A 288,358-nucleotide genomic window follows, 5' to 3' on the forward strand; every position below is an offset into this window, starting at 1 on the left:
ATTGTTTACTGTCTGAGGGAAAAGGAAGCCCAAGAACTGCAGTAGGAGGTGAATGTATCACATACACAACTGAACTATCAAAAGTGACAGCATAAGCTCGTTGCCTAGAAATATGGAGATAAATACTAACATTAATAGGAAAAAAAACTAAAAGAATTAAAAGTGATTAACACTGGGAAGAAAGAATGGAGATAGTGCTGGTGATTATTTCATGATAACACTTGTAATGTTTTAAGACTTTTTTATTATTTATTTTTGACTGTGATGAGTCTTTGTTGGTAAACACAGGCTCTCTCTAGTTGCAGCGAGTAACGGCTACTCTTTGTTGCAGTGTGTGGGCTTCTCATTGCAGCAGCTTCTTTTGTTGCAGGGCATGGGTTCCAGGGCATGCTGGCTTCAGCAGCTGCAGGATGTGAGCTGAGTAGTTGCAGTGTGGCTCTAGGGTGTGTGGGCTTCAGTAGTTGCTGCATAGAGGCTCAGTAGTTATGGCTCATGGGCTAAGTTGCCCTACAGCACGTGGAATCTTCCTGGACCAGGGATGGAACCCATATATGTCCTCTGCATTGGCAAGTGGGTTCTTAACCACTAGACCACCTGGGAAGCCCCAACACTTGTAGATTTTTTAAGCTATATGTACATTTGGTAAAGTTTAAAATAAAAATAATTATTAAAAATCAACAATTTGCACATGTAGAATATATAGTTATTAATCAACAAAAAATAAACATCACAATGTGAATAAACAAATAATTCATAAAAAACTGAAAATATGAATTAAATGTAAAAACATTTTATTTCTAAATAAATTAATTAAAAATTTTAAAACAGTAATGAAATTATGTCTAGATCTATACCCAAGAGAATTGAGAGCATATTTCCACATTAAAAACTTGTACATGAATATTCATATCAACTTCTTCATAATAGCTTAAAAAATTTGGTAGGCCCTAATGTCCAGCAACTGATGAATGCATCAATAAAATGCAATATATCCATGTAGTAGAATATTATTTGATGATTAAAAAGGAAATGAAGTACTGACACATGCTACAACATGAATGAATCTTGAAAACACGCTAAATGGGAAAAGTCAGTCAAAAAATGTCACATATTGTATGATTCATTTATATGAAATGTCCAGAACAGGCAAATCAAATCCACAGAAGCAGAACATAGTCTAGTGGTTGCCAGAGACTTGTGGAGGAAGAAATAGGGAGTTTTTGCTCATGGGTACGGAGTTTTTTATGGAATTGTGAAAATATTATGAAATTAGATAATGGTGATGATTACACAACTCTATGAAGGTGTTAAAAAACCACTGAACTGTATACTTTATAAGGGCAAGTGTTATGGTATGAGAATATATTTCAATAAAGCTGTTGTAAAATTAAAACCACCAAAAAAAAAATTTTTAAAAAAAGAGATGAGAAAAGAAATCTGTAACAGAAATTAGTAAAACTGAAAGAAAACTAAACAGAAGAAAGGCAGGAAGCCACAATTTCAGCAAATGTGTTTCATGGTTAAATAAATGAACATTAAATTATAGAGATCCTCACTCATGGAATCACCCATGGAAATTTATGTCTCAAATAAGTAATATGCATTTGGATGTGTCAATTTTATATACAAAATATTTTATTTTACATACTGATTACCACAAACTAATGTTAAAATAGTTCAAGATTTTTTTAAACATTTTTAAAGGCTAGGAATTAGAATAAAAACCTACAATAAAATCTATTTCATCAACAAAGAGAAGACTATTTTCTCCTTGACCTGAGAAGAAAAACAAAGAATAAATGGATTAAAAAAAAAAAAAAAAGCTGTTAAAGTCACAGATTTAGCAAGCAGATACATTTCTAGGAGAATCTAGCTGAACTACCCCAATGCAAAATATTCCATTGTATTTACTTAGGTTGCTTTTCAAGTGTGCATATTGCCTGAAGTGAGTACAGTTTTCAGTTGGCTTTTTGCCAAATGAGTTGGGAAGGCAAAAATATCATCAAAGACCCAGAGATGCTATCAGAGCTTTAGAAGAAAAGATCTAGAAAGAGTGCTTGGACAGGGAGCCAAGAATTCATACATCCAAATGAATCATGAGCCAAAAGTATCATTTTCATGAAAGAGAATGAAATCAGCCTCTTCAGTATGATCATATCCTCACTTTCCAGCTTATTTCCATAACAAACAAGCTAGAAATTTATGGGGTTTAATTGGCAAGATTAGGATTTTTTTTTTTAAGCTTTTGAGGCATATTTATAAGTTTGATATAAACTGAAGATAATCTCCTCACAGAAACACCTGCTACAGTATTTCTCATATGTGGAGTTTCACTGACACATATTCTCTTTCAGATCACTTCTTAAATAATTCATGGAACCTCACCTTTCATCTTGGGTACCTAAATAAACATTAAATAAAATACAAACACTTTGAAAAATTTTTAAGAGAAAACATAACACAAACCAGAATCATTTTAAGGAATAAAGTATATAAGCACAGCATTTTCTGTCTTTGGAAGGCAAGAGTGTGGTAAGACTTCTGGAGAAGCCTAGATAATACATATGTCAAGATCATGAGTCTATTTTTTATTCTCATGAATCAAAAATGCTATAGCAATATTAAAGTCTATGTATTATGACCATGCTCCTATTAAAATCTTAATCTGAAATATTTATATTCAAGTGTGCTATTTTAAGACTTTCTCATTATGAAAACTACTGATTGTTTTTATGTCCCACAATTTCCAAAATAAATTGTATTTTAAGGTAAAATTCAAACTTTCTGTTATTGAAATATTTTGATATGCCCTCTTTTAAAATTAAAGGAATCAAATAAAAATAATTCAAACGACAGTTGATTTAACATATATGACCTGAAAACAGAGCTACATATCCCCTAAACAGAAATGCAAGAAAGCGCTGAGAAATGGAATATTCCCTGAGCTATCAGTAAATAAGGATGTCCCAGTTATCAGCAAATACAGCCCTCCAACCTGAGTCTGTGAGCCCCAGAGGAACACAAGAAGACGAATACCTGCTATCTAGCAGCCATCCGACTACAGCCACTGCCCACAGTGAGCCCTGAGGAAAGGAAGCTCCGGACTGAAAAACACGAGATACTGGCCCCTACAGCTGAGATGCATATGAAAGGAAAGACGTCAGTGAGTCCAGACTCTTGCATTTTCCCATACACAGAAAAGCGCTACATTCCTTAACTTGGCATATCTGATTTTCTTTCATTAACAATCGTCTTTTGATGTTCAGACTACGTGCCCTTTGTTGCGAACTTCTACATTACCTGGTTCCTCCCCTTGCTGCCTCAGAGCAGTCTCCTCAGGGTTGCTTGACATGGTGCCTCCCAGCAAGTTCTAAAAGTTTCCACTGAATAATAGATAACTGTCAGCTTTAAGGCTGTGACTCTTTTTTAAGTCGACAGTTATGGAGACCATGAAGGGACCCAGCGTGGACTTCCACGCTCCGCCTGCATTCTACAAGGATCCGGAGCCTTGGTGCAGCAGAGGCCTCCTGCGCCCATCCACCTCCTTCAGGAGTCCACGTGAATCTGAGTGAGTCTCCTCGATTGACTGACGATCCTGTTTTATATGGTGGGGTATGGCAGGTACATGCCCCCTCTCAAGGACAGTAGGGGCAGGCAGTTGAAACAGACCAGAGAATACCCACCTAGTGGAGAAATACTGGGTGGGGCTCGGTTGAAAGATACCAGGGAAATACCCACACAGTTGAAATACATTGAGGGAAGGGGCTGGATGAAAGGCACCAGGGTTTGCTCAGTCATAGGTGACTGAGTGGTCTATGGCTGAGTGGTTAGGTAAAAGCCTGATCTGACACTTTTCCTTAATTTGCCTTCCTTAGTAGAACTGTCAGGATAAAAGTGAAGATATTATATGAGAGCTAGGCTCTGACGAAAAGGGACAAGACTAATCCCAGCCAGTTACGGATTTCTCAGGTGACTGAGAAATTTACAGGAGTGATGGAGGTTGACCTTTCATACTGGACAGTGGTCCCATAGGGAAATCCACTCATTCATTAAAACACTTGCTCACCCAGAGGTTGCAAATAAGAATTGGCCATTCATCTGTCCAAGCACCCATGGTGGTCTTAAACTGCCAAAGGGAGAAACCAAGACACGCAAGATGAGCTGAAATGACTCTGGAGGAGTTAAGTTCACAAGCAGCACACAGACCCACCACACAATTTCACTAGTATGGATGAGTGTCATTAATACAGATGTTCCAAATTTTATATGGCATCCCTAACATCTGATATGTCCTGTTACAATGTTATCAGTCATAATTTGTCATTATCGTAAAATGTTACATGTTACAGAAATACCCAAGCTTCCTGCTAATTGCATTGTACTCAAATCTTTAACCATGCTATTTTGTTTTGTCCTTTATAGACTATCATAACTTTACACTGCTTTTACAAAATTTTCAAGAAGTTTCATAAAAAGAACTTTTTAAACAAATGTAAGTTTCTGATAGCCTTTATATAATACCACTGAACTGGGTCACAAATGACAAACGCTAATGGAAAACCTGATTACATCATGCAGATCAACAGGAATCAATTACTGAGTAAAATGCTGAATATTATTTATAACTTTGGCTTCTGAAAATACACTAGTTTGAATCTGTTTTCCAGTAAAACTTTTCTTTTATGCTGTGACCTACAAGTTTAGAAAGTGTATTTTGTAAACAAAGATAAAATATTTATCTTTCTCTCTCTACCTGATCCTGCCAGAATTTGGCTTCTCCAGCTGGCTGTCCTGTGAATTGATGGTTTTTTGCAGCTAAATTACAACTAATTACAGTGATCATTGTTTTCATTTGTTCTGTTTTCAAATTGTTTATGTTCTGTGCCTCTGCTACACTATAACTTTGTCAATGTTACTAGCAACATTACTTATATCTATTTTATATGATTGCTGTGTGTAACACACACTGTATAACCAGGCCTCCAACAAATGTAGCAATGATGAAGTGACTTGAAACAATTGATCATATGTATAGTTCTGTATGTGATCAGTAATTGTATTAGTGTGATTCTAGGTACTGGAAGAAGCAACAAGGGAAACATCTTGTGGATAGTAGGTGAGAATAAAGAAGATCCAGAGAATCTTTTATTATTTATCAATGAACCTAATCCAGAAATTAACACCTGGAGTGAAATATCAATGAGAATTGTTGCCTGGTCTGGGATGAGCCTCCCAGCGCCCTGGGACAAAAATAGGCCATGAAATGTCTCCAAATATTGGTCGAATTCCTGACCAAGAGGAGAAACAGAAATGGAATATTTTCCACCGTGTCCATAAACAAGGATGTCATCAGCAATTACAGCCCTCCAGCCTGAGCCCGTGAGCCCTAAGGGACCACAAGAAGAATACCTATTATCTAGTGGCCATCAGACTACAGTCACTGCCTACAGTGAGCCCTAGGGAAATGAAGCTCAGGATGTGAAAAACACAGAATACTGATCCCAGACAGCTGAGATGCATGTGAAAAGAATGATTTCAGTGAGTCCGGACTCTTCCATTTTCCCATACATAGAAAAGCACTAAATTCCTTAACTTGGGATATCTGATTTCCTTTCATCTTTTGATGACCAGATTACCTACCCTTTGTTGCAAAATTTCTACATAACCTGGTTCCTCCCTTCATTTCCTTAGAGCAGTTTTCTCGGGGTTACTTGAGATGCTGCCTGCCCGGCTTGAAGTCCTAAAAATTTCCACCGAAAAATGCATAACTCTCAACTATAAGGTTGTGACTATTTCTTAAGTCAGCAGCTCCAACTAAATTTTCAGTCAGCTTTTATTGAAGATCCACTTTATGTCAAGCCCTCATAAAATTAAGATGCTGTAGATAATTTTTCAGACATAAACAGAGTGTGCCATAAAGGGAAGCTTTTGAATGAGTTACTATATTGATACTATAATTTCTTGACACTTATGATTGACATCAATTAAAATTGACTATCATAATTTAAGGACAATTTATTGTACACTTACAATGTGTCAGGCATTTTTCTAGACACAGTACAAGATAATTTCATTTAATACTCTCAAAACCTTATACTGAAGTTGGGACAATTTTACCCCTTTTAACAAGTGAAACAGTGAAGCATAGAGAAGTTAAGAAACTTGCCCAAAACCACACAGAATGTGTGGATTCTACCACAGCTTATCTGATCTCAGAACCTACACTCTTAACTACCATGCCTGAGTGCATGCTCGGTCACTCAGGTGTGTCCAGCTCTTTGTCACCCCCTGGACTGTAGGCCATCAGGCTCCTCTGTCCGTGGGATTCTTCAGACAAGAATACTGGAAAGGGTTGCCATTTCCTACTCCAGGGGATCTTCCTGACAACGAGATCAAACCCACATCCCCAGTGTCCCCTGCACTGCAAGTGGATTCTTTACTACTGAGAAACCTGGGAAGCCACTTAGCTACTATTTGTTGTTATTCAGTCACTAGGTCATGTCCAACTCTTTGCAACTCCATGAACTGCATCACACCAGGCTTCCCTCTCCTTCGCTATCTCCCAGAGTTTGCTCAAACTCATATCCATCAAGTCTGTGATGCTATCCAAACATCTCATCCTCTGTTGCCCCCTTCTCCTCCTGCCCTCAATCTTGTCCAGCATTAGGGTCTTTTCCAGTGAGTGGTCTCTTCACATCAGGTGGCTAAAATATTGTAGTTTCAGTTTAAGCATCAGTCATTCCAATGAATACTCAGAGATGACTGGATTGATCTCCTTTCAGTCCAAGGGACTCTCAAGAGTATTTTCCAGCACCACAATTTGAAAGCATCAATTCTTCAGCACTCAGCTTTCTTTATGGAGCAACTCTCACATTTGTACTTGACTCCTGGAAAAACCAAGTTTGACTATGTGGACCATTGTCAGCAAAGTGATGTCTCTGCTTTTGAAAATGCTTTCTGGGTTTGTCACAGCTTTCCTTCTAAGAAGCAAGCATCGTTGACTGCAGCCAACATGTAGGAAGTTAAGAAATACCTGTGGTAACAGGGAAATTTGGCCTTGAAGTACAGAATGAAGCAGGGCAAAGGCTAATAGAGTTTTCCCAAGAGAACACACTGGTCATAGCAAACACCCTCTTCCAACAACACAAGAGAAGACTACACACATGGACATCACCAGATGGTCAATATCGAAATCAGATTGACTATAATCTTTGCAGCCAAAGATGGAGTAGCTCTATATAGTCAGCAAAAATAAGACTGGGAGCTGACTGTGGCTCAGATCATGAATTCCTTATTGCCAAATTCAGACTTAAATTGAAGTAGGGAAAACTACTAGACTATTCAGGTATGACCTAAATCAAATCCCTTACAAATATAGAGTGGAAGTGAGAAACAGCTTCAGGGATTAGATCTGATAGACAGAGTGCCTGAAGAACGATGGATGGAGGTTTGTGACATTGTACAGGAGACAGGGATCAAGACCATTCCTAGAAAAAGAAATGCAAAAAGGCAAAATGGTTGTCTGAGGAGGCCTTACAGATATCTGAGAAAAGAGGAGAAGTGAAAGGCAAAGGAGAAAAAGGAAGATATATCCATTTGAATAGAGTTGCAAAGAATAGCAAGGAGAGATAAGAAATTCTTTCTCAGTGATCAAGGTAAAGAAACAGAGGAAAATAATAGAATGGGAAAGACTAGAGATCTCCTCAAGAAAATTAGAGATACCAAGGGAATATTTCATGGAAAGATGGGCACAATAAATGACAGAAATGGTATGCACCTAACAGAAGCAAAAGATATGAAGAAGAGCTGGCAAGAATACACAGAAGAACTGAGCAAAAAAAGATCTTCACGACCCAGATAATCACGATGGTGTGATCACTCACCTAGAGCCAGACATCCTGGAATGTGAAGTCGAGTGGGCCTTAGGAAGCATCACTATGAACAAACCTAGAGGAGGTGATGGAATTCCAGTTGAGCCATTGAAAATCCTAAAAGACGATGCTGTGAAAGTGCTGCACTCAATATGCCAGCAAATTTGGAAAACTCAGCAGTGGCCACAGGACTGGAAAAGGTCAGTTTTCATTCCAGTCCCAAAGAAAGGCAATGACAAAGAATATTCTAACTACCTCACAATTGCACTCATCTCACATGCTAGCAAAGTAATACTCAAAACTCTCCAAGCCAGGCTTCAAAGGTACGTGAATTGTGAACTTCCAGATGTTCAAGCTGGTTTTAGAAAAGGCAGAGGAGCCTCAGATCAAATTGCCAACATCCGCTGCATCATCGAAAAAGCATAGGAGTTCCAGAAAAACACCTACTCCTGTTTTATTGATTATGCCAAAGCCTTTGACTGTGTGGATCACAACAAACTGTGGAAAATTCTTCAAGAGATGGGAATACCAGACCACCTAACCTGCCTCTTGAGAAATCTGTATGCAGGTCAGGAAGCAACAGTTAGAACAGGACATGGAAAAACAAACTGGTTCAAAATTGGGAAAGGAGTATAATCAAGGTTGTATATTGTCACCCTTCTTATTGAACTTCTATGCAGAGTACATCATGTGAAATGCCGGGCTGAATGAAGCACAAGCTGAAATCAAGAATGCCGGGAGAAATATCGATAACCTCAGATATGCAGATGACACCACCCTTATGGCAGAAAGCAAAGAAGAACTAAAGAGCCACTTGATGAAATTGAAAGAGGAGAGTGAAAAAGTTGGCTTAAAACTCAACATTCAGAAAACTAAGATCATGGCATCTGGTCCCATCACTTCATGGGAAATAGATGGGGGAACAATGGAAAGAGTGAGAGACTTTATTTGGGGGGGGGGGGGGGGCTCCAAAACCACTGCAGCTGGTGACTGCAGCCATGAAATTAAAAGGCGCTTGCTCCTTGGAAGAAAAGCTATGACCATCCTAGACAGCATATTAAAGAGCAGAGACATTACTTTGCCAACAAAGGTCCATCCAATCAAAGCTTTGGTTTTTCCAGTAGTCAAGTATGGATGTGAGAGTTGGACCGTAAAGAAGTCTGAGTGATGAAGAATTGATGCTTTTGAACTGTGGTGTTGGAGAAGACTCTTGAGAGTCCCTTGCACTGTGAGGAGATCAAACCAGACAATCCTAAAGGATATAAATCCTGAATATTCATTGAAAGGACTGATGCTGAGGCTGAAGCTCCAATACTTTGGCCACCAGATGGGAAGAGCCAACTCATTAGAAAAGACTCTGATGCTGGGAAAGATTTAAGGCAGGAGGAGAACAGGGCAACAGAAGACAAGATTGGATGGTGTCACTGAATTAATAGGCATGAGCTTGAGTAAGCTCAGGGAGTTGGTGATGGACAGGGATGCCTGGCATGCTGCAGTCCATGGGGTCGCAAAAAGTTGGACTCAACTGAGTGACTGAACAACGTTTGTGTTTTATAAATAAACAGATCATTGTTACACAACTTCTCTTTGCTGCCTGTTTTTTGCCTAAATATGTAATCAGTTCAGTTCGGTTCATTCACTCAATGGTGTCAGTCTCTTTGCAGCCCCATGAACTGCAGCATGCCAGGCTTCCCCGTCCATCACCGACTCCCAGAGCTTACTCAAACTCATGTCCATTGAGACAGTGATGCCATCCAACCATCTCGTCCTCTGTCATGCCCTTCTCCTCCCGCCTTCAATCTTTCCCAGCATCAGGGGCTTTTCCAATGAGTCAGTTCTTCTCATCAGGTGGCCAAACTATTGGAGTTTCAGCTTCAGCATCAGTCCTTCCAATGAATACTCAGAACCAATTTGCTTTATGATGGACTGGTTGGATCTCCCTGCTGTTCAAGGGACTCTCAAGAGTCTTCTCCAACACCACAGTTCAAAAGCATCAATTCTTCATCACTCAGACTTCTTTACGGTCCAACTCTCACATCCATACTTGACTACTGGAAAAACCAAAGCTTTGATTGGATGGACCTTTGTTGGCAAAGTAATGTCTCTGCTCTTTAATATGCTGTCTAGGATGGTCATAGCTTTTCTTCCAAGGAGCAAGCGCCTTTTAATTTCATGGCTGCAGTCACCAGCTGCAGTGGTTTTGGAGCCCCCCCCCCCCCCCCCCAAATAAAGTCTCTCACTCTTTCCATTGTTCCCCCATCTATTTCCCATGAAGTGATGGGACCAGATGCCATGATCTTAGTTTTCTGAATGTTGAGTTTTAAGCCAACTTTTTCACTCTCCTCTTTCAATTTCATCAAGTGGCTCTTTAGTTCTTCTTTGCTTTCTGCCATAAGGGTGGTGTCATCTGCATATCTGAGGTTATCGATATTTCTCCCGGCATTCTTGATTTCAGCTTGTGCTTCATTCAGCCCGGCATTTCACATGATGTACTCTGCATAGAAGTTCAATAAGAAGGGTGACAATATACAACCTTGATTATACTCCTTTCCCAATTTTGAACCAGTTTGTTTTTCCATGTCCTGTTCTAACTGTTGCTTCCTGACCTGCATACAGATTTCTCAAGAGGCAGGTTAGGTGGTCTGGTATTCCCATCTCTTGAAGAATTTTCCACAGTTTGTTGTGATCCACACAGTCAAAGGCTTTGGCATAATCAATAAAACAGGAGTAGGTGTTTTTCTGGAACTCCTATGCTTTTTCGATGATGCAGCGGATGTTGGCAATTTGATCTGAGGCTCCTCTGCCTTTTCTAAAACCAGCTTGAACATCTGGAAGTTCACAATTCACGTACCTTTGAAGCCTGGCTTGGAGAGTTTTGAGTATTACTTTGCTAGCATGTGAGATGAGTGCAATTGTGAGGTAGTTAGAATATTCTTTGTCATTGCCTTTCTTTGGGACTGGAATGAAAACTGACCTTTTCCAGTCCTGTGGCCACTGCTGAGTTTTCCAAATTTGCTGGCATATTGAGTGCAGCACTTTCACAGCTCGTCTTTTAGGATTTTCAATGGCTCAGCTGGAATTCCATCACCTCCTCTAGGTTTGTTCATAGTGATGCTTCCTAAGGCCCACTCGACTTCACATTCCAGGATGTCTGGCTCTAGGTGAGTGATCACACCATCGTGGTTCTGGGTTATGAAGATCTTTTTTGCATCTTTTTTGTGTCTCAAGGTCCCTCCCTGTAGTTGACTGGCTTACTTTAAGTTGCAGAGAGTAACAGCTTTAAGTGACATGGGGAAACAGACTCAAGGAAGGCACAAACAAAACCTTGAGCACACCAGGACCCAGGAGAAAAGAGCAGTGACCCCACAAGAGACTGACCCAGACTTGCCCATGAGTGTCCAGGAGTCTTTGGCGGTGGCCTGCTGCAGGGCTGGGGGCGCTGAGTGCAGCAGTGGGTGCATGGGACCTTCTGAAGGAGGACACCATTATCTTCATTACCTCCACCATGGTTTGGCCTCAGGTCAAACAACAGTGAGGGAACACAGCCCTGCCCATCAACAGAAAGTTGGATTACAGAGCATGGCCCCACCCATCTGAACAAGACCTAGTTTCCCCCTCAGTCAGTCTCTCCCATCAGGAAGCTTCCATAAGCCTCTTTTCCCTCTCCCTCAGAGGGCAGACAGAATGAAAACCACAATCACAGAAAACTATCCAAACTGACCACATGGACCACAGCCTTGTCTAACTCAATGAAACTATGAGCCATGCCAGGTAAGGACACCCAAGATGCACAGGTCATGGTGGAGAGTTCTGACAAAAGGTGGTCCACTGGAGAAGGGAATGGCAAACCACTGCAGTATTCTTTCCCATGACTAGTGGGAAAATATGTAATAAGAAGCCCTTAAGCCCTTCTCATATCATTAAATTATCATATCATGTTTTATCAACACTTTCATTCAGCAAATGTTTACTGAGCACATACTACGTGTCAGGTGCTATCCTAGACACCAAGGATATAGTGGTGACTGCAACAGATTAGGTTCCCAGTCTTCTTAATGGGCTTCTCCAGTAGCTCAGTCAGGAAAGAATCTGCCTGCAATGCAGGAGACCTGGGCTCAGTCCCTGGGCTGGGAAGATCCCCTGGAGAAGGAAAGAGCAAACCACTCCAGTATTTTTGCCTGGAAAATCCCATGGAGAGAGGAGCCTGGTGGGCTACAGTCCATGGGATCACAAGAGTGGGACAGAACTAAACCACCAGAGAAGATAAATAAATGGTAAGCTGGGAATGTCAGGGCTTGATAGGAGCTAGGCAGAGAATTCAATGAGGTGATGTGACTGAGTCCCTGAGGCTACTATCAAATGGATGGTTAGAGGAGACCTCACTGAAGAAGACTTACACTGAGAGCAAATGACAAGAACCAGTCATGCAAAGATGAGGGTAAGGAATCACAGTCACATGGAAAGCTAGTGCAGAGGCCTAAGGCAGAAAGCAGCTCAGTCTTTGTAAGAAACAGTGAGAAGGCCAAGTGACTGAGTGTAGTAGGGAAGGGAGGTGAGGTCACAGAGGTTAGGAAGACCTGACCTCCCAGCAGAAGTGAAAAGAGTTCAGAGTTCTGTTCCAACTGTGAAGGGAAGCCATCAGAGTTACTTTACAGAAAATGTGTGTGTCATCTTTACTGGTTGTGCTGTTGTTGTCTAGTCATTATAAATAAGTATAATTCATTAACAATAAAAACTCCCAGTTTTAGCTTCCAAATTGACTGATTTTAATAAATACATGAAATTGTGTAATAAACACCACAATCTAACATTTTCATCACTCCAAAAAGCTTCTCTCTGTCTCTTTGCCCTCGATGCCCTCTCTTCTAACCACTGATTTGTTGTTACCAGAATTTTAGCTTCCCTGAAATCTCATACTAATGGAATCACACAGTGAAAACAATTACATAATTTGCAGGGCCCAGAAAAAAATTTAAATATGGGACCCACTGTTACAAAATTATTAAGAATTTTAAGACAGCAAAAACATAGTACTAAACCAAACACAAGGTCTTTCTGAGCATGGAGCCCATGTGACAACAAACATCACACACCTCTGAACCCAGCTCTACATTCAGTATGTAGTTTTTAACATCCGGCTTCTTTTACTTAGCCTGATGATTCATTCATGTTGTTGTCTGGACCTGTAGTTTTTTCCTTTCTGTTGCTGAGTAGTATTTCATTGCATGAGCATGCCACAAGTTATTTACCTACCAATGAAAGGACATTTGTGCTATTTCCAGTTTGGAACTATTTTGAATAAAACTACTATAAGCATTGAAATACAAGACTTTGTGTTAGGTCTTTTAAAGAGAAGTTTTTAATTTTAATGAAGTCCAAATTATCAACCTTTTTCTTTCATGATTCATACTTTTTAATCTCCAACCTAACAAATATTTACCTAACCCAAGATAACAAAGATGATCTCTCAACTTTTTTCGGAAGTGTCACAATTTTAAATTTAAATCTATGCTCCTTTTAAAGCACATTTTTGTGTGGTACAATTCAAAGTTCTTTATTTATTCTTTATCCATTGAAAAGGAACTTTGTTGTTGTTCAGTTGCTAAGTCATATCCAACTCTTTGTGACCTCATGGACAGTAGCATGCCAGGCTCCTCTGTCCTCTGCTATCTCCCTGAGTTTGCCAAATTTATGTCAATTGAGTTGGTGATGCACTCTAACCATCTCATTCGCTGTCAGCATTTTGCATGATGTACTCTGCACAGAAGTTAAATAAGCAGGGTGACAGTATACAGCCTTGATGTGCTCTTTTCCCAGTTTTGAACCAGCCAGTTGCTCCATGTCTGGTTCTAACTGTTGCTTCTTAACCCACATACAGGAAAGGAACTGATGACTGGCAAATATCCTAGGAGTACTAAATTCAGTTAGCTGTTTCTCTCTCTCTCTCTCTCTTTTTTTTTATTCCCCCCAATTTATTTAAACTAAAAACAAAAAAAACCAGTTCACTCACTTCTACCCGCTCACCTATTGCCAACAGTTCTCTGCTTGGGGGTTTTTTAGAATGCACATATATAGGCGATCATACTGTATTGGTCTTTCTCTAATTTATTTCATTTAGTATATTGACTTCACTGAGATATATATGTGTGTGTGTGTCTGTGTGTGTGTGTGTGTGTATTTATCTCACAACATTTTTATCCATTCATCCACCAATGGACATTTAGGTTAGTTTCTATATCTTGGCTATTGTAAATAATGCTGTAATGAATACAGGGGTGCATACATCTTTTCAAGTTAGTGTTTTTGTTTTCTTCAGGTAAATATTCAGATGTGGAATTGCTAGATCGTATGATAGTTCTATTTTCTTATTTTTTGAGAAATTTCTATTTCTTTTTCCACAGTGACTGCATCAGATTAGACCCCCATCAACAGTGCAGTGTTTCCATTTCTCCACATATTTTCCTTTCTTATCTTTTTTGATAATCTCCATTTTAACAGATGTGAGGTGATACCTCATTGTGGGTTTGATTTGCATTTTCCTAATGATTAGGAATGGTATGAACCTAACAGAAGCAGAAGATATTAAGAAGAGGTGGCAAGAACACAGAAGAACTGCACAAAAAACATCTTCATGACCCAGATAATCATGATGGTGTGATCACTAGAGCCAGACATCCTGGAATGTGAAGTCAAGTGGGCCTTAGACAGCATCACTGTGAACAATGCTAGCGGAGGTGATGGAATTCCAGCTGAGCTATTTCAAATCCTGAAAGATGACGCTGTGAAAGTGCTACACTTAATATGTCAGCAAATTTGGAAAACTCAGCAGTGGCCACAGGACTGGAAAAGGTCAGTTTTCATTGCAATCCCAAAGAGGCAGTGCCAAAGAATGCTCAAAGTACCGCACAATTGTATTCATCTCACACACTAGTAAAGTAATGCTCAAAATTCTCCAAGCCAGGCCTCAGCAACACATGAACCATGAACTTCCAGATGTTCAAACTGGTTTTAGAAAAGGCAGAGGAACCAGAGATCAAATTGCCAACATCCACTGCATCACTGAAAAAGCACAAGAGTTCCAGAAAACCATCTACTTCTGCTTAATTGACTAAGCCAAAGCCTTTGACTATGTGGATCACAACAAATTGTGGAAAATTCTTCAAGAGATGGGCATACCAGATCACCTGACCTGCCTCTTGAGAAATCTGTATGCAGGTCAGGAAGCAACAGTTACAACTGGACATGGACAAACAGACTGGTTCCAAATAGGAAAAGGAGTACATCAAGGCTGTATATCATCACCCTGCTTATTGAACTTCTACGCAGAGTACATCATGAGAAACGCTGGGCTAGAAGAGGCACAAGCTGGAATGAAGATTGCCGGGAGAAATATCGATAACCTCAGATATGCAGATGATACCACCCTTATGGCAGAAAGCGAAGAAGAACTAAAAAGCCTCTTGATGAAAGTGAAGGAGAAGAGTGAAAAACTTGGCTTAAAGCTCAACATTCAGTAAACTAAGATCATGGCATCTGGTCCCATCATTTCATGGGAAATAGATGGGGAAACAGTGGAAACAGTGTCAGACTTTATTTTGGGGGGCTCCAAAATCACTGCAGATGGTGATTGCAGTCATGAAATAAAAAGATGCTTACTCTTTGGAAGAAAAGTTATGACCAACCTAGACAGCATATTAAAAAGCAGAGACATTGCTTTGCCAACAAATGTCCGTCTAGTCAAAGCTATGGCTTTTCCAATAGTCATGTATGGATGTGAGAGTTGGATGGTGAAGAAAACTGAGGGCCAAAGAATTGATGCTTTTGAACTGTGGTGTTGGAGAAGACTCTTGAGAGTCCCTTGGACTGCAAGAAAATCCAACCAGTCCATCCTAAAGGAGATCAGTCCTGGGTGTTCATTGGAAAGACTGATGTTGAAGCTGAAACTCCAATACTTTGACCACCTAATGCAAAGAGTTGACTCATTGGAAAAGACCCTGATGCTGGGAAGGATTGGGGCCAGGAGGAAAAAGGACGACAGAGGATGAGATGGCTGGATGGCATCACCGACTCGATAGACATGGGTTTGTGTAGACTCCAGGAGTTGGTGATGGACAGAGAGGCCTGGCGTGCTGTGATTCATGGGGTCGCAAAGAGTCAGACACGACTGAGCGACTGAACTGAACTGAACTAATTAGTGATGCTGAGCATCTTTTTATGTACCTGTTAGATATCTGTATGTCTTCTTTGGAAAAATCCTTATTGAGATCTTTTGCCCATTTTTATAGAATTGTCTGTTTTTTTATATTGAGTTGTATAAGATATTTATATATTTTGGTGAAACTTGAGTTGGTTGTGACAACTTCTTAATATAAGACAGCAGTAAAGTTTGCCACATAGACTGATTCTTCCTTTCACAAATAATTTCTTTGTGAAATGCAGTGTTGTTAGATAGCATTTCACCAGCAGTGGAACTTCTTTCAAAACTGGATTTGATGATCTCAAAGCCTGCCAGTGCTTTAGCAACTGGATGAATGTAATCGGTCAGTGCTTTTTTTGTCACTTCAACACGTGTCACAGCATCTTCACTAGGCGCAAATTTCATCTCAAGAAATCACTTTCTTGGGCTTCCCTGGTGGCCCTGTGGTTAAGAAGCCACCTTACAACTCAAGAGACACCGGTTTGACACCTGGTCTGGAGAAACCCCCACATGCTGCAGAGCAACTAAGCCCGTGTGCCCCAGCCACTGAACCAGCGCCCCAGAGTGCGCAGACCACAGCTACTGAAGCAGCGTTCCCATAGCCTTTGCCCCATGATGTGGAGAGCTCCTGCAGTGAGAAGCCCACCACAACCAAAAATGATAAACTAAATAAACAAACATTAAAAAGAGAGAAATAAACCACTTTCTTCATCCATAAGAAACAACTTCTCACCCGCTAGTTTTATCAGCAGATTGTAGCAATTCAGGGCTTCCCTGGTGACTCGGCTGGTGAAGAATCTGCCAGCAATGCGGGAGACCTGGGTTCAGTCCCTGGGTTGGGAAGATCCCCTAGAGAAGGAAACGGCTACCCACTCCGGTATTCTGACCTGCAGAATTCCATGAACTGTATAGTCCATTGGGTCACAAAGAGTCGGACACAACTGAGAGACTCTCACTTTCGCTTCACTGTAGCAATTCGGTCACATCTTCAGACTCTACCTCTAACTTCAGCTGTTCCCACCACATCTGCAGTTACTTCCTCCACTGAAGTTCTGAGCCCCTCAAAGTCATCCATGAGGGTTAGGCTCAGCTTCTCTCAAACATCTGTCAATGTTCATATTTTGACCTCTTCCCATGATTCACAAATGTTCTTAATGGCATCTAGAATGGTTTCCAGTAGGTTTTCAGCTTACTTTGCCCAGATCCCTCAGAGAAATCACTGTCTGTGGTGGCTGTAGCCTTATAAAATGTATTTTCTAAATAACAAGACTTGAAATTCAAAATTACTTCTTGGTCCATGGGTTGCAAGATGCGTGTTGTGTTAGCAGGCATGAAAAAAAAATTTAATCTCATTGTACAAGTCCATCAGAGCTCTTGGGTGACCAGGTGCATTGTCAATGAACAGTTGTATTTTGAAAGGAATCTTTTTTTTTCCCCCTGAGTTGTAGGTCTCCAGAGTGGGCTTTAAAAATTGAATAAAGTAGTTGTAAACATATGTGCTGACACTCAGGCTATGCTATTCCATTTCTAAAGAATAGGCAGAGTAGATTTAGCATAATTCTTAAGGGCCCTAGGATTTTGGCATGGTAAATGGAGCATTGACTTCAAACCTAAAGTCACTAACTGCATTTGACCCTAACAGGAGAGTCAGCCTGTTCTTCAGAGCTTTTGAAGTCAGCATTTCCCCCTCTCTAGTTATGAAAGTCCAAGATGTCATTTTCTTCCATTACAAGGTTGCTTTGTCTACATTGAAAATCTATTGTTTAGTGGTGCTACTTTCATTAATGACCTTAGCTAGATCTCAATAACTTGCTGCAACTTCTGTATCAGCACTTGCTGCTTCACCTTGCACTTCTAGGTCATAGAGATGGCTCCTTAAGGCTCAACAACTTCTGTTAGCTTCAAATTTTCCTTCTGTGGCTTCCTCACCTTCCTCAGCCTTCATAGAATTGAAGAGAGTTAGGACCTTACTGAGGATTAGACTTTGGCTTAAAGGAATGTTGTGTTTGGTTTGATCTTCTATCCAGACCACTAAAACTTTTCCCATATCAGCAGTAAGATTGCTTAGCTTTCTTATCATTCCTGTGTTCACTGGAGTAGCACTTTTAATTTCCTTCAAGAACTTTTCCTTTGCATTCACAACTTGGCTAGACGCCTAGCTTTGGGCCTGCCTCTGCTTTTGTCATACCCTCCTTTCTAAAGGACTTCCCTGATAGCTCAGTTGAGAAAGAATCCACCTGCAACGCAGGAGACCCCGGGTTGATTCCGGGGTCCGGAAGATCCACTGGAGAAGGGATAGGCTACCCTCTCCGGTGTTCTTGGGCTTCCCTTGTGGCTCAGCTGGTAAAGAATCTGCCTGCAATGTGGGAGACCTGGCTTCAATCCCTGGGTTGGGAAGATCCCTTGGAGAAGGAAAAGGTTACCCACTCCTGTATTCTGGCCTGGAGAATTCCATACACTATATAGTCCATGGGGTCCCAGAGTTGGACACAACTCAGTGACTTTCATGTCACTTCACTTCCTCTCTAAGCTTAATCATTTCTAGCTTTTGATTTAAAGTGAGAGACATGCAACTCTTCCTGTCATTTGACTACTTGGAGGTCATCGTTGGGTTATTAATTGGCCTAATCTCAATACTTTGTATCTCAGGAAATAGAGAGGCCCGAGAAGAGGGAAAGAGATAGACAACAGGTGGTCAGTAGGGCAGTCAGGACACACACAACGTTTATCAGTTAAGCTTGAGGTCTTGTGTGGGTGTGGTTTATGGTGCTCAAAATAATTACAATAGTAACTTCAAAGATCACTGATCACAAATCACCATAACAAATACAGAATAAGAAAAAGGTTGAAATGTTGTGAGAATTAACAAAATGTGACAAAGATACAGCAAGAAAGCAAATGCCACTGGAAAATAGTACAGGTAAACTTACTTGACAGATAGTCACCACAAACTTTCAATTTGTAAAAAATGCATTATCTTTGAAGTGCAATAAAGGGAACTAAGATTCACAAAAATGGAAGCAGACAGATCAGCTGGAAGACTATCTACAGTACAAGTGAGAAGTGATGGAAGCTGGGACTAGGTTTGAGAAACAGGAATGACAAGATTTCACTCTGGTTTTGGTTCTCATTTCCCTAATGACTAATGATGCTGAGCATTTTTAAAGGGTTTATTTACCTTTTATCATCTTTAGTGAAGTCTCCATTTAAATCATTTGACCTACTGTTGTTGCTATTTTGTTTTTGCTGTTCAGCATTTAGGCCCAATGCTACAAGGTTTTAAGTAAAAGAGTGGCAAGATCTCACTGTAGTTTTCACTGGCGTTTCCTTAATATCTAATGATGTTGAGCATTTCTTTGTCATTCATTTTAACATCTTTGGTGAAGTACCCACTCAAATCTTTTGTCTATTTTGTTTTTACATTTAGTTCTATGATCCATTGAAGGATTTTAAGCAGAAGAGTGGCAAGGTCTTTTTACAAGATCATGTAGCTGCCATGAGAATGGATTACTATGAAGCAAAAGTAGAATCAGATCAGTTAGGAACCTTTTATCCAAGGGAGAAAAAAAAATGTAGGCTTGTACTGGCAGGGGAATAGGAAACAGGAAGAGAAATGGGCATATTTGGAATGTTTTACAAGTAGAATTGATAGAATCTCCTAGTAGATATGCTGTGAAAGATAGGGGAAAGACAGGAATTCTTATATTTGGGGCTTAAACTACAAAGAAGAAGGAGAGGTTGTTAAGTAGGATGGAAAAAAACTAGAAAGTGATGGAGAAAGCAGAAGAGGGAAGGGCTTGTCTGTTGTTGTTGTTCTGTTGCTAAGTCTTGCCTGACTCTTTGCAACCCCATGAACTACAGCATGCCAGGCTTCCCTGTCCTTCACTGTTTCCCAGAGTTTGCTCAAACTCATGTTCACTGAGTCAGTGATGCCATCCAACCACCTCATCCTCTATCACTCCTTCTCCTCCTGCCCTCAATCTTTCCTAGCATCAGGGTCTTTTCCAGTGAGTCAGTTCTTTGCATCAGGTGGCCAAAGTATTGGACCTTCATCTTCAGCATCAGTCCTTCCAACGAATATTCAGGGTTGATTTCTTTTAGAATTGACTGGTTTGATCTCTTTGCAGTCCAAGGGACTCTCAAGAATCTCCAATACCACAATTTGAAAGCATCAATTCTTTGGCGTCAATTCTTTGGACCAGCCTTCTTTATGGTCCAACTCTCACATCTGTACATGACTACTGGAAAAACCATAGCTTTTGACTACATGAATCTTGGTCGGCAAAGTGATGTGTCTGCCTTTAAATACACTGTCTAGGTTTGTCATAGCTGTTCTTCCAAGGAGCAAGCATCTTTTAATCCCATGGCTGCAGTTATCAACCACATTGATTCTGGAGCCCAAGAAAATGAAATCTGACACTGTTTCCACATTTTTCCACCTATTTGCCATGAAGTGATAGGACCAGATGCCATGATCATTTTTTGAATGTTGAGTTTTTAGTCAGCTTTTTCACTCTACTCCTTCCCCAAGAGGCTCTTTAGTTCCTCTTCACTCTCTGCCATTAAAGTGGAATCACCTGCATATCTGAGGTCTTTGGTCTTTCTCCTGGCAATCTTGATTCCAGCTTGTGATTCACTCAGCCTGGCATTTCGCATGTACTCTGCATATAAGTTAAATAAGCTGGGTGACAATATACAGCTTTGATGTATTTTTAGGCCATGTTAAATTTAGGTGCTTGTTAGACATTCATGCAAGATGTTAAGGAGGCATTTGGAGATACAAGTCTGGAATTTCAGAGAGAAGTCAGAGTCAGGGTTTTTTTTGTTTTTTTTTTTAATTGACATGATATTTAAGACTAAAATAACTGCTTATGTACAAAACTGTTTCTACCACTCCAAATTTCATAGGTTGAAGCCCTAACCCATGGTGTGATTAAAATTGGCCATAGAGCCTTTAAGGAAATTCATGGGAGCGTGCTAAGTTGCTTCAGTCATGTCCAACTCTTTGCAACTCTATGGGCTCTAGCCAGCCAGGTTCCTCTGTCCATGGGATTCTCCAGGCAAGAATACTGGGCAAGAATGTGCCCTCTTCCAGGGGAAGTTCCTGGTCAGGGATTGAAGCCATGTCTCCTAAATTTTCTGCATTGGCAGTTGGGTTCTTTACTACTAGTGCCACCTGGGAAACCCTTTAAAGAAGTCATTATGGTTAAATGAGGTCATAAGAGTGGAACTCTAATCCACAGGACTGGTGTCCTCGTACAGAGAGAAAGAGGCACCAGGAGTAAACAGATACTAAAAGGTCAGGTAAGAGAATAAAGAAGAGGGACTTCCCTTATGGTCCAGTGGCTAAGACTGCAAGGGGCCCAGGTTCTAGTTCTAGTCAGGGAACTGGATCCCCATGCCACAACTAAGAGTTTGTGTGCTGCAACTAAGACCCCATGCAGCCAAATAACATATTTATTTATTTATATAATATATATGTGTGCATGCTAAATCTCTTCAGCTGTGTCCAACTCTTTTTGATCCCACAGGCTGTTCTGTCCATGGGATTCTCCAGGCAAGAATACTAGAGTGGGTTGTTGTGCCCTCCCCCAGGGGATCTTCCCAATCCAAGTATTGAACCCACATCTCCTACATCTCCTGCATTGGCAGATGGATTCTTTACTACTAGTGCCACCTGAGAAGCCCATGTGGTATTATATATATGTGTGTGTGTGTGTGTGTGTGTATATAATATGTATCATATATGATATATATTTATAAAGAATAAGGAAGAAAGTAGGATTTAGAGACATTGGATGTCACTAAAGATCTTGATGAGAAATCTTAATGAATTGATATAGATTTAAGTATAACTAGAGTAGATGGTGGGAAAAAATGTGAAGTAAAACAGAGACTAAGACAAACTTTCAAGATGTGTTGCTGTGAAGGGAAGTTAAGAAATGGGATGGTAACCAGCTGGGGATATGGAATCCAAAGAAGTTTTTACAGATTTGTTTTCATGTTGTTTTTAGGATAGGAGATAATGATACACATTTGTATGGATGATTAAGTAAAGAGTCAAGTAGGAAAAAAAGAAACAAGTAGAGCTAAAGAGCTAATGCAGGAGTTGTTGTTCAGTCACTCAGTTGTGTCCAACTCTTTGCAACCCCATGGACTGCAGCACACCCAACTTCTCTGCTCTTCATTATCTTCCTAGCTTGCTCAAACTCATGTCCATCAAGTCTGTGATGTCATCCAAGCATCTCATCCTCTGTTGCCCCCTTCTCCTCCTTTCCCAGCATCAGGGTCTTTTCCAATGAGTAAGCTCTTCAGATCAGGTGGCCAAAGTATTGGAACTTCAGCTTCAGCATCAGTCCTTCCAGTGAATATTCAGGGCTAATGATTTACTCTTCTATTTCAGCAGCCTAAATGGACCTCAGATTTACCCCTAAACCAGGGACTGGAATTGCCTTCATTGAGAACAGTAAACTGCTACCCAGTTTGAAAACATAGCTGTGATTCTGTTAGCAAGGAAGAGACTAGAAGGTGGCTTTGGGGTAAGCAAAGAACCTGCCATACTTTGACAGGTTGATGAGTGAAAAGGGGGACATCATTATTTTAATTTCTTTGATTATTTGAATTTTTTTCATTTTGGTCATTTTTGTGTGTGTGTGAATTATTTGTACATATACTTTACCCAATTTTTCTATTCTTAAGTTGATTTTCATGAGCCTTTTATGTATTGAGGATAGTAATTCTCAATCTATTTATTTCAAAATATATTTTTCAATTATCATTTGGGTTTCTTTTTTAGTTAGGGTGTTTTACATGTGCAGATGTTTCCAATTTTTCATCTAAATCTGTCAATCTTTTTCATGCTTAAAAAGAATGCCCCCAGGTAACTCTTGTGGTATCATGTTTTTAAGGAAAACCCCAAGACACTGTACACATTTATATATTTTATACTAATTTTATGACTTCATTACATGTATGTACGTAATCTACCTGGAAATTGTTATACAATGTGAGGTAGAGATTTCATTTATTCCCCTTATGTTTACCCATTTGCCTCAATGCAGTTCTGATCACGTTAGCCCCTGAATTTACTACTGTCAGTATTGTCCTACCCTCATCTCCAGAATAATGTTCAGATTTCCTGTCCTGACATTCAAAGCACTCAACAGCCTGACCTTGTTTTCTTTCCTACTCTATTCCATGGATTCTGTGATTTTCCTACTGGTTTTTGAACTGTACTCAGATGAGACCTAGTGGGTGTGTAAAGCCCTCTGAGAATTATCTTGGCACAGAATAAGGGAGCCAAAATAGGCAAAAACAGTAGCACTCCCTCCCACTTCAAGTACAGAAACTCCCCTTTCACCATATTTACATGATGATGTTTCCAGACAAGAATTTTGTTGAAGAGATTCAACTGCTTTAAATGGGGAAAAAAAAAAAAAAACTTTCCATTTTCTAGAGTAATTGATCCTCCTGTAATGTCTACTGCTTATTAAGATCGAGGTCCACAGGAAACAGACTTGGAGACAGAGATCTGTGCACAAAAGGTTTACCGAGGAGTTCTGTCCTGTAAAGAAGTGAAGGAAGCAGGATGAAAACAGAAAGAGACATTAGAACTCTGAAACAGTTATAACAGAGATTCCAGGAAAAACTAGAACGACCTCTGAAACTCAAATGAGAAGTCCCAAATTGAAGTAAGGGGCAATGTTGTCCAAGCATTGGATTGTGGCTGCCCTGAGAAGTAAACTTGGGTGGAGAAGCAATCTTGGGTTGTGGGCCTTTGCTGGAGAAAGACTCAGATAATTCCATTATTTGGGGCAATGAGTGCAGTTGTGCAAGGGTCTCTGGGCGGTACACATAGTGTCTGCACCATTTCCACACACTGGCTCAGGCGATGGTCAAGGGTGACATTTCTCACCACCTCCAAATCCTACCCATCCAACAAGCCTAGCTCTAATACTACATCTTCTATTGAGCATTCCCTTATTCTTATTATTGTAAATAATATTTTTCTCCTCTAAATTTCAAGCACTTTATCTATATTCCTCTTATGGCACAATAGTGTTTATCTTGGTCTACCTTCCATTAGGAGCTTCCCTGATGACTCAGTAGTAAAGAATCTGCCTGCAATGCGGGAGTCGTGGGTTCAATCCCTGGGTTGGGAAGATCCCCTGGAGAAGGATATGGCAACCCACTCTAGTATTCTTGCCTAGACAGAGGACCCTGGTGGGCTATAGTCCATGGGGTTGCAAAAAAGTCAGACATGACATAGCAACTAAACAACAAAAACAACCTCCTATTAGAGCTATTTTCACTTTGATTAATTAAGAACTTTCAATGACCCAGGCAATAAACTAGGACCTGGGGATACAGAGTGAACAAAACAGATATGATTCCCCCCATACTTTAAACAATTGGAAGTTTTAAAATTCACAGTAGCACAAAATTAAATTTGAGCACGTAGCACAAAATCTAATGCAAACAAGGGTGTCAGGGAACAACTCTCCAAAGGTGAGATATTAAACACAGGCCAAAAGGATAAGTAGAGTGTAGCTCAGTGAAAGAAGGTGACAGGGATAAGTGGGTTGTTTTCAAGTAAGTGCCTGTGCTTAATCGTTCAGGCATGTCTGACTCTTCTCAACCCTATGGACTGTAGCCCACCTGTCTCCTCTGTCTGTGGGATTCTTCAGACAAGAATACTGGAGCGGGTTGTCATTTCCTCCTCCAGGGGATCTTCCTAACACAGATGAACCCGAGTCTCTGGTGTCTCCTGCATTGCAAGCAGATTCTTTGCCCGCTGAGCCAAGAAAGTCACAAATGCTAACACTAACATTTATTCAACAACAACAACAACAGATAGAAGATAGATCTCTTCCTGTGTTCCCGACTACATCATAGGTGCTGGAGTAACATCACTAAACAAAAACAGAAGAAAATTCTTTCTCCTAATGGAGTTTGCATTCCAGGACATGAAATAATCCAATATAGCTAGAGTTTAGAGAACAAAGGAGAAACTGGTACAAGATATGACTGTGTTGGTAGGTAGAAGCAGACCACTAGAGGCCTGATAAGAGTTTGAAGATTTTTATACAAAAGGTATGATCATATATTTTTTTAAAGCAGTAACTCTAGCTGCTATGTACATGTCCTGTCTCTCCTACTATATTGTAAACTTTCAGAAGACTGGTCTCTAAGAAGAACGGAAAGCCCCTTTGTAAATAATGGGCACCCAGTAAATAATAACAATGGCTAACACTTGAGAGCTCTCTATGTGCAGAAGACTGGCCTAAGCACATTCCATGTGTTAAATCATTAATCCTCGCAATCCACCACCTCAGTTGACTGGATGAATGAGAGGAGGAATGCTTATTCCTTTGCAGTACTGGAACCTGGACACACCTGAAAATCTACAGATATCACTCTGTGTGCAAGGTAAGGGGAAGGAGAAGTTGCAGAGGAAAAAAAAATCAAAAAGCCACATGCACAGCTCCATATGCCTTTACAGGTTATTCAAACCAAATCATTTAAAAGCATTCACAGTGATTTACAAAGATAAGAAATACATGGATAAGAAAACAGTGTGATCCTATAGCCAAGAAAGACTGGTGTACACACTGGCACATCTCAAGGACCTCAGCTTATCATCTGCATTAATAATTACTTAAATATGTGTCTAAAAAACATGATGAGCTGGTTTAAGAAAATCACTGTGCTTTCTGAGGAGCCGTGTTTTACAAACCACAACAATCTTTAAAGTATCAACAATAGTCCATATCTCTTATAAAAAAATAATAATAACCTTTTACATCTTGAGAATTTGTCTTCTTGGGTCTGCAGAGAGACCTACTCTGATTGAGAGACACCCCACCCCATTCCTGCAGCTCCCTGACCTTGCAACATACAAATGAAAGACTCCTTGTAGCCTTGCAAGAGGAGCTGGGCCTGCCTGCGCGAGAAGCTAGATAAATATTACACTTAGGAAGAAGCATGCAGGAACAGCTATGGACGGGGCCACAGAGGTACGTTCCTAATTCCAAATAGGAAACAACACACTGAGCCAGAACATCTCAGGAGGTGAGGAAAGGCAATCGAGGTGGGAGGACACGGTTGGGGGTGAAGGGTGGTCACGGTTAATGGGTTAACACGGAGGATCTCTCGCCAGAATTCCATTCCAAATACAAAACTAGTGTGAAACAGCTCAGCGTCCCTTCCTGTAAGCAGAACAGTCAGTTCTTGGACTAAGTGGAGGTTTATCTACAGATCTACCCATAAAGAAAAACCTGTAAATAATAATCCAGTGCACCCTCTCCCCGTCAGCCTTCATTTCTGAGCACGTTTCCTGCTTCAGTTCTTAGTGTTTTCCTCCATCGAAGGCAAGAGTGACACCCCTCGCTGGGCCTTACCCCTCTCCCAGGGCTGGAGGTGTGGTGGACTGATTGGAGTAGGAAATCAGAGTCCCTTACTATATACCATTTCATAAATTTTGTTTAAACAAGTATCAACCAAAACCAGGATTTTGCAATAACAAATATTTTTATAGAAACCAAACAAGACTAACAAGAGTTGTACCCAACTATTAGAAAGGCAAAGGGACTGCTTTTCTTGACAGTCCTGAAAAGCTTTAATGTCAAAGACAGCAAGCAGCCCTGTCACAGAGCAGAGACAAGTTCCAGCCCCAACTTGTTTATCTCTTCCTGGGGCCCTGCCCATCCCCCTCCGCACCACTGGAGGCAGAAATCTTCCAGAAACAGGAGGCGTCAGGCTTAACCCTTTCCTTTACCACAGGACCTTTTAACTGCTGCAGATATGTGAGTTGATGAACTACAGGCTGCTGCTCTGCTAAACACAGCCAAAGCCAGTAAGCAAATAACGATAACGCTCCCTTAGTCAGCAGACACAGGCACTATGATAAGCATGTATATTCTTGCAACAACCCAGACGAGGAAACTGAGGCTTAGAGATTAGTATGTGGCAGAGTAAAGAGCAGATGCCGCTGCTGCTGCTGCTAAGTCGCTTCAGTCGTGTCTGACTCTGTGCGACCCCATAGACGGCAGCCCACTGGGCTCCCTTCCCTGGGAATCTCCAGGCGAGAACACTGAACTGGGTTGCCATTTCCTTCTCCAGAATGTCTTCCCAACCCAGAGATCAAACCTGCATCTCTTGTATTGGCAAGAGGATTCTTTACCACCAAGCCACCGAGGAAGCCCATGTAACATGAAATAGTTCAGTAAAATCAGAATCAGCGATTCACTTACTCAATAGATTTTTTTGGAATATCCTTCAGTGTGCCAGTGACCAAGAACATGTGTTGAACAGTCTCTGACCTCTCGAATTTTTACGGCTAGTAAGGAAGACAAACATTAACCATGGAAGCACACAAACATTTAAATAATTGTACATTGTTATAAACGTTCTGAGGGACAATTATGTGTTATGAGAGAATAACCAGGAAAACCAATATTAACCAGGCTGTCAGAAAGGTCCCTCTAAGGAAGCAATTAATAATTCGAAATGTGAAGGATGCATGGGAAGTAGTTAGGCTGAAAGTAAAAGGAAGGAAAGTGTTCCAAGCAAAGGATATACTTTTCCCCAGGCCCTGAGGAAGAAAAGAGTTTGGCTCTTCCAAGACCAATGATCTCTGAGTAGGTAGCCCAAGAGGGAGGTGAGTAATGAGGCTGAAAATGAAGAATATAGACCACCAGGAGTTGGATTTTACCTAAGGGCAACAGAACTGTGGTGCTGGAGAAAACTGTTGAGAGTCCCTTGGACTGCATGGAGATCCAACCAGTCCATCCTAAAGGAGATCAGTGTTGGGTGTTCATTGGGAGGATTGATGCTGAAGCTGAAACTCCAATACTTTGGCCACCTCATGTGAAGAGTTGACTCATTGGAAAAGACCCTGATGCTGGGAGGGGTTGGGGGCAGGAGGAGAAGGGGACGACAGAGGATGAGATGGCTGGATGGCATCACCGACTCGATGGGCATGAGTTTGAGTAAACTCCCGGAGTTTGTGATAGACAGGGAGGCCTGGCGTGCTGCGATTCACGGGGTTGCAAAGAGTCAGACTCGATTGAGCGACTGAACTGAATGGAAACCCATTAAAGGATTCTCAACAGTGAACTTTTAGAATCTGATTCATCACTTTCATAAGCTCTGTCTGGCTGCTATGTACAGAATGGAGGTCAGGATGGCCGAAGTGAAAGAGAGAGAGGAGGTAGGAAGTCTTGCTGATCGTCATCCAATCAAAAAGATGGTGGTGGCTTCGACTGAAGTATCAACAGTGGAAACTGGAAAGAAGTGGACAGATACAGTATCTATATTTAGAAGATTATGAAATTTAATGATGAATTTGACATGGGAGAGGATAGGGGAGGGTGAGACAGGCAAGGTTAAAGATAAGGCCTAGGTTTCTGAATTGAGCAAATGCATAGACAGAAGTACAGAATAACTTGAAAATAAAAGGGGATAGGGCCAATGGATGGGTATTTCTAGACCAGCATTTCTCATTTAATGTGTATATGAATCACTTGCAGAATCTGATTCCATAGCTCTGGGGTGGGGTCAGAGATACTCCATTTCTACAACCTCACAAATGAGGTCAATGCTGTTTGTCCATCAACCATACTTTGAGCAGCTAAACGCTGTTGCTGCCAAGTCGATTCAATCGTGTCCGACTCTGTGCAACCCCATAGATGGCAGCCCACCAGGCTCCCCTGTCCCTGGGATCCTCCAGGCAAGAACACTAGAGTGGGTTGCCATTTCCTTCTCCAATGCATGAAAGTGAAAAAAGTGTAGTCACTCAGTTGTGTCTGACTCCTAGCGACCCCATGGACTGCAGCCTACCAGGCTCCTCCATCCATGGGATTTTCCAGGCAAGAGTACTGGAGTGGGTTGCCATTGCTTTCTCCTGCAGCAAGACTCCACCAACCTAATAGACATAGGGTTATAAAACTTTTATGTAATATCATTATTTCCTAAGGTAGTGGAAGTTGCTCCGTCATGCCCGACTCTTTGAGACCCCATGGATAGTCCGTGGGATTCTCCAGGCCAGGCTACTGGGGTGGGTCGTCATTCCCGTCTCCAGGGGATCTTCTCAACCCAGTGATCAAACCCAGGCTTCCTGCATTCCAGGCAGGTTCTTCACCAGCTGAGCCATGAGGGAAGCCCAAGAATACTGAAGTGGGTAACCTATCCCTTCTCCAGCAGATCTTCCAAACCTAGGAATCTAATTGAGGTCTCCTGCATTGCAGGCAGATTCTTTACCTACTGAGCTATCAGGGAAGCCCATTTCCTAAGGAAAGGAGATTTTAATTACAAACAAAAAAGACAGCATAATTTAGAAATAAGGAAGCTTCTTTAATATGAAGGGATTTAATTAATTTTATGAAAAAGTATGTCATGCTTAGTTTGTTCATTTGGCCACAGACGAAATGAATTTTTTTATTATGAACTGACTTTGAATAGCCACTGATCTAAACAAAATAACTTATTGATAAACAACATTCTTCAAATTTCAAATAGTTGTGATCATAGTTACTATTTCATTCCTCCAAAGTAAAAATTCTGTCCTTATTTATTAGGAACACACAACCACTAAAATCAACTTAATATTGTTCTTGGCTACTAACTGTATTCAGTAAATCTTTTTCAAATCATTAGAATCACAGAAAATTCACACCAAGTAGAACTACAGAAAGAATATAAGTGCTATTTTGACACATATAAGCCGATATTAGAATTAGCTCTCTCCTCACTTTATTGAATGGTTTTAAGTCAGACTTATTTGAGGTCAAATAGATGTGTATTGTAAATTACCAGATAAAAGCCAGCAGTCTGGCAACCTTAAACAGTGATAGAGGATAAATAAATGATCAATGAGAAGACTAGATTGAATTTTAGAAAAATGAGAGGAACTAAGTAGAGTTTATGTTCATGAAAGACAAGATAACATGGGCTTCCCAGGTGACTCAGTGGTAAAGAATCGGTCTGTCAATGCAGGAGACCTGGGTTTGATCCCTGGGTCAGGAGATCCCCTGGAGTAGGAAATCGCAACCCACTCTAGTATTCTTGCCTGGAAAATGCCATGGACAGAAGAGTTTGGCAGGCTACAGTCCATGAGCTTACAAAGAGTCAGACATAACAGAGCAATTGAACACACATACAAGATGAGAAGGACTGTTCAGTCACTTCCAACTAATTTGTAAGAGCTTTGCAGGCAGGATTGATATTTCATACATCTTGGAATTCTCATAGTGCCTAGTAACATGCAGGGTATGTGCAAACTCGCCAAATGAAAAGAAGGTAAAACCTGAAAGAATAATAACAGCTAATGACCAAATATCAGAACAATGGTAATGTTTTACTTGGCAATCTTTTACAGTTACATGAACTCATGAGAGCCAGCAGTAATAATTACATATTCATAAGGTTTTCCTTGTAACTCAGTCAGTAAGGAATCTGCCTGCAAGGCAGGAGACCTGGGTTCAATCCCTGGGTTGGGAAGATCCCCTGGAGAAGGAAATGGCAACCCACTCCAGCATTCTTACCTAGAGAATCTGAAGGACAGAGGAGCCTAGCAGGCTACAATCCATGGAGTCACAAGAGTCTTATACAACTTAGCAACTAAACCACTGTAGCAACAATTTACAATCCAATGAAGCAAAGTTCATGTTTTAAGGATGCAAATTGAGATTCATAGCAAATGATGAAAAACTATAAGCAGCTAGAGAGAAAAACAATAATTTGGTTTTTCCAGTAATCATGTATAGGTATGAGAGCTGGACCATAAAGAAGGCTGAGAGCCAAAGAATTGATACTTTTGAATTGTGGTGCTAAAGAAGACTCTTGAGAGTCCTTTGGACTGCAAGGAGATCAAACCAGTCAATCCTAAAGAAAATCAACCCTGAAGGACTGATGCTGAAGCTCCAATAATTTGGCCACCTGATGCAAAAAGCCAACTCATTGAAAAAGACCCTGATGCTGGGAAAGACTGAAAGCAAAAGGAGAAAGTGGTGGCAGAGGATGAGATGGCTAGATAGCATCACCGACTCAATAGGTATGAATTTGAGCAAACTCTGGGAGATAGTGGAGGACAATGGAGCTTGGCAGGCTGCAGTCCATGGGGTCACAAACAACTTAGCCACTGAACAACAACAACAAACCCAATGAATCTCTAAGGGATAGCCATAAATTGAAACAGATCAACTCAAATCTTGTTTTCTATATATACAAACTATATACTGATATTCTGTCCTTAGAAGCCCATGTGAAAATAGTCATTAATATTAACAACTACCACACACTGGAATTTTAAGTGCCAGTCACTGTGATAAGCACTTCATATAACTTAATTTAATTCTTATGATAACACTATATAGAGTAAAAAAAGTTCAATTTATAGATGAGGAAACCTAAACACTAGAACTAGAGTTAGATTTCTGATCTAACTTCATTGTCCATGCTATTAAACACAGCTATACTGAGACATGGAAACAGTAGCTGACTTTATTTTTCTGGGTTCCAAAATCACTGCAGATGGTGACTGCAGCCATGAAATTAAAAGACGCTTACTCCTTGGAAGGAAAGTTATGACTAACCTAGGCAGCATATTAAAAAGCAGAGACATTACTTTGCCAACAAATGTCTGTCTAGTCAAGGCTATAGTTTTTCCAGTAGTCATGTATGGATGTGAGAGTTGAACTATAAAGAAAGCTGAGTGCCGAAGAGTTGATGCTTTTGAACTGTGGTGTTGGAGAAGACTCGAGAGTCCCTTGGACTGCAAGGAGATCCAACCAGTCCATCCTAAAGGAGATCAGTCCTGGGTGTTCACCGGAAGGACTGATATTGAAGCTGAAACTCCAATACTTTGGCCACCTGATGCAAAGAGTTGACTCATTGGAAAAGACCCTGATGCTGGGAGGGATTGGGGGCAGGAGGAGAAGGGGACGACAGAGGATGAGATGGTTGGATGGCATCACCGACTCAATGGACATGGGTTTGGGTAGACTCCAGGAGTTGGTGATGGACAGGGAGGCCTGACCTGCCGTGGTTCATGGGGTCACAAACAGTCGGACACGACTGAGCAGTTGAACTGAACCGACTGATACTGAGACAGGTTGGGACCCAGGGCCTGAGACTCTTTGCTGTAGTGTTTGCACATGGAGAAGTGTCTCCTAGAACAACAGAAAATCAAAGAAACTATAACTGCACCTATTCCCAGTTGGGGCAAATTATGAACAACAAGATAAAAAAAGGTCAAAATCCAGCTTCCACTTTTGAGGTGCAGAGAGCAAAAACTGGGCACTGTAAATGATCCCTGCACACAGCACCACCAAGGGACTGGGCAGACCACCTAAGCCTCCCCTCTGGCCTGAACTACCATCAGCTCCACCCTCACCCCTTTTCAGGGAGCGCCTCAGGGAGTGAGTAAGAGAATCTGTTACCTGTTTTTGCTTCCTTGCACTGCAGCAGGAGTCCCAGTAAAGCCTTGTCTGAATTCCTTGTCTGGTCTCTTATCAATTTCTTTTGATTAAAGAGTCCAGGGACCCTGATCAGTAACAATACTTTGAAAATACCGAAACTGATAATAAAAATAAAGAAAAAACAAACCATGAACATACATAAAATTAAATACAATATGAGAACTGTTTTGTAAATATGGGAGGGTTTTTTTCCTACATAGACTTGTCTGCCCAAGGCGCCTTAGAGTGTGTCAATGAAATTCAGACTGAAAACATCTTTTTTTCTGGAAAATCTCCCTATGGAAAATGTTATTCACTGCTCCAAGAACTTGAAAAATCATAGTTCTGGGATCATGCATATTTCTGTTCTTTTTGCTTACTTATTTTTATCTTGTGTTAAACATGTTATGTAATTTTTTAATAAAGGAAAAACTTAAAGATGATTGTTCTTGTGCTTAGCCTGTCAGGGTTTCTCCAGGCAAGAATACTGGAGTGGGTTCTCATTTCTTCCTCCAGAGGACCTTCCTGACCTTCCTGATCCTTCTCCAAGGATCAAACCTGAGTCTCCAGTGTCTCCTGCCTTGCAGATAGATTTTTTTTAACCTGCTAAGCCATCACGGAAGCCCAGGTGATTGGGAGATAAAAATAAAAAACTACGGTCAAGATTGAATTAATAAAGGTTGTATAGAACATATACCAATCACGCACATTTAAGTAACAAATAACAACTAGAAAACTATCAATTTCCAAGTAAATACTGAACTTAAGACTATATAGGCAAAGTATAATCACTGATTACAGGGTTGGAAAAAAGAGGATGAATTTCATCAACAACACAAGTACAAATGATTTACCTTTGAGTAATGCAAAAGTAAGCAAAGAAGTTTTTAAATTAGCATCCTAAATTCAAAATAAGTATAATTATATCTTTACTTTTATCTGAGGGCATTTTAAAAACCACAAAGATCACATATATCAAATCTCATCACATTTTATTTTAAATACGTGTAGTTCATTGTATGTTGGTTATACCTCAGTGAAGCTAGAAAAACTAGGAAAAAATTAACTAAACAAATACACAGGTTTAGGTCCTATGGAAAATGTTTTCATAAAATGTCAAATTCCATACTGAATAGTATGTAATCTCTTTGGAAAGATGTTTCCAAACAATCAGAAACATAAAAGTTCAAAATATTATATGATCAAATACTTGATTGTCTAGCAAGAACCAAATCTATACAAAGTCAAACAGAAGTATTAAACAAATTTCTTCATGAGATGATATTTAATATAGATTTTAAAGAACGTGTGGGAAAGTTTTTCTCACTGAATAGTGTAGAAAATCTGCATCAAATTTATCTAAAGTGCATATTAAAAATAAAATTCCTATGCACCATCCAAGAGTTGTGGAATCTCAATCTCTGGTGGTGAAATCAAGGAATCAACATTCTGATAGCTCCCCTAGACAACCCTTCCAAAGATGAGTTGAGGTTTTCAGAAGTCTCATTTACTGACTGCTATGCAAAGTTAAGACTGAATGACTTTTGGTAGTCATGCAAGGAAATTTTAAGGGTTGAACATGGCTACACTCCCAAAGTAAATTTGCTGAGTTTGGGCACTATGTGTAGGATGCAGATTTGCTCTGCAGAAACTTCTAAAACACAGTGAGATATTCTATAATTTCCTGGTGCTTCGAAAACAAAGTCCTACTAAAGAGTTGGGGCCTGTGTCAAACACACATTCAGTCTCCCCATCAAGACATTTGCTAGATTTCCGTGCTCAAGAATGTACGAAGCTGAAGTGCAAGCTCAATACCTCTGAAAATAAGACCTGAATGTTCGCATTTTGGGGGGCCCAGAAGATAAAGATCTATTATATTTTCAATCAAGTCTGTTCAAGGTATAGAAACAAAATACACAAGTCTGCAGTTCAGTCCTACTAAAACTAAAACTCAGCCTTGACCCACTGAATCCCTGATTATATTAAAGTTATTGGCTATTTACCTTACCTACTTAAAGCAAATAGTGAACACTTTCTGGTGGAAGATATGTTTTCTGAATCTCTTGTGCTTTTCAAATACACAGTGTTGTACCTAAAACAAAAAGTTGTTAAATGTGTGAGAAGGCAAAGAAACATGATTTATAATCATGAAATATAGCAGGCAAAAGAAGTAGATCCAAAAATAATTCTTCTATTGAAGCACTCCAAGGTTTAAAAATAACTTCAATTAATCTGTTAAGAAAAATGTATACTAAATGAATGAAAAATGGAGACTTAAATAGAATAGATTAAACAAGATTAAGATGGACATCTGAGAAATAAAAGATATCTAAAATTGAGAATTAAGCAGGAAAGATTAGTGAATTCAAAGGCACATCAATAAAGAGTAAAAAAGATGAAGCACAAGAAGACACGAAGAACTGAAAAAACTGTAACAGAGAAAAACAGGAAATGGTTAAAAGTTCTAATATACATGTAATTGGAGTCCAAAAGAAAAGGACAAAGTAGAATATTTGAAGAGATAATGGCTGACTTTGTGAAAACTGATTAAAAGAGATCATTGAAAGAATTCAAGAAGCTCATCCCAAACAGGATGAAAACACAAGACACACACAAAAACACACATACACAAGATACACACACACAAACAAAACAGAGAGAGAAGGAATAGCCAAACTGCTGAAATCAAGGGCCAAAAAAATTAAAAAAAGACACGTGGCTTTGAAACGAGCAACGTTAAAAATAATGGCTGACTTTTGAACAAAAATTTGGAGTCCAGAAGGCAATAGAATACATATTTTAAGTGCTGAGAAAAATAATTGTCAACTTAGAACTCTGTACAGCCTGATGTAAGATATCACTCAAACACGAAGATAAGGACACCTTCAGACAACAAACTGAGAAACTTACTTATCAGAAGACTTGAATTATAAGAAATGCTAAAGGAAGATGTTCAATTTCAATGAAAATCCCATATTATAAATTCAGGACTGCTAGAAGGAATAAGAAAGATGCAAAAGGTAAATATACTAATAAATATGAAATAATATCCACGGCTTAAAATAACAGTAACAAAATAATGTATTTTGGACATTTTGTAGAAGCAAAATATTGACACCACCCCTCCCCCAACAAACAAAAGGTAAAAAGTGAATAGATTTTTACCTGTTGTAAGGTTCTTGTTTGAAACATGGTTGGAGTGATGACTTATGGTGGTATGAAATAAATCAAGGAGTCATATTTTATCTCTAGAGTGATCATTAAAAGCTACACTAAAACATATAATTAAAAAGCTAAAAAGGAGAAAAATAATAAAAATATTATTTCTTCTTTCTTGGATTAAAGGGAAAAAAGAACAGATACAAAACAATAAACAAGATGGTAGGCTTAAACTCAACCATGTTCATAAGAGGACTAATATAAATATTTAGAAGAGAACGGTACTGAAAATAAAATCAACAATGAAGACGAATATTGTGTGAGTGCGCGCGCGTTTCCCTCCCGGTTTCTCCTACTGCTGTTGGCTGAAAATGGAATAATCAAGATTATGGAGGACTAAGGGGGAAGGAGAGAAGAGAGGTGGCAATGAACGACATCCTGCCATTTCTCAACTCCCTTCTGATACACAACTATTAGACAAAACAAAATGACAACAAAACTACACACAGGAAACGCAATTTTCAATACAAAATCAGAAATATGTTTCTATTAAACAGCCCATTGTACTGTACTGTATTTGGAAAAAATTTTTTAGCCTTCAGATGTAACGTTCGAAGAAAAAAAAAAAAAGCCAGAGGGTGAAACAGTTTCCCAATTATATAGACATCTCTCTTGAAAATAATTAGTTCAGAATAACTTTTTCTTCAGAAATGGTTGAGTCACTAAACTTAGATGGCTATAAATCTAAGATTAGAGGTTTGAAACTAAGAAATTAACCCACGCGGAGTAATTATTATTAACGGTTAAATCCAACAAGCGTGTACTGGCGTTTTTCCACCGCAGACCCCTAGTTTCCTCCTCCGCCGGCTCCGCGGACTCCTTGATCGCAGTAGAGCCGTGGCCCCGCCCCGCTCCGCTGTGGCCCCGCCCCGCTGTGGACGCGCCCTGCCGCGGCCCCGCCCGCCCCCGCAGCATCGCCTGACGGAGGCCGCCGCGTCGCCTTGGAAACGGCCCCCAACTCAGCGCAGTGAGGAGCAAGATGGCGGCTGGGGAGCCGGGCGATTTGGGCGTCTACAGCTTCAGATACTTGCCTCAGAAAACCTTCCAGTCTCTGAGCACCCCGCAGACCACCAGCCGGCTCCGCCAGTGGTGAGAGGCCGAGGAGCTCTTCTCCCTGCCCCTCGGCCTTCTCGGCTCTGGAGGCGCGGATCGGGCGTCGAGGCGGCCCCGTCCTGAGTGAAACCCGGAGGCAGCGTTACCCTCAAGAAGGGCGGGCTCCGTGGGTGGGACGGGTGAATGTGCTGCCCGGAGGGTACCACCCCGAGTTGACCGTCGTTCTCTTCTCTGCCCCAGGTCTATGCTGGGTAGAATCGAGGCGCAGGCGTTCGGGTTTGACCAGACGTTTCAGACTTATCGCAAGGATGATTTCATTATGGTTGGTATGGAAGTCGGAGCGTTCCTTGAACCACTGCTGATGTTACATTTTTTTTCTACTTTGGCATAGATTCTGGTGAACACGGCGTTACTCTGTGACGACGTTTTCTTTAAGTTTGAGAATAATAAAAAGGTTCAATCGATTGTTTCACAGGAACTTTTATGTTTTCCATCACCATAAATTAACTCATCTTCAGTATGCCGCCATAGAGAACTTTTCAATTTTGGAAAGTTAGTCTCTTCCTAGAAAATCGGTCTTTTTAGTAGGCACACCTCATTTTTAAATATTATCCAGCTTTACCACCAGCTTTATTTACTAGGCTTAGCTTCAAATTACTTTTGGTAGTTTCTCAAAATTAAATCTACCCTGTGAGAAGAGGCTCTATTAGCAGTTCCACATGAATTCCAGAGAAAGCTTTAAGCAATGACTAAGTTACTGAAATAAATCTATAGCTGGTAGAGGTGGCTGCTTTGAAAGGGGAAAGACTCATTTGAAAGTAGATCCTGGTGTGTTCACTGTATTTCATTCACGTTATTTAAAATCTTAGGGGTTTTTTAGTCCTCAATTAAATGGAAAAATACTTTTATTGTTTGTGATATTACCTTTGCAGTTCATGTCCTCAGGCATTGACTGTAGTGTGTAGTTGGCATAGTTTATTCACTCATTCACAAACACTTCCTCAGGGCCTACCATGTACTAGAAATTCTGTCAAGTAGTGGGGATTCCAGAAGGAACAAAACAGGAGACTGGCTTTCAAGGATCTTACCGACTCCTGGCAAGACTGCCAATAAATTTAAAAAATCAGATCATCTCATTCAGAGTGATAGTGCAGTGAACAAAATATTAATCTAATTAACAAAGCAAAATATTTACTGTGAGGGTATATTGGTTTTCAAGGGATGCTGTAGGGAAGTACTACAAACTGGGTGGCTTAAAACAAGAGAAATGTATTATCTTACAGTTTTGGAGGGTGGAGATCCAAAATCAACTGGTTAACACAGTTGTACTCTCCCCGAAATCTGTAGAAAGGAATCCTTCCTCACCTTTTTCCTAGCTTCTCATGGTTGCCAGCAATCCTTGGCATTCTTTAGCTTGCAGCTGCAAAATGTGAATCTCTACTCCTGTCAGTCCCTTAACTCTCCTTCCTGTGGTGTCCATAGCTGTGTCGCTTCTCCTTTTATAAGAACACCAGCCATATTGAATTAAGGGCCCACCTTATTCCAGTATAATCTCACTTTAACTAACTGTATCCACAACAACCCTGTTTCCAACTAAGGTCACTTTCCAAGGTCCCAAGGACATGAATTTTGGGCAGGGGCTGAGGGAATACTGTTCAACTCTGAAATGAGAGTAGATTATTTAAAGTCTATTTCCCTTTACCTCAGATTGTGTTATAATGTTAATATAATATGCTACTGATTATAATATTAATGACATTTCTCATTCAGTTCGATTTTTATAGTTTTTAATGTATTTCATTTATGCCAGGACTGGCTCTCAAATTAATTTTTTTTTTTTAAGATCATCAGGATTTTAATTAACTGAATTTTAGAGTGCTGTAAAAATTTTAATATAAGTCATTTATTCAACAAATATTTGTCAAATACATACTGTATCCCTGCTGGGAGGTGTTAAAAAGACAGAGAGACTTGATCCCAGCTTGTAAGTCATGTGTATAGGTTTGAAAGTTAGAAGTGTAGAAAATTCTCTACAAGACAAAATAATTGCTATATTGGAGGCTATATAAGGTGCCCTAGGCACACAGAAAAAGATCATTCAATGGAGGGGCATTGGTATCAGAATAATTTCATAGACAAGGGTGTAGATTTAATTTGGTTTGTTCAGTAGACCCAGATCTTCAACAGAATCAATATTAATCCATAAAGCACAATAAATTTCTGTAATAAGCAATTTTTTCAAACTAATTTTCAATATCTTCATGTTTATCCTAATTTTTTTCTTGTGAGTAGGCAGTATTCTCATATTTTAATATAAAGAGATGTATTCATACAATCATTTTTTACTCATGCAACTAATTTGGAGAAGATAAAGCATTGTGGCTAAGAGCATGGCCTCCAGAAGGGGATTTACCTTGAAGCTACTGAATCTTTAGGACCCCTCACCAGCTCAAGCTCCTCACTCACAGAAATGCCTTCCAAGGAAGTCTGAGCTACGCCAGCAGCATACTCACTTGGTCATATGTTTTTGTAATTTTTCAAAATTAACTGTTTTGTCTTCTTAATGAAGGTCTCTCAGTTATGTCCGACTCTTTGCGACCCCATGGACATGGAATTCTCCAGGCCAGAACACTGGAGTGGGTAGCCTTCCCCTTCTCCAGGGGATCTTCCCCACCCAGGGATCGAACCCAGGTCTCCCACATTGCAGGCAGATTCTATACCAGCTGAGCCACAAGGGAAGCTGTTGTGTATTCTTAGAACCCCTAAAATTGTACATGCTTGAGACACTATAGACGGAGAAGGCAGTGGCACCCCACTCCAGTACTCTTGTCCGGAAAATCCCATGGATGGAGGAGCCGGGTAGGCTGCCGTCCATAGAGTCGCTAAGAGTTGGACACGACTGAGTGACTTCATTTTCATTTTTCACTTTCATGCATTGGAGAAGGAAATGGCAACCCACTCTGGTATTCTTGCCTGGAGAATCCCAGGGACAGGGGAGCCTGGTGGGCTGCCATCTGTGGGGTTGCACAGAGTCGGACACGACTGAAGTGACTTAGCAAGACACTACAGAACCTGGATACTCCCTTCATTTGTCCTCTAAATAGCTGTCTGTCCAACTCTGCTGCTTACTGGCTGTATGACATTGGGCAAGTTATTTAAGCTTCTTCAACCTTTGCTTTCCTACAAAATTGTCACAGTGCTTAACACTTAAGTACTTTCTGAGAATGAAAATAATGCTGAATATATATTGAGATTATTATGAAGATTGAGTGAAATATAAAAATATTTAGCAAAATGCCTGGCTCATAATAAGTGCTGTCATTGTTGCTAACATTTGTATACTACTTTTCAAAATGTTTTCCCAAATCTGTAATGACTCCTTTGTGCCAGATTTAGCTTTCAGCACTTTTTATCCATTTATCACTAATCTTTACAACAATCTGGTGGATTTGGTGTTTTGACCCCTACTTTACAGCTGAGGAAACTGAAGCTCAAAATGGCTAAATAATTTGTGCAAGCTCGCCCAGCAAATAGCAAAACCTAGACCTTTTGGCTCCAACTTTCATTTTGACTACAAAACCTATAACTGAGCAAAGAGGGCTGCTTAAAGTAGGATTCCAGATTTTGAATTTTCCCTTAAAATTTAGAAACAAATTAGGTTTCAAAAGTTCATAAGGTAGTAAATGGATGGAAAGAAGGAAATATTCATCCAGCAAATATTTCTTTAGTTCCCTAGTCTGTACAGATGAGCAGGACACAGTGAAAGAGGGAAACAGACCAAAAAGTGCATTGTAGAATGAGAAGCTGTATAATATAAAATGCACAAGGTACTGCGGTGGCACAAAAGAGAAAGTGGTCATTATTGAAGGAGGTGGTTAAAGGAGAGTTAAAAACGTTAAAAAAGTTAACCTTAAAAAAGGTTAAAAAAGTGCCCTTCCAAAAGACAGGGCACTTGAACTCTGGCCTGAAAGATGAGTAGGAGTTTGTCAGGTAGACAGAGTGGGGTATTGTTAAACATGGGTGGGACAATACTTTTTAAGACTTCCTGTGCCATGCAAAGGAGTTTGGTCTTTCTGTAGCTGAAGAGTTGCTGAAAGGTTTTCAGCAAAACAGTAAAATTTAAAGTACTGAGATCACCTGGCAGAAGTATGGGGTGCATTGTTAGAACTGAGTCTGGAAACAGACTCAATTGGAAACTTATCTTCCAGACTGTATATGGTGGTGCCCTGAATTAAGACAGAAGCACTGAGATTGCCTGCAGATGTTTATGAGACAGGTAGTACTCAAGGACTGATAAGATAACTGACAGGCAGAGGATGAAATGTAGGATGACCGAGTTTTTTATTTGGTTGACTAGAGTGGAAGATTTAAATGTATAGAAAATGGAGAAGAATAAATAACAAAAATGATTTCAGTTTCAGGCATGCTAAATTTGAGGTGCATCCGAGTGGCAGTATCCTAGATAGTTGAATATAAGATCTCACTTTAAGTCTCAAGAGAGCTCTGTGCTTAGAATAAAATGCTGGCATTCTCACCAGAGATAATGACAGGAACCCTCCAAATTCACTGCAAGGGCGCTCCTCAGTTTACAGAGCTTCCTGAAGGTCTGCACATAGCTTCTGCTTATATCTCATGACCAGACTCTACATATATCTCAGGATCACTTGCCACAGAGATTGCTAGGAAGCGTAGATGTTTAGCTGAGCACATTGCTGTTTCAAATAAAATTGAGATTCCTTAAGGAAGGAGAGATATGATATTGGATCAGAAATCAGCAGTCTGCCAGATATAGAATCAGATAACTACTTATATTTCAAATGTGTGTCATCTAACAAACATACATTTAAACTGTTGTTATATAAAATGTTAATTTAGAAATATGTTTCTACTCTCACACTTATAGTCCAACTCTCACATCCGTACATGACTACTGGAAAAACCATAGCCTTGACTACACGGACCTTTGTTGGCAAAGTAACGTCTTTGCTTTTTAATATGCTGTCTAGGTTGGTCATAACTTTTCTTTCAAGAACCAGGTGTCTTTTAATTTCATGGCTGCAGTCACTATGTGCAGTGATTTTGGAGCACAAAAAAAATAGTCTGTCAGTGTTTCCACTGTTTCCCCATATATTTGCCGTGAAACGATGGGACTAGATGCCATGATCTTAGTTTTCTCATGATGTACTCTGAATATAAGTTAAATAAGCAGGGTGACAATATACAGCCTTGATGTACTCCTTTTCCTATTTGGAACCAGTCTGTTGTTCCATGGCCAGTTTTAACTGTTGCTTCCTGACCTGCATACAGATTTCTCAAGAGACAGGTCAGGTGGTCTGGTATTCCCATCTCTTGAAGAATTTTCCACAGTTTATTGTGATCTACACAGTCAAAGTCATTGGTATAGTGAATGAAGCAGATGTTTTTCTGGAACTTTTGCTTTTTCAGTGATCCAACAGATGTTGGCAATTTGATCTCTGGTTCCTCTGCCTTTTCTAAATCCAGCTTGAACATCTGGAAGTTCACAGTTCACATACTGTTAAAGCCTGGCTTGGAGAATTTTGAGCATTACCTTCCTACTATGTGAGATGAGTACAATTGTGTGGTAGTTTGAGCATTCTTTGGCATTGCCTTTCTTTGGGATTGGAATGAAAGCTGACCTTTTCAGGTCCTGTGGTCACTGCTGAGTTTTCCAAATTTGCTGGCATATTGAGTGCAGCACTTGTATAGCATCATCTTTTAGGATTTGAAATAGCTCAACTGGAATTCTGTCACCTCCACTAGCTTTGTTAGTAGTGATGCTTCCTAAAGCCCACTTGACTTCGCATTCCAGGAGGTCTGGCTGTAGGTGAGTGATCACACTATCGTGATTATCTGGGTCATGAAGATCTTTTTTTGTATAGTTCTTCTGTGTATTCTTGGCACCTGTTCTTAATATCTTCTGCTTCTGTTATGTCCATATCATTTCTGTCCTTTATTAGGCCCGTCTTTGCATGAAATGTTCCCTTGGTATCTCTAATTTTCTTCAAGAGATCTCTAGTCTTTCCCATTATATTGTTTTCCTCTATTTCTTTGCATTGATCACTGAGGAAGGCTTTCTTATCTCTCCTTGCTATTCTTTGCAACTCTGCATTCAAATGGGTATATCTTTCCTTTTCTCCTTTGCCTTTCGCTTCTCTTCTTTTCTCAGCTATTTGTAAGGCCTCCTCACTGAACCATTTTGCCTTTTTGCATTTCTTTTTCTTGGGGATGGTCTTGATCCCTGCCTCCTGTACAATGTCCCGAACCTCCATCCATAGTTCTTCAGGCACTCTATCTATCAGATCTAATCCCTTGAATCTATTTGTCACTTCCACTGTATAATCCTAAGGGAATTGATTTAGGTCATACTGGAATGGTCTACTGGTTTTCCCTACTTTCTTCAATTTAAGTCTGAATTTGGCAATAAGGAGTTCATGATCTGAGCCACAGTTGACTCCTGCTCTTGTTTTTGCTGACTGTATAGAGCTTCTCCATCTTTGGCTGCAAAGAATATAATCAATCTGATTTCGGTATTGACCATCTGGTGACTTCCATGGTAGAGTCTTCTCTTGTGTTGTTGGAAGAGGGTGTTTGCTATGACCAATACATTCTTTTGGCAAAACTCTGTTAGCCTTTGCCCTGCTTCATTCTGCACTCCAAGGCCAAATTTGCCTGTTACTCCACGTATCTCTTGACATCCTACTTTTGCATTCCAGTCCCCTAAATGAAATCTTTGAATGTTAGTTCTAGAAGGTCTTGTAGGTCTTCATAGAACCGTTCAACTTCAGCTTCTTCAGCATTACTGGTTGAGGCATAGACTTGTATTACCGTGATATTGAATGGTTTGCCTGGGAAATGAACAGAGATCATTCTGTCGTTTTTGAGATTGTGTCCAAGTACTGCATTTCGGACTCTCTTGTTGACTATGATGGCTACTCCATTTCTTCTAAGAGATTCTTGCCCACAGTAGTAGATATAATGGTCATCTGAATAAAATCTGCCAGTCCATTTTAATTCCCTGATTCCTAAGATGTCGATATTCTCTCCTGGCGTCTCCTGTTTGACCACTTTCTATTTGCCTCGATTCATGGACCTAACATTCCAGGTTCCTGTGCAATATCGCTCTTCACAGCATCGGACTTTACTTCCATCACCAGTCACATCCACAACTGGGTGTTAGTTTTGCTTTGGCTCCATCTCTTCATTCTTTCTGCAGTTATTTTTCCACTCTTCTCCAGTAGCATATTGGGCACCTAACGACCTGGGGAGTTTATCTTTCAGTGTCCTATCTTTTTGCCTTTCGTACTGTTCATGGTCCATTGCCTTTTCATACAGGTTCATACTGTTTATATCAGTATCTTTGTTATCATTCCTAGTTGGGAATCAAATATTCCAAACATGTCAGCTTTCTTAAAGCTATCTGAGATTCAGAGACCCCCTTCTAATGCCTCACTTGAAATTCTATAACAAACCCAAAATAACATGTGTACACATTAAGGCAGGGTGTTCTTGTGTTTTTTTAAGAAAACTCATTCTTTGGTGTATAATTATGATTTCAGTAATGACTATTCCTTTATTTGAGGGGTCTTTTGTTATTGTTGTTGTTCAGCTGCTCAGTCATGTCCAACTCTTTGTGACCCCATGGACTGCAGCACACCAGGCTTCCCTGTCCATCACCAACTCCTGGAGCTTGCTCAAACTCATGTCCATTGAGTTGGTGATGCCATCCAACCATCTTGTCTCTGTCGTCCACTTCTCCTCCTGCATTTATATCAGTATCTTTGTTATCACTGGACCTTTTATGAAGACTTATTTCCATTGGCTCCAGGCCAATTCACTGCAGACCACTTAACCTACTTCCATTCATAGTGAGTATTTAAAATGTAAGTGGATTCCCCCCAGGTATAATTACTAATTCTGAACTAAATTTCCCCTTTTGCTGATTCTTTCAGAAGACCTCTAAAAAGCATTCAAAACTAGTATTGGGATTGATTCCAGCATACATGTCTTTTTAAAATGTGTGTTATATGAATTAAAATAGTTGCACAAACACTCTTTGTTTGACTTTTTAAAGTTATAAGGTAACTTCCTTTTTTCTGAGTAAGATTTTTTTTTTTTTGGTAGTTAGAAATATATGATACCTATAAGGTGTTTGTCTTTAATTTCCACCATTTGAATGTAAACACTATGGGACCAGGGACTTTGTCTTGCTTTGCATAATGTAGACATTATTCATGAGTAGCTGTTGAATGTTGTACTAATCTTCACCCACATACCTGTTCCTCTCCACTGTTGCCTCTCTTTAAATGACATTCATTTGGCCTGATTTTTCATGCAAAAATTTGGAGAGTCATCTTTGAGTCCTCCTTCTCCCATTGTCCCTTTCTTCTAAATATTCATTGAATCCATCCACTTCTCTCCCTCCCCATTTGCTATCATTTTGACATGTGAACATCAGATCTTGGATTACAGCAGTACCATCTCTCTTAACCAGTCTCTACAGCCCCTCACTTCATTCTCCACACTACAGAAGGAGTGAACTTTTAAAAATATGACTCTAATCACATCTTTCCTTTGTTTAAATCTCTTCAATGTCTTCCAACTGCCCTTAGCTCAAAATACTAATCAATCTAGAGCAGTGTGAGATTAAGATAAAAATTTTTTACTTTTGACCTCCAAAGTTCAGTTTAACTCCCCAACTTCATCAGACCCATTGGCCCATCGACTCTGGTCACCCTGAACCTTCTTACTTTTTTTTTTTTTTTTTTGCAGTACTGTGCGGGTAGTGACTGGACTGCCAGGGAAGTCCCATGAACCTCATTACTTTTCTTCAATGGGATGTCTCTTCCATTCTCACCTTAATGACTTTAAACTTGCCATTTTCTCCACCTTAAAAAGATAGTCTTCCAGTGTCATGCTGGAACCAGCTCAGGACAGCCCAACTGCTAAATTTCCAGGAATCTTTGCTGGCTGTTAAACTGTTGGCAATTTGAAATCCACCCTGGAAATCATCAAATGCTACAAATTAGAGCTTTGTGGGGAGGAAAGGGTTTCAGTTATTAAGCATTTACCAGTATACCTTTTTTCCAGCTGACTCCTACTCAGCTTTTAGATCTGAACCTAAATGTTCTTTCTGCATTAACCTTTCATCCCACAGCTGTTAGAGTAGGTCTGCCTACTATATACTTAAATATTAGCACCCTGTATTTTTTCATAACATTCACGGTGCATTAATATCTTAACATCTCTCCTTTCAGTCTGTTGATTCTATGAGGGTGGGACTATGTTCATTTGATTTTGGGAATTAGGATACTTTCAGTTGAGTGTTAGGAGCAGGAGCCAGATATAGAAGAATAAGTGGAAGACAGAGAAGTGAAACAAGATAGACTCCTCTTTCAAGAAACCATTTAAGAAAATAGAGCAATAGCTTAAAGGTAGTGTCGCAATAAGAAAAATGTTTATTGCAACAATCTGAACAGCAAAGAACAATTCACAGAGTCAACAGTCTTTCTATACTCCAATCTAATTCAACCCTCTCAACCTCTCTCTTCTCACAAGCCTACAACTATCACTTCTTAGGTGACTATTGGCAACAGTTTGGTATATATTCTTCCATACTTTTTTTATGTTTGTGTAAAGTTTTTTGTTTTTTTAATATATATTACTCTTAAACTATTGTGTTTACTCAAAAGACTTAACAGCTTTCCTTCAAAGTCAAAACGGTAAATTGAGTAATTGCTATATGCCAGGTCCTGGCAATATAACAGTGAATAAGAAAAACAAGCTTCTGGAGCTTACATGCTATTCTAATACTTTCTTTTCAATAACTGCATGCCATCTAGTGTAGATATACTGTATTCAGCCATTTTATTTTTTTATTATTCAGCCATTTTATTCAATCATTCTACTGATGGGCATTAAAATTTTCAGGTATTGACACTACAGACAATACTACTAAAAAATTCCTTGTACATAAATTTTACCTACTGATGTTTCATTTTTGTATAACATACCAAAAGCTGAATTTGTTGAGTCATAAGTTACATGTTTTTAGTGTTAAATATAATACCCAGTTCTCCCTGGATATAAAGTTATAAAGATTCACACTTCTACCTGCAGTATGTAACAGTGCATATTTTCTGGTACTCCTACCAAAAGCTACTAGTCTTTTTAAATCTTGCCAATATACTGGGTAAAAATGATATCTTCTGGCTTTTATTTTTATTTTTCTCACTGCTCTTGAAGTCGAGCATCTTTTCATAAGTTTGTTGGCTATTTGTATTTTTTTACATGGCTTTTTGTTATCTTTTGGCTGTGTTTACATCAGGTTGTCAGTTTTTCTTATCATAAATGTTGGGCTTTTTTAAGCCATTAGGGATATCAATCTCCCAAGCCTCTTTTAAATCATATTCATTGCAAATATTTCTTACCAATCTGTTGTTTTTCTTTTATTGCTCATCCTGGGCGTCATTATGTTTTCTGACTGCCCAATATTTTTTGAACATATATGTGATTTGGAGTGATTCTTTACCCTTCATTTTTTAGGAAGTCCAAAGCAGAATCCAAAACACTTGCCTTTTTTGTTAGGTATAATTGTCATGGGCTTCCTAGGTGGCTCAGTGGTAAAGAATCTGCCTCCCAATGCAGGAGATGCAAGAGACATGTGTTTAATCCCTGGGTCAGGAAGATCCCCTGGAGAAGGAAATGGCAACCGGCTCCAGTATTCTTTCCTGGAAAAGTTCATGAACAGAGAAGGGCTACAGACCACGGGGTCACAAAAAGTCAGACACAACTGATTGACTTAACATGCATAACTGACATATGATACTAGTTTCAGGTGTATAATATAATGATTCACATACTGCAAAATGGTCACCATAGTAAGTCTAATTTTATCACCATGCAAAGTTACATTTCTTTTTTCTTGTGATGAGAACTTTTAAGATTTATTCACTTAGCAACTTTCAAATATGCAATACATTAATTATAGTCATGCGCTATTCATTACATACCCTATAACTAAGTTATCTTATATTTGGAAATTGGTACCTGTTGACCTCCTTCACCCATTGCATCTACCTCGCAACCCTTCTCTGTGGCAGTAACCGATGTGTTCTCTGTTTCTGTTGATTTGGTTTGTGCTCAGTCGTGTCAGACTCTGTGCCCCTTTGGTCTGTAGCCCACCAGGCTCCTCTGTCCATGGGATAGTCTAGGCAAGAATACTGGAGTGGGTTGCCATTTCCTCTTCTAGAGGATCTTCCTGAACCAGGGATGAAACCCCTGTCTCCTATGTCTCCTGCATTGCAGGCAGATTCTTTACCAGTGACACTTCTGGAAGCTCACTTGCTTGGTTTGGTTTGTTCATTTATTCTGTTTTTTAGATTCCACATATAAGTGAAACCATAGAGTATTTGTCTTTCTCTGTCTGACTTATTATGCTAATTTAGCATAATACCTTCAAGGTCCTTCCACGTCACAAATGGCAAGATTTCAATCTTTTTATGACTGGTATTCCATCATATATATATATATATATATGTATATATATATATAATGCAGCTGCTTTATCCATTCATATGGACATGTAAGTTATTTAGGTTGTTTCCATATCTTGACTCTTGATAAATAGTGCTCCAGTGACCATAGGGTGCATATAGCTTTTTGAATTAGAGCTTTCATATTCTTTTAATAAATACTCAGAGGTGGAGTTGTTGGGTAATATGTTAATTCTATTTCTTGTTTTTTGAGGAACCTCCATACTGTTCTCCATAATGGCTGCATCAATTCACATCCCCACCAGCAATGCATGAGGATTCCCTTTTCTTCCCATCTTTGCTAATGCTAGTTATTTCTTGTCTTACTGTTGATAGCACTTCTAATAAATGTGAAGTGATACCTCATTGTGGGTTGATTTGCATTTCCCTGATGATTAGTGTTGGGCATCCTTTCACGTCTTGTTTGGAAACATGTCTATTCAGACTGCCCATTTTTTAAATCATATTTTTAGTTTTTTTGTTATTGAGTTATGAGTTTTAGTTATTTGTTACTGAGTTCCTTATACAATTTGGATTAACCCCTTATCAGGTGTACGACTTGCAAATATCTTCTCCCTTTCAATGGGTTGCCTTTTCATTTTGTTGATGGTTTACTCCATTTTGGAATACTTGCCTCTTTTTGGACTCAGAGTGCAAACCTGGGATCTAGTGTTACTAATCAGACTCATCAGTACAAAACCAGTTTTTCAAAAGTGAGCAACTTAAGGAAAGATTCTGCACACAGAACCCCAAGAGTTGGTGGCCGAGGCATCCAGCTTTCAGGCAGGGCAGTCCTGGCACAGCAGTGGCCTTGCTGAGGAAGAGATCTTGATAGCATTTTTTAGTGCTTGGCGAGGCTGTAGCAAGGGTGTTTGGCAAGACTGTTTCCTCATCAGTGCTGGTTTACCAATGATTCTGTATTATTCCCAGTGCCTTAGCCTGATTGTCTATATCTCCTGAAAATGATATGGACTGCCTGAGATACTTTTAATAAGTTTCTCTTCAGATCTTTTTGCCCAGAGTCAGCTCCTAGTGCCTAAAAATAAAACTCATGGCTACTTTTCCTTCTTTTACCATACAGAAAGTTTTCATTTTTAAAAAGCAAAATCTATCACTTTTCTGTGTGCCCCTTGGATAGAATTAAATTGACAATTACATTTAGATTTAGTCTCTCAGTCAAGTTCAACTCTTTGTGACCACATGGACTGTAGCTTGCCAAGCTCCTCTGTCCATGGAATTCTCCAGGCAAGAATACTGGAGTAGGTAGCCATTCCTTTCTCCTGACACCAGGATCAAACCCAAGTCTTCTGCATTGCAGGCAGATTTTTTTATTGTCTGAGCCACCAGGGAAGCCAATGGCTATTCACTCCAGTATTCTTGCTGGGAGAATTCCATGGACAGAGGAGCCTGGCAGGATGCAGTCTATGGGTCACAAAGAGTTGGACATGACTAAGCAACTTTCACTTTCACTTTACTTTTTAGATTTGGGAGTTAGGGAGAGTGGGAGTAATGGTTACTAAGTCAGTTAATTGGGAGAACGAGGTTAAAAGAAAACAAAATTTCCAAATGTTATTTAACTTCCTACTTTTCACTGTAAATCATAACTTTCTATTTATTATATTAAGTTCCAAATGTAGCTACTTGGACATTACAGTATTGTTAATACTGTTCTAAAGTGAAGGTAACAAAACTTCATTTCTTTATGACACATTAATTATTTAGACATTTTACCAATTAAAGATTTCCCTTCCCCAATTTAAATAAGATTCTACTCTAGTTATTTTAGAAGTTATTTCTTCTTATTGTGTATAATAATGTAACTAACTTTGTTTTCCTTAAATTTGTATTTTAGGCCTTTTTCAAAGATCCAAATGTTATTCCCAATTTGAAGTTACTTTCAGAATCTTCTGGAGAGTGGGTTACATTAGGTAAACCAAATTTATTTTCATCTCTTCATATTAATATTTTACTATTATAACAAAATTTCACTTCAGGAATTTTCATTATTAAAATACAAATTATGAATAATGACTCACATTTGATAACAACAAGGTCAAAATAATCATCTGTGCCAGGCCTATACATCTTCCCCCCAAGGGTCCACTGCAGAAGTAAGAGAAATTAGAATAAGAGAAAATCTGTACTCAAGGAACTCATTGATATGTTTGAAAATATGTGCAGTAGTATATCAGTGGTATATCCCATAGCAATGGGAGTAAAAGGAAAGGAGTGGTCAATTCCACCCAAGAGAAGAGGGTCAGGTAAGAGTCCACTAACATGAGGGTGCTTGGGTGAAATCTTATTTGGGGTGGCCCATGGAGCCGTTCAGCTGCAAGCATATGCTATTTGTCAAGAAAAGAGAAGGACTGAGAAGGGAATTCAGAGATCATCAGGGCCGCCCCTCAGTGTCAGTGACACACTCCCCTCGGAGGGAGAAACACGGGGCCACCATCCAGTAGGTCTGGCAGGCAGAGCATTGGGCCAGGGAGGATTACTCTTGAGGCGTAAAGTCAATGAAATTTGCCTTGCCAAGTTTTAGACTGGCTTGGGACCATCACGTCTTTCTTCTTCCCTGTTTCTCCCTTTTGGACTACAAATGTCTGTCCTATGCCTGTCTCACCAGTGTTTTCTGGAAGTCTGTAACTTGTCTCATTTCACAGGTTCATAGCTGAAGAGGAGTTTTGCCTCAGGACAGGTTATACCTCAAGTCTCACCCATATCTGCTTTAGATGATATTTAGACAGCACTTTGGACTTTAAACTTTTGGTTGATGCCAGAAAGAATTGAGACTTTTGAGGTTGTCGGGATAAAATAAATTTAGGAGGGGGACAAGGGCAGAAGCCTATGGACTGAATTGTGTCCCTTCAAACTTTATATGTTGAGATCCTCCTAACCCACTGTGACCTCATTACTTTCTCCAAAGACTCCATCTCAAAGTACCATCACTTTGGAGGACAGGTTTTAACATTATGCGTTTTGGAGGGACACAATTCAGTCCACAGCAAATGCTATTTCTGTGTCTCAGACTAAGTGGTTTGAATTTAATTACGTTCTCTCACCATCCGTACCCTCCTGCCACTCCCCACATCAGACCCAGGGTAGACTTATTAAAGTGGCAAGTTGCCCGGTGCCAGTCCCTCATCCTGTGGCCACCAACTCATCTTCAAAGATTGTCTGGTTTTATACTGCTCTTGTTCTTTGGTTTTCCAATATTGCTCAGACCTACTTTATCACTTTCCAGGATCTTCTTTTCACTTTACTCCCCCAGAGAATTTTGCCTCTGAAACAAAAGGAGCTTTTCTTAGCAGCAGAGTTTTTGAAATAACTGAGGCAAACACAATTTTTTACCATCTGAGCCACCAGGGAAGCCTTGTGTCCACGGGGTCACAAAGAGTCAGACACAGCTGAGTGACTCACACACGCAGTTCTTGGCTCCAGATGCTCTTCTTGCCTTACTAGCCCATCTCAGGATCAGAACGAGAGCAATAGTTCCTAGCCAGGACTCTGGATGGACAAGAGGGAAGAATTGCAAATAATCACCAATATTACTCTTCTCAAGCTCAAACTGCTTCTCAGATCAGAGATCAGCAAAGGTATTGGGGAGAGGACACACCACATCTAAGTCTGCAGTCTTCCTAGAACTTTGAACAAGGAGAGCCCCATCCCTTTATATCTGAGTGAGTGCATGTTCATATGCAGGTGTGCAAAAGAGAGAAACTGATTGAGTGATTCACTGAGGCAATAATAAAAATGTTCGCCTTAATCTTTATATCTTTCTATCACTTAATAGAACCTCTACTAATGGAAAATACACTCCTGAAAGACACATTCTGGAAATGTCAGGGGGGGAATATAGGTTTGGAAGGGGAAAAACTAGAACTGAAAGAGAAAAATAGAATACCGGATTAGACCAATAGATTTCAAATTTCTCTAATTCCATACTTGTAATAACTTGAGTAGGACCTGGTTCGAAATTTATCTTGGCTTGAAGAAAACTTTTTTTTGTAATAAACAATGTCAGTGAGATCACAGGAGGAAATTTTTTAATGGAGAGAAACATTTTCAAAACACCCTTAATGACTTTAGAAACACACTTGTTACATTGATTAAAAATTTTGTATTATGAATTATAAAGCTTTAAACATAATACAAATCCAAAATCACATGAAGCAATTTCTATGTTTTTATAGGTAGTTCTGATATCATTCATTAAAAGTGATCTAAGAACTTCCTACTACCCAATAAATGTATTTCATTGTCAAGTACTGATATTTTCTAATTTACATATCCTTCATCTAGGTCTGAAATGGTGAAATTTGGTTATAAATTTTTAATAATTAATAAAAATAAACAACCTGCAAAATAAGAATTTAATAAAATCCCTAAACTAATGTGTCTTTTAAATATATCAAAACATATGTCATTTTTTTGTTAATTCTTAGAATCTCTGCATAGTGACATTTGTTTTGGAAATAACTGAGAATACTAAATTAATTTTTATATCTTTATTCAGGAACTGAAGTGAAAAAAATTGAAGCTATAAACGTTCCTTGCACACAGCTTTCAATGTCATTTTTTAATCGGTTATATGATGAAGCTATTGTACGAGACAATGGATATATTGTTAAATGTCTAGATTGTTTTTGTGATCCCTTCCTTATTTCTGACGAGTTACGAAAAGTAAGTACAGAATTTAAAATTTTCACAATAGAATTTCATTTCAGGAAATGCTTAATGTCAAAAACTTCTGCCTGCCTAAAACCTGTAAAATACCTCTATCAATGAGTAACGATCAGTAATAATCATTGCACGGTAGGTATCTTCTTGAATGGCACTTTTCTTATCAACTTGTTTATTTGCATATTTCAAATAAAATAACAAGAGAATGAGGTTTTACTGACATCTAATGGGTAGAGACCAGGGATGTTAAACATCATACAATGCACAAGCACAGTCCCCAAAACAAAGTTATCTGGCCTGTAATGTCAGTAAACCCTGAGCTCAAGAAACACTGGCCTATTAAATTGATGACTATTTTTCTTTAAAATTTCCCTTAACTTGTGAAATGATTACTTAAAAACATCTCTGGAGTGAAATAATCTTTCAATCTCATTGCTGAGATCAAAAAGCTATTTGATTAACCAAGTTAATTTTTATTTTAATCAGAGGGGTACTAAACTTGATATCGGAAGACATGGATTATTCACCTAATTCCTGATTTATTATTTACAAGAGAATAATAACTTTAGGCAAGTCATTCAGTATCTTGAGCCTCAAGATCTTATCTATACACTATGGAAATTAAAATGCCCATTCTACTTTCTTCCTAAAATTGTTGAGAAAGCATTTATGAAATCCTGTTGAAATGAATTATTATTATTTAAAGGTGGTAAAAAATTAGGGCTATCAAATAGATGTAGGTTCCAATTCAGGCTCTGCCACTTAATCACGGTCATACTTAACCTCTCTAAGCTTCAGTTTCTTATATGAAATCAGAATAAGAATTTTGATGATATGGGAGAATGGCATTGAACCATGTAAATTATCATATGTGAAATGAATCGCCAGTCCAGGTTGGATGCATGATACAGGGTGCTCGGGGCTGGTGCACTGGGATGACCCAACAGGATGGGATGGGGAGGGAGGTGGGAGGGGGGTTCAGGATGGGGAACACATGTACACCCATGGCTGATTCATGTCAATGTATGGCAAAACCAATACAATGTTGTAAAGTAAAATAAATTAATTAATTAATTTTTTTTAAAAAGAAAAAGAATTTTGTTAGATGATGCATTTAAAATGCTTTGTACAATGCCCAGCGCTTAGTAATCTTTCAATAATATTAACTACTACTACTAATTACTATTATTATTATTCTACATTAAGAGAGATGTACAAGTCTAATGTATTACAAATCCAGATAAAAATGAACTAGGGAAGCCACTGGTATACCATTCTGGACACAGAAATCTTATCTGAAGGAGACCAGAGGGCATCCCACTAGTCTATGTATTGATCTTCACTAGAACAGTACCTAAAAGAACTCTCCCTCCTACGCCATCAGTTCTATAGAGAGAGCCTCAGCAATGGACTTTTAAAAAGGATTTGGTTTTCAACAGAATACTCTGCAAAACCACCTGTTGCTGCCTATCTTATTTATTGCTGGGAATAGCACCTCTATTCAGGAGGTGTTGGGGCTCCGTGTTTTTTCCTGCTTGCCTCTGTTTTGCTCTTGTGTTCTTTGCCACTCTTTGGCAACAGAGAAGGCTTTAACTTGGTTGCTTTCTGGCTACAAATATATATATATAAATAGCCTGAACTGGAAAGGGCCCTCCCACTGTGTAGCAACACAGATCCTGTAGGCCAGCTCTCAGGTGAGAACTGATCATAGTCTCCTTCCTGACTGGAGCTCAGAAGTTGGACTCATTAACTATTGCATGTCTACTCTCGGAGGGCTACACAACTGAACAGATCTGTATGTGAACAAACAGGGAGATCAGACATAAAGCATTATTGTTTTAACATTCACTACAAAATTTTTCTATTACAATCTTTTAATTACACAGCCTAATCAGTTCAGTATATGAGAACCCTTGTGTTAGAAATGTGTGAACTGTTCTTTAAGAGCCAGAGCTTTAAGCAGCTGCAAACCTGGGTTTCAGTATCACATAATTTCCTTATCGAGAGAGAGGAAGAGATGGAGGGGAGATGTGCAAGTGTTACGTGTGGCACACAGAGAAGAATAAACCGTGGACCACTTCCTCTCGCCTTTTTTTATTATTTTATTTATTTTTTTATTCATAGCTGTGCTCCATCTTTGTTACTGGGTGGACTTTTCTCTGCTTGTAGCAAGCAGAGGCTACTCTGGTTGCAGTACGTAGACTTTCTCTTGTGGTGGAGCACAGGTCCTAGGGTGTGTGGGCTTCAGTAGTTGCAGCACGTAGACTCACTGGTTGTGGCTCCTGGGCTCTGGGACACGGACTCAGTGTGGCGCACGGGCTTAGATGCTCTGCAGCATGTGGGACCTTCCCAGACCAGGGATCAAACCTGTGTCTCCTGCGTTGGCAGGCGAATGCTTCACCACTGAGCCATCAGGGAAGCCCTCACCTATCTTTTACTGTATATACTTTGGCTTTCATCAAGTCATTATAGGTAAATTATATACAGACAGTACCATAAAGTTTATTATTTTTAAATGCCTCTTTATATAATGACCTTGGGGTGATTTTCATTTGAGATTAAGGTAAATAAAGTGGTTAAGTTTAATCAATTTTCCTAATAAAAATGTGTTTCTTACTGCTAGACTGTGATTGTTATATGACTCACGTGTCCCTCCTTTACCTGTATGGTAGTATTAAGTGTTATTACACAATTTTTATAGCTTTTCTCCATCTAGAGTTTCTTACGTGTATTTATTTTCTCTTCCCAATTTATGTCTCAGTTACATCCTTTTGTTTCTTATTTTTATCTTAGTGTATCTATATTTTATTGTTAGCTTAGTTCACATTCTTTTTTCAAGTAAGTGGCATATAAGCAATTCAATGAAAGGAATATATTTTGTATTGTACATTCATCACCTGTTTATGTCCACCACGGTCAACAAATTAATCAATTGTCTGTAATGCACAATGCTGTAAGAAAATCCTCCACATCAGAGCTAGCCAAACTGTTTTCTGAAAGAGGTAGCAAGGGTTCAAGAGAGCAAGAGTCCATGTGGGTTGGTGATGTGTAAGGTGACATTATTAGGCGAGCAGGAAAAAGAGAGGTGATTGTGAGGCTCCAGCTACCAGAATAGTTCAAAATGGAGTAACTGCGGGCATAAGGAAAGTAGTAATCCAAACACTATGAGAGGGCTTAGAAAATGACCATTTTTGTTTAGCTTTTTGGTGGAAGCAGAGACTATGATGGAGAAGTTTCTCCATTTATTTATACCCCCATTGTTTCCAAATGAGATTCACAGTGACTCAAGACTAAAATTGAAATAGCATTAAAGTATTTGAGATTAAACTAGAACAAAGAAAGCAACAGAAGAGAAGGCTTAGGTTCAGATTTATTCCTTTCACTGAGTGTCATTACCTAATGATAAAATGGCGGGAAAATAAGCACAGGTCTTAACAGATCTTCTCCATGGCCTCTGGATTGGTTCTTAAAATAGATCTAAAATCACTTTTAAACTATAAATTGAAACTTTTGAAAGCATAAAAATTAGAACCTCAAATTATGTTACATTAAGGTGAATTTTATCATCTTATATAGGTTTTGCTAGTGGAAGACTCAGAAAAATATGAAGTATTCAGCCAACCAGATAGAGAAGAGTTCCTGTTTTGTCTTTTCAAACATCTTTGCCTTGGTGGAGCCCTTTGTCAATATGAAGATGTAATTAGTCCATATCTGGAAACAACAAAGCTTATCTATAAGGATCTAGTGAGGTAATGTTGCTCTATTACAATATGTAAATCTCTGGTTAGTAGAGGAAATTGTTTAACTCTGGTGAGATTACCCAACCTCTATTTGTGGATCTATAAATAACCAAAGTGATTAAAAATAGCACTACTCTGGCTCTCTCCTCAGAGCCTGCTTCTTCACTTCCAGACTAGAACATTTCATTTCCCTGACCCTGTTTTGGTCCTCAGTTCTCTCTTCTGCCTCTTGACCTTTTCTCAGCCAGACCTGTCACTCACTCCATCCCTTACTGGCAACTGCTGTCTTCCAGGTCTCCCTTTCCCCCCCAGGCCTCCTTTTAAACCTCAAGGAAACATGAGATCCCTCAGGATGTTTGAATTTACTTGACTAATACTAATAAATAATAGTAAAAAAATTACCTTGGTTCCAAAGAGGGGGAAGAATTTTCACTGAGGTGTTTATCTTTTCAAAATTAATTCTAGGTTTGTTTTTGGTATTGCACTAGGGCTTTTTTTTCTTTTTGAAGACCACATGAGGATAAGAACTTTGATTTATTTTAATTCGAGTGAACATTCTATAGTTGGGTTTTTCAATGATGAAGATATTGGATCATATTTTTAGGCAAACAGGATAGGAAAAAGTAAAAGCACAGGTTCCCAGAGTTTGGTTACAAATTTTTACTTTAATAGGCAAACAGTAGAACTAGCTTCCCATCAGACTCTTACTGCTTTACTTATTCTTAACATCTTGATTCTCAAATCCATCACACGTGTCATACAGCCATAAAACAAACTGCATGGTTCAGTTACTCTACTGAGTTTATTTCTGATACAGTTTTAAAAACAAAAATATTTCCATAATCTGTTTCTGATTTTTATGAAACAGTTATTGTGTCCAATTCATAGAGATTATTAGATGAGAAATTACAGAAATAATTTCAGAAGCAGCACACACATACCTACACATCAAACATATCCTTATCGTTTGCAGGATATCGCTTGCATGAAAACTTACAAGACAACTTCTAGCACTCTCAGTAGATACTCCTCAGTGTACCCCAAACACACACCCGCCGCGGCCACCGCCGCGTGCTGTCCCTCACCAGCCACAGAGGCCTGTGGAATTCCTCACTGCCGTGTGCTGTGGAGGAAGAGATTCTGTTAAAGATACTTGAAACAACTTCAGGACCTAAACATCGCAGAAACTGCAGTTTTTTCCCACCTACTCTTCTCTAAATTCTTGGCGATTCTCTTCTGTGTTTTGAGGGTGCTAAGAAATGTATGACTCAGAGTAATGGCCACTCATAAAATGAGTAGCCAAAATTCATGACATCTTATACAAAGAATAGGAACTGCATCCATGGAATCACTTGATTAGGCCACCAGCAAGTGTTGATATTGGGCACGGAACTCTGGCAGGCACTGAAGAGTACAAGAGGAGGTATCAGGTAGTCTCTGACTTTAAGGAAATTACAAGTTAACATACGAAATAATAATAAAGTAATTGCTTAAAATATTTCATAAGTAAGTATTGTTATATAATTCAATGCTCAGTTATGTATAGGCAAGTGTTTATAGCTCTTTATACTGTAATAAAGACCTCAGAAATTCAAAAGAAGACATTGTCAGTGTGGGTACAAGTGGTCAAGAATTTCTTGATGGAATGGAGTCCACAAGGGCCAGCAAAGAGGACGGCAGTCTGTTCCCAATTCAGGGGCGATGCACCCCAAGTCTGTCATTCTAGGGAGACTGAGAAGAAGACTAGCCAGTTAGAGCATTACTTTTCTTTGAGAACTATTAAATATTTCTCTCGATGATCCAAGTTTAAGCATGCTTATGAGTTTCTTTGGTGAATGAGGAAAAGATATAAAATTGTCTTCTCAATGCAACTTCAGTAGAAAACTATGATTAGAATAAACGTCTTGGTTAAGATAAAGATACAGGGTGGTTCAACATAGCCGTTATCAAGGGATATAGAAGTAGAGAAAACACAGGTGGGACTTGCAGTATCATCAGTAATTTCTCAGAATTCTGAGCCACATATCTAGTCCTGTCATTTGTACAAGCTAACTTAACCAAGAAGAATATTTTTTTCTGTTCCTTTACTTGAAATTTGGGTGTTTTTACCTGCTTTAGAAAAAATATCTGCTTTCTTTCTAATTATACATGCAGTGGCTACCTTACAGTATCTAACCTGCACTTGCAGGTTTAAACATTGTTACTATTTAATTCTAGCAAAGAAGTTGATCCCTTATATTTGTATCAGTAGATATTGAGGGCACATTACAGAGCCTGATTTTAGGGGTCTCTAGCTCAAACAAAAAGGTAAAAACATTCTTAAGGTATTTTTCCCTCATCCATAATTATTAATGTAACTCCTATAATAGACATCTTTTAAATGTTTTGGAAAATGCCTTATTTTCAAGCATTATGGCTTGTTTAAATCACATAGGCAATACTTTAGAATCATTTTCTCAGAGTAAATGGTCAATTGTTTCATTACATTTCAAAAATGTCTTAGACATAACTCTATACTCACTAACAGTGCCTGTGTTTTTCCTATTTTAGACATTAAACACACACTCTTATCAGATTTTTTGGAGAGGTTTCCCAAACTACATTATCTCCCCCAGATTTATGATTTGAATTGGTTTAGGCTTAGATTATGGCATTCTGATGCTTATTAAGCAATAGGATTATTGTTTCTTAAAATGAGCAGAGTTAGCTATGTCTGTACACCATGACATTTAGAGTCAATATGAGACAAATCCTTAGAAATTAGCACAAATGATATTGATAAGAAATCAATCATATTATTTTATTTATAAACCATTAATATAATCATACTTTTAACATTCAATTTTTTTTTTGGCTGTGCTGTGGGGGTTTCAGGAGCTTAGTTCCCCAGCCAAGGATCGAACAAGGAGCCCCGGCAGTGAAAGCGCCAAGTTTTAGCCACTGGATCATGAGGAAATTCCCTAATCATATTTTTTAAAAGAACTATGTGGAAATTATGTTCCAAAATCCTTAAAAACCATGGTACCTGGAGAGTGACTTCAGTTCAATCCAGTCGCTCAGTCATGTCCAACTCTTTGTGACCCCATGGACTGCAGTACGCCAGGCTTCCCCGTCAATCACCAACTCCTGGAGTTTACCCAAACCCATGTCCATCCAGTTGGTGATGCCATCCAACTATCTCATCCTCTGTCTTCCCCTTCTCCTCCCACCTTCAATCTTTCCCAGCATCAGGGTCTTTTCAAATGAGTCAGCTCTTCGCATCAGGTGGCCAAAGTATTGCAGTTTCGTCTTCAGCATCAGTTCTTCCAATGAATATTCTGGACTGATTTCCTTTAGGATGAACTGGTTGGATCTCCTTGCAGTCCAAGGGACTCTGAAGAGTCTTTTCCAACACGACAGTTCAAAAGCATCAATTCTTCTGTGCTCAGCTTTCTTTATAGTCCAACTGTCACATCCATACATGACTACTGGAAAAACCATAGCCTTGACTAGACCTTTGTTGGCAAAGTAATGTCTCTGTTTTTTAATATGCTGTCTAGGTTGGTCATAACTTTCCTTCCAAGGCGCAAGCGTCTTTTAATTTCATGGCTTCAGTCACCATCTGCAATGATTTTGGTGCCCCCAAAAATAAAGTCTGCCACTGTTTCCCCATCTATTTGCCATGAAGTGATGGGACCAGATGCCATGATCTTAGCTTTTTGAATGTTGAGCTTTAAGCCAACTTTTTCACTCTCCTCTTTCACCTTCATCAAGAGGCTTTTTAGTTCTTCTTCACTTTCTGCCATAAGGTTGGTGTCATCTGCATATCTGAGGTTATTGATATTTCTCCCGGCAGTCTCGATTCCAGCTTGTGATTCATCCAGCCCAGCATTTCTCATGATGTACTCTGTATATAAGTAAGCAGGGTAACAATATACAGCCTTGACGTACTCCTTTCCCGATTTGGAACCAGTTTTTGGAGAGTGAGTTCAGTCTGTTCAGTTCAGTTCAGAGTGAGTTAGTGAGTGCTAAAAATCTGATACAGTGCAATTGTCAGTTGAACACCCCAGGACAGAAATGAATATCACTTTACATTTCCTTTTCTTTTTTTCTTATGAGATATGGGACAGATAATACTGTACTTTGCTTGATCTATAAAAAATCAGACAAATTGTCTTAGAGATATTTTAAAGTAATACAAGATCAGAGGTAGCGAAGTGGAATAATATTTATATCTATTAGGAAAAGTGAAAGTGAAGTCACTCAGTCGAATCCGACTATTTGCGGCCCCATGGACTGTAGCCTACCAGGCTCCTCCGTCCATGGGATTTTCCAGGCAAGAGTATTGGGGATTTCCTTCTCCAGTGAATCTTCCCAACCCAGGGATTGAACCCTGGTCTCCCGCATTGCAGGCAGATGCTTTACCCTCTGAGCTACCAGGGAAGCCCTAACCAACTTCTAATAGTGTACCAATGTAGTTTCTTTTTAAAAGTAAGACATCTATGGTACATGTTTGTAGGTGTTAAATGATTATTATATGTAGTATCAAATACTAAATTTTCCTCCAAGTTCATCTGATAAGCACAAACATTTACAAGGGTTCTTTTTTTTTAGACTTTTCCAAACTAAGGAGTAATTTGCATACAGTAATCTCAATAAATCATAGTACACATAAGCTCAGTGAATTTTTATATATTTTTATACCCAAATAACCACCTCCAGATCAAGATTTAAAATTAGATATAACTATAGATAGGTTCTGTATTTTAATCTGGATGGTCATATAGGTATATATAAATGTTCTATATGTAGTGGTTATAGTCTTCCCTACGATAAGCATGAAGTTTTAAATGTAGTGTCCAACTTTCAAGCAGTGTATCTTAGGCATTAGAAATGAAAGAAGATGACTTCAATTCATGTTACAGAAATAGAAATCAATATAATTGCATGATTCTTGGATTTCAATCTTAGTGAAATGTTTTCAGGATGAAACTCCCTAAGAATCTTGAACCCTGAACCCTGAAATGGTCCATGTGTGGCCATCTCCAACAGGTGCCTAAGCTCAAACACACATGTACATGCATACCCTCCCCCAGAGCCCCTGTCTTCCTGCTCGTCTCTCTTTTCCCCCATTCTTTTTACATACATGGTGAAGGGAAAGCAATAATCTCACCTGACAAAGTGAAGAGGGTTTCCTTCCTTTAAATTTAAACTACACACATAACACATGAACAGTACCTTTGATGCATATGAATTTATAGCACAAGTATAGGATAAACAGGTGAAATGTAGAGAAAGAAAACTGGACTCTCTATCACCTACATTCTATTTCTGGAAATGCCACTTTTAGTTGGAATGTCTTAAATATATCATTTAACTTCTCTAGTTCTATTGTCTATAAAATTGACAAAATGATGCCTACCTCACTGAATTGTGTGATCTTTATGTGAAGTAAAGTATAACAAGGTTTTTTGCAGGTTGTAAAGCATTATAAATTTAATATGTATTTATTTATATATAAATTAAGTAATTTATTTCCCCAATCCTCAGTTTGCTTCCGCACTATGTATTACTAAAGATTACCTTTTGTGGGGAGAATAAGTGAAAGAGAGCTAGGAGAGAAAGTGATTTTAATTTAGCAATACATGATATAACAAATAGTTTTCATAGATATTATTCCACCTAATTCTCATATAATCCTAAAAGGAACCAAGTCATGAGTTCACATATGAGAAAACTAATGTTCAGAAAGGTTAATCTTGCTTAAAGTAGAATAACAAATCAGTGACAGAACTGGCATTTATGTTCAGGCTGTTTAAGTCTTTAGTATGCTTTTATCTACCCCTTTCAGCTGTTTACCCTTAAGTCGAACTTTAACCTATTCTTGTTTGTCAATAGTTGTCTCTGGCCTGAGAGTGCTTTTATCATCTGAGTCTCAAACTGACCTCAAACCCTCTAACTGAAAAATTCCATTTTCTGCAATTTCAATTCGGTCAACCTTGCTGAAACCACAGATACCATCCTTTTCAAACTACTTAATTAGATATTTTATATTTCCATGTTATATGTGAATGAGGATACCCAAGTACTAAAAGGGATCTGTATCTTAAATATATTATACTAGTGTTTGCTGAATTTTAAAATGTTCCCTTTTCCCCCCTATTTTAGTGTTCGGAAGAATCCTCAAACCAAGAAAATACAAATTACCTCTTCTATTTTTAAAGTTACAGCATATGTAAGTGTTGAGGGGGAAATTTGCAGCCAATCAATTTAATTACTTGTTATTAAAAGGATTGTTGTAACTGGAGTTAGCAACTAGGAGAGGCATGGTTAATAGAACATATATGTGTATACACTTCCTTGGTGACTCAAGCAGTAAGAATAAGCCTGCAATGCGGGAGACCCGGGTTCAGTCCCTGGTTTGGGAAGATCTCCTAGAGAAGGGAATGGCTACCTACTCCAGTATTCTTGCCAGGAGAATTCCATGGGCAGAGGACCTTGGTGGGCTACCGTCCACAGGGTCTGGACGGTGACCCTGTGCTGGACATGACTGAATGACTTAACACTTTTCCTTTTTTACTTCATACATGTATGCACAGAACATAGTTAACATAAACTTAATAGTTTTCTCTTAAAAGTTGATGAACTATGCTTTATTGGAGAACAGTATGAACTTTTCCTCCCAGCTTTTCTGTTATCCATGCCTAATAATAGTTATTTCTTACTTTAGAGCTAAATCTGTAGCTCAGATGAGGTAGAACACAGTTCCTTTAACTTGTCAAACCATGATTTATAGGACAAGTAAGTAAGAATGACATAAATGTTTTTATATCACAGAATCTGATACTTGAATTTTAGCATTGCACAAAATATTATACATATGAAGCAGTTTCTAACTATTCAGTTGCTGAGTAATTATTTTTAAAATTCCTACTGTGTATCAGCTACTGTGCTGGGCTAGAGTCCAGGGTTTAACAAAAGAAACATAGTCCCAGCCCAAATAGTATGTATAGACTATGTTCTAACAAAAGCAAAGATAGAAGAAAAATGCAAAACTATTTTTTCTATATTAGCACTTTTTTAAAAGATAGAATTTCCTCGATTATAAATTCCTTAAAGTCAAGAAGTATGCATGTGTGTATAGTATTATATGTATTATTGGCACAGTAAACTGTGCTGTCCAACTTACTGTCAAAGATTTGATATGTGTTTCATGATATTTTAATAGAAAATACATAATAGCTAAATGTGTTGATTATTATTTAAATATAGCTGTATATTAAATAAGTTTATCTTTTTCAGGACTCTGTTGGTGTGTGCTACCCTTCAACAAAGAGTCACGAACAGACATTTTCTTACTTTATTGTGGATCCTTTCAAGCGTCATGTTCATGTTTTATACCACTGTTATGGCATGGGGGAAGTGTCTTAATATTTTTTCGGGTTATCTATACTTACTGTTTTTTCTTTACCAATTTTCTTACCAGTCTTTACCACTGATTTACAGATAAACATTTACTCTGCAAGTTAATTCAAGTAAAATGTAAAGAACCTGCATAGAGCAGAAGAAAACAAATACCAAGATGCCTTTCTTTAAATCTTTGTGAAATACCAATGCAGGAACCAAATTTTATCCTTAACATAATCTACACCGGTACAGTTATGGAATTTTTACAGAAAGTCACAAAGAACTAAAAATCTTGTTTATATTTGTTACATTAAGTTTCAAGTGAGTCTTCAATATTCCATGTATTTTATTTTAGAAGCCAATTAATTCTGGATTGAAATTGTGAGAGAAAACTAAACATATCTAACCATGAGTCATTAATGTGAATCATTAGCTTTTAAAATTTAAGTTTCATTTAATTATGTTTCTTCATTGCATGAAGATTTATGTTTCTGGAACTGTGAAAAGCATAACAATTCCTTTGTTTCATTTGTCCCACTTAAAATTCTCAATTAAAAAAAAATGTTCTGAGCATAATTGAAAACTCTTTTATTATGTAACAAAATTGGAGCTGCCCCACCACTAATTCAAGAGCTGTATAAACAAAGAGAGTTGCCCTCATGGTATTATTAAGTTGGCAGATGAGTAAATTACAGAGTGTCTTAGTACTGTCCCCTCATTGAAAGTGAAAGTCGCTCAGTCATTCCTGACTCTTTGCGACCCCATGAACTATATAAAGTCCATGGAATTCTCCAGGCAAGAATATAGGAGTGGGTAGTCTTACCCTTCTCCGGGGGATATTTCCAATTCAGGGATTGAACCCAGGTCTCCTGCATTGCAGGCAGATTCTTTACCAGCTGAGCCACCGGGGAAGCCCAAGAATAATGGAGTGAGTAGCCTATCCCTTCTCCAGCAGATCTTCCCGACCCAGGAATCGAACCAGGGTGTCCTGCACTGCAGGCGGATTCTTTACCAACTGAGCTATTAGGGAAGCCCCTCATTACCCTCATACAATGAATATATAACTTTGATCTTTTTAATGATTGACATGTACCCCAAAGATGATGATGGGGAGCCTAAACCCTGAGGAAGAACCGTTTGGAATATGCGTTTCTGAGTTGCAGGGATCAGGATTATAGTCTTAGATTTGAACCTGTGGTTGTACCTGGAAGGCAGCTGGCAATTTAGGTATATAGTTCAGGAAAGAGAGTCAATTTTACTTCTAATACTAAGCACAATGCTTTGGTATGTTAAATGTTTATTGAAAGTATTTTCCAGATATGATCATAATATCCATAGATTTTTTTTTAAAAAATCATAAAAACATAAAATCAAAAACTAAAATGTCCATTTGCCACTGACTTTGCTGCCTATCATAAAGACCCCTACAACCCAGCGACCCTCTCTTAATAATTCTGAGTACCAATTCTGTGCAAGGCACTGTGCTGTTTACTTTGGGGAAACACACTTGCTGTAAACCTAGTAGAGAACATAATCTGTAAGAGTGTGTCTGTGCACAGTGATTGTACACGAATTCAGAGATGGAAGTGATCGCTGTGAACCAGACCTAGGAGGGATCTCCTCTGGCTGCTACAGAGGAACTAGTAGGGTGGCAGCAACTAGGAGAAACAGTGCAGCGAGTGGAGAAGCGTGATATGGCGGGGCGCTCTGAGCCCGGCCCTGGGGTGGGCGTTCAGAGGCAGAAGATAGGAACACACTGTTGAGAAAAGATTATGTAAATTCTCTGTATTGAGAGGTGTAATAGCCCAGTAATAAAGAATTTGGGCTGGCAGTCAGATTGCATGGATTCTTAATTCTGCCATTACCTGCTGTGTGACTGAGCTAGTTACAATCTTTCTGTGCCTTAGCTGCCTTATCTGTGAAACGGGGAAAATAGTAGGACTCCTTCATTGGTTATTGTGGATATTATATAAATTAATATATATTGGGCTTAGGATGGTACCAAGAACATAGTTTAAGTGTTCATGCATTTTGGCTTTTTTCATTTTCCATGGAGAAAATTAGAAAAAAACAAACAAACAAACTAGGAGCTAAACTGCATAATGTAAAATACTTCTTCCTTAAGGTCAGAATTGCTTTTCTACAGATTATACCGTTACTAATTTGATTAGACATCTGTAAGAGATGGGAACTGGTTTCAACACCCCCACCCCCACCCCCGAGCCACTAGAGAATGTAGAGGACTTAAAATTGTACTCCAGGTATTTCTTTGGCAGCATTTTGCATACTTAGAATTATTTTACCAATTATTTGTAATAATTTATTTAATTACTGTCTTGAATACAGGAACTGTCTATTTGGTTCATCCCCAATGTGTAGCACACTGCCTGCCACTTAATTGACACTCAATATCTGTTTCCTGATTGAGTCTACTTGCTGGAGAGAAGCTGGCCCTTGAAGTGTGACTGCAGGTGTGGGGGAGAGGCGGGGAAGGGTGGGCGAGTAAGGACCAGGAGTATCAGTAATGCAGTATTTCCTCTCGCTGTTCCTAAGCCTTTTGTAAAATTTTGCAAACTACTATAATTCGGATTTAGCTGTACTGTGTGGGATTAGATATGCAGCCTGGGAACATGCCTGGGACAAAATTGTCCCTGGAGAACAGTAACAGCCTGTGAAAGCCAGCTTTGAAAGAGTCAACTGTGATCAGCTGAGGGTGGAGGATTTTTCTGGGGTGAAAAAAACCAACCATGGTGACAAGCAACAACAGAATGATTTTCCAGAATTTGAGAGCATTCTTAAGAAATTCTGAAAGTAACTTAAAGAGAGAAGGCTCACAGAATTATAATTTGGATGTTCAAAAAAGGACCCTAGGCTGACTAACAGAATTTGGGACTCTTAAGACCCATGAGCAAGCAAATAAATACAGAGACATAGAAGATGATTTGAGGAAGACATAAGTACACCTGGACTAATTGGAATTGAGGAGTTCTGCCCAGGAGTTCTGGGTAATAACACAGGGAAAACAAGTAAATGGGGTCCTGGTCACTGAGGGCCATGGGTACAAAGCTAAGAAATTTAAATCTTTTAAGTAGGTGATGTATAGAAGTCATGAAAGACCTTTGAGCAGGGTAGTAGCATTATGAAAGTGGTACTCTGGAAAGATTAGTCTGTCAGTTATAAATTGGCATGAAGAAAGTTCAAGGTCCAAAGTTTAAATAGAAGATTATAATAATTGTTGAAACACAAAATTGAGTGATCTGAGTTAATAGCAATAGAGACCTTTCTGGGCATCATGAACTACATGACAATAGAGTGCTCATTAGGAAAAAATTAACCATGGCCCCCAAAACTTAGCTACTGAGTGAACTGTGAAGTGTTGGGTATTTGAAGTACTAAGAACTGGGAAGTGGGAACTGTGTCAGGACGCTATGGTTGGAGAGGGGAAATCGCTCAATCTGCCTGTCTCAGTCCATGCTCAACCAACTTTCATCCTTACAACTTTAAAAACCTAGGTCTGAAGTTTCTGAAAACTGACTGAAGGCCTCTCAGTCATCCAGTTAATCAGCAAATGTTTGCTAAGAACTAATATCCTTCATTCTTCCACAGATATTTATTGATTACTTACTATGTGCTGGGTGGGCCCTTCTAGGTACTACAGATACAGTGATCAACAAAAAATACAAAAATGTCTATTTTGGGGAGTTTACATTCTAGAACCCATAACATTTGTGTGGAGCAATGAGAGAAATGCCCAGTTACTCTCAAGAAACTTGTGTTGGAGAAATGACACGCTCATAATTTTTACTGTTTTCAATCTGTATGAAATGGTATTTATTATTTTAATTGTTCAGACTTTAACAATGGTGGAACATTGTGTTTTGTATATTTCCTTGATCATATATATTCATTCTGGTGGACTACTCCATGGTTGAGCAACTGCTCTCTACTTCTCTAGTTTAAAAAAAAGAATAAATGAAAGCAAAAGAACAAAGGAAAGAATAAAAGACAGAGAAGTATGTGTCTCTTACAGTAAAAGCTGCATTAATTAGCACTAAAAAGGTGCATTTAGAGCCACATTTAGCAGTGTCCAACTGGCAAACTTTAGTATACCTGATATCCTCTAGTGTAAGTCTTCACATCAGGAGACTTGGCACATGAGTTAAAGTGAATTGGGATAGGCGGGCTGAACTGATTTCAGTAAGGTTGAAACTCATGTGCTTAGTCGCTCAGTCATGTCTGACTCTTTGTGACCCCATGTATCGTAACCCGCCAGGCTCCTCTGTCCATGGGGTTTTCCAGGCAAGAATACTGGAGTGAGTTGCCATGCCCTCCTCCAGGGGATCTTCCCAACCCAAGGATTGAGCCCAGGTCTCCTGCACTGCAGGCAGATTCTTTACCATCTGAGCCACCAGGGAAGACCAAGGTTGAAACTTATCATTCCTGTTTATCAAAACTAAGTCACTGGGCTTTAAGAAATAGAATTTGTAAATTATTTTTTCTTATCTTTTTTGTTACTAGAAATGTGTGTGAGAGAAGTAGTAAAATAGAAACCACCTATGACAATATAAATTACCTTTCATTCAACCAAATTTTTCATCAGGTGTTACCTTTTATCCTCTTAACATGTTATAAAATACTTATTTTGCTTAAAACTACTTACTTCCTTCATATAAAGTAAGTGTTTACTTCCTACATATATAAAACTTATCACTGAAGTTCTGAGGGGGCCTAGAGTCAAGGATGATTTGTAATGAAAGGACTTCTTGAGAAGGGAATTGAGGGACATTTTAAAAAGAAAAGACAGTTGTGGATTAGCTTGGGATGGGAGATTTCTAGGCAGAGAAAATGTTTCAGGCTATGGTGAAGAAGTGAAGAGAAGTCGCTCAGTCGTGTCTGACTCTTTGTGACCCCATGGACTGTAGCCCACCAGGCTTCTGGGTCCATGGGATTTTCCAGGCATGAATACTGGAGTGGGTTGCCATTTCCTTCTCCAGGGGATCTTCTCAACCCAGGGATCGAACCTGGGTCTCCCGCATTGTAGGCAGACGCTTTACCGTCTAAGCTACCAGGGAAGCAAGAGGTAGAAAGAATATGTAAGATTATGAACTTCCTTGAATAGAGCAGTTGGACTATAAAGAAAGCTGAATGCCAAAGAATCAATGCTTTTGAACTGTGGTGTTGGAGAAGACTCTTGAGTCCCTTGGACTGCAAGGAGATCCAACCAGTCCATCCTAAAGGAGATCAGTCCTGAATATTCATTGGAAGGACTGATGCTGAAGCTGAAACTCCAGCACTTTGGCCACCTAATGTGAAGAACTGACTCATTGGAAAAGATCCTGATGCTGGGAAAGATTGAAGGCAGGAAAAGGGGACAATAGAGAATGAGATGGTTGGACGGCATCACTGACTCGATGGAAATGAGTTTGAGCAAGCTCTGGGACTTGGTGATGGACAGGGAAGTCTGGCATGCTGCAGTCCATGGGGTGGCAAAGAGTCGGATACAACTGAGCGAATAAGCTGAACTGGACTGCAAGGAGATCAAATCAGTCAAGCCTAAAGGAAATCAACGCTGAATATTCACTGGAATACTAATGCTGAAGCTGAAGCTCCAATATTTTGGCCACCTGATGCAAAAAGCTGGCTCACTGGAAAAGACCTGACACTGGGAAAGATTGAAGAAAAGGAGAAGAGGGTGACAGAGGATGAGATGGTTAGATAGCAACACTGACTCAATGGACCTGAATTTGAGACAACTCCAAGAGACAGTGGAGGACAGGGTGGCTTGGCATGCTGCAGTCCACGGGGTTGCAAAGAGTGGGACATGACTTAGTGACTGAACAACAAAAAGTAAAATGGGGTCATATTGATGGGCCCTAATCCTATATGAGTAGCATCCTTATAAGAAGAGGAGATTAGGACACAGACGCCAAGCAAAGACTCCGTGAAGACTATGGAAGAGGACAGCCATCTACAAGCCAAGAAGAGAAAGCTGAGAAGAAACCAACCCTGATCACACCTCAGTGCTGGACTTCTAGTCTCCAGAGCTGTGGGAAACTAAATTGCTGTTGTTTAAACCATACAGTCTGGGATACTTTGTTATGGCAGCCTTAGTAAACTAATACATGGAGGGAAGTGGATATATTCCAGATGTTTTTCTGGATCCAGAACCAAACCAACATTACTTTCTGATGGACTGAACTGGGGGTTAGGGAGTGGGAACTGGAAAATTTGAGGCTGACTCTCAAGTTCCTGGTTTTCGAACTTTTAGAAAAAGTCTATTTAAAATATTTAACAAAAAGCAATCATGTGAAATAAAAGGGCAACAGTTAATTGAAGCCCTTGAAATCTGGGGAGAAAAATGGAAATAAATGGGATAGTGTGTGGAGAAGTTTTTATTTTGCAAATGCAAGTCGTTGACTGTATCATATTTGTTAGTTTATGTACACACTAGGAATCTACTACAGTTTTGGATAGAAGATCAAGGGTGAAAATGGTACTTGAGGGAAATGGATTTTGAACTACAGAAAATTGATTGAAGCTGGAAAGGCCAGATGGGGCCTAGGAGACCAGCCAGGAGTAGGCTGTAAGAACTGAGGTATGAACTAAGAAGTGTCTGATATGTCAGGAAAAATCAAAGAGACTGAATACACTTCAGTAAACATTTAGTGCATTCAGTGAATACATTTGCATACATAAACAGTGGAGCCTTGAACAACACAGGTTTCAACAGCTCACACCCAGCTATCATCCACTAAATACACACCATGGTACCATATGATCTGAGTGGGTTGAATCCTCAGATGTAAAATCAAGGGACAAGTATAATTTTATCAGTGGATTTTTGGACTGCGGGGAGGATTGGAGCCCCAACCCACAGGTTGTACAAGAGTCAGCTGTAGACGTTAAATAGCTGGAGACCAAAAGGGAGATGTAACTAAACCTCCTGTTATTTTTTCCAATAGGCAACAAGCCCACCTAACGTAATTTTCTTCAAAGCTTTTTGGGGTCAGGATCCATGCCTCCCAAACTGCTTTTTATAAAACTTAATAAATGTTGTAGATAAGCAATCTATTCTATTTTGCCTTTTTAAAAAGGTGGTGTTATTATTTTAAAATAAATATGGTGAGATTTCTCTGGACCAGGAACTAGAAGCTCTGGTTCTGTCACAACAAAAGCTGTATGGCTTGGGGGAAGTCATTTACCCAGTGCTATCCAATAGAACTTTCTGGGGTTAGGGGAGTGTTCCATATCTCTTCTATCTAATACTGGAGCTGCTAACCACATGCGTAGCTACTGAGCAGTTAAAACGTGGCTAGTGTGACTAAGAACCCACTTCAGTATTCTTGCCTAGAGAATCCTGTGGACAGAGGAGCCTGGTGGGCTGCTGTCCACAGGGTCACACAGAGTTGGACACAACTGAAGCGACTTAGCATGCGTGCATGCATTGGAGAAGGAAATGGCAATTCACTCCATTGTTCTTGCCTGGAGAATCCCGGGGACAGGGGAGCCTGGTGGCTTGCCGTCTATGGGGTCGCACAGAGTCAGACACAACTGAAGCGACTTAGAAGCAGCAGCAGTGTGACTAAGGGAACTGAATTTTCTATTTAATATGCGATTAGTGACTACCATATTGGACAGTGCAGAGTAACTTCTCAAGACCTTAAGTTCTTCTTGTGCAAAAGGTGGGAGCTGAGCTAAGTGATCTCCTTTGCCTTTTAGTTCTAAAATGCTGTCATTCTAATTCAGCATAAAAAATTCATATTCACATTGTAAGAGTTCAAATTTTGACTTCCTAAAACTGTATTTCCAAATAATAAATTATATACTTTTACATATAGAAAGTATCTAAATAATGACCTTCACCAATTTAAATCAAATGTGTATAAATGATGTTTCAGACACTATATAACATGTATTGTGACTTAATAACTGGAGAATAAGGGGTACTTGGAGAAGAATCAGAGGACTGCAAGAGGAGAATTAAAGAGTTGAGAAACAAAACAGTGAAGAAAGTTTAAGAAACTGGGATCATTTAGGAAAAAAAGACTGATGGGAGACAATATATTCAAGTATTTATGAAGGGTAATTAGAGGTGGTATCCAGATATTATCCATTAGATTGTCATTGTTGTTCAGCTGCTAAGTCATGTCCAACTCTCTGCAGCCCCATGAATTGCAGCACACCAGGCTTCCATATCCTTCACTATCTCCTAGAGTTTGCTCAAACCCAAATTAAGTTAAAGAGGAAATAAGTTATATTGATGCACTTTCAGAGTTTGGTATATTAAATCCTCAAAAGAAATTCAGATTTTTAATTTAACTGTTTTAAACCATTTTTGTGCCATGTGTCATGCTGAAGATATGCAATTTCAAAATAATAATCACAGGATGTTAACACTACAAACACATAGGAATCACTGCTTACTAGATCTTTTTTAATTGACTTTTTAATTGGAGGGAAATTGCTTTACAATGTTGTGTTGGTTTCTAGATCCTTTAAAATAGGATTAATTGTCAACCTTTACATAATCTGAGATCCTTTACAACATGAATATGTTACCAAATATGTATTTTTTCAATTATCAAATACATATTATATACTAGATGTAGATATTCCTAGAATAAATGATGACATGAAAGGGATACTTATCTATAGAACAGTGAAGCATAATGTTTACAAAGCATGATGTTTTATATGTATAGATAAAGTCCAGATTTCTGTGTCTATCTCCAGGGTTTCTGATTCAGTAGGTCTGGGTTATGGTCTGAACATTTACATTTCTAACAAGCTTTTAGCAATGCTAATGCCGCTGGTTTGGGGACCACACCTTGAGAACAATTGATAGAGAAAATAATGTACGTGCCTGCTAAGTTGCTTCAGTTGTGTCTGACTCTTTGCGACCCCATGGACTGTAGCTCGCCAGGCTCCTCTATCCATGGGATTTTCCAGGCAAGAATATTGGAGTTACCATGCCCTTCTCCAAGAGAATATAATAAATTTAATATTTTTAGAAGACACCGTTCCATTTTTAGTATAATTTAGAAAAGTATAGTAAAGGCTGAGACTAGTAACCTTTCCTTTCAAGCCTGGATATGGAAAGCACAGGCCTGAATTTGACAACCTATATTGTGTATAGCACTAGAGAGGCCCTCTGGGGACTCGATTACATATTCCACTTAAGTTCTACCCTAAGTCTGAAGGGCTTCATACTCCAAAGTTCTTCACATCCCGCTCTCAAAATAAACTTTAATTTCTCCCATATGGATAACTTTAGCTAGATTTTAGAAGAAAAAGACATCTGATTTTAAATATACTTTTATACTGTGGTATGTATGACATTACATTGAAAAAAGCTTATTAACTAAAATGCATTACAGTGCTAAAACTATATATTTTACATATATGTGTTTGAAAGTGATCCTTCTGTAATAGGCCTGACATGTCCTCCAACACAAAAGAACAGGATTGAGCAATTTACTCCTGCCCCCAACCTTTTCTGGAAGGCTATGATACCTTGGCATATTGTTTATTAGTTTAGGCAACCAGCTCATTCAGGTGGCAACCTGAGTACTGGTGGTTTATGGTGGTTTAGTCAGTAAGTTGTGTCCGATTCTACGCAACCCCATGGACTGTGGCCTGCCAGGCAATTTGTCCATGGGATTCTCCAGGCAAGAATACTGGGGTGGGTTGCCATGTCCTTCACCAGAGGATCTTCCTGACCTAGGGATGGAAACCGGGTCTCCTGCATTGCAGGCAGATTCTTTACCTGAGATGAGTTACTTACAAATATTTTTTCTGCTCTCAGGGAACGTGTCTACTTAACTATCAGAAAAGCCCATCGAAGTCAGTGAAAAGTTGACATTATAAACTTTTACAAAGGAATCGGGTGGAGAGGGAGGTGGGATGGGAGACCGGGATGGGGAATTCGTGTAACTCTATGGCTGATTCACATCAATGTATAACAAAACCCACTGAAAAATAAAAAAATTTAAAAAAAAAAAAAAAAAAAAAAGAAGTCCTGTTTACATACTCTAACTTATGTGTTTTCTAATCCAGCTCCCTACCCCAAATCATACTGTGTGACTGAACAGGGGTGAACATGGTTTGGGTTTTTTAAATGATTATTTACATATAGATGTCCATCTTTAAAGCACTTTAAACAATTCACAGTTGTTTTCTGCTGCTGTAGAAGAATCTCCTTCAAATCAGAGACAGTTTTATAATTATTGATTAGTGTCTAGTATGGAACATGCATAACAATCAATAAAGGCTATGGTGATAAACTTTTATATTTCAGTATTTAGAACATGAATTAGAATAAAAGAATAATTTCAGGACTATTTTAACTCACAAATGCACACAAAATATCTTCTAAATTATTAAAATGGAGAACTCTGAAATAATGTATTTGAGTTAAATAAGGAGGTACTCCTGAGAAACCTATATGCACGTCCAGAAGCAACAATTAGAACCAGCACTGCAACCATATGTAAAAGAATGAAACTAGAACACTTGCTAACACCATACACAAGAATAAATTCAAAATAGATTAAAAACCTAAATGTAAGACCAGAAACTATAAAACTCCTAGAGGAAAACACAGGCAGAACACTCTCTGACATAAATCACAGCAAGATCCTCTATGACCCAACTCCCAGAGTAATGGAAATAAAAATAAAAATAAACAAGTGGGACCTAATTAAACTTAAAATCTTTTGCACAATGAAGGAAATTATAAGCAAGGTGAAAAGACAGACTTCAGAATGTGACAAAATAATAGCAAATGAAACAACTGACAAAGAATTAATCTCCAAAATATGCAAGCAGTTCATGCAGCTCAATACCAGAGAAATGAACAATCCAATCAAAGAGAGGGCAAAAGAACTAAATAAAGTTTTCTTCAGAGAAGACATACAGATGGCTGATAAACACATGAAAAGATGGTCAACATCCAACCAGTGAAGTTGCTCGGTTGTGTCCAACTGTTTGTGACCCCATGGACTGTAGCCTACCAGGCTCCTCCATCCATGGAATTTTCCAGGCAAGAGTACTGGAGTGGGTTGCCATTTCCTTCTCCAGGGGATCTTCCCGACCCAGGGATCGAAATCAGGTCTCCTGAATTGCAGACAGATGCTTTACCGTCGGAGCTACCAGGGAAGCCCAATATCACTCATTATTAGAAATGCAAATCAAAACCACAATAAGGTATCATCTCAGGTCAGTCAGAATGGCCATCACCAAAAAGTCTACAAAGAATAAATGCTGGAGAGGGTGCAGAGAAAAGGAAACCCTCTTACACCATTGGTGGGAATGCAAACTGGTACAGCCACTATGGAGAACAGTGTGGAGATTCTTTTGATAGGGATTGCATTGAATCTATAGATTGCTTTAAAAAAAAAAAAAAAAAAAAAAAACTGGGAATAGAACTGCCATATGACCCAGCAATCCCACTCCTGGGCATACACACCGAGGAAACCAGAACTGAAAGAGACACGTTCACCCAAATGTTCACCGCAGCACTGTTTACAATAGCTAGGACATGGAAGCAACCTAGATGTCCATTGGCAGGTGAATGGATAAGAAAGCTGTGGTACATACACACAATGAAATATTACTCAGCTATAAAAGGGCATGCATTTGAGTCAGTTTTAATGAAGTGGAAGAAACTGGAGCCTATTATACAGAGTGAAGTCAGTCAGAAAGAGAAAAATGAATACTGTATATTAATGCATATATATGGAATTTAGAAAGACAGTAAAGATGATCCTACATGCAGGGGACCAAAGGAGACACAGATGTAAAAACAGACTTTTGGACTCTGTGGGAGAAGGCGAGGGTGCAATGATTTGAGAGAATAGTATTGAAACATATATATTACGATACGTAAAATAGATGACCAGTGCAAGTACAATGCATGAAGCAGGGCAGAACAACCCAGCGGGGTTGGGAGGGAGGCAGAAGTGGGGTTCAGGACAGAGGGAAAAATATGTACCCATGGCTGATTCATTTCAATGTATGGGAAAAGCCATCACAATATTATAAAGTAATTACCCTCCAATTAAATAAATTAATTTTTTAAAAAGAATATGACATGGAAAAATGGACTGGTTCAATATTGGGAAAGGAGGACAACAAATCTGTATATTGTCACCCTGCTTGCTTATTTAAATTTTATGCAGAGTCAATTCAGTTCATTGACTCAGTCGTGTCCGATGCTTTGTGACCCGAAGGACTGTAGCATGCCAGGCTTCCCTGTCCATCACAAATTCCCGGAACTTACTCAAACTCATGTCCATTGGGTCAGTGATGCCATACAACTATCTCATCCTCTGTCGTCCCCTTCTCCTCCTGCCTTCAATCTTTCTCAACATCAGGATCTTTTCTTATGAGTTAGTTCTTCCCATCCAAAGTATTGGAGTCTCAAAGTGGCCAAAGTATTGGAGTCTCAACTTCAGCATCAGTCCTTCCAATGAATATTCAGGGCTGATCTCCATTAGAATGGACTGGTGGGATCTCCTTGCTGTCCAAGGGACTCTCAAGAGTCTTCTCCAACACCACAGTTCAAACCATCAATTCTTCAGCACTCAACTTTCTTTATAGTCCAACTCACATGCATACATGACTACTGGAAAACCCATAGCTTTGACTAGATGGACATTTGTTGGCAAGGTAATGTCTCTGATTTTTAATATGCTATCTAGGTTGGTCATAGCTTTTCTTCCTAGGAGCAAGAGTCTCTTAATTTCATGGCTGCAGTCGCCATCTGCAGTGATTTAGGAGTCCACCAAAATAAAGTCCGTCACTGTTTCCATTGTTTCCCCATCTATTTGCCATGAAGTGATGGGACCAGATGCCATGATCTTAGTTTTCTGAATGTTGACCTTTAAGCCAACTTTTTCACTCTCCTCTTTCACTTTCATCAAGAGGCTCTTTAGTTCTTCTTCACTTTCTGCCATAAGCGTGCTGTCATCTGAGTACCTGAGGTTATTGATATTTCTCCAGGCAATCTGGATTCCAGCTTCTTCTTAATCCAGCCAGACATTTTGCATGATGTACTCTGCATATAAGTTAAATAAGCAGGGTGACGATATACAGCCTTAATGTACTCCTTTCCCAATTTGGAACCAGTCTGTCATTCCATGTACAGTTCTAACTGTTGCTTCCTGACCTGCATACAGATTTCTCAGGAGGCAAGTCAGGTGGTCTGGTATTCTCATCTCGAAGAATTTTGCACAATTTGTTGCAATCCACACAGTCAAAGGCATTGGCATAGTGAATGAAGCAGAAGTAGATTTTTTTTTTTAACTCTCCTGCTTTTTTGATGATCCAGCGGATGTTGGCAATCTGTTCTCTGGTTCCTTTGCCTTTTCTAAATCCAACTTGAACATCTGGAAGTTCACAGTTCACGTACTGGTGAAGCCTGGCTTGTAGAATTTTGAACATTACTTTGCTTCTGTGTGAGATGAATGCAATTGTGTGGTGGTTTGAACATTCTTTGGCATTGCATTTCTTTGGGATTGGACTGGAAAGTGACCTTTTCCAGTCCTGTGGCCACTGCTGAGTTTTCCAAATTTGCTGGCATAGGGAGTGCAGCACCTTCATAACATCATCTTTTAGGATTTTCAATAGCTCAATTGGAATTCCATTACCTCCACTAGCTTTGCTCGTAGTGATGCTTCCTAAGGCCCACTTGACTTCACATTCCAGGATTTCTGGCTCTAGGTGAGTGATCACACCATCATGGTTATCTGGGTCATGGAGATCTTTTTTGTATAGTTCTTCTGTGTAATCTTGCCACCTCTTCTTAATATCTTCTTCTGTTAGGTCCATGCCATTTCTGTCCTTTATTGCGCCCATCTTTGCATGAAATGTTCCCTTGGTATCTCTAATTTTCTTGAAGAGATCTCTAGTCTTTCCCAGTCTATTGTTTTCCTCTATTTCTTTACACTGATCACTGAGGATGGCTTTCTTATCTCTCCTTGCTTTTTTTTTTTTTTTTTGGAACGCTGCACTCAAATGGGTATATCTTTCCTTTTCTCCTTTGTCTTTCGCTTCTCTTCCTTTCTCAGCTATTTGTAAGGCCTCCTCAGACAGCCATTTTGCCTTTCTTTTTCTTGGGGATGCTCTTGATCACTGCCTTCTGTACAATTTCATGAACCTCCATCCATAGTTCTTAGGCACTCTGTCTATCAGATCTAATCTTTTGAATCTATTTGTCACTCCCATTGTATAATCATACAGGATTTAATTTAGGTCATACCTGAATGGTCTAGTGGTTTTCCCTACTTTCTTCAAATTTAAGTCTGAATTTGGAAATAACGAGTTTATGATGGAGCCACAGTCAGCTCCTGCTCTTGTTTTTGCTGACTGTATTGAACCTCTCCATCTTTGGCTGCAAAGAATATAATCAATATGATTTTGGTATTGACCATCTGGTGATGTCCATGTGTAGAGTCTTCTCTTGTGTTGTTGGAAGAGGGTGTTTGCTATGACCAGAGCGTTCTTTCAGCAGAACTCTACTAGCGTTTGCCCTGCTTCCTTTTGTACTCCAAGGCCAAATTTACCTGTTATTCCAGGTATCTCTTGACATCCTACTTTTGCATTTCAGTCCCTTATGATGAAAAGGACATCTTTTTGGGGTGTTAGTTCTAGAAGGTCTTGTAGGTCTTCATAGAACCATTGAACTTCAGCTTCTTCAGTATTACTTGTAGGGGCATAGTCTTGGATTACTGCGATATTGAATGGTTTGCCACAGGTTTATCTTATCTTGCCTGGAGAATCCCATGGATGGAGGAACCTGGTGGGCTACAGTTTATGGGGTCGCAAAGAGTCAGACACGACTAAGCGACTTCACTTTTCACCTCAGTTTATCTGATAGCTTAGTTGGTAAGGAATCCGCCTGCAATGCAAGATACCCCTGTTTGATTCCTGGGTTGGGAAGATCCACTTGAGAAGGGATAGGCTACCTACTCCAGTATTATTGGGCTTCCCTTATGGCTCAGCTGGTAAAGAATCCACCTGCAATGTGGGAGTCCTGGATTCGATTCCTGGGTTGGGAAGATGCCCTGGAGAAGGAGAAGACTACCTACTCCAGTATTCTGACCTGGAAAATTCCATGGAGTGTATAGTCCATGGGGTCACAAAGAGTCAGACATGACTGAGCGACTTTCTATGCAGAGTGCTGCTGCTGCTGCTAAGTCACGTCAGTTGTGTCTGACTCTGGGCGACCCCTTAGGTGGCAGCTCACCAGTCCCTGGGACTCTCCAGGCAAGAACAATGGAGTGGGTTACCATTTCCTTCTCCAATGCATGAAATTGAAAAGTGAAAGTGAAGTTGCTCAGTCACATCTGACTCGTAGCAACCCCATGGACTGCAACCTACCAGGTTCCTCCGTCCTCCTCCAGGCAAGAGTACTGGAGTGGGTTGCCATTTCCTTCTCCTTCTATGCAGAGTACATCATGCTAAATGCTGGACTGGATGAATCACAAAGTGGAATAAAGACTCCTAGGAAAAATATCAACAGCCTCAGATATGCAGATGATACCACTTTAATGGTAGAAAGTGAAGGAAAACTAAAAAGCCTCTTAATGAAGGTGAAAAAAGAGAGTGAAAAAACTTACTTGAAACTCAGTATTCAAAAAACTAAGACCATGGCATCTGGTACCATCACTTCATGGCAAATAGAAGGGATAAAAGTAGAAGCAGTGACAGCTTTTATTTTCTTGGGCTCCTGCAGACAGTGATTGCAGTCATGAAAATCACTGCAGACAGTGACTGCAGCCATGAAATTAGAAGATGCTTGCTCCTTGGAAGGAAAACTATGACAAACATAGACAGCAGATTAAAAAGCAGAAACATCACTTTTCTGACAAAGGTCTCTCTAGTCAGATCTATGGCTTTTCCAGTAGTCATGTATGGATGTGAGACTTGAAGCATAAAGAAGGCTGAATGCCAAAGAATTGATGCTTTCAAACTGTGGTGTTGGATGAGACTCTTGAGAGTCCCTTGGACTACACAGAGATCAAACCAGTCTATTCTAAAGAAATCAGTCCTGAATATTCATTGGAAGGACTGATGCTGAAGCTGAAGTTCCAATACTTTGGCCACCTGATGCAAAGAGATGATTCATTGGAAAACAACCTGATGCTGGGAAAGATTGAAGGCAAAAGGAGAAGAGGGTGGCAGAGGATGAGATGGTTAAACAGCATATCTGACTCAGTGGACATGAATTTGAACAAACTCAGGAGATAGTGGAGGACAGAGGAGACTGGCTTGCTACAGTCCATGGGTTGTAAAGAGTCAGACACAACTTAACAACTGAATAACCACCACAACAACATCAGGTCAAGTAGAAATTTCTCCTGAAAGCTGTTCCTTAATTTCTTCTCATGCAATTATATCAATTTTCTGTTGGTGGGTGGGGTTGTGTTCCCTCCCTGTTTTTGATCTGAGGCCAAACTATGTTAGGGGTAATGGCGGTAATGGCAACCTCCTTCAAAAGGGCTTGTGTCAGCACTGTTGTATTCAGTGCTGCTGACCCTGCGGGAGACCACTGTCAACCTATGCCTCTGTCAGAGACTCCTGGACACTCACAGGCAAGTCTGGCTCAGTCTCTTGTGGGGTCACTGCTCCTTTCTTCTGGGTCCTGGTGTACACAAGGTTTTATTTGTGCCCTCCCAGAGTCTGTTTCCCCAGTCTTGTGGAAGTTCTGCAATCAAATCCCACTGGCCTCCAAAGTCAAATTCCCAGGGGGTTCTCAGTCCCTTTCCCAGATCCCCAGGTTGGGAAATCTGTTATGGGTCCTAGAACTTTTGTAACAGTGAAACTTCTTTGGTGTAATTATTCTCCAGTTTGTGGGTCATCTGCTAAGTGGCTCTATGGTGGGGCTCTCACACCTTTCCTCCCAAGTCTGCTGCACCCAGAACCCCTGTCCCCATGGCAGGCCACTGCTGACCCCTACCTCCACAGACCCTCAAACAATCAAAGGCAGGTCTGGCTTAGTCTTTGTGGGGTCTCTGGGTCCTGGTGCAAACAAGGTTTTCTTTGAGCCCTCCGAGTGTCTCTGGTGGGGATGGAGTTTGATTCTAAATGTGATCTCTCCCCTCCTACTGTCTTGGTGGGGCTTCTCCTTTGGCCTTGGATGTGGGGTATCTTTTTTTGGTGGGATCCAACATTCTCCTATTGATAGTGTTCAGCAGTGAGTTGCATTTTTGGAGTTCTCACAGGAGAAGAGAAGCACACATCCCTCTAGTCCTCCATCTGGATTAAAGATTTACTGAGCATGGCCCTGCCCATCAGAACAAGACCCAGATTCCCCCACAGCCTATCCCTCCCATCAGAAACCTTTCACAAGCCTCTTATCCTCATCCATCAGAGGGCAGAAAGAATGAAAACCACAATCACAGAAAACTAACCAAACGGATCACATGGTTCACAGCCTTGTCTAACTCAATGAAACTATGAGCCATGCCATGTAGGGCCACACAGATGGATGGGTCATGGTGGAGAGTTCTGACAAAACGTGGTCCACTGGAGAAGGGAATGGCAAACCACTTCAGTATTCTTGCCTTGAGAACTCCATGAACAGTATGAAAAGGCAAAAAGATATGACATTGAAAGATGAACTTCCCAGGTTGGTAGGTGCCCAATATGCTACTGGAGATCAGTGGAGAAATAAGTCCAGAAAGAATGAAGAGATGGAGCCAAAGTGAAAAAAAAACACCCAGTTGTGGATGTGACTGGTGATGGAATCAAGGTCTGATACTGCAAAGAGCAATATTGCATAAGAACATGGAATGTTAGGTCCATGAATCAAGGGAAATTGAAGTGGTCAAACAGGAGATGGCAAGAGTGAACATTGACATTTTAGGAATCAGTGAACTAAAATGGACTGGAATGGGTGGATTTAACTCAGATGACCATTATATCTACTACTGTGGGCAAGAATCCCTTAGAAAAAATGAATAGCCCTCACAGTCAACAAAAGAGTCTGAAATGCAGTACTTGAATGCAGTCTCAAAAACGACAGAATGATCTCTGTTCCTTTCTAAGGCAAACCATTCAATATCACAGTAATCCAAGTCTATGCCCCAACCACTAACACTGAAGAAGCTGAAGTTGAACAGTTCTATGAAGACCTACAAGACCTTCTAGAACTAACACCCAAAAGAGATGTCCTTTTCATCACAGGGGACAGGATGCAAAAGTAGGAAGTCAAGAGATACCTGGAGTAACAGGCAAGTTTACCTTGGAGTACAGAATGAAGTAGGGCAAAAGCTAACAGAGTGTTGCCAAGAGAACGCACTAGTCATAACAAACATCCTCTTCCAACAACATAGGAGATGACTCTACACATGGACATCACCAGATGGTCAATACCTAAATCAGATTGATTATATTCTTTGAAGCCAGAGATGGAGAAGCTCTATACCGTCAGCGAAAACAAGACCGGGAGCTGATTGTGGCTCTGATCATGAACTCCTTATTGCCACATTAAGACTTAAAATTGAAGAAAGTAGGGAAAACCACTAAATCATTCATGTATGGCCTAAATCAAATACCATATGATTATACAGTCGAAGTGACAAATACATTCAAGGGATTAGATGTGATAGAGTGCCTAAGAACTATGGATGGAGGTTCACAAAATTGTACAGGAGGCAGTGATCAAGACCATCCCCAAGAAAAATAAATACAAAAAGGCAAAACAGTTGTCAGAGGAGGCCTTACAAATAGCTGAGAAAAGAAGAGAAGCAAAAGGCAAAGGAGAAAAGGAAAGATATACACATTTGAATGCAGAGTTCCAAAGAATAGCCAGGAGAGATAAGAAAGCCTTCCTCAGTGATCAATGTAAAGAAATAGAGGAAAATAATAGAATGGGAAAGACTAGAGATCTCCTCAAGAAAATTAGAGATACCAAGGGAACATTTCATGCAAAGATGGGCACAATAAAAGACAGAAACAGTATGGAACTAACAGAAGCAGAAGATAGTAAGAAGAGGTAGCAAGAATACACATAAGAACTGTACAAAAAATGTCTCCATGACCCAGATAACCACGATGGTGTGATCACTCACCTAGAGCCAGATATCCTGGAATGTGAAGTCAAGTGGGCCTTAGGAAGAATCACTGCGAACAAAGCTAGTGGAGGTGATGGAATTCCAGCTGAGCTATTGAAATCCTAAAAGATGATGCTGTGAAAGTGCGGCACTCCCTATGCCAGGAAATTTGGAAAACTCAGCAGTGGCCACAGGATTGGAAAAGGTCATTTTCATTCCAATCCCAAAAAAAGGCAATGCCAAAGAATGCTCAAACTACTGCACAATTGCATGCATCTCACACAGTAGCAAAGTAATGCTCAAAATTCTCCAAGCTAGGCTTCACCAATACATGAACTGAACTTCCAGATGTTGAAGCTGGATTTAGAAAAGGAATAGAAAGCAGAAATCAAATTGCCAAAATTCACTGGATCATAGAAAAAGCAAGTGAGTTCCAGAAAAATGTCTCCTTCTGGTTTATTGACTACCCAAAGCCTTGACTGTGTGGATCAAAACAAACTGTGGAAAATTCTTCAAGAGATGGGCATACAGACCACCTGACCTGCCTCCTGAGAAATCTGTATGCTGGTCAAGAAGCAACAGTTAGAACTGGACATGGAACAATGGACTGGTTCCAAACCGGGAAAGGAGTACATCAAGGCTGTATATGCAGAGTATATCATGCAAAATGCCTGACTGAATGAAGCACAAGCTGGAATCAAGATTGCTGTGAGAAATATCTATGACCTCAGGTATGCAGTTGACACCATCCTTATGGCAAAAGAAGAGGAACGAAAGAGCTTCCTGATGAAAGTGAAAGATGAGAGTATAAAAGGTGGCTTAAAACTCAACAATCAAAAAACTAAGATCATGGCATCCAGTCCCATCACTTCATGGCAAATAGATGAGGAAACAATGGAAACAGTGACAGACTTTGTTTTCTTGGGCTCCAAAATCACTCTAGATGGTGACTGCAGCCATGAAGTTAAAAGACACTTGCTCCTTGAAAGAAAAGCTATGACCAACTTAGACAGTATATTGAAAAGCAGAGACATTACTTTGCTGACAAAGGTCAATCTAATCCAAGCTATTGTTTTTTCCAGTAGTCATATATACATATGAGTTGGACCATAAAGCTGAGTGCAGAAGAATTGATGCTTTTGAACTGTGGTGTCGGAGAAGACTCTTGAGAGTCCCTTGGACTTCAAAGAGATCAAACCAGTCCAGATTTGAAGTCCAAATCTTCAAGGAGATCAGTCCTGAATATTCACTGGAAGGACTGATGTTGAAGCTGAAGCTCCAATACTTTGGCCACCTGATGGGAAGATCTGACTCATAAGAAAAGACCCTGATGCTGGGAAATTTTGAAGGCAGGAGGAGAAGGGGTTGATAGAGGATGCAATGGTTGGATGGCATCATCGAGTCAATGAACATGAGTTTGAGCAAGCTCTGGGAGTTGGTGATGGAAAAGAAAGCCTGGCATGCTGCAGTCCATGGGGTCACAAAGAGTTGGACACGAGTGAGTGACTGAACTGTACTGAATTATTTCAAGTCAACTAAACCTTGGATCTTCTTCATACTGATGATGCAATAATAAAAAAACTCATTCGTACTTCTTTTTTTTTTTATTCATACTTCTTATTTTTTTTATTATCCTATGAAATAGGCATCATTATACCAATTACTACCAATGCCTGGCAAAAAATCATCACTCTACAAGTACTTATACAAATGTTTCATCTTAATTTCATCCACTCATATAGTTAGCACACCAGTAGGAACATCCAAAAATAGAAGGGAAAAAGAAGCTTTGAAGCTATTGAAGCTAGGAGTGAAGAGAAATCATGAGGAAGAGATGGAAGAAAAGAGTTCTCCAGTTTTAGACCAAAGAGAAGTTGAGTACAGGTCACTATGATAGAGAATTTACAAATAGAGAGTGATGGATTCTGCAAGATTTAGAGTCCTGTCCTCTCTCCCACACACACACACACAAGGTTAGGGCTACAAAGAATCCTGATCAAGGTATAATGCTCCATGGTATCCGACTCCACGCACTAGAACCATTTCCTTCTCTTTCCTGTGAACTCTTAAGTTAGACTCTCATGAACTGAGGTAATCTATGTCCCTCACGGTATGAAAAGCCCTAAAAGTATATTGTTCAGTAAAATGTTTCCAAACATCTCCTTTGGGACAAAAGATTGTGTCTCTTTACACTTTTAGTTGGACTTCCCAAATATCAATCCAGATTGTCCTTGACATTTAACACTAAGACTTTATAACCCTAAACTAGCATGTATTAGTCAATAGAAATAAATATTTCTTTATATTTATTTGAAATATATTGACAGGGTTCCTATACCCACTTATCTTTCTATATGTATAAATTTGTCAATAATCCTTTTGAATTACCTGAAATTAAATGTAATATGCCTGATGGGAAGTTTGCGTTCTGAACTTAAAACTGAAGATTCAAATGCAGCTCTACCATCTACTAGCAGTACAACTTTGGCAAGCTCTTTGGCTTGTCTCTGCCTCTATTTCCTCATCTATAACAGGTTGCTTTTAATTTGAATTTTTAATTTTAAAGGGTTGTTACAAGGATTAAATGACTTAGCAGAGTCTTAGCATAATGTTAACTGTTCCTTTCATTCCATCAAGAACATTTGAAAAGCCAGGCAAATTCACTGGCATTTAATAAATGTTCTAAGTCCTGGAGGTATATGATACAGAAACATCAGTCTGTTCTGTGGAGACTGAATTTTCACAATCAGAGTCATGGCAGCAAACCCAAATCACTACTCTGGAGCTCTGGGATCCCTCCCTACCTCTCTCCCCTCCTTCTTTTCTTTTTATTGAATGTCTGTTGTTAAGACATTTATTGAATGTCTGGCGTAAGAATAAAGAGATGGGAGATATTGTTGTAGAAGCTCCCAGAGTGGTGTTAGGGACACAGAAACATACAAACATTATGACTATGGAAAAAGCCATGATGGAAGTGGTGGGCAGTTTCTGGGAGAGCCCAGAGGAGAGGCCTCTCAGCTGCTGTGGGGTGGAGGCCAGTGAGAAGGGCAGAGCCAATGAGGACTTCCCATTGAGAAGCTTTGCAATTCAAGTACTAAGGGAAATCAGGTGAAAAGGGGAGTAAAAGGTTCCAAACGGCAAGAGTAGCACCTGCAGAGGTCAAAGCTGAGAGCGCAAATGGCTTATTCAAGGAACCATAAGTGGTTCAGTAAGCCTGAAACACAGAACTTATATAAGTGAGCCTTAAGAGTTCAGTGGAGGAGAGAAGCAAAGGGCCTTACATACTGTGCCAAGGGAGCTGAATTTGTCTTGAATGATATCACACCATGATCAGACCTGCACACTGGAAAAGTCACTGATGGAGTGACTAGAGTCAGAATAGATGTCTGATGGAACCACACAAAACTAGAAGCAGGGACACGATCTGGGGAGCTCTGCACAAAGGGATGGGAAGCGAAGTCTAGGTGGAAATAGACCTGGAGTTGGGCAGTAGACTTTCAAAGACGTCAAAGAAAATTACCACATGTATTAACTGGTTGGATGGTGACAGGGAGGTGATTAAGAGGACACTCAATTTTCTGGTTTGATCAAGTGGGTGGATCCTGATGCCATTAACTGAGACGGTGAATCAGAAGGAGGATGTGGCTTGAGAGGGTGTGTGTGCGGTATAAAGTGGAGGAGGGTAGGGGTAAAGAGTTCAGTTTCAGATGGGTTGAGTCAAAGGGTAAATGATCAAAAGGTGAGGAAGTGAAGAACAGGCATGTAGACTGCTTGTTCCAAAAATGTACCTGTGGAGAGAAGGGCTTGTGCAGTTGTATACATGTTTCTGAAGGTTTAGTTCAGGTCAGTCGCTCAGTTGTACCCAACTCTTTGCGACCCCGTGGACTGCAGCATGCCAGGCCTCCCTGTCCATCACCAACTCCTGGAGCTTACTCAAATTCATGTCCATCAAGTCAGTGATGCCATCCAGAGGGTGAGATGTCACCCTCTGTCATCCCCTTCTCCTCCTGCCTTCAGCATCTTCACCAGCATCAGGGTCTTTTCCTATGAGTTAGTTTTTTGCATCAAGTGGCCAAAGTATTAGAGTTTCAGCTTTAGCATCAGTCCTTCCAATGAATATTCAGGACAGATTTCCTTTAGGATGGATTGGCTGGATCTTCTTGCTGTCCAAGAGACTCTCAAGAGTCTTCTCCACAGTTGAAAAGCATCAATTCTTTGGCATTCAGCTTTCTTTATGGCCCAACTTTCACATGCATACATGACTACTGGAAAAACTACAGCTTAGACTAGATGGACTTTGTTGGCAAAGTAATGTCTTTGCTTTTTAATATGCTATCTAGGTTGGTCATAGCTTTTCCTCCAAGGAGCAAGCGTCTTTTAATTTCATGGCTGCAGTCACCATCTGCGGTGATTTTGGAGCCCCCCAAAATGAAGTCTCTCACTGTTTCCATTGTTTTCCCATCTATTTGCCATGAAGTGACAGGACCAGATGCCATGATCTTAGTTTTCTGAATGTTGAGTTGTAAGCCAGCTTTTTCATTCCCCTCTCACTTTCATCATGAGGCTCTTCAGTTCCTCTTTGCTTTCTGCCATAATGGTGGTGTTACCTGCATATCTGAGGTTCAGGGGAAGACTTCTAGGTCTTTTGTGCATGGTGGCCTCCATTCCCTGAGCAGCTGGAGGTGATGTGATTTTCTGAAAGGCAGGTGGGGTTGGGGGGGGGGGGGGAGATAATGAATAAACATGAAGAGGAGAGTGGCAAAGTTTAGAATATCACATGAGTGAGAAGCTGACTGTGGACATAAGGAAACATGGTTAGGGTATATGAATGTGGAGGGGAGCCAATCTACTAGCCTGTGAGATTACCTCCAGCTTTCCCAGGAACCATAGTGTCAGCTAGGCTTTCTGGAGGCTGAGTGGAAGAGGGCTGGACACTTCCTCTTTTCAAGCCCCCCTGTATATCTGAGCATGCTGAAATGCCAAGAGAGGGTTACGAAATCAGAGTATGTTTCAAATCCTTACACATCGCAAATTAATAACTGACACACAATCATTATTACATAATAAATTGTGCTGTTCATTCCGTAATTACAGAATTTACTTAAAATATTAATTCATAATGCATTACAGATGGTATCATTTAGTAAAAGCACAAAGTTTAAGTTCTCTAGTGAATGTTTTCTTGTAATTGCATAGGTATATCTGTGGGATGACAGGATAACTTCATTTGGACAAACTGTCACACGTTTTGGTTTCTTCAGGGTATATGCCTAGTAGTGGGATTGCTGGGTCATATGGTGGTTTTATTCCTAGTTTTTTTTTTTGTTTTTTTTTTTAACGAATCTCCATACCGTCTTCCATAGTGGCTCTATCAATTTACATCCCACCCGACAGTGCAGGAGAGTTCCCTTTTCTCCACACCCTCTCCAGCATTTACGGTTTGTAGAATGTTTGATGATGGCCATTCTGACTGCTGTGACTGTCACAAGTTTCATTTGAGGATTTTAATGAATATGGGGCCCAGGGCCTCTATCAGCCTCAGGTATTAGAATGAAAAAGACAGATGACTGGATTAATCCAGTTTAATAGATCCAGCTTATTGAAATACAATAAACTTGAGGAAACAGATGATTATAGAGGCTGAAGAAATGAGTTACAATTTCTAAACTGAATTGGGAAAGAAGTGAAAACAGGAGTGATAGGTTAGTAGAAAAGACAGAGGTTAATAGTAAATGAGGTATGAATAATTAAGGGAATAGTATAATACAGTTTGATCACACAATTAGAGTATTTCTGGATGATGGTGGGGTGTGGACATAGATGCAGATAGCTAAAGTGAAGTGGAGAAGATGGTCACTTGTAGCTGGGAGTCACAAGCACTGAAAGACTAGGCTTCTCAGAGAGTGATCTACAGAGGGGTGGAAAATGATCCGGGATACCGTGGGTCTGTGTGTGAAGAAGGCAACTCCCTGTCTCAAAGAGCCTTGGGTTAATTATTGTTCTAAAAGTGGAGCTGCAGAGGAACAGAGGGGACGAAGGATTGAATTCATGTTATCTTTATCCCTTGCTGACCTGTGACTGAAATTTATAGATGAGGAATACTGAATCTTGATGTTACAGAGGTGCTTACAGAACATAACATCACTCCAGACAGACTTTAAATCCACTTATCAAAGTAATTTTGTTCTCAGTTGAACGGCAGGTGAAACAATACTGAACAAAGCAACCTTGGCTGTACCCTAAGCCCTTTAATTACAGTGTTCATATTAATAAATACTCTAGTGAAGGGACAACTTGCATTACAATCCCAGGTTTTCAATCGCTTTGGTTCTTAAAAAGTGTTTTTTTTTTTTTTTTTGGTTGAAAAACTTAATGCGTAATTTGTGTGCAAAGGCTTTGTGTGTGTGGATTGATTATCAGATGTGAGAGGAAGGGGCTGCCGGCAGTGTCCCAAGGAGCGCTGTGGCAAAGGAGAGGCCGTGAGTAGTCTGTGAACACAGGATGATGAGAGCTGACATTTATGCAGTTCTCACCACATGCCAGAAGCTGGGCTAAGTATTAATACTTATTTATGTCCATTGACTCATTTGTCTCAACGTATGCAGCAGGTGTCATCACCTGACCCCAACATTAAAGAAATTAAAGAATAGGAAATAAGTCACTTGTCCAATGTCACAGAGATAGTAAATGGTGGACCTGGGATCTGAATTCAAATATCTGTAACTCCAGAACTTATAAATTTGTGGTTAAATGCATTTGACATTTGGGGATGTGCATGACAAGTCACTCAGTTGTGTCTGACTCTTTTCAACCCCATGGATTGTAGCCTCCAGGCTCCTCTGTCCATGGGGATTCTCCAAGCAAGAACACTGGAGTGGGTTGCCATGCCTTCCTCCAGATCTTCCCGACTCAGAAATTGAACCCATGTCTGTTATGCCTCCTGCATTCCAGGTGGGTTCTTTACTATTAACACCACCTGGAAGGCTTCATTTGAGGATGGGGTGGGGATAAATATAAAAGCAGTCATGGGCATCATGGAGGCAGATCCCTTTCTTCAAATGAAAGTGGAGTCCAGAGCAGTTGATTAGAAACTTGCCTTAAAATCTTGAGGGCCTGAGGCCTCTTTCCCTGGCCCACCCCACCACACCAAGTAATACAGCTCCCTCTGAACTGTGGTGTTGGAAAAGACTCTTGAGAGTCCCTTGGACAGCAAGGAGATCAAACCAGTCAATCCTAAAGGAAATCAGTCCTGAATATTCATTGGAAGGACTGATGCTGCAGCTGAAACTCCAATACTTTGGCCACCTGATGTGAAGAACTAACTCACTGGAAAAGACCCTGATGCTGGGAAAGATTGAAGGTGGGAGAAGGGAAGGACAGAGGATGAGGTGGTTGGATGGCATCACCGACTCAATGGACATGTGTTTGAGTAAACTCCGGGAGTTGGTGAAGAACAGGGAAGCCTGGCATGCTTTAGACCATGGGGTCTAAAAGAGTTGGACACGACAGTGCGACTGAACTCAACTGACTGGTCTGGCTGGAGGAAGAGGTGGTTTTGTTTTGTTTTGTTTTTGCTCAGGGGACCTTTTCTTGTTTAATCCTATTTACACATCTGTTTCACTAGCATTGCAGACACAATCATTAAAACAGGAAGCTAGTTTTTCTATATAATGAACTAGTGATTTAAAATCAGAGTGATATTGCATAGCCCTGTGAATATATGAAACATACTGGATTGCTTGAATGGACACATTTTATGGAATGGGATATCTCAGTAAAGCAGCTCTTTAAAAAATCAGACTGTATGAAACAAGAAACAAATTTTGGAGAATTCCCTGGCATTCCAGTGGACTCCCTGGTTCCACTGCTGGAGGCACAAGTTCGCAAGCAGCGCGGTCAAAAAAACCAAAAAACCCAACACATTTTCGTGGCTTTTGAGTGATTTCAAGTGGACTCCTTGCATGCATGACACCGCCACAAAGAGAACCAGGTACATGGCGTGAGCTCCTCACGCATTTACTTCTTATTTGGTCAGCTTTCACAAAGTGAAAGTTAAGGTGCCAGGCACAGGGGTAACACAGAAAGGTAGGCTCCCATCCAGTCGAGGATAAGACAGGTACACAGAGTTAACTTGAAGTTAAGCGTGGACTTTCTTCCCCGTTGAAGTTTTCACGACTATGTTGCAAATCTGAGTACTAAAAAAAGTTTTCACTTTAAACAAAGGCAATTTTTTGGTTATTTAGTAAATTGGACTGAGTCACAGATTTAGTCTTTAAGCTTCAAATCACAAAATTGGTTTATGTCTTTCAAGCGGGTTTTGCATGTTTAAAAAGTGGAAAGTATCAAGTTCATGTTTTTACCAAAAAAATGGATCCTTATTAAGTCAATGTGTGTTACGGGTACCATTTTAGGTCCACCCTCGCCGTGAGCCCACATGGGCACTCCGGTCGGTCAGGTCGGGCGGACGCGGGGCGGGCGTCCGTGGACTCCGCCGTCCCCGCCCGCCTCCTTTCTGCCTTAGCTGTCCGGCATCGAGGGGCGAGGGGCGGCCTCGCAGCCGCTCCCGAGGGCGGGCGGGAGGCGGCCGGACCCCCTGCGCCCAGGGCGGCCGCGCTCCCAGCGGAGCCGGGGCTCCGACCTGGACCGGCCCCGCGCGCGTCGTCGAGCCGACACTTCCCAGGCGCGAGGGGCCAGGCACGCTCCCGGCCGCGGCCTCGGCTCCGCGAGGCCCCGCGGAGGCCGGGCGCGCGGGCGCGCGGGCGGGCGGGGCGGCGGCGGCCGGAGTCCGCAGGAATGCGGCGCCCTCGCCGGGGAAAGTTTCCCTGCGCATCTGGCGCGGGCGGGCGCGCAGAGGAAGGAAGCGCCGCGAGGAGGCGGGGCCGCGGCCGCTCGGGCGGGCGCGTCTCCCAACTTTAGTTTTGGCGTCCGAGGCGAGTTTGCGTCTCAGTCGGGAGCGGCCGCCGCCGGGGGAGAGAAAGGGAGGAAGGAAGGAACAAGGAGAGGAAACCGGGCGAGGGGGAGGGGAGCGGCGCGGGCCGTGTGGCCGCAGCCCGGGCCGAGGGAGCGAGCTCGGGCGCCGCGGGCCCCGGTCTCCGGCGGCCCCTCCCGACGCGCCGCAGGCCCGCGGAGCCGGGCGCGGGGCGGGGGCTGCGGGGCCGCGGCGCAGCCCCCGGCCCTGAGCGCGAGGCCAGCGCCGCGCCCGCCGCTTCCCCCGCCGCGGCTCGTCGAGCCGGGCCGTCCGGGCGGAGCCCGCGCCCGCCGGGCGAGGCAGGAGCCATGGATCCCGGGCCGCAGCCGCCACCGCCAGCCCCCCAGGGCCAGGGCCCGCCGCCCGCGCAGGCCCCCCAGGGCCAGGGCCCGCCGTCCGCGCCCGGGCAGCCCGCGCCCCCGGGACCCCCGGCGGCGCCGCAGGCCCCCCCCGCCGGCCACCAGATCGTGCACGTCCGGGGGGACTCGGAGACCGACCTGGAGGCGCTTTTCAACGCCGTCATGAACCCCAAGACGGCCAACGTGCCGCAGACCGTGCCCATGAGGCTCCGGAAGCTGCCCGACTCCTTCTTCAAGCCACCCGAGCCCAAATCTCACTCCCGACAGGTAACCGCGCCGCCCGTCTCCCCGCTTCCCCGCCGGGCGGGCCCCCGGCTCGGGGGCTCCGGCGGGGGCGCTCGTGGGGTGCGGGCTCCGGGGGCGCCGGCGGGGCGGGGATGGGCGCGCGCAGAGGCGGGCCGGCCAGGGCGCCGCGCTCCTCCCGAGTCCGAGGCCGAGATTTGTCCCCCCCGCCCCCGGGAGTCCCTCTCCGCGGCTGCAGCCCCCGGGGGCGCGCTCTGCCCGCTCCCTTCTTTCCTTCCCCGCGGGCTCCCGGCGGAGTTGGGGGCGGGGGGAAGGCACGGGCGGGCGAGGCGGCCGGGCAGCGGGGGGCTCGCACAATGCGCGCGCGCCCCGCACCTCCGCTCCCGCCGCCGGGCCGCGGACGGGGGCGGCCTGGCCTCCGCGGGCGGAGTCGCGCCCCGGACCCCCTTTCCTTCGGGGCCCCCCGGTCCCCCCCTGCCCGTCTCCCGGGGAGGCACGGAATTGTGCCCTCGTTGGCCAGCGTGGAGCAGGGCCGGGGCTCGAACCGGCCCGGGCGGTCCCGGGCTCTTTGTCCCCCGCCCCCTCCCGGGAGCACTTCTCCTCCTCGCGGCCCCGGCGCTCGCCGAGCACAGGATCCAGACTTTCCTGGAAGTTGTTTATGGAGTTGGGCGCTCTCACCCCGGCCCTTCCCCCTTGCGCTCTGCAGCTCGCGCAGGCTCACTCTCCCCGAAGCGCAGTGGGCTCACGTGCTGGCTTCCCCGCGGCGGACGATTATTTACAGCCCGCTGAAATGCTTTTAAATGGGCCACATCTGCACGGCGCGCGGGCCCTGGGCTGGGTTGCACCGCGCCTGGGGTTTAACACAAGCCTTTGATAACGCTCCGCAGGTTGACTCACAGGCCGAGTCCTGCCTAGTTCAGCTGTGATTAGAAGTTAATGTTTGGGAAGCGATGACTAATTCGAGGCTCGCCATTGCTCTTTAATTCTTACTGAGGATATGAACATGGCTGTTCCACATACACAGCGTTCGATTATTTTGTCAACGTGATCCAGCGTTGAAGTGCAACTGTGTATCATAAAAGTGTTAACATTCCGATCGGCCCCAGATTTGTTTAGAGGAGATTTTTCTTTCTGTCCTTCCTTTTTAAAAAAAGAACTTGCTTCAGGCTAAACTTCAGCATAGGAACTTTGCCCAAAAGTTAATTGGTTTTCCAAATACTGCGATGAAGTTAGTCCACTCGGCTGTAACTTGAGCGGAAAGAACACTTATCGCCCCCACTCCCATCGCCCCTCCTGTTTGCAGGCCTGTGATAAGTTCTTCTCCCTCAGACCAAGGGGTTTGGGAACTCAGAAAAACTCGCTTAACCTGCTGACAAAATCCTGGGTTAAGGGAGAGGAAGGAAAAGCAGTTTAGCTGCCTGCCCTAAACATTTCAGTTTGTAAGAAGTAGACATCAAAAAACAAACAAAAAAAGAAGTAGTCTTAGGGATGCTTTCTCTTACCCCTGAAAATGACTTTGCAGACTCATGGGTAAAAATGTGTGTTGGCATTGCACCCCACCGTCTCCACAGCTATGCTGCTAGTTAATATGTTTCGAAAGTATAATATCCATAGGAGATTGAATTCCCCATTTTGTGGCATCTATAAGCCAAAAAGAATTGCCATTGAAAAGTGTATCTATTCTTCTAGTAAATGATTGCATGAAAGTTTGTATCAGCAGTTTATGGATTCATAATATTCAGAATTTACTAGTTTTGTTTGTTTTAATGCGTTTGTTGACCAGGTGTTGTGCATCTGTAAGTTTGACTTTTATTTATGCTAATGAGTCCTAAATTCCAGTTTATTCTGATTGGAAACTCAGAATATATATGATTTTACCATCAAGGCATAGATGCCCATGCTGATCGCTTCCAGTCTCTCTTCCTTGGCTATATGAATCTGGGAAATTCTAACTTTTTGATGATCAAACCCTAACTCTAATTAAGGAATTTAAATAACTATTTGCTTATGAATAGTATGAATGTGGGTTATCAATACTGTTCACAAATTATTGAATGTTTGAATATAAGTTCATTTATTGCCTCATTTTTCCATCGTGGGGGGGAAAAAAAGCTATTACAAATGAGGAAACTTGAGGCTCAGAGAGTAAGATATTGTCCCGTGTGTCACACTAGTCAGGTTGGACTGGAACCGGTATCTTTAGGGTCTGAGTTCAGGAGGTTTTCTGCTGCTACACGGTTGTAAATATGTAAGTATGCAAATTCTTACGTTGTAGTTACATTGTTGACATCTTTATCATCTAGGTACAAATATATGGCTGGGTTTATATTTCATTCATTAGGTGGCTTTTAAAGAATATTTGGATGTTTCTGGATCTTTTGTAGTTCTTAAAAGTTGTATAAATTTTGATGGTTGCTGTATTGATGACATTTGTCCATGGTGAGAAAAAAATGACACCTGTCTTGTGTTTAGGGCTTGGCTTAGAAAAAACCATTACGGAAAACTTAGTTTTGAAAAAAGGTGGGGGGTACATAGTCATTTTATTCTTTGGGTTTTGTTTATACCTAAAACAGTTCAGACCTTGGAAAAACACCCGCCTTGGCCTTTACCTCAGCATTTAAAAGTATCCCATCTGCAACCTGTATTCCTCTGTGTTAGATATTAAATGTTGAAATTTACCTTTGGTGTTTAGAATTTCATGGCAACCAAATATCTCTTGAAGACGTTTGCAAGGATTCTCTTTGAGAACGTGTTTTAAGAAGTCTTTGTTTCACCTTCCCGGCAGGCCAGTACCGACGCGGGCTCCGCGGGGGCGCTGACTCCGCAGCACGTGCGGGCTCACTCGTCCCCCGCGTCCCTGCAGCTGGGAGCCGTGTCTCCGGGAACGCTGACCCCCACGGGAGTGGTCTCCGGCCCGGCGGCCGCACCGGCCGCTCAGCACCTTCGACAGTCTTCCTTTGAGATCCCTGACGATGTGCCTCTGCCAGCCGGCTGGGAGATGGCGAAGACATCTTCCGGTCAGAGGTACTTCTTAAAGTAAGTGGAAAAAGGGGGGGAGATCGTTTTCCTGGTACCAACATACGATTAATTTTTATATTTTCCTTAATGTTTATGTCAAGCTCAGTGATCTCTTCCATAATTTCTTTTTTTCCCAGGATAGTATGACCTAAATACCTTCTTTGGGTAATATTTTGAAAGCTTTATGGATTCCTGGCTCATAGCCTCTTACTAAACTTTTTTTGTGGCAGTTAGGATGTTCTTATTTTGAGTTTGTGCCAAACCTGTTAATTAGCCTAGCTCAAAACTGAAAGGATCCCGTGAAGAATTTCAAATTGTGAGAATTAGGAGGCTGGCATAGTTTTATAAAGTTCGTACGGCACTACTTACCTTTTTAAACGTTTTACTGGTAGAAAAGAACTATAAAAATAGGTAGGACTTCCCTGGAAATCTGATTTTACAGTATTTTAGGTATGAGATGACAGACCCTTTAGCTGCAGTTTGATGTGTATTGTCATTTTCTCCTTCAGAAAGCAAAGAGAAATACGCTTTTCGTATTTGATATACAGTAGTTCAGTGGCAAACTTCTTTTGAGCCAGCAGGTCTTCAAAATAGAATCCGTCTTCTCTGGGTAAACAAAAACAAGGCTATTGGGTTATTTGTTTTTCTCAGCCTTATTTTTTGTGTGTTTAACAAAATGGCAGATTTTCATTGACGTTGAAAAGATCAAAGTAGAATTTTGTCTTCTTTCACTTTGAAATTATGGATGAGACTTTAATATTTTTATTTGGCTTCTTTGGCATAAGTATATACGGAATGTTTCCTACAGGTAATTATAGGCTGAAATTACTATTTTCAAAAAGTTGCTTAGTTCTGTTCAATCATGTTGAGATGATAAAATAAAAAACAATCCAAGTTTTGATTGACATCTGTCTTTGACAGTCTCCTCCCAAGGCAAATGTAACATTTATTCATTAGTTCAGATAATACAATAAGAATAGTACTGTTTCGTTGTATATCTTAATATTTTATATTGCCTTTCAGGGCAGGTTGTTAACTTTCAGTGTAAGATTCAGTTTTGTGACAAGCTTATTTAGGAGAAAAGCAGAGGGAAAAGTTTGATCTTGAAAAGTTTCTGCAGTTTTTTTGCCCCCCTTTCCTGCAACTTTTTTCTTTTTTAAATCGTTTTCTGGTGTCCCAGTATCCATTTCAGAGGGTCAGGTTTCAACCAGAACAATAAAGCGCCTGAGACTGGAAGGTACACAGGAGTCTGGCAAACTCATCTGCATGAGCAAGATCATTTGTTCTGAAGCAGACGTCCCCAGTAAATGGTTGAAAGAGTTGCTCGCTGTGAGGGATGTGTCTTGAAGGGAAAAGGAGTGGAAACAAACCAGGTTGTTAGGAAAAAGAAAGGCTGTACTTTTCTGAACCTCTCCCTGCTGGGTCGCACGCTGACCTGGGGAGAGTTTTAAACAGTTTATTAGCCGGCTTGCCTCTCTTCTTTGGTTGATGTTATGGCTGAAAGTCTGTGATTAAAGAGCAACATTTATGCTCCTGTTTTGTCTTTTATATCTTGTAATAATTGCTTCGAGGTGACATCTGCCTAAATTTTTATGTATGTACATTTAACGATCTTTTTGTTTTGACCTGAAATGTTCTGTATTTTATTTTTTAAAGCTTCCAGTGCTGCTTTCTTTGAGAAAGTGTTTCTCTCAGAGGTGGATTAACGAAAGATACACACACGTACACCCCCCACCCCAAACACCCAACTCAAGTGAGCCTCTAGTGAAGGTAAACCAGGACAAAAAGGTCGGAAAATTATGCCACGGAAAAGAAAAATGGGAAAGAAGATAGATTAGCATGATTGTTTTTCAAGATTTTTGAGAGATTCTCACTGGAAGTAAAATTAGATTTATTATGTGATAAGCATCATGAAGATTTTTGACTCCATGGAATATTTGGCTCACATCAAACCTTCAGAAATAAAAAGGTGTCCCCTTATGGATGGATCTTGGTCAGTAAAAGTCAGCAAAATCATGGGTTAGTTGGTACGCATCAGGAATTACACAGAGGGCCCCTAAGCACTGGATGTGGAAAATGGATGCGGACTTAAAATTTAGTATCTTCTAAAGGATCTGCTTTATGAGCAGGGTGTAAGTTGGAGAAGAGTTATATAAAGATTAGTTCACATCCAGTTGGTGGCTATTTCCATGGTATCGTGGGGCATGTGAGTTGTCCTGAACAATTTATTTTTGTGTATTGCACAGGAAATGAGATTAGTAATCCGCCTTGACTTAGAGTTGAAGGTAATAAATGAAGTTTTTGGAGCCGAGTTGTTAATTGTCAAAGTTCATTTTTATTCTGAGTTTGATATTTTAAAGTCAAGGTCTCTTTGCAGTCAGCAGTACTTTCCTCTTGCGTCTAAAGAAGATTCTTATTGCTGGCTAGATGTAGAATGAAGATTTAAATTAGTTAGAGACTTCACACTCATTTCAACAGTGAAAGCTGTACCTTACTATACATTTTTTTAGATACTTGTTGGCACTAATTTTAAGTTACAAAGTATATAATGTGTTGAAATACACACTTGGCATGGAGAAATCTGACCATAAATGGTCCAGATTTGCAAGATGATATAATTTAAAACTTAGAAACATTTACTTTGGGAAGCAACTGATTATTGTCTTGTGACATTAGATAAATGACTTTGAAGTTAGTTGGCCCATCCTATTGTTTCAAGGCAGCATAACTACTGAAGGATTACAGACAGGCAACTGTTGGGATTTGTAAAGCCCTGCCTCCATCAGTGAGATTTTCTGGAGAAGACTTGTGCGTTAGGTTGACAAGTGATAAGGTGGAAGTATGGTCCTAGCTATTTTATCAGTGACACACACTCAGGTTCTGGTATGACTGTGAAGTGTTTTTTTTAAAGTTTAGTCTGCATATCAGGTATAATATTTGTTATACTGAGTTTACTGTTTAAAACTAATTCCTTCAAAATTGTGTATTGAGCTTTAAGAGAATTCTTTTATTGCTTTGAGAATTACTGCTTTCTTCATCTGTCTTACAGTTTTCCTACAGGAAATAGTTCTTCAAGTAGTTGGTCAACAACTTCCTATTTCTTTATAAGCTGCTGAATAACTTCCTGAATTAGAATTCTATATCTCTGGTTACAAGAGTGTTCTTACTTCTCCAATTTGTTTTATTAACTCTGATGCTCTGTAACTGTTACCACATACAAAGAACTTCTTATGTAAAATGTAGCATATAGGGTCTCATCCAGTGATTTTTTAAATGTGCAGATTTTTATTGTTTTAATAATCTTCTAATTTTTAAGAGGTCATTTTGTTTCATTTCTGGGTTTTTTTTTTATCATTTTCTAAATAACTGGACTCTTTTTAAACCTTGAAGACTCAAGGTTTCTTGTGGCTGTGATTTTATTAACAACTATATTGAGTATCTTGATTCACAGTTTTAAAAGGTATCTTTTCAGAAATTTTTGACATTCCACAGCATAGAAATTAGCCTGTATTCCAACATTAAATGAACTTGCCTTCTGGGTGTTATTAATTGCTGTAAGTGATGGGAGTCTTTTTTTTGACCCTTATCTTGTTTTCGAAATGAATGTTCCACTACCTAAGTAAAGCTTCTTCAAACATGTATCAGTTAAAGGAGACATATTATCAGTTAAATTGTTTCTTGTTATAATAATTTGATCTTGCATCTTGTCCCAAACACTTACCCGGTAGAAGACTGAACACATATAACGTGTATTGCTACTGTAATAAATATTAGGTGTTTTTTAAAAGAACAGTTTTATTGAGAGGCTAATCTGCTTGTTTGGTTTCTTGCTATATCAAATGTAACCCAGATGATTTTCCTTTAAAAATGAAGGCCTGTGTTATTGCCTTTAACTGTTGATTAAGCTGCAAAAAAACAAAACCCAGAAAAGAGAGGGGGTGGGACACGAGCCCATAAACAGTTGAAATTGCAGTCACAAAATATTTCCCTAATATAATATTGTAAGCCAGTTATACTTTAGTGTTAAAACTCCCAGAACAGAGTTACTTGCCTGTCTGAGGGAGCGGCCAGCCTGCCCGACTGTCTCGCTGACTGAGTGGAGATGGATGAAAGCATGCTCTCAGCTCTCAGGAGAAATGCTTCCTTCTGCTCAGTGGGTGGGCACCCGGGAAGACTGGCCTGCGGTGCCACAGAGGTTTGGGCAGGAAAACGCAGGCGAAAGTGCTGAATGTGGTGGTAGGGAAAAAACAGTCGGAAGATGGTGAGTGTGACAATAAATAGAACATAGAACTTACTTTCCTAAACATAATGAGTATTGTCAGTGTGAACTCAGACAGATACTTGACCTTTCTTAAACTAGAAGGTTAATTGCTGCAAACTCAATTAGCTGCAAGATGGTAGGCAAATTTTCTTTAAAAAGTAGCATTAGAATATTTCTCCCCCGAAGCTTCATGTTAACTGTAGAAAAAAGCCTGGACGATAGTCAAATAGTTGAAACTTTAAAAAGTTTTTGAAACCCTGAGATCAGTCCTCATTAGTAATATAGAAAAGTATGTTTTACATTGTAGTTGGGAAAATAAATTAGCATCCCAAGATAGTAATGCTGGTATGACTCTGAATTTCATTTTACCTTCAAATTTTTGGGAAGATGTAAGCTCTAAATGTAATCTATTTGTGAAAATATATGTGAAGTTTAGACTTCGGGCAATCAAAGTGAAGTTGTTTTAAAAATCAGTTGGTAAGGGTTAAGATTATTCAAACTTAATTTGCTACCTTAAGTGATAGCATAATTTAGCCATTAATTATGACTTGAAAGTTTAATAATAGTTGAGTAGCACATATAAAAGAAGGTTTTAAAGAGCTGTGTGATTCTATAACTATGGTTACTAAGTGATGCAGTTTTTCCAGAAAGGGCTTCTGATTCGAGGATTAATCAGAACTTCAAGCCATGAAAGGGACATTTCTGTTTTTATGAAGAAGAATTACTTCCTGGTTCTGGATGCTCAAGTACTGTAGCATAAAGTTTCCTGGGAACAGTACTGCCCCCGTGGAAGCACTTCTATTTGCGCAGGGCTTGACCCCTTCTGAAAGCAAACAAAAGAAGTTTGGTATAAATCACAATGGTCTTTTTCTTCCCCCTTCCCTTTAATATTTTTGACAAGAAAAAGTGGTCAGTAGTTTAATCCTTATTTGGCGTTTAGCATGAGAAGAATCACAATCTTTAACACATCAAGTGATAAGATGATGTTTCTCTGAATAGTGTTGCAAATTATCAAAATGAATAGAGCTGTCTATTTAAAATATTGCTGTTTCCTTCCACCAGATATTTTCAGTGTTTTGTTTGTGGTTAGTTATTGCCTACTTATTTTTACTTTAGTGAGCTTTTTCTCTGCGCAGGATAGTGTCACTCAATAGACTTAGCACATTTTTCAACTAAATCTTGCTTTGAGGGTGGTGAGGGTACAGTTTGTTAGAAGCTCCTTCTCTGCTCTTGCAGTTTCAAGTAAGGTCTTTGTTTAACCAATAAATGTATGTTTAGAGAATGAGCTTTTTGATACAGGCGTGAAGACTTGCTATAGGCTCGGTCTGGGCTTCAGAGTGAAAATGCCTTTCTTTAGAGTGCCGCTTTGCACCTTCACACAGTCCAGTGTGTATTTAGAAAGCTGCCTGAAATTTTAATTCTCACATATTCTGAGGCGACTATAATATGAATATGAAGTAAGGTTTGAGGAAAGAACTAAGTAAATCCTGTCATCTAGGAGGTGGGGGTAAGAGGTGGACTTTTTTTTTTTCTGTAGAAGCATGAGTGTGGGGTTTTGTTTTATGTTTATAAAACTGTCCTTCCTTCCTTTACTTCTTCCATGTATCTGATTTTGTGAATTTTTAATGAAAGTGTATTTTTCAAATTATGCAAGTAACACGTGTTCATTAGAGGGAATTGGAAAATTCAGGGAAGAATAATGTTAGGAAGCACTAGATTTCTGCCAGAGAAAGGTGGTTGAAGATTCATTCATATATATATTTTGAAATTTAATTTTAGGGGAGTAACATATACATAGATTCAGAAAATCCCTTGCTGCTATAAGGGTCATAAAGAAAAGAGCAGTTTTAACAGAACTTTTCTTTATCTCTAACTTACATTCTTCTGAGGCAAACACTTCCAGTTCTTTTGAGATTTTCCACCTTTTAAAAAATTCCGTATTTATAAAATATGCTGCACTACCATTTAAAATTTTTTCTGCACCCTTTAAAATTCCTGTTTCCTTTACCTTGCTACTATAATTGCTATAATTGTTTTGCTAGTATTCTTACTAGTATTGTTAAGACTGTTTAGGGTTTGCGTACAGCTGAGTTGTATAATGTGATTTTCTGAACAACTTGGATATTCTCTTGGAATTGTTCAGTGCCTCATTTTTCTCTTTTGTATTCCTGTTGCTCTTTTGGCCCCTTGGGACACCCCTGAACCTTTTGTCTTCCTGCCCTGCGCTAGATTGGTTGCTCTCAGCTTGCTTCAGAGTCATCTTTCTAGGACTTTGCTTCACCCTCAGCCTGGCAAGTCCCTGCATCACTCTTCTTGACTTGATACCCTGTACACTATTTTTCTCTTTCTTGATTTACTCACTCTTAGAGTTGAAATTTCTCAGGAATTTGCTTAGAAAAAGGGTGTGTAGGTAGCTAACTGTGTTAAGATCTTTTATGTCTAAAAATATCTTTATCTGTTGGCATTTGATGTCAGTTTGGTTGTAGAACTCAAGCTATTTCCCATTAGAGTTTAGAAGATAATACTCCATTTTATGCTATCTTCTTATTGAACAGTTAAACCCGATTTGCTTTCTTTGGTGATTTTAGGGTTTTTCCCCCTTTATTTTGGTTGGTGGGGGGGTGACTTAAATTTCATAGTATGCTTTGATATGCAGTTTTAAAAATTCATTGTAAAGATCATGTTGTTTGGAAACTCAGTCCTCAGTGTGAGTGATGCCCTTCAAAGTTTTGCAATGTAGTTTCCCTGTACTTCACTCCTGGGGAAGATGTCTTTTATTATTTCCTGCATAATTTCTTCCAGTCTTTTTCATCTCTTCTCTGTTTTTGGAATTCCTGCTAGTCAGACTAGCTCTCGAATTTTCTTACCTTTCCTTCCTATTTTTCCTTCTCTTAGCCTTTTGTTATGCTTACTGGGAGATTCCTTCAACTCTTAACTTTCAGTTGTTGTTTGTGTTGTTTTTTTTTCCAGAAAGATATTTATCATTCTTAATTTCCAGGGACTCTTTTCTGAGCTCATTGTTCCTTTGTTATTTTTTAATAGCATGCTGTTCTTTTTTCATGGATGTGGTAATGTCATAGCTCTCTAAGGATGCTACAATGTCATAGCTCTCTAAGGATGCTACAGTGGGTGTTTCTTCTTAAATTTTCTTCTGCTTTCCGTGCCTTAAGTGGGCTTCACTGGAGAGTGATGTAACAGGAACCAGCCAGGCCCCGAAGTGGGAAGCCTTAAATGTCAGTCCCTCTTGTAGTGGCCAGTTTCTCCAGATAAAATCCGCCAGCCCCCTCTAGAGCCCTGACCGCGGAGTGCGTGTTACGACTAGCAGCTCGTGTTTGGGCCCAAAGTGCAGGGCTTCATCCTTGCTCTTGGATGTGCCAGTCACGTGAATCCAGAGCTTCGCAGTCTGCCTCTCTGCAGCATAAATTTCACATTTTCTGCCCAGGCCAGTGACGGTGTGTGTGCAGTAGGTTTTAAAAAGTTGAATATAGGCTTAATTTTTGTGATTCCAATTTTGCAGTTATTAAGTTGACTATATAATGTTGCCAGTTTTCTAAGCTCCAAACAGTAACCACTGACAAATTCATATGACTTGACTTAAATATTACAGGATAACTTTTAAATCAATACTTAAGTGCTTTTACCGGGCAAGTGATTAATTCAGTGTCACTGGTCTCTTTCAGTCTTCATATTAGACGCGCTAAAGGAGGGAACTGTGTACTCTGATACCAGGGTGGTTGGCTTCAGGAAGTGCACCAGTTTGTTCAGAGGGTTTGGACCCTGAAAAGTGTGAAGGGGTGCAGAGCTTGGAGACTTAACTCCTACCTGTACATGTAATAATGGAGCTGAGCCTGTCTGCTTTTCATGTCCTTTTCAAGTTTTCTGTCTAGTAGCCACAGCTTTAAAAAGTAGGACTTAAAAGTAAAACAGCCTTATGAAATCAGCACATATATTTTCTTTCATTCTTTTCCTTTCACCTGGTTTTTATCAGCGTAGGTGTTGAAGAAAATGTGTGTGCATATCTAAATTCATTAAACAGTTATTAGTATACTTATGGAGGTTAACCCTCAAAGGTACATAGCTTGATTTTATCTTAGTTTAGGTGGTTGCTTTCTGTACCAAATGCTGTTTTGATAGCTCAGAAAAGTAACCGGTGCTGCCTTCGACAGGCCATTTTAGATGTCATACAGTAATGTTAAGAGAGTATTTTTTACATATAAAAAAACCATGGGCATGTAAAAAGTTAGAATTTTATGAAAACTGGGTTTAGGTTAAATTGGATTCACCTTAGGTAGTAGCAGAGATGTGTTAGGACCCTTTGCTGGTAGCAGGTTGAGTTTCTTCAGATTGACGTTTTCAGCAGTCTCTTCCTTGAGTGGTTTAAAAAGTTACATATGGAAAGTTTTTATAGAAAAGAAGCAGCAAACATTTTAAAATCTGCATAAAGTCTTAAGTGACCAATGCAAAACCAGACCAGAACACTCTTGCATCAGAGAAGAGTGCTAAATGATACTGAAAAGGTGGGTACTTTGGGGTGGTAAAAGGTATTAAAATATTGAATGGGGTAGAGGAATGGAACAGAATCAATACATCTTAGTTAAACATGGTAGGTGGTGTGTTAAAATCACAAAGTACTAATGTTGGAAATGAGCTAAATTAGCTTTCTGAGACTCTGCCTGGAACTAATCCTTACCAGTGATAGGGTCACAGTTAAAACTTACCAAGCTCTCCTGGATAACTTTTTTTTTTTTTTTTCATTTTAAAAACAGAAAAAAAATAACTCTGGGGAAGAGTAGGCCAAGATACAGATGTTTCTGTTTTTCCTCTACACATGTTCAGACTGATACAGGTTATGTTTCTGAAATTGTGTAGTCTGGATGGGCGCCAGCTGATGTAACAGATCACTGTTAACCCCTCCCAGTTGTAGGGGTATGCAGACTTTCCCATTGAGACTGGTACAGATCTCGTCTTAGGGGTCACACAGTAATCCCTGTTTCTGCACAGTGATAGATAAAATTAGTGTCATTGTCCTCTGTGTTTGAAGATAACCCTACCTCGTATCCCCGTCTGTTTTTCGATTTTCAGTTAGGGCCCGTCACTACAGATAGGAATTTGCACAGCTCCCTCTGCTCCCTCAAACACAGGGTGATTTTTCTTAAAAAAAGGCCCACTTGGTTTTGGATGGTGTGTGTTGGGTCACTCACACTGATATGTCTGTGGTTTCTTTCACCCTCCTATTCTGAATTATCTTATTTGAATTCACTATATGTGCGTAGTGGTCTCTTCATTTCATAAGCCCTTACCTCTTGGTTTTACATAGAAGGCATTGGTTTAAGGGTTCACTGGGTTCCCCCCTGTGGAATTGGGACAAAATTAATAATATATCAGTCTTGATAGACCAGACAGGTCTCAGGGCACATCTATTGCAGGTGTGCCTTTTCATTGCTAATTATCTCTCAGTGGAGAAGCTGTGGAGGCTAGCTCATCATGGCCTCAATAAAGATAGATCTTTGTTCAGCACTATGTATGTAGCTCTTGACGTGTTTATTGGTGGATGACGTCCCTTTGTTGTTATTTAGTCGCTGTCATGTCCAGCTCTTTTGCGACCCCATGGACTGTAGCCCTCCAGGCTCCTCTGTCCATGGGATTCTCCCGGCAAGAATACTGGAGTGGGGCGCCATTTTCTTCTCCAGTGAGTCTTCCCAAACCAGGGATTGAACCCATGTCTCCTGCGTTGGCAGGCAGATTCTTCACCACTGAGCCACCAGGGAAACCCGTGCTGTCCCTTAGACTGCTGATTTGTTTCAGTCTATTGGCTGATCTTCACCCTGATTAATGCCTGTAGCCCCTGCTTAGTTATTATTGTTACTCATTCCATGCTAAAAAGATGCTAAGAGTATTTACTTGTGTATTCTGAAGTTTATAAGTTTGAGGTTATTCTTAAACTCTAATAGCTAGAACTATTACAAAAAGATAGTTACTTATTTAGGATTATAAATGAATAATCTAGGGTTCCGTGGACAGGGAATATATGACTGCTTTAGAATTAAAGGAATAAGAAATGAAAGTACGTTGTTAAAACATTACATACGGTGAGTAGGATGCTATGAGAATTGAGGGGAAATTAATGAGGTGATGGCAGTAGGACTTTGAAGAGACAGTGTTGAAGGTATACCATCGGGCTGTGCTGTGCTCAGTCGCATCCAACTCTGCGATGCCGCGGTCTGCAGCCCACCAGGCCCCTCTGTCCGTGGGGATTCTCCAGGCAAGAATACTGGAGTAGGCTGCCATGCCCTCCTCCAGGGAATCTTCCCAACCCAAGGATTGAACCCAGATCTTCCTCATTGCAGGTGGATTCTTTACCATCTGAGCCACCAGGGAAGCTTGTACAATTAGGATTTTCAATTTAGTGAATGTGGGGGCATAGGAAGTGGGGAGACAAAGACAACTGCAAAGAGATTTTCTGGTAACAGCCAAAAAGCTTGCCCTTCCCATCCTGAATTCTATTTGCATCTTAAGAGATTCCTCCCTTCATCAAAAGGAAGCTATTAATTGTGGTTACATCTGCACTCTGACCTTGAGCATTTAAAAAAAAAAGCAACAATTCTTTATCAAAACACTTGAAAAACCACTAAGTGGCATGGTTTTATTCCCTGCTTGGGGGAAAAAACAGTTTTACAAGTGAAGACCATCTATTACAGACCATCCATTACATGAACATTGTCAAATGCGTTTGTATCCTATATGTGTTTTTTTAAGGTTTAGTGTTACAGCCTATGTAAGATTTTTTTGGGGGGTGGGTTACTTTTAACACTATTATTTGCAGGAAATGTTAGTTAAAAGGGATTGTTTTCAATTTTCTGGTACTGTTTTAAGTTTAGCTTGATGTTTATTTACCAAGTAAACTTTATTAAAATTGTGCAAAATGAATGTAAGCTCTTTTCATTCACTGATATTATTGTTGAACAGATTGAATTACTAATAAAATATGCTGTAAAAAGTTATAGTCTTTACTTTTTAAAGTTGGTAGGAAAGCTGCTAATAACTGAAATGTTTTCTTTCAGAGATTTAAAGAATTCTTTAAACTTTAGAGTTTTCGACAAGCAAAATCAGGTAGTTTAGAGTCCATTTTACATTACCAATACCAAATAAACATTTGAGTGCATATTTATTAATCAACTCTACTAAAATAGTGAAACAAATCTAATATTCTGCCTATCACCATTATAAATTACTGTTAAAACAAATCCAGTAACTGTTAAAACAATTAGATTTAAATTTATTAATAAAACTTTTGTGGGACACAGAGCAGTCAAAGTTCTTTTTACACAAAACTCATTAACATGGTTTTGGAAGGAAGTTAAGAGTTTCAGGAATGCTAGTAATTAAGACATGTGTATGGCCGATAGCAGCATATTAGGTCATGAAGACTTCCAGCTGTTTTGTAGTAAGCCACATGGAGGTTATTTGCTCTTCCTGGTTGCCTTACCAAACTGGGCTACCGTAACAACGACAACAAAAGAAAAGTAGACTGGGCAGCTTAAACTGCCGCCTAGGTCCTCTCACAGCCCTGGAGGCTCACGACCAGTGCCGGTTGCATCCTGAGGCTTGCTCTCCCGGCTTTTCGGTGGCTGCCAGGTGGGCACAGAGGAGGTCTTCCGTGTTGGTGGGAGCCTTCCGAGGGATAAAGGGAGACGCTGCAAAGCCTTCTGAGGCTGTTCCATAATGTCACTTGTTTACTGCATTCTGTCAGCTCAGAATGAAAGGTTTGAAATGACTCATTGTTCATGGTAGGAACTGCAAAGTATTGTGGCCATGTTTCTCAGCCTACCATACTTGGATGGAAGTTTGTTGAAAATAATGTTCAGGATAGTTGACTTTCACCTGAGGCCTAAAAAACTCAGAGTAAAGCATAATGTCACAGGAAAACAGTTTTTACTGTTAAAATGTGAAATCTAATCTTTTGTGAATAAGGTAATATGAATTGAGATGCCATCAGATCAGTCAAGTTATTTCTAAACCATTTAGTAAGTTAGAATATGGGCTTTTTGATTACAAGTCATCGTGTATGTTTAAAACCATGAATTCTAATTGACAGTTAATTATACCTATCCTGTAAAACTTGACTCTTAAATGTTTTATTTTTAAAAACTGCCGTATTTGTTGTAGATTAACGTAGGCATGAACTCACGTGGAAAACTGGAGCGACATGGAACCTGAATTTTCCTGGTCCCTATTTGTGTTTGATTTAAATGCATTGCTGCTTTCTTTCCCTGCCTGAATTCAATTAAGAAAAGTCTTCATTGTTGCTGCAAATACATTCGACTTAAACTGGCTGTTCATTGAGTTTTTGTTAATTTACAGTAAGTTATCCGAATGATCAAGTTACATACATATATGTAAATATACATGAACATAAGAACTGCAGGAGGTGTGAGTGCTAACGGCGACTTTACAGCATTGGTATATATGTGGTTCCTGCTTCCCCAGAGTGTGTTCTGTGACCACACCACATGTGTCTCAGCTCGCAGGTGACTTACAGACACCGAAGGAGCCCTGCTCCACTGGGAGTTAAGAAGACATTCTCAAGCATTTAATTTCAAACTTAGTATACATCCCTTTTTCTATAGGCCTATAAAAACAACAGTTCTTTTTCCTTTTTGTGAAATTGCATGATTACAAAAACTAACTTAATCCCTTGTAGTTTTTGTTACTTGAAAGTTGAATTCAAACAGTGGAGCAGATTTCAGTACTGTGATTCATTTCCCCAAAATGAGTAACCTGCTTAGCAGGCTATTCCTCCTTGTTCTCTTGACCTTTTTTTTTTTTTTTTTTAAAGGTCCATGGTGACTCCTCCATTTTTGGTAGTGCAGTTCTGTTGGGTCTACGAAGAGGCTTTACAAGAAAAAGAGCTGCTATTTATGGAGCATTTCCTCAGGCCTGCAATTTGAAGCCATTACAGCAAAGTTGCTGAGCAAGTCAGCGATTCCAGGCCCGCAGTCAGAGGCCCCCACCCTGCAGCCGGTGAGGGGCAGGAGCTCAGTAACCCTGCTCTGCAGAATGCGCCCTCTTCCCTTCTGTCAGTCGCTTACTCTTTAAAGAGCAGGAGGGTTTCAGGCCTTCCGAACAGTTAGATTATTAAGTGGGTATAGAAGAGAAGCTAGCTTTTACGTTTTCAGGAAATAGTTTAGCATCCAAGAACAGTGGTTCCCTCCACTGCCTCCCTGGCCCCCACCCCAACTCCCTTTTAGTTAGTTAAAATCAGGTCACCTTATCAAATGCAGAACTTGTCCAGCAGTTTTGCTTAAGCTCACAAAAACAGATGACAGGAGTTGTCTGCCACAGGAATTCCAGCTTAACGTGTATGTCCTTTAGATCTGAGTCTGTGTTTGGGAGGAGTTTGATTTTCAAAGTTCAGATAACTTTGTTGTCTACCTATGGAAACATCATTTCTCTATAGAGTTTTTCTTTTTTAAATAGTGTTAGAAAAGAAAAGAAAATGGTCTCATTTGTGATTTTTTTTTTTTTTTTTTTGGTCATCAAGAGATGAAATTGGGTTATGTGAATGTGGTTATGTTAATTACAGCAAATGATTAATTGAAAACCAGGGAGCTTCAGTCCACTCAGGGTAAAATTAGTAGTCATTTTATCTTAAATAGGGAACTCCTAATATGTGAATTTGACAAACTTTCCACTCTTTGGTGTCAAACTTTTAAAACTTAGTAGCTTCTGTATTATAGTCTATTGTCCTAAAAAATTGAGGCATTGTTCAGTGATTTTTCTCCATCCTCCTAAAAAATAACTCTGTTTACTCCACTGTTCTGGATTCAATTTCAGGGAAATTTTAAATGACTGAGAAAAGTAGTTTTTAGCCATACCTATAATTTTAATTTTAGGAAAGCATCAATTGATAAAATCGGAAATTATGTTACAAGAATTGAAATGTGCTTTTATGTCAAATTCTTTGAAAGTGCTGACATTTGGAACTGTAATAATCTAGGATATTTGAAATGATTTTCTAGTCATGGACATTATCTGTAAAAGGTGAGTTATTTCCTAACTTACTGTGTGTCTATAATTCCCCTCACCTCCCCGCCCCCCCAAAAAAAAACCTCACGGTAGTCAATAGCATAGACTAAAAGGAAAAAGAGAAAAGAGTATCCTTACAGGATGACCCCTAAGTTACGAGGCCTTTCCAAAGAGACACCCGTGGGCTTCCATGGTGGTACAGTGGATGGGAATCTGCCAAGCAGTGTGGGGGGTCACAGGCTCCATCCCTGGTCCAGGAAGGTTCCGCATGCTAAGGAAAAACTATCATGCTGTGCCACTCCTGGGGCCTGTGCGCTCCCCGGCCAGCAAGCCACAGCTACAGGGCCTAACACCTGTGCCCGCAGCAGAGGGAGCCAGCTCAGCCCGAAGCCCGTGCAATGCACCAAAGAGGAGCTCCAGATCGCCGCAGCTAGAGAAGGCCCGTGTGCAGCAGTTAAGACCCAGCACGGCCAAAAATAAATACAGTTTTTTGAAAGAGTGGCACTCTAGCGACAAATCCCTGAATAATCCTCTTAAATTTCACAGTTAGATTGAGTGAAATAGTGTTTCTTAATTGTGGCAGTTATAATTGAAAGAAATTTCCTAGTTCTGTGACCTAAGTTGAGATTTAGGACATAAATGGTAGCTTTCTTCACCCTCAGATCCCTACCCTTCATCAGGGAACTGTTTACATGAAATACAGATTCGTTCAGGATTCGGCTCAAGATGTTCATTCCCTGGATTGTCTTCCTGGATTTTCCCTAGCCTCCAGTCTGCCTGGAAGTGCCCTCTCTGGCCTGTCACGAGCATTTCTACATGAGGAGTACATTTTCACTTAAAAGCTGTTGATATCGTATCTCCCTGCACCTAGTATAGTGCCACCACATAATAAAGTCTCATCAAAAAAGTGTTGAGAATTGTTTCTAAGCGTTGTTCTGAGTCATTTTGGAAGCACTGAGTTATATTCATCTGTGTTGATGTCTTTAGAAAGTGTTAGCACCGTGCTTGCCCAAGGTGTAAAACATACAGATTAAGAACCCCGTGGTCCCTTTCTCGGTTAGGAGTCAAGGTATGTGAAATAGAAATGGTCCAAGAATATGTCCAGTTGACTGCTAAGCAATGCGGTCAGCCTTAGGTAGTTGAGGTGAGTAACCCAGAAAACGACAAGATCATTGTGCCGCGTCATTAGAGGTTTAGGCAAGAGTGTGGTCTTTGGTTGTATTTGAAGGATGAACAGGATTCGATGGAAGAGGGTTTTATTCTTACTGAATGTTGAGTGCTTTTGTTGACTCTGCTTTATTTGTGAGTGGTTTTGTAATTCGACATTATGTAAAGTTCTGTGTCTAGTGAGAAAACACTTCCTCCTTACTTGAACATCAGTTACCTGTTGCTTGTCTTCCCCGTTGGAAATTACAAAGCCCACATTCACTTCCTCATTACGTCTTTGGCCCTTACCATAGTGTCTGGTGTTTAATAACTGTTTAGTAATATGGCTGACTGGCTGATTGCTTACTTGGGAACATTGATTTCCCCATCTGTGAAGTTAGTGGATTAGAATATATGATTTCTAAGAACTTTTCCAGCTCTAAAATGCTGTGAAAATCAATGAAAAAAATCACGTGAATTCCCAGTCTATATATAAGTATCAAGTTAACTTTTTGATGTGATGTTGTATCTGCAAGCTTTACATTTTAGACAAAGAATACTAAGTTCAGTGTGTAAATGCCACCATTAGGCAAAATCTCTTAGCAATGTTGGCAGTAGAAGGGGGATTGCTAGTGTTTAAAGGAGGGATTTTTCTTATTGTGACTAAGTGTAAAGGAAAATGAAAAGTAAAAGAGCTCTAACAGTGACACTAGGAATATAGGTAGAAATTTAAGATGAAATTGATAGTTAGAGATGAAGGAGTTAGAAAAGACAGGGCTGGCTATATAGATAAAGAACGGTGATGAGTTTTGGGGCGTGGTTTCGCTGAGAGTTCAGTCGCTCAGTCGTGTCTGACTCTTTGCGACCCGACGGACTGCCGCACGCCAGGCTGATTTTAAGAAATATTTTGTTTGAGAAAATACTAACATATCACTAACCGTTTATTCTCTATTAAGCTGTAAATAAATATCAGAAAGAAGAGACTTGAGATTCAGACTTTCAGCTCTTTGTCATCTGTAGCTCCTCTGTTAGCGCAGAAACTAAGAGGCAGTCGCTGTCCCCGAGAGCCCAACAAAAGGCTTTTCTAGCCTTCTGAAGAAGAGCACTCTGTCTGTCGGAGCCGCAGCATACTAGTCCCAGGCACTTTCCATATTTGCAGCATCTGCTCTTCACAGTCAGCTGTAACTTCGGGCTGTTCTGATTGTCAAATACAACTTAGAGTTCTTGTTTTTTTTTTTTTTAGCCCGTTGTCAGCGGTAGTGCGAGTTGCTGATGATTATTTTCGTTGCTTTATTCATTCCAGTGTATGGAAGAATGTTAGTATTTTGTGAGTCAGATAGTGATTTATATTTAATTTCAAAGAAAAACATTTAAAGAAACTTCTTTTTGAATATGCAGAATTACTTTATATGCTACTGCTTTAAAGTCAGAGTAACCCAGCGTTGAATACTGCTGTGTGGATACTTAGCCGTGAATACTTACCATACTGTCTCATTTAGTCCTCTCTCTAGTCCTGGTGGGCTGCCATCAGTGGGGTCGCACAGAGTCGGACACGACAGAAGCGACTTAGCAGCAGCAGCATTGTCCTCTAGGCATTTCCCGTTACATAGATTGGGCCTCTGCCTTGAAGAGGTGAAGTAACTTCTACAGATTCACCTATCCTGGCCTGTGTCATTCATAGCTGTTAAATCTTCCTATTAAATCTCTACAATTGTATACTTTGTTTTTGTCCTATGAGGTTTTTTTGTTTTTTTGTTTTTTTTTTTGTAGACTGAGCTAAATCTACACTGTATTTATCCTAGAGTTTCATTCAGTAATTGTATACTCATTGGGTGATCCGTAAACACTTGTTGGATTAAACTAGGATGTTTTAATTTCTTTACCAGGTTCCTTAAATGATACCAATAAGGCTGAATTATCTACTCTTTCAAAAGCTTCCAGAGTGATTCTGATATGATTTTATAAGTTGTTGAATCAATTGAAAGGACTTAAGACTGAACATATGCTTCTGTACATACAGTTAACTCTTCATATCCATGGGTTCCACCATTTGAGGAATGAAAATTTTCACAAAAAATTTTCCAGAATGTTACAAAAATCAAAACCTGATTTCTCCATGCATCAGTAACTATTGATGTATCATTTACATTGTGTTAGTTATTAATAAGTAATTTATAAATGATTTAAAGATACAGGAAGATGTGTGGAGATTATATGCGAATATGATGCCACTTTAAATGAGGGACTCGAGCACCCTCAGATGTGGGTGTCTGAGGGGGTTCTGGAACCAGCCCTCTGAGGATGCTGCAGGAGGCTGTACTCTTTGGTGTCATTAAATGCGTGGAATGAATGGACCCTCGTTTGACACGTGTGGAGGTTCAGCCAGCGCTCCTCCTGCCCACCTTTTGCTGATTTAAGGTGCCTTTACTATTGTATACATTTGTGGTACTGTATGCAAAAGTACTTCATAAACTAAACTGTAGCAGTCTATACCAGTGTTGTCTTTTATTACCTGGCTTTGTGTATTGCTAAGAGCAGGTTACATAGTGTAGACGCTAAGGAAGAAGAGGATACCCAGAACACCTTGTTCTGTCTGTGTTTTAGTTCAGCAAATTACTTGTTAGTACTTACCCATCGGATTAGAATTTAATGAGGATTTGATTTAGCGTCCTGTTGCTCTGCCTTCACATAACTGTGAAAACAGCAAATTCGAATGGCCACTCATTCTTACAACTTTCTTTTTTCTGATTAATTTTTGTCGTTGGTCGCCCTGGGTCTTACTGCTGCTTGCAGGCTCGCTCTGATGGCGAGCGGAGGCCCCTCTTGGTGAGAGCAGTGCTTCTCGTTGGGAGCGCAGGCTTGAGGCGCTCCGGCTCCTGCCCCTGCACGTGCGGCCCTTGGGCCTCTGGGCGTCCACAGTGGCTGCACTAGCCTCTGGAGTGGTGCGTGAGCTGAGTTGCTCTACGGCATGTGGAATCTTCCCGGACCAGGGATTGAACCCGTGTCCCCCGAGTTGGCAGGCAGATTCCTATCCACGGAGCCACCAGAGAAGTCCTAGTATAACTTTCTTAATGGAATTGTTCCTATTGGAATTTCCCAATTCTAGGAATATTAAGCAACAGGAGTGATTTTTTTTTTATAGTACCTGATTAAGATAAAAGGGCCTTTGTTATAAAGACATTTAAAGAGTAAGCAAGTGTGTGATAGAGGGCACTGGATCATTGGCAGTCCGATGTGAGAAGAGGCAGGACAACCTCGTGGGTGCCTTCTGGCTCTAGACCTGTGATAAGAGTTCATAACTAGGGACTTTCCTGGGGGTCCATTGGCTAACAGTCCATGCTTCCACTGCAAGGGGCAAGGGTTTGATCCCTTGTTGGGGGGATTAAGATGTGGCCAAAAAAACAAATTTTTTTTTAAAATTTTTAAACAAAAAAATTCATAACTAAAGCTGTCTGAATGCTGAAAATAATATCATCAGACAAACCTGTTTAAAATGAAAACTGAAAATTCATGACATTATAAAAAGACTATTTACAACTCACACACATAGATAATTTTTTCCCAACTATGTACAAAATCAGTTCAGGTTGCATAGTTTTTATCATAGGGCTGAATTATTTCCCTGGGAGTAAAGTATTTGACTATGTAATTTTAAGTAGGGGAAAAAGTTTTATTTAGGAAATTTACCTTGTAGCATATTAGGACCTCTAATCTTTAGGACACCTGGTGTATGAATTTTAAGTCAGTCTTACTGATTTTCATGGGATGCCTCTTTTTAAAGTAAAGAATAAGTTTCTGCTTTCAGGAATACATTCTAGTGTTTCAAATGAGAGCTCATGTATTGCAACATTATTTATCTATTTTTGTAAAGGGCTGTTAATCACTTGGTGCCACCGTGTCTGAGTTGTGTGCTTGTGGATTGTCTACATGAAATCACTTGATACAACCTTTCATTTTTGCAGAAATTTTTCTTATATTTTTAGCCCATCACTGTAGTATAAATCTAAATTATTTATTGGAAATATTTAAAAACCGGAAGCTTACTTTTAATAAAATCTTTATTGTAGATGTTGCCCTACCTGTTTTGGAACAGGGCAGTGTTAAAGGCAAATGTCGACATAGTTATGAAACATAATTTCATTTATCCTGCCTTTGGCCAAAATACACACACAGACACACACATACACTCACACTCCCTCATCTTTTCCCTCTGCCTTTCTACCATTTCTGAGTCACAGTCTTTTGCTTAAAAAGATTAGTGTGTTCAATTTATTTCGATATTATATTTCTAGATTTGAAATTTTACTGGATACTTGGATTTTAATGGAACTGTCACTTAATCCCTCTTGAATTATTCTGCAGGAGTGTTAGCAATAATTGTAAACTGGAGTTCTTACTTGAAACGTGAGACTGTGACCTCTTGATCCAGAGGCCAGGAGTGTTGCCAGCCGAACCAAACCCTGCTGTTCCCTAAGAATAGAAGTTCCCTGCTTAATGATTGGAGTTCGACTCACTGCTTATGGTGTTTTCCTATACTTGGTCAGAATCCCAGATACACATGCTGGTTCTTTATGTCTTTTCTGTGGACAGGCAGGTATTTCTTTGTAGGGAGGAGGAGAGGGAAAATGGGAATAATTTCTTCAGGGTTTGGAAAGGAGTTCCTAGTATACTGGAAATAGCACTGCTTCCTAAGGCCTGCCTCTGTTGGAACCACAGAGGTTGTCTTCAGATGTGGAGAGGTGTCCATTTTTATGTTACATATAACCAACTTGAAAAGAAATGCAATAAGTGTATCATCTAAGTCTTTTCATCCTTGAAAAGTTAAGCCCTAGAAACCATAACTATTGAATGGAGAAAACAAAAATTGAAGGTAGAGAAAGATAATTAAGAAACATCAATAAATAGGTTCATCTGTGAAATATCTATAAAATGTTGACTGTATTAGTTTGAACTGTTCTAAATCAAAACACAGCAAGCCTTATAGGTCTTCACTTGGTAGACAGGATTAATCATAACGTCCACATTCATGATTCTTGTTCTCACATCCATGTTGCATTGCATGTATTTCTACTTTTCCTGTCCTTTGCTTTCTCCTCTTTTTCTTTATGCTTTTCAAAATTTGTGGTGTTTTGATGCCTGAATATTTGTGAGTCTTTCAGGACCGAAGGGGTTGTCCAAAGCCACAGTCCACCAGAGACACAGAAGAGAAGCCCTTTGCCCTGACCCTGGGCAGTTAAGCCAGGGCACTTAATCCAGATTGATTTAGGATGAGTTGGTTGGGTCAGATATGTCAATAAATTAGTTTGGTAGTTAAATCAGAAAAATCACATATAAGGATTGCACGTGTACAAGCCGGCGGAGCAGCTCGCCCAGGGATTACAGTTCAGTGCCTGCCCAGTCTCCTTTCCCGCCTCCTCTCCTGCTCTCTTCGCCTGCTCGCCCCGCACACCCTACCCTGCAGAGACCACGCTGCAGAGACCGTGCTTGTTCCTGCGTGTGTAGCTCTGCAGGCCAGGTTCCCTCTGTTTGGGCTGCTTACCCTTCCGGTCCACCCACCTTCTCCTAGTTTTTATTTTATCATTTAAGAAGCAGCTCCAGCTCAGATGCCAGCACAGATTTTTTTTATGTAGCTTGCATTGTATTTGCAAGTATTTGAACCTTCCTATCTCAACTTTGGTAGCATTAAGTTCACTCATTTTTATTCCAGTAGCATTTCTTCAGTTCTGACTTTGAAGAAAATCTAGCATAATTTGAACAACATTCAATTCTAACATAATTTCACTTAGGGTCTTTTCAAATGAGTCAACTCTTCGCATCAGGTGGCCAAAGTATTGGAGTTTCAGCTTCAACATCAGTCCTTCCAATAAACACCCAGGACTGATCTTTAGGATGGACTGGTTGGATCTCCTTGCAGTCCAAGGGACTCTCAAGAGTCTTCTCCACAGTTCAAAAGCATCAATTCTTTGGCACTCAGCTTTCTTTATAGTCCAACTCTCACATCCATACATGACTACTAGAAAAACCATAGCCTTGACTAGATGGACCTTTGTTGACAAAAGTTTTAATATTCTTTCTAGGTTGGTCATAACTTTCCTTCCGAGGAGTAAGCGTCTTTTAATTTCATGGCTGCAGTCACCATCTGCAGTGATTTTGGAGCCCAGAAAAATAGTCAGCCACTATTTCCCCATCTATTTGCCGTGAAGTGATGGGACCAGATGCCATGATCTTAGTTTTCTGAATGTTGAGCTTTAAGCCAACTTTTTCACTCTCCTCTTTCATTTTCATCAAGAGGCTCTTTAGTTTTTCACGTTCTGCCATAAGGGTGGTGTCATCTGCATATCTGAGGTTATTGATATTTCTCCCGGCAATCTTGATTCCAGCTTGTGCCTCCTCCAGCCCAGCATTTCTCATGATGTACTCTGCGTATAAGTTAAATAAGCAGGGTGATGATATACAGCCTTGACATGCTCCTTTTCCTGTTTGGAACTAATTGAATATTTAGATCCGCTGTATGCTCTAACTGCATCTCTCATATAACTCTCAACACAGGCCTGTGAGAATTTATAATGTAATAGAACAATCCATCTAGGCATCTCTATAAATTCTAGTCCCTATTTTGGCACTATAAAGAGATAAACAAGATTAAGGCATTTCTTACTGTTACATGTACATACTGGAGTATTGAGGTTAATAAAATGATTTCTCTAGGCTTCTGTCTTTTGAAATTATTAAATTGCTGAAATACATCCAGACTTAAAGGAAATGAGCTATAATTAACTACTTTCTACACTTAAGATGGACATCATTCCTGTTTTACAAATGAAGAAACTAGGTTCAAAGAGATTACTATTGAATAAGAAATACAGAGTTCAATTTTAGCATTGAACTAATGCATTGGACCTCTGCTTTGAGAATGAAATCTAAACAGGCACAACCACTGTGGTGTTACATTTATTTTTCTGGTTTTTAAGAAGTCTTTTTTTCCTCCACAATCCTAAAACTCTACAGCTATTATCAAAATTTTTTAACCTTGTATTTACTATTATAGCTACATAGTGTCTCTGCCAGCCATATGACAGACTTTAAAAACTGACTATTTAAAAAAAAAAATTTAGAGTGATAGTCATGAAAAGCAAAAGGAAATGTTTACTGTTTATGTTTTAAAAATTATTTGAGTATATTGGTGAAATTCCTTTCAGCAAAATCTTTAGAAAAGTCTTTTAAAACCTTTAAAAGTGTTCTTGTGAATTTTATAAGTCTATGCTAACTTTGGCTATCCTTGATTATTTAAAATAATTAAAGTTTAGTCTCCTATTAGGAAAAAAAGGATTTTGAATGTTATAGTGTGTTTTAAAATCTAGTCATTTCATAACGTCTCAGATGAATAGAACGTGCTTTAACGTGGGCAACTTGGTGTTTCTTGTTGTTCAGTTGTGAAGTCCTGTCCAGTTCTTCAGGACCCCATGCACTGCAGCAGGCCAGGCTCCTCTGTCCTCCGGTATCTCTGCGTTTGCTCAGACTCATCCTTTGAGTGGTGATGCTGTCTCAGCACCCTCTGCAGATGCCGTCTCCTTTTCCCATCAGTCCTTCCCAGTGAATCAGTTCTTCACATCAGGTGGCCAAAATGTTAAGAGTTTCAGCAGTAGTCCTTCCAATGAATATTCAGGGTTGATTTCCTTCAGGATGGACTGGTTGGATCTCCTTGCAGTCCAAGGGACTCTCAAGAGTCTTCTCCAACACCACAGTTCAAAAGCATTAATTCTTTGGTGCTCAGCCTTTTTTGTGGTCCAGCTCTCACATCCGTACATGACTACTGGGAAAACTATAGCTTTGACTATGTGGACCTTTGTCAGCAAAGTGACATCACTGCTTTCTAATAATGCTGTCTAGGCTTGTCATAGTTTGCCTTCCAAGGAACAAGCTTCTTTGAATTTCATGACTGCAGTCACCGTCTGCAGTGATTTTGGAGCCCAAGAAAATTAAATCTGTAACTGCTTCCATTTTTCCCATTCTGTTTGCCATGAAATGATGTGACCGGACGCCATGGTTTTTCTTAGTTGCCTTGTAAGAATGCAACTTTGGTCTCTTAAACTGGAAGTAAATGTCTGACTTAAATGTAAATAGCTGGTGTCAGATCTTTCTGGGAGCCTAAAAAGACCATTGGTTTCAAAGCTGAGTGTGCATATATGACTTCCTGTGTTTCTGCAAAAGGGAAGCAGGCTTGGATTTAATTTCTGTGTCCGAAAGATCTTGTGTAATAGAAAAAAACTGAAGGAAAAAAAAAAGACTTGGCAGCTAAGACATAGTTTAGCAGTGGTTTATTCAGTTCAGTGAATCTGTCCACAATGCAGGAGACCCAGCTTCAGTCCCTGGGTTGGGAAGATCCATGGACAGAGGAGCCTAGTGGGCCACAGTCTATGGGGTCACATAGAGTCGGACTTGACTGAGTGACTAACACCTTTATTCATTCAGTTCAGTGAGTCCTGTGATTCTGGAAGGCGTTAATATGCCAGGTTTAAGGATCCCACAAGAGTTAGTGATGCCTGCTCATTGTTGGTGTCAATTTTGGGGTAGCTGTCAACACTGGAACTCTTAGAGTATTTAGTATATGATATGCTTTATAAACGGGCTTCCCTATGGCTCAGTGGTAAAGAATCCACCTGTAATATAAGAGCCCCTGGAGACACGGGATTGATTCCTGGGTCGGGAAGATCCTCTGGAGGAGGAAGGGCAGCCAACTCCAGTATTCCTGCCTGGAAAAAAATCCCGTGGACAGAGGAGCCTGGTGGGTTACAGTCCATGGGGTTGCAGAGAGCCATACGCGACTGAGTGACTAAGCACAAAGTGCAAATGCCTTTAAATACTATTTTACGTTCTCTGTAGAGCGCGACAGTATCTGAAATGTCTACTCATCTGCCGGCTGATCATTGTATCAATCCACTTTTAAAAACAAGTTTCATTTTTTATTGCACAGGTAACGGAGCTATTTTGGAGTCTGAATTTGAAGGCGCTGTAGGGTAATAGAAAGAAGAGGCATGGTTTGTCCAGGGAGATGGAATAAGATGAGTCTGTGCTGGATAAAAAATTAACAGTATATCTGGAGGGAAAAGCTGGTGAGATGTGGGGGTGGGAGTGGAGGTCAGATGAAGTGTTAAGCCAGGGATGATGATAGGGGAAGCCAGATTTACTGTTGTAAAGGAAGGGGAGAGAACAGGTAGGAATTGTGTTTAAGGGAAGCTGGCCTAGCAGCTGATGTGGAAGGTGGCCTGTGAGGCAGGGAGTCAGGTCTCAGTCCTGTAATTAGGATGGATATGAAATGATTGGCCAAACTCATTACTGCTGAGTATAGGTGGTTAAAAAGGGGGGCTGCTGCTGCTGCTAACCCACTTCAGTCGTGTCCGACTCTGTGCGACCCCATCCCTGGGATTCTCCAGGCAAGAACACTGGAGTGGGTTGCCATTTCCTTCTCCAATGTAGAAAAGTGAAAAGTGAAAGTGAGGTCGCTCAGTCGTGTCCGACTCTTCGCGACCCCATGGACTGCAGCCTACCAGGCTCCTCCGTCCGTGGGATTTTCCAGGCAAAAGTACTGGAGTGGGGTGCCATTGCCTTCTCTGAAAAAAGTGGGGGGGGGCAGGGGCATGTAAATATTTAATACTGCTTTTGTGATTGTGCAAAGGTGCAAAGAATTTGGGAAAGTTAAAATGATAGCTTTTGATTGCATTTGTATAAAATATTAAACTTACTTCCTTTCTAATCCTTGCTCTGTGGAATCTCGGGGCTCTGGTTGGGGACTGCATCTCCCTCATTCTATTCCCCACATCACCCCTCCGTGGGGGCTTTGCACCTTCGGAGGTGCTTAGGCACCTTCCTCATCTGATTGCACAGATGAAGGGATGTGTCTTCCTGAGGGATGCTGCAGCACCAGGGCCGTCCTGTGCAAGGACTGGGGCTTGTCTGCGTCCATCTTTTCGAGGCTGGAAAAACAGGAAGAGCTGTCAGCGTTGAAGTGAGAAGCCAACCATGGGGCCCACTGATTGTTGCCAGAGAGAACTCTGGAGTCTCGACAGGGTGCTTAGACTTGGAGGAGAGATGAAAAGAAAACTCACTTTCTTTGCATTTTCATTTTTTAACTCTGCTGCTGTTAATTTGCTCAGGAAGAGATTGCAAGCGGTTTGCAAACTTCTTTCCAGAGAAATCGGAGTGCCATTTTAGTGTCTCTTGTTTGTCAGACATAAGTCTCAAGATGCTTTGATTGTTGGCCAGTTGAAGTATTGTCGAGCAGTAGTTTTAAAAATAATGGGTTAGCGCTCAATTATCTTGTGTGGCAAATTGTTGAGATATAAAGTCTCAGGAGAAATAGCTTTAGTTACCAAGTTAAGCCGTAGTTAAACAATATTATATTTGATTATTTAATAGTTTCATCCAACTCTCTTTCTTCCTTGAGATAACTCTTTAGATAACATCCTTAGAGAGGAAGGGTTCTATCTTGTATTTATTTTGTAGTTCCCACAATGTCTATAGTTACGTGTGGCCTACAGTACTTAAAAAAATACCTGTATACTAGTCTGATGTATGTGTTAATTTTTGAAAAATTCTTGTTATTATTCAGTTGCTAAGTCGTGTCTGACTCTTTGCAACTCCACGGACCCAGAGTACGCCAGGCTCCTCTGTCCTCCCCTGTCTCTGGGAGTTTGCTCAGACTCATGTCCATTGAGTCGGTGATGCCATTCAACCATCTCATCCTCTGCCCACCTTCTCCTTTTGCTGTTAATTTTTTCTAGCACCTGGGTCTTCTAATGAGTCAAATCTTCGCATTGGGTGGCCAAAGTATTGGAGCTTCAGCTTCAACATCAGTCCTTCCAGTCTGATCTCCTTTAGGATGGACTGGTTGGATCTCCGTGCAATCCAAGGGACTCAAGAGTCTTCTCCAACACCACAGTTCAAAAGCATCAATTCTTTGGTGCTCAGCTTTCTTTATGATCCAGCTCTCACGTCTGTACATGACTACTGGAAAATCCATAGCTTTGATTATGTGGCCTTTGTCGGCAAAGTGATATCTCTGCTTTTAATATTGTGTCTAGGTTGGTCATAACTTTCCCTCCAAGGAGCAAGCGTCTTTGAATGTCATGGCTGCAGTCACCGTCTTCAGTGATTCTCAGTTCAGTTCAGTCACTCAGTCATGTCTGACTCTTTGTGACCCCATGAACTGCAGCATGCCAGGCTTCCCTGCCCATCACCAATTCCCGGAGCTTACCCAAACCCATGTCCATCAAGTCAGTGATGCCATCCAACAATCTCATCCTCTGTCGTCCCCTTCTCCTCCTGCCCTCAATCTTTCCCAGCATCAGGTTCTTTCCAAATGAGTCAACTCTTCGCATCAGGTGACCAAAGTATTGGAGTTTCAGCTTCAGCATCAGTCCTTCCAATGAATACTCAGGACTGGTTTCCTTTAGGACGGACTGGTTGGATCTCCTTGCAGTCCAAGGGATTCTCAAGAGTCTTCTCCAACACCACAGTGCAAAAGCATCAATACTTCGGTGCTCAGCTTTCTTTATAGTCCAACTCTTACATCCATACATGATTACTGGAAAAACCATAGCCTTGACTAGATGGACCTTTGTCGGCAAAGTAATGTCTCTGCTTTTTAATATACTTTCTAGGTTGGTCATAACTTTCCTTCTAAGGAGTAGGCATCTTTTAATTTCTTTGCTGCAATCACCATCTGCAGTGATTTTGGAGCCAAAAAAATAAAAAATAAAGTCAGCTGCTGTTTCCACTGTTTCCCCATCTATTGGCCATGAAGTGATGGGGCCAGATGCCATGATCTTAGTTTGCTGAATGTTGAGCTTTAAGCCAACTTTTTCACTCTCCTCTTTCACTTTCATCAAGAGACTCTTTAGTTCTTCTTCACTTTCTGCCATAAGGGTATTGTCATCTGCATATCCGAGGTTATTGATATTTCTTCTGGCAATCTTGATTCCAGCTTGTGCTTCCTCCAGCCCAGCGTTTCTCATGATGTACTCTGCATAGAAGTTAAATAAGCAGGGTGACGATATACAGCTTTGACGTACTCCTTTCCCTGTTTGGAACCAGTCTGTTGTTCAATGTCCAGTTCTAACTGTTGCTTCCTGACCTGCATACAGGTTTCTCAAGAGGCAGGTCAGGTGGTCTGGTATTCCCATCTCTTTAAGAATTTTCCACAGTTTATTGTGATCCACATAGTCAAAGGCTTTGGCATAGTCAATAAAGCAGAAGTATATGTTTTTCTGGAACTCTCATGCTTTTTCGATGATCCAGAGGATGTTGGCATTTGATCTCTGGTTCCTCTGCCTTTTCTAAAACCAGCTTGAACATCTGAAATTTCACGGTTCACGTATTGCTGAAGCCTGGCTTGGAGAATTTTGAGCATTACTTTACTAGTGTGTGAGATGAGTGCAATTGTGCGGTATTTCAAGCTTTCTTTCTTTGGGATTGGAATGATGACTGACCTTTTCCAGTCCTATGGCCATTGCTGAGTTTTCCAAATTTGCTGGCATATTGAGTGCAGCACTTTCACAGCATCATGTTTCAGTGATTTTGGAGCCCAAGAAAAAAATCTGTCACTGCTTCCACTTTTCTTCTGTTTGCCATGAAGTGATGTGACTATGATCTTAGTCTTTTTAATGCTGAGATTCAAGCCAGCTTTTTCATTCTTCTCCTTCAACCTCATGAAGAGGTTCTTTAGTTCTTCACTTTCTGCTGTTAGGGTGGTCTCATTTGCATACGCAGATAAAAAATTCTTACATACACATATTTTTGTCTGCACTTCTTTATGAAAACACATATCTAAGCAGTAGCTATAATCATAGTTTGAAATTTTATCTTCTTTATTTTGATGAAATTATCAGACCGTTTTTCAGTCCACATGGTGTTGTGCTGGTCACTCTAGGATTTAGGCTGTGGGTTTCATTGAGAGATGCTCACTTGTGTTGGATGATTGTGTGGGCGTGTCGCAGAGCTATGTGCCCAGTCTTTCACCTGCACAGCTTAATATTCTGCTTTGACTTTTGCCAAAATCCAGTATTCTCACAGTCAGTTAAAATACTGCCTCTGGGACATGAAACGAGCTTGGAACCTTTACCTGACCTGAGTATATCTCATTGTTGATTGCACACAAGACTGACCTTTCTAGTTCTGTATCTATGTACCTTTCTAGTTTTGTAGCTGGAGCTTATTGTTTGTAGTTCTGCTTTAGTTCTTTGGGAATTTCTGGTGCCTTGCTTGCTTACCATACTGTCTGTAGCTATCAAAGGCTGCCACAGCCAGTGGTATTAGGTGGATTTGTGAAGTCAGCAGATCTGCTTAGAGATCTTGATTTTCACTGAATTTTTCCCTGTACAGGTTCACTGAACTTCCTTTGAGGAAGTTCTTAGACTGTAATGGGAATGTGGTTCAGTACTGCGTTTAGAAGAATTTCACCAGGCCTTAGGTGGTGAAGGAAAAAGAAACAGCAAATAGTCTGCGTGATTAACTTTTTTACTTAAAAAAAAAATTTTTTTTATAACGGTGGTATATAACATATACCATAAATTTTACCATTGTAACAATTTTTAAGTGCACAATTTGGTGGCATCTAAGTGCATTCTTAATGTTACCTGATCATCAATATGCATTTCCAGAATTTGTTCATCATCTGAAATAGATACTCGGTACCCATAATGTTAAATACTACTATTTAACATTCTCCCCTCCCCCGCCCCCATCCCTGGTGCGGGATGGGAGGCGGGGCTTTAGTCTGCATTCTTGTGTCTATGAATTTGCCTATTTTAGGTCCTTCCTATAAGTGTGTGTTAGTCACTCAGTTCTTTGCAACCCCATGGACTGTAGTCCGCCAGGCTCCTCTCCATGGATTTCTCCAGGCAAGAATACTAGAGTGGGTTGCCATGCCCTCCTCCAGGGAATCTTCCCAACCCAGGGATCAGACCCACGTCTCCTGCAGTGCAGGCGGATTTGTTTTGTTTTTTTTTTTTTTTTTAAACATCTGAGCCACCAGAGAAGCCCTTCATCATGCAGTATTTGTCTTTTTTAGTAAATGTTACGGCTAAATACCATCCCACTGTCTGTGTATCACAGTTGTGTATCCATTCGTGTGTTGATGGACACTCCATGTTCCCAACATTTAGCTGTTGTGAATAACGCTGCTTTTGAGCACTAATACACACGGCTGCCTGAGGACTTGGTTCAAGTATATATCTAGAAGTGAAATTGTTAGATCATATGGTAATTTTATGTTTAATTTTTTTTGAAGAACTGCGAAACATTTTCACAGTGGCTGCAGCAGTTTTCATTCATATCGTCAATGCACAAGAGTTCCTAACTCTTCTACTTCCCTGCTGATACTCCTTTTTTGTTTTCTTGATAATTGTTGTTTAGTTGCTAAGTCATATCCAAATCTTTTGTGACCCCGTAGAGTGTAGCCTGCCAGGCTCCTCTGAGATATCCCAGACAAGATTACTGGAGTGGGTTGCCCTTTCCTTCTCCAGGGCATCTTCCCGACTCAGGGATTCAACCCACGTCCCTTGCATTGGTAGGCAGATTCTTTCCCACCGAGCACCAGGGAAGCCCTTTTCTTGAGGATAGGCATCAAATGGGTTGTACTTCATTTGGTCTTGGTTTGCATTTCCCTAATGACTCTGATAATGGTGGTGTTGAACATCTTTTTATGTGCTATTGACCATTTGTATGTTTTCCTTGGAGAAATGTCCATTCCTGTGCTTCTTTATCTTTTAAAGTAAAGATAGTGTATATGGTGAAAACTTTACATTTTGGTGTGTGATAGGTGAGTTTAGCAGCATGAAGATTCTTCAGGAAGTAGGTGCTCGTGTGCCTCAAGCATCTGAGTGGACACGCGTCAGATACTAGCAGCGCTTTTGGTGTTGTGTGCTGGGACACAGGAGGTGGTGCTGCGTGACGCTTCATCCAGAAAGTCTCGTGTCTGAGCGTCTTGTCTCTCACTCACAGGATGCTTTTGACTGCATGGGGCCTTCGCTGCTCCCGAGAGCTTTCTTAGTTGCGGCGAGCATGGGCTCCTGGGTCGCGGGTGGGGCCGCGATAGCAGTGACCCAGGGCTCAGCAGGTGAGCCGTCCTGTGGCGTGTGCAGTCTTCCCAGGCCAGGGATCAAACCTGTGTCCCCTGCGTTGGCAGGCAGGTTCCTATCCACTGTGCTACCTGAGCAGTCCTAAAGGGGAGCATTTTAATATAGCTTGTTAGGTTCGCAAGAAAGATAGCTTAGTTGAATCAACATTATTGAACATATAAGGGACTTTTAGGAACTAGAGATACATAGTTGAATAACACATGATCTTTATTCTCAAACCCAGAGTAGTACTTCTCAAACAGGATTGGTTTTACCCCCTCCCAGGGAGCACTTAGTAATGTATGGAGACATATTTGTTTCTTATAGTGATGTTAAATCTTTTTCTGTCACAGTGGTTTAGTTGAAATCTACTCCAGCCCTTTTATTTAAGTGGACAAAAGCCACACTTCTGTGATTTAGCCTGTGTTTCTCCCTTGGTGGAATGCTTTTCCAGCCTCATCAGCGAGCTAATTTTATAGATTTTTGAGCACTCAGGTCAGAGGTTATCTTCTCTTGTGTGTCCTCTATATACCTAGGTGGGACCAAGAGAACCTTTCCATAAACACCATGAGCCTCACTGTATCATTTTCAATTAGAACTTTATCTTAGTGGGTCTTTCCCACTAAAAGGAAACATTTCCAGGTCAGGAACCATGTCTGACTTATTTTGATGTCAGTAGTACCTTGTACTTTGCAGTGTTCAGTAAGTGTTTGAAATGAACTGTAGTCCGGATAATGCTGTTTTGTAATATTGTTTGGCTTGGGTGTAGATCTGTTTGTGTTTTTGTTTCCTTCCTTTTGTGTGTCTGGCATGGGAGAGGGCTGGGGGAAGAGAAAAGCTGACTGACGGGAGACTGGGACTTGGTTTTGCCTGCACCACCCGCTTAGTGTCATGGCCTCAGGCAGGTGGCTGGGTGGCCGTCCTGGTCTCAGTTCTGCCCTGTACAAGGTGAGGGAAGGTCGGACTTAGACGATCAAGAATGCTCCGCCTGTGAGCAGTGTGCACAGCCACTGGACGGAGGCCGGCCGCTGTGTGTCCAGGAGGAAAGAGAAGCGGCCTTAGTGTAACTCCAGGCGTTTTCCTTTAATTTAAGATAGAGGGCTGTAAAGAGTAGTTAATAGTAAATTAATACCAAAAACTAAGAGTCCAAATGAAGAGGTCCTTGCGCTTCTCTATAGAAGAACTCTTGGGGTACACTTTTCTTCTTTCTTAGTGACCTGGGTAGGCGAGGTGTGTTGTGATCAACCTGGTTCACGTTCAGTCTTCGGTAAGCACCTGGCTCATGAAGACCCTGTAAGATGCTGATGACGTGGCTTTGTTGTGAGTTGTTGTTCATCCTCGGAGTCATAGGCATCAGAGCAGTTGCAGATGCTTCTGCCAGTGTCCTTGATGTTACAGGTGTTGGACGGGTGAGGCAGTGCCATGTACCTTTCACTCTGGCCTCTCTTGGCCAAGCCGCGTGGTTTAGGAGATCAGGCTGGGTGTTGCCAGTGGAAACTGTGCTACTGTGTGAGTCAAATCTGTTACAGTGCCCCTGTGAGCACTGAGTCACAGTCCTCTCTTATCTGTCCACCTCCCCATCTGTGAAATGAAACGATTGGTCTCTTGGTCCTCAGGTTTCCTTTCAGTTCTAACATTATACTTTTCTATGTAAGTTTGCCATTTGATTTCAGCAGTTCTTTAATTATATTGACTTAATCACCAGTTTAGTGATTCAAAAGATTCAGGTTATGCCTAGAAATAACTGAATGATCTAAATATAATTCAGGATTTGCTTCAGTTAGTAGAAGTAAGCTGTGCTGTTTTTGGGTGATCAAAATGAAATTTTTAACAGTTCATCTTGGAACATATATATAATGTATCAGTTCAGTTCAGTCACTCAGTCATATCCGACTCTTTGCGACCCCATGAACCAAAGCACGCCAGGCCTCCCTGTCCGTCACCAACTCCCGGAGTTTATTCAGACTCATGTCCATTGAGTTGGTGATGCCATCCAACCATCTCATCCTCTGTCGTCCCCTTCTCCTCCTGCTCTCAATCTTTCCCAGCATTAGGGTCTTTTCAAATGAGTCAACTCTTCACGTGAGGTGGCCAAAGTATTGGAGTTTCAGCTTCGGCATCAGTCTTTCCAGTGAACACCCAGGACTGATCTCCATTAGGACGAACTGGTTGGATCTCCTTGCAGTCCAAGGGATTCTCAAGAGTCTTCTCCAACACCACAGTTCAAAAGCATCAATTCTTCGATGCTAAGCTTTCTTTATAGTCCAACTCTCAACATCCATACATGATTACTGGAAAAACCATAGCCTTGACTAGATGGACCTTTGTTGGCAAAGTAATGTCTCTGCTTTTTAATATGCTGTCTAGGTTGGTTATAACTTTCCTTCCAAGGAGTAAGAGTCTTTTAATTTCATGGCCATCTGCAGTGATTTTGGAGCCCCCAAAAAATAAAGTCAGCCACTGTTTCCACTGTGTCCCCATCTATTTGCCATGAAGTGATGGGACCAGATGCCATGATCTTAGTTTTCTGAATGTTGAGCTTTAAGCCAACTTTTTCACTTTCAACAAGAGGCTCTTTAGTTCTTCTTCACTCTCTGCCATAAGGGTGGTGTCATCTGCATATCTGAGGTTATTGATATTTCTCCCGGCAATCTTGATTCCAGCTTGTGCTTCTTCCAGTCCAACGTTTCTCATTATGTACTCTGCGTGTAAGTTAAATAAGCAGGGTGACAATATACAGCCTTGATGTACTCCTTTTCCTCTTTGGAACATATAATGTATATTCTGAGTTTTTTCCCTACTGGTCATTAACTTAAGTTTGTTATTCTGTGCCTTGACATGGTATACAAGAAAGAAATATGAATGTTTTATGTGTGAACAATAAGCAAATAATTGTAGATGTTTTGTTTATAATCTAGTTGGTGAGCTAAACCATACCAGACAAACCTCCTGCCGTAGATGTAGAATCTCTCAGAACCAGGAAACAATTTCATTTTTGTTTCCCCTGCACCTACTACCATGCTTAGAGTTAAGAAAATGAATGTTTAAATGATTGGATGATAAGTAATACACTATACTATGATAATTTGGGGAAAGAAAATGTCACTGGGGGCTGAAGTAATTAAGGCTTTATGAGACAAAGCAGACCTGAACAGTTTATTGAAAGAACAAAAAGATTTGGGATTTTCCTCCCCGGTTTTACTGAGATAGAATTGATATGCAGCACTGTGTAAGTTTAAGATGTCAACATAATGATTTGACTTGTATATATTGTGAGATAAGTACCATAATAAGTTTACTTAATGTCCATCATCTTATATAGATACAAAATAATGGAAAAAGAAAAAAATGGATGGTTTTTCCTTATGATGAGAACTCTTTGAATTTACTCTTTTAGCATTCATGTGTCATACAGCAGTATTAACTGTCGTCACCATATTGTACATTATGTTCCTAGTATTTATCTTACAACTAACTGCATGTTTGTACCTTTTGACCAACTTCATCCAGTTCCCCCTACCCCTGCCCACCTCTAATAACCATGAGTCTGATGGCATTTTCTATGAGCTTTTTTACCCCCTTAAGGTTCCGCATGTAAGTGAGATCGTACAATATTGTCTTCCTGCCTCTGACTTACTTCACTTAGCATTATGCTCTTAAGGTTCATCCGTATTGTCTCAAATGGCAGGATTTCCTTGTGTTTTTGGCTGAATGGTACCCACCCCCACACACACCTTCTTTATCTGTTCGCTCATCAATGGACACTTAGATTGTTTCCATGTTTTGTTTATTGTAAATAATGCTGTTATGAATATGGGCGTCCATATATCCTTTTGAGTTAGTGTTTTTGCTTTCTTTGGATAAATACCTAAAATATCTGGTAGTTCTATGTTTAGTTTTGAGGACCCTCTGTACTGTTTTCCGCAGTGGCTGTACCAGTTTGCAGTACCACCGATAGTTTACTAGGGTTCCCTTTTCTCCTCCTCTCGGTAGCAATTGTTGTCTCTTCTTTTTAATGCTTGCCATTCTCACAGTCTGGCAGTGGTAGTTCATCATGGTTTTCATTTGCATTTCTCTGATATTTAGTGATCCTGAGCATCTTTTCAGGTGCCCTTGTGTATCTACTTTGAACAAATGTCTTTTCAGGTTCCTTCACCATTTTTATTGGGATTATGTAGGGGCTTTTAGCTATTGAATTTAATATTTTGGATAGTAACCCCTTACCAGACATATATATGGTTTGCACTTTATCCCCCCCAATTCAATGGGTGTCTTTTCATTTTGTTGCTTATTTCTTTTGCTTTGCAGATTTGAGATCTTTTAAGCTGCCTAAGGTTGATGGCTTTTGTAAGGCTTTTACATGATTTTTGAAGATTGCTTAAGCTAGCAGCATATTTTAATTTTTTAATCTTTTGTTTGCCATTTTCCTCATCTGTAACATGAGTATGTTGGATTAAGTAATTCTGGGATCTCAAGGAGCTCCTCTAAACAAATACTAGGTCTTCTCCATCATGCCACTTGGCAGATCACATAAAAACTCTTCATACAGGTGTGTTTTCACTTTATGCATCTGAAATGATTCATCTATTAAAATAAGAGTTTGGCCTAATACTACTAAAACTAAGACCTTTAGATATTTTCTTTGCCTTAATATTTGTTATGGTGGTGTAGTACTTTATTAAAAAATAAGGCCTCACACTTCCATAGAGCTTCATAAATCTAGAGGATTCCATGTTATGTCCCTTTTGTTCTGTAAAATGTTAATTAATGTATATTACAGTGGGGATTGAAGAACATGTATGCATAATAGCCCTTTGACCTGTATAGTGTTAAAAGTAACTCTAAAGACATCTCCATGAAGGCAGAGGAGGACAGTTAGACCTGTTACAGGGTCGAGTGAGGTGGGGAGAGCGCAGGGGGCCCGGCAGTGGGCCTTGGGGCCAGCTCAGAGCTGCTGACAGGCAGGGCAGACACGGAGGCAGGCAGACACGGAGGCTGGGGCCCTGTGAGCAGAGGCGTGGAGGCAGGGACGATGGCTGAGGGCAGAAATTTTCCTTCAGACGTGACGTGTTTTTCACATTTTAAGAAATTCAGAATTTTCCTTTCCATTTGTGATTTTAATCACCTCCACTTGGACTTCATCTTTATAGACTGAAGCGTTCCAAATAGGCCTCGTGTGTTTCATCCCTTAAGCGATTTTAATAGTTTGTCTTTGTCCAAGGCTCCATTTTGTCGGTCTTGAGCAACAGTGACAAAAACTTTCCACAATTTCGTAGATATAAGTGATTCATGATCAGCAGGCATTATAGCCCATTCTACCACTCAGCTGCAGCTCCTTCCCAGAGTCGCAGCAGACGAAAATATTTCATGCAAACTCTTGTAGAGAGATGGGCTTTTTTTTCTTCAAGATACAAAGAAGTACTTATTTTATAATTAAGGTATTTTAGTCTTACCTTAAAATCCAATGGTATGTTCTGATATTATTCTAAAGAATCAGTTATTTAGATTCCTAGAGTTTGGATTTGTTTTCATAAGCTCGTGGGCATTTGCCATTTTAATCAGAGCAGAGAGAGTACATTGGAGTTCTCAAAGAAAAAAAAATGACAATGTAAAAGCTAGATACCTAAGCAACTACTCTTTGGGTAGTGTCTCAAAGTGAGGATTCAGCCAACCAGCATGGTTGAAAAACTGAGACCGTCGCCAAGTGATCATGCTACTTAGCGTTTACAATATACCCTTTTTGTTAATTTCCTTTTAATGAGGATGACGGTAACATTTTCTATCAATATCCATAAAAATCCCCTTCAAAAGGGTATTAATATATTTCATAGTGTAATTGAATTTCATAGTCATTTAACTTGAAAGTTTCAAAGAAGAAAACGTATTTTCACTGACATTTCAGTTGCAATGTCATTGTGACTTAGAAAAACCAACCTGAGCAGATACTCAAAAATCATATAGTGATTTTTGTTCTTTTTAATGAACATAGTAAGCCTAGAGGAGGCAGAAAGAAGACACTTAATTTGTATTTATGATTAGTTTTGATAGACTACTAAGTATTCACGTAAGTCAACACTACCTAATAAGGTAAACCTGGATTGGATTACTGTCTAGCATTTATTTTCTTTAATTAAAAAAAACAATAGCATGGCATGACCATATAAAGAAAACTTACGGGATGGAAGAAAGGTGAATGACTGCTTGGCCATGAATGAAAGAATCCTACTCCCCTTTGGCACATTTTCCACAGGCCTAGCAAACCACCTTATTAGTTCCTGCAAAAGTCCTACACATGAAACCTATTCATTTATTTGTTATTAGTTGTTAGCTGTGTAAACTGTTAACCTTAATTTAGCTAAGTGGTTCTATCAGTCCATTCAAAATAATTTTTCCAAGTGTTGCCATCAGATACTTACTTACTTTGAAAATAGCCGTATGGATAGAACGCTTGGTTTTTGTACAGTTGGTGTTCAAGAAATGAAGTATTGATTCTTATCAATAACTGGAGGCCGATCGTATATCACAGCTACTGAAGATGAGGTTCAGAAAAGTTGAATGACTTGACTAAGGTTGTGTACCGTGAGTCTCAATTTAAGTAAATAAACATAGCACATTTCTACCAGTGTCCTGCTTTGTCTTCTGAGACACCCTATGTGAAACCCCTGAAGACATTACTAAAATTTCAGTTATGTGAGCAAGCAGCACCTCTAAAATGACATCTAGCTATTAAGTAATGAGATATCAAATAAAAAAAGGTTTTTTATATGAGATTTAATGAAATGCAGTTAAGGCTGAGTAAGACTCCGAATACTCTTCTATAGAAATCATCTCTCACTGTTCAACGTGCACTGTGGATATTTATTCGGAAAGCGTGATGTCTTTGTCACTAAGTGGCGTCCGCCTCTTTGCACCACCAGCACGCCAGGCTTCCCTGTCCTCCAGTGTCTCCCAAAGTTGGCGCCAGCTCAAGTGCGTTGAGTTGGTGATTCCATCCAACCATCTCAGCTTCTGTTGACTTTTCGCCTTTTGCCTTTAGTCTTTCCCAGCGTCAGGGTCTTTTCCAGTGGGTCAGCTCTTCACATCAGGTAACCCAAAGTATTGGAGCTTCAGCATCAGTCCTTCCAATGAATAGTCAGGGTTGATTTCCTTTAAGATTGACGGGTTGGATCTCCTTGCAGTCTAAGGGACTCTCAGAGTCTTCTCCAACACCGCAGTTCAAAAGTGTCAATTTTTTGGTGCTCAGCTTTGTTTATGGTCCAACTCGCACATTTGTACATGACTACTGGAGAAACCTTAGCTTTGACAGGCAAAGGTTCCTTTGTAGGCAAAGTAATATCTCTGCTTTATAATAGGCTCGGCATAACTTTTCTTCTAAGGAGCAGGCGTCTTTGAAATTCATGGCTGCAGTCACTGTCCACAGTGATTTTGGAGCCCAAGAAGATAAAATCTGTCACTGTTTCCATTTATTTCCTCATCTATTTGCCATGAAATGATGGGACCAGGTGCCATTTTTTTTGGGTGTTGCGTTTTAAGCCAGCTTGAAAATTATCTGCTTTCACCCTCGTCAAGAGGCTTAGTTCTTCTTTCCTTTCTGCCATTCTAGTGGTATCATCTGCTTATCTGAGGTTGTTGCTGTTTCTCCCAGCAGTCTTGATTCCAGCCTGTGATTGACTCTGCATAAAAGTTAAATAAGCAGGGCGACAGTATACAGCCTTGATGTACTCCTTTCCTGATTTGGAACCAGTCTGTGGTTCCATGTCCAGTTCTAACTGTTCTTTCTTGGCCTGTGTACAGATTTCTTAGGAGGCAGATCAGGTGGTCTGGTATTCCCATCTCTTGAAGAATTTTCCACAGTTTGTTGTGATCCACACAGTCAAAGGCTTTAGCATAGTCAGTGAAGCAAAAGTAGATGTTTTTCTGGAACTCCCTTGCTTTTTCTATGATCCAACAGATGTTGGCAGTTTGATCTGTGGTTCCTCTGCCTTTGCTGAATCCAGCTTGTATATCTAGAAGTTCTCGGTTCATGTAGTGTTGAACTGAAGCCTACCTTGAAGAATTTTGAGCATTAGCTTGCTAGCATGTGAGCTGAGTGCAAGTTTATGGTAGCTTCAACATTCTTTGGCATTGTCTTTCCTTGGGATTGGAATGAAAACTAACCTTTTCCAGTCCTGTGGCCACTGCTGAGTTTTCCAAATTTGCTGGCTTATTGAGTGCAGCCATATACACTCAGTATGCAATATACACTCCATTGAGATTTTGGGGTCCTTCCCCAGGTTATTTTGCTAATTCCAGTAAGACTCATTTTAGATGATTGAAGACGTTCTACACTGTTATCCAGTTATTGTTTAAAGCAAGTTGTGAATAAAATAAAAATACATGTAAGAATGAAGTATATATATTTAAGATTCTTTCATTGTATCATTTTCATCAAAATAGTGGTGGTATTAAAAGTAGGGCCATTTGCCTGCTCTGCTTAGAGGTGTTTATTGTGCCTTCCTGGTGATTTACCCTTTGGGAAACGTTTTCTCGGCTGTTTGACTCCTCAGGTCTTAATATTTTGGGTGACTTAAGCCATGTTCTGTTGATAACAGTTGAAAACTTGAATGTCACCATAAATATGCAATGAATATGGCTCCAGGTTTGTAATTTAATGTGATTTCTTCACAGTAGGCACAAGAGCCAACAGACTGAACACATCCTTATTTGGAAGCCAGCTGGTGTTTGATGAGACACAGGAGGCTGATTATAGTTTTGCTTGACTGCCTAAAGCTGTCTTCCTTGGTGCCTGGCTGAGGGCCTTAGGCCTACGTCGTGTCATGGCAAGTGAGGTCCGAGTTGGTACTCAACGCATTTGTTTCCTTACCTTCACAGGGCTTGTTGTTTAAACCTAGACTGACAGTTTTAAAATGAAAGGATGATACTGCCAAGGTCTAACATATATATATAAGAAAGTTCACTTCGTTTTGACAATCTGACATCTAGTAGATTAATTTAAAACAGTATTTGCTAAGGAATATCACTCTAAGGATTACAGGGGAATGTGAGAAAATCATCAACTGCCTTTAGAATGAATGGTTGTATTGTATTCCTCATTTAGCTCTTCTGGTAAATGAATGTCTTCTTATTGTATGTAATGGTCTCAGATTATGAAAAAATAGATAAAAATATATGATAAATTGTTCTTCACTCTTATCCTGCTTTAAAATACTGAGGAGCTAATAAATCTTCCAGGTAATTGTGATGCAGGTGGTTTAAGGACCATATTTTGAATAATGTTTATATATTTTCTGTGTCTTAATATTTCTCAGAACTCTCAAAAAGTTTTTTTCATCATAATTCTGCCGTTCAGCTGTTTCTTTTTTCTTTAAGATGACTCTTATGAAAGAATCTAGGTAGACCTTATAATTGAGAATCAAGAGACTTGAACTCTGGTCTTCTGTTAACAAAATTATGAGCCTCAGTTCTTGCTATGATGACATCTGACTTTTTCTATAACATGGAATAAGGACACTTTTTTTTGAATTTTTGCTGAGAATGTTCTCAGTCATTATTGAAAGAATGTTGCTGAACCTAACTACAGATAAAAGCCATCTGGAATCAAGTTTGAGAGAACTATGTGTTTTAAGAAGCCTCCACTAGAGCTTTGGCATTATTCTCAAAGCTGCTGCATCCCACGCCCGCTTTAGGGAATACCCATTTCCAAGGGAGATGTATACGGGCGTGTCTCTTTTATACGAGAACATGGTAAAATTTGGGCTTAAGCTGGTTTCATATTTGTACGTGCATGCATGCTCAGTCGTGATCGACTCTTTGTGACCCCGTGGACTGTAGCTTGCTTGGCTCCTCTGTCCATGGAGTTTTCCAGGCAAGAATCCTGGAGTGGGTTGCCATTTCCTCCTCCATCGTACTTGTGATCAAGTACTCAGTTTATTCAACCTGAGGCTATAGGTCAGATTGCACTGTGGTTATACAATTTGTAGAGTGGAGTATAATCAGTTGTCACATTTGCTTTTATGTGTTTCTGCCCACAATTAATTGTTCATAATTTTAACTCATTTTTAAGCCTTCAGTGATTGTACACTTAAAGTTAAATATAAGATATTAATTTCCATTCATTATAAATACTATGTTGTAGTATAAGTGAAATCTGTAAGTTTTCTCATCCTTATCAAGAAATGATAGTATATGCCTATCTCTGAATTTTTGAAGATTCTAAAAATAGTTCGTGGTAGATATGTACAAATGTAAAAAGCATATGGTTGTGGCTTAGAAACTAGCTCATAGAAGGATTAGGTTGAACAATGTATCATTGTTCCTAGGGTCAATTAGGCGTGTAGGTTTAGCTAGCTTGGGAACAGCCTCTAGCATGTGACTCTATAAATAACACTTGCACAACAAACATTGGCTTGATAAGTGAGCAATAAATCTGGGCTGACTGCCCGCTCTTCTGAATTTTAGAACCAGTCCTGCCATCATAGTATTTCGAGGGCCTGACAGCAGTTAACAATTTTTAAATGAAAACATTTTTTTCATATCTACTTTGTGTTATTCCTGGTTATCCAGTTTTCTTATTTTTTGTTGTTTCTCAAAAGTCAGCTTTGTTTGATAAAAAGAATCCTTTGGTTTGATCACTTGTCTTCTCATTAGATACTTAGGTTTTGTGGTCTTGCATACACTTTTAAGTACAAATTTTCTTACATTCTTAAAGAATTGTGATGGTTTGGTGGCCCAGATATCTATAAGCATGAAAGCAAGCACACTTCTCTCATTTCATCTTTGTTTACCTTTATTGGAAAGAAGTAGGAACTTCCAACAGTTCCCACAATGTCCTTGATTATAAGCCCAAGCAACAAAAGATAAATTCACAAAGACGCATTTTATCAAAGGATCTATCAGAGCAAGTCACTATTGCCAAAAAAAAAAAACAAAACCCCTTTTTTTGTTTTGTTTTCCCCTGTTGCAACACAGGATCTGAAAGGTGTGTTAGGAGATTAAAGATTTGTCAGATGTAATTTTTTAAAATTTCTATTGGTTTAGTTTGTAAATTATGTTGTTAAATTCTTATGACCAATTTGTGCCATCTAATGTCACAGAATCTTGGCAAAGTTGAAAAGAACCAATTTGTTAGGTAGCTATAAGGTACAAACAATTTAGGACTACACTGCTGGGATTTTGTGAAAAAGTGGTTTTATAGTTTAGAAGAAAACTTTTTCAAAAGTGGAGTATGAAAAGGGAGTAAACCATACAAATTATATAGTTAGTCTTAAGTTCATAAGTTTATGGCAGCTTCATTTTACTGGTATTAGTTCTAGATTTAACAGAGATTGCAAGTATTTTACTGGGGCTTGGGAGGAGATTTAACTCCTTCTTTGCCATCTTTTCTCCACCTAAAATCCAGGATGTTGTAAACCATGATTTTGTTCTTACTGTGTATAACTACATTGTTAACCCTTAACGCCTTATCTTGAAATATTGGTGTTTATTTCTCATTACTTAAGAGTCTTGGGGGCAGGATTTTGTCTTTATTCTCAACATCTAACTTATTTATTTCTCACAAATATGCCACATCCTCCATTGCAGTTGAACCCATTTAGGATTTAGGTCACAGGTATTACTTGGTGGTTAAAAAATAACCCAGTAGAATAAGCTTTAAACTCATCAGAGGAGTTAGTAGTGAGTATTTATGCAGAGCACTGTGTTCATTGAAATGTAGAATGGGAGGGAGAGTGAGATCATTTGCCCTCCAGAAATTCATAATCTGATGGAAAAGACATCTTAGACTTAAGCTAAAAATGCTGTTTATTTTATGGTCTCTAAATGCAATGGTTCTTATCTCTATCAATCCCTTCAGTCTCTTTTAGTAAGAAATATTTCGGAAAGTGTTTATTATCATCCTAAAGTAAAATTTTTATGTAACTACATACATAATTTTTAAAAGTTAGCATTATATCAAATGTATGCAATATGGAGGAGAAATAAAGTAATTTATGATCAAACAAGACAGATATTAACTTAGAGATTTTTGTCTGTCAGTCGCTCAATCATGTCCAACTCTTTGTGACCCCGTGGACTGTATCCCACCAGGCTCCTCTGTCCATGGAATTCTCCAGGCAAGAGTACTGGAGTGGGTAACCATTCCCTTCTCCAGGGGATCTTCCCAACCTGGGGATCAAACCCAGGTCTCTTGCATTGCAGGCAGATTCTTTACCATCTGAGCCACCAGGGAAGCCCTGTAAATGCTTGGGCATTCTAATATACCCGAAGCTCTAATAAAGTAGTCAGGTGCCTGCATCCATATCTAAAATTGCCGTGAACTTGGCAGTTTTGAATAAAGACCAGTTGTACTGAGTTGGTAACTAAAATACCAGGGGGCATTGCTGTGATGATGTGATTATCCAAAAAGAATACACTATTAACAGATTTCCAAACAAAACTAAGTATAATTGATTGCTTTCCAGAAAAGTTTGGTATATAACTAAAATTGTGCAAAACATACTTTGTCTATGTATAAAATGGAGTTTTGTATTAAATTTGGATTTTTATATCCATGAATGTCTGGCATGACATTCAGAAATGGTGGGAGACCATCTACTGCATTACTGGAAACCTAGCATCCAGTACTCTCTCCCCATTAGATGCTTATGACTGTGATAACCCTTTCCCCAGTTTCTAGATTGAGAGTTGTTGCTTTAAATAAAAATGTGTCATACAGTACCAAGTCAGTTTTTGAAAAGCTGCAGCACTTTGTTTTGTTTTGAATTAAGAGTCGGCATGAAGGGGTAGGAAACACCACCAGCGCAGCCAGCCATGCAGACAGTAGCGCGCGCTTCTCTCGCAATGTGAGTGGTGCCTCGCTGCTGCAGTCGGGAACGGGTGCCTGTCATTGTGCCCTTCTGCAGGGATGGTGCAAACTGAGGTTTGAGTTTTTACCACAGGTTATTGGTTTTGTTTTAAGTGTAATATCTAAGCTATATAGCTCTTCATGTATACAAAATATGTACCCTCCAGGTATTAGTCATCCTTAAAACACAGCGTAGGTGATCCAGTCTCAAAGTAGTGTCTAAGGCAGTGTTTCTCAAACTGTAATGAGCTCACAAATCTCCTATGGATCTTGTTAATCCACAGATTCTTAATCAGCGCATTGGACAGAGCCTGAGGCTCCCTGCCAAAGTTTTGTCAATTCTGCTGGCTCAAGGCCCGCACTCCATTTTCTTCAATTTCTTGGCCACGCCGCGTGGCATGCAGTATCTTCGTTTCCTGGGTGGGGATGGACCCTGTGCCCCCTGCAGTGGAAGCCCAGAGTCTCAACCACTGGCCACCAGGGCAGCCCTCAAGGCCCACGCTCTTACAGAGCAGGGCCATAAGAAGTTGTTAGATATCTATTCCTTGAGGTGTTCAACTTTTATCGGTGTTAATGTTGATCACTAAAATTACTTTGCTAAACTATGTTAGCTTAGTTCTCTAATACTTTCACTAGTGCATAACATAAGGTTATTCTAAATTTTTAGGATAGAGATAAGAAAAGTCATCAGTATTTTTCTATCACTATAAAACTCATTTCCCATTATGTTGCTCAGTATTCCTTAAGTAAAGCTTATGGATTTAGTATTTGATAGATAAAATGTACAAGAATGAATTTGAAGAGCACCTTAGAATTTGTTGGGATGGGCTTTGCCTCATTCATAAGAAATGTAGCATTTTCTTTGCCCTTGGTTTAGGTGGATAAAGTTGACCACCTTAATGACTTAAGTTAAAATTAGAGTGATTTTTAACAGTATTATAAGATACTTGCGTATACGGATGGCATTTTTATTTTACTTTCAAGTTACTTAGCTGCTCTTCCCTCAGAGCCAGTATGATTGTACTTACACGGTTCCTTTTCTAGTTCATTTTTATTCTAAGCAGATAGATATGTGCAGACTGAACTTCGGGTCCAGAGGCATTTTGTTTTCTGCCCAAAACCTGTGTGTACTACATCTCTTCACCTATCAGAGGAAAACTAAACTCTTTTTCAGAGTCCTTAAAGCCCTGAATCTGTCATTCTCACTTAACCAAACTCATCTCACTCTTAAATATTCTCTTGACTTTACCTGTCTACTATGAAGTTTTTCCTGTTTTGAACTAGCACAGAAATGAAGTCAGAAATACTTTTGATGCTTTTGAACTGTGGTGTTGGAGAAGACTCTTGAGAGTCTCTTGGACTGCAGGGAGATCCAACCAGTCCGTCCTAAAGGAAAACAGTCCTGAATATTCATTGGAAGGACTGTTGCTGAAGCTGAAGCTCCAATACTTTGGCCCCCTGATGTGAAGAGCTGACTCATTTGAAAAGACCCTGATGCTGGGAAAGATTGAGGGTGTTAGGAGAAGGGGACGACAGAGGATGAGATGGTTGGATGGCATCACCGACGTGATGGACATGAGTTTGAGCAGTCTCCAGGAGATGGTGATGGACAGGGAAGCCTGGCGTGCAGCAGTCCATGTGGTTGTAAAGAGTCAGACATGACTGAGCAACTGAACTGACTGACTGAAATCAGGAAAAATATTTGAAGGCTTTTTGTAGACCAAGAACCACAATACTAGCTGCTTTTTTTATATGCTGCTGAATTTATTCTTCAAAACCACGACAAGTAAGTAAATATGTCAGTCTTATTTTAATGAAGATGAAACCATTTGATAAAACGACCTGCCTGTACAACCCAGTTTGTCATTGACACATTTGAGACTGGAATTTGAATCCGTGTCTGCTTTTTCTTACTGTTCCATAGAGGAGAATTCTGAAATGAAGGATCTGGGTCTTGAGAAGGTTAGGTAGAAATTAAGTATTTTGTGGGCCAGTTGGGGAAGAGATTACCGGAGGAAGAACAGTAGTCTCAAGAAATATAGCAGATGTCTCAAAAGAAACAGATGTTTACATTAAGTTTATATTGTTGTTGTTCAGTCGCCAGCTTTTGTCTGACTCTGCGACCCCATGGACTGCTAGTGAGGGTACCTCCCTGGAACCCTGCTGCTGTGCAGTCGCTCAGTCGTGTCTGACTCTGCGATCCCATGGGTTGCAGCACGCCAGGCCTCCCTGTCCTTCAGTATCTTCCACAGTTTGCTCAAACTCAGGTCCATCGAGTCCGTGATGCCATCCAGCCATCGCATCCTCTGTCGTCCCCTTCTCCTCTGGCCCTCAGTCTTCCCCAGCACCAGGGTCTCTCCAGTGAGTCACTTCTTCGCATCAGGTGGCCACAGTATTGGAGTTTCAGCATCAATCCTTCCAGTGAATATTCAGGGTTGATTTCCTTTAGGATTGACTGGTTTGATCTCCTTGCTGTTCAAGGAATTCTCAAAAGAGTCTTCTCCAGCACCACACTTTGAAACCATCAAGTTCTTCGGCACTCTGACTTCTTTATGGTCCAGTTCTCACACCTCTACATGACTATTAGAAAAACCATGGCTTTGACTATGTGATACAGTGATATATCACTTTGTTGGCAAAATGATGTTTATGCTTTTTGATATGCTGTTTAGGTTTGTCTTAGCTTTTCTACCAAGGAGTAAGCATGTTTTAATTTCAAGGCTGCAGTCACCATCCGCAGTGATTTTGGAGCCCAAGAAAATAAAATCTGTCACTGTTTCCACTTTTCCTCATCTATTTGCCATGAAGTGATGGGACCACATACTGTGATCTTGATTTTTTGAATGCTGAGTTTTAAGCCAGCTTTTTCATTCTCCTCTTTTACCTTCAGGAATATCTGAGGCTGTGGATGTTGCAGTCTTGGCTCCAGCTTGTGATTCATCCAGTCCAGCATTTCACATGATGTACTCTGCATATAAGTTAAATAAGCAGGGTGAGAATATACAGCCTTGACCTACTCCTTTCCCAATTTTGAACCAGTCCTTTGTTCCATGTTCAGTTCTAATTGTTGCTTCTTGACCTGCATGCAGGTTTCTTAGGAGATGGGTAAGGTTGTCTGGTATTCCCATCTCTTCATGAACTTTCCACAAATTTGAGATCCACACAGTCAGAGACTTTAAGGGTAGTCAATAAAGCAGAAGTAGATATATTCCCCACAGCCAGTTCCTCCCATCAGGAAGCTTGCACAAAGCTAACCAAAATGATCACATGGATCACAACCTTGTGTAGCTCAGTGAAACCATGAGCCATGCCATGTAGGGCCACCCGAGACGGATGGGTCATGGTGAAGATTCTGACAAAACGTGGTCCACTGGAGAAGGGAATGGCAAACCGCTTCAGTGTTCTTGCTTCAAGAACCCCATGAACAGTGTGAAAAGCAACAAGAGATGACAGCAGAAGATGAGCTACCTCCAGGTTGGTAGCTGTTCAATATGATACCAGTTGAGAGCGGAGAAATAGCTCCAGAAAGAATGAAGAGGCCGGGCCAAAGCAGAAACGACATCAATTGTGATGTGTCTGGTGGTGGTGGTTTATGTGCCATCGTGACAGTATCTGTTGAAGTAAAGAATAGGGACAGGTACTTTTAGTAGATTCTGAGGAAGTCCGATGCTGCAAAGAACAGTATTGCATAGGAACCTGGAATGTTAGATCCATGAATGAAGGTAAATTTTACATGGTCAAGGAGATGGCAAGGGTGAACATCCACATTTTAGGAGTCAGTGAACTAAAGTGGACTGGAACGGGTGAATTTAACTCAGATGGCCATTATGTCTACTACCGCGGGCAGGATTCACGTAGAAGAAGTGGAGTGGCCCTCAGAGCCAGCAGAGAGCCCGGAATGCAGTGCTGGGTGCCGTCTCAATGATGATAGCAGGAGCTCAGTTCATTTTCAAGGCAAGTTCAGCATCACGGCAATCCAAGTCTATGCCCCAACCACTAGTGCTGAAGAAGACCTAAAAGACATTATAGAACGAAGACCAAAAAAAGATGTCCTTTTCATCATAAGGGACTGAAATGCAAAAGTAGGAAGTCAAGAGATTCCTGGCGTAACAGGCAAGTTTGGCCTTGGAGCACAAAATGAAGCAGGGCAAAGGCTAACAGAGTTTTGCCAAGAGAATAAGCTGGTCATAGCAAACTCCACAGGAGATGACTCTATTCATGGACATCACCAGACGGTCATTTCTTAAATCAGATTGATTATATTCTGTGCAGTCGAGGATGAAGACGCTTATATAGCTCTTGATTATATAATATTGATAACAGTTGATTTGCAGTGAGGAATTTATAAAGTCACACATGCTATCTAAGCTATCTCTCCATGAACCACTTCTAAAATTGGTTCACTGCTTTCTTAAAGCAGTTGTTTATGTGCCATTGTGACAGTATCTATTGAAGTAAATAATAGGGACAGTTACTTTTAATAGATTCTGCGGAATGATTTAACAGAAGTCCTTAAAACCAGTACTTTCTCAGGAGATTAGACCCTATGTTATAACAAGAGAACAATGTCTAGATAGGGAAGCAACTTGCAGGTTATCATACCTGTATCTTAATTTACACCAGTGCCTATAATCTTGTTTCCAAAGTAAGAAAGAGAAAAACCAGTGTCACTGCAGAGCTACAAGCCACCAGATTAAAAGATTAGAAATGGAGGCCTCATATTCCATAACCAGTTTACGTCTTCACCAATGCCATCAGTTAACCGAGCACCAGCATCTCTAATGACTCTGCATTTTACCAAAGACAACTTTGGTTCCGATTGCAGAGCTCATCTGCTTGTCCTGGAATAGCCTTTTTTCTGGCTATTCCGGCAGCCTTTGTAGCTGCCCTGCGTGTTCGTTGGAGCGTGTGGACTTCTTTAGTTGTGGCGCCTGGGCTCAGTAGTTATAGCTTAATTGCCCTGTGGTCTGTGGGATCTTAGTTCCCAGGCCAGGGATCAAACCCGCACTCCCTGAACTGGAAGGCGGATTCTTAACCACCCGAGATTGAACGAGGAAGCATGTAAAAGAATTCTGATTCTCTTCTTAAATTACATTCCCTGGAAAGATTTTATTCTGTAGAGTGTCAGATTATCATTTTAGAAAATCTTTTCCTATTTAGTGATCAGTAAGGTAAACTGAAAAGAGCACTGCGTTAGAAGCTAAAAACATGTATTTTAATCCTGGCTTTGTGTGATTGGATGTTTGGTCTACTGAGTGTTGTTGCAGAGATTTTTGTCTCCTTGTACTTAATTATTACAGGGATTGGAGGAGGGAAGCTTGGTGATGTAGAGGTTAGTTTTAAGAAATCTAAACAATACTGACAATACTCTCACAGCAGAAGAGGAATTCTGATAATGGTTCAAAGAATACAGATTTTTGTATCAATTCAGTCCTGAGTTTAAATCCCATTTCTACTGCATACTCGTTGGCTGTCCTTGGGCATATCACTTAATCTTAATACACTGTAGGAAATGATTCTTTTGTTCAGCCTTTGTGAGAAACTCATTGAACAGTCACACAATATCATCTTTGCTGTTGAACACCGGTCCTGAGGAGATGAGTCTCCCTGCTGTAGCTTCAGGCAGCATTTCATGTTCTTATGGTTTTCCCACTTTGAATTTGAAGATGTGATGGTAATGTTCTTCGTTATAAGATCAGAATTCCTTATGTTCTTTGCCCACACTTAAGTTTCATAAGGTTTACATCTCATAGGAGGACAGAAAGCTCTTCAAATATTTCTGCATACTGTAGCCTCAGTTAACTTTTGTGGGATTATGTGAAAAGTCAATAGTATTAATAACTCACTTCGGATTTCTGCCCTTTTTGTGTCTATATGCATTCTACTAAGGCATCCAATACGTAAGGCCAGATTCTGCAATATAAAGTAAAAGACTAAAGCCAATAGGAGAGTGGCTCTGCATACACCGGAGAGGTAGGACCTTGGTCAAAGTATAGCTGCTTATGTTTCATCAGTCTAAACTTTTGAGAGGGTCACTGTTTCCCAGCTATAACTGCTCTAGAGTAAGGTGATATCTTGGTCATAAACTCAGTCACCTTTCCTTTTCCAGAATAATAGCAGAAACTAATTTATTTACATACCTTGAAGGGACTAGAGAATTTCACACATTATTTTCCTGTAGTAAGGCTTCCCTGATAGCTCAGTTGGTGAAGAATCTGCTTGCAATACAGGAGACCCTGATTCGATTCCTGGGTCGGGAAGATCCGCTAGGGAAGGGATAGGGTACCCACAAGCTTCCTTTGTGGCTCAGCTGGTAAAGAATCCACCTGCAATGCAGGAGACCTGGGTTGGAGCCCTGGGTTGGGAAGATCCCCTGGAGAAGGGAATGGCTACCCATGCCAGTATCCTTGCCTGGAGAATTCCATGGACAGAGGAGCCTGGCGGGCTACAGTCCATGGAGTCACAAAGAGTCAGACACAATTAAGTGACTTTCACTTTCACAGTAGGTTTAGCAGCTAGACTATTCTTAGGAACCAGATAAACTAAATTTTAAATTATTTTCTATGTTATATATAAGTACTCATACATTTAACTCTGAAAATACTGTTTTATGAGTTTTTCTTAATTTTATCTCCTTGGTTTATATATTTTGGTTCTGTTATTTTTAATTTGACATTTTTTAGAATCTTCAGTTTAAGTGAAAATTCTTTTCACCCGTTTCTCAGATGAGCATCTATGTGAACTCTTACTTACCTACATTCTTAAATAATGCACACTGCTTTAGTGTTTATGCTGTTTACATGTTTACTGAGCCCTACTATATACTTTGGTCTCCTCATGCAAAGAGTTGACTCATTGGAAAAGACCCTGATGCTGGGAGGGATTGGGGGCAGGAGGAGAAGGGGATGACAGAGGATGAGATGGTTGGATGGCATCACCGACTGGATGGACATGAGTTTGAGTAAACTCTGGGAGTTGGTGATGGACAGAGAGGCCTGGCGTGCTGCGATTCATGGGGTCGCAAGGAGTCGGACACGACTGAGCGACTGAACTATATACCAGGCAGTCTCCCAGGTGCACTTTCTTCAAGAAGTTTATATTCCAGTAGTAATAGAAATTGTGTTTCTTAATATTTTGTCATCTTTTATTGAGTCTTCAGTACCATGCCATTTTATTCCCTCTTCAGCATTTATGCAGTATATTTGTTTTTCAGTGTAATTGCAAAGATTTATGTTTTTAAGTCTTGTCCTTTTCATGTGTATTTCTAGCACGGAAATTGCTTTCAGAACTCCTGGGCACCGTGCTGTCCTGCTGTGGACTGGCTGTGTGATCGTGTCCATGTGCCTCGGTCTCTTTTTTCAGTTTTGTTCACTTACTTGGCTGGGTCCGGCCTTGCTTGCTGCATGCTGGATCTCCGTGGGGCAGGCTCGGCCCTTCAGTGGCATGCACAGACTCCCGTTGTGTACAGGCTCCAGTTTGCATGGGCTGCAGTTGTGGTGGGGCATGTGGGGTCTTAGTTCCCCAGTCGGGGATTGAACCCGTGTCCCCTGCATTACCAGGCGGATTCTTAACCACTAGACCTCCAAGGAAGTCCTCATTCCCTCAGTTTTCCATTTGCATAGTGGATGGAGGTACACCCTCGTTAATCCTTGTGATGATAGATCTTTCAGTAAGAGAATAGAAGCCATCACACTGGAATGTGATGAGCTGACCAACCATGAAATTATTTGCCCTGCCTTGCCCCTCCTCCCCCACCTCCTGTTGCAGTGGACTCCGTGTCTACACTTGCCCTTCTCACGCTCTGATGGATGGCTGGAACTCTTCAAATGCTCCCTGAGCAAATCTTCAGCCACTCTGTTTTCAATCACACTTAAACACTTCCTGAAAAAAACAAAAATTCATACCCATTCATAGGTGGATTTTCTTACCTCCTATTGACTCGACCCTCATCACGCCCCTGAATCTGCTCTTGCCAGTGTTACCAGTAATCTCCTTATTGCGATTTCTAGTGGGTCTGTAGTGTTTGCCTGTGATTACATTTTTGGAAAAGAAGATTGGTGTTGATAAGGTTAGTTTTTAAGACTGCAAGGACTTTGGGAGACAGTTTGAGTCCTTAGGTCAAAAAGGAAAAAGTTTTCATTAATACATTGACAAATATTTATCAAGCACTCTACTAATCATTGAAAAACGGTAGTTAACAAAATAAGTAAAAGTGCCTTTTCCTCTGGAGCTTGTTGGAGAAAATAGATGAATACGATAAGTATATTATGTGTCAGATAATGATAAAAGATAATCAAACTAAAATAAAGCGAAGAAGGAGTAGTTTAAATAGGGTGGATTTTAAATGACATGACTGCAGAAATCCTCTCTGAGGATAAGACATTTGAGCAAAGATCAGAGGAGATGAAGGAAAATCCCATGCAGATATCTGGTGGAGGAGCAAAATTTCTTAACAAAAAATACTTCTTTGTTGTATGAAATGTTTTTATAAAGATTCTTATTCTTGTGGTAAAAAAGAAAACTAGAATAAGTGAAGACAAAAATTCTAAAGTTAATTTTGTTTCCTGTTCCTTTTGGCATCTAAATGGTTACATGCTTTTATAGTTGGGACAGTTTGTTACTGTTGTTCTGTTTCTCAGTGGTGTCTCTTTGTAACCCATGCACTGCAGCACACCAGACCTCCCTGTCCTTCACCATCTCCAGGAGTTTACTCAAACTCATGTCCATCAAGTCAATGGTGCCATCCAACCATGTCATCCTCTGTCGTCCCCTTCTCCTCCAGCCTTCAAGCTTTCCCAGCATCAGGGTCTTTTCTAATCAATCGGCTCTTTGCATCAGATGGCCAAAGTACTGGAGCTTCAGCTTTAGCATCAGTCCTTCCAATGAATATTCAGGATTGATTGCTTTTAGGGTTGACTGGTTGGATCTCCTTGCAGTCCAAGGGACTCTCAAGAGTCTTCTCCAACACCACAGCTCAAAAGCATCAGTTCTTTGACATTCAGTCTTCTTTATGGTCCAGCTCTCACATCCATACATGACCACTGGAAAAACCATAACTTTGACTAGATGGACCTTTGTTGGCAAGGTAATGTGTCTGCTTTTTAATACACTATCTAGGTTTATCATAGCTTTTCTCCCAAGAAGCAAGTGTCTTTTATTTTTGTGACTTCAGTCACCATCTGCAGTGATTTTGGAACCCAAGAAAATAAAATCTGTCACCGTTTCCATTGTTACCCCATCTACTTGCCATGAAGTGATGGGACTGGATGCCCTAATCTTAGTTTTTTAAATATTGAGTTTTAAGCCAGCTTTTTCACTCGCCTCTTTCACTTTTCATCAAGAGATTCTCTAGTTCCTCTTCACTTTCTGCCATAAGGGTGGTGTCATTTGCAAATTAGAGGTTATCGATATTTTTCCTGGCAGTCTTGATTCGAGCTTGTGCTTCATCCAGCCCGGCATTTCCCATGATGTACTCTGCATATAAGTTAAACAAATAGAATGACGATGTACAGCCTTGACATACTCCTTTCCCAATTTGAACCAGTCCATTGTTCCATGTCTGGTTCTAACTGTTGCTTCTTGACCTGCATACAGGTTTCTCAGGAGGCAGGTAAAGTGGTCTGGTATTCCCATGTCTTAAAAAAAGTTTCCACAGTTTATTGTGATCCACACAGTCAAAGGCTTTAGCATAGTCAGTGAAGCAGATGTTTTTCTGGAATTCTCTTGCTCTTTCTATGATCCAGCGAATGTTGGCAATTTGATCTCTGGTTCTCTCTCTTTTCTAAATCCAACTTGAACGTCTGGAAGTTCTTGGTTCATGTGCTATTGAAGCCTGACTTGGAGAATTTTGAGCATTACTTTGCTATCGTGAAATGAATGCAGTCAGTTGTGCAATAGTTTGAACATTCTTTGGGATTGCCTTTCTTTGGGATTGGAATGAAAACTGACCTTTTCCAGTCCTGTGGCCACTGCTGAGTTTTCCAAATTTGCTGGCATATTGAGTGTAGCACCTTAACAGCATCATCTTTTAGGATTTTCAATAGCTCAGCTGGAATTCCATCACCTCCACTAGGTTTGTTCATAGTGATGCTTCCTAAGGCCCGCTTGACTTCACATTCCAGGATGTCTGGCCCTAGGCGAGTGATCACACCATCGTGGTTATCTGGGTTATTATGATTTTTTTTTGTACAGTTCTTCTGTGTATTCTTGCCACCTGTTTTTAATATCTTCTGCTTCTGTTAGGTCCATACCATTTCTGTCCTTTATTGAGTCCATCTTTGCATGAAATGTTCCCTTGATATCTCTGATTTTCTTGAAGGGATCTCTATAGTCTTTTCTATTCTATAGTTTTCCTCTATTTCTTTGAATTGATCAGTGAGGAAGACTTTCTTATCTCTCCCTTCTTTTCTTTGGAACTCTACATTCAAATGGGAATTTCTTTCCTTTTTCTTTGCCTTTCGCTTCTCTTCTTTTCTCAGCTATTTGTAAGGCCTCCTCAGACAGGTATTTTGCCTTTTTGCATTTCTTTTTCTTGGGCATGGTTTTAATCACTGCCTCCTGTACAATGTCACGAACCTCTGTCCATAGTTTTTTAGTCACTTAGACTTTTATATTTGGGACAGTATAGATGATGGCATATTTATTCCTTAAAGAAAAGTAGAACCTTCTTGTATAAGCACTGTGCTAAAATTGCAGAAACCAAGATAACCTTGGTTTTTGTAATAATGCTAGCAGAGTATACACAAGAAGAAGAGGAACTGCACTAGATTGTAAAGACTGGGGTAGACCTCTTTCTTAATGTCCGGTGTCCTTTGTCTTAAGATTTGGTGCAATATGTCTTTAGACCAATCTAATAAAAGAGTTTTTAAAGAATGTAAGTTGGAAAAAAAAAAAAAAAAAAGAAAAGTAGATCTTTTTTGAGTAAGTGAAACATTTGCTGAAGTAGCATAGAATAGCTCTGTACCTCTAGACTAGCTTACTGAAGTTCAACAGAAACGTTTTTAGGAGAAGAAATTTTAGCATTTGTATACTTAGTAACATTTCAGCAAAATAGTCACTCTTAAGAGCAGTGAAGCTATACCTTCTCTGCATTATATTTAAAAGCCTAATTTGTTTAAAGGAGATGAAAACCTCAAGACCAGATTTATGGATTGGCTACTCTGTCTGGGAGAATTTGCTGTCCCACTGGTCATCAGAATAGGGTCTTCCTAAACCGTCAGGTGGACTTCAGTCTAGTTATGAAGGATTAATGTGATTTATGTCATTGGTTAGTTTTCAGAGAAACCCATCTGTTAGATATCAGAAAACCTTCAGCAGTTAAAATCCTTGTCTTTTACCCCTCACAAATATAACATTTTCAGAAGTACTGGAGACAAGGAGTGGCAGGTGCTACAAATTTCATTGAAATTTAAGAGCTAGTAATAATGACTTCCCTGGTGGCTCAGACGGTAAAAGCGTCTGCCTACAACTCGGGAGACCTGGGTGCGATCCCTGGGTCGGGAAGATCCTCTAGAGAAGGAAATGGCAACCCACTCCAGTACTCTTGCCTGGAAAAATCCCATGGATGGAGGAGCCTGGTAGGCTGCAGTCCATGGGGTCGCAAAGAGTCGGACACGACTGAGCGACTTCACTGCTACTACTGCTAATCAATCCCTGGCCACTTTCCCTGGCTTCTTAGCGTTACAACAGGTGATGAGACGCAGAGCAGTCCCTGCGTTGGCCGTCTTACAGGTTTCAGATCTCTTTCCTCAGTGTGATTGTATTAATTACCATGTGTGCTGCTTCGTAAGCACGAGGCTATCTGGAAAACATTTTATGGTTTAGTTTGTTCACTGACTCACTGAAGGATGGAAGAAGTTAGCTGTTACTGGGCTTGACAGGCACGTGACCTCTTGGAATGAGGTGTTTACATATCCAGACTTGAACAAGGTTTTACCTGTATTGTCTAGACCTGAGCAGTGCTAGTGCAAGTGCTGAAAACCGCCTATGACTGGTAAAGAAGTGCCGGTAAGGCAATATTTGAGAGACTGTATACTCAGTTAAATATTTTCTCTTAGCATTGTTAGTTGGTGTGTAATAACATTCAATTGTCAGGTATTATTGTTACTCCCAAGTGTACAAATTTTTCACGTTTTTTACCCCCTCTGTTTTCCTCTTCTTTCTCCTTCCTTAGGAAGAAAGATTCTTCCATCTCCAGGAGATAATACTTAAGGTCTGTTCTAGCCTGAGCACGTGGCAACCCACTTCAGTATTCTTGCCCGGAGAATCCCCATGGACAGAGGAGCCTGGCGGGCTTCAGTCTGTGGGATCACAGAGATTCGGACAGGACTGAGCGACTAATCACAGCACAGCACTAGTCAGAGCCTTGACCCCTGTGTTATATTGATCAGATGACATTATTGACGAGAGAGCATTCGGGTTTCAAGAAAATTAATCACAGGGTGTCATCTCCTTACCATTTACATGAGTATCATGGGGATGATTCAAGAAGAGAGAAATCCGATTTGAAATTTAAACAACCATAGAAACAATGATTTGAGTTTTTTAAAAAAATAACCCTTATTTCTAATGTCCTTCCACACCCTTTTCAAAGATAGTGAGCTCATGACTGTCTTTCTAGGTTTTCCTATTATTAAGCAAAGTTCTGTAATTTTGCCATCTAGAGAGAAACACTGTTAAAACATTCTGATGTTAGAAGGTATAGCTGATTCACTTTGCTCTATGGAAGAAACTAATACAAAATTATAAAGCAGATATACTCCAGTAAAAAGTCATTAAAAAGAAACATTTTGATGTGTATCCTTCTCATGTGCTTTCAGCACACAGGTTTAAACAATTAGCTTCATGCTGTACATACTATTTTACAGTCTACCTTAAAAAGCTGTGAGTGATTGAAAGTCTCTTAGTCGTGTCTGACTGTTTGCAACCCCATGGACTATACAGTCCTTGGAATTCTCCAGGCCAGAATACTACGACGGGTAGCTTACCCCTTCTCTAACGGATCTTCCTGACCCAGGAATTAAACTGGAGTCTCCTGAACTGCAGGCGGATTCTTTATCAGCTGAGCTATCAGGGAAGCCCAAAAATTGAAAGCCAGATAATATCTAATGAAAGGGACTAGTTAAATATTGTTACATATGACGTACTATATATTGAAAATATTTTAGAATAATATTTAATAGCATAGAAACTAATAATCTGTATACTCTGCTATAATCTGTATTATTAATATTTTCTATGATATTAAATATTCTAAAATATTTTCAATAGCTGCAGTACAGTACATCATATGTAGCAATATTTAATTAGTCCTTTTCATTAGATGTTATCTGGCTTATGTAAATTATACAGAAGAGAACTTGGCATAGATCTTTGAGTACTTCTCTATTTCTTCAAGATAGATTTCAGGTAGTTTCATGGGTTTAAATTTTTTTTTCTTTCACTGAAGTGAAAGTGAAGTGAAAGTTGCTGGAAGATGAAAGCTAATATTTTTTTTTGCATGCTCGTAAACCAAATACTGTGCAAGATGCCTTGTAGTTTCATATTCATGTAATTTTTAGCTATTTTTAATCCCCATGTTTTTAGCTGGAGATGTCCATATGCATATGTATTAGACATTGTGTAGTAAGTTAATAGTACATAGAAAATGTTTGCATGTTTTGTTTAGCAAATGAAAAAGTCCTTCAGTAGTCAACAGGAGATAATCAAAACTTAGTTTGTATTTCTATTTTGGCTTTGGAGTATATAGTATAATAAGAATGTTTAATCTTTTTGGGTTTTGTTCAGTGTAAAGGGCTTTAGGTCTTCAAATTATATGGTTAATTGGCATTTATAGCTTTGGGAGGAAAAAAAGTGGGTGAGTCCCTAATGAATTTTGCATTTAGCTTATATGACTACTATAGATGATTTATAAATCACATTTCAACTTTAAATTATGGCAGATAATTGTCTACTAGGTGAAAATGGGTTCCCTTCGCTTAAAATTTCAGATATAACTTTCAGGTTTTGCACTCATAAAATCTAAGAGCAGAAAGTTCAGTGATAGACGGATGAGAAAGGTTTGCAGAGGAAGGGTGAGGGCAGTGAGGTGGTAAGACTGCTTTCACAGAGCTTGCTTAGAATCTCTTGCCTGCTAGTTCATCCAGCGAACCTGTTTTGATAAGCGAGGCTGCTGTTTGTAGGGCCTCGTCGGAGTTATCTAACACAGGGGCTGTTTTGTCTCAGTCACATAGATCAGACGACGACCTGGCAGGACCCCAGGAAGGCCATGCTCTCCCAGATGAGCGTCGCCGCCCCGACCAGCCCGCCAGTGCAGCAGAACGTGATGAACTCGGCCTCGGGTGAGTGAAATGCTGTTGGCAGGACACCCAGGTAGCGCCTGTGCATTGGTGAAGCTTTCTATGCAAAATAGTATTTATTCTTTTAAGGAAGTTGGAGCACGGGTGATGGTTATTTTCTATCCTCTTTCATAAGAGAAACTTATTTTATTCAAATAGCCTGCTATACCAAACCCTTGTTTAATGATGAATACATATGGGAGTTGGTGATTGAAAGCCAGCAGTTTTCCAAGTTTCATTTCTGAAGTGACTGTCTCATTCCTAGTTTGATTAATTTTGACATGCTCATGCTTTATTCTACTGCTTTCTTGTGTCCGAGACCTTAGAGTTGATCTTTCCCTCTTCCTTTTGTGGTTTGGATGGGAAGCCACCTCTTATTGTGAATGTTTGTTCTATCTTGAGAATAACGGGAAGGTAGCAACTTATAAAAGCCAAGCACCTTTCTTAGGGCTGGTGCATATTATTTAACACATTTCCCCCTTTTTCACAGAAGATAAACCTGAGTGTAAATTTTTTTTCTGTCTCCTATTTGGCAGTTTACTAAATCTGCTGTTTTTCTCGTCTGTGTAATTGGGAGTCACAGTGCCCCTTGTTGTAGAGAGGAAGACAGCAAAGGAAATAATATACATGTAAAACTTTTACATTGCAGTTCTAATACGGAGTAGGTACTAAGTAAAGGTCTACTTCCTTCTTCCCTCTGTCACTTAGATTTTGTACGGCTTCTTTCTTCTTTGTTACATGCGCCCAAGGCTATAGCTACCCATTACCATCTTTGTGCACGGTAGTAAAAGGGCTTGCCGGGCTGTGTTAGTGGGTAAAGAACCTCCTGCCAACGCAGGAGGTTGAGAGACACAGGTTCGCTCCCTGGGCCGGGAAGATCCCCTGGAGGAGGGCATGGCAATCCACTCTAGTATTCTTGCCTGGAGAATCACATGAACAGAGGAGCCTGGTGGGCTGCCGTCCATGGGGTCACAAAGAGTCAGACAGGACTGAAGCGACTGAGCCCGCATCCCCGCCCCATGGTCTGGGAAGATGCCGCCCAAGCCTGGCGTCGGGGCTTGGAGCGTGTGGGGGTGTGGGCCGGGGCTCTGACCACGCCCCTGCCCCCTCGCCGAAGCCCTGGGCCGGGGCTCAGACGGCAGGCAGCCCGGTGCCCTGCTGGCCTTCGCCCTCGCAGCCCTGCCCAGCAGGCCGGTCAGCGTGATACTGCTGGAAGCTGCCCTGCAGATTTGCTCAAACGGTAAGCAGCCTTCGGAAGGGGACTGGCGGAGGTGGCGAGGCTGGTACAATTCTTTGTCAGAAGGATTCCTTGGCTAGGAAAGCTCATGAAACTTAAAGTGTCCTTCTTCCCCTGGAGAGGATGACAGTGTGTTAAAATGTTTTGCTGGTCCATAACCCTGTTCTTGCCTTCGATGGGTTGGACACTTGAAAGAATTCAAGAAAATGAAAATCAAGGCAAGATTTGTGACTGAGCCTTTCTTGTCATATAGTTTCCATTTTATCTGCTCTTATTTTAATACCAGTACCTTTACTTATCCTCAGAATATGTTTTTTTTTTTTCATTTTATTTTTTTTGGGGAGGGGGGGGTTTGTCATACATTGATATGAATCAGCCATACAAGTGGTGGTGGGAAAACTGGTCAACCACTTGTAAAAGAATGAAACTAGAACACTTTCTAACACCATACAGAATATGTTTTATATGTGACATTGAAGTTAAACCTTTTTCAAAGGCCAAATATTATGCAAGTATTTATTGACTAAAATTTTTACTTGACAACTATTTTTTTAATTATCAAATATCCAAATAAAAGCTATGAAAGCTGGTTTGTAGTTATAGTTCAAAGAAGATGATACACGGTTTTCATTTTGTCATAATCCAACTAAAACTATACCTGGGAAGTTAGTAACAAATAATTCATTAATTTAACTTTTATCTTGGAAAATCAGGCATTTTGCTTCTATAAGATTCATTATGATTCTTTTAGAACATTGGTTTGTTTATGTTTTTCCTATTAAATTTTCTAACAGCAATGGTCTAAGGAAATGAGAAGAATTGGAATCAACTTTATGTTTAAAACCAAAAGTATGTATCAAATTGGTTTTAATGGACTTCAGAATATTTGTGTATATTTTATTTCAGCTCTGTGTTTTGTAAAATATGAAATGTGTTTTTCTGTACTGCATACAAATTACTAGACATGCTTGCTGCTGTGTTAATGAAAGAGGTGGCTTTGGCAGAAGCGTTCTGAGTAAAGTGGCGGGAGGCACGATTGTAGTGAGTGGGTGTGTTTTTGTGGGGGAAGGGCTGGGAGTTGTGTGAAGAGGGGCTTCGATGTGGAGCTGGAGGCAGGACCTGAAATGGGAGTTTAGTGGTGGTGTGGTGCGTGCTGTTCTCTGCTTAGTCGCTCAGTCATGTCCAACTCTTTGCGAGTAGCCCACCAGGCTCCTCTGTCCATGGGATTCTCCAGGCAAGAATATTAGAGTGGGTTCCCTTGCCCTCCTCCAGGGGATCTTCGCCACCTAGGAATCGAACCCAGGTCTCCTGCATGCAGGCAGATTCTTTACCATCTGAGCCACCAAAGTATTAAATAATAATAGGAAGCCCTATTTACATGCCAGGCTTCCTGCTAAGGTCATTTTGTACAATCTGATTTAATTCCCATAATGGTCATTAAATTAGATGCTGTTATTAGTCTCACTTCCCATTTGAGAAACCTTGAATGGCTATTTAAAAATAGAAGACTTCTTTGTGGTGTTGCGATGCTTTGGAATCAGTGCCATGGGAACTGTAATCTTGATAACCTCATGTTCATGTACAGTTACGGCCATAATGTCACGTTAATAAGGGTTCAACTCAGGGGCTTCCCCTTCTCCATCTGAAACAAACTCACAGTGTTTGATGACTGTGCATTCTCCACTGAGATACAGAGCATGATTTCTCGACTAACTTTAAGAGAAAATGATTTTCTCTCTCAGTCAAGGATTTCTCCTTAGTAAAGCAGCAAAAGTGATGCTCCTCTGTGCTTGGGAAATAGTCTTTTGAGTTTTCAAAGCCTGGAGCCTGTGAGCAAGAATTGTGAGGATATTTAAATAAATTTTCAGGATATTGACTATAACAAAGTAGCTAGCCTATTTCCAGTTAAGCAGGGTATCTGCAGACAGTTTTCACCTTGAAGACAATTCCTTCTGAACCTGCTAATCTGAAGCCTTTGTGTAAAAGAGATGCACAGCTTTTTTGAAGCCCTTTACTGAGTTAATCAAGCTAAATGCAGCTTGATTTACATTTTTGTCATTAATTACTTTAACTGGAACTTCCTATTGTTAATCTTTTTATAAAAGAACTCACCTCATTCAAATATTTGAGTCCAGCTTTGTGTTCTGTTCTAATTATTTCTAATCAACTCACTTTCCCATATTTTCTCTAGACTCTCTAGTTTTCTACGTAGGTTTTAATGGAACTGAATAATATTTTAAGATTTTCTCCAGTTCTAAGATTTTATGAAATCCATTCTTTCACTAGAATTTGGTTTAGCAAAAAGTGATTAGTTTACTTTTGCATTTTATAAGTCTTTTTCACAACATGAAGTTGAAATGATAAGTTTTATTGCTAGACTGGAGGTGTGTGATTTGTAATTGGCTAAATTTCTGTTATTATTAGTCACTCACTCATGTCTGACTCTTTGCAACCCCATGGACTGTAGCCTATCAGGCTCCTCTGTCCATGACATTTTTCCAGGCAAGGATACTGGTGTGGGTTACCATTTCCCTTCTCCAGGGGACCTTCCCAACCCAGAGATTGAACCCAGGTCTCCTGCATTGCAGGCAAATTCTTCACCTCTGAACCATTGAGAAATCACTTAAAGATGCACCTAGAAAGGGTTCTAGAGGCAAGACTTACTTGATCCTAGAAAGAAATTTATATTCTTTAACTCTCCGTTTAATTAGCAAGACAGTGAACTTTGTAAAAAGGAATTTGAAATGTGAGGAAAAGAAAATTACAAAATAAAAGGAAATTTGAATAATTAGTAAAATAATTCTACTTTTCTTTACATTAAAATATTTAATATATACATGTATAAAAGTACACACAAACCGTATTCTATTAAATTGATGATTGCCCCTTACAAGTTACATTAAATGTATTATGTTTATGGCACGTTGTTGTTGTTGCTCAGTCACTCAGTAGTGTCCAACTCTTTGCAACTCCACGGACTGCAGCACGCCAGGCTTCCCTGGCCATCACCAACTCCCAGAGTTAGCTCAAACTCATGTCCACTGAGTCGGTGATGCCATCCAGTCATCTCATCCTCTGTCCTCTGTTGTTCCCTTCTCCTCCTGCCTTCAGTCTTCCCCAGCATCAGGGTCTTTTTTAAAGAGTCAGTTCTTCGCATCAGGTGGCCAAAGTCTCGGAGCTTCAGCTTCAGCATCAGTCCTTCCAGTGAATATTCAGGACTGATTTCCTTTAGAATTGGCTGGTTTGATCTCCTTGTAGTCCAAGGAACTCGAAAGATTCTTCTCCAACACCGCAGTTCAAAAGCATCAATTCTTTGGTGCTCAGGCTTCTTTATGATCCAACTCTCCTTTTATGCTCCTTAGAAGAAAAGCTATGACAAATGTAGACAGCGTATTAAAAAGAGGTGACAAAAGGTCTGTATAGTCAGAGCTGTAGTTTTATCATGTATGGATGTGAGAGAGAGTGTGTGAGAGCTCCATTTATATGAAGATTTTTATTAGTAGCTTGTTACCAATGACTCACAAGATTGCTGAGTCTTAAGGCAGCAGTATAAAGAAAATATATCCTGTGATAATCCAGAAATAACTTGGTGCCAAAGGACAGGTGACTGTTGGATTATTAAAAATGGCATAAGCCTTGATTTAAATGATGCAAAGTCAATGAACCCTCTATTGTCTGCTTTTCAGAAATCTACCTTTGATAACAATTTGATAAAATCAAATGTCTTGTTACAGGTACATTTTAAGGAATTCATTATTTTCATGGTTTAAGTCTGGCATTTATTTGACTAATGCCTGAATCTGCCAATACAGCACTTTCTGATTTCCCCATTATGAAAACCTGCATGGAATTCCTAGGAAATTTGTCAAGATGGGTGGAGAAAATGCCGTCTTGATCGTGGAAGATGATGCATGTTGAAGGAATTTGCTTAGCACCTCCATTGCTGTGGGGGACGCATTGAGAAGCAGGCAGAGTGGGTCTTAGAGAGGCGCCTTGATATTTGCCTATTGTGTTACTTCTGCTTTGTGTAATCTCTCTCAGAGGACCAAATTCCAGATGGGAAAGAGAGATTGTTACCAAGGAAAATATGACACAGAGCAGATGTAAAATGTAACAATAACAGGTGAAAGGTTGATAGTGAGGTTTTTAACTTTAACAAGCACAGAAGAGGTAAGGATGTATGAAAATCTCAGTACAAAGCTGACCACAGAGTTTAGAAGTTGCGGATTCCTACTTCATGTGTTGTGGTTCACAAGCGTTTAAGTTCTGCTTTTCACCTTTGGAGTGAACTCAGGAGGAGTTTAGAATAAGGGTTAAAGATCAAGGGCCCTGGGTTAGGTGGACACAGGTTTGTATCCCAGCTCTGTCTGTTAATTGACTATAAGATCTTGGATAAAGGAGTATATTGTGCCTCATTTTTCCACTTGGAAAATGGAGTGACAATAAAAATAGTAACACTGAATTTGTAGGGCTGTTGTGAAGATTAAATGAAACAATCTTTATACAAAGTGGGTACATAGAAATTATTATTAACAAAATACAGCGCTTGGTATAATATACTGAATAATTAAGTGTGATTTCATCTGATATTTTACAATTTAATCAGTTTACATTACCTGGTAATTACTGTTCAGTTCAGTCGCTCAGTCGTGTCTGACTCTTTGCGACCCCATGAACCACAACACACCAGGCCTCCCTGTCCATCACCAACTCCCGGAGTTTACTCAAACTCATGTCCATCGAGTCTGTGATGCCATCCAACTGTCTCGTCCTCTGTCGTCCCCTTCTCCTCTTGCCCTCAATCTTTCCCAGCATCAGGGTCTTTTCCAATGAGTCAGTTCTTGGCATCAGGTGGCCAAAGTATTGGAGTTTCAGCTTCAGCATCAGTCCTTCCAGTGAACACTCAGGACTGATCAGCTTTAGGATGGACTGGTTGGGTCTCCTTGCAATCCAGTTACTGTTACTTCATTTTAAAAAGTTTGTTATAATCTTTTACCACACTATCTTTAGGGCTATGTTTACAAGCTTTTTAACACCAAGTGTACATCATTGGTTCTTATTCAACTCACATGTTATCTGCTGACTTTTAGAGTCACATTTTTTCCATTTGGTATAGAAGGTGTAAGAGTGTTAAATGTAAATATGGTTTTCTGCTCATAGGTCAAACTTTTTCCTTGATTCTTAAAGTTTTTTTTATTGTAAGATGGAAATAATCTGCCAACATGAAGTTGTAATGTATGGAAGAAGACTATACTAAAATATACCAAATGGGAATAAAACTATAATAAAGCCCAACATCGAAGCAGTGACATACAAGACAGAGGCAGTGTCCCAAATAATCTTTTTTAAACCAAAATAACTGCTTTTTTCTCATCTGCAAATTTTGATAAATTAAGAAAGGTGACCACAGGAAAAGAGAAAAGAGTAAAAAGCAAAAAACATAATAATCCCAAATGAATATAATCCTTAAGAAACTCAGTTTGTTTTATTCAGTGTCTTGATTTATTTGTTAATTAAGTTCCTGAAAAGGTTAATAATATGGAAACAAGAACCCCTTTTTTAATTTAAAAATATGGACCAGTCCATTTCATGTTAATTAAAGTTATCAGTAAACAATATATAGGGATTATGATGGTAAAAATATTTATTTGTGAAATAGAAAAGATAATCCAATTAGAGTGTCCAGACGAGTTTCAGATGACAGTAGCTTGCAATTGTATCTTCAGTATTTAGGAGTTGTTCCAAGTTAGTGTTAGCCACTCAGTCGTGTCTGACTCTGCGACCCCATGGGCTATAGCCCGCCGGGCTCCTCTGTCCATGGGACTCTCCAGGCGAGGATACTGGAGTGGGGTGGCACTTCGTCATCTTGGTGGCTTCATGGCATTCCTGCTAATGAAACATGTCACTCATGTCAGGGCAGCTAACGGCCTGTATGTTACTCTGCTGGTGAGAGCTTCTCACTCCTTCTACACTGGGAGTCATTCTTGATATTGACTAATTCCATTCATGATTTTTAACTGAGAAGTATTTCCTAAATAATATTAAAACTCAGAATACCTGAGCAAGACAGCAACATTTGGCAAATGAAACAATGTGTTAGCTTTATTCTGAATCTACTCAGTTAATTTCTGAAATGACTCTCAGAGCAAGACACCCTCCAGGCCAAATGTATCAGTAGAACTTTAAATTCAGTTATTCTGGAATCAAGGCATGTGTTTATATGTTACTTAACATATTGGCATGTACAATATATGTTGTTCGATTCTTTGCATCCCCACGGACCTTGCTAGGCTGCTCTGTCCATTGAATTCTCCAGGCAAGAATACTGGAACGGGTTGCCATTTCCTACTCCAGGTGATCTTTTCGACCCAGGGATTGAACTGTATTCATATATTTAATTATATGCCCTATTATTTCATACAAGGTAATTCTTTTCTGTCTTCTTTACTCTAGAGGTTATCTTTGAAAGCAAGGGGAGACATATAGAAGCTCAGGATTGCTGAGGTCCCTTGATCTGATCTTAGAGCATGAAGAGCAAATATTTTTTTAAATGTATTAAAAGCCTCTTAAGTAATCATATGGGAAAGTAAAGTTCTTTTGAATTCTGAAAGTTACTAAGAATTTGTTGTAAATACTGAGCCTAATGGGAAAAAAAAGGATATAAGCTTATTTTGGTTACTTTAACAGGCCAACTTAGAAGAGTGAGAGGATATTGTTAAAGAATATACAGAAAAAAATTGATGCATACCATTGCTACCAGCTCTTAGTAAAATGAGTTATTAGATAACGGTGTTTAAAAATACAAATGTCCATGTTCAGCTTTTCTACAGTGATTATTTGTAGAATTTTGGAAACTTTGCTCAGCTTTGGAGTAGAAAGGATAAAAAGATTAAATTATTTACATTTAAGAACTAAATAAATGCCTGTTTTCATTTCTTCTTTTGATAAGTTTTGGATTATTACTTTTGCCTTTGCTACTGGTTTCTAAATCCTTCTGGCTATTCTCTGCTGTAATAATTTTATGACTCATAAGAGGAATATTTGTGCGAAAGATTAAGATGCTAATTCTTTTAAAATGATGTCCATAGACTACCATATATAGCCAGCATCAGTGAAATGAAAAAAATCCTGCAACAACAGAGTTTTTCCAAATAATATTTTCTTTGGAGTTAAAAAGGTAAAGAGGTGATAAAACTTTAGGTTAAAATTTTACCAAAGGTCATTACTCTATTGGAACATTTCTGAGGTCTAAGTGAGCTTGTAGAAAGCTAATCTTTTATAAATTTACACACTAAAGCTATAAGCTATTAAGTTAAAATCTTAAGACTCAAGTTACACTTAAGAAAGTTTGAAGAGTTTCATGTTAGAAGGTTCTCTGAGCTTGCATTTGACCTTTTCCTCTGGGAAGTTCATCTGGCTGTAACAGACTAACTGATTTAAAAGTCTTCTTATTCAACCGTGAAACAATTGAATTGTTCCCTTTCTAAATTACTCATTCAGCAGATATCAATTACTCTATTGTAATGGCCACTTGGCTTATGAAGTCAAGGTAAAATAATTTTCCCCTTGCAACAGTAAATGCTATGGGAGACACACACATTTGCTCATGCCCACAGCAAATGCTGAATATTGAACATGCGCAGAGCACGCTCTGAATCATAAGAATATAGAACAGAAACAAATAGACAGTGTCATCAGTTAAAAATGGAAAGAGAAAAATAGTTAAGAATCAGAGAGGGATTGGGGATGGAGGGAAATGATCATTTTAGATAGCTTCTCCAGGATGGCCCTGTGTAATCAGTGATTTTTGAGCTTCAGTTCATTAAGAGCCATGCAGATAGCTGGGGAAACAGAAAGGAATGTTCCATGCCTATCGCAACAGCCAGATCAGAGGGGCTGAGGGACATTTGAAGAACAGCAGGAAGGCCATTGAAGCTGGAACAGAGCAAGTGAAAAGGAGCATGGATGGAAGCCATATTATATAGGGATTTGTAGGTTTTGAACAGAACAGGGACACGATCTGAGTAAGGTTTTTAAAAGTAGGAAGATTACTTACTGGGCAATTGAAATAATTCAGGGGAAACAATGGACCAGGGTGTTTGAGGGGAAATGATAAGAAGTAATTGGACTCAGAACCTAAATTTTAGTAGATGAGTGGGACTTAAGTTTACGGAAGAAAGGGGAAGATAAAGGTAGCATTTTGTGAGAGATCACTGAGCCTGAAATCCCCAGCCCTATATAACTTGTGATAGAACAGTGAGGAAGTGAGACTAAAGACAATTAAAATGGCTGGGTCCTGAAAGGTTTGGGAGACCAGTAAAAATGATTCCTTTCTCGGGTTCTTCTCCTATGGAAGGGAAGACCTGTGGGTTTCCTGTTTTTATTATCCAGTCATTTAATCTTTGAGACCAGGTTTATTTTATCATAAGCTTATCTTGATATTATATACAATTTTTCATAAAATATGTATATTGTTAGAGCAAAATGGCGGGACTTCCAAAAAAGAGTTGAAGTGACTCTTTGTAAAAGTATCTATTATAAGCCCAGCCCTTTGTCAAGCACTTTCTCCTTTTAATCCTTTCAACAATTAGTTGAGAAAGTACTTATGTCCATTTTGATGAAGAAAGTGAGCATCAAGCAAATCAGGAATTTGCTCAAGGTTAGGTGGCTAATAATTACAAATATTGGATTCAGAATTTGAACCCAGGTCTGTCTGAATTTAAACCTTTCATAGTTTTCTTTAAAGTGTGCTGTCTCTAATTTCATTTATAATGCATAGAAAAAAAAAAAAACAAGCAAGACATATTAGTTTTCTTTTTTTTTTCCAATTATTTTTATTAGTTGGAGGCTAATTACTTCACACATATTAGTTTTCTATATTGTAAATCAGTTCAGTTGCTCAGTCGTGTCCAACTCTTTGCGACCCCATGGAGTGCAGCACACCAGGCCTCCCTGTCCATCACCAACTCAGAGTTTACCCAAGCTGATGTCCATCGAGGCAGAGATGACAGCCAACCATCTCGTCCTCTGTCATCCCCTTCTCCTCCTGCCTTCAATCTTTCCCAACATCAGAGTCTTTTCCAAGGAGTCAGTTCTTCACATCAGGTGGCCAAAGTATTGGAGTTTCAGCTTCAGCATCAGTCCTTCCAGTGAACACCCAGGACTGATCTCCTTTGGGATGGACTGGTTGGATCTCCTTGCAGTCCAAGGGACTCAAGAGTTTCCTCCAACACCACAGTTCACAGTATTGTAAATCAGTGGTTCTCAATTCATAATGTGTAAAGGAATCTCCTGGAGATATATATGTTTTTTTAATGCAGATTCTGATTCTATAGATCATGGGTGAGGCCTGAAATTCTGTATTTCTAACAAGTTTCAAGGAGGTGCTAAACAGCTGATTCATGAACTACATAAATAGAAGACGCTAGAATGGTGAACTTAAACCTATAGAAATGTTATTAAAGATCCACTTTGTTATTCCTATTCTTATTTTATTTCTATATTCAGTTGGGGAAAAAAAGCTTTCCTAAGTACCTATTACGTATGAATGACTCCACCATTTCATATGAGAGCTCATTTAATATAAGAGCACTGCAAAATGTAAACAACTTGTAAGAAAAAAAAAGCCTGTGATCTGTAAAAGCGCAAACTGAGAATCAGAGAAACTGACTTGACCAAGATTAGTCAATCATTCTTTTCACAGGTAAGTTCTTAATCATTTCAGCTCAACAAACTTCAGTTGTATTTGGTGGTAGTGCTAAGCCCTAAGAAATATAAAGACCAAAAAAGTCCAAGTACTTCCTTTAAGACTTAAAGCTTCCTGGGAAGACATGCCAGGATGTAGGCAAATGAGTGGAGTTCACTGAGGCATCTACTAAAATGAGACATGAGCAAAGTGGCTGGGGACACAGTTTATGGTAGTGAGTAGAATACAGGTAAGTAGCAGTGTCGAAATTCCAATCTAAGCCTTAAAATGTATCAGTTCAGTTCAGTTGCTCAGTCGTGTCTGACTCTTTCGACTGCAGCACGCCAGGCCTCCCTGTCCATCACCAACTCCCAGAGTTTACTCAAACTCGTGTCCATTGAGTCGGTGATGCCATCCAACCATCTCATCCTCTGTTGTCCCCTTTTCCTCCCGCCTTCAATCTTTCCCAGCATCAGGGTCTTTTCAGATGAGTCAGTTCTTCACATCAGGTGACCAAAGTATTGGAGCTTCAGCTTCAGCATCAGTCTTTCCAATGAATATTCAGGACTGATTTCCTTTAGGATGGACTGGTTGGATCGCCTTGCAGTCCAAGGGACTCTCAAGAGTCTTCTCCAACACCACATAGTTCAAAAGCATCAATTCTTTGGCGCTCAGCTTTCTTTATGGTCTGACTCTCACATCCATACATGACCACTGGAAAAACCATAACTTGGACTAGACGGACCTTTGTTGGCAAAGTAATGTGTCTCCTTTTTAATGTGCTTTCTAGGTCGGTCATAACTTTTCTTCCAAGGAGGAAGTGTCTTTTAATGTCATGGCTGCAGTCCCCATCTGCAGTGATTTTGGAGCTCAAAAAAATGAAGTCTGTCACTGTTTCCACTGTTTCCCCTCTTACTTGCCATGAAGTGATGGGACCAGATGCCATGATCTTAGTTTTCTGAATGTTGAATTTTAAGGCAACTTTTTCACTGTCCTCTTTCAAACTTTCATCAAGAGCCTCTTTTCTTCGCTTATGGCTAGAGTTTAATCTTACCTTTGCATCCCCATGAACTGCAGCACGCCAGGCCTCCCTGTCCTTCACTATCTCCCTGAGTTTTCTCAAACTCATGTCCATTGAGTAGTGAGTTGACTCTTAACATCAGGGAGCCAAAGTATTGGAGCTTCATCTTCAGCATCAGTCCTTCCATTGAATATTCAGGGTTGATGTCTTTTAGGATTGACTGGTTTGATCTCTCTGCTGTGTAAGAGACTTTCAAGGGTCTTCTCTAGCACCACAGTACGAAAGCATCAATTCTTTGGCTCTCAACCTTCTTTATGATCCACCTTTCACATCTCTACCTGACTGCTGGAAAAACCATAGCTTTGACTATACGTTATACGGACTTTTGTCGGTAAAGTGCTGTCTCAGCTTTTTAATACTCTTAGGTTTCTCATAGCTTTTCTTCCAAGGAGCAAATGTCTTTTAATTTCATGGCTGCAGTCATCGTCCACAGTGATTTTGGAGCCCCAAAAATAAAATGCATTACTGTTTCCTTTGTTTCCCCATCTATTTGCAATGAAGTGATGGGACTGGGTGCCATGATCTTAGTTTTTTCAAGTTGAACTTTAAGCCAGTTTTTTTTTTTTTTTCCACTCCTCTTTCACTTTCATCAAGAGGCTCTTTAGTTCCTCTTCCCTTTCTGCCATAAGGGTGGTGTCATCTGCATATCTGAGGTTATTGATATTTCAGCTGCAATCTTGATTCCAGCTTGTGCTTCCTCCAGCCCAGCATTTCTCATGATATACTCTGCATACAAGTTAAGCAAGCAGGGTGACAATATATAGCCTTGACGTACTCCTTTCCTGATTTGTAACCAGTCTGTTGTTTCATGTCCAGTTCTAACTGTTGCTTGTTGACATACACGTTTTTCAGGAGACAGGTACTGTGGTCTGTTATTCCCATCTCTTTTAAGAATTTTCCACAGTTTGTTGTGATCCACACAGTCAAAAGGTTTTAGTGTCGTTAATGAAGCAGAAATTGAAGGTACCACTCAAAAAACATGGAGAACACTTTTTATCTATTCTAGTGCAAAATGATAAATTCTGAGTTAAACTCACTGTTAAAGAGCAGATACAAGATAAGCATTCAAAAACTCAAAAACAAGTGCAATTTCTATTCACAAGTAGGGAAGAATGTTAGTAGTGGGATGGAAATTAAGAAAAGCTTCACAAAGATAGAATAGGAAAAGAGGGTAGGATTTCGGTGGCTAAAAATCATGACAGCTCAGAAGAGACAGGCTGGGGTTTGTGCATTGGGGATATGTGTGGAGGTTAAAAGTGCATGACCCTGCTGAGTACTGGAAAGACGGGCCATGCCAGAAGGACTCACTTTGAATGGATTACTAAGTTACTGATGTGCTAGAATCATCTCACCAAAGATGCGCATGATGCATAGGAGAGGAATGAACCTGTGTGTGTGTGGGCGAAGCCCTCTTGAGGAAGGTGTGTCCACACTGAGGAGGGAAGAGGAAGAGTTGGCTGAGCAAGGCAGATGGGAGAGTAGCTGCCTCTGGGAGGTCCTCGGAGAAGGGAGAAGAGCTGGCAGGACTGAACCCAAACTGAGTGAGGTGGGCGTGAGCTGTAGTGGTGACACATTAGACCCTCTTCAGTGTGCTGTGTAATGGCTGGCAACAGAGGACCTTGGAGAGTCCAGTGAAGATTTGGGAAGTTTTCTTGGTGGCCTTAGGGAGCTCTGAGTCATAGAGCTGCTTCCTCAGAGGAGGTGTGAGGCAGGATGCTCTTCAGTTCAGTTCAGTTCAGTCGCTAAGTCATGTCCGACTCTTTGCAACCCCATGAATCGCAGCATGCCAGGCCTCCCTGTCCATCACAAACTCCCAGAGTTTACTCAAACTCATGTCCATTGAGTCTGTGATGCCATCCAACCATCTCATCCTCTGTCATCCCCTTCTCCTCCTGCCCCCAAGCCCTCCCAGCATCAGGGTCTTTTCCAATGAATCAGCTCTTCGCATGAGGTGGCCAAAGTATTGGCGTTTCAGCTTCAGCATCAGTCCTTCCAGTGAACGCTCAGGACTGATCTTCAGGATGGACTGGTTGGATCTCCTTGCAGTTCAAGGGACTCTCAAGAGTCTTCTCCAACACCACAGTTCAAAAGCATCAATTTTTCAGTTCTCAGCTTTTTCACAGTCCAACTCTCACATCCATACATGACCACTGGAAAAACCATAGCCTTGACCAGACGAACCCTTTGTTAGCAAAGTAATGTATCTGTTTTTTAATATGCTATCTAGGTTGGTCATAACTTTCCTTCCAAGGAGTAAGCATCTTTTAATTTCATGGCTGCAGTCACCATCTGCGGTGATTTTGGAGCCTGAAAAAATAAAGTCTGACACTGTTTGCACTGTCTCCCCATCTATTTCCCATGAGGTGATGGGACCAGATGCTGCCATGATCTTAGTTTTCTGAATGTTGAGCTTTAAAACCAACTTTTTCATTCTTCTCTTTCACTTTCATCAAGAGGCTTTTTAGTTCCTCTTCACTTGCTGCCATAAGGGTGGTGTCATCTGCATATCTGAGGTTATTGATATTTCCCCTGGCAATCTTAAGGTTGCTTAAGGATGCTCTTAAGGTACATAAAATGTGCCCTTGATTAAGACCAGCTGGAAGGCTACTGCTAAAATGTAGTCATGGAAATATGAAAGTCTACATTTAAGTTTTATTTGAGGAACAGGGACAATTGTATTGTAAAGTAAAATCACTTCAAAATGTGAGGACATGTTTTGTGGAGTGTAGGTGTGCAGTTGGTGGAGGAGAAGGACTGGTGTCCCTGTGAGAAGTATTAAAGATATGAGAGCCAACTATATGAATATGACCAAAGTGATGAGATTTCATGAAAGTTCTAGGAGAAGAAATTTTTAAGAATACTCCTTTTGGTTAATGTGTGTCATAATTGCAGTATAGTACTTAAAAGCATGCGTTCTGGAAAGCTAGAACTATCTGGGTTTGAATCCACCCTCTGCCAGTTACTAGTCTGGGCTAAGTAATCTGGGGCAACTTTCCTGTGCTTTGGTTTCCTCATCTGTAAAGTCAGGATAATAATGGGACCTATACCTATACTATGCTTTTGAACTGTGGTGTTGGAGAAGCCTTCTTGAGAGTCCCTTGGACTGCAAGGAGATCCAACCAATCCATCCTAAAGAAGATCAGTCCTGGGTGTTCATTGGAAGGACTGATACTGAAGCTGAAACTCCAGTACTTTGGCCACCTCATGCGAAGGGTTGACTCATTGGGAAAGACCCTGATGCTGGGAGGGATTGGGGGCAGGAGGAGAAGGGAATGACAGAGGACGAGATGGTTGGATGGCATCGCCAACTCAATGGGCATGAGTTTGATCAAGCTTCAGGAGTTGGTGATGGACAGGGAGGCCTGGCATGCTGCGATTCATGGGGTCGCAAAGAGTCGGACACGACTGAGCAACTGAACTGAACTGATACCATGGGACTGTTAAATGAGTTAGTATATGCTTGTAAAGAACTTAGAACAATGTAGTAATGCAGTTCATGATTCATTATAAATGTCAGAGACCAGAATTTCAAAACTGAAATTGGTCAAAATTAGATTGCTTTGAAAGATGTATTGCATATACTTTTTCCAGCTGCTCTTAATTTTCTAAGGAAACTACTTCTTGATAGCCCTGTACTTTGAACAACTTAGCAGGTTTTGTTTAGTAAACTTTCAGTATCCTGGGTTACTTCTTTATTCCTGAGTTGTAGGGCAGGTGAGAGGGAGAGATTGATCATCTCACTTGTGGTATAATCCGGACTTTCTGGTTTGATTAGACGTTGCAGATGGTTTGTGAGTCATTCCTGATGCAAGAGGGTCCTTAGGCAAGAGCAGGAAGTTGGTGTTGAGTCACCTTCAGTATTATGACATCGAATATTTTGTTTTCAAGTATTACAGGAAGTTAGTGTTTATTGTAGTAGTTTTTCAGCTAGTAGCAGTAAATAGTACATAAAAATTTATTTTTCCCAGGGATAAGTAATTCTAATTTATTAATTATAGGCTACTACTATTTCTTGTTTGTCCTGATTCAAATTTCTCACCCTCTTTACATCTTATTAAAGTGATGACCTCTTACTCTTTACCTTCATGTCCAGGGCCTACTTTTTATCTCCTCCTTATCCCCAAAAGACTTTGCTGCGGTGGTTAAGCCTAATAGCCTAGCCTTTGAAAACTCCCACACCTTTCCCATGTCTAAGGGTCTGCCTCTCATGTGTGTGCACATTATCTGGGATGAAAATGTTTGTTGCCCACTTGTACATCTGTAGAGGTAATCCGTCAATTTGGAAAAATCGTTAGTATCCTTTAGGATTGGTGGTCCCCTGTAGGTATTCCCCAGTCCACCATTGGCCGGTTAAGATGCTTGGCCATCTGCTGATGGAGCCTGGGTCTTGACCACACGGTGACCGAAGCGTCAGCCCCGCTTCCTCTGCCCCGGCCCGGCCCCTCCGCGCCCCCGCCTGGGATTCCGCGTCCCCGTTTGTGTTTGCGTCTCTGCCCTGAGGTCACCAGCAATGAGCCCCTTCTTAGTCCACGTTTCTGAAAGACCGTTTCAGATTTGATTTGGCTTTCTGGGTTTTTTCCACTGCGCTTGTCATTAGTCAGCACTGTACTCTACATACCTGTCTGTCTTCCTGGCGAGACCATAATCCATGAAGCAGGAACTGTTTTGCTTATTGCTCTATATCCAGGGCCTGGATTAGTACTTGAATAGTAGGGGCTCAGTACATACTTACTGAATAAAAGAGTTTGCTACATCCTTGTGCCTTTAATTTCGGTGATACTTAATAATGGAGAAGTTGAACTTAACACGGAAAGGATAAAACAGGATGTTTTTCTCTCACAGTCGTAAATGAAGAATCTTAACTGGACTTTGTTTTGATTGCATTACTGTCAGCCAGCATGTATTTGTGCCCTTCTTAGTAGTAGTCACTCTGCTCAACAGTAAAATAGAAAACTGCATAATATACACTTCTCTGTTCAGGTATTTCAGTCTCGCCTGGGAGAAAACACGTATAGACAGTACCGTGTGATAAGTATTATGGCATTAGGTATAAAGAGAACATTTTGTTTGCACAAAGAGAGGACTCTTCATTTGAATTGAGAAAGTGAAGAGGTCTCAACTAAAAATGGTTTGAAGCTCAGTTAAGAGTAATAATAATTCCCACGGATCACACCAGTTTAGTTGCCTCCAGAGTCCTTACTCTTCGTTACAGTCTGGTCATTAGAAGCCAAAAAGAAATGTATCTGGTCTACTTCTCCATGATAGTTGCTTGGGCCGTTTCAGTTTTTTAAAAAAGAAGCATTCCCCTTCTGCTTTATCCTGATAGAGGTTGAGCCATTTGCCTCATCTTATTCTAGCAGAGGTGACTGTGTGCTGTCCTCAGACATGGAGTGCTTTTGATAGTTTGGTCTCTGAACTGCCCCGATGCCTAACAATGAGCAACTGTAGTTTCATAAAAGTTAGATAAATTCAGGTAACAGTTATATACCAGCTAAAGAATTTTAAGTAGTTTTTTTTTTTTTTTTTTATATCATTGTTGCTCAAAAAATGTGTTCCTTGGACCAGCAACGTCAGCACCATCTGGGCATTTTCAGGCCCAACTCGAGACCTACTAAATCAGAAATTCTAGGGATGGGACTCAGCTTGCGTTTTATCCTAAGTCATTAAAATATCACTACTTATTTCATGGACTCCCTATTGGAGAAGTTTTAATATTTATGATGGTAAAATCAGGATGTAAATTGAACTCCAAAAGTTTCTGAATATATTTTGAACTATCTCTGTAGTCCCTTCTTGTAAATCTCATTTTGTGAGAAGCCCAGATTCCCCCACAGACTTACTGACTTTATTCAATTCCAATTCTAGCCCAAACAGATGCTTGAATCAAACTTTCAGTAGCCTGTGCGACTTGATGATTCAGAAGATATATCATTCTTGCTGTCTCAGCTTCTTACGGTTATTCAGCAGTTAGCTTAGTTTAACACAGTGACTTAGAAACCTGCATTATCAAGTTACTGAATTTCATCCCAAGAGCGTTTAAATAAAAATTCTCTTTGTGTGTGAATAAAGCACAGATCTGTTATTGTTTATTTAGTTCATATTTGAGATTGAAGATTTTTTTTTCTTTTCAGTTTTGTTTTTTCTATTAGAATTTGATTGTGATGTGATGCAAAACTTTTTAAAGGTAATGTTTCCTCATCTACTCCTTTGCCTTTGATCAGTAGCTTTTTCTGTAAAGAGGACATCCTGTTTTAGACAGTCTCTTTCCATACATTAAATTTTTACCTAGTGTTAAATGAATATAAACATAAAAGCATTCTTTTGTGTTTAGTATATGTATTTGGTATCCATTTGAATGCTTATAAAAGTTTACTTTGATTATTCTACTTTATATGTACGTATTTACTTCTCTAATTAGAAATATGGGTAAGAAAATAGGCAACAGTCATTACATTCTTTTTTTATACCAGTCTTATCTCTCCTTTATATCTTTATGTCTAAAATTAGTTGTTTAGTCACTCAGTCGTGTCTGACTCTGCATCCCCATGGACTGCAGCACACCAGGCCTCCCTGTCCTTCATTATCTCTGGGAGTTTGCTCAAACTCATGTCCACTGAGTCGGTGATGCTATCCAACCATCTCATCCTCTGTCGTCCCCTTCTCCTCCTGCCCCCAATCTTTCCCAGCATCAGTGTCTTTTCCGATGAGTCAGTTCTTCACATCAGGTGACCAAAGTATTGGAGCTTCAGCTTCAACATCAGCCTTTCCAATGAATATTCAGGGTTGATCTCCTTTAGGTTGGACTGCAGTCCAAGGGACTCTCAAGAGTCTTCTCCATCACCACAGTTCAAAAGCATGAATTCTTTGGCTCTCAGCCTTCTTTATGATCTAGTTCTCACATCCATACCTGACTTCTGGGAAAACCATAGCTTTGACTAGACAGACTTTTGTGGGCAAAGTTATGTCTCTGCTTTTTAATATGCTTTCTAGGTTGGTCATAGCTTTTCTTCCAAGGAACAAGTGTCTTTTAATTTCATGGCTGCAATCACCATATGCAGTGATTTTGGAGCCCAAGAAGATAAAGTTAAAATTAGAGGTTTATTTTTTGTTTTTAAATTGAAGTATAGTTGATTTACAATGTTGTGCCAACCTCAGCTGTATAGAGGTTTGTTTTTGATTGTTTATACAAGAACAGAACTGGTGGAAAGTTTGCTAAATTTAATTTTTGAAGTCTACTGTTTTTAGTGAAATCCTCAATATTATACTTAATGACATACATGAAAAATACTTGAGAAATATGATTTATATAGGCTAAATAGCTAATGATTTAAACTTAGTGTGAATGAATAAAGTCATTATTTTGCTCTGCAAAGTTAATGTATAGAAACACCTGCATAAGTTTTGGGGATGTATATATGTTTTTGAACAGCAGCACACTGTATGATTTTAAACAGGGTCTCTGATGTCAGATTGCCTGGGTTCAGATCTTCATCTTGGGAAAGTTTGCTCTGCGGTCTGCCTTGGGCAGGTGATCTGCCTGAACGTCAGTGTTTCATCAGTGTGATGGGGTTAAGTACAGGGTGTGCAGTGGTAGTGAGAGAACTGGTGTGTCGCTGCGGGGGGGACAGCGCATTGCACAGTTTGTAACAAATTCAGGACAAAGCGTGGAAACAACTCTGATATGTAACACTGGGATAAATGAATTCTAATATATCTGTGTAGTAAGATCTGTGAAGCCATTAAAAAGAATGAGAGAGACTTACGTGTTAAGAAAAGCTGTCCATAATAGATACTAAGTGAATAAAAGCAAGTATGGTTCAGGTATAGCATGACATCAGTAGTTATGCATGTGTATTACAAAATGAGCACAGGAAAGATAATCCAGAATCTATCACAAAATGAAAGTTCGGTTTTTCTCCTGGAGAATAGATTACAAGAAACTTCTCACTTTTCCATTTTACTGTTCTACAAATTTTAAACACTTTTTAGGATGTCAAGTGAGCTGTAAAAATGAAAACACTTAAGGAGCAAAAAGCACTAGATTAATATCAAGTCATTCACATATTCTGTTTATAATAGGATGTGTGATGCCACTCACCCTCTCTGATCTGCTTCAGTCCATCTGTGAGGATTCAGCCGTCAATAATTTCCAGCTCTTTTTCTTAACCAAGTAAGAAAAAGAATGGTGACAAGAACTGGTGACATGTTTGCTAAATTTAATTTTTGAAGTCTAATGGTTTTAGTAAAATACTAAATATTATACTTAGTGACTTATATATGAAAAATACTTGAGAAATATTATTTATATAGCATAAATAGCTGTATGTATGGCTACAGTCCTTGGGGCTGCAAAGAATGTAGTGTTTAAGAAAAGAAGCAGGGAATCCATTCCCTTAGGCAGGTTTGCAGGCTGTGATGGAATCTGTCAGGCCACTTTGCTGATGCTTCCAGCGATGCACCCAGTGACTTCTGTGGCTTGTTCATCATCGTGTCTTAAGAACTTAAGGATTTTATTACTTGTTTTTCAGACTCATTCAGCCATCTTCTGCAATTAAAGTTAGTAACAAACCCTTGGGCTTCCCTAGTGGCTCAGTAATAGAAAATCCCAACTCAATACCTGGGTCGGGAAGATCCCCTGGAGAAGAAAATGGTAACCCACTCCAGCATTCTTGACTGGGAAATGCCATGACCGAGGAGCCTGGTGGGCTACAATCTGTGGGGTCGCAGAAGAGTCGGACACAACTGAGCGACTAAACAGCAAGAGTTCTGAAGTTTCTGACTTCCTAGGGGGGAGGCAGAGACCGAGGTGACACTCACGGCTGCTGAGAAAAGGGGTTTGGTTCCTACGTGTTTACCGAGTCTGCTCCCCACTCACCTCTTAGTAAACACAGGATACCTGCAGCAGAGTCCCAGCTCTGGACATAACATCGTGTGCAGAACTTCACACCCAGGACTGGAGGAGGGTCTTCCCCCACGGTCTCTGTAGTAAGAGTCTAGAACACTTCAGTTGCACGTGCCTGCATTCCCTAACATGATTTTGACCCCATCAAAGAAGATCTTTGATACTAGTGTAATAGTAAATTGGTCTGTTCTTGATGCAGATGGAACTGGCCTAGAATTAGGGCCTCGGTCCCATGGGCCCGTGTGAGTGGTCTGTTGGCCACAGTTCCTCTTCCAGCACCACTCACAAGGCTGTCTTGGACTGCCAGTACAGTCGGTCCCCTGCACACGAAGGAGTTCTATTCCAAGAGCTTGTTCATAAGTTCAACAGAGTTAGCCTAGGTACCCAACACACACAATTAGGCTATATGGTATTGTACTGTAATAGGTTAATAATGTTTTTTCAAAAATAATACATTAAAAAAACACACAAAAAATGAAAGTTCCAATCTTGCAGTGTAGTACCTTGAAAAGTACGGTACTAGAGTATGACGGTACTAGAGTATGACGGTGCTAGAGTATGAAGGCTGGGTACTAGAGTATGACGGCTGGCGTAAACTGGCTTCAAGTGAACAGGCAGGCTCCTGACGGGGGTGGAGCGGAGGTGGGGGACGGGCGAGTGGCGCATCTCAGCGATGGGAGGCAGCGGGCAGGCTGATCTCCCTCCTGCCGGCCCGGGAGCACAGGCTCCTTGCTGCATTCAGCTCTGTCCTCCTTGAAAGCACGATGGGACGATGCTGGGTGGAACGTGCTGTGCTGCCGCGCCCTGTACAGTGGAGTGCACAGAAGCACAGCCACGTGTAGGGTGTGCACGCGTGTGAGTGTGCGCCAGCACCCGAGCAAACGGAAACACGGCTGGCGTGCATGTTTGCGTCTTGCAAGTTCACAGCTTGAAGGCTCGTCTGCAGGGGCTTACTGCCTAGAAAAAGGGACCGTTCCATTTGTGCACAGGAGACACACTTAGTGTCTAATCTCGGATGTGGGAGATGAATAAGAAGTTGTGGGAGTGAGAGGGATGTCACGAGGGAGGGGGCGTGTGTATACTTGCGGCTGACACACATTCCTGTGTGACCGAAACCAACACAACGTTGTGAAGCAGTCACCCTCCACTTAAAGTTTTTTTAAAAGTTTAAAAATGATGAAAATTTAAAGAAAAGAAGTGTTATGAGGAAACTGGCTCAGGAATCAGGCTGCTGGGTTTGAGTATCATCTCTGACGCTGGCTCTGTGATGTGCGGCTCAGCCGCCCTGCCTCAGTTTCCTGTTGGAATGGAGATTGTCCTGCTGCTTGCGTCCTCAGTCATCGTCTGCATTAGATGAGTCCATGCGTGTGTACCTGGCACCGTGCCTGGCGCACAGTAAGCAGTCAGTTCCTGTTGGTCCGTTTCCCTTTGCCTCTCCTGATCCTCGTGGGGGTGGGAAGTGGAGGAGACAAGAGGAAACGTGCCTGGGTTTGATCACTTATGCCAGGCCTCTCATTTCCTCACTGTTCCCTCTCAAAAGCAACTCGCTACCCTCATAAGGATAGCATCATCTTGGTGGTGGTTTAGTTACTAATTCGTATCCGACTCTGTGACTGCGTGAACTGTAGCCTGCCAGGCTCCTCTGTCCATGGACTTCTCCAGGCAAGAGCACTAGAGTGCGTAGCCTTTCCCTTCTCCAGGGGATCTTCCCAACCCAGGGATCAAACCCAGGTCTCCCACTCTGCAGGTGGATTCTTTACCAGCTGAGCCACAAGGGAAGCCCAAGAATACTGGAGTTGGTAGCCTATCCCTTCTCTAGCAGATCTTCCTTTCCCAGGAATTGAACCATGGTCTCCTGCATTGCAGGTAGATTCTTTACCAACTGAGCTACCAGGGAAGCCCCACAGTGATAGTGAAAGTCGCTCAGTCACATCCGACTCTTTGCAGCCCCATGGATACAGTCCATGGAATTCTCCAGGCCAGAGTACTGGAATAGGTAGCTGTTCCCTTCTCCAGGGGATCTTCCCGACCCAGGAATCAATCCCAGGTCTCCTGCATGGCAGGCAGATCCTTTCCTGAATGAGCTAGGAGGGAAGCCTAGCATCATCCTAAACTTCTGTGTTCTTAGCCCTGTCTCCCAGGTGTTGCTTCCTCACGCTGTAGTTTTGGAATTTGTACCTCCTTTTTCTTCCGGAGAAACGTGCCTCCCAGCAGTCTTGGTCCTTACTCTCCCCCCCTTCCCACATCTCTAACAGACTGAAACTTCCAGCCCTGTCCCCACCTCCTAGCAACTTCTGGGCTGCTTGAGAACCAGCTCTTTCCCTCCGTTTTCTCCATTACAGTCTTCTTGGTGTGTCAGTCACATAAAGAGTGGAAATCAGTGGCAGCTGGCAGGCTACGCTAACTGTGCTCTGCATTGAGCAGTGTTTGTGATGCCGCAGCGCTGTGAGAACTCCTCGTGAAGAGCTCTGGGGCCTCTCGGAAGGTGCTGTCACGAAACAGGCTGGATGGGGGGACAGCCCTGAGCTGCAGCACTCCGCATCTTGTGTTAACACCAATAGTAATTGCTCGGGTCATGACTTCCAGAGAGTTTTCCCAGAATCTGAAGTTTGTTTACATCTGTGTCTCTGGGGATGTAGATTTTATTATTGGATAGTTTCTCTTGGAGGAGAAGAATCAAGTATTCAGGTGTACCTTTCTACCCTGAACACATCTTAAGTCTACTTTAATGAGTTGTATTATGTCAGGATGTGTTTTCTTTTTAAATTAGCACCTCTCCCACTTTTTTAATTTTTGGGTGCACAAAGTAAAAACCAACCGTGATTTTTTTTTTCCTGTTGTTTATAGGTCCTCTTCCTGATGGATGGGAACAAGCCATGACTCAGGATGGAGAAATATACTATATAAACCACAAGAACAAGACCACCTCTTGGCTAGACCCCAGGCTTGACCCTCGTTTTGGTAAAGGTTCATCTCAAAATCTTTTTAAATATTTCTGATTACTGGTTTTTGGTATGTGGATTTTGGAAGGTACATTTAAATTAAGTTGCGTTGCTTTATAGTTTAAAAAAATGACTGCCTAGCCAACTTACCTAGTACTATGCTTATGCCTTTCACTTTAAACTTGAATTTGGATCTAAATCAACTTTTTAGCTTTGACTTCTTGGGATGGGATTGGAGGAATTTTGTGGTGGTTTACTAACCAGACTCACTGTTTCTTTAACATTTTTGAGAAGCACAGTGATCTTGTTTAAAATGACCTTTCTAGCTATAGAAAGAATCAGGCTGTTGCTTCATCTAAAACCTGAAATACCAGCTTTTGTCGGTGAGTGACCTGGTGTCTGCTTATGCTTAACTTGAGAGAGCAGTGACTCCCATCCTGTGTTTCGATGTTAAAATGTTTTCTGTCCTCAGCTGGGGCAGGGACCCTGCACGGCCAGTGGAAGCGTTTCCCCTTCTCTTCGTTTCTGCCCTCACTCCCCAACCCCACACCCATATTTTAAGGGTTTTGTTTTGTTTTTTTTTTTCTTTGTTTTTCATTTAGAAAACAAAAAATAAAGCCATATTTCTCCCTCAAATCAAATGACAAAAATCACCATTTGCACAAAGAAATACTTCCCTCCCAAATGTGCATATCTTGATAATAGTATACAAGCTCTTTGGGGCCTTAATATCCGTATTTTTTCAGTGTTTTCCTTTTCTTCAGTTGGGTTTCTGAGATATTTTCCCAAAGCCATGGAAAAATGAATCTAAAAAGGAGCAGATCATTGTGGTTTTAAAGCTTTCGTCTTGGACTGGATGTAGCTAAATGAAAACAATGTGCAGATCACCGAGTAGGTCAGACTGGGGGAACTCGGAGCCTTTGAAGCTTTGCAGGGGTTGACCTAACAACAACTGCGGGGCCCTTACGGGAAAGAGGAGTTAACTCCTTGAATGCCATCAAAACACAATCTGGGCAAAAGGGAAGAAAGAGAACTCTACCCAGGGCTGGGCAAAATAACTGCCCTGTTAGGAATGTTCCGAACAGCTCTGTGTTTGTATGTATACCTTTTAAAAACCCCGATGTTTGGGTTTGCTCCCCCAAGCTCACCGGTTGGTCAGTGTTAGGAACTGATCCCCTATTCAGGTAAAGTCAGAGTGGGATCAGGGCAGAGACTGTCACTTTGACAGATACCTGGTTTGGCTTAAACGCGAGCCTTTTGAGCTTCAAGACCTATTTGGGTGTTAAAAAAGTAATGTGGCATGTTAATAATTTGCAACTTCAGATTCTATTTAATACTTGAATAAGCCCTTGTGGTCGAAACAGGAAACCAAGTAAGGTAGAAAATTTAATAAATGTTGCCATTTGTATGGGCTAGAACGATAACAGCCATGTTTCCTCAAATCATCTTTAATGAAATGAATTCAGCTTGTCCACATTTGGAAATTTTTAAAAATGGTACTGTGGGATTTTTTTTCCCTCTACATGAGGTTATGAAAAAGGATGATTAACTCTTAGCTAGCTATAGAAATCAGCAGTTGGAACAAAGGTTTTTGTTTTTAAGTATTTTCAGTTAATAAAAAGTGAAGTAAAGCAAGTTGGCTATGAGCTTAAGTAGATCCATTAATTACACACACAGCTTGGTCTTTTGTTTTAAATGGAAGAAAGTACCAAAAAAAATAATAGTCTCCCTCCCACCTCAACACATGTACACAGAGCATACAATTAAGTATGCCAAGAAAAGGTTTCATAAATACTCTTACTGCTTTTAGTTTCCCTTTTTGGGCCCACTGTTGTATGTGTATTCCAGACAGGCTTGACAGCTTGCCAAAGCTTTTTATTTTGTGGCCCGACTTCTAATCTGTTCCAGACCTTTTCAGGCAGAGAGCTCAAGTGTAACTGACGCGGAGCAGGAAAGGGGAAGAAAGTAGTGTGGGTCTCTGACCCACAGTGACAGCAAAGAGACGAGCTGTTAGCTGCTGGACTTGAAGGAGTTTTCCTTGAAATCTGAAGTTCTATGGTAGATTGCATTTTATCTGCCAAAAATATAAACTATCCCCTTTCTGACCCTTTGAACCATGCAAAGACCAACAAATGATAAGTTATTGCCTTCATGGTTGTGGAATTTGCTTTCCTATATTCCCCAAATCTGTATCAAAGTATTTACCATTTTTTACCTTAAGTTGACCTATGTCTTTTGACATTTTAGAGTGGAAAATACACCTGACCTCTGTGTAAGCTTTGGCTTGATCACGTAATTGCCTTCAAACACCAACCTGTCTTATATTTCTGTTCTTTATCAGATAGTTTGGAATAATTATATTTAGAATAATTTTTTTAATCAGTTCTTCACATCCCCCATGAAGTTAATAAATTATCCATATAATATAAATTTAGGAAATTCATAATTTGTTATGCATTGGTTCCTTTTTATCCGATTTTCTTGTTCTTTAACATTTAAAAACTATATCTTTAAAGAAAATTATTGAAGTTTTTATTTTATGTTGATTTACCGTATTAGTTTTAAGTATATCACTTAGTGATTCAACATTTTTATAGATTATACTCCATTTAAAGTTATTACAAAATAATAACTGTTTCCCTGTACTATGTTTTTCCCTATTGCTTATTTTTTATACATAGTAGTTTGTATCTCTTAATCTCATACCCTTTTCTTGCCCTTCTATAAAAACTATATATTTTTGACATTTATATTATTTTACAGCATTGATTGGCAATTTGTAACAAATCATGAGGTGACATACAGTGGCAATAAGAACTAGCTGATACTGGCTGTGAAGAAAGGAGGGCTTTTATCTATTTTTAAGGAATCATACTAGGACCGTTTTTACACTTTATTAAAGAAAGTTGATGCTTGAATATTACACAGGTCATTAAATTATTTCATATTTACACTTTTTCCCCCTACAGATTTTATGCTTGCAAACATAAAAAGTCTCAAGTTTAAACATTTTCTTATACATTGTAAAATTATTTATTTTATATAATATAGCCATATGAATATTTCCAGTGACAGCCCTAATGAAAGCAAACAAAAAAATTACAGTCCCATTCTTCAGGATGAAAAACCTGTTCCAAAGTACTGATGGTCAGCAAACTGATCTTTCATGTAATGTCCCTGTTTATGTGAAAGAACATATTAAAGTATTAGAATCTGTGTTTCTAGAAATAAGTGCTGATGGGACCACTGGGATTAAAAACACATTTGGTGTAAATAAAGTACTGGAACTAGCAATGTGGATTAAATAGGTGTATCTTTTGAGTCTTAAAGGAGGTAATTAATAACCTAGGTTGGCAGAAACCCAATATCCTTTGGAATCACTGACAGCCTTTCTGTGAGTACACATTCTATGCATGGAAATGTAATAGGTAATTAAAACCTAGATGTTAATTTCGGTCCTTGGTTTCAAGGCATCCCAAAACTTGCTTTTCATTCACAAACCAAAAGTTGTTCAGCACACCTTTCTGATCACAGTTAAATATTTTGCATCAGTAGTTAAAGGTCTGTTAAATTTTTTACGTGTTCAGACATGCATTAACCTTTTCCCTTTAAGAGCAAATATTTCCAATAGCTGTTAAAAGTAATATTTTGCTTTCGATAAAGATGCACCTAATGACCAACTAAATATCTTGCGTCTACTGTAGCGGAAGGGAAGGCCCCAAAGGCTGTAGGAACTAACTCTGTAACTCCACTAATGGAGTCTTAGGTAGCTAGGATACCAGCATCAGCTCATTTGAACTTTTACTGAAGCAAGTCTCTTGATTATCCAGCATTAAAAACAAGTTTTTCCTTTGTTTTTGTTTTCCTTACCCTCTTTTAAATATTACCTAGTGATCCTAAAATGTCAGTTTTGGTTGTGAACTATATTATTAACTACTTAGGGCGGGGAGGAAAAGCTGTTTCATTGTGTTTTAGGTAAATAGAGCTGTTGCTAACTGCAACATCTTCAAACAGATAAATCTCACCAAGTTTGGCACGTAAAAGCAACTTGTGACTCTTCTCGTCACCTTTCCTCAGAGGAGGAAGGAGGGGGTGCCCTGGGCGCTGAGAGCGTTTAGCGCCCTGACCCCTGCATGCTGAGCCACGGTGCCACCGAGTCCTGTGCCTGCAAACCCACCAACGTCGCTTAAAAAACACTGGGAGAGGTGGGGAATACTGCCCCAAGTCTGAGTTTCTCTGAGGACTAAGAAAATCATGACTTACCAAGTTGCATAGTTAAGTGACATAACTAGAATCTGGACTTGATCTTTCGACACCCAGAATTTTACAGAAATATAGGTTACAAGCAGTTAATCTTTCAGAAACACACCTAAGTCACCAGTACTAATACATGGAAATTTCAGAGGGAGGAAGATGACAATGGTTAATGCATTTACTTATGTACTGTGACTTACATATTGTGACTCATCTTGAGGAAATTACCAAAGGTAGTGAGTTTCCAGTTACAGAAGTGAAACCAGTTGAATTATCAGGCCTCACCTCTGCCGCATCCTTAAGAGATTACCTTCCAACCTCATCTTTGACCTTTCCCTTGACTAGGAGCTTTCCACGTTACAAGGCAGTCCATTTTATTTAAGGAAGGTTCTAATGACAAGAAAGTATGTGTTCCTTTATTACTCAGAAGTTTACTTCCGTTCAAATTTGTGAATACAGTCCTAATATCAGAACGTTCTCTTTTACTGTGGTTTCTCTAGTTTTTCCATGCGTTAGGAGTTCTGAGTTCTTTACCAGTTTAATTCCCTTCTTCTGGATGCCTCTCATTTCACTAGTGCCTCTTAAAAGGTAACACTCAGTGTCGTTTTTAAATGCACATCATGCAGTGAGAAAAACAATTACAACACTTCTCTCACCTGGCATTTTGTATGACCTTGAAAAATCCTTTGGAAGAAATCAGTTAGCATACTCTTTTCTCCATAGTAGTTGCATAATACATTCAATATGAATTTGAATTAAACTGTGATGCAGAAAAATTCAATATGAATTAAATTCTGAGATAGAAAAATGTACCTTCTCAGTTAGAAATCAGGAGACCCAAGTTATTCTGGTATCACAGTATAACCAATTCATTCAGAAGGATACTTGACTTCTGAGCTTATTTGGACTCATATACTAGATGTTTTAAGAATATTTCCAGTCCTTAATTATTGTCCTCTCCGACTCTTTGCAACCCCATGAATTGGGGCCCTCCAGGCTCCTCTGTCCACAGGATTCTCTAGGCAAGAATACTGGAGTGGGTTGCCATTCCCTTCTCCAGGTGCTCTTCCAAACCCAGGGACTGAACCCCAGTCTACCACATTACAGGCAGATTCCTTACCGTCTGAACCACCAGGGAACCCACTTCTTAATTATTGTGACTTAATACAATATGCTAGAGTATGAACTCTTCAGCGGCGGCTTTGGATCCTTGCTTAGGGTTATTTCTCAGTAGCTTTCTGGATTTGAGTGCCCTGAGGTTTCAAAGATGCTTTTGAACTATTTATTGCACCATTTAAGTTTAACTTTTAGCCCTCTGGTCACAGCTGGAAATTACTTGTGAAGAGGAGACTAGGAGATCTTTCAGCTTAATCTAAAGATAAGCCTTATCGCATGGTGAGTATGCCCAGGCAAACATCTGACAGGGACTGGCCGGTGCTGGATGGAAGGAATTAAGTTTTGTCTCCACTGTGGAGCTCTGACACATAGAGGAATTGAAACGTGCATGTGTTAGCAGGGTTCAGCTTTACTGCCTGAAAGATGGACACAGTTTTGGTGTGCTCTGTTTCTGAACTTTCGAACTTCCCTGAAGTTGCTGTAATAGAAGGCCTGATGTTAGCTGATTGGAAGTATGACTCCAGGCCATGTGCTCAGTGCAGCTCAGTTTAAAACACACTGTTAGAGATTGTTACAAATTGTTGCCCTCACTACTTTTTTTTTTTTACTTAAAAAAAACAAACACTGAAATGAACATTTTGATGTGTAAGGAATATTTTTGGAATATCAAAATTATTTTGGAATAATTTTGGAATATCAAAATTAGTTCAAACTTGAGGTTTGCAGTTTTAGTCTTTTTTTTGTTTAATTTATGTTTTATTCATGAGGATAGTGTCAAAATAGTCTATTATTCATATATTCAATCTCTTCTATTTGCTGAGGGTGAGTAGACATACACGGTTGTTGTTCAGTTGCCCAGTCGTGTCCAACTCTTTGCAGCCCCATGGACTGTAGCACGCCAGGCCTCCCTGTCCGCACCATCTCCAGAAGTTTGCCCAAGTTCATGTCCATTGCATCGGTGTTGCCATTCAGCCATCTCATCCTCTGACACCCTCTTCTCCTCACATACGTTAATGAGGTGATATTAATACATAGTTTCTATTTGATGATGGTTCAGTGATACAAATAATTATATAGTGAAGAAGTATTTTTCTTTGCATAACGAATGATAAATTAATGATTTGTGTTAATAAAACTCCTCCCATCAAACATAAGAAAATTTATTTTTAAAAGAAACCTATGTTTCAAGTTATTTGCATCACCTCTGCATTAATAGCAAGTGTCTTATAAAAGGCACTGAAGAAGAGATCCATTTGGTGATGCCACTTTTTGTGCCAACCCAGAGATTCAGATAAACAGAAAAAGAGATTGTAGTCTTCCATAGGGAAAAGCCAGATCGATTTCTGCTGAAATCAGTTGGAGTGACTTAGAAGGGGAGTGGTTCGTATTCTTTGTTTTATGCTCATGTTGTTCTGCTACCCTGGTTGCTGAGGTCACTTCAGAACTCATTCTGGACTTGCTTCAATTTGGAGATTCTCCTGTGCATTACTAATAGCATCTACTACCAGGGATAAAAACTTCTTGTACTTCCTTACTCATTCAACAGATGAGTGCCAGTTACATACCAGGCACTATGCTAACAGTTGGGGGTGGGGGTTGCAAGCTGCTGAGTAAATAAACCATTACAAAACCTGTTAAATACAGTGAAGGGCTTTATCATAAGGGGCTCCAAAAGGGAATGAGGTGAGGTAGTCAGGAACACTTTTGAAGAGGGACATTAAAGGATGAGAAGCCAGTCAAGCTCTACACTATATAAAAGGACCAGTTTTTGTACTTAGCAGTCAAAACTCAGATTCATCTCTTCTAAATTATTAATTCCCCTAGTGAAAGAGTAATAACATATAATTAGAAATAAAGCTATTATTAATGGAACTGTTTACTCATTAACATGAATTCTTGATGCCAGGTAGATTTTTAAACCTTATTCCCTGTCTCTCTATAGACCAGTCATTTCATTATTTGTACCTTAAACACTGTTTTCGTAGTAGAGGGAAAAAACAGTTATGTTCTGGAGACAGACAGAACTGAAGGCTAGTTAAGACTACTTTCTCCCTTCTCCTCCTCACCTCATTTAGCAACTCCTGTGTCCTGCCCCAAACTGCTTAATGAGGTGATGAGGAGAAAATGTTCTGTTGAATGTTTCTTAAGCTCTATTCACAATTGTATTGTTTGAAAAATACCATTGTAGTGAATTTTCATGCCAGACTTTTGATAGATGGTTGAAGGAAGACGATATCAAACTGACCTAAATAGAGACGTTTTTGATATTTTTGAACAGCTTAAAGATTCAGATACTTTAACCCAGTTTGGGGGGCCTGGCGGTTGATAATTGGAAAGGGAGAAAAGTACAGAGTGTGCCTTTGATAAGACCTAGCCTGGATTTTTAGAGGAGATTAGCTCTTACCACATCATACAGACCAAAGCCACAGTGAGATAGCACTTTATTCCCAGTAAGATGGCTGAAGTGAAAGACAGGCATCAGTAAGTGTTGGCGAGCACATGGGGCGGTTGGCACCCTCATCCATTGTCCAAATGATTGAAAAGGGATGCAGACACTCGAGAAAACCGTTTTGTTGCGGTTTCTCAGAAAGTGCACCCACTGTGCGGCTCAGCACTTTCACTCCTTAGATACTTATGCCCCAAAGAGGAAACCATGTGTCCATACAAAACCTGCGAACTTGAATGTTTGTAGCCACATGATTCATAAAAACCAAAAGGTGAAAATAACAGATGTTCCATCAACCGATGAACAAACTAACAAAATATAGTGTTCTGTACAATGGAAGGTTATTTGATGATAAAAAGGAGTAAAATGCTGATACATGCTATAACATGGATGAATCTAGAAAACATACCAAGTGAAACAAGCCAGTCACAAAATTGATTTCCACATATACGACCTGTTCAGAATAGGCAATTCCAAAGAGACAGAAAGTAGTTTAATGATTACCAGCAACTGGGGAAGGGGCAATAGAAAGTGTACTCCCAAAGGAATACATGGCTTCTTTGGGGGATGATGAAAATGTTCTGAAATGAGATAGTGGTGATGGTTACACACAGTCCTATGACTTTATTAAAACTACTGATAAAGGGGTGAAGTATCTCAGAATAACTTTTCATTGAGGTATAGCTTAACAGTGTTTATACACATCTTTTGCACATTGATAATGAAAAGGTATTCAGTCATTAAATTGGGACCCTAGCCTTATTTAAAATACATAAATTATTGTGCCAGTTAGTAACAGCTTTTTGTAGATAGTGCAATCCCCTCAGTCATGTTGAAATACTGAACTAGCAGTGGGTGTTTTGTGTTTTGTTTTCACTGTTTTAAGACTGACAGGTGGCCTGTTAAATTGTTTTCAGAAAACTTTCATTTCTTTTAATAAGCCTACTATTTTACAGAAGTCTTAAGTATCTTATCAATACAGGAAAAACCTAAAATTTCTTTCCAAATGTTATGAACAAACTAATACAGCCATTCTAACCATGTAATGTCTGAAGCTTGATAAAATATTAGACAAAATAAAGAAATGCTTTCTTGTGTTTGGGGAGATTTGATGTGAGTTAATGTTTTAAAAGTTCAAAAAAATGTTTCTAAGTTTAAATTTACACTTAATGGTATTACTGGGATAGATTTTATTATCACAGTCTACAGTTGATTACCAGATCTGAAATACTTTGTAATATTATAAGATTGAAGATACCAATTATGCAAACCTAAAATTTGTCTGAAGTTTGAAAACTCAGATGTTGAGAATGACATTTGAAAAGAACCCATGGTGATGACCTCCTTTGTTTTTGAGAAGGTGGTCTTTTTTTTTCCTTCAGTAATTGCTGACTGTATAATTTGCTACCATAAAGCTGTCAGGACTGATTTGTTTCTGACTGATTTGTTCAAGTTATGAAATAGTAACTTGTTACTATTAGGCAGCAAACTCTGAATTTTTAAATATAGCATATTTTTTTTAAAAATTCTGTCCTTTTTTAGGGATTTATTTCCTTTTTACCTTTTAGAAATTTTGTTAAAACTAGAGACATTTGGATTTTGGTGGTTGATCACTTAGGGGAAGAAGTTGGTAATGCAGTTCTTTTCTTTTTTAACTGCCCTGCCCGCTTCCCCCATGAAACAAAGCCTGTTTTGTTTCTTGCCTGCCTGTGAGGTCTCTGGTGCACCCCATGTGGGTGCGCGGCTCTGTGCTTTGTTGAAATGCTTGAGATGGTCAGAAGGTAAAGAACGGGATGCTTCTGAAGAGAAGAAATCCCAGCCTCAGTTCATAAAGAAAGTTGTTTGAGTTCGTCACTTAAGTGAACCCTTAATACAGAAACTTGTAGGACTGCTTGTATCCACAGGTAACAAACAGCATTTAAGTAAACAACGAAAAGGACTGACCATTATTAGCCAGAGAGACTATATCTATTGCATATTTTGTACAGATTTCTTTTTAATTTGTGGCGTTTTTACTCTGTCTTTTGATTCCCTGTTTTTCCCTTTCTGTGGTTTTTAGCAGTCAGTTTAGGTTTGGAAACGACCGTACCAACCGGTTCCGTGTGCCATCGGCAGTGGTCACTGTCATTACTGATCACGGCATTACTGATCACTGGCGTTTAATTCTGAGAAACTGGTGAGGCACAGAGGAGAGTTATGCTTATTTTCATATAATATTGTTACTGTCCAGCTAGTTTTCACAAGAATATATATTTACATTAACTTGTTATATGCAATATTACTTAATAAAAATGCAATATGGAAAGTTCAAAACTTTTTTTTAACTTGCTTTTTTTTTTTTAATTCTAGAGTTTCTTAACTCTAGAATCTGTTTTGAAATCAGTCATATTTTATCGTTTCAACACTTTTCAACTTACTTAGGGGTTATTCTCTAGCAGTTTTTTTTTTTTTTTTTTTTTAATTTATTTAACTGCTTGGAATGGAAACCATTTTTCCCAGTAGTTTTTTGCCCTAAACCTCAGATAGTGAGAGGTTCACCGTGCATGATAGATACTCAGGTCAGTCCCCCAATTCATATTTAACTCATATTTTCAAAACTGATACAACACAAGGGATGGAAACATCTCTTTGAGAAAATACGTTGAGTGCCCTTTGGGAATGCCAGGAACATTTTCACCAAAAGAGAAGGATCCCTAAGGAGGTTGAACTAAGGCTCAAACTCCACCACCTGTTTTTTTCCTGTTCAGATCTTGTAGGAAAAGATAAATATGCATGTCTTTGTGAATCATACCTAGAAATAGTGACAAGCATGATGGAGTCGAGGGATGGGGGAGAGAAGGTATGGGAATTCAAGCCAAGGCATTTGTATGTCAGTTTAGTCAGTTCAGTCGCTCAGTCAAGTCTGACTCTTTGTGACCCTATGGACTGCAGGCACCCCTATATATCACCATCTGCTGGAGCTTGCTCAAATTCATGTCCATCAAGTCAGTGATACCATCCAGTCATCTCATCCTCTGTCATCCCCTTTTCCTTCTACCTTCAGCGCTCAGATTTCTTTATGGTCCAACTCTCACATCCATACGTGACTACTGGAAAAACCATAGCTTTGACTGGGTGGATGTTTGTCAGCTAAGTAATGTCTCTGCTTTTTAGAATTCTGTCCAGGTTTGTCATAGCTTCTCTTCCAAGGAGTAAGCGTCTTTTAATTTCATGGCTGCAGTCACCATCTGCAGTGATTTTGGAGCCCCCAAAAATAAAGTCTGACACTGTTTGCATTGTTTCTCCATCTATTTCCCATGAAGTGATGGGACCGGATGCCATGATCTTAGTTTTCTGAATGTTGAGCTTTAAGCCAACTTTTTCACTCTCCTCTTTCACTTTCATCAAGAGGCTTTTTAGTTTCTCTTCACTTTTTGCCATAAGGGTGGTGTCATCTGCATATCTGAGGTTATTGATATTTCTCCTGGCAATCTTGATTCCAGCTTGTGCTTCCTCCCGCCAAGCGTTTCTCATGCTGTACTCTGCATAGAAGTTAAATAAGCAGGGTGATGATATACAGCCCTGACGTACTCCTTTTCCTATTTGGAACCAGTCTGTTGTTCCATGTCTGGTTCTAAGTGTTGCTTCTTGACCTGCATACAGGTTTCTCAAGAGGCAGGTATGGTACTCTGGTATTCCCATCTCTTGAAGAATTTTCCACAGTTTGTTGTGATCTACACAGTCAAAGGCTTTGGCATAGTTGAGAAAGCAGATGTTTTTCTGGAACTCTTGCTTTTTGTATAATCCAGTGGATGTTTGCAATTTGATCCCTGGTTCCTCTGCCTTTTCTAAAACCAGCTTGAATATCTGGAAGTTCACAGTTCACATACTGTTGAAGCCTGGCTTGGAGAATTTTGAGCATTACTTTGCTAGTGTGTGAAATGAGTGCAATTGTGTGGTAGTTTGAATATTCTTTGGGATTGCCTTTCTTAGGGATTGGAATGAAAACTGACCTTTTCCAGTCCTGTGACCCCTGCTGATTATCTGAAAAACTAATAATCTTTAAGTTTTAGAAAGAACTGTTTGGAGAAGGGGGGAGGCTAACATTTTTGGAGCACATATTGTCTTCCAGGAATATAATGGATGCTTTACATTTTACTTATAAGCCCCACAGTGGCGTCCACCTGGCTCAGTGGTAGGGGATCCTCCTGCCAGTGTAGGGGACACAGGTTTGATCCCTGTCAGGAAGATCCCTAGAGGAGGAAATGGCAGCCCACTCTAGTCTTCTTGCTTGGCACGTTTCATTGACGGAGGAGCCTGGTGGGTACAGTCCACGAGGTGGCAGAGAGTTGGACACAACTGAGTGACTGAGTGCACACACCCACAGTGATCCATCCCCAAGGTAGAGATGAGGAAACTGGGAATTAGATGAAGTACTGAACTGATGTGCCGAACTCTAATCATGGTTTGTTTGACTCTGAAGGCCATGTTTTTTATATTGTACTATGATACCTGTCAGTTGTGAATCTAGTAATGTTGGTGACAGGTAGGTACAAGCAGTTGTATTAACGAGGTTGCTGTGCTGTGCTTAGTCACTCAGTCGTGTCTGGCTCTTTGCGACCCCATGGACTGTAGCCCACCAGGTTCCTCAGTCCCTGGGGATTCTCCAGGCAAGAATACCAGGGTGGGTTGCCATGCCCTCCCCCCGGGGATCTTCCCGACCCAGGGAACGAACGAGGTCTCCTGTACTGCAGGCGGATTCTTTACCGTCTGAGCTACCAGTGGAGCAAATCTTAGCTATTAAGTGTTTGGCTTTTTTCTGTCCGTTCCCCTGTAAAATACTAACTGTAAACCATAATTATTAAGGTACCAGCCGTTTATTCTTTGTAAAGACATTTCATAAATATGGCTTTCTTGCTGTGTGAAAGATTAATAAGGCTTTGAAGAATACGAAGCAGCGAGTCATGTTTTTTGGACATCCCTTCTCTGCTGTATCAGACAGAACATTAAAAAGAAATAACCAAGAAGACTTAACTTGATTCATAAATTTAAAAGAAAAAAGTCTCTGTCGGTCAGAAAATAAAACCACACAAGGAACAGGGAGCACAGACAGGCCTGGGGCCAGTCATCTTGTAAGGATATCAGACCTCAGACTGTTGAGAGCACAGGAAGAGAGGCATGACGCAGGCCTGATGGGGAAAGGCAGGCTGCAGCTGACTGGCCCTGGCCTAGGACAAAAGCAGGGACTGACCACGTATCAGTCACAGATTTCAAAAAGCAGTGTGCAAACCAGATTATTTTAACCACAAAGCAATAAAATTAGATCCCAATAATCAAAAGTTGACTTCAAAAAAAATATGGCTTGCCCCACCAGCTATTAAAACATACAGGATCCTTTTGTAGTTCATGAGCGTGATGACTGGGTGTTCACGCTGCTGCGTGACATGTGCCTCCCTCCAAACCTTGTTACAACATCAGCGCATTACCTGTCTGACGTGGAAAAAAAAAATACAGATTATAATTAGAACTGTGGTACCTAATAGGAAATTAGTTGAGTGAAATACTAGTCAGTTATTTTTCAAAGAAAATGGGAGAAAAACTCTAATACTACTTTGGCATAGTGTCAAGGATATTATTATCAAAAACGCAGAGTGAAGTTAAATATTAAGAGTATGCTACCAACATACTACTGCAGTGTACTGTACAGTACCCTCCTGGATCTGTGTTTGCTTGGATTTTTAAACTCTTAGGGGCAGGGCCGTGGTGGGTGGTAAGTAAAGCAAGTGTATAAAATTCAAAAGCACAGTGTCACAAGTGAACCAGTATTTGAGTTGGTGGCTGAGTCACATAAAGAAGAATTATTTCAGGTAACACTTAAGCTGATTTGGCTGGATATACTTAATGAAATATCTTAAGGACAAAAAAAAATGACAAAGAATTCAAACCTTTTAATTATCATTTTGTTCATCATAACTTTAATGTTCAGTCATAATGTTATTTTGAAATAATTGTATATGTATAAAAGAACACATATTAATGTTATTAGAACCAAGTTTTTCAGCATTAGGCAGAAAATAGTTATAAAATCTAAGCAAAACTCCCAAATGATACATATTGAGGTTATTTACAGATGAAAGGCTATATTATTTGCTTGAAAGTAATTGAGGGAAAAGTCAGAACAGATGTAAAACAAAATCAGTTACATATTGATCATTGGGAAGCTGGGTGATGACTACATGAGGATTCATAATATATTTTTTTCTGCTTCTCTGTGGCAGTTATTTTTCAAAATTTTAAATATATGCTTAAGAGTATAAACTGTACTCCTAAATAACTCATGAGTTAAATGGAAATCAAAATAGAAATTGCAGATATTTGAAATAGAACAATCATGAATTATATGTATGATTTCAAATGTGGGACATGCCAGAAAAGCAGTCCTTAAAGGTAAATTTATTGACTTAAATGTTCAAAGAAAAGATTTAAGCTAAGTGAGTTCAACTGAAGAAGTTAGAAAAAGAGACTTCCCCGGCAGTCCAGTGGTTACGACCCTGTGCTTCCAAAGCAGGAGGCGTGGGTTCAGTCTCTGGTCAGGGCGTTGAACTAAGATCCCACATGCCATCTGGCATGGCCAAATTTTTTAAAAAGTTAGAAGAACTACAGGAAAAATAGAGGGGGAAAGTAAGAACAAAAATGTTATCACCTTATATTAATATCTCAGTAGGTTGAATTGAATTGGCTTTCTGAGAGAGGATTGGTCTGTAATTTTCCTTTTTTCTAATATCCTTGGCTTCAAATCAATTTTATATCGCCACATAGAAGAGTTGGTAGTCTGTGGGGAAATTGGTAGGATTTCTATATTGCCGTATCTTTTATAAAGTTAAATTTCTGCCTCAGTGAATAGTGAAAGGACTGAGAATCATTTCAGTGTTTATTCTCAGCACAGATTTTATGCCAAGCTGCTGGACTAGGCACTGAGAATATATGCTTGACTGGGGTCTGTCCACACTCCCGAGGCAGGTGTGTGTGCGCCGAGTCGCTTCAGTCCTGTCCGACCTGCCAGGCTTCCGTCCGTGGGCTTCTCCAGGCAAGAATACTGGGGTGGGCTGCCGTTCCCTCCGCCGGGGATCTTCCTGACCCAGCGACTGAACCCCGTCTCTCGTGTCTCCCGCGTTGGCAGGGGGTTCTTTACCACTAGTGCCACCTGGGAAGAGAAGATGCAAATTTGTAAATAAAGAATTACAGTCAGGTGGGAAATGTCCGTAGACAAAGTCCCAGGGCAGTGCCCTGAAAGAAGATGATTCTTAATGTCCATGGCAGACTCTGGGAAAGGCTGGGAGGTTTGTCAAGTAGCCTCCAAGAGCTGTACCTACGGCACAACGGAGGACATGTGCAGATCATCACAAGGAGTTTGCTTTGTGGCCGGGGTCAGTAAGTCATGAGCACCAACAGTGGATCATTTCAGATTTTGGCAGCAAGGTTGATGAGAGAGAGCCATCTATGATTTTTCTTTATTTTAATGTCTTCATAAGGTATTAGAGATGTGCTGGTCGCAAAAGTGTCGTGTAGTTTCCTTCTTTGCTGTTCTCTGCAAAAGGTTGTAAAAGATTAGTATCATTTCTTCAAGTGTTTGTGAAGTCATTTGGGCCAGAGGTTTTTTTTTGGTCAGTATGTATTAAACAATGACCTGAAATTTCACCTTAAAAAGTTGAGTAGATGTCTGAAAAGGTAATATATCATTCTCACTGCCATTTTCATGTAATAAGACTTCCATCTGCTTACTGAGGCTACCACAATCCATAGTTTGATCAATGTATCAGTGGTAGAAATTCACTAGTATAAAAATCCAGTCTGTTTCTAATTGTCAAATGGTGTATTACAGGTTCAACTAAAACAAATAACTGACTCCCTTGGCTGTATAGGGGGTACAGTGGTGTTGGATGAGACCAGTCTGTGCCATCCAGACTCTTACAGGTTTTATTTGGAGCATGTGTCAGATCATCTAATCTACTTGATTTGTTAGCATTATATTTAAAGATTAATAATCTTGAACTTTACTACTTAGATTGCTTTCTCTTGGTTACTTTGAGGGATTTATTTTTAATTAGATATATATTTTGTAATAAGCAGTGCATTCACATTATTCAAACTTGAAAAGTTACAAAAAATGTCTCTTGAACATCAGTTCTTTAGTCACCCAGTTCCCCAGCTACAGAGCCAACAAATGTTAATTGCTTCTTAGCTGTCCTTCAGTTCAGATTCTCTGGATACGCATGTAGTTGCATGTAGTATATCAATATAGGCCTCCTCTCCCTTTTTAAAAAAGCACTTTTCTGTTCTGTACTATGCTTTTAACTTAGTGTATCTTAGACTGTTCCATGGCCTTGCCTATTAGAGCTGCTGCTTGTTTCTTTTGTCTTATGGGTGCCTAACATATTACACTGATGACAAGCATGTCTAATAATAATAAACTAATGTACCCTTTGTACTATTGGTGGGTTTTTAGGTTACTTCTGGTTTTACTACAGAAAAGGCTATGTTGACCATCCCCATCGTGCTTGTGAATGACTGAATATCGTTTTTCTTTGCTAGTTTTTTAGACCAGATCTTCTGTTTCCTTTCAGCCATGAACCAGAGAATCAGTCAAAGTGCTCCAGTGAAGCAGCCACCCCCGCTGGCCCCCCAGAGCCCGCAGGGAGGCGTCCTGGGTGGCGGCAGTTCCAACCAGCAGCAGCAGATGCGACTGCAGCAGCTGCAGATGGAGAAGGAGAGGCTGCGACTGAAGCAGCAAGAACTGCTTCGGCAGGTGAGGCCCCAGGTTAGAGACCAGCCTTCCACTCTCGGGGCTTTGTTTTCCTACCTGAAGCTGGGTGTGTTTCGTTTTGGCATTTGTTGGTTGCAGAGGAGCGTTGTTTCTCTAAAACTAGAGTGACACAGAAACATTCTGTCCAGCTCTGTCCTCATCTCAGTCTCTTTGCTGGCCTCTGAGCACGTGGGCTGTGACCTGTATACCTGTATCACACAGAGGCGTTTGGGCCATGTTCACTGCAGTCAGGCAGAAGTCAAGGGAAGCAAGGGTGCTTTTCCTCAAATATACAGGCATACCTCAGAGATATTGCCCGTCAGTTCCAGACCACCACAGTGAAGCGAGTGTTACAGTAAAGTGAATCACACGAAGTTTTTGGTTTGCTGGTGCATATAAAAGTTAATGTTTATACCATACTATAGTCTATTAAAGTGTGTAATAGCATTATGTCTTAAACAGTGTACATTTTTTTAAAGTACTTAATTTTTAAATACTTAACTGCTGAAAAAAATGCTAGCCATCACCTGAGCTTTCAGTGAGTCATCTTTTTGTAATAGTAACATCACAGATTACTGTTATAAATAAAATAATAATGGAAAAGGCCAAAATATTGTGAGAATTGCCAAAATGTGACACTGAGGAGTGAAGTGAGCAATTGCTTTTAGAAAAATGGCTCTGATAGACTTGCTAGTCTCAGGGTTGCCATAAAGCTTCAATGTGTTTTTAAAAAATTTGCAGTGTCTGTGAAGTGCAATAAAGTGAGGTATGTCTGTACAGGGAATGGCAGACCATTTAATACCGAAGGTTTCACTAAGGGAGAAACTGGAACATCACCTGGGGAGAAACATCTTTTACTTTAAACAAATTATCTGTTTGGGAGAATTCACCAGTAGGATACCTCTCACAGGACAGATAGCTTTCACTATTGCCGAATCTAAGATGTGTTTTATTTAAAATGTAACATAGGCTATCCCAAGTTTAGAAGATCCCAAGTTTAGAAGATCCCCAAGTGTCTTAAAATTACCTGCTTGTGGTGGTTTTTTCACGTTGGGAAGGGTAGGTTCTAACATTAGAGAGTTGGAAACCTTTAGGGCCATTTCTATAGGTTTTCTTTCAGAAATACTGTTGGCTTTTTTGTGCCATAAAAATATAATCCCTCATCTCAAATTTCAGAATGATATCTAAAGTTCAGATGTTGGTGGTATGATCTTAGTATATTTTAAAATTTTTATATAAATATTTTGGGTAATAAAAACACAATGTGATTTTGAAAGTGTACAAAAGGTGTAAGTGAAAATAAAATCTCCCTTTCCATTTCTCTAGTTCTTTTTTCTGGAAGTAAATAGCTAACAATTTCTTATACTTCCCCCCACCCCCACCCCAGACATTCTCTTTATTTACAAACATGAAATACATGTGTCTATATTATTCCCCCTGCCCTAAATCGTAGCATACTAAGATAAGGCATTAAAAATATCATTATATGGTACATTTTTGTTGCCAGGGTGTAGACATTTGAACAAGGTACTGTTTTCTTCATGAAGGTTATATTTTAATAGTGTCACTTGAGTGTTAATGGAAATAGATGAACTTGATGTAGTGACTGAACACTGATTTGGGACTTGAAGAACTGGTACCTAAGAGTTAAACTGAGCCACAAGCATCCCAGACCGCCACACCTGCAGACTGCGCTGTCAGTAGCCGGCCAGTGTCACGTGGTGTGGCTGGCCCCAGAAGTGAGTGAGGGAGATAATGCCCATATATGGTGTCATGAAGTGGTCTTGAAAGAAGTATTTCCTCATCTGCCTTTAAGAAAGTAGAAAAAGGAAGCACGTTAGCAAGTTTACTATACCTCCGACAGACTTTTAACATATTACTATAAAGGAAAGACATTTTTCATTTAAATAAAACTATCACCAGAGCAAGGTAGCATCATCAAGAATATAATTATATAGCTATTAGAAGAAATAAAGTAATTTCAGGGTACGTTTTTACACAGCCTGTTTTCATTGCTTGCTTTTCATTTTGTCGTTACTGAGTAATAGATGGTATAAGTAAATATTATTTCACATATGAATTGAAGACCATCAAAACCAAGAAACCTTATTAATAAGAAAGATTAAAATCCGTCATTTCGTTGCAGTAGATCAGCTGTCTCCCATCCCCTTCCCAGCTGGTGGGCAGAATGCTGCTGCTTATGAAATTCTTTATTCTAAAGAATTTTCCTAAGCCTTATTCCCACTCTTACTCTGGGTGATGGTCCCGGACAGAATAGCTTCCTTTAAAGGTGACTTCTTTGTCTCTTTACTGCCTACTGTGTTGTCTATTCTTCTGTTGAAGTGACCGACCTGCTCTAATCTTATACTAATGGTGTATTGTTTAAGGTGTTTGTTTTTTAGCAATCAGTATAAATTCAGTTTAAGTCTTTTGGCTTCCTGTGAACTTCTTCCACTGACAGTTTCTCTTATCACTGAAACATCAAATTATATTTTCCCTGCTTCATCTATACTCAGAAGTAAAGAACCTACCCGACCAGTATCAGATTGTGTTTCAGTCCCGACCCCTGTCCTGCCCTCAACGCTGTGAACACTGCTGAGGCTTCCGTGTGTTCCGTGGTGACTCCCTGGGCTCCTGTCTCCCTCAGTCTGCTTCTTCTTGAGCTAGCTTGGGAATTCTGTGCTATGGTGATATGTCTGGATGGAATTTGTAAGTCAGCCTTCACAGCCAACCCATGTGGCTTAAAGTAATTTTTATCCATCTTATTTTTCACTCTTAGGCAATGCGGAATATCAATCCCAGCACAGCCAATTCTCCAAAATGTCAGGTAGGCTCTTGTCTGATGTTTTAGCATTGAAAACAGATATTCTGTTAGGAAAGAGAAAAACTTGTGCTCTGGGGGCCTGTCCTCACTGAAGAATAACTTCAAGGCCTCTTCCTACCAAGCTACTTAAGTTAACATTGCTATTCCCAGAAAGTTGACACTGTCTGCTCCTCCCACAAAAGTAGCAGTCCTTTTGACTCTGGAGGTCTCTCCCCTCAGCCCCCACATTTGATAAGTAGTGTGTGCGTCCTGTCAGCCTTGAAGTGTGTCTGATTTTCATTTGTGTGGCCTGAAGTAGTGCTCACAGTGACTACAGGAATTAAAAATTTGAACAGTAACAAAGGTGGCACAGCTTCTTTACTTAGGTAGGCTACTTAAGGAAATCCATTAGAGTGTAATGATACTACTAGGAAGGGAGACGTTTTTTCTAGTGGACATTCCAAAGAAAGAATGTCAAAATCACTAGAAGAGAGAAGTGAACAGTGCTCTACCTGAGTACTCTTTTGGGTCTCTTTGTTGGCTTTTATCAGCATTTCTTCCTGGTGAACCCAAAGAAACACTGCTTGTGAAGGTATCTTATTTAGATGGAGCGGGTGTGGCCACTTTTTCCTTCTATGACATAGGCACTTGTCCGACTCATGAAGAGAATCTCATTCTTAAAACCAAAGAGATCTCTGTGTTTAGGGCTCACCGATTATGGAGGAACTAGAAGCTGAGGGATTATTGCACTTTTTTCAGGTGGGCAGAAGTGACCATGAGACTCCTCATTTTATTCTCTCTAGCTCTTCTGCACTAGGCTGACAGGTGCATTGTGTTGGAATGAACTGTGGAAGTGGGAATTGTCAGAACTCCACTCACGTTAGATTCTGTTAACTTGTCTGTCTAGATACTATACTAGATAGAATCCTTACAGAGACCAGTTAACTTAGTGAGAGGAAAATCTCTATTCTTTCTCTCTCTCATAAATGCTTTCTTTAATCAAGAAATCAAGTAAGGGAATAATTCATGAACATCATCTTTGCTAAAGCAGTGCAGACATTCTTACAATGAGGGCTGCTAATTTCACATTTGATTGGGAAGAGCACTGTAGCATTGGATCTTGAAATAAAGTGGAAACATAGGAGCAGAAATTAATTCAAATGAGACTTGGGATCAAGCAAAAAGTTCTCCGTGTTAAAGTGTTTTGAAATTGTCTCCTGTTTATTTTTTCCTATTAAGATCTTAAAATTCAAATCTGATAAATAAATGAACTACCTTCAGGTCTTTATTTCATACATCAGTATAAGTGTAAATAGTTGCTCTCATTAAAATTATCAGGAGTTTTTAGATACTTCTTTTAGTAGTAAAGCTTTATAAAAGTTAAGGCTTATAAATTAAAATTCTATTATCAATAAATTTGTATGGTATTAAGATTACAGTGTTGATCCCTTAGATTTGTCTAAGCCAGAGCTGGAAACCTGAAAGAGACAGGTTTTATGAAAAGTTTTCATTTTTAAATTAGCTTCGTATATGTGGAGAATAACATATTAGCTTGTTATATAAGTTTCAGTTGTCAGTGTATTTACCTGGCACAATTGGGAAAATGTATGAAATTCCAATATAGGGCTAAATTTGGAATTGCTCAAATACATAGAAACTGGTGGTATTTGTATCAAGCAAGTATTTGTGTTTTTCTCATCCTACTTGTTTTCTAGATTATCTTAATGTAGATGTCAGGAAAATTTTCACAAAGAACAGTCTTAAGTGAAGATGCCTTTAAATAAGGTTACCAAGATAATCAAGAAAGGAAGAAGAAACTTTCCAGTCTCAAAGAACAGACTGTACAAAGGAATAATGAAGAAAAGGCGATGGATCCATTCAATACTTGAGTGCCAGATACTTTTGTTCAAAGTTGTCAGATATCTTTGTTTTTATTTGTTTTTACTTTTCTAATAGAAATTAGTACAGATGAGTTAACAAGCAAAATCAAATCAGTGACATTATTTTATAATTATATAGCTCGTTTGCTATGGACTATGGGAAAGTATCAGACTTCAAAATGTTTACAAATTATTAAGTACTTCTGCGTAGGATTAACAAAACATGTCTGTACTGTAGAATTCATCTTCTTAGTTAAAAATGGAAATTATTCCCTTTGTTAGGGTTTGTTGGCAGAATTTTGGAAAAACTTGTCCTTATAAAGCTTTAAATTGTTTAATTTCATTCAGATTAGCTTAGCTATTTTTATGTTTCTAAAGCAGTTTCTAGTCTAAGGAAAAAACAAAAGAAGACTTTGAAACTGTAAGCATTGTCTTTGCTCTGTGAGATTGAGCATGCATGTGATGTTCAACTTGGAGAAAAGATGGTTCCCCCGCCTGAGTGTGAATGCTTTTACCTGTCTTACGCTGAAGAATGTGGTTCTTACCGCCTGTGGTTCCCTTAGTACCTGTGAGGTCAGGCCTAAACTCTGCAGCCTGGCTCGTTTGTGGTCTGTGGGCAGCAGTCCTCTTTCTTTCTCTCAATTCTGGTTAAGCCAGTCACCTTCCTTCAGCCAAGTGCACACCCCTGTCTTGTTGCTGTGATCCCATTCATGAGGAATCCTTTTCCCCATTAGGAGTACCTGTCTTTTCCTCTTCCCTTTTACTAATTAAGATTCTCCATTTCTTTCATCGGGCCTAGGTCAAAACACATCCCCAAGAGCTCTCATCAGAATTCTTGAAAAACCCAGAAAATAGAAACAAGACTGCTATGTATAGATATCTTAACTTTATTTTTGAGCAAGTAATTGCTTTACTCTTAATAGAAATTACAGCTTCATAGAAATTATTTATATTGCAAAAAATATTTTGCAACTAGTGAATATTGTGTGGTTGCCATTCCATGTATATAGTAATACACACCAGGGTCAGTTACTGGTTTTGAGGGATTGAAAAATTAATTTAAAAATAATTTAAATAAATAGAAATTAATATTGTAGTATTAATATTGAACATATTGTACTACACTCTTAGCCCAAAATGGTGAAGAAACTCAGATGTCCATAGTTTTAGTCAAATAGAGCAAAATGATACCTCTTTTCAGAGCCATGTGAAAATAATCACCGCAACTTTTTTTCTGAATTTAATAATAGCAAATCTTTGGCTTTCTTTCCCTCCAGACTCTCTTTTATGTTAGCAGATACTAGAAAAGCTAAGATTATCTCTCCTTTTTGAATTCCTAATATTGAGTAAATCATTGATTCATTTTGGTATTTTCCCATGAATATTTTATTTTTAATGGGCATGTTGAAAAACTATATAAGAAGGGATGTGATTCAACCTCACGCTTTGCGTATTCTAATAGATTATCTCATTTGTTTTATTCATTAAGGTCATGGTTATTTGAACAATGTCATAATAACTTTATTACTTTGAGACCACAATTAAGTAGCATAAATTACAAAAGAGATCTGTCAGAGTGTTGAATCTCAGGATCATGCTGTGGGAACATAAAACTGCAAATCTATTTTGATTATCACTTTTAAGAATTTAAGATTAACATACAGTAGTCATAACTATTCCCAAATCCATATATACACATTTTTTAGTCAAAAGGGTTGTTCTGAAGTTGAAGGTAACTTCGGTAAATGCCACAAATATTTTAAAAAAACAAAAAGCATTCTCAACATTGGTTAAATGTTTTAATAACTTTTGACATAATTAAATATATTATGGTGGTTTAAAACTGTGTTGGAAAATGGGGTATGACAAGGACCTATCTTGAATGGTTGGAGGAAATGGCTTTTTTTACTTCTGTTGACATAGACTGCTATTACTAAGACAAACTGTTTAAAAGATGTGTATTTTTAGAGTTTTTCTCCATTTCTAAATTTGGGTTTCTAGTTCACTAAACTAACCTACTTTAAATAAATTGATTGGGTTCAAGAAGGGAGAACTCATTTGTGTGCCATGTATTATCCAGAAATGAGACATAAATTATATTGGTTGAAGAAAAAAATTGCTTTAAGAAAGTAAAGTTGACATTAATTTTATAGGATTTTCTATGAATGGGATCATAACTTTTTCACCTTAGCATGATTATTTTGAGATTCATTCATATTATATCTATAGTTCATTTCCTTTTATTGCTACCTAGTATTCCATTGTATGGATATGCTACAGCTGTTTATCTGTTCACCTATTGATAGATGACTGGTTTCTAAATTTTGATTTTGTATAGGCATATGCCTCCCATTTTGGTAGGGTACTCTTAAGAATTTAATAATCTAGCAGTGTTCAAAGTGTTTCCGGACGACTGACTTCTTCTACTGCCTTTCTCCTTATTTTTCTAAATAGTGTGAACCAAAACATCAATTTTTTATGGGGCCAAAATGCTTAATATCTTAAAGTATTTTTTTTTATCCTATGAGAAATGTTACTGACACTTAGATAAGAGAAGGGAAATTGAAAAAGGACCAATGGCTCATGTCTAGATTTTGAGTCCATAAAAGTCCACTATATGAACCGGGCAAATCCTGTTTTCCTTTATAAACTATCCTGGAAACTTCCCTCTAGACCAAACTGGGTCCATGAGTTTTACTTACAGGGCGGATAGCCCTGGCTCCACACGCATACCAGATTAGCTAAGATTTACAGGCTCAGTGGGAAAAGTCACCACATTTTTGTATTATTACAGAAGAAAATGAGCTAAAAATACTTGCTTCCTTTAGAAAAAGTCAAATACTCTAAAAGAATTGTTTGACCTTTGAAATACAGAAGCATGATAAATTTTGGCTGAATTTCCTATAACTTGCTTAGTTCTCCATTTTTGAAAGTCTGTCATACTATTTATTCTGACTACCTTTGGGAAAAGAGAAGCTTAACGAACTTGTATTTTTAGCTCAGTATTCTAATTTTAGACATTTGTTTGGGATAAAAAGCTTCTTTAGAGATAGACATAACTTTCAACATGAAATGTTTCAACTGAAATCAGTTTTTGTAGACAATCCAAATATGTCCCAAGGCTAATTTTTAAAACAGCTATGCCAGATTTACTCAATTACAAAATAATGTTCATATTCATCCAAAATGTTTTAATTGCAATGGAATGGGTGTATTCTACATAGGTATATGTAGATATATATGGGCATTATTTTAAGATGGATATTATTAAGAAAGTTTATATGAAATATTTTTGATTAAAAAATTCAGATTATGTAACTTCATTTCATAGTTATCCATATTAAAGTAATTATTTTTCTATAAAGGCACTGGGCTTTCCTGGTGGCTCAGATGGTTAAGAATCTGCCTACAATACAGGAGACCCTGGTTCGATCCCTGGATCAGGAAGATCCCCTGAAGAAGGGAATGGCAGCCCACTCCAGTACTCTTGCCTGGAGAATTCCATGGACAGAGAAGCCCAGTGGGATACCGTCCATGGGGTTGCAAAGAGTCGGACACAACTGAGCAACTAAGCTCACAAAGTCACTAGCAAAAATTCTGTACACTCTGAAACATTTTTAATATTTTACTGTAAAGTTATTAATTTTATGCAGTGTGTTCACTTTCACATTTGCAGTCCTTGACTAAGAATACAAGGAATTATAAAGCTTACTCACAGTGAAAACCCATGTTCTAATTGTTCCTCACTGGCAGCAGGACAGCTTTAGGGAGGAACTCTCTCAGTTAACCTGACTCCACATTCACGCTCCTTTAGAACCTGACGAGGCAAAGCACAGAGTCGGACACTTCTGTGATTTTCCATCTCTATGTGGATGTGTGTGTGTGTTTATTTGGAAGTGGGCCTTACTGTTTTCATATTCACGTGAACTCCAAACTAAGAAGTGGGGGAGAAGTTGGCCTGTTTTCCTACGAGTACATGTGGTTTTCCTCCCCAATTCTTGACAGTTTCTTTAAAATATCAACAAAAATGTTTTATCTTCCTTATTGAAGTCCGTGAAATAAATTATGTTCACAGCAGATGAAAATGTTAACAAAAGAATTAATGCTTTGGGGAGGGAGCTACCAAGTCAACTTTAGTTACTTGAAGTCGTTTTATCTTTAGCAAATACTGAGCTATGTAAAAATATACCCATTTTTGGATAACATATGTGTAAACTATATCAATTATACCTCAATAAAACAAAAAATTACTTCTAATCAACCCTGGTTGGTTGGTTTTGGGGTTTTGTTTATTTTTTCTATAACTAGAACTTTCAAACCACAGCTGAATATTCATACTTGGTGTGTATGGGTTCTATAATCTATGTATATGTTATTTGTATTATTGGCCTTACCACATTACGTTTATTTTCATGCCGTATTCCCTACTATTAATGCTAACACCATCCTGCCACCACTCCCAGTAAATAAAGTGGCATTTTTCCCCCTTGTTCCTTTCAAGTTCAGTTTAGATGAATCCCTAGGTTAGTTGCTCTTAGTCTTGACTCATAAATAGGTTTGATGAGAAGTATATAGTTCCGTAGCCTTTCAGGAGATTGGATATCTTAGGCAACTTATAAGAAAGATCGGCCTTCTTATTCACACCTCTAAATTACCTTTCTTTGTAAATGTGGATAGTTGGTTTTCAGTGTCTGCTGACAGTAGAAATTCAGTTGTTAAAGGCAGCAAGAAGTAAAAATCTGACAGCTTCAAAAAAACAATGTGGCAGAATGAGAACTTGGAGATTTTGCACATGGCAATTAGCTTTAGCTTCATAAAACCTTAAAAAATAGAAACAATCAAAAAGGGTAAGACTAAAAGCTGTGAAGGACAATATGAAAAGTATAGCCAGTTTATTAAGTTGTTTCAGTAACGATCTATTTGCTTCCTGTTGCAAGGAGTCCAAAACTAGGTACACAAAAAACAAAAGGATGCCTCTTCCCGAGGCATTGATCTCATCTGGAGCCTGTAATTTTACTCATTTTAAACTTTATTGCTTTTAACATCCTCATATTTTATTGGCCATGTAAATTCTTCAAAGTGTTTAGAAGCTCTTTTATGCTCCAAAGCAGCCATTAATTTATTCACTTTGTACCCTTAGGGGACAGAGAAAAAATAGTGAAGGAATGATTACAATATCATGTGATAAGTGCTGAGCTCATACACAGATACGCTCAGGGTGAGAAGAGAAGCAAAAGGAAAAAGGAGCAAAGCAAAGGTATATCTACCTGACTGCAGAGTTCCAAAGAATAGCTAGGAGAGAGGAAGCCTTAATGGAAACAGTGGCTGACTTTAATTTTTCAGGGCTCCTGAATCACTGCAGATGGTGACTGCAGCCATGAAATTAAAAGATGCTTGCTCCTTAGAAGAAAAGCTATGACCCACCTAGACAGCATATTAAAAAGCAAACATCATTTTGCCAACAAAGGTCTGTCTAGTCAAGGCTATGTTTTTTCCAGTAGTCATGTATGGATGTGAGAGTTGGACTGTAAAGAAAGTTGAGTGCTGAAGAATTGATGCTTTTGAACTGTGGTGTTGGTGAAGACTCTTGAGAGTCCATCCTAAAGGAAATCAGTCCTGAATATTCATTGGAAGGACTGATACTGAAGCTTAAACTCCAATATTTTGGCCACCTGATGCTGTGAAAGACTGAAGGTGGGAGGAGAAGGGGACAACAGGATGAGATGGTTGGATAGCGTCACCGACTCAATGGATATGAGTTTGGGCAAGCTCCAGGAGCTGGTGATGAACAGGGAAGCCTGGCATGGTTCAATCCATGGGGTCGCAAAGAGTCGGACACGACTGAGCAACTGAACTGAAGTGAACTGAACTTTGCATTGATCAATGCAAAGAAATAGAGGCAAACAACAGAATGGGAAAGACTAGAGATCTCTTCAAGAAAATTAGAGATACCAACAGAACATTTCATTCCAAGATGGCCACAATAAAGGACAGAAATGGAATGGACCTAACAGAAACAGAAGATACTAAGAAGAGGTGGTAAGAATACACAGAAGAACTGTACAAAAAAGATCTTACTAATCCAGATAACCATGATGGGGTGATCACTCACCTAGAGCCAAACGTCCTGGAATGTGAAGTCAGGTGGGTCTTAGAAAGCATCACTATGAACAAACCTAGTGGAGGTGATGGAATTCCAGCTGAGCTATTTCAAATTCTAAAAGATGATGCTGTGAAAGTGCTGCAATCAGTGTGGCAACAAATTTGGAAAACTCAGCAGTAGCCACAGGACTGGAAAGGTCAGTTTTCATTCCAGTCCCAAAGAAAGGCAATGCCAAAGAATGATCAAACTACCACACAATTAAATTCATCTCAAACACTAGTGGAGTAATGCTCAAAATTCTCCAAGCCAGGCTTCAACAGTATGTGAACCGAGAATTTTCAGATGTTCAAACTAGATTTAGAAAAGGCAGAGGAACCAGAGTTCAAAGTGCCAACATCCATTGGATCATAGAAAAAGCAAGAGAATTTCAGAAAAACATCTATTTCTGTTTCATTGACTACACTAAAGCCTTTGTGTGGATCACAACAAACTGTGGAAAATTCTTAATGAGGGTGAAAGAGAAGAGTGGGAAAGTTGGCTTAAAACTCAGCATTCAAAAAACTAAGATCAGGGCATCTGGTCCTATCACTTCGTGGAAAATAGATGGGGAAGCTGTGACAGATTTTATTTTCTTGGGCTCCAAAATCACTGCAGATGGTGATTGTATCCATGAAATTAAAAGATTCTTGCTCCTTGGAAGAAAAGCTATGACAAACCTAGACAGCACATTAAAAAGCAAAGACATTACTTTATCAACAAAAGCCCATCTAGTCAAAGCTATGATTTTTCTAGTAGTTATGTGTGGACGTGAGAGTTGAACCATAAAGAAAGCTGAATGCCGAAGAATTGATGGTTTTGAACTGTGGTGTTAGCGAAGACTTTTGAGAGTCCCTTGGACAGTTGGATTTCATCACTGACTTGATGGATATGTGTTTGAGCAAGCTCCAGGAGTTGGTGATGGACAGGGAAGCCTGGAGTGCTACAGTCATGGATTTGCAAGTGAGCAATCCAGTCCTAAAGGAAATCAGTCCGAAATATTCATTGGAAGGAGTGATGCTGAAGCTGAAGCTCCAGTACTTTGGCCACCTGATACAAAGAACTGACTCACTGGAAAAGACCTTGATGCTGGGAATGATTGAAGGTGGGAAGAGAAGGGGACCACAGAGGAAGAGATGGTTGGATGGCATCACCGACTCAATGGACATGAGTTTGAGTAAGCTCCGGGAGTTGGTGATAGACAGGGAGGTCTGGCGTGCTGCGATTCATGGGGTCACAAAGAGTTGGACACGACTGAGTGACTGAACTGAATTGAACATGATGTTAAAGACATAATTTCCATCTGTCTAATTCAATCTAAAGATGGAGATGGGGTCATTCTGGAGAATTATCTAGAGAAGGTACCTGGATCTTAATAAGAAACGTGTTTTTTTGTTGTTTTCAGTCAAGAGAAGAGTATATGAAAGACATGGTGCCAGAGGAAAACATGCCCTATTACAGACCTACAGTCTGTGGGGAGTGCAAACTGTGTTTGTTTTAAAGTCACTTGTTACCCTGTAAGATGAAAGTGGGCTGTGGTTGATGTCAGAGATAGAAAATACAGAGAAAACAAGTAAATGGGATCCCCAGAAGCTACTAGGAGTGTGAGGTGGTGGTAGGGAATCCATTTTTTGAGCCTGGAAGAAAAGTTGTAAAGTAAGTATGAATGAAGATGGCTTTGGGGGCACAGCCCAGGGTGACAGGGGGGACTAGAAAAGCATAGATTGTGGCTGTTGACCTCTAGTGTCCTGATCTAAATGGGGGGAGCTAGAAAAAGCAAGAGCACATGAATGACCAGGGGCTTGAGAGAGTGTGCCAGATTTGAAGTAGTAATCATAAGAATGGGAGAAAAAGTAACCAAGAACCACCACCCCCTAAAAAAACACAAAAAACAGTAAGTGGTACTAGAGGCCCAGCCAAGACCAGAGAATTAAATTATGATAATCTGGATAGCTGTATGGTTTTTCTCTTAGCATTTCTTAGCAGTCTCAGTATAGAAATGACACAGGCATATTTTTAGCATTGATTCATTGTTGGAATTTGCTGTGTTGAAACAAAATTTGTGTGTACATTGGGAGTCTTAAAGGTACGCGTGTGTATTTACAATGACCCGCTCAGGGCTTCCCTGGTGGTTCAGTGGTTGGGGGTCCACCTGCCAGTTCAGGGAGCACAGATTCTCGACCCCTGACTCGGGAGGAGGTCTCAGGGGGGCCGGGCCGGTGCGCCAGCTGCCGACGCCTGCACGCTCGAGCCGCGCTCTGCAGCCGGAGGGGCCGCCGCAGCGAGCGGTCTGTGCGCCGCAGCCAGGAGGCGCCCTCACTCTGCGCAGCTAGAGAAAGCCCACACGACGGGGAAGACCCAGCCAGGAATAAATAAATTGAAATTTTTTTAAGGAATAAATAAAATGATCAGGCCCGAGTTCAAGCTTGTAGGGAAAAAGAGCCAGTAAACTGGAATAGCAAGAGTTCTACCTCTTACTGGGTGGAGAGAAAATATATGGTCCCAGAAAGCAGGATGAGTATGTGTAAGATTTCTGGGAAGGAGCTTTCTATACCAGTTTAGGATGTGACAGGGGCACTGCTGATTGAAATACAATAGTGAACGGTATTGTTGCGGTGTAGAGATCCAGGGATTTCAACTTTAGATTACTGTATAGATCTTGTTCATGGGTGTTGACAGTTCTCGAGTGGTAAAGTGCAGTTTCAATGAAGTGAGACACTGGTCATTGTCCCAAACGTGACAGGCAGGTTTGGTTTTGAATAGCAAGGTCTTGGCTGTACAAGTGGATGATTTTGAGGTATGTGGGGATAAAGATCGGTGGAATCCAGAAATTTACAGAGCTCTCATGCTGAATAAATCATCTGCATAGTGTATAAGTAATAAGATACTGTGGCATGTCTTATGACTAATACTGGAATAGTAATGAACATTTTTAAGAAACTTAACAATTGGAGTATGCTATGAAAATGTTTTCTACTGATGAAAAATCGGAGGTATAGTAAATACTACTGTTCGTTCCCTAACATAATTGAAGAAAATGCTAACTTTCAGTTACAGTTTAATGAAAATAAAGATGTAACTTTTCTCTCCTTCAAAGTTCATAGACCCCCTGCATTCCGTCATGACCTTCTGGCTAAGAAACCATTTAAAGGATGGTTTATTTAGAAGGCAGAAACCTGAGTAAAAAGTGGTTGTTGCAAAGTCTAGAAATGTTGGTGCGGAGCTCAGAGAAAATCTCCATGGCCTCTGGACTCTGTGGTGCTCTGGGAGTGAGGGTCTTGGAGGTGGTGTGTGCCTCTGTGAGTAGGCCAGCCCACTTGCAAGAGGTGGGGTAGTGTCCTTTGTGATAGAAAGCCATGTTTCAAGGCAGACCAAAACTGTCAAGGAGATGTTGGTGAGAGCTTCGGAGGCACAGTGGAAATCCTCAGGAAAGGGTACAGTGAATGGACGAAACGGTGAGGGAAGGGCAAGCTGGTAATGAAGGTGTAGGAGTTGGCCAGAGTGAAGTGAACGCGCCTTGAAGCCCTGGGCAGATAAAAAGCCGAGACCTAGAATGTTTGAAAGCACGTTGGGACAGGTGTTCTGAAACAATCAGTAGTAAGGGCCAAAGCTTTTGCTCAGTTTCCAGGTGGTATCCTGCTGAGAAACTGTTGGATACCCCTGAAGGTATCAGTAGCTCAAGACTGAAAAACCTGAAATCAGATTGAGTCAGTTGATACCAAACAGTGCAGAAAGGCAGTGAGGTGTGTGGGTGTCTTGGTAAATCACCAGATTTTGTTCTTTTAACCTTATTTTTATTACTGGTACCAAATATATAAAATCATATGAGGGTTGGTCAGACTTGCCACCCTACTCTAAAGGAGGGATTTAGGCATGTCTGCCAGAATAAAGAAAATAACAAGAGAAAACTAAGTTAAGTATTTGTTGGGGGGTTAATAAGCCTAGATAAACTTTCAGTTGATATAAGTTAATGTTCAGTGACTTGAAATGGAGAGAACTTGGTCCTTCTGACTGGTCAACTCAGTAACTTTTAGATGTTAATACTTAAGCTTTATGTGCACAGGGTTATTACTTTAATGATAAATTTGTTAATTAGTGGATTGATTCTGTTTGTTTGTGTTGATTTTTTTTTTTTTAATTTTTTTTTTTTTTTAGGAATTAGCTCTCCGTAGCCAGTTACCAACACTGGAGCAGGATGGTGGGACTCAAAATCCAGTATCTTCTCCTGGGATGTCTCAGGAATTGAGAACCATGACGACCAATAGCTCAGATCCCTTTCTTAACAGGTTGGTAAGAGTTGCTGCTGGCCAACACCTGAAAAAATCCCAGCTTATGGTGTTCTCCTTAGTGCTTCTATATAATAGGCTGTTTGAACATCCGTGTGGGCCGAGAACCACGGCTGTAAATGGGTCTCTCCATAAACGGCTTGTACGATAAAGCTTGAGGATTAGATGCTGGCTGCTGTGAGAGGAAGTGAGCTGTTCAGACTTGTAGAGGGGACACTTACTCAGAGTCACGTGTTTGCTTGTGCCTCTGCTGTTGACTAACAGTTACTTGCAGAATCGTGAAGGAACATGTGAATGCCTTTCTATGAAAGCAGAAAGAAAAAAAAAGCATCTTAAACCTGCTTAGGGCAGCATTATAAGGATCTTTGGAAGGAATTTTCCACGCAAGTGTTCAACCTAAGAAGTTTCACTATAGGAGCACTGAAAGGCCTCATATTCTTAAGGGCTATAGGTCAAAGAGAGAAAAAGTAAGGTTGTGTCTTTTTCAAATAATGTGTTAACATTAAAGAGTATTCAAAAATAGCACAGTTAAGGATGATTTTTAGTGAATTGCCAGAAATCTTGGATTTCAGGCATATTGCGAAGATGTTATTATATATAGTGCTGTGTTGAAAACTGCAAGCTGAGACAGATCATCTTCTTTGCCTAGAAAGGCGTTTAAAACTAAGACTTAACTACAGTTCTTTCTTGTAGATTGTCAAATATTTATTCAGTTTCAATTTTTAAAATAAGGAACAAATGCTTTCTGGTCTTTGCTTTTGTTTTTAATCAATTTTAGACAGTGCACTTTTAAGAATATTGAAAGGTATATTGACTTAGGAAGATTATTATGCTACCCTTTCAGTTCTTACAAGCTGAATTGAAAACATCCAGATCCTAAGAAAAAAAGATACCTTGTCATACCAAAATGTTTAGTACAATAAACTTGCTGTCTCTTAAGATTAGTGCTGGTGCCCTGATTGACTGGTTTGGTTTCAAAGACCATCTAAGAAGAAATCAAAAGAGAAATGAAAAAAGTCCTGGAAACAAATGACATTGAAAACAGGACAACTCAAAGGCCATCTAAAATGTATTTAAGTTTTGTATTTACTCTCTGACACATGGCAGTTTAAAGTTCTGCCAATAATTGAGTGTATTTATAGAAGATTATAATTCTGAGGTTAATTAGGAAAAGTCATAGCCACAGACCTTTTTTCCCCCCACAGAGGAAATTTCAGATCAGTGTAATTCCAGTTGTTGTTGAAGTCCTGTGTTTATTGGTCCAGGGATAAAATGAGACCATCTAGAAAAAAAGGGATGTAGACCGCATATCCTCCTGGTAGTCGTTTGTGCAGATTCTTAGAACTTTTGATAAAAACTGAGCTACAGTTTAAGATTCTATTTTCTGGTAAAGAACACAGAGTGAATCATCCCCAAAGTTGCTAGTCTCAGGGCAGAATCCCATGTCTCTTGTCTGTAGTACCCCAGTTTCTAAAACACACATCTGACTCTCGCATTTTTCTTTTCAGAGACTTTGAATGGTTTCCCCCACTGCCTGTATGTAATTTATGCATATTCCTTAAACTCTAAGCACCTGTTCCCCTGACTTGCCACGGAGTTGCCTCAGTGGTGGTGGTACATTCTCTCATCTCCCTTTTACTCAGGTGTTTCAAGGCCAGCTCCAGCGTTCCCTTCCATTAAACCTTTCCCCTGTACTTTGAAAGTTTTCTCCTCTGTTCTGAACCTTGTACTTGTATTTGTTCACCTCCTTCCCTGAAATGGTGAGCCTCTCAGAAAGCATCAGTTGTGGGCTGTTGTTGTTAACCTCTGACTCCTCAGCCTTGTCTCACCCCTGTCACATAGTAGCAGATGTTCAGTGCATATCAGTGAAGGGAGGTGGGGGCTGCAGGGAGCTGTTCCCAGTCAGGGAAATGGCCTTGTGAACCCTGTCCTCAGGAATGCCCATGCGCTTCCCCTGAGGCCTGGAAAGAACTCTGAACAACTGTGTAAATCCAGCCGTTCTCTAACAGTCTTGAGTGTCTTGATATGTGCCCCGTGGTGAGCAGTGGGAATAGTGATAACTAGGACCAGGCCCTTGTCCCAGATCGAGTCAGGCAAAATAAAAACAAACCACATCCTGAGGGCTTCTCCCAAGTGGCTGCACTGTGCACAAATGGTCTCAGAGGCAAATTTGTGTTTTCTTGGATCTGTGTGAGGCTTTCGAACCTTGCCAAAATCTGACAGAAGCATTAAACTAGTGGTTGCAATATACAGTGTGAAAGAGAGGGGGAACAAGGCAAGTGCATTGAGTAATGTAGGAAAGAAGTTTAGGGGCTTGAGCTCTCAACTTTGAGCAACTGTGAAAGCTCGTTTTTAAAGCTTAAAGCTTAGTTATTTTTTGTTTAATTTTTGTATAAACTGAACAGCTCTTCAAACGTCCCAAGCTGTGAGGAAAGTTAAGTTCACACTGTAGTAAGAGACTGTTAAGAATTACAGTTGCCTTTATTTCACACTTTGCTGTAAGATTTTCTAGAATTAGTGGAACCCCCAATTTTACCATCGATGCCACCTGGTGTCTACGTGTTACTAGGTTAGGGAAGTGTTCTGTTTATGAAGGTAATGTTCTGAGGATATTTACCATACTTGTATGTAAATCTGTGATACTTTTTATTCAGCCTAAAATAAAATCTGTCTTGGCTCTGCTTTTCTGTTTTTCTCAAGCTGTGTTCCTTGCAGGGTTGTTTGGTTTTTCTTTTTAATCAGTTCCTTAAGTTGGAACTCTCAGGACTCCTGTTTCATGCTGAGGTGTGTGTTCGGGGTTCCCCCCACTTTTCCGAACAGAAGCAAGGAGATCAAGCTAGTGAGTTCTGTTCTTATCAGCAGTTACTCACTGTTTTGGCCCAGTCCAAAAAGAAATTCTGATTCTTTATTTAGGGTTGATTTTTCTGGCTTAAACTCTCTGCATGAGCCGAGGAATTCAGCAGGAACCTAGTGCAGGCCTGTCTTAGTACCACCTGGAAGCAGAGTTTGACTCATGCCTGTGACCACTGCCACTTGGGGCATGGAGACCTTGAGACAGATGAGCTGTGTGGAGCCCCCCAATTCAAATGGCGTTACACCAAGAGTTTCTTGTCACTCAGGAAAGCCGGGTGTATCTTGCTTTTCCTTTATGACCACAAAACCTTAGGAGAAATTTTGGCCCCCTGAGGTTGCCAGTCTGAATTAGGATCAACTTGTCCATTTGGCTTCATAGCACAGGAGCTTGGTACGGGCCCTGAAGGAGGGTTCCTGTTTCAAATGCCACAGGGCAGGAGTCTTCGCTAATCCTCCGGGAATCATGCTGGTACTGAGCAAGTGTTTATGTGTTCACCTTGAATCTTTTCTTACGTGTGTCACGCTGGTCTGTGACCCTCATTCTTCGTAGTGGCACCTACCACTCTCGTGACGAGAGCACAGACAGCGGACTAAGCATGAGCAGCTACAGCGTCCCTCGGACCCCCGACGACTTCCTGAACAGTGTTGATGAGATGGACACAGGTTGGTACTTTTTGTTGCTCTTGGTAATCTAGCTTTCAGTCAGATACATGCTTTTTAAATAGCATCTTGTAAAAGTCTCTTCTGACTTTTTAAATGTCATGGATGTCTTATCTCCATTTGACATGACTTATTTTAGCATTTAAAATATTGAGTTAATTTAAAATAGTGAGTTAATGGGCAGGGCAGTTGAGGACCATATTAGAAGTCTCTGTTACATGGATATTCATTCTTAATTTTGGAGCGAGAGCTCTGTATTTGATTTATATGTCTCTCTGTGTATGTGATTCTTTGTCTGCTTTCCTCTTTTTGTGACGGTCATTTGTCCAACTTAGGTGATCCGGGGCTCAGGTTGGCGGTTGGAAAGGCTCGGTGGTGGCCTTACCTCCTTTGTTTGGAGAGGTGCAGGAGCTTGAAAACCTGCCCCCCAGGGGTGGTGATAGAACCCTTGCTCCCATGGCTTACCGTTTGACCTGGACTTGGCGGCTGTCAGCGGGCACGAGCTGGCTGGGCAGTGAAGCGGCTCTCCAGCTAGCTGGCCACTTCTGGGAGCGTTTGGCGGGGCTTCTGTGCCACTGTGCATCCAGCCCATGGCTCCGGTGTCCCTGGGAATCCACACTACCCTCTCCTCATCTGGATCTTAAATCATCTGTACGAGTCACCTCAATGCCATCTCATTCGCAACACCTTTCCTTACTCCTCTCTCCCCAGTTTCTCCCTTCTTGCTAAACTTTTATAACAATTAATGGATTATGTTAGTTTTTCTGAAAGCATATTCCATTGAAGTGTTCAGGAATGTTAACATCGTCATGGGCAAAAAAGGGTTCTTGGCCAGGTAAGTGTGGGAGACCTGTAAGCAAAGCTAGGAAGACTTACTTTTCCAAGGACTTCTGGGAGGCATGGTTTTACTGTTGTGAATGTGAGTCTCCCAAGAGTGGGATAGAGTTTCATGCAGCCTTTTTATTTTATTCTGTTCCGTAGTGTGTACTTAGGAGAACGACAGGTATACACCATTCATCTTTATGTTTTATCTTATCATGGTGGTGCATGCCTGGCGCAGAGGCAAGTCCTGATGCTGTAGTGTCATACCTGTTCTTTCTCTCTTGCTGTATATAATTTTTCAACGAATTTTTTTTCAGGACCCCCATCAGTGCTTAGCACGTAGTAACAAGCGGTCGGGCTTGTTCAGCATCTGAACAGATGAGACAGAAGGAAACTTGGCATTGTTACTTTGCCGTCTGTGGGTTGTTTGGCCTAAAGTAAACTGTGGGCATCAGTGGAGGAAGTCCATCAGGAATGCGTTTCTTTCCCTGTGTGTGTGGACCTCTGTGCTCACATGATGTCGGCTTTTCAAAAAGGACCTGTTGTCTTTGTGTCTCTCTCTGGTCCCTCTAGGTGACACTATCAACCAAAGCACCCTGCCCTCCCAGCAGAACCGTTTCCCAGACTATCTTGAAGCCATTCCTGGGACAAACGTGGACCTCGGAACCCTGGAGGGAGATGGGATGAACATAGAAGGGGAGGAGCTGATGCCAAGCCTGCAAGAAGCTTTGAGCTCCGACATCCTCAACGACATGGAGTCTGTTTTGGCCGCCACCAAGCTAGATAAAGAAAGCTTTCTTACATGGTTATAGAGCCCTCAGGTAGACTGAATTCTAAATCTGTGAAGGATCTAAGGAGATAAGACCTATACCTGAAATTTCCAGTTAAGCCAGGGGCAGTCTTCTGGCTAATACAGAAAAAGATGAACAAACGTCCAGCAGGATTCTTTCATCCACTATCTTGCTCTTCCTTGTCCATTGCTGCTGTTAATATATTGCTGACCTCTTCCATAGTTGGCTCTAAGGAATCAAAAAAAACTGTTTTGTTTCTTTTGCTATTATAACTACTGTTTGTTTTGGGGGCTGGGGGAAGTGAGCCTGTTTGGATGATGGATGCCATTCCTTTTGCCCAGTTAGATGTTCACCAATCATTTTAACTGAACACTCAGATTTGGAAGTCAAATGCTTCATGTCATAGCATTTAGTTTGTTCAAGCAGTTTTTCTTCAGCTGCCTTTGGCCAGTGGAAAAACATGACTTACTGGTCTAACAAGCCAAAAATGTTGTATCTGATGCTTAGTACTTAGACTGATTTGAAAAGCTAGCTGAAACCAAGGCTGAAGACTGTTTTACTTTCAGTGGTTTTTTTTTCCTCCTAGTGCTATCATTAGTCACATAGTGACCTTGATTTTATTTTAGGAGCTTATAAGGCTTGAGATAATTTCCATAGAAATATATTAATTATTGCCACATACTCTAGTATAGATTTTGATGGGGTTTATTGTGGGTTTTGTTTTTTTTTTGTCTTCATCGGGATTTTTATTGTCTTAGGGGTTTTTCCTTTTTTCCTCAGAATCTAGGCAAATTACCATTGTAGTGCATCTGTTTATACTTCTAGCTTGGGACAGTTATTATAGTTCCTTTGGTAAATCTACATGTCCTGGTTTTTTTTTTTACCATCTTATTTAAATCTTGGTAATCAGCTCTCTTTATATATACCCACACACACACTTATAATGTTTATAATAGTGTGATAGCAGAATGTATCTTTTTTTTTTTTTTTTTTGAGTTTTCCCTATTTTCCAATTTATTTTAAAACGGTAGCTATGAATGTATGCATTTAGAGTACAAGACTAGTAGTTTATATTTCACAAGTAGTTTAAATCCGGTTGGGGTAGTGTGCAGGTGGTGGTGGTTTAGTGTTCTAGAAAGGGCTGTTCTTATGGATGGTGCCTCGAAGAGTCCTGTATGCCCTCTGGGCACACAGTGGATATTATCTGCTGAATTTGAAAGAAGTAAACAAGAAATGGCTTTATTATCCCCTTTAACTTTGGAAGATTACCTTTGCCTTAGTTTTGGAAGTAAAATCTAGTAGTTTAGTTCTCTTTTATAATGAACACATTAAAGACTACATTGAAATATTGCCTACGAAATTGTTTTTACTTATAAAACTTGCTCCTACTTTTATATGCTGAGAATTTACCCTGGATAGTATATGGGATACTCTAAGGTCATAAGTTAGCTGGTAAAGTGATCAGATTAATGTATATTACTAGTTGATTTTAGCAAAGAAATAGAGATAATCATGATTATACTTTTATTTTTACTGGAAGAGATATAACTAGAGTATGTGTCTACAGGAATAATAATGTTTTCCAAAGAGTATTTTTAAAGGAACAAAATGAGCATGAATCAACCCTTCAATATAAGCTATGAAGTAATACTTGCTTGTGAATTATAGTGGCATCAACTAGCACCTCTGCGATTAAGGGTCTTTTGATGTTTATAGAATAAGCCCTTATTTTCAAGGGTTTATAAGACATAAAATCTCTCTTTTCCTGGCTAAAACTGCTATGAAAAGCCTCAGCTTAGGAAAACAGGTGGGGTTTTTTTTTTTTCTGATTACAAAATATAAGTATTTTGACCCTTCAGTTTAGAGGATTGCAAAAGTTGGAAGTAAAAGTTTTATATTAGGTAATTTCAGTGCTCAAAATGCAGTCATGTTATATATATTGATTCATAGGCCGATCATTCATAATAATTGACTCTAAGGCTATTATTAAAACAGCAGAAAGATTAAATCTTGAATTAAGTCTGGGGGGAAATGGCCACTGTGCAGATAGATGTATTGATTTTTTTTTTTTTTTAAGAGGAATAATGAAATTCTGCCTAGAACGCATATTTGAGTTTATGGATGGATGATACAGCATGTTGGCTTTTTTATATTCAGAAGATCAAAGCTACTTAGAAGGAGTGCCTACAATTTGCCATTAAGCCACAAATTAAGATCTCATCTTATATATCAGCAGAGTAGCTTTAGATTAGGGGAGAGGGTGGGAAAATGGGAGGGGGGTTGTGAAGATTTAGTGGGACCTTGATAGAGAACTTTATAAGCTTCTTCTTCTTCAATAAAAACTTGTCTTGCATATTGCTGTCATTAAAGGCAGTTGTTCCTAAAATTTCAATCACTTGAGTACACCCACAAAACAAAAATATGGAGTTCTTCATTCCCCCTCAACTTGGATTTACCCAGTTATACCTCAGTGTTGTAGCAGCGCCATGGTGCCTGAAGGACATGGTGCTTTGACCTAATTGTACCCATTGTACTGACCTGAAGGAGACCTAAGCCTTTCTCTTTCTGAGTTTGAATCACAGCCTTGATGTGGTCTTTCTTGTTTTTTGTCCTTGTTCCTAATGTAAAAGTGTTTAACTGCTTCTTGGTTGTATTGGGTGGCATTGGAATAAGATTTTAACTGGGTATTCTTGAATTGCTTTTACAATAAACCAATTTTATAATCTTTAAATTTATCAGCTTTTTACATTTGTGTTCTTTTTAGTTAGGGCTTATTAGATCTACTTATGGTTGATGGAGCATATTGATTGGTAGTTTCAGATTTTCCAGAGCACTGTTTGTTATAATAACCATTTTCTAAACAATAGTGCTTTAAAAAAAAATTAGAAAGTTAACTTTTATACAAATGGTGTTGGTGTTTTAAGTATTCATACTAAATAGATGCATTTTATATGGAACCTTGGCAGAAACACTAAAATTTTAAAAATAAAACTAATTGTGTAATTCATAATTTATACTAATCAGTGTTGAAACTCAAACAGTGCAAAAGTGGGAGGCAATATCCAGTGATTTACAGTTTTATAGCTTCTTCGCATCTGAGAAATGAATGCTCAGATAAGTTTTATCTTCCATAAGCATGTTTTTATAAGAATTGTGGGTGTGCCTATCTTAACAGTTGTTTTCTGTGTCTTGGCAAAATATTCTCCACATTTTAAATGTTTTATATTAGAGAATTCTTTAATGCACACTTGTCAAATATATATATATAGTACCAATGTTACCTTTTTATTTTTTGTTTTAGATGTAAGAGCATGCTCATATGTTAGGTACTTACATAAATTGTTACATTATTTTTCTTATGTAATACCTTTTTGTTTGTTTATATGGTTCAAATATATTCTTTCTTTAAACTCTTCTTTGTTGTTTTTAACGATTAATATACTTAAAACTTTTTTGATTTCTTAATGGGTCTTCCAGTAGAACAAGTGCAAGTAATAAAAGGTGATTATAGTGGTAACTAACTGGCAGACAGGTTAAATTTAAGGTTGGTCTGGCACTTGGAACTTTTGTAGTGTGGATATAATTCTTTGAACTTTATGTTCTGTACTCTTCCTGTAAACCATCCTCAATGATAAAAGTGTGTAAGCAGAACTGTATCCCCTTCAGTCTTAAATGATTTTACTACATGTGTGAATAGCAGCACAGAAGAAAATAGTGTTTCTTTCAAAACAGCCTTTGGTTTTATATCTCCAAAATAGAATACTTAATGTGCTATACTAAGTCACTTCAATCTTGTTGAACTCTTTGCGACCCTGTGGACCATAGCCCACTAGGCTCCTCTGTCCGTGGGAATCTCCAGGCAAGAATACTACGTGGGTTGCATGCCCTCCTTCAGGATATCTTTGCAACCCAGAGATCAAACCCATGATTCTTATTTCCTGCATTGGCAGGTGGGTTCTTTATCACTAGCACTACCTGGGAAGCCCTATAATACTTATGAAAATTTTTAGGTATTATTTTATAAATTAAAACACTCACAGATTTAAGTGGTAGGCTCTGAACTTTGAAGAAGTAGATTTGATTGTCTCTGAAAATCGTTTATTTTTGTGTGTATATAATATCAATTATTGACGTGGTTTTGGTGAGGCAAGTCTGAAAACAGTGTTATGATAGTAAAACATTTTGTGGAACTTGAAATTGATTATTCTCCTTCTGCAAAATGCACAACCCCTACTGGCTGTACATTTTAACACAAAACCATCCTGTGTGTCTGTAGACACTGCCCCTCTTACTAGGGAGCTACTTTTAAGAGGCGGTACACTTTACATTGGATGGCTTGCAGTCCTTCTGGAGTCTGTGAACCAGAATTGTACAGCCTTCAGGATAACTGATGTAGTCAGTCTGAGTCAGTAAGATTCTCAGAGGAATATATTAATTTGGATTTGGGAAAAACAGCCTCTAAAGAGAATAAGGACTAGTAATGGGAAGTGGTGAGCAGACCAGTGAGTCTGCTGATTTCCATCCTGTTGGCTGAGGTTGTAAAGGAAGAACAGCGTCAAGGACCCCATCACATGTTCTCTCCTTCTGTAATGACAGCTGGGCCATCCCTGGTCCTGGCAGCCATCACTTAGACCGAAAATCTGGCTTTACGTGGTGTTGAGGGTAAATCCATGTACTGCTCTCTTGGGCTCCAGGGTCGCACGCACACTGGGCTTCTGGAATCAACCTTATCTCTGGCAGGGCAACTTGTCCCTATCCTGCTTTAAACTGTTGCCATTTAATTTCTTTATTTAAATAGTTCTGAAAACTTTCATAAACAATCCTCTTCAATTAAAAATTTTCTGAGTTGATATCAGATGAGAATTCTGTGACATATAGTGCTGCAGTTATTCCAAATCAAACATGAAATGTTTTTTGCCATATCATCTGGATACAAAAAGCTCTGATACAAGTGAAATTAATCATTTTCTAACCATAAACATAGCCTTAAACTGGCAAACGTAATACTACCACAAATGAAAACAGTTGCAGAATCAAGGCACTAGCACAATAAGGTAATGTTTAAAAGATACTGTGAATTTTTTAATCTGTCATATTTTAACCACAAACAAAACTCCTGAATCAGGTGACTTGACATCTAAACTGAGAGGACCCTGTTAGAAGTTAAAGACAAAATGAGACAAAACTGGATCTGTGTGTTGCTGATTGGAGATGTCTGAGTGAAGAGCCTATTTCTGTAAAATTCCTAAATAGCTAATCTGGCACTTGGATTTCTTTTTTTTTTTTTAAGTGAACTATTAAATATTAGAGTTACTGTAACTTTGTGAAGTTGATACTGGTTTGTATTGCAAAGTCAATGAATGGACAATGTCTTACTCAGTCACTCAGTCGTGTCCAACTCTTTGCGACCCCACGGACTACAGCATGCAGGTCAGTGCTTGATTCTTACTAAAAGAAACCTCTCCAAGAAACAAACAAACAACATCTAAATCAGGAGAGTATCCTATTAGCATGACTTAAATTATTTCTTAGACTTAGGACACAATTTTACCCATGTTTCCTTATGTCTCGAGTATCTTTTGAGACTGTAGTTCCTATGACCTTCACATAGGACTTCACATGTGGACTTCACAGAGTCCATATAAAGTAGTCTATGAGTTAAACATCACCTTTTGGGTATAATTTTCATTGTAGGATTCTCAAAGTCACATCTCAGTTCCATTTAAGGATGTATTTGTGAGCTACCTATCAAATTTTTGTGTAGAGTAGATTTACCCAGGATTAGATGATGGTATATGTAGCCAATTAGAAGAGAAGTTCATTTTCTTTAAGTTGTAGGTTAAATGGCAGAACCTGAGGAAAAAGCACTGCTGCCTGAGTGCTGTCTTCCTTAACTGCTGAAGCCAACAGTGATAAATGGACTAGGAAATTGAAGATCATTTCTCCTTAATTGGGCTTTATAGCAACTTGTGTTTATCTACAGCTGGGGTTCAACAGAGGCATCTCATTGATTCAATGATGAGGATCTGAATAATGGTCAGAATATCACAGCTGTATGAGATTCCAGTCACTGGGGTGACCATGAAATAGGACCTTAGATTTTATGAGATACAGAGAGTCATAATCATGAAGCATCAGGCTGCTGAGTAACTTGAAGTCACACTGCAAAGCTACGTGTGAAGTACATGAAGAAGGCCATTTGCTGAAGCATTTTCTCCAGACACCAAGAAATCTCTTGAGCCCTATAAAATAACCTCCATAAGACTGGCCAGAGTATAAAGTGGGCTCGAGATTTAGTTGTCTCTTACAATCTAAATCTTAAATAGCATATGCCCATGTATTGTCCAGTCAAAAAAGTGGCTGATGCCTTACAGGAAATAGATTATGTTATAAACAGCTCAGAACTACACACATCCCCCCCTTCATTTTTTTAGCTGCACCACAGGGCACCTGGGATTTTCGTTCCCTGACCAGGGATCGCACCCATGCCCCTGGCATTGGAAGCACAGAGTCTTAACTGCTGGACTGCCAGAGAAGTCCCAGGACTCCCTCTGAGGGTGCATCATTGATCTAAAATGGAGCGGAAAGCCCTGGCTGAATCTGAAATGTTGTTCACGGGATTTAACATTGATTAAATAACTATTGACCAAATCCCCATCAGTTTTCCAAAATCCTTAAAGCAAATTTCTCAAGGCCTGAACATTCCCAACAGTTTTAAGTGTTGTACCATGCTAAATATTGCAAAGTTCAAAAGCAGATTCTTCCCCATCAAGGTTACATCCCAGTGCCATCACTATGGGAGTGGAAGACTGAAACTTCTATCAAGGGTCAAGTGAAAATATAATTTACACAATCTCTGACAATGGTTATAAGGACCAAAACGGAATATAGGAATAACTGGTAAGTTACTGACATTCTTTAAAAGCAACGTTTTACAACATGAGTATGATCTTTCTCATCTTTACATTGTTATTGAATAGTTCAAAATGATCATTCAAGCTTGAGTAGATCTACTCAGGGTACTTGCATAGTTACATGAGTCTGCTTGCTCTCATTGGTATGCACTCCAAGTGACCTACCCCTCCCATTTTTATCTAAATTGCTTTGATATTTTTTTCAACAGCAATGAATAATATTCTATAATAATTATCAAAATGTTTATACATGTTACTTGGAAAACTCAGCAGTGGCCACAGGACTGGAGGTCAGTTTTCATTCCAGTCCCAAAGAAGGGCAGTGTGAAAGAATGTCCCAACTACCAGACAATTGTGCTCATTTATCATGCAAGTAAGATTATGTTCAAAATCCTTCCCAGGTAGGCTTCAGTAGTATGTGAACCAAGAACTTCCAGATGTACATGCTGGATTTGGAAAAAGCAGAGGAACTAGGGATCAAATCGCCAACATTCATTGGATGATAGAGAAAGCAAGGGAATTCCATAAGAAGACCTACATCTGCTTCATTGACTATGCTAAAGTCTTTGACTGTGTGGATCACAGCAAATTGGAAAATTCTTCAAGAGATGGGAATACCAGACCACCTTACCTATCTCCTGAGAAACTTGTATGCAAGTCAAGAAGAAACATTTAGAACCAAGCAACATGGAACAACTGACTTATTCCAAATGGGGAAAGGAGTATGATAAGGCTATATATTGTCACCCTATTTATTCAACTTACATGTGGAGAGTACATCATCTAAAATGACAGGCTGGATGAAGCACAAGCTGGAATCAAGATTGCCAGAAGTAACAATAACCTCAGATATGCAGATGATACCATTTGAATGGCAGAAAGTGAAGAGGAACTAAAGAGCCTCTTGATGAGGGTGAAAGAGGAGAGTGAAAAGCTGGCTTAAAACTCAGCATTCGAAAAACTAAGATGATGGCATCCAGTCCCATCACTAATGGCAAACAAAAGGGGAAAAAGGAGAAGCAATGACAGACTGTTTTCTTGGGCTCCAAAATCTCTGTAGACAGTAACTGCAGCCATGAAATTCAAAGACACTTACTCTTTGGAAGGAAAGCTATGACAAACCTAGACAACACATTAAAAAGCAAAGACCTCACTTTGCCAACAAAAGTGTGTATAGTCACAGCTATGATTTTTCTAGTAGGCTTGTACAGATGTGAGATAAAGAATGCTGAGCACCAAACAATTGATGCTTTTGATTTGCGGTGCTGGAAAAGACTCATGAGAGACCCTTGGCCTACAGGGAGATCAAACCAGTCAATCCTATAGGAAATCAACCCTGAATATGCATTGGAAGGACTGATGATGAAGCTGAAGCTCCAGTACCTTGGCCACCTGATGCGAAGAGCCAGCTCGTTGGAAAATACCCTGATGCTGGGAAAGATTAAGGGCAGGAGGAGAAGAGGGCGACAGAGGATGAGATGGTTAGATAGCATCACCCACTTGATGAACATGAATTTGATCTAACTCTGGGAGATGATGAAGGACAGGGAAGCCTAGGGTGCTGTGGAACTTTGTGTGGGAGCACAAAGATTTGGACATGACTTAGCAACTGAAAAAAACAGCAGAACCTTACTTGATCATGCCAAGTCCTTTAAGGTATTACTACTGCCTCTCCTAAGTGCCTTAAACCTAGGTCCAAATCCCACCCTATGTGAAGTGACTGATAAAAGTTGAGGGCATGGCCCGTAACTGGGGAACCTGTGCACAGAGGTGAACTATACTCACGGGGCCTCTTCCATATATATCCCTGGCCTCACTGCAGGGGAGACTGTGCCTTCATACAGAGCTAACCCTAGAAAGACTGCCACAGCATCGCAGTGCTCTTGGTTATCAAGGCTAATGCTACGTTTTTGAGAATCATATATACACAGACTCAAGAAACAATGCTGTCATATTCTAGTCTTGAGTACTGGTATGGTAACTTCCTCAAGTTGTTCACAAGCATAAGAGAGAAAGTTGCCAAGTGCTGTAGAGTAGTTCACACTGTGTACCAAGAGAGTGTCGTCCTGGGAAGGTTAAGAAAGGCCTCATACTGGTGGGATTTAAATTGAGTGTTGAGGGGTTATGATTTAGCCAACAGAAATGGTGTTATAAGCAGAGGAAAGAGCACAAAACAGGAGGAATGTGGGAATGGGGAGTATTTCCTTTGGTCTGTAAACTGTATAATACAATGGATTGACTCAATATATTTGGTATGTGCCAGGCCTTATTCCTGACTCTGGGAATACAGCAAAGATCAAAGCAGACACAAGTCTCTGCCCTTGCAGAGGTTACTACACTCCACGGCCAGGACCAGATAATAGTATGTATTGAGTGTGCGCTATAGGCCAAGCACTTTTCTTGTATTAATTTATTCAATCTTGGCAACAGCCCACTGAGATATGTCCTATCCTAGTTTTGCAGGTAAGAAAACTAGCAGAGTTTACACAACATTTGTATTGAAAGTACAGGCTCACCATTCACATTTAAAGGAAATGATGATTGAACTTGCACAAAGGTTAACAAAATCAGCTGGATACATGAGGAAAAAAAAATGTAGATAGCTGCATACACATCCTCAGATACTACCGGTGAACTCAGGGTACCTTTTCTACATAGCAAATGGAAGACAGGAGGGACGGTCATTTCAGAGGCAACTGATGTTTCCCCAATGGTATAATCAGACTTGTCTGCTCAGACAATGAAGTACTATAGATTGTATTTCTCATATAGAGATAGAAATTAGGAAAACTGGTGTCTGAGCAGATTCCTAACTTGTGAAACTTAACTCAAGCAAAGAAAAACTGGAAAATCTAATCTCATGAGTCCACCAAGAGCAGTTACTCATAGGCTAAAGGGCCATGAACCACTGGAATGGGGGAAGGGGAGTGTCATTGAGCAGAAACAGGCAATTAAACCACGAGCAGAAAACTGAAGTCACAGACTTAGCATCAGCAAGAGGCAGCAGTACTTCCATATGTGCTAAACCACACATCCAGTCTGAACCCTTTGGACTGGACCACCCGTGAGCTGAGAAGTGATGCTGGGACTTCACGCTGACTGTGCCCGCATTCCAGCTGAGGGGCAGTAATCACAAGTCGGTATGAGCAGAGGGGACACTCGAAAAGGATCTCAGTTTAACCTGGCTTCTGTGTGGCTCCTTGGAGACCAGGGGCAACAGACCAGTGCAGCTGGGCCCCCAGAGACAGGTATGTGGCAGTAAGTCAAGTGGCTCCAGAAGCTCTCGAAAGTGGCTAAAAGGGGGGTCACAAGACCTCAGCAACTCAGATTTGAGTTCTTAGTACCCCTCACACTTCACTCCTCCAGAGAGGGATGAGTTCTGGGGGAATTGTCCCCGGGCTCTCCATTCAAGAGGAGACTGAATCACGTCCAGGAAAAAGATAAATGAATTTATAGAGTAAAATAAGTGCCAGAAAGGAAGTCACCCACACAGGAGAAACTACTTATTCTGTCAGTATCAGAGAGCACCTTCTAGGTGAAAGGTATTCTGCTGGGTGAGTGTGGAATCACCGTGATGAATAGGACAGCATGTCTGCCCACGTGGAGCTGGCGATCTCGAGGGGGAGGCCGACCTGAAATACTTCACAGTCATCTAACTATGATTGTGGTCACTGTTAACCCATAAGGAGTCTGGAAGCCAAGAGAGATGTGTTGGCTAAATGGATAAAAAATAGAGGTTGCTAACTCTGTTAATCCTGTTTTGTCCTGAAGAACAAATTTACTTGGATGATTAATTTAATGGGCAACTCTAGAGTGTATTTGATCTCATTAAACTAACTTGACCCTCAGGAAACCATAAAAACAAGATCAGTCCATGACCCCTTTAAAATCAAGAGCAAAACCAAAAGAAACCCAAACTAACATACAGCAGTTCCAAACGCACAACATGAATTTAAAAGCTTTGTCACTTCCCAATTTTTAAATTCAGGTCAAATTTCATTAGAACATGCCTGTTTACAGTTAAAGCAAGAATTCCATGGTCCTACACAAAGAGTCTCACTTAAAATAATACAACAAGAGAATGTTGGCCATTCTGTTATTATATCCCTAACTGGAATTAACCTTATTTCTCCAATTGATTTTGTGAATTTTAAAATTGACCAGAATGGGTGCGTTGGGGGGGCTGTTTTTTTGGGGGGGCATCTATCCAGCTGTCCCTGCTGCACACCAGGCTGAGAAACCTCCCTTGATTAGGACAAGTAGAGCAAAGGCCAACCTGACTGACTGAAACATCAGATGGTCCTGTTTTTGTTTTGTTTTTGTAAAGAAATGCCCCAAAGCCTGAGCTGGATCCTAGAGCTGTCTTTATTCCCCAGAACCAGCATCTAGCAAAGAAGAGATTTATTTGTTTATGGCACTACCCTTTCCCCTTGGCCACAGAAGAGTATTTTTCCTTTGGGCTAAACGTGTAAATGGCAACTGGTTCCCAAGACTATTCAACTCACACGGCTGCTGAACAATTTCAGACTGATACTAACAGCCTCCCTTGACAACCCCAGGCGTGGGGAGGCCTCCTGGGGTGTTGGTGGGGAGAGAGCCTCGCTGAAGAGGAGGGCCGGGTGGCCAGGAATGAGGTCAGCACAGTCATGACTGCGAGCCTGACCCATCAGACTCACAGGGGCAGACAAGGTGGTGCAAGACAGGGTTCACCCAGGTTTCCAAATCAGAGAAGAGAGGGACTCTGAGATGAAGGTGGCCCTGAAGGCTAGAGGAGCCTGCTCGAAGCCATCCAGCTAGTAAGAGACAGAGCCAGGGACAAGAACCTTAGACTTCAGACTCCCAGGGAATTTATCCTGTTAACTACATCGGTAAAAATCGCATCGAGTCGAAAACTCTTCAAATTGCCTGTATACAGGACAGCAAGATGCTCACACTGTGAAAAGCAGGCCCGTAGGACTAAGACTTACGGAAGGAAAGGCAGATCCAGGCTGCCAGTTGCAAGATTTCTCTGGCACCTAGTCTTATAGAGTGGAGGGGTCCATGCAATCAGCTTCTAAAGGGTTATTTTTCTTGTGCTCTCTTCTCTTTGTCTTCAGAATATATAGTTTATGTGAGTTCAGTTGGTGGGAAGGTGGCTACTTTGTGTCAGAAACCCTGCTTGGCCAGTGGGGAGTTCCTACTACTGCTACTACTACACTACTACTACCAACCACCCAGCTGTCCAGAGCTGAGTGTAGGCCAGCACTATTCTAAGAGATTTATTAGCTCATCTAACACCAATGATGAATCAGCATGTGCCTACTTTCAAAGAACTCCTTTAGGGAAATGTCTCTGAATCCTGGTTGAATATTAGAATCCCTGGGGAGATTGGAGAACACCTTGATGTGTGGGCTCCCCCTTCAGAGGCGGTGCTTTCATTGGAAAGGGGTGGAGCCTGGGTACCAGGAGTGTTTGAGGCTCTCCAGATGATTCGAAAGTACAGCCAGGATTGGGACCCACTGAGCCAAGTGAAACACACAGTTGCGTAAATGGCAGTGACAGGTGAGTGCACCACAGCCTGGGTCATCCTGTGCTCGGGGAGCCCACAGATAGCAAGAGTCAGGAGGAGGTTCGCAGAGGAAGTGAAATGTGAGGGAGCGTCACTTCAGGCCTGTCTCACCAAGGTGTGTCCAAGGGGAGTCTGTTCCCATCATGCAGCTTTTTTTTTTTTTTTTTTTTTTTTTTATTAGTTGGAGGCTAGTTACTTTACAATATTGTAGTGGTTTTTGTCATACATTGACATGAATCAGCCATGGATTTACATGTATTCCCCATCCTGATCACTCTGCTTTGACTCAAAGCTACCCAGGTGGCCCTGTCCCAGATGGAAACTTTGAAAAAGCCTGAGCCAGTTAAGGTCCAACCAGCACTTGTGAAGGTAAGAGGTTCCCCCACGAAGCCACACCCAACAGGACATGCCTATTTTCTGCCTGGATCTGCAGTTCAGCAGCAGAGCCTCTGTCCCCAGAAGGGACTGCACGGGACTGGGCATCAGGGAGCAGGGGGCTGGCTTGTTTGAGAAACTTCCCTTCTTGGCATGTGGTGGTTTAGTTGCTAAGTCGTGTCCAACTCTTGCGACCCCATGGATTATAGCCTGCCACGCTCCTCTGTCCATGGGATTCTCCAGGCAGGAATACTGGAGTGGGTTGCCATTTCCTTCCCCAAAGGATCTTCCTGACCCAGAGATTGAACCCAGGTCTCCTGCATTGCAGGCAGATTCTTTACCCACTGTACTATAAGGGAAGGCTTCTTGGCATAATTCTCCATACTCAAGCATAATCTTTAGGGTAGGAGTTCTAGCTCGACCATGGAACTCCTGATTAATATTGTAGCTACACTAGAAGTCAGATGGATTTTATGTGAGAATTGAGGGATTGACAACTAATTCATAACATCACTTTCCGATAGGTAAATTCATTCTAGTTCTAAACAGTCAACTGGTAAAGATTTCTTGGAATATGTTCCCGCTATGGAAATTGAGTCTGTATGGTATACGTTACAATCCAAGACATTAATCAGATATTAATTAAAATGTAAAATATTATATTTTAAAATCAATATTTAGCCTAACTGCATCAATACCGGTCAGTTCAGTTGCTCAAGTGTGCCATACCTTAAATTGTTTAACATATGGAACAAAATGGGAGCAGGATGCTGGTTAAAATTTTACATGAAAACATTTTGCAAATTAACTAAAACTTTACAATTTTCAGGCTCTCTTTCTATCTGTAAATTTGAATATTTTGAAAGCAAACTATCCACAATGACAATGATGAAATGCCCTGGCCTTACTGTAAGTGACCTTCAGTCCTGCCTGAAGGTGAGAGTTGTGGGCAGCGCAGACCTTCTCCTTCTCCGAGGCAGTGGTCAGATTGAGCTGGCCCTGAATCTACATCACTGCAGGGAACACAAGCCCAGGGGCCCAACAAGCAGAGACTACAGATGGGAGATCTGATTTGAAGTTTTCTGACAAGACTGCACATTAGTCTCCACTCCTAGGACCTTATCCCAAGAAAAGAATTGAGGATGTATGCAAGAATTTAGCAAAATAAGAGCAAAAAGCCTGGGAATAACTTAGTTTTCCAAAACAGAGTTTTGTTGCATTCATTGTTATATCCATAAAATAAAATACTATGCAACCAACTATCAGGAATGATGCTAAAGAATTATATTGATTGATATGAAAAAATATTGACAATACTGAATACTCTGACAAAAATTATAATATAATAAAATTTTATACTTAGGACCAACCTCATGACTAACACAAAACAGTATGGAGTAGCAAAATAATAATGTTAAACATTTATCTCTATTTCTGTTGAAAAACTAGATGAATGCATTTTTAAGAGAATTATAGGCATTAAAGTGATTACAGATATTACCTCTGAGTGGCAGGATGATATATGTGATTTTTATTTCTTTTTGTTTATCTCTGGTCATTTTTCTTTCTAAAACATTTTTTAATTTACCTATTTTGGGGTGCTGCACCGCATAGCAGGTGGTGTCTAAGTTCCCTAACTAGAGATCAAACTCATGCCTCCTGCAGTGGTCATTTTTCTACAATGAGTATTTCTTTTGTTGAGTTAAAAAATAAAAAACCTTTAGATTTGTGACTTATCTCTATATCTGTCTTTGAGTAGATGATATTCCTTCAGGGGATTTATATTTCTGAAGGCCCTGTAAAGTGATGCATCTCCAATCTGAAACTGCTCATCACTTGCTTTAAGTAAGTATAGTTACTACATGTAAGGTTTATGTCTCATAAAACTGTTTTTAAAATGTTACTTCAGATTTTTTAAGGTATGAATTCTTTATGATACTGTAATGGTGTATACATGACACTGTGTTCGTCAAAACCCTTATAACTTTACAAGACAAAGAGTTACCCTTAATGTATGCAAATATTTACAAGATCATTTAGGAAGTAAGGGTATCCCAGGATGGAATACAGAAAGTGACAAAAGAGTCTAAATGTGTTACAAGTCTATGAAACAGCCTCACCAAAAGGAGTGGGGAAAAGTTGCTGACCTAAGTAACCTTGGAAATGAATGCAGTCTGTAAGGCTAAAGGAAAACGGAACTGCACATAAACCTTGTAGTCTGATTGATAAAGTTATTTCCCACAGGAATATGTGTTAACAATTCTGAAACCACCATGAATGTCTGTTGAAACTGAATAATTAACTAAATGGATGAGGGCCCCTGAGAGGTTTTTCATTGTTGGAGGAGAGGTTACAGAGAAGCAAGGGGAGGAGGTTAAAATGATCCATGTGGTAATGGATGAGAATGAGAGATCTTGGTATGAACTCATATTTAGTTTAATTTAGACACAATTGATCATTAAAATAATTATAGATATGTGTAAATATTTATAGACACAGATATACTCTTACTCTGTCAGCTAAGAGGGCTTATAAGCAACAGCAACAAATACTCTTACTCCCCCTCACCTTTCTCACACAAACAGCAGCATATTATACACACTGTTCTGTACCTTGCTTTTCACTTAATGTATCCTACATAGCTTCTATGTAAATGGATGAAGCTCACAATTTTTTCACAGTCACACAGAATTGGGTTGTGTGGATATAACATAAAGTGATAGCTTCCTATTAGTGAAGAGTGAACATGTATTATTTCCAATCTTTTCCACTTCAAAGAATATTGCAATAAATCACCTGGTACATGCATCATTTTGTATACACACATATACCCTTAGGCTAGAGGCCTAGAAGTAAGAATACTGAATTAAAGGTACAGGCATTCGTAATCTGATGAATGAGTACAGGTGTTGTTTTAGACCATAGAGGCCGTTCCATTCTTGTACTCCAGCCAGTAGTTTATGAGACTGCTAGTTTTCCCACAACCTTACCGATAGAGTGGGATGTCCTGCTATTGGCATTTTGCCAATTTAATTGGTAGGAAATGATCTCTCTCTAGTTTTCATTTATATGTCATTTATTGTAAGTCAAACTGAGCATCTTTCATAAATTTAAGGTGCATTTGTATTTTTTTTACTCTTAATTTTCCGTTAAGTCATTTTCCCATTTTTATTGTTGAGTTGCTGGATTCTTTTCTCATGATTGCAAAAAGTTATTTACAGGAAATTAGTCCTCCGTCTGACACAAGATGTAGGAATGTTTCCCAGTTTGTCACTAGTCTTTTGACTATGCTTTAAGGTATTATGCTGATATGTGAATATCTTTTTTTAAAGTCATATTTAATGACCATTTTAATATTGGAAGAAAGTAGCTCAAGCTGCTCCAGACCTCTAGACCCTTAGAAATATCATGTGGTGTCAGGCCCCTGTGTTTTTGTGGGATGTATCTACTGCAAGGAGATCCAACCAGTCCATCCTAAAGGAGATCAGTCCTGGATGTTTATTGGAAGCATTGATGTTGAAGCTGAAACTCCAGTACTTTGGCCACCTCATGGGAAGAGCTGACTCATTTGAAAAGACCCTGATGCTGGGAAAGATTGAGGGCAGGAGGAGAAGGGGACCACAGAGAATGAGATGGTTGGATGGCATCACCAACTCAATGGACATGGGTTTGGGTGGACTCCGGGAGTTGGTGATGGACAGGGAGGCCTGGTGTGCTGCATTTCATGGGGTCGCAAAGAGTCGGACACAACTGAGCAACTGAACTGACTGACTGACTGATCTACCTCTCTGGGATGTAAGTGTTTTGCTAAGGCATCTAGGTCATCAGCCATTTCCTGCTCACAAGGTCTGATCACTTGTGAATCTAAGAGTGATTCAAGTCAGGCCTCGATTCACAAAACCGAGACCTGGGGGTTTTGTTTTGTTTGTTATTATTACACAGAACAGGGGAGACCTGCAGGGGCTGCCCTATAGTTTGACCATGAGGAACTCACAATTGTCAACTTCTGCCAAGCCTGTAGGTCAGATTATTCTGAGAATGATTCTGACACTGCTGCCTATTTTTGTCATGACACTCACTTTGCATCTGGCCATTAATGGCCTCAACTGAGCCTTTGCCACATGCCTTGTGTTGTATTTTTTGCCCCATAGAAATCAGGGTGTTCATTTCAGTTGGGGTATATTTTGACAGCTACTATATCAGTATTCAAAGATGCTGGTTGCTCCTCTTTCCAGTAATTCTTAAATGTCTTGGTGACTTCTCAGAGACCTAGGTAGACAGAGTGAATTCTAGCCCTTTGAAGGACACAGCTATGAGATAAGTAAGCAGATCACCATTAAAAATTTACTCCAGGGAGGAGCCAAGATGGCGGAGGAATAGGACGCGGAGACCACTTTCTCCCTTACAAATTCATTGAAAGAACATTTGAACGCTGAGCAAACTACACAAAACAACTTCTGATCACTAGCAGAGGACATCAGGCACCCAGAAAAGCATCCCATCATCTTCAAAAGGAGAAGCTCAGACTAACCAAACCTGAAGATGTATTTTTATTTAGTAAAGATATTCTCTCTTGGATTTCTATCCAATTTATCATTAACATATAGAAATGTGTGGTCTTGTTATTGACATTGACCAAAAATATACCAAAGCAAAACAAATAGATTACTTAAGTTTTAAAACTGCCCTGATAATTCCTTTCACCACTCAGTGCTTCCTGTATCTAATTCAGTTTTGCTGCAAGAAACATCATGCAGAATGCCTTTATTATTTTTTTTATTAATAATGCCTTTAGAGTAATAAGACTATCAACTTACTTGCTAGATCTTCCTATTGGAAAGAGGAATTAGACAGTAGGGGTGATGGTGTGTTTCTGTAAAAAAAAAATGTAGGACAATTTGAGTTTTCTTCCCTCTGGTTTTCTCCTACTAGAGGAAAAATAAATTGGGAATAAAATATCTGTATTCCTTTGGAAAAGAGTCTCACAATAACAACTCATGAGAGAGGACACAAAAATGGTCTAACAACATTTAAAGTGTTCTTTTAAAATCTGTTACATTCTCAAGTACTATTTCTAAATGAAAAACTTTTCTCGCTTGATAACTTTGATTTTTCCAATATTGTATATGATTGCCTGTCTTAGTGTGCAAATTCAAATTTCAAAAGGCATTTTACTTTTCTCCAAGAACGTTCAAGTTGTGTTTGGCTTTGTGTTTTAATCTTGGCTTCATTCCTAGTCAGAATATTAACATTTTGGGGCAGAAATTTAAGGTGTTTAGATTATTCAAATTTTTGTCTACCCTTGATCCAATTTTCTTAATGATAAAATATATAGATCTTTCTTTTTAACTAAATAAAATGGAAGTTTTATGTGATTTCTAATGTGTTGTAAATTACTCTATTTTGTCACATTTTACTCTTATTTACTATCTTATATGCTGTTGAAGTTCATTACAGACATTAAAACTTTTTCAACAAATGGAGCAAAATTCTAAGATATTGTCATTTTGACCTGAGTACCCATCAGTTTCCAGTAAAGCATCTACTTCTCTTTCATTGACTAAGCTAAAGCCTTTGACTGGGAGGATCACAATAAACTGTGGAAAAATTCTTAGAGATGTGAGGACCAGACCACTTTACCTGTCTCCTGAGAAACCTGTATGTGGGGCAAGAAGTAACAGCTAGAACTAAACGTGCAACAACTGATTGGCTCAATATTGGGAAAGGAGTATGACAAGGTTGTATATTATCATCCTGCTTATTTAACTTACATGCAGAGATGTTGTTGTTTAGCTGCTCTGTCCAAATATTGCAACCTGATAGACTGTAGCCCACCAGGCTCTGCTGTCCATGGGGTTTTCCAGGCAAAAATACTGAAATGTGTTGCCATTTCCTTCTCCAGGGTCTATTCCCAATTCAGGGATAGAACTTCTGTCTCCTGCACTGCAGGTGGATTCTTTATCACTGAGTCACCTGGGAAGACCTACATGCAGCCTACATCATGCCAAATGCCAGGCTGGACAAATCACAAGCTGGAATCAAGATTGCCAGGAAAAATATGAACAATCTCAGATATGCAAATGATACCACTCTAATGGCAGAAAGTGAAGAGGCACTAAAGAGCCTCTAGATGAACGTGAAAAAGGAGAGGAAAAGGTGACTTGAAGCTCAACATTCAAAAAACTAAGATCTTGACATCCAGTCCCATCACTTCATGGCAAATAGATGGGGGGGAGTGGAAACAGTGACAAATTTTAATCTTGGGGCTCCCAAATCACTTTGAACAGTATCTGCAGCCATGAAATTAAAAGATGCTGCCCCTTGGAAGGAAAGCTCTGACAAATCTAGACTTTGTATTAAAAAGCAGAGACATTGTTTTGCCGACAAAGGTTCACTTCATCAAAGCTATGTTTTTTTCCAGTAGTCATGTATAGATGTGAGAACTGGACCATAAAGAAGGCTGAGTGCCAAAGAATTGATGCTTTTGAGTTGTGGTACTGGAGAAGACTCTTGAGAGTCCCCTAGACTTAAAGGAGATCAAAACAGTAAATCCTGAAGAAAATCAGTCCTGAATATTTATTGGGAGGACTGATGCTGAAGCTGAGGCTCCAATACTTTGGCCACCTGATGTGAAGAGCCGATTCACTAGGAAAGACCCTGATGCTGGGAAAGATTGAAGGAAAAATGAGAAAGAGGCAGCAGAGGATGAGATGGTTAGACAATATCACCGACTCAATGGGCATGAATTTGAGTGAACTCCTGAAGATAGTGGAGGACAGAGGAACCTGGTATGCTGCAATCCATGGGGTCACGAAGAATGGGACAGGATTTAGTGACTGAGCAACAACAATAACCCATCATTTTCAGTCTTCTTTATCCTTAAAGTAGAATATTTCTAATATGTTAGAGAACTCAGTCTTAATCAAATGCTTTGAATGTAATTAATTCCAGAAGGATCATCAGACTTGGGTCATGGAACTGTTGTAAGCTGAGGATTTTCTGTAACCCCAAATGTAACAAGATGATAATTAAAAAGGAATACTCGAATATGAAAAAAAATTTACTCCAATATCTACTTAAGACTTTGAATTGTTTCCTTCACAGTACACCAAGGAATTTCCAACTTCTCAACATCAATTAGCATGAGTAAGCTGGTTCAGTTCAGCTCAGTCACTCAGTTGTGTCCAACTCTTTGCGACCCCATAGACTGCAGCACTCCAGGCTTTCCTGTCCTTCACCAACTCCCAGAGCTTGCTCAAATTAATGTCCATCGAGTTGGTGATGCCATCCAATCATCTCATCCTCTGTCGTCCCCTTCTCTTCCTGCCTTCAATTGTTCCCAGCATTAGGCCTTTTACAGTGAGTTAGTTCTTCACATCCGGTGGCCAAAATATTGAAGCTTCAACTTCAACATAAGTCCTTCAAATGAAATATTCAGAACTGATTTCCTTTAAGATTGACTGGTTTTATCTCCTTGGTATCCAAGGGACTCTCAAGGGTCTTCTCTAACACAAAAGCACCAATTCCATAGTTCTTCAGACACTCTATCAGATCTAATCCCTTAACTCTATTTGTCTCTTCCACTGTATAATCATAAGGAATTTGATTCAAGTCATACCTGAATGACCTAATGGTTTTTCCTTATTTTCTTCAATTTAAGTCTGAATTTGGCAATAAGGAGTTCATGATCTGAGCCACAGTCAGCTCCAGGTCTTGTTTTTGCTGACTGTAGAGAGCCTCTCCATCTTCAGCTACAAAAAATATAATCAATCTGATTTCAGTATTGACCATCTGGTGATGTCCATGTGTAGAATCATCTCTTGTGTTGTTGGAAGAGGGTTCAGTGCATTGGAAGAGACCAGTGTGTTCTCTTGGCAAAACTCTGTTAGCCTTTGCCCTGCTTCATTTTATGCTCCAAGGCCAAACTTGCCTGTTACTCAAGGTATCTCTTGACTTCCTACTTTTGCATTCCAGTCCCCTATGATGAAAAGGACATCTTTTTTGGGTGTTAGTTCTAGAAGGTCTTGTAGGTCATCATAGAACTGTTCAACTTCAGCTTTTGCAGTGTTAGTGGTTGGGGCATAGACTTACTGATTACTGTGACATTGAATGGTTTGCCTTGGAAACAAACAGAGATCATTCTGTCATTTTTGAGTTTGCACTCAAGTACTGCATTTCAGACGCTTTTGTTGACTATGATGGCTACTCCATTTCTTCTAAAGGATTCTTGCCCACAGCAGTAGATATAATGGTCATATGAATTAAATTAAATTAAACCCATTACAGTCCATTATAGTTCACTGATTCCTAAAATGTCGATATCCACTCTTGCCTTCTCCTGTTTGACCACTTCCAATTTGCCTTGATTCATGGACGTAACATTCCAGGTTCCTGTGCAATGTTGTTTTCTACAGCATCGGACTTTACTTCACCAGTCACATCCACAACTGGGCATTGTTTTCACTTTGGCTCCATCTCTTCAGTCTTTCTGTAGTTATTTCTCCACTCTTCTCCAGTAGCATATTCGGCACCTAAAAACCTGGGGAGTTCATCTTTCAATGTTCTATCTTTTTGCCTTTTCATACTGTTCATGGGGTTCTCAAGGCAAGAATACTGAAGTGGTTTGCCATTCCCTTCTCCAGTGGGCCACGTTTTGTCAGAGCTCTCCACCATGACCCATCTGTCTTGGGTGGCCCTACAATGCATGGCTCATAGTTTCCCTTACTTAGACAAGGCTGTGATTCATGTGATCACTTTGGTTAGTTTTCTGTGCCTGTGGTTTTCATTCTGTCTGTCCTCTGATGGCTAAGGATAAGAGGCTTATGGGAACTTTCTGATGGGAGGGACTGGTTGTGGGGGCATCTGAGACTTGCTCTGATGATTGGGGCATGCTCAGTAAATCTTTAATCCAATTTTCTGTTGATGGGCGGGGCTGTGTTCCCTAGGCAGTCCACAAAAGTGAGTTCATATTTGTACATTGATGAGAATGACTACTCTGACTTGGCTAAGACTTCTCTCACTTAGTTTTACAATCACTGCAAAATATACAGAAATGATTAATGATACATGCCTGGTGTGAGCAGTGAAACACCTAAGGATCCCCATTGTTAACCACAGAGGTATACCTTAAGTTTGGTGGTCTCAGCAGACCTCATAGAATCATGAATTCCTCAGGTCAATAGAGTTTAGAAACATGGCTGACTATCTTTCATATCAATTAAGGAAAGTCCATGCCATCATTCAAGGGCCCACTTACTTCCATGAAGGAAATTTCTTAGTCAACTGCAGTTACATAATCTGTTTCCTCTGCTTTTGTGGCTTTCTGCATCATCAGGCCTACTTGAAGATTTATTGCAGCAGGTCTGGACACCAGATTGCCTCTGCTGGCTTCAGTGGACCAGTCTTTAATATAAAAATGAAGCATACAGGTAAAATTTCCCCTAGCCCAGTAATTTCAGAATCTCAGGTAATTTCACCCACATTGATAATTTTGGCCTAATCTAAAATTTAATTTTTCCTATTTGATCCAGCACCATCAGAATATCACTTAGGTATTCCATCTTTTTTTCCCCTAATAGAAATTAGCAAAACTCTCTGACTTTGTCAGTGGCTCTGATTATAGTTGTGCTTTTGCAAACAATGGAGGGCAGATGGCAAGTGAAGAACTGACTTACTCTTGCAAGTAGATTGTTGTTGGAGCTTCAAAGAAGGCAAGGTAGACTCATAAGAAGAGAAGCAGGGCAACTTTCTCTAGGAAGGGAGGCTCAGAATATGCTAGAGATTCAATACACGATCTATTTCAATCTGGGGGCAACGTTCTTTTCCAGACAGAGTTCCAATTTTCACTTTTAGAACTGGGGAATCTGAATTCAACTAATATAGTTTGGCAATCAATAAGATCCAAATGTGGGTTTGGCTTTATCTACCTTAGTCCAGTAGCTGCAAAAGACAAGTTTGTTTTTTTTTTAAGTACCATCATAGAAAGTTTTTGTTTTCAGCTGATCCTTGGCCAGCAATTTAGGACTCTGAGCTGGACATTCTCTTTCTTTAAACTATCCAGCAGTAACCACCCACTTGCAGATTTCTTCAATTCTTTGTGGCTTTCATATCATTTTATGTCAGTTGCCACTTGTTTCTCCAAAGTCTTACCTTTAGTGAGTGCTTTCAGATACCATTCTGGTTAGAAGTCTGCCACTGTATGGCATGGTTTCCCAGAGTTCTGCCCTTTAATACTTGAAGGATTTTTCTTGCTATCACACAGAGCATCCAAATGATGATTGCTTCCTGAGAGGCTTTGGCCTGCAGTTGTTACTGTCATTGGTTTCTATATGAATTAAGGTTCTTGTTATAAGCAACAGAAACAAACTCAAACTATTTTAAGCAGAAACCAGTATTTTTTATTTAAAAAAAAAAATGCACTGAGTAGATCATAGACTCTGCAGAAGCCAGAGAATCATATTTAGGAGTTGCAGATGAGCTGAGAACCATGCCCATAATAATGCTACAGAGGGAATCTGCTGGGCACACATATTGCCACTTGTACCACTAACATCAAGTCTTGCATGCATGACAAGTTGCTTCATTAATATCCAACTCTTTGTGACCCCATGGATTGTAGCCTACTAGGCTTCTCTGTCCATGGGAGTCTCCAGGCAAGAAACCTGGAGTGAGTTGTCATTTCTTCCTCCAGGAGATCCTTCCAACCCAGGAACCAAACCCATGTCTCCTGTGGCTCCTGCATTACAGGCAAATTCTTTACCATTCAGCCACAGTCCTGAATATTCATTGGAAGGACTGATGTTGAAGCTGAAACTCCAATACTTAGGCCACCTGAGGCTAAGAGCTGACTCATTTGAAAAGACCCTGATGCTAGGTTGAAGGCGGGAAGAGAAAGGGACGACAGAGGATAGGATGGTTGGATGGCATCACCGACTCAATGGACATGAGTTTTTGTTTGTTTGTTTTTTCATTTATTTTTATTAGTCGGAGGCTAATTACCTTACAATATTGTAGTGGGTTTTGCCATACATTGACATGAATCAGCCATGGATTTACATGTGTTCGCCATCCCGATCCCCCCTCCTGCCTCCCTCCCCATCCCATCCCTCTGGGTCTTCCCAGTGCATCAGCCCTGAGCACTTGTCTCATGCATCCAACCTGGGTTGGTGGTCTGTTTCACCCTTGATAGTATACTTGCTTCAATGCTATTCTCTCAGAACATCCCACCCTCGCCTTCTCCCACAGAGTCTAAAAGTCTGTTCTGTACATCTGTGTCTCTTTTTCTGTTTTGCATATTGGGTTATCGTTACCATCTTTCTAAATTCCATATATATGTGTTAGTATACTGTATTGGTCTTTATCTTTCTGGCTTACTTCACTCTGTATAATGGGCTCCAGTTTCATCCATCTCATTAGAACTGATTCAAATGAACTCTTTTTAATGGCTGAGTAATATTCCATTGTGTATATGTACCATAACTTCCTTATCCATTCATCTGCTGATGGGCACCTAGGTTGCTTCCATGTCCTGACAATCATAAACAGTGCTGTGATGAACATTGGGGTACATGTGTCTCTTTCAGACCTAGTTTCCTCAGTGTGCATGCCCAGGAGTGGGATTGCTGGGTCATATGGCAGTTCTATTTCCAGTTTTTTAAGGAATCTCCACACTGTTCTCCATAGTGGCTGTACTAGTTTGCATTCCCACCAACAGTGTAAGAGGGTTCCCTTTTCTCCACACCCTCTCCAGCATTTATTGCTTCTAGACTTTTGGATACCAGCCATCCTGACTGGTGTGTAATGGTACCTCATTGTGGTTTTGATTTGCATTTCTCTGATAATGAGTGATGCTGAGCATCTTTTCTTGTGTTTGTTAGCCATCTGTATGTCTTCTTTGGAGAAATGTCTGTTTAGTTCTTTGGCCCATTTTTTGATTGGGTCATTTATTTTTCTGGAATTGAGCTGCAGGAGTTGCTTGTATATTTTTGAGATTAATCCTTTGTCTGTTGCTTCGTTTGCTATTATTTTCTCCCATTCTGAGGGCTGTCTTTTCACCTTGCTTATAGTTTGCTTTGTTGTGCAAAAGCTTTTAAGTTTCATTAGGTCCCATTTGTTTATTTTTGCTTTTATTTCCAATATTCTGGGAGGTGGGTCATAGAGGATCCTGCTGTGATTTATGTCAGAGAGTGTTTTGCCTATGTTCTCCTCTAGGAGTTTTATTGTTTCTGGTCTTACATTTAGATCTTTAATCCATTTTGAGTTTATTTTTGTATATGGTGTTAGAAGGTGTTCTAGTTTCATTCTTTTACAAGTGGTTGACCAGTTTTCCCAGCACCACTTGTTAAAGAGGTTGTCTTTTTTCCATTGTATATCCTTGCCTCCTTTGTTGAAGATAAGGTGTCCATAAGTACGTGGATTTATCTCTGGGGCTTTCAATTCTGTTCCATTGATCTATATTTCTGTCTTTGTGCCAGTACCATACTGTCTTGATGACTGTGGCTTTGTAGTAGAGCCTGAAGTCAGGCAGGTTGATTCCTCCAGTTCCATTCTTCTCCTCAAGATTGCTTTGGCTATTCGAGGTTTTTTGTACTTCCATACAAATTGTGAAATTATTTGTTCTAGTTCTGTGAAAAATACCGTTGGTAGCTTGATAGGGATTGCATTGAATCTATAGATTGCTTTGGGTAGTATAGCCATTTTCACAACATTGATTCTTCCAATCCATGAACATGGTATATTTCTCCATCTATTTGTGTCCTCTTTGATTTCTTTCATCAGTGTTTTATAGTTTTCTATGTATAGATCTTTCATTTCTTTAGGTAGATATACTCCTAAGTATTTTATTTTTTTGTTGCCATGGTGAATGGTATTCTTTCCGTAATTTCTCTTTCTGTTTTCTCATTGTTAGCATATAGGAATGCAAGGGATTTCTGTGTGTTAATTTTATATCCTGCAACTTTACTGTATTCATTGATTAGCTGTAGTAATTTTCTTGTAGAGTCTTTAGGGTTTTCTATGTAGAGAATCATGTCATCTGCAAACAGTGAGGGTTTTACTTCTTCTTTTCCTATCTGGATTCCTTTTATTTCTTTTTCTGCTCTGATTACTGTGGCAAACACTTCCAAAACTATGTTGAATAGTAGTGGTGAGAGTGGACACCCTTGTCTTGTTCCTGACTTTAACATAAATGCTTTCAATTTTTCACCATTGAGGATAAAGTTTGCCATGGGTTTGTCATATATAGCTTTTATTATGTTGAGGTATGTTCCTTCTATGCCTGCTTTCTGGAGAGTTTTTATCATAAGTGGATGTTGAATTTTGTCAAAGGCTTTTCTGCATCTATTGAGATAATCATATGGTTTTTATCTTTCAATTTGTTAATGTGGTGTATTACATTGATTGATTTATGGATATTAAAGATGTACATGAGTTTGAGTAAGCTCTGGGAGTTGGTGATGGACAGGGAGGCCTGGCATGCTGCAGTCCATGGGGTCACAAAGAGTCGGACATGACTAAACAACTGAACTGAACTGAACTGAACTGAGCCACTGGGGAAGCCCCAACATCAAGTCTTGAACAAGGACAAAAAATGTGTCTTTGCTGCCTCTGGGAAGTGTTTGCCAAAACCACCACTGAGTCTACCTGTGCCAGAACAGAGACAGTGTGATCTCTACATTTTTGTATCATTAGTTTCTGATGCAAAGTCCTGGAGAGAAGTATCTAATAGGGAGGATCTTGAGTCCTCCACTCTAAATGGAAGACTGTCCTACTGGAAAAGGAAATATCCAGGATTTTCAGTTTCTGTACTGGTGATGGGGGTTTGCAAATATAAGAAATAGTGCTTGGATGCTGGGAAGTGAAAAGGAATGACAAATGACGAATTAAGCTCACGAGATCAATTGATATTTACAAAAAGAAGAAATATCTTTCTCAAATTCCTCAGCAGTAGAAAGGATATTCAAGGTCTCCGTTTTATTTACTGATCTACAGTATATTTTTTACTCATCTTTCCTTATTTGCACTGAGTAGGACAGTAGGAGTAAGAGGATTATTTTGAAATCAAATGATTACATTTCATTTGGATTTTGTGCTTTACTGATATAGTGAACCTATGCCATTTTCGGGATCTTCCCTGGTGGCTCAGATGGTAAAGTATCTGCCTACAATGTGGGTAGGCCTGAGTTTAATCCCAGGGTCAGGAAGATCCCCTGGAGAAATGACAACCCACTCCAGTACTCTTGCCTGGAAAATCCCACGGGTGGAGGAGACTGGCAGGCTACAGTCCATTGGGTCGAAAAGAGTCGGACACGACTGAACGAATTGACTTCACTTCACTTCATGCCATTTTCAACTATTACATTTTATACAGGTTAATTTCATTTTTAAAAAATTTCTTCTATGTTAAAATAATTGAAAAACAGCAGAGTCATAAAATAAAATAATAGAAACACATTCTTTATTTTTGTTATTTGTTAGTACAATATCCTAAGCCTTCCTGTGTGTGCTTTGCTTTGTTTCAAGCAGAACTGATGATGGTCCTGTCTCTATGCAGGAAATTGTATTTAGTGAGTGGCAACCTGCAGCCACACAGCGAGTCCTTAAGTGGCAACCCATTTCTAACGCTGAGCCTCTAGATATCATACTAATCCTGGCAATATGAGAGAGAGCCAGATCAAAGCCCATTTGGAGAAAGAAGGAAAATAATCCCAAACTGCTCTTTTGATGTCACATTAGGTCATTAATATACATCATGTCTATTTAATTTAAAACTTCTGACTAGTGCTGGTACGACTTAATTGCACACCTCTTGAGACCCAGCATTAAGTTACTGTGTGCTTGGATGGGAAACATGATTTGTGCCATAGTTAATGATGAGGTTTAGAGTCAAGTCCAGAGTCATTCATTCTTTGTACTCTCCACTGACCTGACTGCATGTCTCTCGTAAATAACATCTTCAGTGGATGAAGGGACCATAAATCTGTCCAACGATGGGTCTCTCCACCCTGTTCCACTCTCTTCCTGGACATTGCCTTTTGATTCCCTAGAGTATAATGAGAAGTCTGTTGAGTAAGTGTTTTTCTTTTTTCTCTCAGTGGGCTGTTCATTTCCTTCCTACTCTTACTCGGGCTTATGTTAGGGAAAGTAGGGTCGTTTGTTAGGGTATTTGACAGTATTTTTAAAATAAATCCATAATTCAGACTCTGATCTCTATTAATATTCTAAGTATTTTTATATCATGTCCCTTTATTTTTTTGATTATAGAAAGTTTCTCTAATAGATTTTATCAGGCTTTGTGCAAAACCTGGAGGAGTTGAAATAATTGAAAAAATTAAAGAAAATACCAGGCTTAAATATTATATAAAATGACATCATAAACTATATTTACCTTTAGCCAACTTGGGAAAAGCAGGAATGGCATATCAGATTTTAGCAGAAACTATCTCATGTTTTCACCTCTTATCTCTATAGACTAGCAGGAGAAGCAGTCATAAATTTCTAGAAAGAAGATGGAAGGATAAACTAAGGGTGCTACAGAGGGAGTAAACTTAATGTGAACAGTTCTAAGTCAGAGGTAAGGATCATGCAAAGCTGGTGTGTATGTGTGGGACCTGGCACTCTTGGGAAAGGGACATCCAGTGTGAGATAACCAGCATGGTCTGAAACCATGAGCCTCATATACAGTACTTAGGTGTTTATAGAAAATTGGGAGGGAAAAAAAAGAAAGAAAAAAGAGAAAGTTCATAATAACTTGGCACTCTTCTCTCAGTCCATAAAGGTAGTATAAACTTTAGATGAGCTCCTTTTGTTGCTGGAGAAAGAATGATAAGGACCAGACACAATGTCAAGGTTGGTTAGATTTTCTAAAGGTCATTTAGTGAGCCCTGACTGAGATTAACATATTAGGTTAGAGCATCTTAAATTTCTCCCAAACAATCTCAAGAAAAAGGAAAGTGAACACAAATCTTTGGCAACAAGAGAGACAACGCCAGCACTGCAAGCAAAATTTTCTTTGAAATGCTCTGTTTTATCCTAAAAATTTGTACAAATGTTGCCTTCTATACATATTGTGTTTTTTAATATAAAATATTTAAGTTAAAGACTGTTTAGCAAAATCAATGCTCCCAGAAATTGTGTCCCATTAGTCTATGATTTTGCAAAGCCCATAGCCCATTGCCAAGTGAATCTTGGAGAGGGCCACATTATCCATTTGAGAAGCAGATAAACAGCAATTAGCTCAATTTCAAATGTTGTATCTGAAAATATTGTGATATTCAGTTAAGTGTATTCAACCATTTAGCCAAATATTTTAATAACCTGTAGAAACCCAGGGAATATAATTGTAAACTTTGGCCTGCTCTGTTCTCAGTTGAACAAACCAAGCTTTGCATGACTCCTTTCCAGCAGGAGGTGCTTAGTTCAATCACAGACATTGCTCACTCTCAAAATTTGATCCAAATCTGGAGTTAGTGTTAAATGACACCATGTGTTTCCTCTGGTTAAATAAGGTCAATAAATTATTATGTTCCTTTTGTTTCAGAAAACGAAGATATTTAAGTCTTCTCATGTTGAAAGAATACTAATTGTGAATTTAAGAAATTTGGAGGAAGAGTGGGGACTCTAATTGCATTTGCCATGCCTGCTCGTTTTGCCTTCAGAGTTCTGGGGTATTTGAGGAGTTACTGTAAAGAAGCAAGTCTGCTTTTCTTATGGCCTAAAACATGTCCAAAAATGTTTTGAGAAATGACAGACAGCATTGTTAAATAGGCATACAATATTTGGCAACATTATTTGAATATTTAAGTGAAAAGTTAAAAATCATCTATAACTGAATGTCAGAGATGAGGGTAAACATGATTCCTTCCTTTGAAAAATGAAAACTCAACACTTAGCCCTCCATGATCATTAAAAGTCTACCACCCAAAATTAATATCCCTACAGTACCCAATATGTATAGAGAAATGCATGGAAATATGTGGAGAAGGGAGGAATGCTAAAGATGAAAATCTCTTAACTGAATACAAATAATTTAACAGTTCCAGAATTCCCAGAATAACTGCTATCCATATAAGTGTGGGTTAAAGGTGGAGAGGAAAGAATGGTAGATGTAAAATGCAATAACTGGCAGTTATTTAGCTCAAACATATATCCTGCGAGATTTCAAAATATAAAAGATCAAATTAAGGAAGTGTTGTCCCCTTGTTTCCAATGCCTCATACTTTATCTGAATGCATCTTCCTGTCCGACCTGTTCTCCACAGTCAAGGAAACAATCCACACGATGAAGACGCTTTCCTTCCTGACTACTGAAGGAACTTCTTTCCACAACCATACTTCTAAGTGCCAGGGATTGTACTGACAAAGGAACAACAGACTGTTTCTGACCTAAGGTTTCCCAGCCTCGTGGGGGAGATAGATCAAAAAATATCTACTACGTAAATTTAAAATGTGAGTTCTCTACCTGAGGTGGAAATGTACAGGGTGTTGTGGCACCAGTCTCAATAGTAGGTGCTTAAGAAGGAAATGCAGAACAGAGAACCGAGGCCTCAGGTTCCAAAACGCCTGGCGAACTTCATGATGAGACGTCGAGTTGGCATCAGAAGGGGCGGGGTGTGTGTGGCCTTGGCTACTGCGCCACGGTGGGTTTGTTCCACTCACGGTGGGCTCTCAGGGACCCGGACAAGGTCAGTTTCAACGGATGAGAACAAGAAACTCAGAGTATGAAGAGCAGCTTCCAGTTCAGGCTGAGGAAAACATTCTCCAAGGAAGCACCAGATTCCTGAAACGTGTCCAGCCCTTGTGGAAAAGATACAGTTTGGGCCGCAGTTCAAGTAAACTTCTGAGGAGCTTCAAACGCTCGGACTTGGCAGTTCAACTCAAACGGCTTTTCCAAGTTCTTCCTAATCAACTGCCACTTCTAAGGCAAAGTCATTGTTTACAGCCTGGCGGAGTTGGAATCTTGTCGGAAAAACAAACTTGTCGTGACAGTTGGGGTTTATAACCACCCTCGGACTACACGAGAGGCGAATTTGAGGAGCTTCCAAACTCGTCAGCCGGCTACCTGACGGCTCTCCGGCGGCCCTACGTGCGTCCCTGTGTGAGGCTGACAGAGAAGCCGGGGTCTCAAATTGGCTGAGACTCCCATTCGGGGAACACGACTCTCACCGGCCACGCCCCCAGGCCACCTAGAACTGCAGCGTTGCCGTTTTCCACCGCGTTTTCGCAGAGTAAAGCCAGCGGGGTCATGCCCCCACCGCCGGCCCGTCTCTCCACGCCCGGCGTGGAGACGGCGGCCCAGTCCCCGGCCAGGCACGGGGTAGGAGGGGCATCCGGGCAGGGGCGGGGCCCCGGGCAGAAGGGGCGGGCCGGGCCTGCGCACTAATACCTGCTGGCCCTGGGGGCGGGCTGGGGGCGGGGCGGTCAGTCCCAGGGGCGGAGTTAGCGCTACCAGCTCTTTAGGCTGTCAGGCGGCAACGCCACACCGCTTGGGAAGCGAGCGTCCTAGCCCTAGACGACGGACTCTGTGCTCCTTCCTACCTGACTTGCCCCTCGCTCATTACACGCGGGTTCGATTCCTGGGTCAGGAAGACCACCCCCACCCCCCACCCCCACTGGAGGAGGAAATGGCCAACCACTCCAGTATTCTTGTCCGAAAAATCCCATGTACAGCCGGGCAGGATACAGCTCTGCTCGCAAAGAAAGTGAAGTCGCTCAGTCGTGTCCAACTCTTTGCGACCCCATGGACTGTAGCCTGCTAGGTTCCTCTGTCCATGGGATTCTCCAGGCAAGAGTACTGGTGTGGGTTGCCACGTCTATCTCCAGAGTATAAGGAAAAAAGTGTCTAAATTGCTTCTGTGCATAGCTTTGGTAGGCACTTTTCAGTCTCAAGTTTTCTTTCCACGTTCAAAAGCTACCAAAGGCTACTAGTTTTCAGGCACTGGGGGTGTAATGAAAATAACCCTCCAGAAACTTGGCCAGTGAAGAAGAAAAGTGAAGGTGCCGTGGGGAATGCGGTGATGGCAGGATGGTTGGGTGGTCTGGGAGCACCCGAGAAAGGCGCCTATGCAGGTTTCAAGGTGTCAGGGAAGGCTGGGGACAAAAAAATCATAAGGCGCTGGCGGAGCAGAAAGGGCTGAGGAGGGAAAAGGCTACAGTTAGAGAGAGATGGGATTGATGACTGAAAAAAAAGATGTACAACTTGAGAGTTGCAAGTTAAGTTTTATTGGGGGTAAAATGAGGACTGCAGCGCCAGAGGCAGCATCTCAGATAGCTCTGAGAGCCTGCTCCAAAGCGGCAGTGGGGGAAAGTCAATATATGAGGTTTAGGTAAAAGGGGAGTTCAGTAACACAAAGCACTCATTTTACAAAAGGTTTTTTGTTAGTCATGAGGGTCTGATGTCACCATGAAGGGACTTAGTGCTTCTTTGGATATGAGGAGATGCAAGGATTCAGATCATAAAATCTGTTCCTAAAATCAATTCAGTTCAGTTCAGTCGCTCAGTCATGTCTCACTCTTTGCGACCCCATGTACTGCAGCATGCCAGGCCTCCCTGTCCATCACCAACTCCTAGAACTTAATCATGTTCCCATCTCCTCCCGCCTTCAATCTTTCCCAGCATCTGGGTCTTTTCCAATGAGTCAGTTCTTTGCATCGGGTAGCCAAAGTATTGGAGTTTAAACTTCAGCATCAGTCCTTCCAGTGAATATTCAGGACTGATTTTCTTTAGGATGGACTGCTTGGATCTCCTTGCAGTCCAAGGGACTCTCAAGAGTCTTCTCCAACACCACAGTTCAGAAGCATCAGTTCTTCGGCACTCAGTTTTCTTTATAGTTCAACTCTCACATCCATACATGACTACTGGAAAAACCATAGCTTTGACTAGATGGACCTTTGTTGGCAAAGTAATATCTCTGCTTTTTAATATGCTGTCTAGCTTGGTCATAGCTTTTCTTCCAAGGAGCAAGCGTCTTTTAATTTCATGGCTGCAGTCACCATCTGCAGTGATTTGGAGTCCAAAATAATGAAGTCAGCCACTGTTTCCACTGTTGCCCCATCTATTTGCCATGAAGTGATGGGACCGGATGCCATGATCTTAGTTTTCTGAATGTTGAGTTTTAAGCCAACTTTTTCACTCTCCTCTTTCCCTTTCATGAAGAGACTCTTTAGTTCTTCTTTGCTTTCTGCCATAAGGGTGGTGTCATCCGCATATCTGAAGTTATTGATATTTCTCCCAGCTATCTTGATTCCAGCTTGTGCCTCATCCAGTCCAGCATTTCTTATGAGTTACTCTGTATAGAAGTTCAATAAGCAGGGTGACAATATACAGCCTTGACGTACTCCTTTCCTGATTTGGAACCAGTCTGTTGTTCCATGTCCAGTTCTAACTGTTGCTTCCTAACCTGCATACAGATTTCTCAGGAAGGCAGGTAAGGTGGTCTGATATTCCCATCTCTTGAAGAACTTTCCACAGTTTGTCATGATCCACACAGTCAAAGGCTTTGGCATAGTCAAGAAAGCAGAAATAGATGTTTTTCTGAAACTCTCTCACTTTTCCAATGATCCAACGGATGTTGGCAATTTGATCTCTGGTTCCTCTGCCTTTTCTAAATCCAGCCTGAACATCTCGAAGTTCATGGTTCACACACTGTTGAAGCCTGTCATGGAGAATTTTGAGCATACTTTACTAGCATGTGAGATGAGTGCAATTTGGTAGTTTGAGCATTCTTTGGCATTGCCTTTCTTTGGCACTGGAATGAAAACTGACCTTTTCCAGTCCTGTGACCACTGCTGAGTTTTCCAGATTTGATGGCATATTGACTGCAGCACTTTCACAATATCATCTTTTAGGATTTGAAATAGCTCAACTGGAATTCCATCATCTACACTAGCTTTGTTCATCGTGATGCTTCCTAAGGCCCACTTAACTTTGCGTTCCAGGATGTCTGGCTCTAGGTGAGTGATCACACCATCATGATTATCCAGGTCATGAAGGTTTTTTTTAATTAATTTATTTATTTTAATTGGGAGCTAATTACTTTACAATATTGTAGAAGATTTTTTGCCATACACTGACATGAATCAGCCCTGGGTGCACATGTGTTCCTCATCCTGAACCCCCCTCCCATCTCCCTCCCCATCCCGTCCCTCAGGGTCATTCCAGTGCACCAGCGCTGAGCACCCTGTCTCATGCATTGAACCCGGACTGGCGATCTTTTTCACATATGGTAATATACATGTTTCAATGCTATTCTCTCAAATCATCCCACCCTCTCCTTCTCCCACAGAGTCCAAAAGTCTGTTATTTATGTCTGTGTCTCTTTTGCTGTCTTGCATATAGGGTCATTGTTACCATCTTTCTAAATTCCATATATATATATATATATATATATATATATGCATTAATATACTGTAATGGTGTTTTTCTTTATGACTTACTTCACTCTGTATAATAGGCTCCAGTTTCATCCACCTCATTAGAACTGATTCAAATGCATTCTTTTTAATAGCTGAGTAATATTCCATTGTGTATATGTACCACAGCTTTCTTATCCATTCATCTGCTGATGGACATCTAGGTTGCTTCCATGCCCTAGCTATTGTAAACAGTGCTGCAATGAACACTGGGGTACCTGTGTCTCTTTCAATTCTGGTTTCCTCAGTGTGTATGCACAGCAGTGGGATTGCTGGGTCGTATGGGAGTTCTATTCCCAGTTTTTTAAGGAATCTCCACACTGTTCTCCATAGTGGCTGTACTTGTTTGCATTCCCACCAACAATGTAAGAGGGTTCCCTTTTCTCCACACCCTCTCCAGCATTTATTGTTTCTAGACTTTTTGATAGCAGCCATTGTGACCCATGTGAGATGGTACCTCATTGTGGTTTTGATTTGCATTTCTCTGATAATGAGTGATGTTGAGCATCTTTTCATGTGTTTGTTAGCTATCTGCATGTTTTCTTTGGGGAAATGTCTGTTTAGTTCTTTGGCCAATTTTTTGATTGGGTCCTTTATTTTTCTGGAATTGAGCTGCATGAGTTGCTTCTGTTTTTGAGATTAATTTTTCATCAGTTGCTTCATGAAGATCTTTTTTGTATAATTCTAATGTGTATTCTTGCCACCTCTTCCTAAAACTCCTAAAATCATCCAGCTATCTGGAGCACAGAGTGCCTCACTCCACCCTAAATTCCCTCAGGGGTTATTGAAGGTCAACAGCTATAGCAGAATGGGGTTCAATCTCCATAGAGACAGATGGCAAATGCCTTTGTTGTTCAGTCGTTGGCCATGCTCTTGGTAAGTGCCAATTTGTAATTTCTGTGGCCCCCTTGTGGTCATAAATCTGACCATACTTTGGGGGGCACTTCATGACCGTTTTGTCCCACATTGCTGGGAAGGCTTGTTCCCAGTTCTGAAAAGGTTTTTGTTGATAAGGCACTCAATGTGCTATTACTGGACTAGGTCTTAATAGTCAAAGATCTCTGGACACCTGTCTTCTAGTTATGGTCCACGAAAGTATTCCCTTTTGTTGCATCTTCCCATATCTAGAGTTACACTATTACAATCATTGATCATATATCGGACTATGCATTTGATCAACTCCTTCAAGTCTAGTCATCATTTTCACTGGGGCTCAGTCATACACTTGGTAATAAAAGAAATGATAATCTTGTGAAACAAGCAAAATGCAAATGGTATAGTTAGTAACATTAGTGGAATTAAAAGTCAATATTTTAGCCATGAGCCTCCCACACCAAATCAGTTTTTTTTTTTTTTTTTAAAGATCATCAAGACTAGGGAATGGATCACTTAAAGCAGAAATCTGATTTTTCATGTGGTTCATCAAAGGTGTTACATTAAAGGATTTATCAGGTATGAAAATATAGCATTCACTTTGAATTATAGCACAGAAATCTCCTGAGGTGCTGTAAGGTGTCAAGGGCCTTGCAGTTGTGTAGCACTGCCTTTCTCATCATAGAGATCTCAGAATTCAATAGACTAACAGCCCAGTTACTATCATTTAAAGCTTTTGAAAGTTGTTAAGGCTTCGATATGGCCTAGTATATTCTCTGACCCCATGGAAGGCATGCATGCACACAATCACACGCGCGCACGCGTGCGTGTGCACGCATGGTCATACCAGTAGAACACAGATCCTTGACCCACTGGGATCATACCAGTGGCAGATAGGTTGGGGTTACCTCTAATTTGTTAACATGTATGAACTTAAATTCATGGGAATACCAGGCTACACCTTCATATCCATCCCTGTAGATGTGAAGGCCATAAATTAGTGCCACAAATCCACTGAGTTCCATACCAATCACTCTTTCTAAGGGTAATAATAGATATAGTTCATTAAAGCACCCAGACTTGTCTCATAATTTCCAGGTTGATCATTTTTACTGTGATTTAACCCTTCCCAACATAGAGGCGCTTTTAAACTTAAATGACCATAGCCTGGTGTTAACCATGTTATGGTGTTAACCACCCCATAATTGTGGGAGTTTTCCTTTTAATAGATGAGTGGTTAATTTTTTTTTTTATTGAGACTTAGCTCTTCATTCCGATTGAGTTTGAACGACCCTAAGAGAAAACGTAAATCTATGGCCAGCATCCGAGCAGGTATTATTAATTGGCCAGGGGAGAGAATCCCATCTAGTAATATCATGAATAGATAGAACAGGACTGGACATTCATCTAAAATGAATTTCCTAGGGGATATCAAATCAGAGCCCGAGAGAACAGAAATCCACCAAAGTAACCCAGAAATACTAGACACGGGTAATTGGCCCCAACGCAACAATTGGATTGAGTTTTAAACTAGCATAGGATCATGTCCATGATAGAAAACTTTTGATTGATAGGCATAGGTCCAAGGAATCAAGAAAACGTTATATATGATAATACAAGTCAGATCAGCATCTTGGACAAGCTGCCTACTTCTGATGTCATCTTCTCGTCCTAGTATAGTGTAGTTTCCTCTGTTAGCATTGTTTTAAGGTGAGCTTGAGTTCAGCAGGCCTCTCTATAGACCAGTCCAGCTTAGGGCCTTTGGAAGTGGGTTTTAACCCGAGTCAATTTCCCTTCCATTTCACTGGGCATGAGCTCGTTAAGAGTACCTGATGGAAAGGTCCTTCCATCCAGATTGGACAGAGTTCCTTAAATTATGTCTTCTTCCAGTCTTGGTTGCAGGTCACGTGTGAGGCATGTGATCTTCATCCAAAGACAGATTACTGAACAACCCTAGAAACAACCCTAGAGTGTCCTTTAATAATTCAATTAAATTTTACATTAATATACTCTAACAGCCAAGAATTATCCAGGAAATGAGTCTTAGTAGATACAGACCTCCATTAACAAACTGGAATTTAACATTCATTGAAACATCTTTTTCTCTCTAAAATCACCATCATTTTTACCAAATATAACCAAATTAAGATTTGTTTGTCATATAGGTCTGATCTCAATAAGCTTGGATTGATGATTTATATAACCATAATCGATCATAGACTTTTTTGCCTTGTTGAGACTTTTATAGAGTGTCAAACTGAACTTTTAAAATAAAACCTTTCAGGGCTAGGAAAGTCATGCCAAAGTCTTATCACAGGTTTTGCCTAACAGATCTAAGTGAATTCCTCCCTTCTCAAGGTCTCAAAAATTCCTTGAGATTTCTGTACCTGTTATTGAGATAACCTTCCTAACTTATCTGATAAAGTTACTGGAAACTAAGAGTGTCCTATCTCTGGAGCGTTCAGATAGAGAGAAAAGATAAATGCTTCAATTTGTTTATAAAATATAATTTTACCAAATTACTCTCATAATTAGTTTGAGGGAAAGGTTTTTTTTTTTTTTTTTCTTACACCTGAAACACAGATTCAAATCAGTAAATTTTCAGATAGAAACCATAAAAGTTATAAGCATATTCACCAGTTCATTCAGTCCTTTTGTTAACCTTTGTGAAGTCATCAGGTTTTCCATTAGAATCCTTACCCAGATCAGAAATTGGTATTTATTCAAAAGTCCTTTTCATAAATCTTGAAGAGGAAGCATTTTTGTGAAACTTGGTTAGAGCTATGACAATATTTTGAGATAGTAACTAGCATTATGCCTGATAACATTTTACCCAAACATGTGAGTTTGGGACTCCATACTGTTTCTAGGATATCTATATTAGTAACATTTACCATACAATATAACCCGAGACTTATTACTCACTTGACAATACTTCCCATGTAATTCTGTATACAAAATGAACCTAATTAGTATAATATCTCTCTTTGGGGTGTTTCAGGGGCCCTTTGAAGCATCCCCAAATTAGCTAGAAAACTTCTTCATTAGAATGATTTAAGAAGGTTTGTCAACAAATATCAAAAATGTTTAGAACACTCAGTCAGATAAGACTACAGGTCATTGTGAAACAATAGCTATTCAGTTAGCCAAAGTAACAATAAAGGATTTCAGAACAGATCATTTAAGAGATAAAGAAATTTAAATCTATTATCAAAGGCAGTTCAGTATCTGAAGAAAAGATGTCCTCTTAACAGAGAGGAAAGCTAAATTCAAGTTTTTACACCAGCTTACTTTATTTAAAAGGTAAACTTAATTTATTTTACACTTAGTCCTAAACATGTACAGAACTTTTTCCTCATGGTTCACTTTTCACAAACCTATCACTTTCTGTACCTATTACTGTGTTCTTCCATCCTAAAAAGTCACCTGTAAGTGAGGCTGGCTTCCTTTTCCTTTCACAAAATGCAATTCCATTCCTCATACCTTCTTTACCAAAAACACACTTCCTACTTTCCTTAAGCAACCGATAACTGACTTTTATATTAGCATTTTATAGATTGGTGAGCATAAATATCAATGACAATTTCTAAAAACTTGCTTTCTTAGGGAGAACATTTGAGGATGGCACCAAACATCATATATTTTTAATCCCAAATCTCCTGAGTTTCTCTGTAACAGGAAATTAGTGTTTAGCAGTAAATGTTTCAAAATCTTATTTTATTTGGAAATGACTTAGCTATTCAATAGATTTTCAACACTTAGTTAGCACAACCCTTAGAAATTCAAGTTATCACAATCTGGAGAGACTATTGTAGACACACAATTTAGACACATAATTCCTAAAAAGCATAATTATTTTTAATAGAGTCTATCTAAAGGCTCATATCTCGTTTATATTTTTAGAAATTTCATCATTCGAGGTAATTTCCTTGCTGACAAACTTGTAAAAGATATAATAATATTTAACTTACATTAAAATTAGGTATAATGAAAATATTCTGTTTAATTACTCTTAGACATGTCTATATTAGTTATATCAACAAACATTAATATCAGGTATTTAATACCGAATATTTCCCAGTTCACATGAACCTGAAATTCATTTAGGTTAATTTCTCTTGTATTTAGAATTATTTGATTTGTAAGTGTGTATATTTTTAAGGCCAATTAGATTAGAGTTCATTTACAAGCTGATCTCAGCAATCAGCAATATTATCCAAAAAAATAAAAACACACACAGAGACATACACATATCCAAATAGACCCAAGAGATCCTATAGCTTTGTTTTCCAAACTTAGTCATGAATAAAAAATCACTGGAATAAGATTTTTAAAGATTTTGTCCCCCGCCCCTTTTTTTTCCTTTTGGTCTCAGGCATTAGAGATGGTCTAGATAAGTGATCCAGAGAGTTCTGGTCTAAAGGTATCAGTTCGGTTCAGTCACTCAGTCATGTCCGACTCTTTGCGACCCCATGAATCGCAGCACACCAGGCCTCCCTGTCCATCACCAACTCCCGGAGTTTACTCAAACTCATGCCTGTCGAGTTGGTGATGCCATCCAGCCATCTCATCCTCTGTCGTCCCCTTCTCCCCCCAAGCCCTCCCAGCATCAGGGTCTTTGCCAATGAGTCAACTCTTCGCATGCGGTGGTCAAAGTATTGGAGTTTCAGCTTCAGCATCAGTCCTTCCAATGAACACCCAGGACTGATCTCCTTCAGGATTGACTGGGTGGATCTCCTTGCAGTCCAGGGGACTCTCAAGAGTCTTCTCCAACACCACAGTTCAAAAGCATCAATTTTTCGGTGCTCAGCTTTCTTCACAGTCCAACTCTCACATCCATACATGACCACTGGAAAAACCATAGCCTTGACCATACGGACCTTTGTTGGCAAAGTAATGTCTCTGCTTTTTAATATGCTATCTAGATTGGTCATAACTTTCCTTCCAAGGAGTAAGCGTCTTCTAATTTCATGGCTTCAGTCACCATCTGCAGTGATTTTGGAGCCCCCAAAAATAAAGTCTGACACTGTTTCCACTATCTCCCCATCTATTTCACATGAGGTGATGGGACCAGACGCCAAAATCTTAGTTTTCTGAATGTTGAGTTTTAAGCCAACTTTTTCATTCTCCTCTTTCACTTTCATCGAGAGGTTTCTTAGTTCCTCTTCACTTTCTGCCATAAGGGTGGTGTCATCTGCATATCTGAGGTTATTGATATTTCTCCTGGCTATCTTGATTCCAGCTTGTGCTTCCTCCAGCCCAGCATTTCTCATGATGTACTCTGCATATAAGTTAAATACGCAGGGTGACAATATACAGCCTTGCCATACTCCTTTTCCTATTTGGAACCAGTCTGTTGTTCCATGTCCAGTTATAACTGTTGCTTCCTGAGCTGCACACAGGTTTCTCAAGAGGCAGGTCAGATGGTCTAGTATTCCCATCTCCTTCAGAATTTTCCACAGTTTATCGTGATCCACACAGTCAAAGGCTTTGGCGTAGTCAATAAAGCAGAAATAGATGTTTTTCTTGAACTCTCTCGCTTTTTCGATGATCCAGTGGATATTGGCAATTTGATCTCTGGTTCTTCTGCCTTTTCTAAAACCAGCTTGAACATCTGGAAGTTCTCGGTTCAAGTATTGCTGAAGCCTGGCTTGGAGAATTTTAAGCATTACTTTACTAGCGTGTGAGATGAGTGCAATTGTGTGGTAGTTTGAGCATTCTTTGGGATTGCCTTTCTTTGGGAATGGAATGAAAACAGACCTTTTCCAGTCCTGTGGCCACTGCTGAGTTTTCCAAATTTGCTGGCATATTGACTGCAGCACTTTCGCAGCATCATCTTTCAGGATTTGAAATAGCTCAACTGGAATTCCATCACATCCACTAACTTTGTTAGTAGTGATGCTTTCTAAGGCCCACTTGACTGCATATTCCAGGATGTCTGGCTCTAGGTGAGTGATCACATCTTTGTGATTATCTGGGTCGTGAAGATCTTTTTTGTACAGTTCTTCTGTGTATTCTTGCCACCTCTTCTTAATATCTTCTGCTTCTGTTAGGTCCATACCATTTCTGTCCTTTATTGAGCCCATTTTTGCATGAAATGTTCCCTTGGTATCTCTAATTTTCTTGAAGAGATCTCTAGTCTTTCCCATTCTGTTGTTTTCCTCTATTTCTTTGTATTGATCGCTGAGGAAGACTTTCTTATTTCTCCTGGCTATTCTTTGGAACTCTGCATTCAAATGGGAATGTCTTTCCCCTTCTCCTTTGCTTTTTGCTTCTCTTCTTTTCACAGCTATTTGTAAGGCCTCCTTAGACAGCCATTTTGCTTTTTTGCATTTCTTTTCCATGGGGATGGTCTTGATCCCTGTCTCCTATATGTCACAAACCTCTGCCCATAGTTCATCAGGCTCTCTGTCTATCAGATCTAGTCCCTTAAATCTATTTCTCATTTCCACTGTATAGTCATAAGGGATTTGATTTAGGTCATACCTGAATGATCTAGTGGTTATCCCTACTCTCTTCAGTTTAAGTCTGAATTTGGCAATAAGGAGTTCATGATCTGAGCCACAGTCAGCTCCAGGTCTTATTTTTGCTGACTGTATAGAGCTTCTCCATCTTTGGCTGCAAAGAATATAATCAATCTGATTTCAGTGTTGGCCATCTGGTGATGTCCATGTGTAGAGTCTTCTCTTGTGTTGTTGGAAGAGGGTGTTTGCTATGACCAGTGCGTTCTCTTGGCAAAACTCTATTAGCCTTTGCCCTGCTTCATTCCGTACTCCAAGGCCAAATTTGCCTGTTACTCCAGGTGTTTCTTGACTTCCTACTTTTGCCTTCCAGTCCCCTATGATGAAAAGGACATCTTTTTGGGTGTTAGTTCTAAAAGGTCTTGTAGGTCTTCATAGAACCGTTCATCTTCGGCTTCTTCCGCGTTACTGGTTGGGGCATAGGCTTGGATTACTTGATATTGAATGGTTTGCCTTGGAAACAAACAGAGATCATTCTGTCATTTTTGAAATTGCATCCAAGTACTGCATTTTGGACTCTTTTGTTGACCATGATGGCTACTCCATTTCTTCTAAGGAATTCCTGCCCACAGTGTAGATATAATGGTCATCTGAGTTAAATTCACCCATTCCAGTCCATTTTAGTTCACTGGTTCCTAGAATGTTGACATTCACTCTTGCTTTGACAAACTCCTGTTTGACAACTTCCAATTTGCCTTGATTCATGGACCTAACATTCCAGGTTCCTATGCAATATTGCTCTTTACAGCATCGGACCTTGCTTCTATCACCAGTCCCATCTACAAATGGCCATTGTTTTTGCTCTGGCTCCGTCCCTTCATTCTTTCTGGAGTTATTTCTCCACTGATCTCCAGTAGCATATTGGGCACCGACCGACCTGGGGATTTCCTCTTTCAGTATCCTATCATTTTGCCTTCTCATACTGTTCATGAGGTTCTCAAGGCGAGAATACTGAAGTGGTTTGCCATTCCCTTCTTCGGTGGACCACATTCTGTCAGACCTCTCCACCATGACCTGACCATCTTGGGTGGCCCCACACAGCATGGCTTAATTTCATTGAGTTCGACAAGACTGTGGTCCTGTGATCAAGTTGGCTAGTTTTCTGTGATTATGGTTTTAGTGTGTCTGCCCTCTGATGCCCTCTCACAAAACCTACCATCTTACTTGGGTTTCTCTTACCTTGGACGTGGGGTATCTCTTCACGGCTGCTCCTTACCTTGAACGAGGGGTATCTTCTCATGCCCGCCCATTCTGACCTTGAACTTGGAGTAGCTCCTCTCAGCCTTCCTGCGCCTGCGCAGCAGCTGCTCCTTGGAGGTGGAGTAGTTCCTCTTGGGCAGGGCCTCTGACCTCCGGCATGGGGAAGGTATAGGAGGACTTATTTCCTCAAGGCAAGAATTCTTAAAGAGATAGTTTTTTTTTTTTCTTCAAGCTTCCTCTGGAGTCTAAGGATTATTGTGACCACAATGTCAAAAATTATATTTTTCTGTGACCATGGTTTTATAGCCAAATTTAAACCAGTTAGCACTCACCTTGGCCCTGATAACAAGGGCAGATTGTTCCCAGCAGGGATTGTCCCCCTGGGGAAGTAGAGGTCTTGGTTTGATCAGCCCCAGGCTGTTGATTACAGGAGGAATTCTTGGACATAAGGGAACTTCAACCCATTTTCCTATCATATGTCAATAAAGATCTAATATTTTTAGGCCATTTTTCTTGTCATTGGATCATAGCTATAGATTGACCAGTCCAAAAAAAAAAAAAAAAAAAAAATTTTTTTTCCCCAAGGGGTTCCCAGGTGGAGTGTGGAACCTTAGAGTGAACAATCCCCATATTAAATCGAGCAGTTTGTACCAGATGTCTGTGAGCTCAAACCAAACCAACAAAACCAAACCGAATCAGAACTTCACCAGCCAGGAGTCACACTCTGAATGAAACAAAAGGCAAAGAGATGCCCAGAAATCAAAAGCCAAGTAACAAGAGTGGCCCCAAAAGACGGTAAAGTGATGCCCAGAAAGCCAAATGGCATAAATGCCAAACGTGACTTCCCAGTTCCACTAGACCTGTGACCTGGCAAAGTCAGAGCTAGCAGCCTTTTTTAGTTCTGATATAGTTTTGAGCAATTTCTTCCTGGTTTCCAGCAAGGAAATTACTCTATCATTTCCTGTTTTAGAAGCTTCTAGATGACAGTCAAAGTAAGCATGACTGGCCTTTTCTAATTGTGCGTGCAAAAATATCAATTTTGGAATATCAAAAGCACTCCAATTTGGCCATTTTAGGTTGAGATCTCTTTTAGTATAATTTCTCCAATTAATTAGGTACTTTCAAGAATGAGCTCCATACATATTGTACATGAATCTGGCTGGAGTGTTAGTCAGAGTCTGGCTTTCTGACACCCCTTTGTTTCTGTTTTTGAGAGATTCTGTTTCCCATTTTAAGCCAAATTTGTCAGGGATAAAAATCACCAGTGAACTTGTGTAGTGTGCCTATGTGCAACTTGTGAGCTTAACTCCTCCAGGAGTCACCCCAGGGTCATTTCAGCTCATCTTATGTGCCTCAGATTCTGCTTCCGGCAATCTAAGACCACCATGGCTGCTCAGGTGGTTGAAAGGTCAGTTATTATATGCGACCCTTGAACGAGCAAGTATTTTAATTAATGAATAGGTTTCCCTATGGGACCACTGCATAGTATGAGGACTAGGCCTCCACCACTCCTGTAAATTGCTCAGTCACCTGAGAAAACCGAAATCTGCTGGGAGGAGTCTTGTCCCTTTCCTTCAGAGCAAAGCTCTCATATGTTTTCCTCACTTTTATCCTGACAAATTCTATAATGGCAGTCAAATTGCGGAAAAGTGTCAGATCAGTTTCTTAACCACTTGGCCAAGACCCCTACAGCAGAGTCCCCTAAAACAGAGCGACCTCAGCATCTTTCAGCCAAGCCCCAGGTATTCCTTGATTTTTTTTCCCAAACCCCCCTACCCAGTTCCTTTCCACTGCGTGGGCAATTCTCCTGGCATCTTTCAGTCAGCCCCCCATGCAGTATCTTTTGACTGGGTAGGAATTTCTCAGTATCTTTCAACCAAGCCCCACTCAGTGTCTAGACCAGGAGTGGGTATGCCCCAGATGTTTCACCTGCCCTTCCCTCCCCCCCCCCCCCCCCAGTATCATTCCTCCTGGGAGGGGGCAGGCAACCTGCTCCACTGCCAAATAAAACTCAGAATCTCAACCAATACGGGAGATTCAAGACCAGGAGAGATATACCCAAATTTGTCTGCACTCCCAGAGGAGGTGAATGGGCGCAAGGGGCCACTGCTGGTACCAAAGCTCCAGTTCCTCATGGAGTCCAGTTGAAGGAAGGAAGTCCACTCTGGGTCCCTTCATGGTCGCAATAACTGTCAACTTAAAAAAAGATGTACAACTTGAGAGTTGCAAGTTAACTTTTATTTGGAGCAAAATGAGGACTGCAGCCCTGGAGACAGCATCTCAGATAGCTCTGAGAGACTGCTCCAAAGCGGCAGTGGGAGAAAGTCTATATATAAGGTTTTGGTGAAAGGGGAGTTCATTACCACAAAACACTCATTTTACAAAAGGTTTTTTGTTAGTCATGAGGATCTAGTATCACCATGAAGGGATTTAGTGCTTCTCTAGATATGAGGAGATGCAAGGATTGAGATCATAAAACCTATTCCTAAAAACATCCAACTATCTAAAGACCTGTCCCACCAGATTCCCTGGAGCACAGAGTGCCTCACTCTACCCTGAACTCCCTCAGGGGTTGTTGAAGGTCAATAGCTATAGCAGCATGGGGTTCAATCTCTGGGAGATGGCAAACGCCTATGTTGTTCAGTCAATGCTTATGGTAAATGCAAATTTGTAGTTGACAGGATGAAAGCAAGGACAGAGGGAAGTCAACTTCAAAGGTGAAAAAAATTGCAGGACCAGACCATGAAAGAACCTTCAAATTTTAAATTTTTAGTAGCTAGAGTTTTCTCTTGAAGGAAAGGGAAATCATTGAAGTATTTTAAGCAAGAGAGTTACATGATCTGCCTTGGATTTTAGAAAAATTCCTCCGAGTAGAGATCACATAGATGACAGGTACAATTTAACTTACACATTCCTCATCATTAACAGCAACATGTGAGGGTCAAATGAAGAATTCTCTTGGAGTCTTAAAAAAACTATTCAAAAATTTTCAGGTCAGGTAATCCTGAGTTCTCGGAAACAACTAACTGGAAGGATTTGTTCTTTCTCTACAAGTGGGATTGAGTTGGGCTTTAATAGTCCCTCTATGAATGAGCCTTGGTTTCAAGGCAAATTTTATTATTCAATTGGAGAAAAAATTAAATTTTTTTTATCTTCATTACTCAACTGCCTCCTGGTAAACTTGCTTTCTCCTTCACCTCCACATACTTGGCTGCTGGGATCAAGAAACAAGGAAGCAGTGAAAAGTGTTATCAGTCTTGCATAAGATCAACCCCTCCCTAAAGATGTTCTGAAGACAAAGCCAAATAAGGTGGAGTTGGGCAGGGTGGAAGCTTCAGGCTCAGGCTTGCAGGCTGGCTTGGAGGATTAGAGGCCCTGAACAAGTTAGAGGGGTTATTCCGCTCCCTTTGTTTCCCATTAGGTGATATGTGAGTTGGTTATGTTTTTATTTCAATGATTCGCCCCTGAACATTGCTTTTGAAACTGCAGTTTACAGGATTAGCTAATCACCATGCTGCAATCCTTGTTTAAACTCACTGTACTGTGATTTAATGTCAGATTGCTCTATGCCAACTTCAGGTGCTATTCATCCAGCCCTAGCCTTGCATGGGGAGGGTGACTTAGTGGGTATGGGGAGGAGTTGTTTGGCTTCTTCTGAGAGATCCCCCAAAAGGGGGAGTTGTGAGAGAGTGAGTCTTGTCAACATCAACTCCTTTTTTATTTTTTAATTTTTCTAGTTGATTATATGGGACACAGTGCAGATCTGGCATTCAGCCTTGAGCTGCTCCCAATTTGTTCTGTAATCTAAGATTGTTTCTTCCATTCTCTGTTGTTGTTCTTCAGTCACTCAGTCATGTCCAACTCTTTGTGATCCCATGGACTGCAGCATGCCAGTTTCCTTTTGTCCTTCACCATCTCCCAGAGCTTGCTCAAACTCATGTCCATTGAGTCAATGATTCCATCCAACCATTTCATCCTCTGTCATCCCCTTTTCCTCCCACCTTCAATCTTTCCCAGCATCAGGGTCTTTTCTAACGAATCAGTTCTTCCCATTGGGTGGCCAAAGTATTGGAGTTTCAGCTTCAGCCTCAGTCCTTCCAATGAATATTCAGGACAGATCTCCTTTAGGATGGACTGGTTTGAAGTCCTTGCAGTCCAAGGGACTCTCAAGAGTCTTCTCCAACATGACAGTTCAAAAGCATCAGTTCTTCGGCACTCGGCTTTCTTTATGGTCCGACTCTCACATCCATACATGACTACTGGAAAACCATAGCTTTGACTATACAGAACTTTACTGGCAAAATAATGTCTCTGCTTTTTAATATGCTATCTAGGTTTGTTATAGCTTTTCTTCCAAGGAGCAAAGTGTCTTTTAATTTCATGGCTGCAGTCACCATCAGCAGTAATTCTGCAGTTATGAAAGTTTGACTAAATGCTGGATGTTTCCTTCTGGCTCTAGGAGGGTCCAGATCATCAGAGCAGTCAATATCAAATCCTTGCATTTAAAACATAGCATGAAATTATAATCTAATGAACCCTTCTCCTCAGACACTCTCTGGGTCTACATCTGTGCCTGTCAACCAGTCTTTGTCATTGAAAATTGATTTCTAAGTGAAACTGCAAATCTTGTCAAACATACAGGGTTACATAAAGTTGATGAAAGTAAAACCTTTGGCAAACAAGATTTAGTATCTAAAAGCCAAAGGACAAAATCAACAAGGATGTTGACAAGGTAAGTGCTTTAAAAGAGAATTAATTAGCAAAATATTTAATAGAGATCTTTAGGGGAAAATAGTGAAGCCCATTCACATTCTGTTAAAAGTGATCAGTCTGTAAAAGTCAAACACAATGATGAAGGATATCAGAAAATGATGCCAATAAAACAGTAAATTCTTGATTTGGGGGAATTATAAATGAAGATAAAATATACTTACTTTATAATTTAATTATATTTTTCAAAATAAAATGCAACGAACAAATGGGTGAGATTCAGCTGGCCAGTTGGGGTGACAGGCTCTCCATCCTGAACCATGGCCCAGTTTGTCTGTGACCTCACAGAGAAGGCCCCTGGCACTGGTCAATGCTGCTGTGACTTACTTGAAGCCTCAATTGGCTACATTTTGGTACTATGCCAAGGTTGAGCTGGTTCCTCAACCCCTGCTGAGGTCCCTACAGCAATTCAGAGCTTGAAAAATATTATCAACAGTGCTAAAACTAGTAGCTTCAAATAACTCACAGTTAAGGAAGCTCTACTGAATCATTTGGAGGCCACTGAGGTGTGGATGTGGTTTTATATTGGCGAGATCATAGGCAACTATGGCATCATTGGCTATGATGTTTGAAGACTAATTTTTAACATGTGATTATATTTGCTTTATTATTCATCCAAGTGTTCTTGGATCATGTGTGAGCAGACTGTTATTTGAATAAAATAAGACAATGTGTCAGAAAAAAAATGCAATCAAACTCTGACATTTTGGTTCCCTTTTAGTGTCCATCTTAGGTGATCATTTTTGGATGCCAGTATCTCTTGTGTTTGTTCATTTTCCTTGCTTCCAAAACAATTTAAAGTGTCTAGCATTCTTTGTTGAATATTAGTATATTCTAAATTCTTACTAAATAAATATACTAAATATTAGTATATTCTAAATTCTAATTCACCAAAAGGGTCCACTTCCTAATGCCTCTCTTATGGCCTTAATTTTTAAAATATATTTTGCCTACTAAATGGCATTTTTAAGTAGCATTTTTTTTCTCTGTTAAATAAAATTTTGTGTACTTACTTTGGTTAGCACCACAGATAGTGGCTATAATTATAGTTAAAAGTCGAGGTGTCCTTCTGACCTCTAGTCATACTCAATGTTGGACACCATGTGTTTGGGAAAGAAAGAGAGCTTCCAGGGCTTGCTCAGGACATAGGATCCAAGCTGTGGAGAAGAGGGGAGAGTAGATAAGAAACTCAGATGATAATATGGTCACTCAGCTGTGATTGGGCAATTGAGTAGTAGGTCTGACTAAGTCTTTCCAAGTCTGGGGAATATGAGAGAGTGAGTGGAAGTGAAGTGAGAATCACTCAGTCGTGTCCAACTCTTTGGAACCCCATGGACTATACAGTCCATGGAATTCTCCAGGCCAGAATACTGGAGCGGGTAGCCTTTTCCTCCTTAATTTATGCCAGTCCTGCATCAGTTCAGGTCTGAGTGCCACTGAGGTGAACAGGAGGGACAGTGAGACAAATATCAGGTTTGGGTAGATGTGAATTTAAGTTGAGGATTAACAGGAAATGATTATTTGTTGTGGTTGTTGTCCAAGGTTTATTGAAAATATTACAGCACAGCAGAAGACTCACACGGCTCCACGCAGTGTTTTTGAAATTCATCCGGACTCCAGGCTGAGTGACCTGCAGGTTGGAGAGACCGCCCAAGTCCAAAAGCTTCAGCATTTCCTTCGTGTCAGGATCTACTTTAATGATTTCCTGATCCAGGGCTGAGAAGTCAGGCACGTGATTGTCTCTGCCTCTCCTTCTCCTGCAGCTTGATGGAGATTCCTCTCACCGGGCCTCTCTGAATCTGCTTCATCAGATGTGGGATGTAGCCAGCCATCTTGTTGTGGAGCTTCTTGCTGGGAATAATGGCGGTCTCCACTCAAACCCTCTTGTTGGTGTGGAAGTCACTGCCCAGGCGCGTGTGGTACTGCTCAAAGACCCGGGCCACCTTTTGGTGCAAATGCGGCACCTGTTGGCGAGTCCTTGGGAAAAGAGCAGGAAATGATTTTTTTTCTGTCTTCCCTGGCTGGATGGCATCACCGACTCGATGGACATGAGTATGAGTAAACTCCGGGAGTTGGTGATGGACAGGGAGGCCTGGCGTGCTGCAATTCATGGGGTCGCAAAGAATCGGACCCGACTGAGCGACTGAACTGAACTGAACTGAGTATACTCAAAGGAAGCTGAATTTATGCCTGGCATTTTTCTTTCTTTCTTTCTTCTTCTTCTTCTTCTTTTTTTTTTTTTTTTTTTTTTTTTCTGTCTACGTCTGCTTTCTCTGTTCCTGTATCAGAGACTTGGGGAGCTATCCTGCATGGCAGTGATGAAATCAGCTTTGTTAGAAGTGTGAAGTCCTTTCCAACCCTACTGTTTTCGATTTAAGTGCCACAGATAAAGGAGAAAAGAGTGAGTATAATCTTAAAATGTTTAAAAATAATTATAATTAGTAATACTGACACATTAGTAATATTGACACTTAGAGAATAAAAAAAAAGAAAAAAAATCATCGAATAACTTCACCTGTCTAAACAATGATCAGTATTCTGGTGTTTTTTCTTAATTTTTTATTGTATGGTTTTTGCTTTCTTATCTATTTTTGTGTCATTTTCTTTCACTTACTATTATATAAAAAATGTTTCCATGTTGTAATATGGTCTTGATAAGGAACAAAGGCCACACCATAATCTAGTGACTAAATGAATCATAGTTTTCTTACTTTATTATTGGACAGTCAGACAAGTTTAAAGTTTTTGTCTTTGTCTTTTTAAGGTATTGTTTTTTATGGACTTTTGGAGAATACTGTTTCTTGTGGACTTAAAATTTGAGTGGGAGAAAGAATTTCCTAGTGGTCTAGTTGTTAGGACTCCACACTTTAACTGTGGAGGGCTCAGAGTCATTCCCTGGTTGGGAAATTAAGATCTCACAAGCAGCAAGATGCAGCCAAGAGAGAAAAAAAATGAATGGGAGAAAAAAATAGTTTCATTAATTTATTCACTCAACTAATACTAACTGAATAAGACACCAAATTAGGTACTGGGAATAAAGGACTTCAAGGAAAGGCTCAATGATTCTCCAGATATAGTACAAGGAATTGCCAGATCATTTTTTTTAATATATAATTTTATTTATACATTTATTTATTTATTTTTGGCTATGCTGGGTCTTCCTTGCTGCGGGGACTTTTCTCTAGTTGTGGCAAGTGGGTGCTACTCTCCAGTTGTGGTGCGTGGGCTTTTCATTGCGGTGGCTTCTCTTGTTGCAGAGCATGGGCTCTAGGGTTCATGGGCGTCAGTAGTTGCTTTGTGGGGGCTCAGTATTTGTGGCCCCTGGGCTCTAGAGCACAGGCCCAATAGTTGTGGCACATGGGCTTAGTTGCTCCACGGCATGTGGAATCTTCCTGGATCAGGGATCAAACCTCCTGTGTCTTCTTCATTGGCGGCGGAATCTTTACCACCAAGCCACCAGGGAAACCTGCCAGATCAGTTTTAAACTTATACTGATTAACCAATGGCAACATCAAATCCATACTTCTGAAAACCAGCAGTCAGGTATAAGCTCCTCCTATTAACCACACTTTCATGGCTGAAGGTCAGCCAATCCCCATATACTCCACTTTTGAAAGTCTGCCAATCCTGGAAGTTCCCGTTTCCCAAAACTTTATATAAGAGTAACTCTAAAAAATTTTGAAATGGTAACTATGTGAGAGGATGGCTCTGTAATCCACAATTACTTGATTGTGGATGATTTCACAATAAATATGTATATCAAAACATCAGATATATACTTTAAATATATACAGTTTTTAATTTGCCAATCAAACATCAATAAAGCAAAATAAAATTATTTCTAGCTTTCTACTTTGTTTAGAGAGACACTGCACAGCTTTCTCTTTCTTAGCAAGCCAAAAATATTCAGCCTTTTTTTTTTTTTTGGCAGCTTCTTCATTTCAACAGCAGTATCAAGGATAAATAAAAAATATTCCTTCCCCTTAAAGACATCATGACTTAGAGATAACTCACTTACACACAAAAAACTATTATAACTAGGTATGCCACAAGAGAAGTAGTAACAAAGAACCATGTGAATTCAGAGAAGAGTCCTTCCTACTAGGAAGTTCAGAGAGAGTGTCACAGAATGGACCTAGAAGGAGGTATAACTAGAGTTGCTTATACCTAGGAATAAAAATATCACAGTAACAATCACAAAGATTTTTTGTTTTCATATTGTATGAGTCTGCTCAGGCTGCCATAACAAAATGCCATGAAATAGGCAGCGTAGACAACAAAATTATTTTCTCACATTCTGGAGGCCAGAAATTTGAGCTCAAGGTCCAACCTGTTTGGTTTCTGATGACAGTGCTGTTTCCAGCTCACAGATAGCTGTCTTTTTGTCATTTCCTCACCTGATAGAAAGAGCAAACTCTCTGATGCCTCTTATAAGTTTGCTAATTTTATTGGATAAGGCCCTATCCTGAGAACCTCATTTAACCCGAATTATTCCTTGCAGTTCCTATCTCCAAATATAGTCACATTGAGGAGATTAGTGCCTGAACAGATGAATTTGGGAGAGGACGCATTTCAGTTCACAGCATATATGAATTTCAGAATGTCACTCAAATTGCAAGACTCACAAATAATAGACTTGACAAAACTTAGCAAGTGATTTGAAATTGACTGAGGAGAGAGTAAGAGAGAGAAGTTAGAGGTTAGGGTGTTTTACAGATTCCTAGATTGGTGACTGGAAGTAATTTAGTGAATGCAGAAGAAATAAGTTCAAAAAAAAGATAAAGAGTTGTATATGCAGATGCTCTACCTATGGAAATTCAGATAGGCTCTGGTCTTGGAACAGCCTATGCTGCAGTTGCCAGCCTCCTAGATGGCCGCAAACAATTCTTACCTCCAGTATTCATGCCCTATGCAGTTCCTTCTCATGCTGATCCACATAAGCAACAGGGAATAGCAGAAATGGTGGTGTGAGTCTTCCAAGGCCAGGTATTAAAAAGATACTGTGACTTTGTTTCTCCTTGGATCACTCAAGCTGGGAAAGAGAGTTGCAGTGCTTTGAGGGCACACAGGGAGTTGTCTGGAGAGCTCCACATGGCGGGGAACTGTGGCCCATCTGCCGACAACCAGCGCCACCTGGCCTCGTGGGAACGAGCCGCCTTAGAAGGCAATGCTCCAGCCCCAGTCAGGCCTTCAGATGACTGTAGCCCCTGATACCATCCTGACTGCCACCTCATGAGAGACCCTGAGGCAGGGTCACCCACCCAAGCCCCTGTCAGATTCCTGATCTGCAGAAACCGTATAAGATAAGAAGTATTTATTATTTTAGGCCACTTTTGGGGAGTAATTTGTTAACAAAAGATAATAAATCTGCTTTAGAGATTGGGAGTCATTCAGCAGCAATCTAAAGAGTTAATCATACAGCATTGAGATTTTTAAGAGCATGGATTCTAGAATGGCTAGGCTTAAACCATGTCTCTACCATTCAACTTCTGGGCCTCTATTTTCTCATTTGCAAAGTAAGAAAATAAAAAACTGTACCTATCACCAGGGCTCCAGTGGTTGAGTTTTCATGCTTTCAATACAGGGGTTGTGGGTTCAGTCCCCAGGTCAGGGACCTAAGATCCCTCATGCTGCAAGGTGCAACCAAAATTTTTTTATAAATAAATTGTCCAACACCTTGTATAGGACAAACAGACATTTCCAAATTTGGAATTTCAAGTAAAATATCAAAAAAAATTTTTTTAATTATACCTAGCTTATTTTTTAAAGCTTGATTGAGTTAACACATATAATTACAATAATGCCAAGGACATAGCATCCTTCTTAGCCATTATCATTAGATGGTGCTACTCAGTATTATAATCTAAGTAGTACTACAGTAACAGGCAAGCTGGAGAACAGGAGAATATGGAGTAGTCAAAAGAGAAACTGGCTGTTTACATCAAAGCTGCAGAGCTTCAGTTGCTCCAAATCATACTTTCATCGTCTAATGGACTTTAAGAATTTGTCCAAGTTATTTCCCCACCACCATTTCCCCAGTGACCCAAACCAGAACTCTGAACTTATCCTAAACCCTTTCCTGTACCTTGTCCTTCACATCCAATCTTTCACTCCACTTAGAATTGTTAAGGCTCCAATTAATGCCAGTCGCTGTTTCTAGTGGCCAGAACAGAAGGCAGAACAGTAAATAAGACAAAGTCTCTGCCTTAACGTGACTCACATTTCTATCTAATTCTAGAGAGAGACACAGCCAATCTACAAAGAATAGAGTATAGTGTCAGATAACAGTAAGTAAAGAATGGTAAGGAGGTGGAGGGGGAGCGACTTTAGAAAACCTGACCATGTCTGTTAACTTTATCACCTAAGTCTCTCCACCTCATCCTTGCCTTCCCACTGCCAGAATCAATAACGTTCACCATCCTTGGTCTGGATTGTCCCACCTGCCTCACCACCCTTACTTGTTATGAATCAGGAGCTCGTGTCTGATCGCATTATTTCCCAGCTCAGAGTGCTTCAGTGGTTTCCTCTCTGAACTGAGAGTAAAACCTAGGCACCTACAAACTCTCAGCTGATAACCTTTTTTCCTGTTTCACTGAACAAATTGAAGTGATCAGAAAGAAAAAGTGAAAGTCGCTTAGTCATGTTGGACTCTTTGCAAAGTGATCAGAAGAGAATTGTAATTCTCTCATTGCAACTATGCACATTCCTGAGTTTGTGTCCATATGCTCTACCTGTCCCTGCATTTAATGGACGAACTGCCCTCACTCCAACCGAAGGTCACCATTTTTTTTTTTTTTTTGCAGTAGAGTCTGGCAAATCTTTATTTTTACCATAGCTTTTATATTCTAAGTTAGTACATTTTTAAGGGGAAGATAGTTTAATATTACATCAGCTTATCCTTCACGAAACCAGAGTGTTTTCTGCATACTTCTTTGTGAGTCTTGTACATTATCTTCTGGCCATGGGGCCTATTGACATTTTATGACCTAGGTGAATGCAAAGCTGTTTTCCATAATCTATTCTTTTTTTTTTTTTTTTTTTTTTTTATTAGTTGGAGGCTAATTACTTTACAATATTGTAGTGGTTTTTGTCATACATTGACTTGAATTAGCCATGGATTTACATGTATTCCCCATCCCGATCCCCCCTCCCACCTCCCTCTCTACCTGCTCCCTCTGGGTCCTCACAGTGCACCAGGCCCGAGCACTTGTCTCATGCATCCCACCTGGGCTGGTGACCTGTTTCACCCTTGATAATATACATGTTTCGATGCTGTTCTCTTGAAACATCCCATCCTCGCCTTCTCCCACAGAGTCTAAAAGTCTGTTCTGTACATTTGTGTCTCTTTTTCTGTTTTGCGTATAGGGTTATCATTACCATCTTTCTAAATTCCACATATATGTGTTAGTATACTGTAATGATCTTTATCTTTCTGGCTTACTTCACTCTGTATAATGGGCTCCAGTTTCATCCATCTCATTAGAACTGATTCAAATGAATTCTTTTTAATGGCTGAGTAATATTCCATGGTGTATATGTACCACAGCTTCCTTATCCATTCATCTGCTGATGGGCATCTAGGTTGCTTCCATGTCCTTGCTATTATAAACAGTGCTGTAATGAACATTGGGGTACACGTGTCTCTTTCAGATCTGGTTTCCTCAGTGTGTATGCCCAGAACTGGGATTGCTGAGTCATATGGCAGTTCTATTTCCAGTTTTTTAAGAAATCTCCACACTGTTTTCCATAGTGGCTGTACTAGTTTGCATTCCCACCAACAGTGTAAGAGGGTTCCCTTTTCTCCACACCCTCTCCAGCATTTATTGCTTGTAGACTTTTGGATAGCAGCCATCCTGACTGGCGTGTAATGGTACCTCACTGTGGTTTTGATTTGCATTTCTCTGATAATGAGTGATGTTGAGCATCTTTTCATGTGTTTGTTAGCCATCTGTATGTCTCGAAGGCTACCATTTCCACTTACACACCAGATCCCATCCTCTCAGCCACTCAGGGACATTGCTCATCAATTTCCTCTTTCTCTTCTACATCATCAACTTCCCCCACTTTAGCAGACGTTTCTCATCATAAACATATTATTTCTGGCACTGTGAAAAACTCTATTGACTCACTTCTCCCCTTGTTACAGCCCCATTTCTCTTTAACGAATAACTACTTCAAGAGTTGTTCATGTTCATCGTCACTAAATCTGCTCTTTCCATTCTTTCTTGAATCTATTCCAATTACACTTTCGACCTCAAAACAGCTTTTGTGAAGGTTACCAGGAACCCCTGCATTGCTAAATCTAGAAAACAGTTCCCAGTGCTCATCTTCATTGATTCATAAGCATAGTTTAACGCAATTAATCAGACTCAGCTCTTTGAAAGACTTTCTCTACTTGTTTATTTACAAGCATTGCAAGTTTTCTGATTTTTCTCGTACTTCACTGGCTTCTCTTTTTCAATTTCCTTGCTTTTATACCAAAGAAAATTGAGAGTCTGATGTATGATTGATCTCTTGTTGATCACTCAGTCTCATGGCTTTAAAACCCACCTGCCAGGATACACTTACCTCTGCTAACTTCCTATCCCCAGTCCAGAGCTCCCTCTTGAACTACAGACTTGGTCACCTCTCTGTTCTCCCAAGCTTCCCTTGTGGTTCGGCTGGTAAAGAATCCGCCTGCGATGCTGGAGACCTGGGTTCGATCCCTTGGTGGGGAAGATCCCCTGGAGAAGGGAAAGGCTACCCACTCCAGTATTCTGGCCTGGAGAACTCCATGGACTATACAGTCCATGGGGTCGCAAAGAGTCGGACATGACTGAGCTACTTTCACTTTCACTTTCTGCTCTCCCAGACTCCAGTCTCTCTCCTTTGCATGCATGCATGCTAAGTTGCTTCAGTCGTGTCCAACTCATTGTGAGTCTATGGACTGTAGCCCTCCAGGCTCCTCTGTCCGTGGGATTCTCCAGGCAAGAATACTGAGGTGGGGTGCCGTGCCCTCCTCCAGGGGATCTCCCCAACTGAGGGATGAAACCCTGGCCTCTTATATCTCCTGCACTGGCAGGTGGTCTCTCTACCACGAGCGCCACCTGGAGAGCCCGGCTCTTCCTTTATAGCTCAGGAAAGTGACAGTGCCATCCTTCCAGATGCCCAACCCAAAACCCTGGAGTCAGGGTCTCTCTTTCAGACCAAACCCTCATTATGCAGGTCTTTACTCAAATGTCATCTTTTCTTTGAGTTCTTTCCAGGTTACCATAGTTTAAATTCAACTTCCTTCCCTGACTTAATATCCAAAGAAAGCTGAGTGCCGAAGAATTGATGCTTTTGAACTGTGATGTTGGAGAAGACTCTTGAGAGTCCCTTGGTCTGCAAGGAGCTCCAACCAGTCCATCCTAAAGGAGATCAGTCCTGGGTGTTCATTGGAAGGACTGATGCTGAAGCTGAAACTCCAGTACTTTGGCCACCTCATGCGAACAGCTGACTCATTTGAAAATACCCTGATGTTGGGAAAGATTGAGGGCAAGAGGAGAAGGGGACGACAGAGGATGAGATGGTTGGAGACGGCATCACTGACTCAATGGACATAGGTTTGGGTAAGCTCCAGGAGTTGGTGATGGACAAGGAGGCCTGGCATGCTGCAGTTCATGGAGTCGCAAAGAGTCGGACACGACTGAGTGACTGAACTGAACTGAAGTCACTCATTATAAACTGACATGGAGCGTTCACTAATTTGCCTTTTTCCTCTGAATGAGATAGTTTTTGACTTAGAATCTTGGCTGAGAGTGAAGGGAGGGCAGTTTTAGAGTTCTCTACTAGGCTTTCCCCACTAAGATAGTTCTTACCTCCCAGGCCAACCCCCCTTATGGGTTTCTGCCAAGTGTGTCTATTCCAGTGGAAACATCTGGAAACCAGGGACGTGGACCTGGGGGTGGGTCTTCAGAGCCAGTGGACCCACTGCAAGTTGAGCTCAATTCTTACTTTATCCCCATATGCCTCCCTCTGCAAGGGGATCCATTCTATTGCTTCAGTTCTCTGTGTATTCATTTCAAATTGGACCCAGTGTCCAGTTCTTGAAATACTCCCTTTTCCTGGTGGGAAGCTGCTTAAGCACCCACTGCTTTCTTGGGCTGGAGAACTCTCTTCATGTTCCATGGTATTTCAGGGCCCTTCCTCCTGGGGATCTGACCTCTTTTTTTCCCCTCTCTTTTAGTCAGTAGGTTCCAAGTTGGAAAACTGGTTCAGGTTCAGAAACTTGGCAAAGGATTGTGACTTTTTCTTGAGCTATCTTCATCCTCCTGTTTATCAACCTTGATTTTTTTTTTTCTTTTTAAATAGGTTTATTGAGATATAACCCAATACCACATAATTCACTTGTTTAAAATGTGCAACTCAGTAGTTTTTAGTGTATTCACAGATATATGCAACCATCTCCAAAGGAAATCTTAGAGCATTTTCACCATCTCAAAAAGAAACCCTGTGCCCTTTAGGGATCAGCACCTTATCTGTTTAACCCTCCACCCTCACCCCAGCCCTGAGCTGTCACTTTCTATATCTATGTAATTGCCTATTCTGAACGTTTTATGAATCATATAATATGTGACCTTTTGTGACTGGCTTTTCTCACTTAACCAAATGTTTTCAAGGTTCACTCTGTGTTGTAGCATATTTTCATACTCCATTCCTTTCATGGTCAAATAATATTCCACTGTATGGATTTACCAAGTTTTGTTTACCCATTCACCAGTTGATGAATATTTGAATAGTACTGCTACAAACATTCATGTGTAAGTTTTTACGTGGACAAATATTTTCATTTCCATCCTTGGTTTCTTTTGATTATACGGACTGAGTCAAACCTAGGTTGGCCACCCATCTATTTTTCCCCCAGGGAAAATTAACTATCTATTAACTATCTCCACAATTCTTTGTGGATTAGGCTTCCCTGGCTGCCCTCCAATCTTACCACTCTTGACAATAATTGCATCCACCTGCCTTTTAATAACTAAGCACTTTGCTTGGTCTCTTGTTTTTCAGGGTCCTAACATTCCCAGGGCTATTACTAATCCCTATTATTACATGACATCTCTCATCATCAGCTGGTGAGGCTGGAATCTCTTGCACCAGTGCATTCCTCAGTGCTTCAATAAATGATGTGTCCTTTGGCTGTTTCATGGAACATAGGGCTTTAATGGATTTTCCAGCCTTACATAGTACATCCTCACCAACATACCCATTTCACCAAGCATTTTCATCCTTTCTTCCACTTTTCAGCATACTTACCTCACTCAGTGTGGGCTTCTCCTTTTCCATGCATCTAGTAGCCAGACTATTAGCATATCTGCAATACCTCCTGGGATCTTTTCCAGGGTGTTAACCCTATATTTTGATTCAAGCTGATAAAACTCCAAACTCTTTTTTATTTTTTCCATTCTTATGTTTCAGTTTCCTTAATTCAGTCTCAAGCCTAGTCTCCTGGCTCCTGAAAGTCCATGCTGACTAGGGACTGCAGCATCTTTGTAATAGTTCCTTTCCTTCCTCGTCAGCAGGGACCCATCTTAACCTGTGACTTAACCTAGTTATTCTGTAGAAGGGAATGGCTACCCACTCCAGTATTCTTGCTTGGAGAATTCCATGGACAGAGGAGCCTGGAGGGCTACAGTCTATGGGGTCAAAAAGAGTTGGACATGACTTAGTGACTGAACAACAGCAACAACAACAATAAATCTAGTTATTATCCTTGAAGTCAGAGGTTAGGTGGGTACAGCTCTTGGGAGGGAGTAAGGGAAAGAGAGAAGAGCACATGTTGTCTTTGTGGGGAGATCTCTTCATTATCCTCAAGAGAGAAGGGAGTATAGATCTGAATCAGATGGGTGGGTATTTTCTGCAGGCTCAGATTTGAAGAATCTGGGGATTTGGGAGTGATAAACTCAGATGAATCTCACTGCACATGAGGGTAGTATCCTTTCCCAACCAGAGCCCAGATCTTGGCATAGCAGACCTGCCTCTTTTGGCGTTTAGTTCTTTTCATGGTTAAGTCCTGGGTCTGGTCTTGGCTTTCTCAGCTTTTCCACTGCAGGCAATGAGTGCCTTGTTTTTCTGTTAAAGGAGGCCATATGGCTTTCACAGTGAGCTTTCAGCCACTCTTGGTCTTTTGTTTTCTTTTTCCAAAGAATCACTCCTGCCTAACAAGAGCTGCCCATGAGTTACTATTTCCCTCCAAACACCTGATACCTCACACCTACTGCTAGTGACTATTCATCTACATTCTACTTTATTACTGATGCTAGTTTTAGTAAGAGCACGGTTACCTGTACTGGGGCCAACCAGTGGTGAGGAATCCTCATTTCTAAGTGGGTGGTCAGTGAGCCAACTCCAAAACCCCATCCCTGGTTTGTAGGTACTTCTGGTACCAGCTGCTGTGGGTTGGGTTCCCTAGGATGCAGACTCTGAGATGGAGATCAGTATGCAATAGGTTGACTGGTGATCTTGGCATCAGTTCCTGTAGGAGAGAAGGGAAGGGAAGGATGGGAAGAAAGTTGGGGCAGAAGGAGACATTGAATAGCAATGCAGTTTCAGTGGAGTCCGCAGTCAAACCTATGGGAAGCCCTGAAGTTGGAATGACTCTTCTGAATTGTTCCGAATTGGACTGAGAGTACTGGGCCCCACTTTGATCAACCATGCAGTGTGGGCTCCTCTGGGAGTGTGGTGCACCCCCTCTTTATTCAGGCTATCCCTCTAAGGGCCTGAAAGCTGAGGGCTTTTTGCCAATAGCACTTCCAGAGCCAGGAAATAATCCTTCATTCATGAGTAGAGAACAAAGTGGCGCACTGTAGCATCCACGTATGGATCCCTAGGGCTTCCCTGGTGGTAAAGAGGCTGCCTGCAATGCGGGAGACCTGGGTTTGATCCCTGGGTTAGGAAGATCCCCTGGAGGAGGGCATGGCAACAGTCTCCAGGAATGTCTGGAGAACTCCATGCACAGAGGAGTCTGGTGGGCTACAATCTATGGGGTTGCAAAGAGTCAGACACAACTGGGCGACTAACACTTTCATGTTTTCATGGATTGCTATGTGCATTTCCAAAGTTTTGTCCAGTGACTAGAGCACAATGAATACTCTAAATTTTTTTTTTTTTCTAAACTGATGTGTTGCTCTGTGAGCTGAGTCCTACTACACTTTGTATTTGGTTCTCTTTAAATATGGCTTCTCAGACTTAACGCCCAGAGACTTCAGATGATGAAGCCTCACTCCAGAGGTAAGTTACCAGTGGAAACCACTTTCCCGACTCAGCTCCCATCATAAGGCACCTTCTCTCCCCGGACTTTCTCCATCTGCAGCCTCCTGGTCTACCGCGGGGCCGTTACAGCATCTGAGTGTGCCCAGCACCCCGACTGAAAGCCCTGTCAGAATGGGTCTGGCTTGACCTCCCATGTTCTGGGATCTGCCTCTGCCACTTGTGCCTGGCTTTCACTTTGATTTTAACCTTTTGGTTAAAGCTTCATTTGGACTCTCAGTCCTAAACCTTGATTTCTGGACGTTGCCTTTCTGGTGTTTCCTGGTTCTGAGCTCTGGGACTGATGAGCAAGACCACCCAGCCCTGTACTCAGGTCTGGCCCCTGCTTGCCTTGAAAGATAAGCTTTGAGAGCAAAGGGCCAAAACAGTCAGGAGAAGTTCTGGATTTTAGCAATCATCTTGTGGAACCCAGTTGTCTTTACTTCCACCCAGAGCACATGCCCTTCCAGCATTCCTAAAGGATGGGTGAATGTTGAAGAACCTGTTCCTTTTGCAGTCTGTAAGGCCCCCTAAGTATAAATTATTGTACAATTAAGTCAAGATCTATTTCCAGAGGACACTGATGGGTTTAACTATAAACATTGTGTATAATAATAGTTCCTTCTTCTGAAACTGTTTTGTGCAGTGATGACACATATCTTTTTTTTTTTTTAACCTAAAGGGGATGTAAGGCATTTCAAGTTGTTACCCGCCCCCTCCCTTTTTTTTAAACCTGTTTACACCTGATTTTCATTTTCCGTATCATCATCTATTTGTTTTCACAGTACAGATGCTGTGATTTCCTGTCATCGTATACTTTTCATCATTTACTAGAAATGAATAGCTTCTGGACTTATTGGCAGGCAAAGAAAGCATTGTGAAAGCTGATCTCTTTTCCTATTAACTAGCAAATTGTTAGTAACCACTTAATGGAAGTGGGAAAGTACAAATTTTATTTGATGCAGCGAAGTGGTAATTTCTCCAGATATACAACAGTGCTTGTTTATCCTTATTATGAAGTTAAATCAGACTGGCACACAAAAAAAAAAAAGGTGGTTTCAAGCCCTGGATTCCCTACCACATCCCTCCGAACAGCCAGTCCCTAGCTGCACATGGGCAGTGTTCCAAAAATGTGTTTGAAAGTCAGTTTAGGACTCACATCACTTTTCCCATGGAAGCAAGGTAGTAAGTGACTCAAGGGGCCAGCCTCTCAGCCCTCAAAGGCTACTGAGCCCACCAAGTAGCTGAGATTGGAGAGGCAGCAGTTCTGTTCTGTTGCCCCCGCCTCACTGACTATACCCTTAATTTTATCTACTGTGCACACATCCACGGCCAGTGGTCTCCCTCACCCTATGACTCAGTGCTTAAAATCCTATATCTATCCCAGGACCCTATATCAAATCTATTTTCAACTCTATCCCCTAAATATTTCTCTGATCTTAATTTTTTCACATCCATATTGCTAAAATCTTAATCTAGGCTGTGAGCGGTTCTTACCCAGACTACAAGAGTGGTCTCCCAACAGTTCTGCTTCTCCCCTTTCCAGATGCCCACCACCCTGCTGCCAAATGCTGGAACAGAGCTGGTAGGATCTTTCAGTCTTGGGACAACCCCCTTTAAAGGCCTCAACTGCTTTCACACCAAGTCACATGCTTTTGCACATGCTATTTTCTTTACTTGGAATTCCTGAGACATTTCTGGTCAAGTGTCAGCTCCTCTGGGAAGTCTTCCGCAACATCCAGAAAGAGAAACTCACTCATTCCTGCATGCTTCCAACCGAGCACTGTGCACATTACTCACAATGGATAGTCAATGGGAATATAAAGATGGTAAATTTCCACTCCTCATCTTTCAGAAGCTCACTCTAGACAGACACAGAAATCAGTAATTACAAAACGTTCACTTTACATAGTGTTGAGCATGTTGTGGATTCAAGGGCAACGGAGTAACCAACTTTGCCTTAACCGGGGGCCTGGAAGTGATTGAAAAGACGTGTTATTTGAGTTGATACTTGAAGGATAACCAGACCGTCTTGAAGTGCTTCAAGGGTGAAAGGGCATTCCAAGTAGAGAGACTAGTATTTGCAAAGGCATAAAAACATGGGAAAGGTTAGAATATTTGGAGAATTTATAAATGGTTTTATATGGTTCCAGGGTAAGACATGTAAGACAGCAATGGAAGCCAGGCAAAGTCAGATCAGGAAAGGCCTTAGCAGCCAGAGTAGAAACTTTCCATTTTACTCCATATGAATGTCTATCATAAAGTTAAGGCTGAGTGGTTATTCATCTTCATATCACCTCTGGAAGCTGGCACCAGGTGGGCACACAGTAGGCCTGATATTTATGTTTCTGCAAAGAGATCAAACCAGTCAATTCTAAATGAAATCAGTCCTGAATATTCATTGGAGGGACTGATGCTGAAGCTGAAACTCCAATACTTTGGCCACCTGATGCAAAGAACTGACTCATTTGGAAAAGACCCTGATGTTGGGAAAGATTGAGGGCAGGAGGAGAAGGGGACGACAGAGGATGAGATGACTGGATGGCATCACTGACTCAATGGACATGAGTTTGAGTAAACTCTGGAAGTAGGTGATGGACAGGGAGGACTGGCGTGCTGCAGTCCATGGGGTCACAAAGAGTTGGACATGACTGAGTGACTGAACTCAACTGAATGATTTTTAAAATAGTTTTTGTTATCTCTTAGTGATAAAGTCTGGAAAAATATAGGCAAAACTGAAAGTTAAATCTAATAAAATTAGCAAACAAACTTTTTGTTTCTATACATTTGCTTCTATTATTTTAATACTAAAACAAATCAAGATACACAAGAAAGTGGGTATTATGTTTTCCCTTTAATTGTATATGTTTTTGTATAGTTTAAACATTTAGAAAATCACGTTCATATGCTTTTCTAATTTTGAAAAGAGTTTACATTTTGTTAATTAAGAAAAGCAAATAGAGGCCTAAATATTGAAGGCTGAAAAATGATTCCCTCATTAACTTGCATTCCCTTTGAGATTTATTGCACAGTAAATTAGTTAATTGCCAACCTTCCAGCAATGTTTTACTCCATTATAGATTACTTTGGAAAAACAAATTTGAGTTTTCCCTCTTGAATAATGAGTGGTTTATTTTAAAGTAGGTGAAAGGTAATGTGAAGGAAAAAAAACCTGGCTTCACAGATGTATGGTTTAAAGTTTGCCAAGTACTTAGTAAAGAGTTACACCAACTTCAAACGGTTGGAAAGTATAATGTAATGTGAGAACACGAAGGTCTTGTTTCTTTTTCAGCTCTTACTCACTCAGTTCCCTGCAAACCATCAACATAAAGGGCAGAGTTTTCAAAATCACATCCCCTAGTGGAGAGCAAATGAACGTTATGGGAAAGAGAAATGCAATGCAATGCGTGTTCTCCATTACATTTGCAATTGGGTTACGCTGTCCTTGGATAAGAATTTTATGTTACCCGATGAGTCTGAGAGTCTGTGCTCTAAATTATTATATTGCTCAATTCAAGCAATAATCCAAAGTCAGTGACAGTGTGCAGAGGTATCAATTCTTGGTAGGTTGAGTACTCACTTGTGTATTTTATGTATACACCTTATAAAAGGCAGAGTAAATATTGGTACTATAAAAGTTGATATTCCCCATGAATTGTCAGTTGCTTGCCAAGCACCTCAAGTCTTTCCCTTTAGGTGATGGGCCTTAAAATCTCTGCAGGGAGAGAGGCCCTTGGATTTGAAGCTTCTCCCATAAGCATTCCAGTAAGACACTTTTTTCTAAGATAGACCTCAGTGTGTTGGTATGAAGGGGAGCAGAATATGCCCACCCAGGATATAGTCCTTTGTCATAAGGATTATATTGAGCTGATTATTTGAGAAACAGCAGGTATAGGAGATCTTAATCAGTAGGAGTTACCTTTGGTAAGGGACATTTACATTTATAAAGGAAATTTCCATTTCTAAGCCATCTCCCTTTTGGCACCAGGAAGAGAAGTGTGACTAAATCAAAAGAGAATCTCCTCAATGGAGAAGGCAGCAACCTAAATCTACATAACTAACTGTACCTTTTTCCAGTAACCTCCCATAACTGAACTCTCCCTCCAACACACCTTTTTTCCCCAATATCATGTTGTCTTTTTAAATTATTGTCATTGTTTTAATTGAAGTATAGCTGATGTGTTGTACGATATTATGTAAGTTACAGGTGAACAGTATAGCGATTCACAATTTTTAAAGTTCATACTCCGTTTATACTCATGGGCTTCCCTGGTGGCTCAGACGGTAAAGAATCCCCCTGCAATGCAGAAGACCTGGGTTCAATCCCTGGGTTGGGAAGATCCCCTGGAGGAAGGCATGGCAACCCACTTCAGTATTCTTGCCTGGAGAATCCACATGGACAGAGGAGCCTGGTGAGCTACAGTCCATGAGGTCACAAAGAGTTGGATATGACTGAGCAACTAAGCACATACTCATGGAAAAATGTTGGCTATACCTTTCTTTGTTGTGTCTTTAGCAGAACATGGTATTTAAGTTGGTGACTTAGGCCACCTTGGGAAGTCACGCACTTTCCTTAGGTATCTCCCATGTATGTGTGAGGTATACATGTTGATACATTTCTGCACTGTTTTTCTCTTCTTAGTCTGTCTTTTGTTAGAGAAGATCTAGGCCAAGAACTCTGAAAAGGGGAGGAAAATTCTTTTTCCTCTCCTACAAGTGCTCTCAAATTACAATCCAAAAGACAATCTCTGTCCTTATTTGTGACTCTTCTTCAGTTCCATTCAGTTCAGTCACTCAGTCGTGTCTGACTCTTTGCAACCCCATGAATTGCAGCACACCAGGCCTCCCCATCCATCACCAACTCCCAGAGTTTACCCAAACTCATGTCCATTGAGTCGGTGATGCCATCCAACCATCTCATCCTCTGTCGTCCCCTTCTCCACATGCCCTTAATCGTTTCCAACATTAGGGTCTTTTCTTTCAAATGAGTCAGCTGTTCGCATTAGGTGGCCAAAATATTGGAGTTTCAACTTCAACATCAGTCCTTCCAATGAACACCCAGGACTGGTCTCCTTTAGGATGGACTGGTTGGATCTCCTTGCAGTCCAAGGGACTCTCAAGAGTCTTCTCCAGCACCACAGTTCAAAAGCATCAATTCTTCAGTGCTCAGCTTTCCTCACAGTCCAACTCTCTCATCCATACATGACTACTGGAAAAACCATAGCCTTGACTAGATGAACCTTTGTTGACAAAGTAATGTCTCTGCTTTTTCATATGCTGTTTAGGTTGGTCATAACTTTCCTTCCAAGGAGTAAGCGTCTTTTAATTTCATGGCTACAATCACCATCTGCAGTGATTTTGGAGCCCAAAATAATAAAGTCAGCCACTGTTTCCCCATCTATTTGCCATACAGTGATGGGATCGGATGCCATGATCTTAGTTTTCTGAATGTTGAGCTTTAAGCCAACTTTTTCATTCTTCTCTTTCACTTTCATCAAGAGGCTCTTTAGTTCTTTGCTTTCTGCCATAACAGTGGTGTCATCTGAGTATCTGAGGTTATTGGTATTCCTCCCAGCAATCTTGATTCCAGCTTGTGCTTCCTCCAGCCCAGCGTTTCTCATGATGTACTCTGCATATAAGTTAAATAAGCAGGGTGACAATATACAGCTTTGATGTACTCCTTTTCCTGATTTGGAACCAGTCTGTTGTTCCATGTCCAGTTCTAACTGTTGCTTCTTCACCTGCATACAGGTTTCTCAAGAGGCAGGTCAGGTGGTCTGGTATTCCCATCTCTTGAAGAATTTTCCACAGTTTGTTGTGATCCACACAGTCAAAGGCTTTGGCATAGCTAATAAAGCAGAAATATATCTTTTTCTGGAACTCTCTTGCTTTTTTGATGATCCAGCAGATGTTGGCAATTTGATTTCTGGTTCCTCTGCCTTTTCTAAGACCAGCTTGAACATCTGAAAGTTCACAGTTCACATATTGCTGAAGCCTGGCTTGGAGAATTTTGAGCATTACTTTACTAGCATGTGCGGTGAGTGCACACTTCTTAGAGTATATTGAGTGACTTAGAGTGACTCTTCTAGAGGATACTATTTTGCCTCAAACTACCCCAAATCTGGCTAAAGGCTAGCCTTGACTTCTGGCTGGGAGCATGCATGATTCCACTACAGGCAAGCTGTTTCCCCTCAGTGATAAGTCTTTCCGTATGGGTGAAAGAGGTGACTGCCTAGGGGATGGCATTTCAGGAGTGGAAGTTTCCCTGAGGTTCCTGAAGAAATCATAAAAAAAAAGGCTGAGTGCCAAAGAATTGATGCTTTCAAATTGTGGTGTTGAAAAAGGCTCTTGAGAGTCCCTTGGACTGCAAGGAGATCCTACCAGTCCATCTTAAAGGAGATCAGTCCTGGGTGTTCATTGGAAGGACCGATGTGGAAGCTGAAGCTCTAATACTTTGGCCCCCTGATGCCAAGAGCCAACTCATTGGAGAAATGCTGGGAAAGACTGAAGCAAAAGAAGAAGCAGGTGGCAGAGGATGAGATGGTTATATCGCATCATCCACCGACTCAATGGACATGAATTTGAGCAAATTCTGAGAGATACTGGAAGACAGAAGACACTGGCATGGAGTCCCAAAGAGTCGGACACAACTTAAGTGACTGAAAAACAACCACCTGAAAGAATGCCTTCCCCACCTGCTGGCTCCCTTATGTAAAGCTTCATTCCTGCTGTGAAAATGAAGATACACCCTACAGAATAGTTTACATCATAGAGTAGACTCTTCTTTATCCTCAGCACAAGCTTTAATTATAAGTGAAAGAGAAAGGAGCTTGAAGGAATTGAGATGTTGGCTAGGAAAAGAAAGGGAATGTTGGTTTTAAAAGTAATAATAACAGTAAATAGAGTAGAGATGTTCAAGATAACTTTCATTACAATTTTGCCTAAGGCCTTCCCCGCCCCCCCCCCCCCCCCCCCGCAGTGTTTACCTTTTAACAGAAGCGACAGTGCATCCATTCAATAAACTTTTTCGTGCCTTCTAGAGAAAGACTGATAATTCAATTTTTTAGAAATTTTATAGAAGAAATAAAAACTAATATTAAAAAAAGATGCCAGTTTTTCCCCTCAGTGTTATCAAATGTTCTGTTATCAAAGTATAATTAGCATTGTAAGTGCAGAGTTAAACTCCATTTTTTTATGAAGAGGTATTTATAAGGGGCTATTGCGGTTTTTCTTGGGAACAATCTTCCTTCTGCCTCAAAACCATTTTCTGAATATGATTTGCAGCCACCTTTAAAAAAATTTTTTGGTCGAGACACCAGCACTGTGACTTTATGCAGAGTTTCATTACTGTGCATTTTTAAAAATGTACCAGTTAAGGGGAGGGGGGAAAGGAAGGTGGGGGTGCGAGGCTTCCCTAGTGGCTCAGATGGTAAAGAATCTGCCTGCAATGCAGGAGACCCAAGAGGTGTGGGTTTAATCCCTGGGTCCAGAAGATCCCCTGGAGAAGGGAATGGCAACCCACTCCAGGGTTCTTACCTGAAGAATTCCATGGACAGAGGAGCCTAGCAGGCTACAGTCCATGGGGTTCCGAAGTTGGACACACTGAGCAACTAGCATTAAGGGAAAAATACACAAATAGTACATCTCACTAAAGCAATGGTTGGCAAAGTACAGCCTGTGGGTCAAATCTGGTCTCCTGCCTGTTTTTGTATGGCCAATGAGTTAAGAATGCTTTTCACATTTTAAAATAGTTTTTTTTTAAAAAGTCAAACGAAGAATAACATTCATGACATGTAAAAATTGTATTAAATCCAAAATCCAGTCTCCAAACACAAAGTTTTATTCGAACACAACACACCCATCCATTTACATGTTGTCTATGGCTGTTTTGTAGCCAGAGGGCACAATCAAATCGTTGCAATAGACCATTTTGCCCACTGAGCCTAAAATATTTACTACTTGGTCCTTTACAGAGAAAGTTTGCCAGCAGATAGTGAGGACTATTCCTTCCCAAAGTGTGTTCTCAGGAATCGTGTGGCCAGGTGCTGTGCATAAAAAAAGGCTTCCATGGTCAAATACGTTAGGCAGCTACAACAACTCACTTTGAGGTAATCGAGTCTATGTCGATGTATTAAAGAATCTGAGAAGTCTTGAAGTAAATATATCCTGTTTAACTATTTTAAGCCACTTTCCAAAGCTTCTTTGGCCTTAATGCAATCTCCACTCTCTTCTCTTTACATTACACCCATGAACTTCCCATGGGACTGAGAGGGACTTTAGCTTAGAAGATTTGCACTGGGCCCTCCTTACAGGTAGGAAGTCTTTTCAAGCAAGGTTCTGTTGCAGGAAGGGGGATCCCTTCCAGGGACCGAAACTGGGCTCTTGTCTAACACTTGGAAATGTATTGTCCAAGGAGACACATGTGCTGACAAAGCAAGAGATTTTATTGGGAAATGGTAGCCGGGCAGAGAGCAGTAGGCTAAGGGAACCCAGGAGTACATGGCTTGCAGTCTTGGGTTTATGAGGATGGGATTAGTTTCCAGGTTGTCTTTAGCCAATCATTCTGACCCAGAGCCCTTCCTGGTGGCGCATGCCTTGTTCAGCCAAGATGGATGCTGGAGAGAAGCATTCTGTGAGGTGGTCAGACATGTGGTGTCTCCTTTTGACCTTTCCCGAACTCTTCTGGTTGGTGGTGGCTTATTAGTTCCCTGTTCCTTACCAGGACCTCCTGTCATAAAACAACTCATGCAAATGGTTACTATGGTGCCTGGCCAGGGTGGGCGGCTTCAGTCAGTGAGCTTCCCCTAACAGTTCCTGCTGCTGCTTTGACCCCATACGCTCCACATGTTCAGTACATTTCTAAGGAAAGTTTAACATCATTTGGTCCAGATGTCTCATTTAACAGATTGGATCATGGAGGTAGATAAGAACCCTGTGCTTGTTATTTCTTTTGCCCAGAAAGTTCTTCCCCCTGGTCATCCCTGTATCTCCATCTTTTGCCGCTTCCAGGTGTTGGCTCAGAGAACTAACAGTGAAGGCTTCCCTGAGGATCCTAATGGGAAGTGAAACTCTCTTCCCTACGCACCTTGACTATGTTATTTTGTTTCACAGCATGTACTATTGGACCCTGCACTGACGAATTTTTTTAAAGTCACGAATTGCCCCTCATTAGCCTATAAACTTCCAAGGGTTTTTGTCTGTTTTGCTGTATCCCAGGGCCTAGAATAGCATATGACTCATATGTATCGTATCCAATATGTATTGTTGTATGCAGTAGGCATAAGATGAAGGCTTGTTCCCAGATCTCCTGCATCTGGCGGGAAAACAAGTGGGCTAACAAAACAAATGTGAGATTTTTGTTTCATGTAAGTTCAGTGCATGGACCTCCTGGGTGGCTCAGTGGTAAAGAATCTGCCTGCCAATGCAGGAGACTTAAGATACTCGGGTTCAAACCATGGGCTGGGAAGATCCCCTGGAGGAGGGCATGGCAACCAACTCCAGTATTCATGCCTGGAGGATCCCATGGACAGAACAACCTGATGGGCTACAGTCCATAGGGTCGCAAATAGTCAGACACGACTGAGTGGCTAACACTTTCACTTTCACAAAGATACAATAGAGTAGAAAGATATAATAGGGTAAGGAGTATGAGTTATGTACAGTAAACAGGGAGAGACTGGGCAAAGTCTGCTTCTTTGGATTCTTGGTGTCTTTTGTCTTTGAAGATCAGGGTGTTTCTTCTCTTTTGAATACAGGAAAACCATCTCTTCAATTTAAGTCTGAATTTGGCAATAAGGAGTTCATGATCTGAGACACAGTCAGCTCCCAGTCTTGTTTTTGCTGACTGTATAGAGCTTCTCCATCTTTGGCTGTAGAGAATATAATCAATCTGGTTTCAGTATTGACCATTGATGATGTCCATGTGTAGAGTCTTCTCTTGTGTTGTTGGAAGAGTGTATTTGCTATGACCAGTGTGTTTGTTCTCTTGGTAAAACTCTTGTTAGCCTTTGCCCTGCTTCTTTCTGTACTCCAGTGCCTGTTATTCCAGGTATCTCTTGACTTCCTACTTTTGCATTCCAGTCCTCTATGATGAAAAGGACATCTTTTTTTGGTGTTAGGTCTGGAAGGTCTTGTAAATCTTCATAGAACCGTTCAACTTCAGCTTCTTCAGCATTACTGCTTGGAGCATAGACTTGGATTACTGTGATATTGAATGGTTTACCTTGGAAATGAATGGAGATTATTCTGTCATTTTTGAGATTGCACTGTAGCACTGGATTTCGGACTTGTTTGTTGACTATAAGGGCTATGCCATTTCTTCTAAGGCATTCTTGCTCACAGTAGTAGATATAATGGTCATCTGAATTAAATTCGCCCATTCCAGTCCATTTTAGTTCACTGATTCCTAAGATGCCAATGTTCACTCTTGCCATCTCCTGCTTGACCACTTCTAATTTACCTTGATTCATGGACCTAACATTCCAGGTTCCTGTTCAATGTTGTCCTTTGTAGCATCAGACTTTACTTCCATCACCAGTCACATCCACAACTGGACATTGTTCTTGTTTTGGCTCTGTCTCTTCATTCTTTCTGGAGTTATTTCTCCACTGACCTCCAGTAGCATATTGGGCACCCACCAACCTGGGGACTGGTCTTTCAGTGTCGTATTTTTTTAAAAAGAAATCTTTATTTCCCCTGGTTTAATTAATTTAAAGAATTTTATTTAAATTAAATTTAACTTTAAAAATTAAATTTAAAGAATAATTTAAGAAATCTTCAATTTCTTGAACTGAAGAAAGTAGGGGAAATGGCTAGACCATTCAGGTAAGACATAAATCAAATCCCATATGGTTGTACAGTGGAGGTGACAAATAGATTCAAGGGATTAGATTTAATAGAGTGCCTGAAGGACTATGGACAGACGTTCGTGACATTGTACAGGAGGCAATGATCAAGACCATCCCCAAGAAAAAGATGCAAAAAGTTTGTCTGAGGATGCCTTACAAATAGCTGAGAAAAGAAAAAGAAGCTAAAGGCAAAGGAGGAAAGGAAAGATATACCCATCTGAACACAGAGTTCCAAAGAATAGCAAGGAGAGATAAGAAAGCTTTCCTCAGTGATCAATGCAAAGAAATAGAGGAAAACAACAGAATGGGAAAGGCTAGAGATCTCTTCAAGAAGATTAGAGATACCAAGGGAACATTTCATACAAAGATGGGCACAGTAAAGGACAGAAATGGTATGAACCTAACAGAAGCAGAAGATAGTAAGGAGAGGTGGCAAGTATACACAGAGGAACTGTACAGAAAAGATCTCCATGACCCAGATAACCATGATGGTGTGATCACTCACCTAGAGCCAGACATCCTGGAATGCAAAGCCAAGGGGGCCTTAGGAAGCATCACTATGAACAAAGCTAGTGGAGGTGATGGAATTCCAGTTGAGCTCTTTCAAATCCTAAAAGATGATGCTGTTAAAGTGCTGCATTAAGTATTCCAGCAACTTGGAAACTCAGCAGTGGTCACAGGATTGGAAAAGGTCAGTTTTCATTTCAGTCCCAAAGAAAGGCAATGCCAAAGAATGCTCGAACTACCACACAATTGCACTCATCTCACACACTAGCAACGTAATGCTCAAAATTCTCCAGGCCAGGCTTTAGCAGTACGTGAACCGTGAACTTCCAGATGTTCAAGCTGCATTCAGAAAAGGCAGAGGAACCAGACATCAAATTGCCAACATCTGGTGGATCATTGAAAAAGCAAGAGAATTCCAGGAAAACATCTACTTCTGCTTTCTTGACGATGCCAAAGCCTTTGACTGTGTGGATCACAACAAGCTGTGGAAAATTCTTCAAGAAATGGGAATGCCAGACCACCTGATCTGCCTCCTGAGAAAACTGTATGCAGGACAGGAATCAACAGTTGTATGACAAGGAATCTGTTTCTGGCCTTTCTTAATGCTTATTTATAGGTAGTTTCATGTATATATGAGAGGCATTGAGTTCTGAGGATTAACCCTGGGGAAAATTAAGCTGTTGGATATGAGAAATAGTGTTCATCAGTATCATGGGAAGGAACTTAAGGCAATCAGTGGAAGTACCTGTGGCAGGCAGGTGTCTTGTGAGTGGATGCCCTGCACAGAATCCTCCCTTCCTAGGAACCACCAGCAGCTGAACCAGAGCCGCAGGACTGCCCCAAGACCAAAGCTGGTGGGTCTAAGAATGAACCTTGACCCTGGCCTACAAGATTCTTTTTTTTTTTTTTTAAGTATCTAGAATTTTAAACTACAGATGTAAATGGGGAGTGAGTGGAACCGAGCCCTGTTGTTGCAGCCTCCCGGTCCTGCTTCTTGCTTGCTCCAAGGGCAAATGCAGATCTTTGCAATTCCTCTGTGATTTAGGGTTCTTTGAAGTTGGTGCAGGTCATTTTCTGCAAACCAAAGGACCTTAACTGATAAAAGACTGAAGTTCAGGATTATTGTTGCTGTTCAGCCATTAAGTTGTGTCCCCCATGGACTGTAGCCCACCAAGCACCTCTGAACTCCACTATCTCCCAGAGTTTGCTCAAATTCATGTGCATTGAGTTGGTGATGCCATCTAACCATCTAATCCTCCGTCGTCCCCTTCTCCTTTTGCCTTCAATCTTTCCCAGCATCAAGGTCTTTTCCAATGAGTCGGCTCTTTGCATCAGGTGACCAAAGTACTGGAGTTTCAGCTTCAACATCAGTCCTTCCAAAGAATATTCAGTGTTGATTTCCTTTAGGATGGACTGGTTTGATGTCCTTGCAGTCCAAGGGACTCTCAAGAGTCTTCTCCAGCACCACGAATCTAAAGCATCAACTCTTTGGCACTCAGCCTTCTTTATGGTCCAACTCTCACATCCCTACCTGAAGTCTCAGGATGTGTGCATGCATGCTAAGTCGCTTCAGTCATGTCCAACTCTTTGCGGCCCTACATACCATATATAGCCCTCTAGACTCCTCTGTCCATGGGATTCTCCAAGCATGAATACTGGGGTGAGTTGCCACGCCTTCCTCCAGGGTATCTTCCCGACACTGGGATCAAACCTGCATCTCTTATTTCTCCTGCATTGGCAGGCGGGTTCTTTACCGCTAGCACCACCTAGGAAGCCTGAAGTCTCAGACTACAAAGAACAGTACACACATTACAGATTGTATCTACTTTCATAAGCTTTCTATTTAAATAGCCATATCTATTGAATTTTTCTGAAACCATTGACAAACCTTATTTTAAAACAATTTTCATTTTATGGCTAA

At 40.2% G+C, this 288,358-nt stretch overlaps 2 protein-coding genes, 1 long non-coding RNA gene, 2 other non-coding genes and 1 pseudogene across 18 annotated transcripts; 5 read left to right on the forward strand and 1 right to left on the reverse strand.

Annotated features, from left to right (window-relative positions):
* Nucleotides 1–336: 336 nt before the first annotated feature.
* LOC136174955 (uncharacterized) lies at nt 337–37,006 on the reverse strand. Of its 5 annotated transcripts, XR_010664425.1 has the most exons (7): nt 36,466–36,554; nt 35,691–35,818; nt 35,436–35,518; nt 34,534–34,617; nt 32,508–32,644; nt 3,037–3,128; nt 337–1,776 (listed from the first exon to the last, which is right to left on the reverse strand). It is a non-coding gene; the product is annotated as an uncharacterized lncRNA (long non-coding RNA). The 5 variants fall into 5 exon arrangements; XR_010664427.1 differs by lacking the exons at nt 35,691–35,818; nt 36,466–36,554 and adding an exon at nt 36,776–37,006; XR_010664428.1 differs by having other exon boundaries at nt 35,436–35,515; nt 35,691–36,547.
* On the forward strand, nt 36,655–66,598 carry CFAP300 (cilia and flagella associated protein 300). Of its 3 annotated transcripts, XM_065945221.1 has the most exons (7): nt 36,660–36,833; nt 37,038–37,119; nt 50,202–50,277; nt 52,863–53,029; nt 56,606–56,778; nt 62,917–62,983; nt 64,051–66,598. In XM_065945221.1, the coding sequence occupies exons 1-7, from the start codon at nt 36,724–36,726 to the stop codon at nt 64,177–64,179; spliced, it is 804 nt and encodes a 267-aa protein (XP_065801293.1). In that variant the 5' UTR covers nt 36,660–36,723; the 3' UTR covers nt 64,180–66,598. The 3 variants fall into 3 exon arrangements, with proteins under 3 accessions (XP_065801294.1, XP_065801293.1, XP_065801292.1); XM_065945220.1 differs by lacking the exon at nt 62,917–62,983; XM_065945222.1 differs by lacking the exons at nt 56,606–56,778; nt 62,917–62,983 and having other exon boundaries at nt 36,655–36,833.
* A 25,547-nt stretch (nt 66,599–92,145) lies between these two features.
* Nucleotides 92,146–217,621, forward strand: YAP1 (Yes1 associated transcriptional regulator). 8 transcript variants are annotated; one of them, XM_065945608.1, is made up of 9 exons: nt 92,146–92,807; nt 95,569–95,819; nt 153,415–153,530; nt 177,280–177,393; nt 193,794–193,987; nt 196,752–196,799; nt 208,950–209,080; nt 212,484–212,596; nt 213,989–217,621. In XM_065945608.1, exons 1-9 carry the CDS (start codon nt 92,490–92,492, stop codon nt 214,225–214,227), a joined length of 1,524 nt encoding a protein of 507 aa, XP_065801680.1. In that variant the 5' UTR covers nt 92,146–92,489; the 3' UTR covers nt 214,228–217,621. The 8 variants fall into 8 exon arrangements, with proteins under 8 accessions (XP_065801680.1, XP_065801683.1, XP_065801681.1 ...); XM_065945609.1 differs by having other exon boundaries at nt 92,147–92,807; nt 177,280–177,399; nt 193,794–193,975; XM_065945610.1 differs by having other exon boundaries at nt 92,147–92,807; nt 193,794–193,975.
* Nucleotides 149,853–150,028, forward strand: LOC136176155 (small nucleolar RNA SNORA81). Its single transcript, XR_010664530.1, has one exon. It is a non-coding gene; the product is annotated as a small nucleolar RNA SNORA81 (small nucleolar RNA).
* On the forward strand, nt 190,561–190,665 carry LOC136176153 (small nucleolar RNA U13). Its single transcript, XR_010664528.1, has one exon. It is a non-coding gene; the product is annotated as a small nucleolar RNA U13 (small nucleolar RNA).
* A 44,453-nt stretch (nt 217,622–262,074) lies between the features above and the next one.
* On the forward strand, nt 262,075–262,386 carry LOC136175178 (ATP synthase subunit g, mitochondrial pseudogene; annotated as a pseudogene).
* Nucleotides 262,387–288,358: the final 25,972 nt, after the last annotated feature.

The sequence above is a fragment of the Muntiacus reevesi genome, chromosome 9 (genome assembly GCF_963930625.1).
Source record: "Muntiacus reevesi chromosome 9, mMunRee1.1, whole genome shotgun sequence".
Taxonomy (NCBI): domain Eukaryota; kingdom Metazoa; phylum Chordata; class Mammalia; order Artiodactyla; family Cervidae; genus Muntiacus; species Muntiacus reevesi.

What these genes read in the sequence shown, in the direction of transcription:
- YAP1 (XM_065945615.1), top strand. Translation starts at nt 92,490, where the DNA reads ATGGATCCCGGGCCGCAGCCGCCACCGCCAGCCCCCCAGGGCCAGGGC. An exon ending in CCAAATCTCACTCCCGACAG is followed by an intron (nt 92,808 to 95,568) that starts GTAACCGCGCCG and finishes CCTTCCCGGCAG; the next exon opens with GCCAGTACCGACGCGGGCTC. An exon ending in CCAATTCTCCAAAATGTCAG is followed by an intron (nt 196,800 to 208,949) that starts GTAGGCTCTTGT and finishes TTTTTTTTTTAG; the next exon opens with GAATTAGCTCTCCGTAGCCA.
- CFAP300 (XM_065945220.1), top strand. Translation starts at nt 36,724, where the DNA reads ATGGCGGCTGGGGAGCCGGGCGATTTGGGCGTCTACAGCTTCAGATAC. An exon ending in GCAAGGATGATTTCATTATG is followed by an intron (nt 37,120 to 50,201) that starts GTTGGTATGGAA and finishes TTTGTATTTTAG; the next exon opens with GCCTTTTTCAAAGATCCAAA. An exon ending in TGGAGAGTGGGTTACATTAG is followed by an intron (nt 50,278 to 52,862) that starts GTAAACCAAATT and finishes ATCTTTATTCAG; the next exon opens with GAACTGAAGTGAAAAAAATT.